The sequence below is a fragment of the Trachypithecus francoisi genome, unplaced genomic scaffold, assembly GCF_009764315.1.
Source record: "Trachypithecus francoisi isolate TF-2019V2 unplaced genomic scaffold, Tfra_2.0 Lachesis_group13, whole genome shotgun sequence".
Lineage (NCBI taxonomy): Eukaryota > Metazoa > Chordata > Mammalia > Primates > Cercopithecidae > Trachypithecus > Trachypithecus francoisi.
The window spans coordinates 31,054-272,612 of record NW_022681458.1 but is presented as its reverse complement, the minus strand read 5'-3'; the positions used below and the strand labels follow the sequence as shown (position 1 = coordinate 272,612).

The 241,559-nt window shown below is 53.6% G+C and overlaps 9 protein-coding genes and 3 long non-coding RNA genes across 30 annotated transcripts; 6 read left to right on the top strand and 6 right to left on the bottom strand.

Annotated features, from left to right (window-relative positions):
• Window positions 1–1,658: 1,658 nt before the first annotated feature.
• On the bottom strand, window positions 1,659–15,448 carry DTYMK (deoxythymidylate kinase). 2 transcript variants are annotated; one of them, XM_033229459.1, is made up of 5 exons: window positions 15,117–15,448; window positions 14,232–14,340; window positions 7,792–7,882; window positions 4,765–4,962; window positions 1,659–2,142 (listed from the first exon to the last, which is right to left on the bottom strand). In XM_033229459.1, the coding sequence occupies exons 1-5, from the start codon at window positions 15,307–15,309 to the stop codon at window positions 2,032–2,034; spliced, it is 702 nt and encodes a 233-aa protein (XP_033085350.1). In that variant the 5' UTR covers window positions 15,310–15,448; the 3' UTR covers window positions 1,659–2,031. The 2 variants fall into 2 exon arrangements, with proteins under 2 accessions (XP_033085350.1, XP_033085351.1); XM_033229460.1 differs by lacking the exon at window positions 1,659–2,142 and adding an exon at window positions 2,150–2,301.
• A 3,254-nt stretch (window positions 15,449–18,702) lies between these two features.
• LOC117094264 lies at window positions 18,703–32,046 on the bottom strand. Its single transcript, XR_004441469.1, has 2 exons — window positions 31,919–32,046; window positions 18,703–19,056 (listed from the first exon to the last, which is right to left on the bottom strand). It is a non-coding gene; the product is annotated as an uncharacterized LOC117094264 (long non-coding RNA).
• Window positions 32,047–32,104: 58 nt separating this feature from the next.
• ING5 (inhibitor of growth family member 5) lies at window positions 32,105–58,246 on the top strand. 4 transcript variants are annotated; one of them, XR_004441466.1, is made up of 9 exons: window positions 32,105–32,250; window positions 34,772–34,843; window positions 40,000–40,166; window positions 42,615–42,726; window positions 43,211–43,304; window positions 54,782–54,917; window positions 55,053–55,114; window positions 56,496–56,706; window positions 56,821–58,246. XR_004441466.1 is itself a non-coding variant. In XM_033229456.1 (9 exons), exons 1-8 carry the CDS (start codon window positions 32,214–32,216, stop codon window positions 56,653–56,655), a joined length of 840 nt encoding a protein of 279 aa, XP_033085347.1. In that variant the 5' UTR covers window positions 32,105–32,213; the 3' UTR covers window positions 56,656–56,690; window positions 56,821–58,246. The 4 variants fall into 4 exon arrangements, 3 of the variants coding, with proteins under 3 accessions (XP_033085347.1, XP_033085349.1, XP_033085348.1); XM_033229456.1 differs by having other exon boundaries at window positions 56,496–56,690; XM_033229457.1 differs by lacking the exon at window positions 56,496–56,706 and having other exon boundaries at window positions 32,126–32,250.
• LOC117094263 lies at window positions 50,839–65,335 on the bottom strand. Of its 2 annotated transcripts, XR_004441468.1 has the most exons (4): window positions 65,131–65,335; window positions 63,238–63,590; window positions 61,905–61,910; window positions 50,839–50,849 (listed from the first exon to the last, which is right to left on the bottom strand). It is a non-coding gene; the product is annotated as an uncharacterized LOC117094263 (long non-coding RNA). The 2 variants fall into 2 exon arrangements; XR_004441467.1 differs by lacking the exons at window positions 50,839–50,849; window positions 61,905–61,910 and adding an exon at window positions 62,108–62,122 and having other exon boundaries at window positions 62,481–63,590.
• A 20-nt stretch (window positions 65,336–65,355) lies between these two features.
• D2HGDH (D-2-hydroxyglutarate dehydrogenase) lies at window positions 65,356–98,840 on the top strand. 5 transcript variants are annotated; one of them, XM_033229451.1, is made up of 10 exons: window positions 65,356–65,493; window positions 65,909–66,309; window positions 72,159–72,216; window positions 73,470–73,609; window positions 74,482–74,675; window positions 75,535–75,703; window positions 80,773–80,916; window positions 82,455–82,597; window positions 87,975–88,140; window positions 97,761–98,840. In XM_033229451.1, the coding sequence occupies exons 1-10, from the start codon at window positions 65,381–65,383 to the stop codon at window positions 98,018–98,020; spliced, it is 1,788 nt and encodes a 595-aa protein (XP_033085342.1). In that variant the 5' UTR covers window positions 65,356–65,380; the 3' UTR covers window positions 98,021–98,840. The 5 variants fall into 5 exon arrangements, with proteins under 5 accessions (XP_033085342.1, XP_033085343.1, XP_033085341.1 ...); XM_033229450.1 differs by having other exon boundaries at window positions 65,373–65,604; XM_033229452.1 differs by lacking the exons at window positions 72,159–72,216; window positions 73,470–73,609 and having other exon boundaries at window positions 65,371–65,604.
• Window positions 98,841–101,883: 3,043 nt separating this feature from the next.
• Window positions 101,884–113,173, bottom strand: LOC117094259. Its single transcript, XR_004441465.1, has 3 exons — window positions 113,005–113,173; window positions 111,141–111,262; window positions 101,884–106,034 (listed from the first exon to the last, which is right to left on the bottom strand). It is a non-coding gene; the product is annotated as an uncharacterized LOC117094259 (long non-coding RNA).
• On the top strand, window positions 106,291–133,783 carry GAL3ST2 (galactose-3-O-sulfotransferase 2). 3 transcript variants are annotated; one of them, XM_033229445.1, is made up of 4 exons: window positions 106,293–106,770; window positions 126,345–126,434; window positions 130,241–130,496; window positions 131,803–133,783. In XM_033229445.1, exons 1-4 carry the CDS (start codon window positions 106,742–106,744, stop codon window positions 132,622–132,624), a joined length of 1,197 nt encoding a protein of 398 aa, XP_033085336.1. In that variant the 5' UTR covers window positions 106,293–106,741; the 3' UTR covers window positions 132,625–133,783. The 3 variants fall into 3 exon arrangements, with proteins under 3 accessions (XP_033085337.1, XP_033085336.1, XP_033085339.1); XM_033229446.1 differs by lacking the exon at window positions 126,345–126,434 and having other exon boundaries at window positions 106,291–106,770; XM_033229448.1 differs by lacking the exons at window positions 106,293–106,770; window positions 126,345–126,434 and adding an exon at window positions 126,694–127,475.
• LOC117094258 (peptidyl-prolyl cis-trans isomerase A-like) lies at window positions 111,790–112,537 on the top strand. Its single transcript, XM_033229449.1, has one exon. It carries the CDS (start codon window positions 112,001–112,003, stop codon window positions 112,316–112,318), a length of 318 nt encoding a protein of 105 aa, XP_033085340.1. The 5' UTR covers window positions 111,790–112,000; the 3' UTR covers window positions 112,319–112,537.
• A 2,730-nt stretch (window positions 133,784–136,513) lies between the features above and the next one.
• NEU4 (neuraminidase 4) lies at window positions 136,514–142,356 on the top strand. 4 transcript variants are annotated; one of them, XM_033229444.1, is made up of 5 exons: window positions 136,907–136,970; window positions 138,589–138,661; window positions 139,585–139,788; window positions 139,966–140,221; window positions 141,004–142,356. In XM_033229444.1, exons 3-5 carry the CDS (start codon window positions 139,588–139,590, stop codon window positions 141,999–142,001), a joined length of 1,455 nt encoding a protein of 484 aa, XP_033085335.1. In that variant the 5' UTR covers window positions 136,907–136,970; window positions 138,589–138,661; window positions 139,585–139,587; the 3' UTR covers window positions 142,002–142,356. The 4 variants fall into 4 exon arrangements, with proteins under 4 accessions (XP_033085333.1, XP_033085332.1, XP_033085335.1 ...); XM_033229442.1 differs by lacking the exon at window positions 138,589–138,661 and having other exon boundaries at window positions 136,514–136,970; XM_033229441.1 differs by lacking the exon at window positions 138,589–138,661 and having other exon boundaries at window positions 136,895–136,970; window positions 139,582–139,788.
• Window positions 142,357–174,354: 31,998 nt separating this feature from the next.
• On the bottom strand, window positions 174,355–183,209 carry PDCD1 (programmed cell death 1). 2 transcript variants are annotated; one of them, XM_033229440.1, is made up of 5 exons: window positions 183,046–183,209; window positions 176,970–177,329; window positions 176,545–176,700; window positions 176,297–176,331; window positions 174,355–175,784 (listed from the first exon to the last, which is right to left on the bottom strand). In XM_033229440.1, the coding sequence occupies exons 1-5, from the start codon at window positions 183,119–183,121 to the stop codon at window positions 175,548–175,550; spliced, it is 864 nt and encodes a 287-aa protein (XP_033085331.1). In that variant the 5' UTR covers window positions 183,122–183,209; the 3' UTR covers window positions 174,355–175,547. The 2 variants fall into 2 exon arrangements, with proteins under 2 accessions (XP_033085331.1, XP_033085330.1); XM_033229439.1 differs by having other exon boundaries at window positions 174,355–175,787; window positions 183,046–183,206.
• Window positions 183,210–190,405: 7,196 nt separating this feature from the next.
• On the top strand, window positions 190,406–197,622 carry RTP5 (receptor transporter protein 5 (putative)). 4 transcript variants are annotated; one of them, XM_033229435.1, is made up of 2 exons: window positions 190,406–193,429; window positions 195,237–197,622. In XM_033229435.1, the coding sequence occupies exons 1-2, from the start codon at window positions 193,272–193,274 to the stop codon at window positions 196,807–196,809; spliced, it is 1,731 nt and encodes a 576-aa protein (XP_033085326.1). In that variant the 5' UTR covers window positions 190,406–193,271; the 3' UTR covers window positions 196,810–197,622. The 4 variants fall into 4 exon arrangements, with proteins under 4 accessions (XP_033085326.1, XP_033085329.1, XP_033085327.1 ...); XM_033229438.1 differs by lacking the exon at window positions 190,406–193,429 and adding an exon at window positions 194,824–194,920; XM_033229436.1 differs by lacking the exon at window positions 190,406–193,429 and adding an exon at window positions 194,902–195,041.
• Window positions 197,623–215,934: 18,312 nt separating this feature from the next.
• LOC117094252 (protein FAM240C) lies at window positions 215,935–223,009 on the bottom strand. Its single transcript, XM_033229434.1, has 3 exons — window positions 222,837–223,009; window positions 219,385–219,533; window positions 215,935–216,283 (listed from the first exon to the last, which is right to left on the bottom strand). The coding sequence occupies exons 1-3, from the start codon at window positions 222,846–222,848 to the stop codon at window positions 216,157–216,159; spliced, it is 288 nt and encodes a 95-aa protein (XP_033085325.1). The 5' UTR covers window positions 222,849–223,009; the 3' UTR covers window positions 215,935–216,156.
• Window positions 223,010–241,559: the final 18,550 nt, after the last annotated feature.

The window sequence follows — 241,559 nt, the reverse complement described above, 5'->3', positions numbered from 1 at the left end:
CCACCCTCTCATACAACCCTGGAAGGAAAAAGTGCAAGGAAACTAGGATGTTAGGAAAGTAAAATGGCTCCCATTCTTCAACAGGAGGAAGTTGCAGACAGTGCCCTGAGTTGTAGGGTTTGGCTCAATGTGAATCACAGCAAAGCCTTCCCCAAGCGAGCAGTGACTGTCCTGGCCTGTGGGAGGGCCATGCCTGGGGCACAGCAGGGGGCTTGGTGAGGACATCGCTCACTCTGGTCAATGCGTCCCTGTGGGCAGTCCTGGTGTAGGTGCAAAGGGCCCAAAGCCAGACAGGAGGGGGCACTGCTGGGGCCCTGGTGAGCTGGCTGAGGACTTGCGGCCTCTCAGATGCTCTTACTCACTTCTTGTGGCTGCTCTAGAAGATGACCACATTCAGTGCCTGGAACAGCACAGCCTCTTCCAGACCCGGAGGAGACGGCCACCTCGTGCTGTGGGCAGGGCTGCTCCTCTAGGGGCGCTAGGGGAGAACATTGCTGTGTCTCTTCTAGCTCCCGGATGCCAGAAACGGCTTGGCTTATGGCGCTTTCCTCCAACCTCACAGCCAGCAACATGGCATCTCTCCAGCTTCTGTTGCTGGCATCTCACTTCCTGACTCACCCCGTGATGGGCCAGGCATGGTGGCGCCAGGCTGTAATCCCAGCACTTTGGGAGGCTAAGGTGGGAGGATCACTTGAGCCCAGGAAAGAGAGGCTGCAGTGAGTCAAGACTGCAGCACTGCACTCCGGCCTGGGCGACACAGCGAGACCTAGTCTTCAGACAACAAAAAAAGGCCCCTGTGGTGACGCTGGGCCCACCTGGACGGTCCAGAAAGGTCTCCCATCTGAAGGTTCCTCACCCAGGCCCGTCCCACAGCCCCTGGCAATGCTTACCCCAGTGAAATCCTTTTGTTTTGCCTAGATTTGTCTCTTGGCCACAGAAGGGTGCTGAGACCCACAGCTGCTGCCCCCACAGATGAGGGACCCTGCCTGCCTTCCACTCCAGCACTGTATGCTGCTCTCTACCCAGAAAGTGCTCTGTGGGACAGATTCTACCAGGAGTGTCAAATCATTCCTTCTAAGTGTCACTTAAAAGGGAATGCAATGGGCCAGGCACGGTGGCTCACGCCTGTACTCCCAGCACTTTGGGAGGCCGAGGCAGGTGGATCACTTGAGCCCAGGAGTTTGAGACGAGCCTGGCTGGCAACACAGCAAAATCCTGTCTACAAAAAATTAGCCAGGCACGGTGAAGGCCTGTAGGCCTACCTACTCAGGAGGCTGACGTGGGAGGATCTCCTGAGCCCAGGAGGTCTGTGGAACGCTGCAGTGAGCCACGATCGTGCCACTGCACTCCAGCCTGGGCGACAGTGAGACCTTGTTTCCAAAAAAATAAAAAGGGATAGGATGGGAAGTTAAGCTCCAGGGTTGCAATGAAAATAGCAGAGTTAACTTCGGTGAGTTCAGGATGTAAGCTGTGATGACACTCGGATGTGGCCTGGCTGGAGCCCAGGGCATGGCTGCAACTGTTCAGACCCACAGTGGACTCCCTCAACTAGGCAGGAACTGAGGTCCAGAAAGGCCCTACTGGGCCCCATGAAGGCGCTTCTCTCCCATTCAAAGCCAGCTCCGTCCTCAGTCTAAGAAAAGTGAAGCGTTCCACAAAATTTTCAGGTCAATTTTTAGTAGTATCTAGAAGACAATGAGGAGAATTCCAACTGATTACCATTTACAGTGATCACAATGAAACTACTCAAGAGTTAACACAACTTCAGTAAGAAAATACAACAGAGTACCATCAGGACACTGATGGCAGGGAGAGGGCAGGAGACTGCTCCATCGCTCCGCTCATGTCTACACTGCCAAGGTCCCCACCACACCCCCGCCCGGGGCAGAAGAGGCAGCCTGCAGTTCTCTGCTGCCGTGAAAGAGCTCCTGAAGTCGTGGGATCTGGATACCGCTGGAGATGGGGCCTTCCGCAGGTCTCCCACCTCTCGAGGGACTACAGGGAGAGGCGTCTCCAGTGGGCAGCCTCGGGTCACTTCCACAGCTCCCCCAGCGGCTTCTCTGTGGCAGTGCGGATGGCGTCCTCAGAGAGCACACGGATGTCCTCGTGGACAGCTTCAATGCTTTTGGAAGCATCCACCATCTGTTCCCACCGGGGTTTCAGGAGAAAGAGAGGCCACGTTCCAGGCTGGGCATGGGGAGCCCACACCTGTAATCCCAGCACTTTGGGAGGCCCACAAGGGAGGACTGCTTGTACCCAGGAGTTCAAGACCAGCCTGGGCTACACAGGGACATCCAACCTCTGCAAAAAAATTGGCACCACTGTACTCCAGCCTGGGTGACGCAGTAAGACCCTGTCTCAAAACACCACCATGTTTCATTCTGTCCTCTGTGCTCATGCGGATTTCACACAGGCCAGGCTCTAGAAGGCCAACCTGAACCTCCTGGCAGTGTGGTGACCTCTGGGATACCCCACACCTCTCTGAACCTCAACCTTGACAGTGCCCATGGTACAGAGCCACCTGGCACTTCTTATTTATTTATTTATTTATTTTTTGAGATGGCGTCTCGCTCTGTCACCCAGGCTGGAGGGCAGTGGCCGGATCTCAGCTCACTGCAAGCTCCGCCTCCCAGGTTTACGCCATTCTCCTGCCTCAGCCTCCCGAGTAGCTGGGACTACAGGCGCCCGCCACCTCGCCCGGCTAGCTTTTTGTATTTTTTAGTAGAGACGGGGTTTCACCATGTTAGCCAGGATGGTCTCGATCTCCTGACCTCGTGATCCGCCCGTCTCGGCCTCCCAAAGTGCTGGGATTACAGGCCACCCGGCATTTCTGCCACAGCCCTAATGCAGGAGAAACATGACGTGCCAACTGCCCACTCCTGCTCTCAGCCAACCTGAGCCTCCTTGTGACCCTAACCCCGATGAGTGCCCACTTGCAGGAGTGAGGCACAGCCCTCAGCACAGCCAGGCCCACCCAGCCCACCAGGTCAAGGCGACTGTCCCTCCAGCTCGCAAGCAGCGAGTGGAAAGCACAGAGGGCAGACCCTGCCCTGCCCACGCTCCTGGGCACTGCCTGGAACGCAAGGAAGTTCCCCAGCAGAAGCCAGACAGGACCAGTGCAACACTGGGCCTGACCCGTCCTTGAGGGGAAGATGAATTTGATCCTAACAACTGTGTCGCACAATGGCGTGAATGGTGCGAGGAACGTGGGGAGGGCATGAGCACGCAGGACAGCCTTGTCTCCACCAGAAGGCAGGCAGTGAGAGGAACTCGGAAGCGCTGGCGTTGCAGCAGCATCCTGGGCTCTGCTGTCAGGCGGCGCAGGACCTTTCTCAAGCTTCTGGGACAGCAAATTCTAGAAAATCTGCCAGAGGCGTAGAAGGCACTCGGAAGAATCTAATCATTTCATGAGGTGTGACTGTGATGGAAGGAGAGTGACTCCCTACACAAAAGCCACCTTCCCAGATGCCACTCACTGGCCACCGTGCAGCCACACAGCTGTCGCCCAGAACCACCCAACATGAGCCTCTCCGGGCAGCTGACTGCCAGAGGGAATGCCGCACTGCCAGAAAGGGTGCTGCTATCCCGCCTGTGTTCCGGGAAACGAAAAGCTGTGACCAGCATCATCTGCAGGCACAGCCGGTCAGGCTGGGGCAGGCCCTCGAGCACTGCTGTGTGGAGCTCAAGGGACAGAAGCTCTGTGGGCCGTGGCCACGACAGTACTGGCGCTGGACGTGCCAGAAGCCGTGGCTGCTATCTGGAAAGAGGCCATGTGGGCAGTGGTGGGCACAGGCGACTGGAGTCTGGGGGAGAGGTGGGGGCTGCGGTTGGGAGGAGCAGAGGCGGCTAGCCTGCGTGTCCACTGGGAGGGGAGAGTCCAGTGTCCTGGGAGTAGACAGAGTAGAGCCAGACCTGGGACTGCTGAGACTGAAGGAGGCCGGGCTGAAGGGAAAGCCAGCACACGGCACCCTCCTGAACTCAGCCACGTGCAGCTGCAGGACCCATGCCCAGCGAGAGGCCCGCACCAGAGGGCACGGCTGCAGGGCCCACGCCCAGCAAGAGGCCCGCACCAGAGGGCACGGTGGCTGCAGGGCCCACGCCCAGCGAGAGGCCCGCACCAGAGGGCACGGTGGCTGCAGGGCCCACGCCCAGCGAGAGGCCCGCACCAGAGGGCACAGTGGCAGGAACAGCCTGGCGCTCATGTCTGAAGAGGGGCTGAGGCTGTAGAGGATTGCGCAGACTCTCACCTGACCCACCAGACAAAGCGCCAAATGTCAACATTTAGCAAAACTCACCGGATTAGAGTTTGCCGGGTGCAGTGGCTCACGCCTATGAACCCAACACTTTGGGAGGCCGAGGTGTACAGATCGCCTGAGGTCAGGAGTTGGAGACCAGCCCGGCCAACATGGAGAAACCCTGTCTCTACAAAAATGCAAAAAAGTTAGCCAGGCGTGATGACAGGTGCCTGTAATCCCAGCTACTCGGGAGGCTGAGGCAGGAGAATCACTTGAACCCAGGAAGTGGAGGTTGAAGTGAGCCGAGATGGCGCCACTGCACTCCAGCTTGGGCGACAGGGCAAGACTCTGCCTAAAAAAAAAGAATTTGCTGGCACTGAGAACCCCTGAACGACTACTCCCAGGGCTCCGCATCTGGGAAGACCAGACAGAACGGCAGCAGCTCTGCTGGTGCGCCTGCGCCAGTCACCACGGTGTAATCCTGAGCCACTTCTCGACGGTTCCTCCTGTGCAGTTCTGGGATTCTCACCTTCCAGTTCAAAGTCGTGTCTCTCATGAGCTGGTGAAAACAGTGGAGGGCCCGCTCCTGGAAAGCCCCGTTCTCGTAGCGCTCATGGCCAAACGCTCCCCGCTGGGCAGCATCTGCCAACTGTAACTGGAGGAACAGGACCAGGTCGGGTTTGGGAAGGCCCACGTCTGGCTGTTTACACCAATCTAGGGAAAAGTTCTGCCAACAAAGAACCCGACAGTTAAAGCTTAGTGTGGTCTAGGTTTTTGTTTCAAAAGTCATAAAAACGGGAAAAAATGAGGGGACATTTGGTGAGGCACCAAGACGTGAGACTGTTTATACGGTGGCTCGTGTTTAATTTTTAAAACCTCAAAACGTGTTGCTTTCTCCAATGTCACCTTCTCGTTTTTCCTTTGTAAACAGAGAAGTGGACAGAAAAGTAGGCAGGTAGAATGGCTCCCGGTCCCCGCCACCCACAGCCCAGGCCCCACGGAGGCCATCCCAGCACAGCTACAGGCCTGGTGGCCAGGAGGAAGCAGTCTATGTACAGAGCCCCTGGAGACCCCTGGCCTAGGACGCCTACAGCAAAGAGCAGCTGGGTCCGGACACAGGCACGGGGTCCTTGGCAGTGTCCTTTCTGCCACACACAGGCGAGGGTCTCATACCCCATGGAAGAGCAGGAAGGAGACAGAAACTCCTAGAGCCTACTATGTGCCAGCCCTGCGCCAGCCCAGCCTCCCCCACTGGCCCTCCTTGCCAGGGCTGTGCAAACACCCTCTGTCCCTCCCTTACTCATCCCATCTCCCTCCAAATGCTGTCCTGTTTCCGGAGGAAAGGTGGGACTGGAAAGGCTGTGACTCCAGGTCACACATCACACACCAGCACCATGAGCTGAGGGAAGGCGTCCACCAGCACCTCCCACAGGGCCTGCGGCTCTGTCAGTTGATCCGCACAGCAGGAAGAAGCAAAGGAATCATGAGTCTTGTTCTCCTTATTATACAACTTAATACTTTAGAGGGGAAGGACTCAAGCTAACACATGAGAAATGGCAGAATTAAAAAGTGAGGGTGTGGCCAGGCATGGTGGCTCACGCCTGTAATCCCAGCACTTTGGGAGGCTGAGGTGGGCAGATCACAAGGTCAGGAAGATCAAGACCATCCTGGCTAACACGGTGAAACCCCGTCTCTACTAAAAATACAAAAAGCCAGGCGCAGTGGCGGGCGCCTGTAGTCCCAGCTATTCGGGAGGCTGAGACAGGAGCCGAGATCGCACCACTCGTACTGCACTCCAGCCCTGGTGACAGAGCGAGACTACATCTAAAAACAAAATAAAAATACAAAGTGAGGGCGGTTATCATGAAAAATAACCACATTATCTTTCTTTTTACTGTCTCTTTAAGGGACAGAGCTGGGCGCAGTGGCTCACAGCTGTAATCCCAGCACTTTGGGGGTCTGAGGCAGGAGGATGACTTGGGCCCAAGAGTTGAGGTTACAGCTTTGATTGTTCCACTGCACCCCAGCCTGGGCAACAGAGGGAGACCCCCTCTTGCAAAAAAAGGGGAAAAAAAAGTACTACAAATGAACCATCTTTGAAAATGCATCTAGGCGCTGGGCACAGTGGCTCACGCCTGTCATCCCAGCACTTCGGGAGGCCGAGATGAGTGGATCACTTCAGGTCAGGAGTTTGAGATCAGCCTGGCCAACAAGGGAAAACCCCGTCTCTACTAAAAATACAAAAATTAGCTGGGCACAGTGGCGTGTGCCTATAATCCCAGATACTCAGGAGACTGAGGCAGGATAATCGCTTGAACCCAGGAGGCAGAGGTTGCAATGAGCTGAGATCACACCACTGCACCCAGCCTGGGTGACAGAATGAGACTCTGTCTCAAAAAAAAAAAAGAAAAGCATGTGGAAAATATAATCCAGATAACAACTGTGGTTCTATCTGTGAAACATCTCTAGCTACATAAATGTTTGCTCTTCTTATTGATAAAACCAAATTAATCTAGCAAAGAGATAAAAGGAATGTTAAGAATCGCAAAACTCTGCAGAGTAATCTGAGGCATGTCACTCGTACTCCATTCAAGCGCAGTCCTGGGTCCACGCACCTGTGCTCGCCCGACAGGAGGCCACGTGGCACTCACCTCCTTGGCACCGGTGAAGGCCACACCAGAAAATGCATATCTGTCCACGATGAGAGTCACACCCTGGCTCAACTTTTCCTTAATTAAGGGCCTGAAAAACAGAGGATGCTCCTGAGCCCTGGTTCTGGTTTCATAGGCCTTGAACTGTCAAGCTTAAATTATCCCAACAGGCCGGGCGCGGTGGCTCACGCCTATAATCCCAGCACTTTGGGGGTCTGAGGCAGGAGGATGACTTGGGCCCAAGAGTTGAGGTTACAGCTTTGATTGTTCCACTGCACCCAGCCTGGGCAACAGAGGGAGACCCCCTCTTGCAAAAAAAGGGGAAAAAAAAGTACTACAAATGAACCATCTTTGAAAATGCATCTAGGCGCTGGGCACAGTGGCTCACGCCTGTCATCCCAGCACTTCGGGAGGCCGAGATGAGTGGATCACTTCAGGTCAGGAGTTTGAGATCAGCCTGGCCAACAAGGGAAAACCCCGTCTCTACTAAAAATACAAAAATTAGCTGGGCACAGTGGCGTGTGCCTATAATCCCAGATACTCAGGAGACTGAGGCAGGATAATCGCTTGAACCCAGGAGGCAGAGGTTGCAATGAGCTGAGATCACACCACTGCACCCAGCCTGGGTGACAGAATGAGACTCTGTCTCAAAAAAAAAAAAGAAAAGCATGTGGAAAATATAATCCAGATAACAACTGTGGTTCTATCTGTGAAACATCTCTAGCTACATAAATGTTTGCTCTTCTTATTGATAAAACCAATTAATCTAGCAAAGAGATAAAAGGAATGTTAAGAATCGCAAAACTCTGCAGAGTAATCTGAGGCATGTCACTCGTACTCCATTCAAGCGCAGTCCTGGGTCCACGCACCTGTGCTCGCCCGACAGGAGGCCACGTGGCACTCACCTCCTTGGCACCGGTGAAGGCCACACCAGAAAATGCATATCTGTCCACGATGAGAGTCACACCCTGGCTCAACTTTTCCTTAATTAAGGGCCTGAAAAACAGAGGATGCTCCTGAGCCCTGGTTCTGGTTTCATAGGCCTTGAACTGTCAAGCTTAAATTATCCCAACAGGCCGGGCGCGGTGGCTCACGCCTATAATCCCAGCACTTTGGGAGGCTGAGGCGGGCGGATCACGAGGTCAGGAGATCGAGACCATCCTGGCTAACATGGTGAAACCCCGTCTCTACTAAAAATACAAAAAATTAGCCGGGCATAGTGGCAGGCACCTGTAATCCCAGCTACTCGGGAGGCTGAGGCAGGAGAACTGCTTGAACCCAGAAGGTGGAGGTTACAGTGAGCCGAGATCACACCACTGCATTCCAGCCTGGGTGACAGAGCATCTCGAGACTCCATCTCAAAAAAAAAAAAAAAAAAAAAATTTATCCCAACAATACAACTCAGAAATCTCATACGACAACAGGTACAGCACAGTGATTTGTAACCTTATTTTTATTTTTATTTTTTTTTTGAGACGGAGTCTCACTCTGTCGCCCAGACTGGAGTGCAGTGGCCGGATCTCAGCTCACTGCAAGCTCCGCCTCCCGGGTTTACGCCATTCTCCTGCCTCAGCCTCCGGAGTAGCTGGGACTACAGGCACCCGCCACCTCGCCCAGCTAGTTTTTTGTATTTTTTAGTAGAGACGGGGTTTCACCGTGTTAGCCAGGATGGTCTCGATCTCCTGACCTCGTGATCCGCCCGTCTCGGCCTCCCAAAGTGCTGGGATTACAGGCTTGAGCCACCGTGCCTGGCCTGTAACCTTATTTTTAATGCAAAAAGGTCTGGATCTTCTCTAGAAGATGCCATTCCCACACCTCCAGCAAAACCCAACATGGAAAAGATAACCTCACTAAATAGTAACAAACACAACTGGTAAAGTTCAATGTTCCAGAAACATCGCAAGGGAAGGGGAAGCATTGTCAGCCGTCTGGGCAGAAAGGCCAGCACTACCCTATCGAGGAAGAGGAAAGCACAGGCAAAGAAGCGAGCAGAGGATGGTGGCAGGGGAAGCGTGGGTACAGCCAGCAGGTGACTCGTCCATGCTTATGACCCCTAACCTGGACTGCAAGGATGTTCTCTACCAAATACCACAAGTCCACCATCATCCCTACAGCCACCAAGATCACGGATGTACAAAGACATGGGGCCCGACACTAGTGAGAAGCACTGCTCAAGACAGAGAAAGAAAAGTCTGATTCAATCGACTCAGCCAGTCTCACTGGGGCCTTCAAATCACAGGGGCACCCACATAAGGAGTCAACTGGCCTCTGACAAAGCAGCAGAGGGACGCAGTGGCGCAAAGGCAATTTCCTCAACAAACGCTGCTGGAACAACTGGACATCCTCATGAAACAGCATAAATTAGAGCAGACCGTATACCCTCCACAAACGTAAATTCAAAATGAATCACAGGCCGGGCGCAGTGGGTCATGCCTGTAATCCCAGCTCTCAAGGAGGCAGAGGCGGGAGGATAGCTTGAGCCCAGGAGCTCAACACCTGCCTGGGCAATATAGAGACACTGTTCTCCACAAAAAGGGGGAAAAAAAAAAAAAGACAAAATGAATCACAGACCCAAATGTTAAATGCAAAACTATGAACTCCTAGACAATAACATAGGAGAAAACTTCGATCACCTGGGGTTTGGCAGACTGTTTAGATACACCACCAAAGACACAACCCATGAGGGAGTTGGTTGAGATGGACCTTTCTGCTTTGTGAGACACAGTCAAGAGAAGGAACGGACAGCCAGGCGCGGTGGTTCATGCCTGTGAGCCCAGCACTTTTGGAAGCCATTTGGCGGGATGGGTCCCTTGGGGCCAGGTGTTTGAGACCAGCCTGAGCAACAACAGTGAGACCCCCATCTCTACAAAAAATGGAAACGTCAGCCAGGGACAGTGGCAGGCACCTGTAGTCCTAGCTACTCCAGAGGCTGAGGCAGGAGGATCACTGGAACCCAGGAGTTTAAGGCTACAGTAAGCTGTGATCATGCCACAACATTCCAGCCTGGGCAACAGAGCAAGACATTTCTCTTAAATAAATAAATAAATAAATAAGGCTGGGCAGGGTGGCTCATGCCACTAATCACAGCACTTTGGGAAACAAGACAGGAAGATTGCTTGGGTCCAGGAGTTCAAGACCAGCCTGGGCAACAATGGTGAGACTCCATCGCTACAAAAAAATTTTACCAACATTAGCCAGGTGCGTTAACATGCCTGTAGTTGCAGCTACCTGGGAGGCTGAGGTGGGAAGATCACTTGAGGTCGAGGCTGCAGTAAGCTGTGATTGTGCACTGCACTCAGCCTGCATGACAAAGAGAGACCCTGTCTAAAAAAAGAAGAGAGAGAAAAAGGAAAAGACAAACCACAGCCTAGGAGAAAATATGTATAAAAGACACATTTTATAAAGGACTGGTATCTCAAGCATACACAGAATTCTTAAAACTCAAAAATAAGAAAACAGCCAACCCCCCTAAAAAGTAGGTCAAGGCTGGGCGTAATGGCTCATGCCTATATTCCCAACACTTTGGGAGGCGGAGGCAGGTTCATCACTTGAGCCCAGGAATTTGAGACCAACCTGGACAACATGGTGAAACCACATCTCCTCAAAAAATACAAAATTGGCTGGGCACGGTGGCTCACGCCTGTAATCCCAGCAGTTTGGGAGGCTGAGGTGGGTGGATCACCTGAGGTCAGGAGTTCAACACCAGCCTGGCCAACATGGTGAAACCTCATCACTAATTAAAAAATAGAAAAATTAGCCAGGCATGGTAGTAGGCGCTTGAAATCCCAACTACTGGGGAGGCTGAGGAAGGAGAATTGCTTGAACCTGGGAGGCGTAGGTTGCAGTGAGCCAAGATCGCCCCACTGCACTCCAGCCTGGGCGACGAAAAAGAAACTCTGTGTCAAGAGAAAAAAAAAAAACAACAAAATGTAGCATGGTGGCGTGCACCTGTAGTCCCAGCTACTTAGGAGGCTAAGGCAGGAGGATTGCTTGAGCCTGGGAGGTAGAGGCTGCAGTGAGCCAAGACTGTGCCACTGTACTCCAGCCTGGTTGAGACCCTGTCCCAAAAAAAAGAGTGGGCCAAAGCACTTAACAGATACCTCATGAAACCAGATATACAGATGGCAAACAAGCGTATGAAAAGATACTCCACATCATACGTCAACAGGGAAATGCAAACTAGAACAATGAGATACCACACACCTCTATCAGAATGGCAACCATCCAAACAGTGACACCACCAAATGCTGGTGAGGATCTGGAGCAGTAGGAACCCTCGTTCACTGCTGGGGAGAATGCAAAATGCTGCAGCCACTCTGGAAGCCAGTTTAGCACAAGCTTGTACAACCCGAGGCCCACAGGCTGCATGCGGCCCAACACAAATCCATAAGCTTTCTTAAAACATTATGAGATTTTTTTCTTTTTTTTTTTTTTTGAGACGGAGTCTCGCTCTAGCCCGGGCTGGAGTGCAGTGGCCGGATCTCAGCTCACTGCAAGCTCCGCCTCCCGGGTTTACGCCATTCTCCTGCCTCAGCCTCCGGAGTAGCTGGGACTACAGGCGCTCGCCACCTCGCCCGGCTAGTTTTTTGTATTTTTTAGTAGAGATGGGGTTTCACCGTGTTAGCCAGGATGGTCTCGATCTCCTGACCTCGTGATCCGCCCATCTCGGCCTCCCAAAGTGCTGGGATTACAGGCTTGAGCCACCGCGCCCGGCCTGAGATTTTTTTCTTTAAGCTCATCAGCAATTGTTAGTGTATTTTATGCGTGGCCCAAGATCTTCCACTGTGGCCCAGCAAAGTCAAAAGACTGGACACTCATGGTTTAGCAGTTCTTTACAAAAATAACAGTCTTACCACATATTAAAGCAATGGTGTTCCCTGGCATTTACCCAAAAGAAGTGAAAGCTTATGACCACACAGAACCCTGCATGAGGATGTTTATAATGGTTTTATAACTGCCAAAACTTGGAAGCAACAAAGATGTCCTTTAGTAGGGGAATGAACTATGGTACATCCAAACAATGGACTATTAATTAGGGAAAAAAAGACATGAACTATTGGTCGGGCGTGGTGGCTCACGCCTGTAACCCCAGCACTGTGGGAGGCCCAGGTGGGAAGATCACTTGAGGTCAGGAGTTCAAGACCAGTCTGGCCAACATGGTGAAACCCTATCTCTACTAAAACATACAACTGAGCTGTGCATGATCGTATGCGCCTGTAATCCCAGCTACTCAGGCGGCTGAGGCAGGAGAATTGCTCGAATCTGGGAGGCGGAGGTTGCAGTGAGCCGAGACTGCGCCACTGTACTCCAACCTGAGCAACACAGTGAGACTCTTGTCTCAAAAAAAAAAAAAAAAGAAATACACTGTCAAGCCATGGTTAGACATAGAGGAAACTTAAATATCTATTAGGGAAACAAGTAACCTGTAGCAGAACAGATGGACAAAAGAGATGTAGCCCTGGGTACCTGGGATAAGACTATCATCTAAAAAGTAAAATCAGGATTATTATTCTTTTTAAATTGAGCATACATATACGCGTTTCATCACTTTTCTACAAAGCCACAAAAAGCAAAATCAGAAGAACAATTGCCTCCATAAAATCTAGACGTGTTCAAAAGATTATAAAAATGGTCTCATTTTCATTTAAGACTTGGAGTGGGGATAGCCTTTCCAAGCAAGACACAAAGCTAAGCCAGAGGAAAATAATGCAGCGTTTCATGTAACACGGATGAGGAGAAACCACTGAAAGTTCACTAGCCGGGAACAGGCTAAATGTACCATGGAACAACTTTTCTAGAGAACATGCTACAACAAAGAATGAGAAGGGCAGAGTTAGGGGATCTGTAAGTGCAGAAATCTGTAAGGCAGAGTTAGAAAGAAAGTTGCCAAATAATTTGTATGGTATGACCTCATTTATGTTAAAAAACAAAATTCTAACTATAGTAGTTTCTACATATGTATATAAACATAAAAACATCTGAAAGAACACACATGAATATTAAGTGCTGAATGAAGAGGAAACCTACTACGATGATGTAAAACAAAAAAGGTGACAGGAGAGTTCATATAAACTATAACCTTCAGTTTCTAATGTATCCATACCGGTTATCAATTTTAACAAAGGTAACATAATACAGCACATAAATAATAGGGAAGGGGGAAGGCAGGGGTAGTATGTAGGGAGCGCTCTACATACTCTACTTTTTGATCAACTTTTCTGTATACCTAAAGCTATCTTTAAAACATTAAGTTTATGAGGCCACGGGTTTGAGACCAGCCTGAGCGATATGGTGAGACCTTGACTCTACTTTAAAAAAAAAAAAATTAGCTGGGCTTGGCAGCATGCACACACCATCCAGCCTACTCGGGATGCTGAGGTTTGAGAACTGCTTGAGCCTAGGAAGTTGAGGCTGCAGTGAGCCATGATCGTGTGCCACTGAACTCCAGCCTGGGCCACAGAGCAATACCTTGTCTTAAAAAAAAAAAAAAAAAAAGCCGGGCGCGGTGGCTCAAGCCTGTAATCCCAGCACTTTGGGAGGCCGAGACGGGCGGATCACGAGGTCAGGAGATCGAGACCATCCTGGCTAACACGGTGAAACCCCGTCTCTACTAAAAATACAAAAATCTAGCCGGGCGAGGTGGCGGGCGCCTGTAGTCCCAGTACTCAGGAGGCTGAGGCAGGAGAATGGCATAAACCCGGGAGGCGGAGCTTGCAGTGAGCTGAGATCCAGCCACTGCACTCTAGCCTGGGCGACAGAGCGAGACTTCGTCTCAAAAAAAAAAAAAGGGGGGGGGGGCCAGGTGTGGTGGCTCACACCTGCTGTAATCCCAGAACTTTAGGAGGTCAAGGCAGGCAGATCACAAGGTCAAGAGAGATCATCCTGGCCAACACGGTGAAACGCTGTCTCTACTAAAAATACAAAAATTAAATTAAAAAATAAAATAAATTAAAAATACAAAAATTAGCTGGCTGTGGTGGCACGCGCCTGTAGTCCCAGCTACTCGGGAGGCTGAGGCAGGAGACTCCCCTGAATCCGGGAGGCAGAGGTTGCAGTGAGCCGAGATCGCACCTCTGCCTGGTGACAGAGTGAAACTCCATCTAAAAAAATCCGAAAAACTTAAGTCTGTCAGTTACGGGGTGTGGGGAGCAGGAGGAAGAAACAGCATTCGTTAGTGCCCTTTGGGAACTAGGGGCTTCACCACCTCTCATCACAGGACTGCTAAATTAAAGAACCGGAGGCCCTAGCATGACTGCCATTGTCATTCAGAATCAAGTGCGGCATTCACTTTATCTCAGGAGGAAAAGTGGCCGGGGCAGAGGCAGCAATGTACAATGGTTTTTACACTTGTTCCCAGCGATTTGCAGAAAAAAGCAGGTGCACCGCGTGATCCTCCACATCACTTTTCTTTTCCAAGTAGAAACTCAGAAGTTTGCCGATTTCCGTTGATCTTTCTAGAAAAAAAGAGAAACACACAAAATACAAGTGAGATCAGGCTCCATGACAATATAGTTTGGGCTGAATTTCTCCTCGACTCAAGTCTCACTTTGAGTTTTACTTTACTAAATCTCTAGACAGGCTTGGCTCTTCTGCGGAAGTCAAAGGAATTTCTCTGAGAAAGAACAGCAATCTGCAGACAAGCTGGGATGAAAAATGCATTAGGAAAAAAGAACTCGGGAAGAAAGTGGAGACTTCAAAGAAAGCATTTATAAAATCTGTGGACTGGGTGGCCTAGGATTAAGGTCAATGCTTCACTTGAAAACTGTAAAATATATGCTATAAAACCCCTGAAAGCACGAACAGTCATCAAACAAAACACAACACCCGAAAAATCCACAAAAACAACCCATGGACTACAAAAGAACTGGAGGAAACTTTTGGAGTCGAGACCACGGTTTCGCGCGGGTTTACACGTCAGTCATCACCATACCCCGCACTTTAAGACACGCAGCGTGGGCCGGGCGCGGTGGCGCGCGCGCCTGTAGTCCCGGCTACCCGGGAGGCTGAGGCGGGAGGATCGCTTGAGCCCGGGAGGTCCAGGCTGCCGTGAGCCGAGATGGCGCCACTGCACTCCAGCCTGGGCGACACGGCGAGAGCCCATCTTTTAAAATAAAAACCGCGCAGTTCACAGCACGTCGACCGCAGGCAACTAAGCTTAGGAGCAAAGAGTCCCTGGGAAGGCAGAGGCGCCGAAAGCCGCGGCGCAGCCCCACCCGCCGCGCGCACCCACCTGGGAACCGGAGCAGTTCGGCGCGGTGGCCCGCGGCGCACAGCGTTTCCACCAGCTTGCGGCTCTGCGTGCTCTTCCCCGCGCGGTCCACGCCCTCCAGCACTATGAGAGCCCCGCGCCGGGCCGCCATGACTGTCCACCGCCCGCCGCCTGCGTCTCCACGCCTCCTTCCGGAGCTCCCATTGGCCGGCATCAACAGCGCGCACCGTGATTGGCTCGTATTTCCCGGCCTCAGCCGGATTCGAAGGGATTGGTCGGGGCTGGGGCGAGGGCGACACGCTGTGGGACCGACACCCGCGCCTGCGCCCTGGGCCGTGCCGTCACTGGAGCCGCGTCCTGGGCTTCCGGGGCGGAAACTGGTGCCCCGTGTCCCGTGCGGGCCTCCGTCCTCGGGCTAGCAGAGCCTTTCGCTTCGGGAGAGCTGGTGACGCGGCGCGGGCTGTATGGCTGGAGACGCTGGGTCAGGGCGCGGACGAGGGGAGGGCAGGGTCGGAGGGGCTCCCGGGCGCTGCCCGGGCAGCATCGGCTCTCGTTGGCCCCTGGCTGCGCGCAGCGGGCCGACTCTCACGGCCCTGCGGTGCCCGCTGCACGCGCGAGGTCTCCGGTCCCGCGGCGCGCGAGACGCACGAGCGAGATGCTTCCCGAAGCGCGGGGCTCAGTGCCCAGGCTCAGCCGGGGCGCCTCCAAAAGCTCACCTGGAGCCCACCCCGACTGCGTTCTGGAAACGCTGTGTTTGACAGCAGTGGCAGGATAGGGGGCTGTGTAGACACTGGCTGCCTGGCAATTGTAGTAAAACCATGGGATTGATAAATGTTCACCATTGTTCCTGAAGCGCAAAACTGCGGAGCTCTGAAAAGTCCGTGTGTGTGTTTTTGTTGTTGTTTTGTTGTTTTTTGTTGTTGTTTTGTTTGAGACGGAGTCTCGCTCTGCCGCCCAGGCTGGAGTGCGGTGGCGCGATCTCGGCTCACTGCAACCTTCGCCTCCCGGGTTCAAGCCATTCTCCTGCCTCAGCCTCCCGAGTAGCTGGGACCACAGGTGCCCGCCACCACGCCCAGCTAGTTTTGTGTATTTTTAGTAGAGGCTGGATTTCACCGTGTTAGCCAGGATGGTCTCGATCTCCTGACCTCGTGATCCTCCGCCTCGGCCTCCCAAAGTGCTGGGATTACAGGCGAGCCACCGCGCCCGGCTGAAAAGTCCGTTTTAAAAGATGATGTATACAAATTATAGCACGGAGAGAGAACGGGCAAGTTGTTTCCTCTTTCCATGCCTCCAACTCCTCTGAAATGTGAGTCATGATGATAATAGGAAAAACTGTCTCTGCTATAGAGGCGGAAAAAGTCCCGCGAAGTGTCCCTGGCATCTAGAAAGCGCTCAGTCATGTTTGCTGTTATCTTAGGGATATCAGGCTGCCTGGACATTTCTCAGATGAGACTTTTTGTTATTTTAGATACCTAAATTACTATCTTTATGTGCCAAATTGTCAGTTGTCAGCTAGACATCACTTTCTGCTTAGCAGAAGAAAAGGTAGGAACTGCATTTCCCAGAATCATCTGTGTAGCTCTGTATTACAGTCTGCCAGAGATAGGCACTCACACCTTTGGAGGCGATAAATCATTCTTGGGAGGCACTCTCAGCCAGAAATATAGATGAAATTCAAGGCTGTTTTCTAATGAGCTTTTGAGAACCACCTGCCTCACTGATGTAGACCAAGAGATTGCTGGTAGCTTTCTAGTGTTGAGTTTGCATTGGCTTCGCCGTCAGCTCTTGAGACCGCCACCCACTTCAGTGCTTTGGGCTGAGGTCATTGGCAACAATTTCCCTGACTTTGCTCCCAGCCTTTGTGTAAGCCGGCGATTCCATTATCACTGCATACCTGGAGTAGCTTTGTGTTTTCCAGTAGCTGAACCCTGCCCAATTCAGTTTGGGGTTCCAGAAGGATGTGGGTTATATTATTATTACCAGTTATGCCCTTTTTTCCTTTTTAATTTACTTTTATTTTTATTTTTTTTTTGAGATAGAGTCCTGCTCTGTCACCCAGGCTGGAGTGCAGTGGTGCAATCTCGGCTTACTGCAACCTCCACCTGCCGGGTTCAAGTGATTCTCCTGCCTCAGCCTCCTGAGTAGCTGGGATTACAGGTGCCTGCCACCACCCGCCTGGGTAATTTTTGTATTTTTAATTTATTTTATTTTATTTTAATTTAATTTAATTTAATTTTTTTTTTTTTTTTGAGACAGAGTCTCGCTCTGTCGCCCAGGCTGGAGTGCAGTGGCTGGATCCAAGCTCACTGCAAGCTCCGCCTCCTGGGTTTATACCATTCTCCTGCCTCAGCCTCCTGAGTAGCTGGGACTACAGGCGCCCGCCACCTCACCTGGCTAGTTTTTTGTATTTTTTTTAGTAGAGACGGAGTTTCACCATGTTCGCCAGGATGTTCTCGATCTCCTGACCTTGTGATCCACCCATCTCGGCCTCCCAAAGTGCTGGGATTACAGGCTTGAGCCGCTTATTTTATTTTTTAATTTAATTTTTTTTTTGAAACGGAGTTTCTCTCTTGTGGCCCAGAATGGAGTGCAATGGCATGATCTTGGCTCACTGCAACCTCCACCTCCCGGGTTCAACCTATTCTGCCTCAACCTCCCAAGTAGCTGAGATTACAGGCGCCTGCCACCACGCCCAGCTAATTTTTGTATTTTTAGTAGAGATGGGGTTTCATCATGTTTGCCAGGCTGGTCTCGAACTCCTGACCTCAGGTGATCCACCCACGTCAGCCTCCCTACGTATTGGGATTACAGATGTGAACCACCACACCTGGCCTACCGTTCCTTGACGTCAAGCTTAGCTGTGAGACTTCCAAATGGTAATGTAAAGTAGTCTGCTGTCATGTGCCCCGTTCAGGCAGAAGCTTTAAAAGGTGTTTTGTGGTTTAGTCTCTCCCTTTCTGCCCCCAGCATGAACACAGCATGTGCACAGTGAGAGCTGATTTTTCACCCCAGATCCTGTAACAAAGGCACGTGAAGTACAGCCATCAGCAAGAAGTAAGCCATTGTGATTTCGAGTCACTAAGACTTCGGGATCCTTTGTTACCACAGCACAACCTAGTGAACGCTTACAAGTACTAAGAATGGTACTTATTATTCTCTTACATAGATAATCAAAGTAATATCCTTTTTTCTGATTGATATCTCCTTATAAAATACCATCTTGTTGCCCTCCAAAGGATGAAGGGGATTGTAGTAAGGAAGACCACCTTCCCGGGGCTGGGCAAGGCTGCAGTACTGCCTCTCATCAGGTCCAGGAGGACTCAGCAGGCTGATGAGGAGGAACACAGGGCATCCGTGTTGGTGGATGTATGGCCTTCCTGGCTCCCCTGGGACGGGAGGAAGGTGAGGATGGAGGGAATCTGGCTGGCTGGGCCTTGTGTACTGGAGAGTGGAGGACCCTTTTGACTGCAGGGATTGCTGAAGCACATGAGCATCTTGAAGTGTGTTAATAAGATACAAGAAATGCTTTTGCCTATTCCAGCATGGTGTACCTCTCTTAGGATGCTTTTTAGCACAGGTAGCAGAATACCAGCCAGCCCACTGTGGCTCAGAGCATTAAGGTATTTAATCATTTGACATTACATGAAGTCCAGTGTTAGGCAGGAGCTCTGTGACTCAGGACATCAGGTTGGTCCACATCCTAGCAGTTCTCTTGGTGTTCCTGCGTGATCGATCACAGGATGACCGCCACACCCTGGCCTGCTGACCTCAGTCCTGGCATGGGCGTAGGAGGGTCTATGTGGCTGAGAATCCAGTGTCCTTCGTACTGCCACGCTGACAGCCTCAGCCTGATTTCCAGCACTGTGTCCTGGAGCAATGGGTGCGAGAGTCACTCCACAAGACCATGGAGGACCGATAGGCGAGTAGATCCACTTCATGGGTGAAATGTGGAATGCTGGATCTGTGTGGTCAGAGATATAGGTGAAATGGAGTTGGCCACAGGCTGATAATTGCAGAAAGATGCAGGTGGACACATGGGTTCATTAGGTTCTCTGCTTGCTTGCTTTTTTTATTTTCTTCTCCAGACAGAGCCTCGGTCTCTTACCCAGACTGGAGTCCAGTGGTGTAATCTCAGCTCGCTGCAACATCCATCTCGATTTATCCTTTGCTATAACTCATGAGACTTTCAACAAATATTTATCCTAGACTCTAACTCAAATATTATCCCACTAGCAGGCCTCCTTTTAGCAGCAACAGGAAAATCAGCCCAACTTGGCTGATTTTCAGGTTCAAATGAATATCCTGCCTCAGCCTCCCAAGTAGCTGGGATTACAGGCACCTGCCACAATCCCTGGCTAATTTTTTGTATTTTTAGTAGAGATGGGGTTTCACCATGTTGGTCAGGCTGGTCTTGAACTCCTGACCTCAGGTGATCCACCCACCTCGGCCTCCCAAAGTGCTGGGATTACAGGCGTGAGCCACCGCACCCAGCCAGGTTCTCTGCTTTCTTGTGTTTGAGACTTTCCATTAAAAAAAAAAGGACATGGGCGTAGTCCCAGATTGCTGCCTGGGAAGGGCTGTCTTTTAGAGTTGCACATAGCAAAGAGAATGCTCTGGTACCTCTTCCTTTTCTCATGAGGGCACCAGCCCTATCAGATTAGGGTCACACCCTTATTGAAACCATCCCTGGCCAGACACAGTGGCTCACACCTACAATCCCAGCACTTTCGCAGGCTGAGGTAGGCAGATCACTTGAGCTTAGGAGTTTGAGACCACTCTGGGCAACATAGACTTATTATTTGTAGATTTATTTATCTCTACAAAATAAATAAATTAGGTGGTCGTGCCTATAGTTCTAGCTACTTGAGAAGTTGAAGTGGGAGGATCACTTGAGCCTAGGAGGTTGAGGCTGCAGTGAGCCATGGTTGCCCCACTGCAGTCCAGCCCAAGTGACAGAGTGAGACCCTGTTTCAATTTTTAAAAAAATACATAAAAAAAGAGAAAGCCGTCACTAAAAACATAAAATTAATCCAGGAAGAGAGGAGGGGGAAATGGAATAACCGAGCGTGCAGCGCATGCAGCGCCAATCATGCGGTGAGCCCCTCTGAGCTGGCGCCTCGTGCCTCAGAATCAGGTAGACTCTTAGAAGATTAGTTACCCTTAACTGCTCCAGAGATAACAGCTTGAACGTTATGAAACCTTAACTTTTCCCTTTGAGATTTTTTATTTTAATTTTTTTTTCTTTTTAGAGACAGGGTCTCACTCTTGTTCAGGCTGGAGTGCAGTGGCACAGTCATAGCTCACTGCAGCCTTGAGGTCCTGGTCTGAAGTGATCCTCCTGCCTCAGCATCTGAAGTATCTGGGACTACAGGCACACACATCTGGCTTTTTTTTTTTTTTTTTGATAGTGACAGGGGTCTTGCCCTGTTGCCCAGGCTGGTCTTGAATTCCTGGGCCCAAGCGGTCATCCTGCCTCAGCCTCCTGAAGCCTTGGGATTACAGGCATGAGCCACTACGCCCAGCCTGAGATTCTTTGAGGTCCTGCATACCAGTGAAAGTACTGATGCCAGCTGCCCTGAAGGACCCCACAGGAGCTGACTCAGCAAGGAATGCAGTTTCCACATTCTTTTTTTTTTTTTTGAGACGGAGTCTAGCTCTGTCGCCCAGGCTGGAGTGCAGTGGCTGGATCTCAGCTCACTGCAAGCTCCGCCTGCCGGGTTTACGCCATTCTCCTGCCTCAGCCTCCTGAGTAGCTGGGACTACAGGCGCCCGCCATCTCGCCCGGCTAGTTTTTTGTATTTTTTTAGTAGAGACGGGGTTTCACCGTGTAGACCAGGATGGTCTCGATCTCCTGACCTTGTGATCCGCCCGTCTCGGCCTCCCAAAGTGCTGGGATTACAGGCTTGAGCCACCGCGCCCGGCCGCAGTTTCCACATTCTAATGAATCATTCTCCTTACCCTGACCCATCAGCCACCCCGTTTTCCTGCCCCTCACCTTCCACGATCCCCTTAAAAACCTTAGCTCAGAACTCCTCAGGGAGATGTATTTGAGGAGAGGTCTCCTTTCACCTCCTTATCTGGGCCTTGTTAAGCTCCTTTCTCTGCTGCAAACCCTGCTGTCTCAGCATCATGGGTCTGTTAACTGTGCAGCAGCCACACGCAACCTGTTGGTCGTATCACATTAGGACTTCATTTAACCTTAATTAGCTCCTTGGCCAGGCGCCTTGGCCCACGCCTGTAATCCCAACACTTTGGGAGGCCGAGGCGGGCAGATCATGAGATCAGGAGCTCGAGACCAACCTGGCCAACATGGTGAAACCCTGTCTGTACTGAACATACACAAATTAGCCAGGTGAGGTGGCGGGCGCCTGTAATCCCAGCTGCTCAGGAGGCTGAGGCAGGAGAATCGCTTGAACCCAGGAGGCGGAGGTTGCAGCTGAGATCGCCCCATTGCACTCCAGCCTGGGTGACAGGGCAAGACCATCTCAAAAAAAAAAAGCTCCTTAAGAGCCCTGTCTACAGTCACACTGGGGGTCAGGGCTTCAACACAGGAATTTGGAGGGACACAGTTCAGTCCATGTGCTCACCTGCTCCCAGGAGCGTCGTGTTGTGCTGGTACTCGCTGCTCTGCTAAACTCCCAGCCCTCCTTACAGGTAGATGTGGCCAGGTGACTAAGATGTTGTGAGTGGAATGTTAGCAGATGTGGCATGTGGACCTTCAGACAGCAGGCTTGCATCCCCTGCTCTCTCCGACACACCCCTTGTTGCAACCCAGCCTTGACCAGGCAGACGATGGCAAGGCCCTTTGTGGATGGATACCGTACAAGACGGAATCTGGGTCCCTGAGTGACCCCATGGAGTCTGCTGGCCCGCCTGTTCACATTGGAGCTATTGCACTGAGAAATACAATTCTATCTTTTCTTTTTTTTTTTTTTTTTTTTTTTTGAGACTGAGTCTCGCCCTGTTGCCCAGGCTGGAGTGTGGTGGCGTGATCTTGGCTCACTGCAACCTCTGCCTCCCAGGTTCAAGCAATGCTCTTGCCTTAGCCTCCCGAGTAGCTGGGATTACAGGTACCTGCCACCACGCCTGGCTAATTTTTGTGTTTTTAGTGGAGACGGGGGTTTCACTATGTTGGCCAGGCTGGTCTCGAACTCCTGACCTCGTGATCCGTCTGCCTCAGCCTCCCAAAGTGCTGGGATTACAGGTGTGAGCCACTGTGCCCAGCCACGATATATTTTCTAAGCCACTGTATTTCATTGAGTTTCTTTGTTAGAATAACTTCGCCTTCTTCTAAAGCACTGGTTCTCTGTCGGGGGTAGTTTTGTCCCCAAGGGGACATGTGATGTCTGGGGACATTTGGATTGGGGTGGGGGTGCTAACAGCATCTAGTGGGTATAGGCCAGGGATGCTGGGTGAACGTCCTGTGAAGCATGATGTGGCCCCACACAGTGAAATGTCATCAGACCCAAAGTGTCCCTTGTGCCAAGGTTGAGAAACCTGCTCTAAGCAGACTGCAGCAGGCACGAGAGGGACAGTAAGGGAGCCATCTCTCTGGCAGTTTCTTTTTCTTTTTTTTCGAGACGGAGTTTCGCTCTTGTTGCCCAGACTGGAGTGCAATGGCACAATCTCGGCTCAATGCAAACTCTGCCTCCCAGGTTCAAGGGATTCTCCTGCCTCAGCCTCCCAAGTTGCTGAGATTACAGGTGCCCACCACCACGCCCAGCTAATTTTGTATTTTCGGTAGAGATGGGGTTTCACCATGTTGGCCAGGCTGGTCTGGAACTCCTGACCTCGGGTGATCCACCTGCCTCGGCCTCCTAAATTTAGTATTGGGATTACAGGCATGAGTCACCGCGCCTGGCCCTCTCTGGCAGTTTCTAAAATAGGGTCCCTTCAAAAGGGTTTGCCAGTTTTGTGTGTGTGAATGAAAGAAGACAAATTAGGGCCGGGCGCGGTGGCTCAAGCCTGTAATCCCAGCACTTTGGGAGGCCGAGACGGGTGGATCACGAGGTCAGGAGATCGAGACCATCCTGGTTAACACGGTGAAACCCTGTCCCTACTAAAAAATACAAAAAACTAGTTAGCCGGGCGTAGTGGCGGGTGCCTGTAGTCCCAGCTACTCGGGAGGCTGAGGCAGGAGAATGGCGTAAACCCGGGAGGCGGAGCTTGCAGTGAGCTGAGATCCGGCCACTGCACTCCAGCCTGGGCGACAGAGCGAAACTCCGTCTCAAAAAAAAAAAAAAAAAAAAATTGGTCTCTGGGAGAGTTATATTTAATATATGATATGTCAGGGCCAATAACCCTTAATAATAAATTTTTTTTTAGGCAAAATACATGAAGACCAGTTTCTACATAGAGAATCAGTGAAAGATGCCCGGGCGCGGTGGCTGACGCCTGTAATCCCAGCACTTTGGGAGGCCGAGGCAGGTGGATCACAAGGTCAGCAGATCGAGACCATCCTGGCTAACATGGTGAAACCCCGTCTCTACTAAAAATACAAAAAATTAGCCAGGCGTGGTGGCGGCGCCTGTAGTCCCAGCTACTGGAGAGGCTGAGGCAGGAGAATGGGGTGAACCCGGGAGGCGGAGCTTGCAGTGAGCCGAGATGGCACCACTGCACTCCAGCGTGGGCGACAGAGCGAGACTCTGTCTCAAAAAAAAAAAAAAGAGTCAGTAAAAGATATAAAGCATAAAAGGATGGAAGAACTACAAATAGGCAACAAATATGTTTAAAAAATGTTTAGCTTCACTTAAAATGAAATAAATATGATTAAGACTTTTAAGGTTGGCTTCCCCCCCTCCCCATGAGTTAATGAAGGTTAAAAATTTTAAAAGCCTGGTGAAATCTAGGGTTGCCCGAAGTATGGAAAACACAACCAGTGGCCGCTTGGTGTAACCTTCCCTTTGGGCAATTCATTTAAAAGTATCAGCACTTAAAATGTGCAATACTAGGCCCGGCACGGTGGCTCATGCCTGTAATCCCAGCACTTTGGGAGGTCGAAGTGGGTGGATCACGAGGTCAGGAGCTCGAGACCAGCCTGGCCAACATAGTGAAACCCATCTACTAAAAATACAAAAAAAAATTAGTCAGGCTTGGTGGCGGGTGCCTGTAATCCCAGCTACTCAGGAGGCTGAGGCAGGAGAATCACTTGAATCCGGGAGGCAGAGGTTGCAGTGAGCTGAGATTGTGCCACTGCACTCCAGCTTGAGCAAAACAGTGAGATTGTCTCAAAAAAAAAAAAAAGTGCAGTACTCTCAGCCTGCAGTACTGTTTCTTTCTTTTCTTTCTTTTCTTTCTTTTTTTTTTTTTTTGAGAGGCGCTGGCCCTACCAGTTCTTTAGAATAAATTATTAGAAATGTACTGCAAGCCAGGGGAGATGGCTCACGCCTGTAATCCCAGCACTTTGGGAGGCCAAGGCAGGTGGATCACGAGGTCAAGAGATCAAGACCATCCTGGCTAACATGGTAAAACCCCGTCTGTACTAAAAATACAGTAAATTATCTGAGGCTGAGGTAGGAGAATCGCTTGAACCCGGGAGGTGGAGATTGCAGTGAGCTGAGATCACGCCACCGCACTCCAGCCTGGCAACAGAATGAGACTCCATCGCAAAAAAAAAAAAAAAAAGGACTGGTGAGGCAATGTGATATCCCTGCTTCTCCTCCCATTGTTTGGTGGGGGTATAATGTTTCTCCCATTCAATCTGGGTTGGCCCCAGTGACTTGCTTGACCAATAGAATGTAGTGAGGTGATGTCTTGGGGCTGCCAAAGTGAGGTCACGGGCCAGGCGACTTCCACCCCAGCCTCCTGGGACTAAGACCTACTGCTACTGAGACTGCTGTGCTGAAGAGGCCACATGTGGGTGTTCTGGCCCATGGTGCCAGCTGACATCAGCCTTCTAGCCACCCCAGTGATCTCTGTTCTGTCACACTGGACAGGATTACCCAGTGGAGCTGCTGAAATTCCTGGCACACTGTCACACGTAACAAAATGGTTCTGGGCCGGGCGTGGTGGCTCACACCTGTAATCCCAGCATTTTGGGAGGCCGAGGTGGGTGGATCACAAGGTCAGGAGTTCAAGACCAGCCTGGCCAATTCGGTGAAAGCCCATCTCTACTAAAAATACAAAAAGTAGCTAGGCGTGGTAGCACACGCCTGTAGTCCCACCTACTCAGGAGGCTGAGGCAGCAGAATTGCTTGAACCCGGGAGGTGGAGGTTGCATTGAGCCGAGATCGCGCCACTGCAGTCCAGCCTGTGTGACAGAGCAAGTTTCCGTCTAAAAAAAAGGTTCTTTTAAACCACTAAGTTTTCAGGAGTCTGTAAGGTGGTGATACATAATGGGGCAGATACATGCAGTTATACGTATAGCCGTGTTCATTAGAGCATGATTGATGATACTGAAAGACTGGGGACATCTGTAAGGAGTTTGTTGAAGTCTGATACACCACCACAATGAAATAAATCTAGTCAGTGGGACAAAGCAGGGTGCGTAAAGCAGGGCCAGATGTTCACAAGGAGTATTCAGCTAAAAATCTAAGTCAGGCCGTGTGCAGCAGCTCACACCTATAGTCCCAGTATTTGCGAAGGCCAAGGCAAGAGGATTGCTTGAGCCCAGCAGGTCAAGCTGCAGTGAACTATGATCACACCAGTGCACTCCAGCCTGGGTGACAATGTGAGACCCTGTCTCAAAAAACAAAACAGGCTGGGCTTGGTGGTTCACGCCTGTAATCCCACCACTTTGGAAGGCCGAGATGGGCAGATCATGAGGTGAGGAGTTTGAGACCAGCCTGGCCCACGTAGTGAAACCCCGTCTCTACTAAAAATACAAAAAATTAGCTGGGTGTGGTGGTGGGTGCCTGTAATCCTAGCTACTCGGGAGGCCAAGGCCGGGGAATCGCTTGAACCTGGGAGGTGGAGGTTGCAGCAAGCTGCGATCTCGCCGCTGCACTCCAGCCAGGGTGACAGTGCAATATTCCATCTCAAAAACAACCCCAAAACAACAAAACGAAAAGTAAGTAGTAGAAAAATGGTACTGTGACTCCATAAAAGAACAACCTAATGAAAATATGGGCAAAAGTGCTGGGCACGGTGGTTCATGTCTGTAATCCCAGCACTTGGGGAGGCTGAGGCTGGAGGAGTGCTTGAACCCAGGAGTTGGAGACCAACCTGGGCAACATAGATACCCCAACTCTACAGAACAATTTAAAAATCAGCCAGGTGTCATAGTGCGTGCTTATAGTCCCAGATATTCAGGGCTGAGGCAACAGGTCCTTTGAACCCAGGAGGTGGAGGCTGCATGAGCCATGATTGTGCCACTGCACTTCAGCCTGGGTGACAGCGAGACCCTGACTCTAAAAATAATAATAACGAAGGCTGGGTGTGGTGGCTCAGGACAGGCGCAGTGGCTCACGCCTGTAATCCCAGCACTTTGGGAGGCTGAGGCTGGCAGATTACGGGTCCAGGAATAGAGACCATCCTGGCAAATGTGGCGAAACCCTGTCTCTGCTAAAAATACAAAAATTAGCTGGGCATGGTGGCAGGCACCTGTAATCCCAGCTGCTTGGGAGGGAGAGGCAGGAGAACTGCTTTAACCCGGGAGGCAGAGGTTGCAGTGAGCTGAGATTGTGCCATTGCACTCTAGCTGGGGCAACAGAGCGAGAGACTGTGTTTCAAAATAATAGTAATAATAATAATAATATAATAACCAAAAATTGGAAACAACCAAGATGCTCTTTGATAAGTACATGGGTAAACTGTGGAACATCCAGACATTGGAATATTTTTCAAATCAAACATGAACTAGCTATTAAGCCACAGAAAGGCACGCTGGGGCCTTAAATGCATATTGCTGAGTGAAAGGAGCCATCCTGAAAAGGCTCACACTGTATGATTCCCATTCACGACATTCTGGGAAAAGCAAACTATGGAAACAGTAAAATGATCAGTGGTTGCCAGGGGCTTCAGGGGAGGGGGAGAGGGATGAATAGGGAAGCGCAGGGGATTTTTAGGGCCACAAGACTATGCTGTATGACATGTAATGGGGGCAGCTGACATCATACGTTTGTCAAAACCTGTAAGAATGCACCAGGCACCGGGCGCAGTGGCTCACGCCCGTAATCCCAGCATTTTGGAAGGCCGAGGCTGGTGGATCACCTAAGGTTAGGAGTTTGAAACCAGCCTGGCCAACAGGGTGAAACCTCACCTCTACTTAAAACACAAAAGTTAGCCAGGTGTGGTGGTGCCTGCCTGTAGTCCCAGCTACTTGGGAGACTGAGGCAGGGGAATCGCTTGAACCCAGAAGGCGGAGGTTGTAGTAAGCCAAGATTGCACCACTGCACTCCAGCCTGGGCGAAGAAGCCAGACTCCATCTCTAAATACATAAATAAATAAATAATTAATTAATGCACAAGGCAGAATGAACTCTTATGGAAATAATGATGGACTTTGGCTAATAATTATCAATATTGTTTCATCAGTTGTAACAAATGTACCACATTAATGCAAAATGTTTATAATAGAGGAATCTGTGTGGGGGGGGGCAGGGGAGTATATGAGAACTCTACTTTCTGTTCAATTTTTCCATAAACCTAAAACTGATGGAAAAATAGTCTATAATTAAATGAAGCCAGTAAGGATGCATTTGAACTGCTAACATTAGGACTGAAAGGTGAAAAAGGCAATCACAGTCCTGCCCCCTGGGGAGGTGGGAAGCTACAAGTTCCTGTATGGTTTGATTTTTTTGTTTTTGAGACGGAGTCTTGCTCTTGTTGCCCAGGCTGGAATGCAGTGGCACAATCTCGGCTCACCACAACCTCCACCTCCTGGGTTCAAGCGATTCTCCTGCCTCACCCTCCCAAGTAGCTATTACAGGCAGCTGCCGCCACACCAGCTAGTTTTGTATTTTTATTAGAGATGGGGTTTCTCCATATTAGTCAGGCTGGTCTCGAACTCCCGACCTCAGGTGAGCCACCCACCTCGGCCTCCCAAAGTGCTGGCATTACAGGCGTGAGCCACCACGCCCGGTCAATTTTTTTTTTTTTTTTTCTTTTTTTTGAGGAGTTTCACTCTTGTTGCCCAGGCTGGAGTGTAATGGCCTGACCTCAGCTCACTGCAACCTCTACCTCCCAAGTTCAAACGATTTTCCTTCCTAAGGCTCCCAAGCAGCTGAGATTGCAGGCATGTGCCACCACGCCCGGCTAATTTTGTATTTTTATTAGAGACAGGGTTTCTCCACGTTGCTCAGGCTGGCCTCAAACTCTCAACCTCAACCTCAGGTGATCCGCCCACCTCATCCTCCCAAAGTGCTGGGATTACAGGCATGAGCCACCGCACGCCAAGCATTTTTTTTTTTTTTTTTTGAGACGGAGTCTCACTGTGTCACCCAGGCCAGAGTGCAGTCAACCTCCGCCTCCCGGGTTCATGTCATTCTCCTGCTTCAGCGTCCTGAGTAGTTGGGACTACAGGCGCCCGCCACCATGCCCAGCTAAATTTTTTGTATTTTTAGTAGAGACGGGGTTTCACCATGTTAGCCAGGATGCTCTCCATCTCCTGACCTCATGATCTGCCTGCCTTGGCCTCCCAAAGTGCTGGGATTACAGGCATGAGTCACCACGCCCGGCCTTCTGGCTCTGTCGCCCAGGATGGAGTGCAGTTGCATGATCTCGATTCACTGCAACCTCTGCCTTCTGGACTGGTTCAAACAATTCTTGTGCCTCAGCCTCCCAAGTAGCTGGGACTACAGGCACCTGCCACCAAGCCTGGCTAATTTTTTTTGTATTTTTGTAGAGACAGGGTTTCACCAGGTTCGTTAGGCTGGTCTCCAACTCCTGATCTCAGGTGATCCGCCTGCCTCGGCCACCCGAAATGCTGGGATTACAGGTGTAAGCCACCATACCCGGCCTGCATTTTAATAATGAACATAATAGTGGCAACAACATTGTTTCTGGTTTTCAGTATTTGACTGGGGTTTAGGGAAGAATTCACCAAGGGGGACATAACTTGTTTTTTTAGATGGGGGTCTCTGTCACCCAGGCAAGAGTACAGTGGTTTCATCATGACTCATTGCAGCCTAGACCTCCTGGGCTCAAGCCATCCTCCCACCTCAGCCTCTCATGGTGATCATACAGATTTGAGTCACAGCACCTGGCTTACTGTCTTTAAAAATGCAGTTTAAATAATGAAAGTACTGCTCCTGGCTGGGCGCGGTGGCTCAAGCCTGTAATCCCAGCACTTTGGGAGGCCGAGACGGGCGATCACGAGGTCAGGAGATCAAGACCATCCTGGCTAACACGGTGAAACCCCGTCTCTACTAAAAATACAAAAAACTAGCCGAGCGAGGTGGCGGGTGCCTGTGGTCCCAGGTACTTGGGAGGCTGAGGCAGAAGAATGGCGTAAACCCAGGAGGCAGAGCTTGCAGTGAGCTGAGATCCGGCCACTGCACTCCAGCCTGGGCGACAGAGCCAGACTCTGTCTCAAAAAAAAAAAAAAAAAAAAAAAGTACTGCTCCTTCGATCAGGTTATGCTAATTTGTGTGACCAGCAACACTGTATCTCTGAAGTCAAGGATGTGGCTGGGGGTGGGGCGGGGGGTTCTGAGGCCTCTACACTTTCCATCTAGTGGTCATCAGTTCTTGGGGTTTGGGGAGCCTTTCGGACGTTCTCTTGAGATCACAGGGAATAGAGACAGGACTGGGAAGTGACACACACTTCACCCATTAAAGACCTGCCAGAGATGAGTTGGAGTCCCAGCTTGGGGGTGTCCAGCTGTGAGGTGGGAAGAGGAGAAACATGGGTACTGGTGAACACTGCATGATGATGCTACACAAAATTAGGAGGCAGAGAAGAATCCCCCCCAAAGACTAATATTTAAACATTTTAAATTATTTTATTTTATTTTTTAAGATGGAGTCTCGCTCTGTCACCCAGGCTGGAGTGCAGTGGCACGATCTCAGCTCACTGCAACCTCCATGAACTGGGTTCAAGTGATTCTCCTTCCTCAGCCTCCCGAGTAGCTGGGATTACAGGCACCAGCCATTATGTCCAGGTAAATTTTGTATTTTTTTTCTGAGAGGGAGTCTCGCTGTGTCGCCCAGGCTGGAGTGCAGTGGCACAATCTCGGCTCACTGCAAGCTCCACCTCCCGGGTTCACACCATTCTCCTGCCTCAGCCTCCCGAGTAGCTGGGACTACAGGCGCCCGCCACCATGCCTGGCTAATTTTTTTGTATTTCTAGTAGAGACGAGGTTTCACTGTGTTAGCCAAGATGGTCTCGATCTCCTGACCTCGTGATCCGCCCACCTCGGCCTCCCAAAGTGCTGGGATTACAGGTGTGAGCCACCATGCTTGGCCAGTTTTGTATTTTTAGTAGAAATGGGGTTTTGCCACGTTAGCCAGGCTGGTCTCGAATTCTTGACCTCGTGATCCACGGGGTTTCACCGTGTTAGCCAGGATGGTCTCAATCTTCTGACCTCGTGATCTGCCCGCCTCATCCTCCCAAAGTGCTGGGATTACAGGCATAAGCCACCGCGCCTGCCCAATTTTATTTTACTTTTGAGATGGAGTCTTGCTCTGCCACCCAGGCTGGAGTGCAGCGGTGCAATCTCGACTCACTGCAAGCTCCGCCTCCCAGGCTCAAGCGATTCTCCTGCTTCAGCCTCCCTAGTAGCTGGGATTACAGGCACCTGCCACCATGCTCAGCTAATTTTTGTATTATTATTTTGAGATGGAGTCTTGCTCTTGTCACCCAAGCTGCAGTGCAGTGACCTGATCTCGTCTCACTGCAACCGCCGCCTCCCAAGTTCAAGTAATTTTCCTGCCTCAGTCTCTGAGCAGCTGGGATTACAGGTGCCCGCCACCACGCTCCGCTAATTTTTGTATTTTTAGTAGAGACATGGTTTCACCACGTTAGCTAGGCTGGTCTCAAATTCCTGCCCTCAAGTGATCTGCCCGCCTCGGCCTCCCAAAGTGCTGGGATTACAGGCGTGAGCCACCGCGCCGAGTCCTAAACATATTTTAATTATGTTTCTCTAGTATTTTTTTTTCTTTAAAAAAAATTGTTTTGGAGACAAAGCCTTGCTCTGTCGGCTAGGCTGGAGTGCAGACGTGATCTCCGCTTACTACCACCTCTGCCTCCCGGGCTCAGCCTCCGGAGTAGCTGGGACTACAGGCGTGCACCACCACGCCTGGCTAATTTTTTTTTTTTTTTTTTTTCTAATAGCCTCGGGGTTTTGCCACGTTGGCCAGGCTGGTCTCGAACTCCTGGCCTCAAGTGATCCGCCCACGTTGGCCTCCCAAAGTGATGGGATTACAGGCGTGACACAGCGTGCCGGCCTCCTCCAGTATTTTTGCATGCATCTTACTGCACACCTTTGCACGCCATCTTATTAACTGTATCATACTACTTGCACGTGCCTTTTCAGCCAAGGCATCCAGATGGTGCGGGTGCTGCCTGCCTCGACAGGTGGCAGCAAAGGAGCTGGTGCCCTCACTGGTGCTGGGCGGGGCGGCCGCTTTCCTCTGAGGGAAGGGGCGGCCTTGCCCGGGGTGGGCGCCAGGGTCCAGGCCCTGAGGAAGGGGGCAGCTCGCTCCCGCCACGCAGTGCCGGCCCTAGGCTCAGGCCGGGCTGAGGCCCCGGGGACTCGGGGTCCGGAGGGAAGGCGCTGAGCCAGACAGGCCCCAAGGAGCCTTCGGGAAGGTGGGGCCTCGTGGCGGCCTGTCCCGGATCCCGGCCGGGAGCAGCGCCGTCAGGATATGCGCGAGGTCTCCGGGGCCACGTGTTGGCGTGTGGTGGCCCTGGGGTCGCTGGCAGGTGCGGAGGGGAGACGCCCACCTGGGTGCCTTGGGCCGTATGGCGGGCGGCGGGGCCGGGCACCCCTGCTCCTCCTCGGCCTCCGATCTGCTGCGGCCCTGGGTCCAGCTCGCTGCACGACGCCGCCACCACAACCTCCGCCGGGGCCCCGCAGCCCGCCGCCCGCCGGAAGCCTAGGGGCGTGTCCGTCCCCGCCCCCGAGCGCGGCCAATCAGCGCGCGCGACTCATGAATAGTGAGCGCGCTGGCACCGCCCCGCCCCCGCCTCCCGCGGCACCGCCCGCCCGCGCAGACCCCGAGCGCGGCCGCAGACGAAGATGGCGACCGCCATGTACTTGGAGCACTATCTCGACAGTAAGCGCGCCCCGCGGGCCCCGCGCCCGCCGCCCACGCGGAGCTCCCAGTGCCGCAGCCCCCTGCGCGCCGGGCACCGCATGCAGACCCCGTGGGCTCGGGAGGGCGGCGGGCGCTGCCGGGTGCGACTTGGGGCGCGCGGACGGGGCGGGGCAGGGCCGCAAGAGAGGGGAGGGCGCGGGGGGCGGGCGCGGGGGTCCCGCCGGCTCGGCCGCGCCAATTCCAGGTGCGCCACGGCGGGGCGGGGCCTGGTGGGCGGGGCTTGCGTCCTCGATCCCGCTCATAGTTTAGGTCCCGCCCCCGTCCAGGCCCCGCCTTGTCTCCGCCCCCAGCTCCGGCCCCCGCCCCGCCCGTTCCCGGCCCCGCCCGTCCCGTCCGGTCTGCAGGTCGAGCTGCTGCGGGGCTCTGGGTCTTGGGGGCTCCGGGGTTTGGGCCCCCGCCTGGCTGTGCGCCGGCCTCTTGTGTGACCGCGGCTGGGGAGGGCGTGCGGGCTGCGGGCGTCTCTCCCCGGCACTGGGGACTGCGGCGGGGAGACGGGGAGGGCGGCGCCGAGTCGGCCCTGGTGGGCGGGCGGTGCTGTGTCCAGGTGGCAGCAGGTCGGCGCCCCCAGCGGCTGAGCGGATGGTGCTTTCCCTCACTTTACAGACCAGGGAAGGCCCAGCGCTGCCCAGCAAGGGTCCCCTGCTCGTAGAGGGGCAGAGCCCACGCGGGACCCCTGACGTCGGCCCGGGATGGGCACAGCTTTGGGGTCGCGGTGTTTGGGGTTGTGCTTGGTGGCTCTGGAGGGCCCTTATGTGGGCGCTGCACTGGGCATCCTCAGGGTCTTCGGCCTGGCACTCGCCTAGTGGCTGAGACAGTGGCGAGTGAGCCATGGCCTGGAGTTGGAGATTAGAGGGACGCCCTGTTCTGCCCATGTGCCCCGCTGTCTCGTGGGGGTCTGAGTAGTGGGGGGTTCCCCAGGTAGAAGAGTCAAACTGGGGAGCACGGTGGAGGGGAAGCCTTCTCTATCCTGGTGCCCAGCCAGTGGGCTGGCCTCCCAACGAGGGTTGACTGTGTGTGTGCCTGGGAGGCTGTGCCTCTGTCCTCTAGGGGAGCTGGGAAAACACTGGGGCTGGAAGCATCAGATGCATACCATAGTGTTAGGTTTAAAATGATTGCCTGGTAACTGTGAACAGCAGATGGGAGGGTGGCCAAGACTGGAAGAGGCAGCCCCCCTCAGGAGCCTGTGTCAGCTGTGCAGGGGGCAGAGGTTGGCCTGCCTGCTGTAGGGGGTATCAATGCAGACTGGAAAACAGCACAGGGGTCTTCCTGGCAGACTGTCGGGGATGATTGCGATAGCCACAGGGACTATTTAAGTAAAATTAAAAATTGAATAGCGTTTGTTCCATTTCCAGTGCTCAGTAGCTCCGTATGGCCACCACTGTCTTCGGCAGCTCAGAGAGAGAGCATTTCTTTTCTTTTTTCTTTTTTCTTTGTTTTTGAAATCGAGTCTCACCCTGTTGCCCAGGCTGCAGGGTGTGATCTCAGCGCACTGCAACCTCCACCTCTCGGGTTCAAGCAGTTCTTATGCCCTACCCTCCCGAGTAGCTGGGACTGTAGGTGTGCACCACCATGCCCAGATAATTTTTCTATTTTTAGTAGAGATGGGGTTTCACCATTTTGGCCAGGCTGGTCTTGAACTCCTGACCTCAAGTGACTTGGCTGCCTCGGCCTCCTAAAGTGCTGGGATTACAGGCGTGAGCCACTGCTCCCGGCCGAGAGAGAAAACATTTCTATGCTTGCATAAAGTCGCGTGGACAGCGTGGCTACACTGCTCGATGCACTGGATTTCTGGGTAAAGTCAGGGAAGATCAAGGAGGAGCCACGGTATTTTGGCTTGAGCCTTGGAGGAGGATGCTCCCTGAGGTAGGGTAGCCTAGAGGGTGGGGCCAGGTGGTCTCCTCTGCCTCTGCTGTTGGTTTCCAAGTTTCCCTCTCCCTTCTTTGACTTCTGACAGCTTCTGAAGTGTGTTAGCCTCTTGTCAGCACTATTTGGTACCTAAGTCTAAAAATGATATCACAATCCTGGCGCTCCCCAAACCCTAACAGAAACAGAAGACAGAGTGGGCTTGTCATTTTAAACTTTAAGTATAAAACTTTTGGCCAGGCCTGGTGGCTCATGCCTATAATCCCAGCACTTTGAGAGGCTGAGGTGGGCAGATCACTTGAGGTCAGGAGTTTGAGACAAGCCTGGCCAACCTGGTGAAACCCCGTCTCTACTAAAAATACAAAAATTAGCCGGGCATGGTGGCATGTACCTATAATCCCAGCTTCTCGGGAGGCTGAGGCGTGAGAATCACTTGAACCCGGGAGGTGTAGGTTGCAGTGAGCCGAGATCGCACCACTGCACTCCAGCCTGGGCAACAAGAGCAAAATTTTATCTCAAAAAAAAAAAAAAAAGAAAAAAAGATAAAACAACCTTTAAAGGTGAATTTTTGTCCTGCTACTGAGAGGTACATGACTTCTATGTTTTTGTGTTTCAGGTATCGAGAATCTTCCCTGCGAACTTCAGAGGAACTTCCAGCTGATGCGAGAGCTGGACCAGAGGACAGAAGGTGGGTTTAGGCCTCTCAGTACAACCAGAACTGGGTTCTGACGGCTGGGAGCCAGCAGCTCCTGAAGACTGGGGCAGAGGGTTTTGAGGGGACCCAGGTTGGTGGGGCATTGGCCTGGCCCTGGGCTGCAGGTATCATCCCGTGTCTTGCAGCAGGTGTTGATACTTTCGAAGCCACATTTAGTTTCTTGGGTTCTTACACATCTTTATTTTATTTTATTTTATTTTATTTTTTTTATTTTTTTGAGACGGAGTCTGGCTCCGTCGCCCAGGCTGGAGTACAGTGGCCGGATCTCAGCTCACTGCAAGCTCCGCCTCCTGGGCTTACGCCATTCTCCTGCCTCAGCCTCCCGAGTAGCTGGGACTACAGGCGCCCGCCACCTCGCCCAGCTAGTTTTTTTGTATTTTTTAGTAGAGACGGGGTTTCACCGTGTTAGCCAGGATGGTCTGGATCTCCTGACCTCGTGATCCGTCCGTCTCGGCCTCCCAAAGTGCTGGGATTACAGGCTTGAGCCACCGTGCCTGGCCTTTACACATCTTTATATCATGCCCTTATAACCATCACCCTTTACAATCAAAATATTTATTGCCATTTTGTTTCTTTTACAAATTTTCAATTTTCAGAGTATGTAGTGTGTGCATTGTTTTAAAAGTGTGGTAGTATTTTTTGGCCTTTTGGTGTTTAACTCCGGTTTTTTTTTTTTTTTTTTTTGAGACGGAGTCTCTCTTTGTTGCTCCGGCCAGAGTGCAGTGGCGTGATCTCGGCTCACTGCAAGCTTTGCCTCCTGGGTTCACGCCATTCTCCGGTGTCAGCCTCCTGCGTAGCTGGACTACAAGTGCCTGCCACCATGCCCGACTAATTTTTCTTTTTTTTTGTATTTTTAGTAGAGATGGGGTTTCACTGTATTAGCCAGGATGGTCTTGATCTCCTGATTTCGTGATCTGCCTGCCTTGGCCTCTCAAAGTACTGGGATTACAAGCATGAGCCACCGTGCCCGGCCCTAACTGCGTTTCTCTCTTTTTTTTTTTTTTTTTTTTTGAGACGGAGTCTGGCTCTGCCGCCCAGGCTGGAGTGCAGTGGCCAGCTCTCAGCTCACTGCAAGCTCCGCCTCCCGGGTTCACGCCATTCTCCTGTCTCAGCCTCCCGAGTAGCTGGGACTACAGGCGCCCGCCTCGTCGCCCGGCTAGTTTTTTGTATTTTTAGTAGAGACGGGGTTTCACCGTATTAGCCAGGATGGTCTCGATCTCCTGACCTCGTGATCCGCCCATCTCGGCCTCCCAAAGTGCTGGGATTACAGGCTTGAGCCACCGCGCCCGGCCTTTTTTTTTTTTTTTTTGAGAGAGTCTCATTCTGTTGCCCAGGCTGGAGTGCAGTGGCACGATCTTGGCTCACTGCAAACTCTACCTCCCAAGTTCAAGTGATTCGCCTGCCTCAGCCTCCCGAGTAGCTGGGACTACACGCACATGCCACCACACCTGGCTAATTTTTTGTATTTTTAGTAGAGACAGGGTTTCACCATGTTAGCCAAGATGGTCTTGATATCCTGACCTCATGATCCACCTGCCTTGGCCTCCCAAAGTACTGGGATTACAGGCAGGAGCCACCACGCCCAGCCCTTAAATTCCCTGTTTCTAAACAACATGTTTTAGTTGTTGTTTCTTATTTTATCTCTTGTCAGTTTTTAACTTTGTTCAGCCATATATGGCACATGCAGCTGTACTTCTCCAGTGGCCCCCACCAGCTCACCTGCCTGCACCTTGCTCCCCCATCTCCTGGCTGTAGTTAGTTGGAATTTGTGGTGAGACCAGTGATGGGACTTCCACTGGGCAGCTGTGTAGGTACTTTAACACTGAGCCATGCCACCTGCTGTGCTTATATATTTGACCCCTTTTGAATAAGTCTGCGTATTTCTTTTGTTGTTTTTTTTGTTTTTGTTTTTGTTTTTTTGGGGACGAAGTCTCCCTGTGTCCCCCAGGCTGGAGTGCAGTGGCTCACTTGGCTCACTGCAAGCTCCACCCCCCTGAGTTCAGGCCATTCTCCTGCCTCAGCCTCCTGAGTAGCTGGGACTACAGGTGCCCGCCACCATGCCTGGCTAATTTTTTTTTTTTGTATTTTTAGTGGAGATGGGGTTTCACCGTGTTAGCCAGGCTGGTCTCGATCTCCTGACCTCACGATCCACCCGCCTTGGCCTCCCAAAGTGCTGGGATTACAGGCATGAGCCACCGTGCCCTGCCAACTTTGCGTATTTCTTAGAGTTACTCATTGCCTTGTTTGTTGGCTTTTTTTTCTGCATTCTACCCTCGTCTCCCAGGCTGGGCTTTTCCATTTGGTCTGAGTGTCAGGCTGTCTGACAGTTCTGTGTGTGTGTTCTTTCCATGGAACCCTCTGTCCTGGAGGCCACAGTCCTGATTGTTTCTAGGCCTACTGCACACTTGTTGCCCTGAGGTTTTCCTAGGATCTCCTTTCACCCCTCTTCAGTGTGGGACCCTCTTCCCGGAATCTTAAATGTCCTCTTTTTTTCACTTGCTCTCCTGTTTTGATAGGGCCTTTCCTCTGGTAGTTGCCTGATAAAAGGCCCATAGGAAGGTAGATTTTCTTGGCCAGGTACGGTGGCTCACACCTGTAATCCCAGCACTTTGGGAGGCCGAGGCGGGCAGATCACCTGAGGTCAGGAGTTCGAGATCAGCCTGACCAACGCAGCGAAACCCCGTCTCTACTAAAAATACAAAATTAGCCGGGTGTGGTGGCGCATGCTTGTACTCCCAGCTAATTGGAAGGCTGAGGCAGGAAAATCCCTTGAACCTGGGAGGCGGAGGTTGCAGTGAGCCAAGATCGCACCATTGCACTCCAGCCTGGACAACAAGAGCAAAACTACATCTCAAAAAAAAAAGAAAAAAAAGGAAGGTAGATTTTCTTGTAACGTAACATGTCTGAAAATGTGTTTGTTCTAGCGTCATACTCAGTTGATAGTTTGGTTGGGTATAGAATCCCAGGTTGACAGTTGTCTTCACTCAGGAAGTTGGCAGCATAGCTTCCATGTTGCTGCAGAAAATCTGGTGCTATTTGGATTCTTGGTCCTTTATATGTGTGATCTATTTTTTTGTTGTTATTCCTATTCAGAAGCTTTTGAGATGTATCTCTGAAGTTTTAAATTTCATGGTAATGTGTTTTGGTATGGGAGTCTTTTTTATTTTTTGAGATGGAGTTTCACTCTTGTTGCCCAGGCTGGAGTGCAGTGGCGCAATCTCGGCTCACCACAACCTCTGCCTCCTCGACTCACCACAACCTCTGCCTCCTGGGTTCAAGCGATTCTTCTGCCTCAGCCTCCCAAGTAGCTGGGATTATAGGCATGCGCCACCATGCCTGACTAATTTTGTATGTTTAGTAGAGACGGGGTTTCTCCATGTTGGTCAGGCTGGTCTCGAACTCCTGACCCCAGGTGATCTGCCCGCCTCGGCCTCCCAAAGTGCTGGGATTACAGGCGTGAGCCACCACGCCTGGCCTGAGATTTTTTATTCATTATGCTGGGCACATTTTTTTTTTTTTTTGAGATGGAGTTTTGCTCTTGTTGTCCAGGCTGGAGTGCAATGGCATGATCTCAGCTCACTACAACCTCCACCTCCTGGGTTCAAGCAATTCTCCTGCCTCAGCCTCCTGAGTAGCTGGGATTACAGGCATGCGCCACCACACCCTGCTAATTTTTTGTATTTTAAGTAGACATGGGGTTTCTCCATGTTGGTCAGATTGGTCTCGAACTCCAGACCTCAGGTGATCTACCCACCTCAGCCTCCCAAAGTGCTGGGATTACAGGCGTGAGCACCGCGCCCAGCCTAGGCACATGTTTTGCAAGACTGAGATAGCTGTGTTTTTTCGCTTAGGTACAGCATCTTGACTAGGGAATATAGAGAGTGATTTAATTGTGAAATGGAACATATATTCAGAAATGAGGTACAACATTTATAGATTGCCTAACAAATATTACCAGGTGAACCTCTTTGTTTTCTGCTACCGAGATGGAGAAATCAAGCCCTTTAGCACCTGAAGACCTTTGTGGCCCTCCTAGTCATGACACCCATTCATCCAAGGGGTGACCATCTTGAGTTTGGTGATAGTCACTTTCCACCTTTAATAGTAGTTTTGTTTTCTTTTTTTTTTTCTGAGACGGAATCTTGCTCTGCCGTCAGGCTGGAGTGCAGTGGCACAGTCTCGACTCACTGCAATTTCTGCCCCCTGCGTTTAAGTGATTCTCCTGCTTCAGCCTCCTGAGTAGCTGGGACTATAGGCGCGTAACTCCACGCCCAGCTAATTTTTGTATTTTTAGAAGAGGCAGGGTTTCACCACGTTGGCCAGGATAGTTTTCATCTCTTAACCTCATGATCCACCTGCTTTGGCCTCCCAAAGTGCTGGGATTACAGGTGTGAGCCACCACGCCCGGCCTTCAACAGTAGTTTTCTTACCTCTCTGAACCGAAGAGTTACGAGTTGTGTCTGTTTCTGCCCTTCGCATTAATGGAATCGTCCGGTATGTTTTCTTTTGTTTCTTGCTCTTTTTGCTCTGTGTCGCCTTCTGTGGGAGTCATCCGTGTTGCTGTGTAGCTATGGTTTGCTCTGTTTGTTGCCGAGTAGCTCTGTTGTCTGAAGGGACCACATCTGATTTCTCCATTTCACAGAGGATTGGACGTTTGGGTTGTTTTCTGTTTCCTGCTCTTATGAACGTTTTCCCACGTGTATTTCTTTAGGTCACGTAAGGTTTCTTTAGGGTGTTTAAGAGTAGTATGTTCTTTCTTGACTGCTCTACTGAAAAAAAAGAAAACAAAAAAAAGAGTAGTATGCCAGGGCATAGGAAAGGTGACTACATAATTAATTATTCACACAGGATGTTTGAGAGTCAAAGAGGGCACTGTGACCACCTGCTGTGTAACATTCAGAGCTGGGACTGTCCTGGGCACGTTGCTGTAAAGTCTGCACATCCACATGATCCCAGACTGTTTGTGCAGAATGGTTCTGCCCACTTGCGCTCCCACCAGCACAGCCTGAGTTCCTGTCAGCCTACGTCTTTGGCACAACTTGGTGTTGGCTGACTTTAGTTGTTGCCGGTCTGGTGAACCCATCGTGGTGTCTTGTGCAGGGCTAGCTTTTCCCCCATTTCTCCATCAGATAAGAAAGCAGAGATTGACATCTTGGCTGCAGAGTACATCTCCACGGTGAAGACGCTATCTCCAGACCAGCGCGTGGAGCGCCTGCAGAAGATCCAGAATGCCTACAGCAAGTGCAAAGAATATAGCGATGACAAAGTGCAGCTGGCCATGCAGACCTATGAGATGGTGAGGGCGGGGCGGGGGCCACGGCTTTCTCAGCGATGACAGTGCAGCTGGCCACGCAGACCGATGAGATGGTGAGGGCGGGGCGGGGGCCACGGCTTTCTCAGCGATGACAAAGTGCAGCTGGCCACGCAGACCGATGAGATGGTGAGGTGGGGCGGGGGCCACGGCTTTCTCAGCGATGACAGTGCAGCTGGCCACGCAGACCGATGAGATGGTGAGGTGGGGCGGGGGCCACGGCTTTCTCAGCGATGACAGTGCAGCTGGCCACGCAGACCGATGAGATGGTGAGGGTGGGGCGGGGGCCACGGCTTTCTCAGCGATGACAGTGCAGCTGGCCATGCAGACCTATGAGATGGTGAGGGCGGGGCGGGGGCCACGGCTTTCTCAGCGATGACAGTGCAGCTGGCCACGCAGACCGATGAGATGGTGAGGGCGGGGCGGGGGCCACGGCTTTCTCAGCGATGACAGTGCAGCTGGCCACGCAGACCGATGAGATGGTGAGGGCGGGTCAGGGGCCATGGGTCTTCCTCCGACCTCTACTCCTGCCTTTCATGCAACAAAACGTAAAACCTGCCCAGAAATGGGCCTAGCCTTGGCAGCCTGACGCTGCTGGAGGATGCACAGACAGGACACACTTCATGTGGGGCCGTCCTTGTGTTTTTTTTTTTTTTTCTGGGCCCTTTTTGTTTGTGTATCTGCTCGGAGGAACCATTTGGTTTTTTTTTTTGAGACAGTCTCACTTTGTCATCCAGGCTGGAGTGTAGTGGTGTAATCTCAGCTCAATGCAACCTCCGCCTCCCAGGCTCAAGTGATTCTCGTGCCTTAGCCTCCCGAGTAGCTGGGATTACGGGCATGCAGCACCACGCCCACCTCATTTTTATATTTTTAGAAGAGACGGGGTTTCACCCTGTTGGCTACGCTGGTCTCGAACTCCTGACTTCAAGTGATCCGCCCACCTCAGCCTCCCAAAGTGCTGGGATGACAGGCATGAGCCACCATGCCCAACCTCCAGGTGGCCATATTTTATTTTATTTTACTTGTTTTTTATTTTATTTTATTTTATTTTTGAGACAGTCTTGCTCTGTTGCCCAGGCTGGAGTGCAGTGGCGTGATCTCAGCTCACTGCAACCTCCACCTCCTAGGTTCAAGCAATTCTCCTGCCTCAGCCTCCCGAGTAGCTGGGATTACAGGCATTACCAACAGGCTAATTTTTGTTTTTTGTTTTTGTTTTTGTTTTTGTTTTGAGACACAGCTTCGCTCTTGTTGCCCAGGCTGGAGTGCAATGCCACTATCTCGGCTCACCACAACCTCTGCCTCCCTTGTTCAAGCGATTCTCCTGCCTCGGCCTCCTGAGTAGCTGGGATTACAGGCACGCACCACCAAGCCCGGCTAATTTTGTGTTTTTGGTAGAGAATTTTTGGTAGAGATGGGGTTGCTCTGTGTTGGTCAAGCTGATCTCGAACTCCCGACCTCAGGTGATCCTCCTGCCTCAGCCTCCCAAAGTGCTGGGATTACAGGTGTGAGCCACCATGCCTGGCCTGTATTTTTTTTTTTTTTTTTTTTTTTTTTTTGAGGCGGAGTCTCGCTCTGTCGCCCAGGCTGGAGTGCAGTGGCCGGATCTCAGCTCACTGCAAGCTCCGCCTCCCGGGTTTACGCCATTCTCCTGCCTCAGCCTCCCGAGTAGCTGGGACTACAGGCGCCCGCCACCTCGCCCGGCTAGTTTTTGTATTTTTAGTAGAGACGGGGTTTCACTGTATTAGCCAGGAGGGTCTCGATCTCCTGACCTCGTGATCCGCCCGTCTCGGCCTCCCAAAGTGCTGGGATTACAGGCTTGAGCCACCGCGCCCGGCCTGGCCTGTATTTTTAATAAGATGGGGTTTTGCCATATTGGCCAGGCTGGGCTCAAACTCCTGACCTCAAATGATCCACCCGCCTTGGCCTCACAGAGTGCTGGGGCTATGGCATGAGCCACTGCGCCTGCCCTAATTTTTGTATTTTTATTAGAGACGGGATTTTACCATGTTGGTCAGGCTGGTTTCGAACTCCTGACCTCAGGTGATCAGACCACCTCGACCTCCCAAAGTGCTGGGATTACAGGTGTGAGCTGCTGCCCCTGGCCTCCAGGTAGCCAAATTTTAAAGTAGGGTTCAGCGTCAGATATCCCAGGCCTCGTTCACCGCATTTCACAACTCTGCTTCTCATTATTGCCCACACTCCTGTCTTTTCCCTAAATGGGATTCATTCCATTGCAGTCTCAAAATATGCAGAAAAAGCACAAGACCCTTGCATGGACTTTGAAATAGTGGGCCTTGATTTAGCAGAGGTTTGTTCATTGAAGACTCAATTAAAGGGCAAGAAGGCATTTCCTAGTGGATACCTTTGTACGTTTGTGATTTCTGAGGTGTTTTGGTTTTACTTTAAAATAAGACTTTGGGTATCCTTTTGTAGGTGGATAAACACATTCGAAGGCTTGACGCAGACCTGGCGCGCTTTGAGGCAGATCTGAAGGACAAGATGGAGGGCAGTGATTTTGAAAGCTCCGGAGGGCGAGGGTTAAAAAGCAAGTCTGTTAATTTTTTTTCTTTATTACTGTTAACTATGGAGTTTTGAAGAGTTTTGTCACAGTAAATCATTAAAGTATGATCACTAGGGTAAGTATCATATTTGGGTAAACCTTGTCTTGCAAGCTGGGCACAGTGGCTCACGCTTGTAACCCCAGCACTTTGGGAGGCCAAGGCAAGAGGATTGCTTGAGGCTGGGAGTTTGAGACCAACCTGGGCAACATCATGAGACCTCATCTCAACAAAAAAGTTAAAAATTAGCCGGGTGTCGTGGTGCACACCTGTGGTCCCAGCTACTTGGGAGGCAGAGGTGGGTGGATTGCTTGAGCCTGGGATGTCAAGGCTGCGGTGAGCTATGATTGTTCCATTGCACTCCAGCCAGCCTGGGAGACAGAGCGAGACTCCTTCTTAAAAACAAAACACAAAACTTGCCTTGCTTTAGAGAATTCTATAAAAATAATTTTCATCTTGATTGTTTTTCAGAAGGCCGGGGTCAGAAAGAAAAAAGAGCGTCCCGGGGCCGAGGCAGGAGGACGTCAGAGGAAGACACACCAAAGAAAAAGAAGCATAAAGGAGGGTAAGAGGCTTCCCCTCTTTCTCCCGGAAGAACAGATACCCATAGCCAGTATCGCGGATGTAGAAACACTGACGGAAGCTGACCCTTGAGTGAAGTGCACTCCGTGTGCTGGGTGACATTCTGGTTCTTCTGGTTCTTAGGCTGTGCGCCTGTCTTCAGCCCGTCCTCACCGCAGCCTTGGAGGGGGTGCCGTTGTCAGGCATTTTCCGTGTCGCAGGGACCTGCCCAGGCGTTAGAGCTGCTGTGGTGTGGCTGGGCCTGCACCTGGAGTCTGACTCCAGTGCCTATCTTCTTAGCCACGGTGTGTGCTGCCCCGCTAGGGACAGTAGGTTGGTGAGTGTGTTGTTAACAGAGGCCAATGTAAACCACTCTTTAAGTAGCTAGATTTCTGTATATCTGTCAGTTATATAATGTGTCAGTATATAGTTTGCGTATATTCATTGTTAAATTATGTGGCCACATTTATTAAATAGACGTGTCGTTTAACTTGAAGTTCTTTGAGATACTTTATTTAAAGCATTCTCCTACTGACACCCTCCCTGCCAAAGGTATTGTGTACTCTCCAAAGAGATCATAGCATTACCTCAGAGGAGTGACATTTAGACTAAAGAGAAAATGCTGAAATGCCATAAAGCCTCTATGGAGATGATTCTGATGGGGAGTGGTCAAAGAGTGTAAGTTTTGGGCATGGTGACTTATGCCTATAATTCCAGCACTTTTGAAGGCCAAGGCGGGAGGATCACTTGAGCCCAGGAATCTGAGACCAGTCTGGGCAACAAAGGGAGACCCCCATCTCTACAAAAAATAGAAAAAATTAGGTGAGTGTGTTGGCGTGGGCTGTAGTCCCAGCTAGTAGGGGAAACTGAGCTGGGAGGATCGTGAGCCATGATTGCACCACTGCACTCCAGCCTGGTCCACAGCATGAGACTCTGTCTCAAAAAAAAAAAAAAGAAAGAGTTCTTCTTGACAAAAAAGGGATCATTTTCAGTTTTTTTTTTTTTTTTTTTTTGAGGTGGAGTCTCGCTCTGTCGCCTGGACTGGAGTGCAGTGGCCGGATCTCAGCTCACTGCAAGCTCCGCCTTCCGGGTTTACGCCATTCTCCTGCCTCAGCCTCCCGAGGAGCTGGGACTACAGGCGCCCGCCACCTCGCCCGGCTAGTTTTTGTATTTTTTTTTAGTAGAGACGGGGTTTCACCGTGTTAGCCAGGATGGTCTCGATCTCCTGACCTCGTGATCCGCCCGTCTCGGCCTCCCAAAGTGCTGGGATTACAGGCTTGAGCCACCGTGCCCGGCCAGTTTTTTTTTTTTTGAGACAGGGTTTCACTCTTGATGCCCAGGCTGGAGCGCAATGGTACAATTCTCCTGCCTCACCCTCCTGGATAGCTGGGACTACAAGCGTGCACTACCATGCCCAGCTAATTTTTTGTATTTTTAGTAGAAATGGGGTTTCACCATGTTAGCCAGGCTGGTTTCGAACTCCTGACCTCAGGTGATCCACCCGCCTCAGCCTCCCAAAGTGCTGGGATTACAGGCATGAGCCATTGCACCCGGCCCAATTTTCAGGGGTTTTTTTTGTTTTTTTTTTTTGAGATGGAGTCTCACTGTCACTCAGGCTGGAGTGCAGTGGCACAATCTTGGTTCACTGCAACCTCTGCCTCCCAGGTTCAAGCAGTTCTCCTGCCTGAGCCTCCTGAGTAGCTGGGACTACAGGTGCATGCCACCACATCCAGCTAATTTTTTGTATTTTTAGTAGAGATGAGGGTTCACCTTGTTAGCCAGGATGGTCTTGATCTCCTGACCTCGTGATCCACCTGCTTTGTCCTCCCAAAGTGTTGGGATTACAGGTGTGAGCCACTGTGCCCTACCCCAATTTTCAGTTTTGAAATCTAGTGCTTAGCTTTTTGGCCAGGCGCAGTGGCTCACGCCTGTAATTGCAGCACTTTGGGCGGCCAAGGCGGGTTAATCACCTGAGGTCAGGAGTTCAGGACCAGCCTGAGCAACACCGTGAAACCCCGTCTCTACCAAAATGCAAAATACTTAGCTGGGTGTGGTGGCATCTGCCTGTAATCCCAGCTACTCGGGAGGGTGATGCAGGGAGATTACTTGAACCTGGGAGGTGGAGGTTGCAGTGAGTCAAGATAGCACCACTGTACCCCAGCCTGGGCGACAGAGCGAAACTCCATCTCAAAAAAAAAAAAAATCCCTATATTGTAAAGTAGTGCACAGATACAGAAAACTGCACAGAACAAACATGGTTTAATTAATTTCCGTAAAGTGAAGGTCTTTGTAACTAGCACCTAGTCAGTGATTAGCTGCAGCTGGAAGGCCTTCCATATGCCCTGTTAAAATCATAAACTCCTTCTGCCCCCAAATAAACATGATGCAGATTTCTAGTGTTTATTTCCTTGTTTCTTTAATAGTTTTATAGTGCATTCCTAGACACTATACATTATAGTTTAGTACCGTTTGTCTAACTTTTTAAATTAACTTTATTAAGGAATAATTTACATACAATGAAATGTTATTCTAAATGTACAGTTTGATGCTGCATTCAGTTCCTTTAAAGTTATGGAAGTATTCAGGCTTTCTATTTCTTCTTGGGTCAGTTTTGGACAAAATCTGTGTCTTTCAAGAAATTTGTTTCATGTAAGTTGTCAGATTTTGTTGACATCAGGTTGTTAATAATTTTGCATTATTATGGTTCTGATGTAGTGTCTGTGTCGATGGCCCCTCTTTCAGTCCTGCTATTGGTAATTTATGTTTCTCTCATTTTGTCTTGATCCTTTTTTTTTTTTGAGACAGGGTCTCGCTCTGTTACCCAGGCTGGAGTGCAGTGGCGTGCACATGGCTCACTGCAGCCTCCACCTCCGCATCCCTGGGCTCAAGTGATTCTCCCACCTCAGCCTCCCGAGTAGCTGGGACCATAGGCACCTGCCGCTATGCCTGGCTAATGTTTTCTAGAGAAAAGTTTTCATCATGTTGCCCAGGCTGGTCTCAAACATCTGGGCTCAAGCAGTCCGCCTGCCTCCACCTCTCAGTGTGTTGAGATTACAGGTGTGAGCCACTGTGTCTGGCCGTCTTGATCTTTTTAGAGAACTAGCTTTTAGTTACATTATTTTTATCGTTTTCTCTATTTTTCTGTTTACTATTGCATTTGTTTCTACTCTCTATTTCCATTTTTCTACTCAGGTTTACTTTGCCTGTACTATTCTAGCTTTTTAAGGTGGAAGTAGCTTGGATAATTGATTTTTATATCTTCCTTGTTCTAATTACTGTTTTTGTTGCACTCCACAAATTTTGACATATTATGATTTTGACATAATTTTGATATTGTTTTTAATTTTTATTTTGTTTACCTATTTAAAATTTTAAAATTTTTTCTTGTTTTTTGAGATGAGGTCTCACTCTGTCACCCAGGCTGGAGTGCAGTGGCATGATCTTGGCTCACTGCAGCCTCCACCTCCTGGGCTCAAGATATCCTCCCACTTCGGCCTCCCACGTAGCTGGGACCACAAGTGCATGCCACCATGCCTGGCTAATTTTTTATATTTTTGGTAGAGATGGAGTTTCACCATGTTGCCCAGGATGTTCTCAGAGTAGCTCAAGTGATCCACCCACGTTGGCCTCCCAAAGTCCTGGAATATAATTTTTGTGTGTGTGTGTGAGACAGAGCCTTGCTCTGTTGCCCAGGCTGGAGTGCAGTGGTGCAGTCTTGGCTTACTGCAACCTCTGCCTCCCGGGTTCAAGCGATTCTCTTGCCTCAGCCTCCTGAGTAGCTGGGATTAGAGGCATGTACCACCATGCCTGGCTAAATTTGCTTTTGTTTTTTTAGTAGAGATGGAGTTTTCCCATGTTGGCCAGGCTGGTCTTGAACTCCTGACCTCAAGTGATCCACCTGCCTTGGCCTCCCAACATACTGGGATTACAGGCATGAGCCACCACACCTGGCCTAGAAATTTTTTTTTTTTTTTTTGAAACGGAGTCTCGCTGTGTCTCCCAGACTGCAATGCAGTGGTGCCATCTCAGCTCACTGCAAGCTCCGCCTCCCGGGTTCACGCCATTCTCCTGCCTCAGCCTACCGAGTAGCTGGGACTACAGGCGCCGCCACCACGCCTGGCTAATTTTTTGTATTTTTAGTAGAGATGGGGTTTCACTGTGTTAGCCAGGAGGGTCTCGATCTCCTGACCTCGTGATCCACCCGCCTCGGCCTCCCAAAGTGCTGGGCTTACAGGTGTGAGCCACCACGCCCAGCTGCATTTTTTTTTCATGCTATTTCTTTGCCTTATAACTTATGTAGAAGTATGTATCTCAATTTCCAAATAATTTGGGATTTTTCAGATACCTTTCTAATTTTAATTTTTAGTTGAGTTCTGTTGTAGTCAAAGAACATTATATAATTGAAATCCTTTGAAGGCCAGCTAATTTTTGTATTTTTAGTAGAGACAGGATTTCACCATGCTGGACAGGCTGGTCTCGAACTCCTGACCTCAAATGATCTGCCTACCTTGGCCTCCCCTGCCTGTAAAGTGCTGGGATTACAGGCGTGAGCCACCGCACCCAGCCTTCATTGCAATATTTGGTCTGTTCATATTTAACATAATTAATGATATGGTAAAATAGATTCACCATCTTGCTATTAGTTTTCTGTTTGTTCCTTCTGTTCCTTTCCTGTCTTCTTTTAGACTAATCAAGTATTTTTTTAGCATTCCGTTTTTTTCCCACTCTTGTCTTATTAGCCATACTTCTTTGTCTTTGTTTTTTTTTTTGAGACGGAGTTTCGCACTGTTGCCCAGGCTGGAGTGCAATTCGCAATGGCGTGATCTCGGCTCACTACAACCTCCACTTCTCAGGTTCAAGTGATTCTCATGCCTCAGCCTCCCCAGTAGCTGGGATTATAGGTGTGTGCCAGCACGCCCAGCTAATTTTTTTGTATTTTTAGTAGGGACGGGTTTTCACCATTTTGGCCAGGCTGGTTTTGAACTCCTGACCTCAAGTGATCACCTACCTCGGCCTCCCAAAGTGCTAGGTTTACAGGTGTGAGCCACCGTGCCTGGCCCCTGTATTTTAAGGATTGTTCTAATATGTGCACTCAGTTTCCTTAAGTTACCACAGTGAACTTCGATATGATACTATTTGATGTTTAATGTGAGGCTCCACACAAGTCTTCTTCAGTTTCCTGCCTCCTGTTTTTGTGCTGTTGTCCTTCATTTTACTTCTGCATATGATCTAAGCTTCACAATACATGTTATTGCCTTAGATGCAAACCACTGATTATGTTAAACACATTTAAAAAGATATGTGGAATGTAAACATGTTGAACTCACCGAAGTAGAGAGTAGAATGGTGGTCAGATGCTAGGGTGGTCAGGGGGGATGTTAGATACAGAATTTCATTGAGATAGGAGGAATAAGTTCAAAATATCTGTTGTATAACATGGTGACTATAGTTAGTAACAATATAGTCTCAAAAAAATGTGTAGATTTTAAATGTTCTCACCACGAAAGTCACTTCATATATAGTTACCCCATATAGTTGCCATTTCTGGTAACCTTCATTTCTTTCTTTTTTTTTTTTTTGAGACAGAGTCTTGCTCTGTGGCCCAGGCTGGAGTGCGGTGGTGCGATCTCAGCTCATTGCAGCCTCTGCCTCCCAGGTTCAAGTGATTCTCGTGCCTCAGCCTCCTGAGTAGCTGGGATTACAGGCATGCGCCACTACACCTGGTTAATTTTTGTATTTTTAGTAGAGACGGGGTTTCGCCATGTTGGCCAGGCTGATGTCAAACTCCTGGCCTCCAGTGATCCTCTCGCCTCAGCCTCCCAAAGTAGTGGGATTACAGGCATGAGCCACCGAGCTTGGCCCAACTTTTATTTCTTAATATTTATTTTCTTTCTTTAAAAATTTCTTTTCCATGCATATTCTGCTTATGTATATTTCTTTATGTGGATGCAAATTTCTGTCTGTTGTCATTTCTCCTCTACTGAAGAACTTTAACATTTTTTACGGTACATGTATGCTGATGGTGATGAATTCTCTAAGTTTTTGTTTCTCTGAAAATGCTTTTCTTTTGCTGCATATAGAATTTTAGGTTGACCTTTTTTTCTTTTATCATTAAAGGTGTTCTCTCATTTTCTTCTGTCTTTCATTGATTCTGATGATAAATTAGTGATAATAATTATTTTTGGTGATTTCTTTATTTTTTTTTGCTTCTAAGATTTCTCATCGTCACTGGCTCTTAACAGTTTGGTTATGATGTGTCTTGGTGTGATTTTTTGTGTATATTTTGCGTGGAACTTGTGCGTCTTTGAACTGTTGGTTTATACTTTGCATCAAATTTGGAAAATGTTCAGCCAGTTCTGCAAATATTTTTGTGCTCTCCTTTCTCCTCTTCCTGCGATCCAGTTCCCCGTGTGTTCCTTAGTTTAGATTTTCTCATAGTTCAGTGAGGCTCTGCTTACTTTCTGTAAGCTTTTTTCTTTCTGTACTTCAGTTTGATTTGTTTCTATTACTTTATCTATTTATTTATTTATGAGACAGGTTCTGGCTCTGTCGCCCAGGCTGGAGTGCAATGGCACAATCTCGGCTCATCGCAGCCTCCGCCTCCCGGGTTCAAGCCATTCTCCCGCCTCAGCCTTCCAAGTAGCTGGGATAACAGGTGAGCGTCACCACACCCGGCTAATTTTTATATTTGTAGTGTAGACGGGGTTTCAGCATGTTGGCCAGGCTGGTTTCAAACTCCTGGCCTCAAGGGATCCACCCAGCTTGGCCTCCCACCTTCCCTTTCCTCCTTTCTTTCTCTCTTTCTTTCTTTCCTTCTTTCTTTTCTTTCTTTTTTTTTGTTTTTTGAAGGTCTTGCTTGGTCGCCCAGGCTGGAGTGCACTGGTACAATCTTGGCTCACTGCAAGCTCTGCCTCCCGAGTTCAAGCGATTCTCATGCCTCAGCCTCCCAAGTAGCTGGGATTACAGGCACGTGCCACCATGACTGGCTAATTTTGTATTTTTAGTATAGATAGGGTTTCACCATGTTATGCAGGCTGGTCTTGAACTCCTGGCCTCAGGTGATCTGCCCGTCTTGGCCTCCCGATGTGCTGGGATTACAGGTGTGAGCCACTGCGCCCGGCCCTAAGTTAGTTTTAGTCTCCTTTAATACAGTTTTCATTTAAGAGATTGTAGGGCTGGGCGCTTTGGCTCATGCCTGTAATCTCAGCACTTTGGGAGGCTGAGGTGGGAAGGTCACTTGCGTAGCCGGGACTACAGGCATGTGCCACCATTCCTTGGTAACCAGCTTTTAAAAAAACAATCAGTCCTATTTCCCGGCTGGGTGTACGTGTCTTATAATTTGTTATTAGTTGTCCGAACTTAGGTATAAAGGAAGCGTGGAGAGGGAAATTTCTGTTCGGGATCCCCAGGATGTGTTTGCTCTGTTTTAGTCCAGGCTGATAGGCCTGGGGGCCTGGGGTGGGGCAGGGTCTCAGCTTCAGGTCCACCCAGGCCCCTCGAGGACCCTGAGCTCTTGACTGAGTGCCCCAGGGAGCCTGCGGATCGCCCTCTGCGGAAGACTCTGCCCTATAGGTTCATCTGCACTTTAGTGGGTTTAGATTTCCTCTCTCGCCTCCTGCCCCAGCGGCTTCTGCAGTTGGTAGAAGTACAGGGTAGGAGACTGGCGGTGCCCGAGCACACCCCTTCCTCGAGAACTCCAAGGCTGCGGGGATTTTCCCTCTGCTTTTAGTGGCTCTGTGCAGCCTCTGGACTCTGTAAATGGTGGGGACGCGGCTGTCATGTGTGGCTGTGTGGGCTCAGCGTGGCCCAGTGGCCAGCCCAGCCCTCACTCAGCGCATGAGGCAGGTGGACACCCACCCCAACACCCCCCCGCCCCGGCTGCAGGTCATCTAGCGCTTGTTCTCCACAGCTCCCACACATCTTTGAGAATGTGGTTTTTGTGACTTGCTGGGTTTTGTGTTTTCTAACTCAGTGAGAACAGCGTTCTGAGTCTTCCTGCTCCTTCCTGCTTGGAACCTGAAGGCCCTGTCCCGACCGTGCCTTTTCTATGTGAAAGCGGAACTCCTCCTGGTCTCTTCCTCACCCAGCACTGTTTCTCAAGGGCATGCTAGGCATGAGGAATGCAGGCACCAGGGGTCCTCATGGTGGTGAAGGAGACCCCAGCTCCCTTTCTCAAGGGCATGCTAGGCATGAGGAATGCAGGTACCGGGGTCCTCGTGGTGGTGAAGGAGACCCCAGCTCCCTGTTGGGGTTGAGGCTTCCTCCCTGAGGGCTCTGCCCTGCTTCAGAGACCTCAGGAACAGCCAGCACCTCTGCAAACACAGGAAGATCCACCGTGGCCTCATGGCTTTTCCTGTCCTGACAGTGCGCTGGCCAACCCTGTTTAGTAGCAATCGGAGCCTGGGAGCTCAGCGCTGCCTGCCGGGCAGGTTGCAGCAGTGACAGATGAGAGGGGTGATCACTGATGGCGACAGTTGCAGGGCTCCTGCGGCTCTGGGCTGGATCTAGCTTGTGTGCGAATCTCTTTCTTCTCCATGCCCCCGAGTGGCAGTGCTGCTCCTGTCCCGTTGCAAGACGTCGAGACGGGCTGGCAAGGCGAGCTCTGAAGCTGGGCTCTAACACCCAAGGCGCCAAGCAGGCCCCTTCCAGAGGGACAGGAAGATGGTACAGGTGGGCAGACAGGGTGTCCTGAGGACCAATCGGTTGAACCCAAAGCCTGGGCCCGCCAGGGCAGGAGTGTGCACTCATGTGCCTCCAAGGGCATCATCCTGGGTGTGCGCAGGAGCCTGCCTGCCCCTGGGCTCTGGAGCTCTGTGGCGCTCTGTGGCGCTCTGTGGCGCGCGTCCCTGACCCATCAGCACAGTGGGTTTTCACACCCCTCTTGGTCACGCTGTGGTGCCAGGCTGCTCGGCTTCAAGGCAGGTCCTGTTCCCTGCTGGGGACCCAGGAGCATGTGCCATCCTGTCCCTGTGGCCTGCCCTCTTCGTGCCCAGGGCCCGTCCTGGAATGCAGTGTTCCTAGACCGCACAGATGTTCCGTGTCTCGTCTGAGATCCTGTGACCTGAGGCTGCCCCCTGCGCTGTTCCTGCCCTGTGGCCTTGCTCTGGAGTGTGGACGAAGGGCAGTGTCACCTGTAGCACCTGGAATCCCGGAGCTTGGACAGGCAGCCAGTCCCCTGCTAGGAGCTACGTGGAGTGCTGGGAAGCCATTGGGGCCGGGCATGGAGGGGCTCACTGGCACCATCTGGCGAGGGGTGCCCGCCACACCCTGGGGAATTAGCACAGAGGGTGCCTCTTGTGGCCGTGGTGCTGAAGGGAGTCAGAGGGCAGCCGCTGACCGCTGGGGCCAACCCAGCCTGTGCAAGGGACAGGACTCCCCATGGCCTCCTGGTTGCCTCCCTCAGGGCTGGTGGTAGCACTCCCTGGCCACGTGCCATGGCGCTCCCTCAGGGAGACTGGAGAGGCCCGTGAGGCCTCCACGCCGGCCTCAGCTTCTGGGGTGCCCTTGCTGGGTGGTCCCCTCACGCCCCCGGCCTTCTCCCACTACCGTTAAATCTGGCCAGTGCCCTCGAACCCGGTGATGCCGAGACATAGGTCAAGATGTCGGTTCCGGCTTTGTGGACAGAATTGGACTTGGCGCAGAAGAGGAGGGCGTCACAGAGAGCATTTCGGGGACCGCTGGCAGCAGAGGGTGCTGCCCTGCTCTCCACGGGTGAGAGCTGACGCGAGGAGACTGCAGGAGCCCCTTGGAGGTGAAGCCACAGGTGTCAGCCCGGAATCGGCAGGTGGCTGAGACGTAGACCCTTGTGTGCCGCTGTCAGAGGAGAGTCCTGAAGACTACTTGAGACTTGCTTGAAAGCAGTGTCGGCAGCACCTGGACCTGGACTTGTGACACTGATGGATTTCAGCTCTAAAGAGAAACTCTTGTCTAGTCCCAGACAGAAAGAGCAGGAGAGCAGATTACCCGCAAAGGACAGACTTAGATGGGCACCCCTGTGCCAGAGGGCAGCGGGGAGGCTGGGTGCATGCTGAGCCCAAGTGTGTGTGTGTGTGCGTGTACAGGCAATTGCAAAGGCGTAGAAGAGCTTTAGACAGGTGTCTAAGGAAAAGCTGAGTGTTGATTCCCTCTGGGACCCAGACTTCTCCTCCTTGGCTCTCCCTGATCGCAACTGTTTTTCTCACGGCCACGTTCCTCCTGCTAACCTACCGTGTTTATGTAGCAACTAGATATTCTTGGGTTGGAGGGTGGGATAGGGAAGATACTTTTTCTTTCTGTACTAACGGGAATACACTGTCTATACTACCTGCAGCTTGTAAGTTTATTTGAAAAATACTGAAATATAAAAGCATAAATTTCCCCCTAAGTGCATCCCTTTCAAACGGGAAAGTCTCCACCTGAGGTCTGTGGTCCTGGTGGGGCGGCCATGGTGCTGCAGGTGGCAGGCTTGGAGGGAGGCATGGGCAGGGTGGAATACCCGCCAGGCTGCTGTGTAGAAACCCACGTGGGAGCTGGTGGGGATGGAGGAGTGACAAGGATGGCGTGTGGTCAGAAGGGGCCCTGTGCCAGGTGGACAGCTGGATGGGTGGTGGGCGGTCCAAGGAGTGTGTGGGGAGCTGCTGGTTTAGTGAGATTGGGCCAGAGGTGCCTGAGTAGGTGCGTGGAGGGCCCGGGTGCAGGATGCACGGCTGTTCTCGTGGGAGGAGGTCATGGTTATGGGAGAGCTGTTGACAGTGCAGGCCGTTCTGACACCTGTCAATCTGGGGTGGGAGGCTGCCAAGCTTCTCTCAAGTGTCAGCCATCTGCTGGTGGAGGTGACATGTGCTTGTCTCCAAGGGGCCGGGGTCTTTGGGGGGATGGCCGAGAAGTGGGGTGAGTCCAGAGATCCCCGGGGGAGTCCCATCTGGGAGGAGGGACCGAGACGAGAGTGGACTCGTCCCCAGAGTGGGACCAGAGCCCTGGTGCTGCGCTTCACGACCTCTTGGGTGCCGTCCGTGCCCCTGTGTCCCCGCCTGGGTCCGAAGGTGGGTGTGATGTCTCCACCCCTCTGCTGCCAGCTACTACTGTTTCTGGATTTTTGTGGGTAACAGTGTTCTTTCTAGCATCAGCTGATAATCTTTTCATATCCTTAATGATTTTCTTGCTGCGCCTTCTGAGAACATTGCATGTTCAGAGGGGTTATTGAGGTTTTGAAAATGTGTGCTCCAGGAAGAAAACGTCCACAAGGTGTGTATTCAGTTAGTGCATGACTGCAGTGGCCGGCCCTGGAGTCGCATTCGTTTCTGAAGGACAGTAGGAAAAATGGAAGCAAGCTTATTCATTATGTGTCACTCAGAGCACGGTACAGATTACCCCCTTGGAATGATCATCGTCACAGTTTTGGGGTGGGGGGGCCTTAAGTCGGAGGCAGAAGGGCCCGTGGGGTCTGCGCCACCTCACTTCCCGCCATGGCCTTCAGCGGTTCCTGTGCCTTGTCCCCTGCAGGTCTGAGTTCACTGACACCATCCTGTCCGTGCACCCCTCCGACGTGCTGGACATGCCGGTAGACCCAAACGAACCCACGTACTGCCTGTGCCACCAGGTCTCCTACGGGGAGATGATCGGCTGTGACAATCCAGACGTGAGTGTTGCCTGCGGGATTCGCACCATGGGGCACGGTCTTGTGTGGGGCAGGGCTGGCGGGTGTTGGCATTTCCTGTGTTTTGCGTACAGAACATGAGGCGTGTTGACTGCGGTTTCTTCCTTTACTTTGCAGTGTCCAATTGAGTGGTTTCACTTTGCCTGCGTGGACCTTACCACGAAACCCAAAGGAAAATGGTGAGTGTGGGGATGCTCGCTCCGTGTTCTCCCAGCCTGCTGGGTGTCGGGCTGCTGGCCTCCCTGGGAGAAGGTGTTCGATGGCAGGATCTTGCCAGGCTTGGTGGGGCGCGGTAGCCACGTAGGCATGCCCCGCGGTGGCCTCAAGGCGTGTGGCTGGCTGCTGTGGGTGTGGCTTTTCCCTCCTTTGCTGCTGTGCCTGTCCGAGCCGGCAGAGGGATGTCGTCACCCCGGGACAGCGGTTACCAAGTTACATAATATTCACGTTCACGGCCCCTCCTGAAGGACAACCTTCCGGACTCTGCGGGAGGTAGGGATTGTCTTAAATCAGAATGAGAGGTTCTTGTCCCCTAGGGAAATCTGGGAAAGATAGCACGAGAGGTGAGTCCTGAAGCCAGGACGTGGATCTGGGGCCCGTGGCTCTGTCTGGTGGAGAAGAGTGCAGGTGCCAGGAGCAGTTTATCTTCCTCACCCTTGCATCCCCTTGGCAATGGCAACTTTCTGCATTGTTGTTCCTCAGATTTCATTTAAATAAAAACTTATAGTCTGGGCAACATCGGGAGACCCCATCTCTACAAAAAATACAAAAATTAGCTGGGCGTGGTGGTGCGTGCCTGTGTCCCAACTACCTGGGAGGCAGAGGCACGAAGGTGGCTTGAGTCTGGAAGTCCAAGGCTTCAGTGAGCTGAGATTGCGCCACTGCACTCCAGCCTGGGCGAGAGAGCAAGACCCTGTCTCAAATAAATAAATAAAAAGACAAAAACCTGGCTTTGCCTGTGCTGAAAATCTAAAAACGGATATATGTTCTGAAAATGAAATCGGAGTGTGCTCTTCTGTGTGGCACTCAGAGGCCATCGTGGCAGCGCGTTTGAAACTCCGGCACACTCGCCCGAGTTGGTGAGAGCCAGTTATCCTTGGTGTTCGGTGTGAGGACACAGAGGGAAAGGATGCTGTGTCTCGGAGGCTGGCCAAGCTCACGGCGTCATGTGGCATCGACACAGGCTGTCCTGTCACGGGGACACATGGCACTGCAGTGCCCCACGCCGTGCGGCTGGGGGACAGTGCACCAAGGGTTTGGAGAAGGGGCATGGAGGCTGTTAGGGCGGAGGGCCCTGGGCAGGCTTGGCCTTGGCCAGGCGGGGGTTGACGGTTGCCTTCACATGCAAGTTGGCTGCCTCCTGCGTGGGAAATCTATGGAATGTCCTCTGTGGCCAGCAGCTGCCTCTGTTCAGGAGCCCCCGGTGTGTGCAGCTCCAGAACTTGCTCAGAGTCACCAGGGAGCACTTTTGAGATGGCAGTTTCCAGGGCCAGTGCAGGGTGCCTGGCTGGGTTTCTGTGGGCCTGAGGGGCTGCCATGCTCATGCGTGCTTGGTACCTGCAGCCCCCAGACTCCAGACAGAGGGCACCAGCGACCCTGCCATCGGCCGGGGAAGGAGGACCCGCCTGTTAAGGAGGAACGCCTGGGTGTCAAATCGCTTTTGCTCATTGACGTGTATCTGTCACCTTCAGAACGGATGTCCTGCATAGAGCCGCGCACATAGGCCCGTTTTCCCTGCGGGAAGGCCGCAGCCCCACTGTGTGTGCCTCTCTTGGTGCTGTCCCCCCAGCCTCCAGCAGCCCTGGGAGACATGGGGAGGCGGGGCCTGGGGACGCTGCGCCCTGGTGGAAATGGCGACCAGGGCCTCACTGTGCCTTTCTTGTCACAGGTTCTGTCCACGGTGTGTCCAGGAAAAGAGGAAGAAGAAGTAGGAGGAGCTGTGTGCCCGGATCCGAGGAGCAAGTTAATCTCTTCCTTCATTCGTGTTGCAATATTTCCCTTCGTTTTAAAACTACCTTGTTCGGTTGATACTTAGTAACTCCGTGGCCGGTTGAAATTCTGGATGTTTCCTAGAACAAGAACCCATCAAACCCTGTTCGCACAGAAGGGCGACCTTGCAGGGACTCGCCGCGTTGACGTTAGCGTGGCTTTTACAGGACTCCCCGCGCATCAGCAGGGAGCCCCAGCGGACATGGCGGGTGCTCGTGCGCCGGGGCTGCCCGGCCAGACGTGCGGGCTGCGGGGACATGGTAACCTGGCCCATGGCCGCCGCTTGGCAGCGCGCGGTGCCACCCGCGCGTAGCTTTCCTGTGTTTTTCTAGGACTGTTTGGTGCAGCCCAGGCTCCCTGCGCCCCAACACCGCTGGAGCACGCCTGCCACTGTGCCGCGCGAGTGGGGCCGGTGCCTCCTCCCACTCAGCGCCGCGCCGCATCCGGCCGCCGTGCACTCCTACTTGGGCGCCTCTGACGGCCCAGGAGGGCTGGGGGCCCTTCCCCGGAGGAAGTGGCCTCCGCTTCACTGTGCGCTGCCTTTTTAGCTTGGACTTCAGTCCTCCCTCGGGGGAGTCACCTCTGGAGTAAACGGCTCTTCATTAGCTTGGAGTAGCTGTGGGTCCTGTGACCAGCACCCACCAGACCCTGGAACAGAGCTGGGCTGATGTTCTGTTTCTCGGGGAATTGGTGATGTTTTTACTGTGAAGATGAAATTATCCTAATAGCATGAAGATCATGGGTCTACGTGTGTCTGTGAAGTGAGTCCCGTCCGCCAGGAGCTGATGAACCACGAATGCCTCTGCTTGTGCATTCCCAGGCCCGCAGCTCCCGTCCAAGGGGACTCTGATGTGAATTTGTTGTGAATTTATTGTGCCACAATAGCAGTTCTGGAATGAAGCTAGGAAACTGGAGTGTGCTTTTTGTTTAATCAGCATTCACCAAGCTGAGCTGGAGCCGTCTTTTCGGTGGTAGTTGGGGAAAGCTGTGCAGATTTGCTCTGCTGTGATGCGTTGGTGACAGTGCCTAGCCTGCGGTTCCCGACAGCATCAGCATCGCAGGCCCTCGGAAATCCTCTCCTGTGCCTTTAGAGGAAGGAGAGGATTCCTGAGGAGTGCAGGGGGGCCTGTTTCTGTCCTCACACCACAGAAAGGAACCTGGGAAAACTGAGACATGAGGTTCCCAGTCTAAGCCTGGTTTTCTTCATGGTGGGGGCCATTTGGAATGACAGCCTCACTTCCTCCTGATGGCTACATCTATATCTTTTCCTCCTGTTTTTAATGTTTCACTAGGGAGAGGAAATAAAGCAGAAAGGAACGTGTGAAGCTCTGTGTCTCAGACGGGGCCCTCCCCACAAGAAGCTGGTAGTCAGTGAGTGAGAACAAGAGAACAAGAACATCCTGAACAGCCCTGGTTGGGATGGTGTCCACACTCTTGTTCTGCAGTTCTTGAACCACATGGATGTCTCTGGGCCGCCTGTCCTTTCCGGGAGCCGGCCGAGGGTGTGGGGCAGTGGGTGGGAGTGGATCCTCTGGGCGCAGGTGCCCGGCGGGTGCAGGCGGGCAGTGGGCCACTGCTGCTGCTCGTCCCTGCCAGTGTCTGGACCTGAAGGGGCTCCCTCCAAGCGATGCCTTCCTGTGGCTCAGAAGGGAAAGCGTCAGAGAGGGCAGGCTACACTGTTCCACACCCTTAGCCATGGCTGTGAAAATGGGTGGGTTTTGTTGGGTTTTTTCCTTTTTGAAACAGAGTCTTGCTCTGTCGCTCAGGCTGGAGTGCAGTGGTGCAATCTCGGCTCACTGCAAGCTCCACCTTCTGGGCTCAAGTGATCCACCTCAGTCTCCTGAGTAGCCGGGATTACAGGCACGCACCATCAGACCCAGCTAAGTTTTGTATTTTTGTTGGACGGGGTTTCACCATGTTGGCCAGGCTGGTCTCAAACTCCTAGGGTCAAATGATCTGCCTGCGTCGGCCTCCCAAAGTGCTGGGATTATAGGTGTGAGCTGCTGCACTCAGGTAGGAGATGGGTTTTCATGTAATGACTTAACTTTTTGTTAACAGGTTTTGTGTGTGTGTGTGTTTTGTTTTTTGTTTTTTTGTTTTTGAGACGGAGTTTTGCTCTTGTCACCCAGGCTGGAATGCAATGGCACCATCTTGGCTCACTGCAACCTCTGCCTCCTGGGTTCAAGTGATTCTCTCACCTTAGCCTTCCGAGTAGCTGGGACTACAGGTGCCCACCACCGCGCCTGGCTAATTTTTGTATTTTCAGTAGAAACGGGGTTTCACCATGTGTGGCCAGGCAGGACTCAAACTCCTGACCTGAAGTGATCCACCCACCTTGGCTTCCCAAATTTGGTGCTGGGATGACAGGCATGAGGCACCGCACCTGGCCAACACAGATGTTTAATGATCATGGAGAATACATTGTGGAAAATTTTCTTCTCTCTTTTACCTTATTATGAGATGGAGTCTCCCTCTGTCACCCAGGCTGGAGTGCAGTGGCGCGATCTTGGCTCACTGCAAGCTCCGCTTCCCGGGTTCACGCCATTCTCCTGCCTCAGCTTCCTGAGTAGCTGGGACTACAGGTGCCCACCACCACGCCCAGCTAATTTTTTTGTATTTTTTTAGTAGAGACGGGGTTTCACCATGTTAGCCAGGATGGTCTCGATCTCCTGATCTCATGATCCACCCGGCTCAGCCTCCCAAAGTGCTGGGATTACAGGCGTGAGCCACCGCGCCTGGCCCTCTTTTACCATTTTTGTGAAGAGGGATAGGTAAGTGCAGGGAGTTTGTGCTGAAACAGTGCCTGGCAATTTTTCAGAAATGAGTTTGATATTTCGCTCCACCTTTGAGCTGTCTGGAAGGAGCTGGGGTTGTTGATGCTTTTGGCTACGTGGCTTCCTGAGGTCTCGCTGCTTTCTGGGGAAATATGACTGGCTTCCACATGGGAAGCTTCTGTCTAACACGTGATGATGTGGTCCTGCCTGCCACTATGCACCGTCCCAGGTATTGAATTTTGACCTTTTCTTTTCAAGTTTCTGTGCTTATGTGTTTTTAATGTTTACTTTTGCCACTTACGATAATATCACCAAAATAATATGCAGAGTGTTTGGAAGAAACACAGAAAACATGAGCAGAATGAGACAATTCCTTGGGCTGTAGTTTGGACCCAACTGAATCCTGAGTACTCTGTGGCTGATGCTGTCCTACCTGCGGGAGAGACACACTCAGGAGTGGCTGTTTGGCCAGAAAAGAAGGTCATGGCCCCTGGCCTGACCCCAGCCCTGCAGGGACACAGGAGCCACACCATTTGCAGCATCCACACCTTGCTCCAGAAGGCCTGGCCGCCTTCTCCCGGGGGTGATTCAGGGATTTAGTCTTGGACCAGACCCCCCTCCACAGCTGCCCAGCTCCAGACCCATCTCCTGGATTGAGGGTGTCTGGGCTGGACCCAGTGGGTCATTCTGGCAGCTTCATCTGAGCCGAACGTGTGGGTCCTCTGTGGCTGTGCGATTGATCTCTGTGGGAAGGAGCGTTCTGCCCATTTTCCTTGTTTTCAGTGCTGCGGTATCAGACAGTGATCTGAGGAAATCCTGTAGGGGAAGGCAGGCTGCTTTGAAAACAGGAGCTGGTGAAACTGAGCCCTCTGCATCTGTGAATGTGCCCCAGGTGCTGCTGCTGGGGACATGGATGCCGAGCGGAGGCCTGCATGGCCTCCTGAGCAGCAGCTGACCACCTGTCTCATGTTGGGCGGGACCCCTGGGCGGACGGACATGAGACCACTGTTGGCCAGGGACACCGAGCGGAGGCCTACGTGGCCTCCTGAGCAGCAGCTGACCGCCTGTCTCACTGTTGGCCAGGGCTTTGTGGTGTGGGTGTTTTCCAGTCTGCCTGGAGCAGCGAGAAGCAGCTGTGCAGACCGGTAGCTGTGGGAGGGTTTGCCGGGACAGATGGGGACACCGGCCAGCTTGTCTTCTGTCCAGCAGCCCCACCGTACTTGGCCTCCTGTCCTGTCATTGGGAGCCCTGGCTGGGGCTACTTTGAGCAATGACGCTGGCCCAGAGCAGCTTCCCACATGACCACAGAGCCGCGGGTCTGCCCTGTCCTAGGTTAGGTCTTCATGGTTTGGAATAAAACTATGAGAGATGTTTATTATGGGCATTGAAGACTTAGGTTTTCCTAAATTTTCAGTGACCAGTGATTGGCCTTCAATACGTGTGCTGAGAGGAATTTTAAGCCAGGGGAAGTGTAAGAAAATGTTCCCATTCAGGAGAGATTGTACTGGAGTTTCTTTCTTCCTCTGTATTTTGTGGTGTTCACCTTTAACCACATTTCATGCAAAAAGATGCTGCAGCTTTAACATGAATGTTACATTTTTATTTTCAAGGAATTATTATCTATGTTCCCTTTGTAAAGGAAATATTGTAAATCTTTTTATTAGATAATGTAAAGATGTATATCAGTATTTTTGGATCATGTTATAGATTAAGGATATATTGTTTAATAAATAAAGTATTTTTTGGAACAAACAGTTGAAAGTGCATCTGTATTAGCCCGTTTTCACGCTGCTGATAAAGACATACCCAAGACTGGGTAATTTATAAAGAAAAAGAGGGTTCTTTGAAAAAAATTTCTCTTTTCTTTTTCTTTTTCTTTGAGACGGAGTCTTGCTCTGTTGCCCAGGCTGGAGTGCAGTGGCCGGATCTCAGCTCACTGCAAGCTCCGCCTCCCAGGTTCACGCCATTCTCCTGCCTCAGCCTCCCGAGTAGCTGGGACTACAGGCGCCTGCCACCGCGCCCGGCTAGTTTTTTGTATTTTTTAGTAGAGACGGGGTTTCACCATGTTAGCCAGGATGGTCTCGATCTCCTGACCTCGTGATCCGCCCGTCTCGGCCTCCCAAAGTGTTCTTTTTCTTTTTTTGAGACAGAGTCTTCTTGCTCTGTCACCCAGGCTGAAGTGCAATGGTACTGCGTGATCTCGGCTCACTGTAACCTCCGCCTCCCAGGTTCAAGCGATTCCCCTGCCTCAGCCTCCTGAGGAGCTAGGATTACAGACGCATGCCACCACGCCCTGCTAATTTTTGTATTTTTAGTAGAGATAGGGTTTGGCCATGTTGGCCAGGCTGGTCTTGAACTCCTGACCTCAGGTGATCCACTTGCCTCAGCCTTCCAATGTGTTGGGATTACAGGCGTGAGCCACTGCGCCTGACAGAAAAAGAGGTCTAATGGACCCTCAGTTCCACATGGCTGGGGAGGTCTCACAATCATGGCAGGAGGCAAAAGGCACATCTTACATGGCGGCAGACAAGAGAGAATGAGAGCCGAGTGAAAGGGGTTTCCCCTTATAAAACCATCAGATCTCGTGGGACTTATTCACTACCACGAGAAAGGTATGGGGGAACCACCCCCATGATTCAGCATCATTCTGGGAAACGGGTATAAAATGTCAGTGTTGTGCCCAGAGACAAGTGTGTGAAGTTGAATTTTGAAGGGGTATGCAGTGATTGGAGAGTGGTTTGCGGAGCTTGCTGGCTGGGGGTCTGCGGAGGACCCTGTGCCTTACCTTGGGTGGTTGCTCAGGAAGCTCAGTGGCCAGTGCTGGGGCTCAAGTTCACTTCCAAGGAAGATGTGTGAGAATGCTGCAGTTGCTCTCTCAGGGAGTACTGTGCTTGCTCTGGAAGGGCAAGACTTGCTGTGTTGTACTTGCCCTTTGGAAGCTGCTGGAGTCAGCTTGGGCTCTCTATTAGTCCATTCTTGCATTGCTAGAAAGAACGACCTGAGACTGTGTAATTTATAAAGAAATGAGGTTTAACTGACTCACAGTTCTGCAGGCTGTACAGGAAGCATGGCGGGGAGGCCTCAGGAAACTTACATCATGGCAGAAGGCGGAGGGGAAGCAAGCACATTTTACCACGGCGGACCAGGAGAGAAAGGGAGCGAAGGGGAAAGGTGCCACGCTTTTAAACAAGCAGGTCTCCTGAGAGCTCACTCCTTTTCACAAGAACAGCAAGAGGGAAATCTGCCCCCATGAACCAGTCACCTCCCACCAGGCCCCTCCCCCAACACTGGGGATTACAATTCAACATAAGATTTGGGCGGGGACACAAATCCAAACCATATCAGGTTGTTATCACAATATCACAGACTGGGGGGCTTAACAAAAATATCTCTTATTTCTGGAGATTGGTAGTCCGAAATGAAGGTGCTGGTGCTGTCTGGTGCCTGTCCAGGACTCTTCCCTTGGGTTGCCAACACTGCCTTCTCACGTGTGCCGACATGACTGACTGGGAGAGGGAGCTCTCTGCTGTCTCTTATTTTACAGACTTTAGCCTTAATTACTTCTTCAGAAGTCCCATCTCCAAATGTGGCCATATTGGGGGTTACAGCTTCCGCATACGAATTCTGGGGGACACAAACCTAATAGGAGCTGATGGGTCTCAAAACGTTGCCTCGAGCAGTGCATCAACAGAACCTGGGAAGAGCTTGGTCGTCTCGAGGTACAGTCGGCCCCTCACCCACCATCTAGGTGAAACCAATCCGCAGACCAGAGTCCTCGCTGGAAGAGAAGGCTGATGCTGGGGGAAGGGCCCCACAACACTGAAACCAGCATATGCCATGTTTTCCTCCAAGCATTCTCCGAGGGTACATGTGGGCTTTGCCAGGGGTCTGTGCCCTGGGAAAAAGAAAAATCAGTTGTTATTATTTTTTTAGACAGAGTTTTTTTTTGTTTTGAGACAGTCTCACTCTGTAGCCAGGCTGGAGTGCAATGGTGTGACCTCAGCTCACTGCAACCTCTGTTTCCCAGGTTCAAGCCATTCTCTTGCCTCAGTCTCCTGAGTAGCTGGGATTACAGGCGCCCACCACCACACCCGGCTAATTTTGGTATTGTTGGTAGAGACAGGGTTTCACCATTTTGGCTAGGTTGGTCTCAAACTCTCGACCTCAGGTGATCCACCTGCCTCAGCCTCCCAAAGTGCTGGGATTACAGGCGTGAGCCACCGTGCCTGGCCAGAAAAAATCAGTTATTTTAGGGGATGGTATGGGTGGTAATCTTTATGGGTTCTGAATCATTCCTAATCCCAGGGGTCCAAGATGCCACTGGCCTGCTAGTCAGAGGGAGGGCATGTGGAGGTCAGGTGGTAAGGGGGTCCACAGACCTCATCTGTGGTCGTCTTTCCAGTTCCTGAATGTGTAATTCAAACAGTCACACTTGACAAGGGGCAGACTTCCACACTGACCTGCAGAGGAAGGGCCAGCCAGGTAGGAAGGGCCAGGTGGACGTCACCTTTCCAGGGTTGTAGTCCAAAGGCAAAATGCATTGCTGAAGAGTCCTGCATGGGTGACTCACCTGGGAAGGTGAGTGGCCCTTGGGGATGTGGTTAAGGAGGACAGGAATGACTCCATTCAACTGCTGCTCCAGAGCCTCATCACCAGGACAAATCCAGCTCGCTGGTTTTCTGTGTGACTACCAGGACCCATCTGCTGTCATGGGCGTAGCCTCCGCCTCCTGCACAGCTCCACAGTCTGGCCTCTGGACCAAGTGCGGGCTCCTGCTTTCTGCCCTCATCTGCTCAGAGATCTGCATCGTCTGCACCCTCTGGTTCTATGGAATTGGGTGAGCTGAAGTAACAAGTACTTTGGGAGGCCGAGGCGGGTGGATGGCTTGAGTCCAGGAGTTCGAGACCAGCCTGGGCAGCACATGAGACCCCCATCTCTACAAAAATACAACAACAAAAAATTAGCCGGGCGTGGTGGCACACGCCCGTAGTCCCAGCTACTTGGGTGGCCGAGGTGGGAGGATCGTTTGAGCTGGGGAGGCAGAGGTTGCAGTGAGCTGAGATCACCCTCGGAACTCCAGCCTGGGCAACAGAGCTAGACCCTGTCTCAAAACCCCACAGAACAAGTGCTGGCGATGCCTCAGGAAGGGGAGCCCAGGCCGGGAGGCTCCTCGGGACAGCAGGTACTGCGTCAGGAGGGCAGGAGCTCCCCAGGTGTGCCAAGGGTTTGAGGGCACGGAGGGCTGAACAGGCAGAAGCGGACACGGAGGCAAGAAAACACCTGCAGGAGGCAGCTGCCCCCTAAGCTAAGGCTGGGGGCCCAGGAGGGGTGGTTCGTGCAGAAGCTGGGGGAGGCCGCTGGCGAAAGGGGCGCCCCCTGGGCACGGCCTCGGAGGAACGGGCCGGCCCCCAGGTCCCTCAGCCGAGCCCCCGTACCGGGCCTCGTTCTGGAGAATGCTCCGGCTGCTGCTTGGGCGTCTTGGGCTGCGCTCAGCTTAGTCCCTTCCCTACCTGAAGGTAGGCGCCCGACAGCCTGGGCGCCGGAGGCCCTCAGGGAACGCAGGACGAGGGCGTGGCGATTGACCCTCCGAAGCCAGTCGAGGCGGGGCTTGCACGGCGGGGCGGGGCCTGGAGGGCGGGAATGACGAGTGGGTGGGACCTGTTAGGAGCGCGGGGCGGGGCTTCGATGGCGGGGCGGAGCCGTCAATGCGCAGGCGCGGCGTCGTCCCGCACACTCCGGCCTAGCGGCTCTGGGCCTGCGGCGGGCGCTGATGGTGGGAGCCCGAGACGTGGTCGCGGGTGCGTGCGCGCGGCCGCCCGGAGCGCTCGGCTGAGGGTCCCGGGCTGCGGTTCCACGGCGGGTGGGGGTCGCAGGGCGCGATCTCGGGCGCCGTCAGCCAATCTGTGCCTGTGAGCGGGGGTGGGGGCGGCACTGCAGCTTGTCACGTGACCGCGTGGACCGCGCGCGCGTCCGCGGGGTCCCCTTGGGAGCGAGCGTAGTGGCTTGGGGTCCGGGGCGAGCCTGCGTGTCGCTAAGTCCAGGCCGGCAGCGGGGGCTTCGCGCGCTCGCAGGGTTGCGGGCCGGGCCGGGGGAGGGCCCAGGTGCTCGGAGCCTTCCCCTTTGCTGCCCTCCTGCCCCTCTCCCTGCTTCTGCGAGCGTTTTTCAACTTGTACAATGTGCATAAAACGTGAAATTCCCCTTGGCCATTTCCAGGCGCGCAGCCAGCAACTCCCGGCCCTTCCCCCCCCGGGCCCTGAGTACCGGCCTCGCCCCGAAGGAGGAGCCCGAGGCCTCCGTCCCGGCGGCGATGCTGCGCCGTCAGCTGCTGGCGTGGCCCGCGTGGTTGTTCCGCGGTCCCCCGGGGCCGCGCGGGGCCTGTGCCCTGGCAGCCGAGGGCCGGCCGGTTGGCCCCCTGGCCCGCAGGGGCTGCTGCTCCGCCCCCGGGACCCCCGAGGTGCCGCTGACCCGGGAGCGCTACCCCGTGCGGCGCTTGCCGTTTTCCACGGTGTCTGAGCAGGACCTGGCCGCCTTTGAGCGCATCGTGCCCGGCGGGGTCTTCACGGACCCGGAGGCGCTGCAGGCTCCCAACGTGGACTGGATGCGGACGCTGCGAGGTGGGTGAGGCTTACGAAGCTGCGGCGGGGCCGCGTCCCTGCTCCCCTGCGCCTTCCGGTGGAGGCTTCAAATCGAGCTGAGAACAAGCTGGGTGGGGGGCAGCCCTGGCTGCGCTGAGAGGGGCGTGTCCACCGCCACAGGCTGCTGGAATAAATGACCACGAACGAGTCGCTTAGAACAACCCAAGTTTTTTTTTTTGAGACGGAGTCTTACTCTGTCGCCAGGCTGGAGTGCAGTGGCACGATGTCGGTCACTGCAACCTCCGCCTCCCAGGTTCAAGTGATTTGCCTGCCTCAGCCTCCCTAGTAGCTGGAACTACAGGCGCCCGCCACCACGTCCCGCTAATTTTTGTATTTTTAGTAGAGACAGGGTTTCACCATGTTGGCCAAGATGGTCTCGATCTCTTGACGTCGTGATCCGTCCACCTCTGCCTCCCAAATTGCTGGGATTACAGGCGTGAGCCACTCCGCCCGGCCAGCAACTCAAGTTTGTTGGACGCAGTGGCTCTGCCTGTATTCTCAGCTGCCCTGGAGGCTGAAGCCAGAAGTTCAAGACCAGCCTGGGCATCGTAGCGAGACCCGCCCCCCAACTCGCGCCTCTCCCCCATCATCTCTAAAAATAAAAATAAATAAATAAAATTAGCCAGCCCAGGATTAAAAAAACAAACAGTAAAAAAGTTACTCCAGTCCAGGAGTTCAAGTTTGCAGTGGACTGTGATCTCACCACTGCATTCTAGCCTGGGCAACAGAGCAAGACTATATCTCTAAAAAAAAACAGAATTCCCCTCCCCACCAAACCCCACAAGTTTATTCTTTAAGCTCTAGAGGCCAAAAGTGTGAAATCAGGGTATTACAGGGCTGTGCTCCCTCTACTCCCTCCAAAGCCTCCAGAGAAGGCGCCTTCCTGCCTCTTCTAGCTCCTGGTGGCCCCAGGTACCAAATTACTCCAGTCTCTGCCTCTGTTTTTCATACAAGTTTCTCTTCTCTGTGACACTTCTCCATTTGTCTTATAAAGACACTTCTCATTGGATTGAGGACCCACCGTAATCGGGATGATCTCATCTCAGTACTGTCAACTTAATTACACCTGCAAAGACCGTTTTTCTTTTTTTTTTTTTGAGACGAAGTCTCGCTCTTTTTGCCCCAGCTGGAGTGCAGTGGTGCGATCTCGGCTCACTGCAACCTCCCCCTCCTGGGTTCAAGCAATTCTCCTGCTTCAGCCTCCCAAGTAACTGGGATTACAGGCGCCTGCCTCCACGCCCGGCTAATTTTTGTATTTTTAGTAGAGACAGGGTTTCACCATGTTGACCAGGCTGGTCTTGAACTCCTGACTTCAGGTGATCCACTCACCTTGGCCTCCCAAAGTGCTGGGATGACAGGCATGAGCCCCGGCGCTCAGCTGGACTATTTTTTCTTTTTCTTTTTTTATTTTTGAGATGCAGTCTCGCTCTATCGCCCAGGCTGGAGTGCAGTGGCGCGAGCTCGGCTTACTACAAGCTCTGCCTCCTGGGTTCACTCTATTCTCCTGCCTCAGTCTCCTGAGTAGCTGGAACTACAGGCGCCGCCACCATGCCCGGCTAATTGTTTTTGTATTTTTAGTAGAGACAGGGTTTCACAGTGTTAGCCAGGATGGTCTTGATCTCCTGACTTCCTGATCTGCCTGCCTCGGCCTCCCAAAGTGCTGGGATTACAGGCGTGAGCCAACGCGCCCAGCCGCGTTTTTTCAAATAAGATCCGATTCACAGGTCCTGGGGCATTGGGAAGCGGACATACCTTTTTGGAACCCACTAGGTAAGATGAAGGGCTCCTGGCTGGCCACGCCTGCTCCTCTCCTCCCACTGCACTCCTGCTCACTGGCTTACAAGTCTTTGCATGAATGAGGAACTTCTCAGCCTCCGGGTCTGGCACTTCCTTTTGGTAACAGTGCCCAGTTTTCTCTTATTTTTATTTTATTTATTTTTTTGAGACTGAGTCTTGCCCTGTCAGGGTGGAGTGCAGTGGCACAATCTCCGCTTACTGCAATCTCCACCTCCTGGGGTCAAGCGATTTTCGTCTCAGTCTCCTAAGTAGCTGGGACTACAGGCCTCCGCCACCACAGCCAGCTAATTTTTGTATTTTTTTTAGTAGAGATGGGGTTTCACCATGTTGGCCAGGCTGGTCTCGAACTCCTGACCTCAGGTGATCACCCACCTCGGCCTCCCAAAATGCTGAGATTACAGGGATGAGCCACCGCACCTAACCTAGTTTTCTCTTATGAAATGATTGCAGGCTGGTGTGGCGGCTCACACCTGTAACCCAGTTCTGTGGGAGATGACTTGAGCCCAGGAGTTCAAGACCAGCCTGGGCAACATGGTGAAACTCTATCTCTACAAAAAATTAAAAATTAGCTGGGTGTGGTGGCGTGTGTCTGTGGTCCCAGCTACTTGGGAGGCTGAGGTGGGAGGACAGCTTCAGCCTGGGAGGTTGAGGCTGCAGTAACTGTGACGGTACCACTGCTCTCTAACCTGGGTGACAAAAAAAAATGATTTCTGAGATAACATAACCTACGTGCTTACACAATTTAAAAAAATCAACATGGTGTTCTTGCTAAAATAGTAAAGCGAGGTAGAAGAGAATTGGTTGACTCTAATTTACAACAAAATGATATAGTTAAACCTGTAGCACTGGCACCAGGTCCTGGGGCTGAACATAGCACCTGGTGTGCTGTCATTGGGAAGATCTGGAATTGTTTTTATCTTTTTGTTGTTGTTGTTTTGGCCCTTGTAGAAGATTGAAAGTGTTAAGAACACTCAAAGTTTCCAGACCATGTAATCTGGGAGTGCAGTGTATGCTAAAACAGTTCAGAAAGTTAGCAAGTTCAACTGGGATCTAGGCTTAGATATTGGAAGCAGCTCTTTTCCTGCAGAAAGGCTGGGAGTCACTGGAAATTGCTGGACCAATGGTCACTACATAGGAGCTCTCTTGAGTGGAACGGCCCCCACCCTCACCCTGCTCCCTAAATAAGGACCTCTCTGGGGTGATCTCAAGCTACAGCCTTGAGCGTCCACCATGGCCCAGGGCCTGCGGGCTCATGATTGTTGTCCCTGGAGCCAGGTGAGGATGGACGTCCACTCTGGGCTTGGCTAAGTCAGGCCCCAGTCCTGGGTCAGCACTGCTGCCTGGGTGGCCCTAGGCAGTTGACCCTCAGTGCCTGCCCTACGAAATGGGGCTTGGAGCCACTGCCTTGGGAACGCCACGTGGGTGAGTGGGGCAGGAACCTAGCATGAGCCTTGAGCACAAGGCTTGGATTCTCGTGCTCCCAGCCTGCACAGAGGCCAGCACCCTGGGCTATGCTGCTGCTGCACTAGTGGGCAAGGGGGCTCTCCCAGAGCTTGCAGGAGTGGGGTGGAAGCTATAACTGAGATTGAGGGGTGGCCACACTATTCCTCTCCCCTACCTTGCCTGAGCCTGACTGGGCAAGAATTGGCTGTCCCCCTGGGACCCCTCTCTCCAGTCAGCACCCTTTTTGGAAGTCCGTGGCAATGGACACCCTGTTTTGCTGCAGGGCCGCCCCTCAGTGTCTGTGTGCACCAGTGGGAGGGCACCTTCCTCTGCATCCAGCTGCCCGGAGTTTGGTGAGGGCAAGGCTGAATTTCACTCATCTTTGAGTCCACAGGTTTGGTCCTGAATGTCTGCTCAGCAGGTTTTTACTGAGGTGAGGCTTAGTTGTTGAATTTTAGATGAATTGCCCCTTAGTGTGGCTTGCTTTTGGAGCGAAAGCGTGTCTAGACTTCTGAAAACTCATTAAGCATCATATTCAAAAATCTAGACCATTTGCTCAGGATGGATGCTGCAGACGTTTAGTGAGCGTGCCTACACTGGCAGGAAGGTGGGGGTTTCGCGGTGTGAAAACAGGCTGGACCCTTGTGTCACCTCTGGCGGCTCTGCCCCCACGGCCCCCTCTCTCTTTGTGGGGCTCCCATCGTTAGTTAACACTGGACCACTGGGAGGGAGCCGTCCTTTTTATCCTTCCCGTTAGAAGGTAAACATCACAGGAGTGGGAAATTCTGTCCTTCTGTCCACATTCTGTGTCTGGAATGCAGCCTGGCCTGCATTCTGGGGCGCACTCATGTATGTATTGAGAACCCTGTCACAGTGCATCCCAAGTGTGCCCAAGTTGAAAGCTTTGCCATGAGTCCTGGGGCTCCCGAGCTGAGTCGGGGACAGGGATGCAGCGAGCGCAGGTGCCACAGTTCCCTCAGGTGCTGCGTTGAAGTGTTTGCCAAGGCCCATGCGCCCAGCAGGCCCCTCTGCAAACATTGCTGGTTTGATGAAAGAGAGATTAAGTGGCTTTCCAATCAGAAAAGTAAGGTGGACACCACAGCCTGGTTCTCAGAGCTCTGTGAAGAGGTGACAGGCACCTGTGATTGCACCTGCTGTCTGTCTGCAGCCCCCATCACCTGGGAAAGTCGTCTCAAGGAAACCCAAAGGTAGAAAGACGCCAGCTCACTTGGGGCAGCAGTGGTTAGCAACACCGGCCAACTAGCTTAGAGGGCTCCCATTGGTCACATCCAGGCACTCAGCAAATAAGGCAGCCAAGACTTACAGCCCAGTGAATAAAATGAGAAGCCGAGAGCCCTGATCACTGTGAATAAGCAGCTACATAAACATGTGAATGGGAGCAAGGGGAAGGCCCTCCCTCGTGGCAGGGTCAGCTAAGAGGCCAGGCGCGGCAACTCTTGCCTGTAACCCCAGCCCTTAGGGAGGCTGAGGTGAGTGGATTGCTTGAGGCCATGAGTTCAAGACCAGCCTGGGGAACATGGTGAAACCCTGTTTCTACTAAAAATATCAAAATTAGCCAAGTGTGGTGGCAGGCACCTGTAGTCCCAGCTACCTGGGAGGCTGAGGTGGGAGGATCACTTGAGCCCAGGAGGTTGAGGCTGCAGTGAGCTGTGATTGTACCACTGCACTTCAGCCTGGGTGACAGAGTGAGACCCTGTCTCAAAAGAAATAAAAGGAAATGTAGGTGGACGGTTGGATTTAGGAAAATCACTCGTTGGCAACCCATCCTAGTAACTGATTCAGTCTAAGATAATCAAAGATGTTAATGGGTGAAGCTTGAGGAGTGACAGGATGTCCACAAGGTCTCGAGTGTCTGCGTGTGAGGTGCGCACACATCACGAAACGAAGTGTGGTGGCGTAAGCCTGCAGACAGCCCGTTACCATGGGACCGAGCTGACCTTTCCACAACCTCAGACCACCAATGCCTGGCCTGTGGGACTCTCGTCCATGGGCCCAGCCTCACCCACCTCTGCACACTGCCCAGTGCCCGGCCTGCCACCTCCCACGTGGGACCTAGTTTTGGTTTTTTTGAGATGGGGTCTTGCTCTGTTACCCAGGCTGGAGTGCAGTGTTGCAATCATAGCTCACTGCAGCCTCGACCTCCTGGGCTCAGGTGATTCTCTCTCCTCAGCTTCCCAAATAAGATCACTGTCTGGGGGCTGGGCACGGTGGCTCACGCCTGTAATCCCAGCACTTTGGGAGGCCACGGTGGGCAGATCACGAGGTCAGGAATTGAAGACCAGCCTGGCCAACGTGGTGAAACCCCATCTCTACTAAAAATACAAAATTTAGCCAGATGTGGTGGCGGGTGCCTGTCATCCCAGCTACTCGGGAGGCTGAGGCAGGAGAATTGCTTGAACCCAGGAGGGAGAGGTTGCAGTGAGCCGAGATCGTGCCACTGCGCTCCAGCCTGGGCGACAGAGCGAGACTCCGTCTCCAAAAGAAAAAGCTGACTCTGGGGAGAGCGTCCACTTGCCTCATCCGCAGCTCCCCCCACGCTGTCTCATGGGGTCTCCTTCCTGTCACAGGCTCTAGCGAGGTGCTGCTGAGGCCACGGACCTCGGAAGAGGTGTCCCACATCCTCAGGTGAGGTGGTGGCGCCCGGCTCCCCAAGCCCTTCTGTGTTGCCTGCCGGTCATTTCCTCGTGGAGCCTGTGGGCAGCTGGGGTGACACGGTGTGAAGCCAGCCGATGACATCTGGATTTGTGTGTCTCAGTGTTTGTTCTGTGGTTTTTAAGTGCTATCTCAGTGCATCTATGGTGTGTAATCATTTCCCCCCATTTGGCAATGCCCCTGCACACTTCTTTTTTTTTTTTTTTTTTTTTTTTTTGAGACGGAGTCTCACTCTGTCGCCCAGGCTGGAGTGCAGTGGCTGGATCTCGGCCCACTGCAAGCTCCGCCTCCCGGGTTTACGCCATTCTCCTGCCTCAGCCTCCCGGGTAGCTGGGACTACAGGCGTCCGCCACCTCGCCTGGCTAGATTTTTGTATTTTTTAGTAGAGACGGGGTTTCACTCTGTTAGCCAGGATGGTCTCGATCTCCTGACCTCGTGATCCGCCCGTCTCGGCCTCCCAAAGTGCTGGGATTGCAGGCTTGAGCCACCGCGCCTGGCTGCCCCTGCACATTTCTTGGCACCATCTGTAACAGCAAAGATCCTCCCCCATGGACACGCTACAGGGTGGCACTGGTCTCCAGGTTTCCATGATTGTAGACAGTGCTTTAGATCATCCTCAGCAGGTACTTTGTGGCAATTTGCACTTACTCTGTTAAACTCCGTCCCTGGGGCTTGCTGCCTCCAGGGTTTATTTAATGTACGTGGGCAGATTCCTCTCTCCAAGTCAGGGAGCTTTGGTTTCTCCAAACCCTTACCCATTGGGTGTGCTCAAGGCTTTGGGGCTTTGCAAAGGTGCAGACTGCTTGGGAAGGAGGTATCCTTGGGCACACATCTGGGGGAGGATGGGCCAAGGGTGGGGAGATGCAGGCAGAGGGTGGAAGGGGCAGTGCGGTCGAGGAGCCCTGGGCTGGGCCCTCTGTGAGCACAGTGTGAACGGGAAGGACGGGAGCGGGGCGTGTAGGACGTTCTGTCCTGTGAGGGAAGTCTTATACGACATTAGAATCGGGGCCTCCACTTCCGTCACCCTGTGCACGGCTCCTGGATTGGCATCTGTCCTTCCTCAGAATCACTCACATGCATGAGCTGGGGAGGACCCCCTGCCGGGGCTGCAGGCAGAGCAGAGTAATCAGGATTTGGGGTCAGGCACTGGTCCTGTGGCGTGTCCTTGGGGATGGTGGCGTGGGGGTGGGGACAGAGCCCCGATGTCCTTCCTGTCCTCATCCCAGGCACTGCCACGAGAGGAACCTGGCCGTGAACCCGCAGGGGGGCAACACAGGCATGGTGGGTGGCAGCGTCCCCGTCTTTGACGAGATCATCCTCTCCACTGCCCGCATGAACCAGGTCCTCAGCTTCCACAGTGTGTCTGGTGAGCCTGTGCCGCCCTTCGGGGCCCAGGTGTCGCTCCTGGTGCTGGTGGAGTTCTTCCTTGCCAGCGTCTGCGACTTGCAGTGCTTGGGTGGGCGAATGAGTCAGGGGCGGGGCTGGGGAAAGAACCAGCGTCTGTAGCCTGGCCGCCCACCCCCACCTCGCCTGGCCTCTCCAGACATGCCTGCTGTGGGGTCACTTTGATGACATATGGTGAGGGCTGTCACTCCAGTCCCTTCTGGCTCCAGCCCGCTCTGGAGGTGTGTGCGGTGCAGAGTGGCAGGCAGAGGGGATCCTGTGCTCACATGGCACGGCAGACCCAGGGCGCCAGGGCATGGCAGGCATGAGGGGATCCTGTGGTCACGTGGCGCGGCAGACCCAGGGTGCCAGGGTCCTGCTCTGGAGCTGGGCCTCTCCCCACAAGGCCGGGCTCCAGGCCCCAGTCACTCTCTGGTCAGGCACCTGCACTGTAGGTGTTGAGCAGCATCCCTGGCCTCTGCCTACGAGGTGCCCATGGCACCCCCAGCCCAGAATGTCTCCAGACACTATCCCACGTGCCCAGGGCCAGGTTCAGCCCCAGCCGAGAATCTTCCCCCTTCTGCTCCTTTCCAGGAGCATGTGTGGGCGGGAAGTTTTTCCCTCTCTTTTCATGTTACCCATTTTTCTTTTGTGTCACTATAATCATAAAGGTCCTGTTAGGCCTGGGTGTGTTCAGCCTTGGGCCAGCGATGTGGGGGCGCCTCTTCTCCTCGGCCCTGGCGCTGAGGCTGATGTTCCTTCTGGGTGGCCTGCCTGTGCAGGATGGGGGTGGGCCCCACCAGCCCCGGGCCCACTGGAAGCCGAGTGCTGTGGCAGCCTGGGCGCTCTTTGCAGGAATTCTGGTTTGTCAGGCGGGCTGCGTCCTGGAGGAGCTGAGCCGCTACGTGGAGGAACGGGACTTTATCATGCCGCTGGACTTAGGAGCCAAGGGCAGCTGCCACATCGGGGGAAACGTGGCAACCAACGCCGGGGGCCTGCGATTTCTTCGATACGGCTCACTGCATGGGACCGTCTTGGGCCTGGAAGTGGTGAGCTGGGGCAGCCGCTTGGCGCAGAGGTGGCCATGGGGTGTCCTCTCGCGGCTCTCGTGGGCCCACATGGTGGTGCAGGTGCATGGGCCCCTCAGGGACGTGCAGGCTACATACTGGGGGAGGCCTGGCCCTGCCCTGCCCTCCCATGAGAGGGCGAGTTTGTGTCCACTGCCTCGGGCCACACGGAGAGAATGCAGTTACAGGGGCCACCGCCCTGGCAGTGGTGGGCTTCCGGGAGCCGGGTGTGAAGGAAGGCTCATCCAGGGTCGGCTTCGTGACCTTCTGTCGACCGCTGTTCCTCCAGGGCCCCTCCATTTCCCCACACCCTCACCAGCCGAGTGTCATGGGCAGAGCTCTCTGTCCTGTTTACCCAAGTGGACAAAGCAAACACAAAACCATGCTTTGCTGCCATCCAGTAAATTGTGACGCTCCAGTAGCTTTTATTCTGGCCAGCCACTGATTATCTTCATTATAAATTATTTTCTTGCACTCACGAGCTGTATAAGCCTCCAACTCACAGTACCAGCACACAGGACGCGGAGAGGCCGGCAGCTCGGGAGCTTTGATGCCTTACGGCTGGTGGGTCCGGAGGTGGCTGGGTCCTGGGCTTGGCTCTTTTGTGCGTTCTCAATGCCCTACTCCCAGGGAGCCTCCCCACTGCCCCCAACCCCAGGCATGCCCCCTGGGCAGTGAGCTGCTGTGTGTGGGGGGGTGTCACTCATATGGGAGGAAAGTCCGTCCTTCAGCCTCTTGGCATGACCGCAGGCTGTTGCAGCAGTGACACCTGGCCCCAGAGGCGACCGACGCGGTGTCAGGAGGCTGGCAGGTGGGTGAACACGCTTCTCTTCGCCCCCAGGTGTTGGCCGACGGCACCATCCTGGACTGCCTGACCTCCCTGAGGAAGGACAACACAGGCTATGACCTGAAGCAGCTGTTCATCGGGTCGGAGGGCACTTTGGGGGTCATCACTGCGGTGTCCATCCTGTGTCCGCCCAAGCCCAGGGCTGTCAACGTGGCTTTCCTCGGTGAGCTTCCTCGATTTGCGCCTTGAGACAGGGAGGTGGGCTCGAGCGTCTGCTCTGACGGGGCTGGTGTGAGGAAGGGGATGGAGGGACCCCCCCAGGACTGTCAGTTCCCGTGTCTCCTGACATCTCTGCTTCCAAGGGAATCCAATCCAGGGCCTGGCCTTCCTGGTGGTCATGGGTGAAGGTCTGGAGTGAGGCCTGTCTCTGTCTCTGGTCAGAGGACACTTCATTTCATAACCAAACTGAGGCTTGTGTTGCCTCCTTCGCCCCATTGTGTTGGTGAAGTAGCTTGTGGTGTAAGATTGAGGGACGTGCTGTCCTTTGGCATCGGTTCAGGACACCATTCTTAGTTACCGTGGGCATGAAGAATGCCCTCCTGTAATGGGGGTCTTCCCTAGTCAGCCCAGATTGGGGGTCTCAGCAGACCTGCCTGCTGCCGTGTCTCCACAGGCCTGTTTTCCTCACGGCCGCTTCTGCGGTTCTCCCAGGACGTGCCTTTGTCTCCTTTCTTGCTTTGTTTGAGTTGGGCGGGTTTATCCAGCATCTCCTCCGTAGGAGTTCAGAAGTCGCACAGCCCAGCAGTCTTCACGTGAGTGGTGGCGGGTCTAGCTCACCAACTCCCAGTTCAGTGTCTTGAGCTGCCAGAAGATTGGGCAGCCCTGGAGGCTGCTGAGACTCCACTTTTTCCCTCAGCACTTACATCTCGTGATGTGTGTTCCGTATTTAAGCAATCTCACCAGGATTGTTATTTTATGGCCACTGTCTCTGCCTTCCACTGTCTTGCGTCCCATCTTCCGTTTGGGAGTATGTTGCAAACATATCCTCGTTCATTTCCTGAGGTAAAGGTCTCCTGGTGACCACTTCCTCCCTTTTGGTGTGTCTGAAAATACCTTTATTTCACCCTCATTCTTGAAGGCTCTTCTTCGCAGGCACACGGCTGCAGGCTGTCGTTTGTTTTCTTTCATCTCGGTGGAAATGCCGCCCCCTGTCCTCTGGCCTCCTTGCTGTTGGGTACTTCGCTGTCTGTAGGCGCTGCTGTGAAGGGATTCTGCCTCTGTCCCGGCCCCCTGTGGGCCACTTTAAACATCGTTCTTTTTGATCTTCTAAAGTTTTCAGTGTGTGGTGTTAGTTCTTTTTCATCTCTTTGAATTACTGAATTTCTTAAACCTGTGACTTGGCATCTTTTACCAGTTCTAGAAATTCTTATCCGTTATTGCTTCAGATATTGCCTGTGTTTTCCTTTCCTTTTGGGAATGTGATTCAGGATAGGACGTCCTGTCCGTCTTCTATGTCTCTTAATCTCCCCTCCGTATCGTCATCATCGTGTCTTCCTGTGCTGCATTCTGCGTGATTTCTTCTCATCTGTCTTCCAGTTCACGAATGCCCCCTTCTGCTGTGTTTTATATGCTGCTGAACCCCTCCATGGATGGTTCGCTCTGTCCATTGAGTTTTACATTTTGATTATGAAAGTTTTTTATTTCTAGAAGTTTTATTATTTTTTTCAAATCCGCAATATCACTTTTTATAGTTTTTTATTCTAGGTATTCTCAAGCTCACCATTTGTGTCTTTAAACATAGTTTGTCGTCTATAATGCCAGCACTTTGGGAGGCCGAGGTGGGTGGGTCACTTGAGGTCGGGAGTTTGAGACCAGCCTGGCCAACATGATGAAACCCCATTTCTACTAAAAGTACAAAAATTAGGCTGGGCGCAGTGGCTCACACCTATAATCCCAGCACTTTGGGAGGCTGAGGCAGCCAGATCACAAGGTCAGAAGTTCGAGACCAGCCTGATCAACAGGGTGAAACGCCATCTCTATTAAAAATACAAAAATTAGCCGGGCATGGTGGTGGACGCCTGTAATCCCAACTATTTGGGAGGCTGAGGCAGGATAATCGCTTGAAACCGGAAGGCAGAGGTTGCAGTGAGCTGAGGTTGCACCATTGCACTCCAGCCTGGGTGACAGAGCGAGACTCTGTCTCAAAAAAAAAAAAAAAAAACTTTGAATAATTTTTTATGATGTTTTATAATCAGGCAATTCCATTTTTTCAAGTCTGTAGTCAGTCTGTAAAAGTTTTTTTAGAGACAAGGTCTCACTCTGTTGCCCAAGCTGGAGTGCAGTGGTGTGATCATAGTCCCTGGGCTCAAGCCATCCTCTTGAGTAGCTGGGATTACAGGTGCATACCACCATGCCTAGGTAATTTTTAAAAAATTGTGTGTAGAAACAGGGTCTCATTATGTTGCGTAGGCTGCTCTTGAACTCCTGGGCTCAAACGATCTTCCCACCGTGGCCCCCTAAAGTGTGGGGTTATAGGTGTGAGCCTGAGCCACTGCACCAGCCTGTGTGGTCTGTTTTTAGTGTCTGTTGTTCCTGCTGGTTCACCCTCCTGGCTCCTTAGTTTCTCGTGTGCTTGGCTGGCTGTGGCAGTGTTCAGCTCATTACGTTTGAAGAATTATTTGTAGGGGTTCCTAGATGCCAAAGACAAAGCACCTTCCTTCAGAGAGGGTTTGTTTCTGCTTTTGCTTGGCAGGTTTTGGGTCTGTGCAGCCTGGGAGTGACCAAGTTCATAGGATGAAATTCTGTGAACCTCCCAGGCAGCAAGTCAGTACAGGGCTGTGTAGGGCTGATCGAGGGTCATGATTTATCAGGAAAGTGTTTTTTTTTTTTTTTAAATATTATTCTTCTGTATATTTTTGAGAGACAAGGTCTCACCCTGTCACCCAGGCTGCAGTGCAGTGGTGCAGTCGTGGCTCGCTGCAGCCCTGACCTCCTGTGCTAAAGGGATCCTCCTGCCTCAGCCTCCCAAGTAGCTGGGACCAGGTGTGTACCACCATGCCTGGCTAAATTTTAAAAATTGTTTTGTAGAGACAGGATCTCACCGTGATGCCCAGGCTGGTCTTGAACTCCTGAGCTCAAACAATTCTCCTGCCTTGGCCTCCCAAAATGCTGGGGCTACAGGCATGAACGCCTGCGCCGGGCTCCATTTTGCTTTTTTCTCATTCTGTTCAACCACTTCCCCTGCAGTCTTTGGGGCAAGTTGGTTGGGACAGGTTTGCTTCTGGCCCTGACTCCTAAGATGTGGCCGTGTGGGGGTCTCCTGGATTCCTCACTCTGGGTGGGCTGGGAAGCTTGAGGCCAAACCTGCTGGTGGGGCGAGGGCTGTCGGCCAAGAGCGGCGCTGGGCTTGGTGCTGCTCAGCCCCCAGGGCAGGCTCTTCCCTTGCTCTTGATGCTCTTCAGCATTGTTGTTTTTCTGGGACAGAGTCTCACTCTTGTCGCCCAGGCTGGAGTGCAGTGGCGCGATCTCAGCTCACTGAAACCTCCGCCTCCTGGTTCAAGCAATTCTCCTGCCTCAGCCTCCCAAGTAGCTGGGATTACAGGCGCCTGCCACCACGTCCAGCTACTTTTTGTATTTTTAGTAGAGACAGGGTTTCACCATTTGGCCAGGCTGGTCTCCAGCTCCTGACCTCAAGTGATCTGTCTGCCTCAGCCTCCCGTAGTGTGGGATTACAGGTGTGAGCCACCGCGCCCGGCCTCTTCAGCGTTTTTCTTCGGTGTTTTTGGCCCAGCGTTTGTGGTGTTTTCACTGGGCGCTGGGTCACGTGGCCTAGCCCGTCGCTGCTGGGTGGAGGCCGCTTCTCCTGGATCTGCCCTAATCAGGACTTGCCAGCTTCACTGGTGCCTCTCCCACCAAGGCTGCCACTCACTGTCCTCCCACCACCAAGCCAGCCCTCAGTTCTCATTGCCCCTCTCGCCTATTGCCTCTGGCACAAGCCTGGCCTGTGATGCTGCCCCCACACCCCCTTCTTGCCAACCCTCCACCTTCAGCTCCTGGTGGGGCTCCTCACCCCTGACCCCGGAATGGCTGGGGCAGCCCTGACTGCTTCTGCCAGACTCTCTCTGGGTGGCAGTGCTGTCTGGATCAGTGGGTCCTCTTCATCCACGTTTTCTGTTTTCTGCTCTCTGCTCTGATCCCACTCCAACTGCAGTCACCTGTGTGCCACCTGCCTGTGGTCCTGGGAGCCCGAGGCCAGCCCGGCTGCCGCATCCTGCTCTTCCTGCCTCCAGGTCTCAGATAGGAGTCACTCGCCTCTTTGTGCCACACCCACATCTAAACCGTGTAGAACAGGCCTATGAGGATGGCCCTGGTGTCCCGTGTACTCGTGGGCTCAGTCCGGCTCTCCAGGGCCCCGGTCAGCCCTGGCTCCTGCCCTCCTGCAGCTGGGGTGACTTCCCACGTGGCACTCTTGTCCCACTTCCTGGGGCTTCCCACCCACTCTGAGCAAGATGCCAAGTCCCCACTGCTAGACCCTCCACCACCACCGACACCTCCCACAGCCTGGCCTCTGCGCGTCTGCAGCCACACCCCATCATGGTGCTTGGGCCACAGGCCTCGAGGTGTTCCCGTGTCACCCAGTGCGGGTGTCTGCCTCCAGCCTCTGCACTTGTGAGACCTTCTCTCTGGAAAATTCTCTGATACCCACGTGCCTTCACATGGCTTCCCCATCTCGCCCTGAAAGATGGGCAGGGCCCCTCCTGCTGCAGCGTCTCTGGAGCTGGACACCTGTGGACACCTCCACTCAGTTCCTTTCCATCTTTGTCCTTGAGGGTCAGCTTCCCCAGGGCAGGGGCCTTGCTGGTAGCCCCCCAGCTGTGGAGCACTGCAGGGAGCTCAGGGTGTCCGGTAAACGCCTGTTGGATGAGGTCCTGCGTGCAGGGAAGACCTGAGTGCTGATTGTGTTAAGAGAATTGCAGCCATTCCCAAAGGCTGCCTGTTGCTGGCCCTGTGTTTGCAGAATTCCCAAGATATGCCCCCTCTGAGTCCCACTGCTGTCTCAGGTGCTGTGTGGTTCTTCGGCGCCTTCCCCTCCTGATCTGATGCTGGTGGTGATACCAGGCGTGTACCTGCCGGGCGAACCCTGGGCTGTTTCTTGCAGTGCCAGCCCTTGCACTCCTCGCGGCTGCCCAGCTTACCCCACATGAGTCGGGCTGATGTTGCTGCTTTGAAGGGGGACTTGGGTGGGCTGGGCTTGGCTCTGTGCAGTGCTTGACGTGCTGTGACCCGTTTCAGGCTGTCCAGGCTTTGCTGAGGTTCTGCAGACCTTCAGCACCTGCAAGGGGATGCTGGGCGAGATCCTGTCTGCATTCGAGTTCATGGATGCTGTGTGCATGCAACTGGTCGGGCGTCATCTCCACCTGGCCAGCCCGGTACAAGGTACTGACCCCCATGCAGGGGCCAGCTGGTCCTGCAGCTCCTTCTGCACCTCTGGACACATGGGACGGCTCAGAGGCCCTGGGGGGTGGAGGGTGCCCGGGCGGAGCGTGGAGTGGCTGTTGGGCTCATGTGAAAGAAAGCTGCTCTTTTTTTTTTTTTTTTTTTTTGAGACGGAGTCTCGCTCTGTCGCCCGGCTGGAGTGCAATGGCCGGATCTCAGCTCACTGCAAGCTCCGCCTCCTGGGTTTACGCCATTCTCCTGCCTCAGCCTCCTGAGTAGCTGGGACTACAGGCGCCCGCCACCTCGCCCGGCTAGTTTTTTTGTATTTTTAGTAGAGACGGGGTTTCACCGTGTTCGCCAGGATGGTCTCGATCTCCTGACCTCGTGATTCGCCCGTCTCGGCCTCCCAAAGTGCTGGGATTACAGGCTTGAGCCACCGCGCCCGGCCAGAAAGCTGCTCTTAACATATTTAGGACAAAGAATAGGGTGCCCTGGTCCTGTGTAAGGTTTGTAGTTACACAGATTTCCTGATCATCTGCAAGAAGGACGGGAAGGAACTAAGTGGCTATTTTTGGTGAGTGGGGAGACTTTCTTTCCATTTCTACTTTTCTTTGTTTTCCCATGTTGCTTTCTGTAAGCATGTTTTAATTTTATGCTGGGAGAAAAGCCAATAATTTTTTCTGTGGAGGGATGGAGTTTCTCACTGTGGCCCAGGCTGGAGTGCAATGTCACGATCTTGGCTCACTGCAGCCTCCACCTCCCGGGTTCAAACGTTTCTCCTGCCTCAGCCTCCTGAGTAGCTGAGATTACAGGCACCCGCCACCACACTTGGCTAATTTTTGTATTTTTAGTAGAGACGGGGTTTTGCCATGTTGACCAGGCTGGTCTCGAACTCGTGATCTCAGGTGATCCACCCACCTCAGCCTTCCAAAGTGCTGGGATTACAGTGTGAACCACCGTGCCTGGCCAAAGACAACTTTTTTTTTTTTTTTTTTAAACCCAAGGACCAAAGAAGTCATCTGAACCCCAGATTACTCCCTTGGGATCTTTGTTCTTTTTTTTTTTTTTTTTTTTTGAGACGGAGTCTCACTCTGTCACCCGGGCTGGAGTGCAGTGGCCAGATCTCAGCTCACTGCAAGCTCCGCCTCCCGGGTTCACGCCATTCTCCTGCCTCAGCCTCCTGAGTAGCTGGGACTACAGGCGGCCGCCACCTCGCCCGGCTAGTTTTTTGTATTTTTTAGTAGAGACGGGGTTTCACCATGTTAGCCAGGATGGTCTCGATCTTCTGACCTCGTGATCTGCCCGTCTCGGCCTCCCAAAGTGCTGGGATTACAGGCTTGAGCCACTGCGCCCGGCCAAAGACAACTTTTTAAACCTCCTGAAAGTCAGCTCAACCAGAGAGCTGTGTGCTCCGCAGGCTGCCTGGGTCCTTCTTGGCCTCGAAAGATCAGTGGTTGCTATCACAGCCATTCCGCCCGAGCAGCCCTGATTCTTGCCCTGGAAGCTCTGCTCACTCTGCCTTCCTTGCTTACTTCTAGAGAGTCCGTTTTACGTCCTCATCGAGACTTCAGGCTCCAACGCAGGCCATGACGCTGAGAAGCTGGGCAGCTTCCTGGAGCACGCACTGGGCTCCGGCCTGGTGACTGACGGGACCATGGCTACCGACCAGACGAAAGTCAAGGTGCCCCATGTTCTGCTCGCAGGTCCCCTCTCTGTCCGTCAAGTCCAGCCTTGTCTCGGGATGCCTGGAAGGGTCATTGGTGCAGCCTAAACAGTGCGGGGTATGGCTGAAATGTGACTGGGTTTCACGGCTTTAAGAGAGTAATCTCTTTGGATGGAAAATGTATTCCTGGTGTCTAGGCCATTTTCATTAATGTTTAAAAACTACTTCTTCCCCACCGTGTCCTTCCCCAACCGCATGCTGTGGGATGAGCACGGGGACTGTGCCATTGCCAGTCCCCCGCAGCCTGTGGTTCAGCGGCCAGTCAGCAGCACCTCTGCCTAGAGTTGTGTGGGATGAGTGAAGGCAGGAGGAACCCCTGGGGCTGTGGAGGCTTAGCCCGGACCCAGGAGTCCCAGGGTGGGCAGTTTTCTGGAGGAAGGGGCCTTGACTGTGTTACCGGATTATTTGTCCTTTTTGGATGCCAAAGGAAGGAGGGTCAAGGCCTGCGGCAGTGAGAGCCCTGGGTCACCGTCACTGTGGCCTGGGCAGGGGAGGAGCCCTCGGTCACCACCACTGGGGCCTGGCTGTGGGAGCCCTTGGTCACCATCACCGGGGCCTGAGCTGTGGGAGACGTCGGTCATTGTCACTGGGGCCTGGGGTAGTGGGAGCCCTGGGTCACCGTCAGCAGGGCCTGGGCAGGGGAGGCGCCCTCGGTCACCGTCACCGGGGTCTGGGCAGTGGGCGCAGGCCTTTACTCCTGCTTAGTTGGTTCCAGGCTCGGGTTAGCCTGGGTGTTACCCTTACCCTATCCCCCCTCACCTTTGCCGCCTGACTGTCCTGATTCCACTGCTTCTGGGCAAAACCGTGTCTGCTCCCAAGGGCTGGGGTGCGGTTGGCTGGGCTCACTCTTGTGTCCCGGTGCCCGGCCCAGGGGCATCCTCTGGGCGAATGGCAGGTGTGTGATGCTGTCTCTGTCGACCGAGAGGCATGATCAAGTGTGCGTCCTTCCTAGGTCTCTGCCTGCCTTTCCTGCGTTTATCTAAGTGGACTGTGACAGTCAGCTCCCCTACATTCTGCTGCAGTAACAAGCAGTCCCCAGGTCCCAGTGACCACATGAAGATGGGCTCACCCTCCCTCGTGTTCTGTGTGCGTGATCGCTGTGGCTGCATCTGCTCCTGTGCCTTCCAATTCAGGGGCCTGGGCTGAAGCAGCTGCCTGGCCAGTCTGTTTTCCCAGCAGAAAGAGCAGGACGGCCCCCAGGGCTTCTCTCAGCTTCTGCTCGGGATGGGGCAGGAACGTGAGCCCAACCGCCCTTGGTGGTGCGGGTGGGGACCCTCATCCCACACTGGCTGCTTTGCTGGGGTGGCAGTCATGCAGCCCCCCACCATCCCCAGGAGGGCTACCCTGACACCCTGGCCTCCACACATCAGCCCCCACGACCCCCACAAAGAAGGGCTGCCCTCGACACCTCCAACCTCCCTGCCAGCTCCCATGCCACCCCCAGGCGGGCTGCTCCCCACACCCCCAGCCTCTGCACATCATGCCCCATACCACCCCCAGGCGGGCTGTCCCCAACGCCCCCAGCCTCTGCACATCATGCCCCATACCACCCCCAGGCGGGCTGTCCCCAACGCCCCCAGCCTCTGCCCATCAGTCCCCAGCCCCTCCACAGCCTGGTCCAGTCCTAGACTTGTGCCTTGAACATTAATGCCCAGAGCCGGGTTCATGACCAGGACAGGGCCGGGCGGGGCTGGTCCTGTGTTCACAAAGTCACCTCCAGAAGCTTCCTGGGACAGGTTTGGGAGAGACCTTGCATGTCTGTCAGTACCTCATTCCGGCTCATTCTCCACGGGTGGCTAATCTGGCCTTTGTTTTTGGCAGATAGCAAAACCACCCTTTCTTAGGTGTGCGGCTTGACAGGTTGACCCGGATATGCGCTTGTGTGCAGTTGCTCTGAGGCTTTTCTCTGCTATTGTCCGGCGTTGGCGAGGCTGTGGGCAGGTCCTGAGCCATTCTTTTCTGCTTTCCACTTTGTGGTCTTTTCCTTCTGGGAGCCCTGGGTTTTTGGACATGTTGAGAAAATGGGGCTTACGCAGGTCCAGCTGCTGCTGCAGGGGTCCTGTGTTTAACGGGGTCTCTCAGCCCTGCCCAGGCCCCGCTGTAGCCTCAGCCCACCTGAGTGGAAGCCACACTGGTCATGCCAGACGCCCCGGGCTCTTCTGAGTAGTGACCACGGTGGGTCTGATTGGCAATGCCCATCCACCCGTCACGTGTCACTCAGCAAACCTGTTAGGGAGATGCCTCCTGTGCCATGTTCCTGCCGGCTGACAGCAGTGACCAGGGCGGGAGAAGCCTTGACCCCTGAAACTCACACAGCAGAAGGAACAAGCTCAGCCCACAGCCCCTCAGAGCCAGGAAGCACCGGGGAGGAGGGCAGGGTCAGTCAGGCAGGGTCATGGGATGTGCCGGGGAGTGCCGGGAGGGCTGGAAAGATGACCCTGAGGGGTCATTTCAGCAAAGACTTGGTGTGGGGAGCAGAAAGTCTGGTGCAGGAGCACGAAGGCCCTGAGGGGGTGTGTGCCTGCCATGTTCTAGAACCTTCCAGAGATGGTGGGCATGGAGCCAAGTGACTGAGGCGTGAGCAGGCAAGGGGAGAGCCCATCTTGTGGCCACGCGGACACACGGGGCGGCTGGTCTGATGAGGTGGGAAGGCCCCGCAGGCAGCAAGGTGCCCACCAAGCCGGCCTTGCAGCCGTGCCTGTGCCACTGTGATGAAGGGTCTACAGAAGGCGCGGTTGCTCAGGGCATGGCGTGACCCAAGGGGCTGATCTCACCAAACTATCTCTAAAAGTTTGAGAGGGGCCGGCCCGGTGGCTCAGGCCTGTAATCCCAGAGCTTTGGGAGGCCGAGGCCAGCTCGGTCAGGAGACCCTAACCCAGTGGCGTTAGAGGAGTTAAAGACACACACGCAGAAATGTAGAGGTGTGAAGTGAGGAATCCGGTCTCACAGCCTTCAGAGCTGACAGAGATTTACCCACATGTTTATTAACAGCAAACCAGTCCTTAGCATTGTTTCTATAGATATTAAATTCATTAAAAGTAACCCTTAAGGGAAACGAAGGGATGGGCCGAATTAATTGCAGCAGGAACATGCCTTTAAGACACAGATCGCTCAGGCTTTTGTTTGTGGCTTAAGGCCGGGCGTGGTGGCTCAAGCCTGTAATCCCCGCACTTTGGGAGGCCGAGACGGGCGGATCACAAGGTCAGGAGATCGAGACCATCCTGGCTAACATGGTGAAACCCCGTCTCTACTAAAAATACAAAAAACTAGCCAGGCGAGGTGGCGGCGCCTGTAGTCCCAGCTACTTGGGAGGCTGAGGCAGGAGAATGGCGTGAACCCGGGAGGCGGAGCTTGCAGTGAGCTGAGATCTGGCCACTGCACTCCAGCCTGGGTGACAGAGCCAGACTCCGTCTCAAAAAAAAAAAAAAAAAAAAGAATGCCTTTGAGCGGGGGCCAGGTGTTCTTGCCCTCGTTCCCGTAAACTCACAACCTTCCAGCTGTAAACTCACAACCTTCCAGCTTAGGCCGTATGGCCTTTCTGGACGTGTTACATTGCTACAGAGATTTTGTTTATGGCCAGTTTTTGGGGACCTTCCTCCCAACAGAGGCAGGAGGATCACTTGAGCCCAGGAGTTTGAGACCAGCCTGAGCAACATGGTGAGACTTCAAAAAAATAAAAAATTGGTGGTGGGGAAATGGGGGAATTTTGGACACTGGTTAGATTCCCAGTGATGGTGAGGAGTTGTTATTTTTTTAAGTGTGAGTGTGGCATTGTGGTTATGTCAAAAAAACAGAGTCTTTTTTCTTTTTTTTGAGACAGAGTCTCACTCTCACCCAGGCTGGAGTGCAGTGACACAGTTGCAGCTCACTGCAGCCTCGACCTCCTGGGCTCAAGCGATCCTCCTGCCTCAGCCTCCTGAATAGCTGATTCTACAGGTGCCCACCACCAAACCAGCTGATTTTTATTTATTTGTTTTTTATTTTTATTTATTTTTTTAAGACGGAGTCTCTCTCTGTCGCCCAGGCTAGAGTGCAGTGGCGCAATCTCGGCTCACTGCAAGCTCTGCCTCCCAGGTTCATGACATTCTCCCGCCTCAGCCTCTGGAGTAGCTGGGACTACAGACGCCAGCCACCACGCCCGGCTAATTTTTTGTATTTTTAGTAGAGATGGGGTTTCACCGTGTTAACCAGGATGGTCTCGATAACCTGACCTCGTGATCTGCCCGCCTCGGCCTCCCAAAGTGCAGGGATTACAGGCGTGAGCCACCAGGCCCGGCCGATTTTTATTGTTTTTAAGAGACGGGGTATGTGGCTCAGGCTGGTCTCAAACTTCTGGGCTCAAGTCATCCTCCTGCCTCAGCCTCCCAAAGCTCTGGGATTACAGGTATGAGCCACTGTGCCCAGCCAAGTCTTTCTCTTAGAATTTCCTGAAATGATGGGGTCTCTGGAGGGGCAGGTGCTGGGCTTGAGCCCTGGGTGGGACCTTGCAGGGGAGAGGTGGTCCTGCAGCCCAGAGAGGATGGCTCTGTCTTCTTGTGGTGCAGATCTCCACAATGAAAGCTGGAAGCAAGTAAAAGCCCAGCAAACCACAGGCCAGTTGATCTGAGCCCCAGGATTTGGCCCCAGGTTCCGCTTTAGCCGCCAGCACCATCTGTTCCTCTTCAGAATCCTTCCTCCCTCTTGGCCTGATTGCCGTGTCCCTCCTCCCTCACGACCCGCCCACCATGTCCTTCTCTCCCCATGGTCCGCCCGCCGTGTCCCTCCCTCCTGCCCCGACATGCCCCTTGAGCTGCCTGGGCCCTGCTGTCTTCCTGTCTGCCTGGGTGGCTCTTTGTGCCCCCTTCCCTACCCTGCCCTTCTCTGGTTCAGGGAGCGTCCAGGACCCATCCTCGTCCTCAAGGCCTTCCCTGGCCCTTGCCACTCTGTGCGGTGACATGACCTGAGGGTGCAGGGTGTGCGCCTCCCCCTTCCATCGTCACTGCCCCCCTCCTATGAGGTGTCCCGGCTGCCTGATTGCCGGAGTCCCAGGGTACTCGGTGCTGTCGTGGAGCCTGGAACATTCACTGTCCGGGATCAGTCCCGGGGTTGGAGCCACACCTGGTCTGGGGCATTTGCTGTCTGGGATCAGAGCCACACCTGGTCTGGGGCATTCGCCATCCAGGGTCAGCGCCACACCTGGTCTGGGGCATTCACTGTCCTGGGTCGATTCCAGGGTCGGAGCCACACCTGGTGAAGATACAGAACTTGCCACTGCCCTAATCCCGTGTGGTGTGCCCCCTGTCCCTGGGTGCTGTTCCCATAGCCAGCCCTTGTCTCATCTCGTCTCATCCTCTAGATGCTGTGGGCCCTGAGGGAAAGGATCACAGAGGCGCTGAGCCGAGACGGCTACGTGTACAAGTACGACCTCTCCCTCCCCTTGGAGCGACTCTACGACATCGTGACCGACGTGCGCACCCGCCTTGGCCCACACGCCAAGCACGTGGTGGGCTACGGCCACCTGGGTGAGCGGCACCCCGGGGCCACGGTCCTGCGTGTGCTGGGTGGTGGATGCCATGGTCACCGTCGCCCCGCCAGGCTTCGAGGCAGGGCAGATTGACCATGGTCTCTGGCTTAGCATATCTCTGGTAGACACTGGCAGGACCACGGTGTCTTAACAGGGAAGGGAAAATCCTAATCATTGTCACACTCATTTTGAGTATTTTGGAAAAGACTGCCATTGTGCACTTTTGATGGCAGAGCGCATGGCTGAGCTTGCCAGAACATTCCGGGATCTTCACTGGGATGCACAGTTGGAGGGCATCAGCCTTAACCCCAGAGGCCAGGACACGGGTCTCAGGGGGCTCCTCTCACAGGGCCTGGCCCCAAGGCCTTTTCTGTGCTTGATTCGCAGCCCCCAGCTGCTGCCACCCCTTCAGATGGGAGGATTTCAAAACCACGTTCAGATCATCTTTTTTTGTTGCAGAAAAATCATGCTTTAACATGCAAGCTGTTAATTCATAGGAAGAAAATGTTTCAATCCTATCAGTTCTTTTTTTTTTGAGATGGAGCTTCGCTCTTGTCACCCTGGCTGGAGTGCAGTGGTGCAATCTTGGCTCACTGCAACCTCCACCTCCCGGGTTCAAGCAGTTCTCCTGCCCCAGCCTCCCAAGTAGCTGGGACTACAGGCGTCCACCACCAGGCCTGGCTAATTTTTGTATTTTTAGTAGAGACAGGGTTTTAACATATTGGCCAGGCTGATCTCAAACTCCTGACCTCCGGTGATCCACTCTCCTCAGCCTCCCAAAGTGCTGGGATTACAGGAGTGAGCAAGCATGCCCGGCCGTTTTCCCATCAGTTCTTGGGAGCCTTGGAGCGAGGCATCTAAAAGGCCAGCTTATAGGGCAGGGGTGGGGGCAGGCTGGGGATGTAGAGCGTGTGGGGCAGAGCTGGGGGTGGGGAGTGTGTGGGGGCAGGTGAGGGTGTTGGGGGCAGGGTGGGGGTGTGGAGTGTGGCTTTGGGGCCTGACAGGTGCTCAGTCTGGCTTCTTCCCTGGCCTGGTGGCACTGGGGCCCCTGACCTGAAGCCTCCATCCACCTGCCAGTAAATGGGATTCAGATGCCACCTCTGTGGTTACAGGAGGGTTTTGTGCGTGACGATAATAATATGTATTATTTACGAAGGGCCTGTGCCGTCCCAGGCACCATTCTGAGCACTTGATGTGCAGAAACTTCTGTGCACAGCAGCTTTTAGGACTGGTGGTGTTGCTTCCCTTTGACACACATGTGAACAGGTTCAGAGAATTTAAGTAACTTGCCCAAAGTTGCCCAGCCTGCGGGACGGGTACGTCTGGAGGATTTGACATAGACTGGATGGTAATCAATCTTCTGTGATAGGAAGGCAGGACTCCTGAATGGTAAGGGGGTAAGGGCATGATGGGTGTGTCATCCAGAGAAGAGAGGTACGGGAGCCCCAGTAATTCAAAATATGACTTCGAGCCAGGAGATTTCTTCCTCTGCAGGTAACTTCAGTCTCTTGGCCACAGATAAAGCAGACCATCTTGGTCAGAAATTGAATGAGCCCGCTGTTACTTTGTGAAAGCAAGAATGGGCCGGGCGCAGTGGCTCACGCCTGTAATCGCAGCACTTTGGGAGGCTGAGGAGGGTGGATCACCTGAGGTCAGGAGTTCGAGACCAGCCTGGCCAACATGATGAAACCCCGCCTCTACAAAAAATACAAAAAATTAACTGGGCATGGTGGCAGGCACCTGTAATCCCAGCTACTTGGGAGGCTGAGGCAAGAGAATCGCTTTAACCCAGGAGGCGGAGGTTGCAGTGAGCCAAGATCGTGCCACTGCCCTCCAGCCTGGGTAACAGAGCGAGACTCCATCTCAAAAAAAAAAAAAAGTCCCGGTACAGTGGCTGACGCCTGATTCTCTTCTGATACTGTTTATCTTTTTGATTACTTCCACCATCTTTTCTTTTATTTATTCAACATATTAAATGTAGTTTAGGCCAGGCATGGCAGCTTATGCCTGTAATCCCAGCACTTTAGGAGGCTGAGGCTGGTGGATCACCTAAGGTCAGGAGTTTGAGGCCAGCCTGGCCAACATGGTGAAACTCCGTCTCTACTAAAAATAGCTGGGCATGGTGGTGGGCACCTGTAATCCCAGCTACTCGGAAGGCTGAGGCAGGAGAATCGCTTGAACCCAGGAGGCGGAGGTTGCAGTGAGCAGAGATTGCACCATTGTACTGCAGCCTGGGCAACAAGAGTGAAACTCCATCTCAAAAAAAAAAAAAAAGCAAGAATGAATGTTGAATTTTTTAAATGCTTTTCCTGCATCTACCATGGTGACCAGGTGCTTGTCTACCTGCAGTCAGTGTGGTAAGTTACAGTGATTGATCCTGCTGGAGGCAGGTGAGTCTGTGTTTCTGGGGTGGGCCCAAGGTGGCCGTCATCCTTTTTGTATCTTGCTAGATGAGTTTACGTTTGGTGTGGGATTTTGACAGGGGTCTTGGTGGGTGATTCTGTTCCACACTGTTCCTTTCTTCTGTCCATGCTGGATTTTGGTATCAAAATCATAACATGAATATTGTGCAGAACTTGCCAGTGGAGCTGTTTGGGCCTGGAGGTTTTTTTGGGGGGAGTATTTTAAAATTATAGCTCAATTTCTTCAGTAGCTGTAGGACTTTCGAGCTTTCCTTTCTTCTAGATTGGTTTTTCTATTTTTTTTTTCCATATTGGCATAAAGTTATTCAAATATTCTTTTGTTTTCTTTGTATCTAGCATTTGTGGGATGCCCCCCACACCCTTTTTTTTGAGGAGACAGGGTCTTGCTGTCACCCAGGCTGGAGTGCAGTGGCTCAACCTTCTGGGATCCAGCAGGCCAGCCACCTCACACATGCCAGCAGTCCTGGCTAACTAAAAAAAAAATTTTTTTGTAGGACCAGTTTGGTGGCTCACACCTGTCATCTCAGTACTTCGGGAAGCCACGGTGGGAAGATCACTGGAGTCCAGTAGTTCTGGATCAGCCTGGGCAACACAGTGAGATCTGATCTACATTACACACATGTGTAGATCCAGAGTCATATAGAGCCAGTTGTGTGGCCAGGCTGGTCTTGAACTCTGGGCCTCAAGCAATGCTCCCTCCTTGGCCTCTCAAAGCCAAAGATTACAGGTGTGAGGTACTGTGCCTGGCATTATTTGCTGCTTGCATTGTCATTTCTTCTTTGACCCATGAGTTATGAAGAAGCGTATTTTTTGTTTTGTTTTGTTTTTGAGACGGAGTCTTGCTCTGTCGCCCAGGCTGGAGTGCAGTGGCCAGATCTCAGCTCACTGCAAGCTCTGCCTCCCGGGTTCATGCTATTCTCCTGCCTCAGCCTCCGGAGTAGCTGGGACTACAGGTGCCCACCACCTCGCCCGGCTAGTTTTTTTTTTTTTTTGTATTTTTTAGTAGAGACGGGGTTTCACCGTGTTAGCCAGGATGGTCTCGATCTCCTGACCTCGTGATCTGCCCGTCTCGGCCTCCCAAAGTGCTGGGATTACAGGCTTGAGCCACCGCACCCGGCCAGAAGTGTATTTCTTAATTTCCAAACGTGGTAGTTTTCTAGTTATTTTAAAAATTATTGATTTCTTTTTTATTACATTATACCCAGGAAGCTTGGCCCTTATCAGATCAGATTTTTGAAACGTGATCAGTGGCCAGCTTGTGATCAGCTTTTGTAACCGTGGAGTGCTTGAAAACACTGTGCTCTCTGCAGTTGGTGGAATCAGTGTTTGTACAGATCCGTCAGATAAAACGTATACGTCCTGTGCTCATTCTGCATCCTGCTGACCTGCCACTCCCTGAAGGAGGTGTTAGAAATCTGCTGACAACGGACTCATCTGTTTCTCCTGTAGCTTTGCCAGTTCTGGAGACGTGGTCTTAGGGGCAACAGGACATGAGGTTCGTCTCTTCGTTCTGGGAAACTGAATCGCTTATCGCGATGAACTCACGCTTTATCTCCAGCATTGCCCGTTGCCTTGGTGTCTGCTTTGTTTATTACACAGTAATGCTAACTTTCTTTTCTTTAGTGTTTGCCTGACGTGTTGTTTTTCCTCCTGTTACTTTCAGCTTTTCTATCCGTAATGATTTAGACGTGTTTCTTGTGGACGCCCCCGGACAGGTTTTTCGCGTACTTGTTTGCCGTCTCGAATGAGAGCGTTTGGCTGCCGAGCAGGTCCTGCGGCCCATTATTTGGGTTTGTTTACTTCACCCTGCTCTTTGTCTCTCACTTCTTACCTGTTTTTTTCCTCTGGTTTTTGCTCTTCTTGTGGTTTATGTTCTTTGTCATTTAGTTTTTTGCCATTTACTAACTGTTGGTGGTCGCCCTAGCAGCATAGCAGGCGTTTCTAGCCCTCTGGGTTTGAGGTTAATCAGAGTCACTATCCTCCTCCCAAACAATGTGTGATGGTGAATTCTCTGTGTCTGCTTGGCTGGGCCCTGGTACCGTCGTTTGGTCCAACTCCAGTCTGGATGTTTCTGTGAAGATATTTTTTATGTGTGATTAACATTTAAATCAGTAGATGTTGGGTACAGGCGATCTCCCACCACAGTGTGGGTGGGCCTTACCCAGTCAATCGAAGGCCACAAGGGCAAAGGAAGAGGGGATTCTGGCCCAGATGGAGACTCAAGCTGCAGCACCAGCTCCTGCTGGGATCTCCAGCCTGCTGACCTGCACTTCAGATTTTAGACTTAGCTCCCTCAGTCCCATGAGTCAGTTCATTACAATCAGTGTCTGTCATCTACCTGTGTCTCAGTGTGTCACTCTTTCTCTGTATCTTCCTCTAAATATGTATAATCTCACTCTCTTGCTCGCTCTCTCTGTACACACACATCCTGCTGGTTCTGCCTCTCTAGGAGCCCTGATGGCTGCGCAGTGTGAGGACCTCAGGGCCCCGTCACTTTGGCTGTCGTTTTCCCCCCGGTTTATGGTTAGACCCTGTATTTGCGGGCTTCACATCAGATTCAACCACAAAAATAACAATACAACAATAAAAAAATGCAACAATAAAAAATAAACAAAGATGATGCAGTGTAACAGTGACAGACACAGCATTTCCATCGTACCAGGCAACGTAAGTAAGCTAGAGGTGATTTAAAGTGTACAGGAGGGGCCGGGCACGGTGGCTTACGTTTGTAATCCCAGCAGTATGGGAGGCTGAAGTGGGTGGATCACCGGAGTCAGGAGTTTGAGACCAGCCTGGCCAACGTGGTGAAACCACATCTCTACTAAAAATACAAAAATTAGCCAGGTTTGGTGGCATGTGCCTGTAATCCCAGCTGCTTGGGAGGCTGAGGCAGGAGAATCGCTTGAACCTGGGAGGCAGAGGTTGCAGTGAGCCGAGGTTGTGCCACTGCACTCCAGCCTGGGCAAAAGAGCAAAACTCTGTCTCAAGAAAAAAAAGTATACAGGAGGATGTGTGTAGTTCATATGCAGATCCCACGCCATTTCCTGTCAGAGACTTGAGCATCTGAGGATTTTGATATCCAAGGCGTCCTGTATCCAGGCCCCCAGGGACACTGAGGGGCACCTGCATGCTGTTTGGGGGTGTATTCTGGTTCTGCCTTGTTCAGCCACGCATAACCTTGTCACCATGTTACTGTCCTGATTCTGCGTAGCCAGTCTGCACACAGCCTCTGCTTGAATCTCAGCCTCCAGAATTTTCCCTGGCATGGAAAAATAGGTGACAGAACAGCACAGGTTTTACTTGTCTGGAAATGATTTAGTTAATACAAATGTCTTTTCCTCAGTGGATTTCAATGGTTCTGGGTTGACAGTCGCTTCCCAGTGGCAGAGGGGAGCTTCTGTCCTCTCTTCAATGTCTGCTGTTGCCGAGACAGCCTCAGTGCAGGGCAGTTCCCTTTCGGGGGGAATGGAGGGGATCCGCTTTTTCTTTCTTTCTTTCTTTCTTTTTTTTTGAGATGGAGTCCCGCTGTCACCCAGGCTGGAGTGCAGTGGTGCGACTTCACCTCACTGAAACCTCCACCTCCCGGGTTCAGGCGATTCTCTTGCCTCAGCCTCCTGAGCAGCTGGGACTACAGGTGTGCACCACCACGCCCGGCTAATTTTTGTATTTTTAGTAGAGACGGGGTTTTGCCATATTGGCCAGGCTGGTCTCCAACTCCTGACCTCGTGATCCACCCACTTCGGTCTCCCAAAGTGCTGGGATTGCAGGCGTGAGCCGCCCGTCCAGCTGGCTTTTTCCTTCTTGCTGCTTTCAGCTCCTTCCGCCCGTCGTCTTTGGGGTTCTGCAGTTTCACTCTGGTTCGGCCGGGTGAATGTTTTTTACCTGCCTGGCACTTGTTGGGCTTTGGGGTCTTGCTGGCTTTAGAAATTCCTCAGCCACCAGAGTCTCTTCAAACACTGTTTCTCCTCCCTCTCTTCTCTTCCTGGAACTCAGTCCAAGCCCCCTTGTTTGTCGGCCGCTACCAGGGTCCCGGGTCCCGCCTCCCGCCTCTCGCTGTTTGGATGCTATTTGCAGTGTCTCCGGCGTGGCGTTCTCTGCTGTGTGTGATCGGCCGTCAGACCTGTCTGTTAAGGTCTACAGGCCAGCCATGATGCGTTTCACCTCCAGAAGATTGACGTGGATATTTAAAAACTGCTTGGTCAGATTTTGTGGTTTTGTATTTTTGTCTCTTATTTCTTTACATACGACACCTTTGTGTTCTGTGTCTGGAAATGACAGCGTCTGAGGTATTTGTGGGTCTGATTCTGACCTCGCCCGTGGTGGTTTGTCTTCTTGTGTGTGTGTTTTTGGCATGAGCTCATATTCGTTAGGTCTTTATCTGTAGGAATTATTTGAGGCCTGCAGGGGAGGTGGTTTGCTTCTGCAGTGGGTGGAGAGGGTGAGGGCCCGGGGCCCCTGCCGGAACCTCTGTAATTGGCACATTCTCACCTGGGTTTGGGACCCGAGGCAGTGTGAGTTTCGGCTGCAGACCCGGGTACAGGCTGGCCATTGGTCGGGAATACAGTTGGGTGTTGCTTAATGACGGGCATGCGTCCTGAGAAATGTGTCATTAGGTGGTTTCCTTTTGCGCTAGCATCCCGGAGGGCACTCACACCCCGATGGGACAGCCTCTTCCACACCAAGGCTGTGTGGTGTTGCCATTACCCCAGGTGACAAACCACAGCCGTCATCCACGTAATGCCGGAAGCAGTTGTGAAACGGTGCTATGTGCCTGAACACAAAAGCTAATCCTAGAAAAGGGACCATAAAAATACGGTATAAAAGGTAAGAATGCCACACTTGTGTAGGGTGCCCATCACGAGTGGGTCTCGCGGGACTGGAGGTTGCTCTGGCGAAGCTGTGGGTGAGGGGTGAGGGATTGCAAAGGCCTAGGAAATGACCAGACCCTAATCTAGACTTTATAAACACTGCGTACTGAGGCTACCCTAAACTGATATTAACAAGTAATTGGCCAGGCGCGGTGGCTCATGCCTGTAATCCCAGCACTTTGGGAGGCTGAGGCAGGCGGATCACCTGATGTCAGGAGTTTGAGACCAGCCTCAACATGGAGAAACCGCATCTCTACAAAAAATACAAAATGAACTGGGCGTGGTGGCCGGTGCCTGTAATCCCAGCTGCTCCCAGGAGGCTGAGGCAGGAGAATTGCTTGGACCTGGGAGACAGAGGTTGCGGTGAACCGAGATTACACCATTGTACTCCAGCCTGGGCAACAAGAGCGAAACTCCGTCTGAAAAAAAAAAAAAGTAATTGTGCTACAACATGGTGGCATCATAATTAAGGTGATGGCAATTTTTCAGCTCCATTTTAATGTTATGGAACCAACATCATCTCTGTGGTCCGGTGTTGGGTGAAACATTGTTATGAAGCATGACTATTCACATACTCTGTGGAAGCCAGGCATGTGGCTCACACCTGTAATCTCAGCGCTTTGGGAAGCCGAGGTGGGAGGACTGCTTGAGGTCAGGAGTTCAAGACCAGCCTGGTCAACATGGTGAAACACCCCACCATCTCTGTAAAAAAAATAATTAGCCAGGCGTGGTGGTACCTGCCTGCAGTCCCAGCTACTCAGGAGGCAGAGGTAGGAGGACTGCTTGAGCACAGGAGGATGAAGCAGTGAGCTAGGATTGCTCTACTGCACTCCGGCCTGGGTGACAGAGGGAGACCCTGTCTCAGAAAAACAAAGCAAAACGAACATTTTCTGTGGATGCGGTTTTTCTCTTTCACAACCAGTCCTCCCTGGGCAAGTCCCTCCCTCTCTGGCCTGAGCACGCGTCTGTGGGGACTGGGCGGGGTGGGGACTGTGGGCGGGGTCCCTGCTGGACTCCCTGCCTCGGGTCTGTTCTCGCAGGGGTGGAGAAATCTTTTTCTGTCTACCCTTTCTAGTTCCTAGCTGGGCTGGACCCGGCAGCTACCGGCAGATTAATAGAAATACAGAGGCTCATCGACACGTGTTTCATGTCTGCTTGGGAGTGGCCAGGGAATGAGGGATTCTCAAGAGCTGGCTGTGAATTCAGGCCCACGTGGCGTCCTCAACAAACAGTCAAGTTTTAGGGACGTCACATGACAGGACATGGACTGCGAGTCTCCAGGAGGCATCTTGGAGGAGGCAGGGAGCTGGCAGAGGATGGCAGGGCCTGGAGCCGCCTTTACCTTTGTGGGTTCTGGTGGAGGGAGGGTCTTTGCCCTTGTCATTCTGTGCTGCTCTTAGGCAGGACCTGAGTCGGGGGAGCTTTTTTGGATCTGCCGCTTCTCCATTGCCTTTGTGGGAAAACAGCCCTCACCCCAGCATGGCACAGTTGGGGGTGGTGCGTCCCGGTTTACCTCTGGGGCTCCTCCTCAGTGTGCAGCTCTGCGTTAAAAGCCACTGGTCTCGTCTGGGCAGCCCTTGAGCTGGTTTCTGGCTCCGTCTCCTGCTGGCCCGGAGGTGGGGCGGGATCCTCACTTGGCTCTGACCTTGGCTCTCCCCAGCCTCTTCTGTGAGCCGTCGCCTTCTTGACCTCTGAGGTCAGAAGAGGAGATTGTGCGTGGGGTGGGCCAGGGCCAAGGTGTGCTTGGAGAGCCACCCCCCTGGGGGCTCAGTGTAGGGTGAGTGGACCAGAGAGGAGGCGGCTGGGAGCCAGGGCTTTGTCTGCAGTGAGCACTGGCTGGGGCAGCTCCAGGGGAGATGTCCGTGGGGTGGGGGCGTCCAGATAGAGCTACCATGGGCGCCACTGCGGACCCTTCCATCTGACCAGGTGCTGGGGGTACAGACTGGGAGACTGTCTGGGCTCTTCCAGGTCAGGAGGGAGGCAGTGACAGGCAGGCCATGCAGTTGCTCATGTGCTCACTCTCCGCCTGGGGAGATGCGAGTCCTGGGCAGAGGGAGTAGGAAGAGTGGGGAGAACTTGGGGAGATGGGAGCCCTGGGCAGAGGGAGTAGGAAGATCGGGGAGAACTTGGAGAAAGAAGCAGGGAGAAGCCAAGGTCGCGGCCCCAGAGGAGGGGTCGGCACGTCCGGGGCGGGTGGCATGAGGGTGAGGCTCAGCCCGGGGTCTGAGGGTTGCTAGGGAGGGGATCTTGGGAGGGGCTGTTGGGGGAGGAGTGGGGTTCTGGGGGCTGCCCCGCCCAGCCTGACCTGTGTACCTTTGTCCCTCCAGGAGATGGTAACCTGCACCTCAATGTGACGGCGGAGGCCTTCAGCCCGTCGCTCCTGGGCGCTCTGGAGCCCCACGTGTATGAGTGGACGGCCAGGCAGCAGGGCAGCGTCAGCGCAGAGCACGGCGTGGGCTTCAGGAAGAGGGACGTGCTGGGCTACAGCAAGTCACCCGAGGCCCTGCAGCTCATGCAGCAGCTCAAGGCCCTGCTGGACCCCAAGGGCATCCTCAACCCCTACAAGATGCTGCACAGCCAGGCCTGACGGCCGCTCCCACTACTGCCAAGGCCCGCTGGGGGTCAGCGGATGGCTCTCGGGCGGGAGCGTTGGCAGTGGCTCTGAGTGATGAGCCGGCAGTGGGCAGGGGACCAGGCACCTAGTCGGAGGGACTGGGAGCCCGCACTGGGGAACTGCTGGACGCAGGCCCTCAGGCAGGAGCGTCTGGCAGAGCGGGGAGCGCGGCAGGCTCCCTCCTTTGCAGGGCGAGGTGGGGCCTCTGCGGCCATCCTGGACGGGCCGGGGTGGCGGCAGCTTTGCCCACGTGGAAGCGGGGCTGGGTCTCACTTGCCTGGTGGTAGTCCCTGGCTCCACCTTGCCTGCTGCAGTCTGGGGAGCTGACACTGGGTGGTTCTTCCGCCTATTTGCTGCTGGTTCCCCAGGCAGTGCGTGGGCAGCGGGGGGCTGTGGGCAGGACCACGCGGGCCATGATCCTGGGTTGTTGAGATGACTGGAACGCTACGGCTCTGCTGAGTGGAGCCAGGTCCCTCAGGCTGTGGCCGCCCTCGGGAGGGGTGACTGTGGCTTGTGTCTGGGCCTGAGTGGCAGGAATGTGTCATTTCCCCCATCTTCTAGAGGGCTGCCAGCTGGGAAGACAGTTATCAGGGCGAGCTGTGCTCTGAGTCTCAGGTTCTGCTTCTATGAAGAACGTGCTGCGGGCGAGGGCTCCGGCGCGGACAGGGGCCACTGCAGCGTGCGTTTCTGCTCGTCAGCTGCCCTGGGTAGCGGATGGGCTGGGCGATGCAGCTGGACGCACATCTCTTTCTGTCATGAATGTCCAGTAAAAATCTGAATTGGTTGCAAGCTTCTCTTTGCTTCTGTTACTGGAAATCATCTTGGCAAGCCCGTCACAAAGGGCCTGTGCATCCCGTTTACAGCCCCCAGACCACTGGGCCATGGTGTAGCCGGGCCTGACGCTACTGTGACTGTCACTGTGCCCCCTGTCCCCATGCACTGTCCTGGTGGCAGCTGAGCTCCCACCGGCTGCACAGGGCAGGCCTGGGCATGGAACGGGCACCTTGTAACCCTTGGTGGTCCTGGAGGCCCTCGGTGGCTGTACCTGACCAAGGTGGATCCGTGGGCCCCTCCTGTCTCTGTGGGCGTCTAGGATCTCGGATCCTGCTCAGAGGGGGAAACGTACCTCTGGCCCACCACCCTGCAGAACCCGCCTGCATAGCCGGGGCCTCTGTGGACCGGCCACATCCTCCTGGTGGAGGTTCTCGGGGGGTGGGGTGGGGGCCTTTGTCCAGCATGATCTTTTTTTTTGAAACAGGATCTTACTCTGTCACCCAGGCTGGAGTGCAGGGTTACAGTCAGCTCAGTGCAGCCTCAACCACCAGGGCTCAAGTGATCCTCCCACCTCAGCCTCCTGAGTAGCTGGGAGTACAGGTGTGAGCCGTCATGCCCAGATTATTTATTTATTTATTTTGAGACAGAGTCTCACTCTGTCACCCAGGCTGGAGTGTGATCTCGGCTCACTGCAAGCTCCACCTCCCAGGTTCACGCCATGCTTCTGCCTCAGCCTCACAAGTAGCTGGGACTACCGGCACCTGCCACCACGCCCGGCAAATTTTTTGTATTTTTAGTAAAGATGGGGTTTCACTGTGTTAGCCAGATGGTCTCGATCTCCTGACCTCATGATCCGCCTGCCTCGGCCTCCCAAAGTGCTGGGATTCCAGGCGTGAGCTACCACGCCTGGCCATGCCCAGATAATTTATAAAATTTTTTTGTAGAGATGAGGTCTCCCTGTGTTGCCCAGGCTGGTCTTGAACTCCTGGCCTCCAGCAGCCTCCCACCTCAGCCTTCCAAAGTGTTGGAATTACAGGCCTGAGCCTCTGTGTCCAGCCGATCCAGCATGCTTTTAAGGCACAAATCGGGCACTTTCATGCCCCTCACACTGGCCCAGCAGAACCAGTGGGTTCCAATGCCTGAGCTACTCCCTGCTGTGCCTGGGGGCACCTGGGGCTGTCCTGCCTCTCTGGCCAAGGCCTGGCTGTGTCCCTAGGCTGTGGCCACTCTTCTGTCATCCCAGGCTGGGTACCCATGGGCAGCCCTACAGTATCTGTTGCACAGAGCAGAACTCAGGCTGCATGGGTGCCTGACACGAAGCCCCACAGCATGTGCCCGTGTGCCCCAAGGTCCGCCAGTAGCTCCTCCTCTTCCCTCTGACCTCTGGTTGGGGGCTGGCCATTTTTCCGCTTGTTCCTCTAGCTCCGCTACGGGGCACATGGTCCCTGCTGGGTAGGCTGCAGGCCAGGGTGAGTTGCTGACCTTCTGACCCTGGCTGTGCACCTGCCATCCTGTCCTGGGTGGCTGCTACTGGCCCAGGGGTGGCTTGGGGGCTTTCAAGTTTCTGCCCATGCTGGCCGCACGACCCCACGTCCCTCCCCTGGGTAGGGACCTGTGATTCTCAGAGCTGGGGTCCATCGCCCTCCTAAGGGCCCCCTTCGCCCTGGCCATGGTCTAAATGCTCACTCCTGTTGTTGGAGAGGCCAGCCGGGTGACGGAAAAGCCCAGAGCCCCGCGCTTCCTGTGAGGATCTGGGCTCAGCACGGGCTATGGTACAGAGGCCTGGCCTCACCTGCTAAGGGACACCAGCTGGCAGTGCCTGCGGAGGGCGGAGGAGGAATTCCTCCCTCTAGTGCCCTCTGGACCCTGGGAGAGCAGGACCTCTGTGTCCACACTGCCTGCCGCCGGGCCTCTGGGGACTGGGGAAGCAGACACGGTCCCAGGACTGTTGCGGGAGGAAGAGGCTGTGGCTGCTCTTTCCCGGGGATCTGGCTCCAGGAGGCTCCGGTGACCATTGGGCTGGAGCAGACCAGTGCCGGGCACGTCCTGCCAGTGCCAGCCCCGCCGCCAGCCATGGGCACTTGTTCCTGGAGCTCCGTGGCTGGGTCCCGCCATCTCCACTGCTGCCCTGCCCTGCCATGTTCACTTCCAGTTGATCCAGCAATGGGGACGGGCTTCTTAGAACCCCCTCAGGCTTTCCTTTTGTGCCTTTAGATGACGTGAAATACAGCACAGCCAGGCAAAGCAGGTGCCAGAGACACTGGCTGGCCCGAGGAACGGCCTGTCTGCCGTGAGGAAAACCCACGCCGCGTGGTGGCTGGGAGGCCGGGAGTTTTCGCATGCTGGAAACCTGTGTTTCTCTACCTAACATCCAGGCGGGCTGTGTGCCTCGCAACCCATGGGTTAACACAGGCTCCCAGTGACTGATGCGGGAGAGCTCGGTGAATCTGCGTGAGGCCGCTGGCCTTGGTGCCCTGGAGACAGCTCCCCCAGCGGCCACGTGACGGTGATGTGTGTCTGTGGTCAGGTGTGTGCAGAGTGCCGCATGGCCTGACCTCCCAGCCGGAGGCTCTGACAAGGCCTGCGTCCACTGGAGAGCCCAAGTATGTGGGGAGGAAGGCGGGTTCTGACCCTGTTCTTCTGCAGCGGCTCCAGCCGGGGTTGTTGGGACGGGGGAGGTGCTGAGGGGAGGCCTTTGTGTTTGGATTAGAAGCTGGCGATTGTCACATTAAGACCTCTAAGCTGCTGCAATGTGAGAAGATGTTACACAACCAGGGCCCCTGGGCTGAGGCCGAGCAGGGGGCCAGGCGAGTGGTGGGAAGGGCCCCAGGCAGGGCCAGAGCTGCCTGTGCACAGCAGGGGAGAGGGGAGAAGTTGCGGGCCTGGTGGTCTCAGCCCCAGGCAGAATGGAGTGTGAGGGAGGACACTGCCCGTCCCTTCACTCCCCCAGGACAGCTGGCCCCTGGGAGAGCCCCTGGGGGAGCCAGTTTCCTGTAAGCAGAAGGGCAAGTGGTTGGGATCTGGGGGTGTCTGACAGTTGTGGATTCAGGGCCCAGAGGAAGGGTTTGGGATTTGGGGCTCCTGTGACCCCACAGGTCCCTGAAGACGTCCATCAGGACCCTGGCTGTGCGGAGGTGCAGGGTCCAGCCCTACAGGGCTTAGCAGGTGTTTTCCCTGTGTGTGGAGATGAGAGATTGTAATAAATAAAGACACAAGATAAAGAGAGGAAGAGAAAGCAGCTGGGCCCTGGGGACCACTACCATCAAGACGCGGAGACGGTAGGGGCCCCGAACGGCTGGGCTCGCTGATATTTATTGCATCCAAGACAAGGGGGCAGGGTAAGGAGGGTGAATCTTCTAAGTGATTGACAAGGTGAAGTCGGTCATGTGATTACAGGATGGGGACCCTTCCCTTTTAGGTAGCTGAAGCAGAGAGAGAAGGCAGCATACGTCAGCGTTTTCTTCTCTGCACTTATAAGAAAGATTAAAGACTTTGAGACTTTCACTATTTCTTTTACTGCTATCTACTACAAACTTCAAAGAGGAAGCAGGAGTACGGGAGGAGCATGATATGCAACAAAGAGTAATATTAAAAGCTAATGATTAATAATGTTTATAATAATGATTGATAATTGTCCATGATCATCTCTATATCTAATTTGTATTATGACTATTCTTATTCTAGCTATTTTCTTTATTATACTGAAACAGTTTGTGCCTTGTCTCTTGCTTCAGTACCTAGGTACTCTTTCACCCACATGGAGGCAGAGGTGACAGGCGTGCAGGGCAGCCTGGACCCAGATGGCAGGCACGTCACTGACCAGTGACCGGGGCTCTGCCCACCTGGCCTGGCGCGTCGGCTCCCTCACTGTGCGGCTTCGCGCTGGCTGTTTTCCTGAGTCATCAGGGTTTAGTCCCTGTTCTGCTGCCTCTGAGCGCCTGTGACCTGCCAAGGCCCCTACCCTCAGCCTGGGTCCCTTGGGGTGCCGCTGACTGTCTGGGGCCCTGAGGCTGCCCCTGTGGGAGGTGTGTCCACCCCCACACCCACCCAAGCGACGCAGAGGAATGAAAAATCATGCCTCAAGGAGCTGGTCCAGGGCCGGGAGCAGTGGCTTATGCCTGGAATCCCAGCACTTTGAGAGGCCGAGGTGGGAGGACTGCTTGAGCCCAGGAGTTTGAGAACAGCTTGGGCACACATGGTGAGACTGTCTCCACAAAAAATTAAAAATAGCCAGGTGTGGTGGCACGCACCTAGAGTTCCAGCTACAGAAAGCTCTTACAGGGGAGGAGGGATAAGCCTGAGCTCAAGAGGTCGAGGCTACAGGGAACCCCAGGTGATTGCACTACTGCACTCCAGCCTGGGTGACAGAGCGACACCATCTCTTGGGAAAAATAAAAAGGAGCTGGTCAGGGAGGCCTAGAGCAAACAGCTGCTAGAATGTGGCACTGCCCAGGGCGGGGAGGGCTGGGGGGCCCTTGAGGTGGACCAGGAGCCTGAGTTGAGGGTTGGGGGCAGGTGGAGGGGCCGGAAGGCCCGGGGCTGTCTTAGGAGAGCCCTCCTGACACCTAGGCCCTGGGCCGGCTTCCTCCTGGTGGAACATCCCAGACCTGAGCCCTCTCACTCACTTTTCCTTGGACCTACATGCAAGGAGCTGGGTCAGCCGTCTGCCCCCAGGCTGAGGCCCCAGGACAGGCCCCTCCTCACTTTGGTAGCCGTCAGACCCAGGGCGGGCGCAAGCCCTTGGCAATGCTCCCCGACACTGCCCCTTGGACCTCAGGGGTGTGGGGAGGACAGACCAGGGCAGGACCCAGGAGGCCACGAGGGTGGGTGGGAGTCACGGTCCTGGCAGCCCCACATTCAAGGATTCTGCCCTCCTGTACCTACCCCCGGAGGGGGAAACTCTTGAGGGAGCATGGGCCCTGTCTTCCCCGCCTGCCCTTCTGGGAGATCAAGAGTTGCTGTGAAATTTCTAGAACAGTGCCTGGCCTGGCGGATGGGCTTGGAGGCACCTCCTGGGTGTGCCCTGGTGCGGCCTGACAGGGCTGGAGTCCTGTTGGGCTGTGGGCAGGTCCTCAGACGGCCTCCTGGCTCCTGCCTCACCCCCTCCCCACAGCCCCTGTGCCAGCGGCTGTGCAAACAGAGGCCAGGAAGCGAGGTGATGCTCCCTTGGTTTCTGGCAAAGCGTGTGGCGCCTGGAGCCACCTTCCGGGTTCACGGCCCTGGGGAGGGAGGGAACGGGGTGCACAGTGGCCAGGGATGTTCAGCGTCACCGGTGGAAGGGGTGAAACCCATTCTTCCTAGTGGTGAGGGTTTGCCCTTTACTCCGGAAAGCAGACTGTGGAGCAGGGCCCACTTCAAAGCACAGGGCTGGGGGCTGCGACCTTGGCCCTCTGTGGACAAGGGAAAGGCAGGTGGCCCTGGACTGGTGAAGGACTGGCCATGAGGAGTTCTGTAGGGGCCCCCCTCCTGCCAGCCCCCAGCCCACAGTTGACCACTGCCTGCCCTGGAGCAGGAGATTTCCTTCCTGCAGCCCTGGATCTGAGACCCAGAAGCTGACTCCATCCTTTGTTCTGTTCTGAGGCCACCCCTGCCCCTACCTCGAGGTGGCCCTGGGCTTGCCCGCCCACCTGCCTGCAGTGTCGGCCGAAGAGGGTAACATGCATGCGCCCTGCTGGCTGCTCCCGGCTGCTTCCTGCCGGCTCCCTGGTGGTGCCCCGACTGTGCCCCACTGGCCTTGGGTCTGGTGGGCGTAGCCCTCCTGATGGCACCAGGTCACACGCTGGAGCACGTGGGCCTCGTGATGCTGATGGAGGCGGGTTCCTGGGCATGTGGAGCTGTCCCTTACATGAAGCAGCTGAGGGGCCTCCGGCCAGCCCCCCCCAACCCCAGAGGTTAGGGCTGTGCCATGGGGGCGTGGGCATCTCCTCTGGCAAACAACATGTGCATTTGATTGGCGTTCCTGAGTCACCGTGGACCAGGCAGCCTGCCAGAGCGGCTGATTCTTAGCGGGGAGCTGGGGCCGGGCAGACACCCTGACTCCCTGGGGCTCCCAGCAGGGCCCCACTGGCAACAGGCAGCCTCCTCCCTCTGGCTGCCGGGCCTCTGTCCCTTTCCCAGCCTGGGGCTGGGGCCACCGCTCCACACCACACTGCACTGTCCTTGTCTGCCCCAGCAGAGGGTGAAGGTGGCTGGTGGCTGAGGACCCCCTGCCCAGGCCCACACTTCTTGCTCAGGCCCCTTAAGTCACTTGGGATCTGGAGAGCTGGGACTTCGACCTGGGAGGGAGGCACCTGGCCATGACCCTCAGGCATGTGTAGAGAGGTGCCTGGCTGTGACTCTCAGGCTGTGACCCTCAGGCGTGTGTCCCTGGCAAGTTGCTGTCCACCGGCCCCACCGTCTGTAACGCGTGGCTCGGCCAAGGTGATTCCGGAGTAAAGACCCATGAGGCGCCATCTTCTTTGTTTCTAGGCTGAGCCTGTGGTGCCCTGGGCAGGGCAGGTGGAAGAAGCAGCAGGGAGGCCTGCTTAGTGGTGGAGTGCGCGCCCACATGGCTGTCTCTTGACGACGGAATGCAGAGGGCGCAGGGCGTGCCGGGTGGAGAGCTGCCCAGCCATGCCAGCAAGGCCCCGGTGTCCCTCCCACCTGCCGTTAGCACCGGGAGCCGCTCTGCTGGCGCCTCCCGCAGACTCGGGCTCTGGAGGTCTACAGAGCAGCCGGGAGGGTGATGCCCAGGCAGGGGTGGAGGCACCAGGCCCCTGGGTTGCAGATGGAGGTAAATGGGGGAAGGGAGGCCGGGGGTCTCTGGGCCTCTCACCAGCAGCTGCCCAGCCCAGGGTCTCTGATACCAGGGAGTCCATGTCTGTTCGGTCCCTCCTCCAAGCCTGTCAGCCACCCTCATTTCTGCCTCTGTGGCTATGTGGTCTGCACCCACCCGAACCAGGCACTGGCTGGGGCAGGGAGGCTGCCTTGGGCTGGGGCCAATCCCAGAATCCAGGCTCAGTTGGCACCAACAGGGAGGTGTTATGGGAAGGTGGAGAACTTGGCGTCGGAGGGCATGGCGGCCACCAGGGCTGGTGGGATGGGGCGAGGGTGGTGGTAACTCGTGGCCCGTAGCTCTGAGGAGCGTCTGGCTTTCCTGTGGATTTGCTGTAGCACCTGGTCACAATGTTGCAGCATTTCCCTGGCTGCTTGTCTCTGAATTAATATCTGTTTCCTGAAGAGAGAAATGAATTTTCATGGCGTAAAATCTAAACAAATATTTCTATTTATTTTCCACTCCTATTGTCCTGTTTCAGAACTTATTGTCCAGCCCAAGATTTTAAAAAGTCAGATTTTCATTTAGTGTGAAGCAGGCTCAGGAGGAGGAGCGGGAGAAAGAAAAGGAGGAGGAGGAGCGGGAGGAAGCTGGGGACTCAGGCTGGGCTTTCCTTGCTCATCCTCACAATGGCCACAGGGCCCGCTGCCCTCTCATCTGCGTCAGGTCCTGAGTTCTGAGTCCAGAAGCCCTCGCTGTGCTGTTGGAGCCCACCAAGCCCGTCCCTTGTGGGGACAGCTCCCTCCAAGCCCCCCTGGGGGATGGACACTGAGGGTGGGGCAGGGGAGCAAGGGTAGGTCCCAGGCAGGTCCTCCCAGGGCCTGGTGAACACAGCGGCCCTTCGAGGGCTCCCCAGACTCCCTCAGCCAGTTCTTCCTGAGAACAGAACAGTTAAGACCAAGCCCTCCGATGGAGGTGCGGGGAGAGGGCGTGGCTCCCGTCCCAGGAGTCAGGTGAGCTTCTGGGGATTCCAGCTCACCTGCCCCACAGCCGCACACTGCCTGTGCCTGTGCCCTGGGGAACCCAGAGCCGGCAGGGGCCAAGGCAGTGGGACCTCGGGGGAGCTCAAGCCTCAACTGTCCCCTCGCTGGAGGCTGGAGGCCAAGATGGTGTCCACGCTGGGCGGCTTGCAGAGGTAAGGGGGGGCAACTGGGCCCTCCCAGGTGGACAAAGCACGTCATCTGTGGCTATTCTGAGAGACTGACGGGAGTGGGTTTTGTGTTTGTCTTTCAAAGGCAGTGACTTGGATCCTAGTCAGGCGTCCCTGAATTCACCTGCCTTGGCTTCATTTCGGACGTAGGGGGCCCCTCCTGCCCAGGTCTGGGGCTGCTCCTGGGTATTTGGGGGTTCTGGGATGTGGTGCCCAGTGAGGAAGCTGTCCCCCAACACTGGCATGGAGATGCTCAAGGGTCCAGCTGACGGCCGGGGAGGGCGAGACCTGCTGGGCTTGGGACCTCCCAGTCTCAGCCTGTGGCTCAGGCCTGTGGCTGGGCTGTGGTGGTGGGAGTGCCAGGTGCTTGCTGGAAGGCTGGTGATGTGTGCGCATGAGGATGCTCCCGGGGCTCTGGGTGGTGAGGGGAAGCTGGGCTCTGCTGTGCTGTCTGCCTTCTATAAACAGAGGGGAGGTGGATTTCTTCCCAGTTAGGTTTGAAGGGGAGGTGGGTGTAGCTAGGAATGCTTGCATTTTCCTTCTCCTGCGCGCCGTCCTGTTTGGGGTGATTCCAGGGCAGTTCGAAGCCGTTCCCGCGTTCGCAGGTCCCTACCTCCCCGGGGCCTGTGCTGCTATGAATTCACTCACCTTCCTTTAAGGAGTGACTTAAAATCAGCTGTTGGGACACTGGCCGAGGACACCCTGTCACAGGGCTGAGAGGTGTGGGGCCGGCTGCCTGGCCTGGACTGTCCTAGGTGCCCCCTCCTGTGGAGGTTGTGGCCATATTGTGAAGAGGCCCAGAGGCTGGGGAATCAGGCTCACTTGATTAGCTGGGGCCAAGCTGAGGCCCCGCTGGCTGCCCTGGGGCCCCCTGAGGTCTACCAGGGCGGGTGTGCCTGACCCCAGCTGAGACTCTGTGGGTGAGACCTGGGCAACAAGAGTGAAACTACATCTCAAAAAAAAAAAACAAAAAAAACCCACACCCACAAAAACTTTAATCTCAATTTTTTTTCTTTTCTTTCTTTCTTTCTTTTTTTTTTTTTTTTGAGAAGGAGTCTCACTCTGTTGCCCAGACTGGAGTGCAGTGGCACGATCTTGGCAAACTCCGTCTCCCGAGTTCACGCCATTCTCCTACCTCAGCCTCTTGAGTAGCTGGGACTACAGGCGCCCATCACTATGCCCGGCTAATTTTTCTGTGTTTTTAGTAGAGACGGGGTTTTACTGTGTTAGCCAGGATGGTCTGATCTCCTGACCTTGTGATCTGCCCGTCTCGGCCTCCCAGAGTGCTGGGATTACAGGCGTGAGCCACCGCACCCGGCCTAACGTGTTCTTTATTAAAGATTACGCAAATAGAGACCATTCTGTCTTGGGCTGCGTTTACAGTTTTGTAACTTTTATGCCAAATTTTGACACCTTGTAGTATTTGGCAGGGATAAGTATGAAATTGCTCGATTAATCAATGCAAACAAAAATGGATGCCAGCAATTTCTTAGGACGTTTCTAGTATTATTTACCAATAATTTAAAATCCAGCTTATTAAAGATTTGACTTAAGTCGTGTGAACTTGAAAAGGCATTTGACTAGTTTTTTTCTTTAGTATCTAAGTACTTTTATTTTTAAAGCCAATTAATTGAGCTCTTTTATATATTTTTACTAGTGAAACATTGTGCACACAACACATAAATACATAGACATATTAGGCATGCTGATAGAAGTACATCTTAACAGATTTACAAAGACTTTTTCTTTCTTTATCTTAGACTTTCAGATTCTTAATAACCTGTTTCAGAACCCTAGGCAGTTGTTAGCTAGAGTCTTAAATTTGCATATTAAAGGAAACAACTCAGGTGAAAATCAAATAGCAAAATTTACAACATATAGTATGCAGAGAAAAAGTCTGGTGTGCTAGAGGGAGATTAAAGATGGATGCCAAATCACACATAAAATTATAAAAATCCACCATTGGATTATATAAGGAGACAAATTTTATTTTATTTAGACAGGGACTACCCATCTTGTAACTGGACCTCTGAGCTCTGGGCAGAGCCCACACTGAATCCTGGATTTCCAAAAAGGGAGAATGATTATGGGGCTAGATCGTGTGATGCTTTTACAGGGCACTTAATTTTTTTTTTTTTTCTTTTTTAAAGAAAGATATTTCTTTTTTTTTTTTTTTTTTTTTGAGACGGAGTCTCGCTCTGTCACCCAGGCTGGAGTGCAGGGGCCGGATCTCAGCTCACTGCAAGCTCCGCCTCCCGGGTTCACGCCATTCTCCTGCCTCAGCCTCCCGGGTAGCTGGGACTACAGGCGCCGCCACCTCGCCCGGCTAGTTTTTTGTAGTAGTTTTTAGTAGAGACGGGGTTTCACCGTGTTAGCCAGGATGGTCTCGATCTCCTGACCTCGTGATCTGCCCGTCTCGGCCTCCCAAAGTGCTGGGATTACAGGCTTGAGCCACCGCGCCTGGCCAAAGAAAGACATTTCTAAGTGTCTAAACTACACTCTTCTGTAAAAACCCAAGAGTAGCCTCTGTTTCAAATAACTATTTTACTCAATAAATCAGGTAACACAATACAAAAGCAAGCAGTTTAAAAGCTAAGACAGGCTGGGCGTGCTGGCTCACGCTTGTAACGCCTACATTTTGGGAGGCCGAGGTGGGTGGATCACCTGAGGTCAGGAGTTCAAGACCAGCTTGGCAAACATGATGAAACCTTGTCTCTACTAAAAATACAAAAAATTAGCCAGGCGTGGTGGTGGGCACCTGTAATCCCAGCTACTCAGGAGGCAGAAGCAGGAGAGTCGCTTGAACCCAGGAAGCAGAGGTTTTAGTGAACCAAGATTGTGCCACTGCACTCCAGCCTGGGCAACAAGAATGAAACTCCGTCTCAAAAAAAAAAAAAAAGCTGAGATGAACTTGTCTGTTTACACATTTAGGGGTTCCATGGGAACCCAAAGGGAGTCTGGTGCCTTCTTAGTTTTCTTTAAGGAACCCCAGGCTCTTATAAACTATTTTAGGTCTCTCGTGCAGCAGAGGGTGCAAGAGAAAGGAGAGACAGCAGAAGTAGATAAAGAAAAACAGAACTCAGTCAACTGAGGAAAAAAAAAAAAACAACTTTTGCTCAAAAAAGGACAAGGTCCCAAAAACATGAAGAACATGAAGAAGGCCTTTTAAATACACACACACACACACCCCCCTTGGATGTTAGCTTTTAATTAAGCTGACTTTAACTATTGAGCTCCTTTAAAAAAATATTTTTAAATCTCATTACCATATTTCACCTGGGACAAATTGCTACTGTTTCATAAATACAGACATTGCCCTTTCAATTTGGTCTGGCTAGCAAAAAGGTAGTCTTGTTATGTAAATAAAGTCCCTTTAGTGGTCAAAATAAAAAATATTTCCTCTTTTTTTTTTTTTGGCTAGTATCTTTCTCCCTCACCACACCATCTTTTGTGTGTGTGTGTTTGGGGCTGGGTGGGGGGGGACCTTAACCATTTGAGAGGCCTTGTTCCCAGTAATTTGGAACTTTTCTTCAGATTTGATAAAGTCAGATAGAGTTGGTCAAACCCAATGGGAAAAAGACTGAAAAAACAACAAAAACAGAGACAAACAACAACACTAACAAACAGTTCAGTAAAACAAACAATCACACAACTTATATGATTACTGAGTGCTCTAATGGTAAGGAGAAATTAAGACCAGCTGGTTGATAACTGTAGCCAAGACAGAACCCCAATTCAGCTACTTACCTAGGGTCTCAGGCTGAAGATACTCTCTACCATCTTAGAAGCAGGAAAAAAAAAGAAAAACCTCATCTTCCCTGTTGGAAACAAGCTCAAACTCCATAAAGGAGTTACCTGCCTTCCATCGTCATGGAAGCAGGAGAACTTGCCTTCCTCGTTGGAAGCAAGTAAAACTCCAAAAAAACAGGGAGTTGTACAGCAAAAGAAACTTTAGATTTTGACCAAATTTTGGGAGATCAGGGATTTTTTGGAGGGGGTGCTCCCAGACCTCAGCAAATTGTCCTATTGGTTTGAGCCATAAAGTTAGCTCATGTCAGTACCAAGTGCCGATAGGAGATTTGCCAAAGGTCAGGGGCATCTCCCCTGAGAATCCCTCCGTCGTTACCGAAATACAAACCCTGAAAATTTGAGATAGGTCTACAAAAGGAAAGTATCTTGGGCTCCCAAAATCACTAAGCTAAAGCAAAATGTCAAACTGGGAACTGCTTAGGGCCAACCTGCCTCTCATTCTCTTCACAGTCTCCCCTCTGCTCACTGAGACAAACGCATATCTGACTGCTTCCTTCGGAGAGGCTAATCAGAAATTCAAAAGAATGCAACTGTTTGTCTCTTACCTACCTACGACCTGGAAGCCCTTCCCCACTTCCAGTTGTCCTGCTTTTGCTTTCAGTTGTTCTACCTTTCCAGACCAAACCAATGTTCATTTTGCATATGCTGATTGATGTCTCATGTCTCCCTACAATGTATAAAAAAAAACCAAGCTGTGCTCTGACTACTTTGGGCACATGTGGTCAGGACTTCCTGAGGCTGGGTAACAAACGCGCATCGTCAACCTTGGCGCAATAAACTTTCTAAATTAACTGAGATGTGTCTCAAAATTTTAGGTTCACATTTTGGTAACCACAGAGGGATTCTGACCTTTGACAAACCTCCTATTGGTGCTTGGTACTGGCATGAGCTAACTTTATGGCTCAAATCAACAGGATAATTTGCTGATGTCTGAGAGCACCCCCTCCAGAGAATCCCTAATCTCCCCAAATTGGTCAAGATATAAAGCTTATTTTGTTGTACAACTCTTCCTCTGTTTTTGTTTTTTTTTTTTGGAGTTTTACTTGTTTCTAACAAGGAAGGCAAGTTCTCCTGCTTCCACGACGATGGAAGGAAGGTAACTCCTTTATGGAGTCTGAGCTCACTTCCAACAGAGAAGATGAGTTTCTTTTCCTGTTCTAGGATGATAGAAAGCTGTTTTCGGCTTTGCAGACACTGCCGCCGAGGAAATTTTTGTACTACTAGCCACGGTCAACCCTACCGTGTTCTTCGACATTGCCGTCGACGGCGAGCCCTTGGGCCGCGTCTCCTTCGAGCTGTTTGCAGACAAGGTTCCAAAGACAGCAGAAAATTTTCGTGCTCTGAGCACTGGAGAGAAAGGATTTGGTTATAAGGGTTCCTGCTTTCACAGAATTATTCCAGGGTTATGTGTCAGGATGGTGACTTCACACGCCATAATGGCACTGGTGGCAAGTCCATCTATGGGGAGAAATTTGAAGATGAGAACTTCATCCTAAAGCATACAGGTCCTGGCATCTTGTCCATGGCAAATGCTGGACCCAACACAAATGGTTCCCGGTTTTTCATCTGCACTGCCAAGACTGAGTGGTTGGATGGCAAGCATGTGGTCTTTGGCAAAGTGAAAGAAGGCATGAATATTGTGGAGGCCATGGAGCGCTTTGGGTCCAGGAATGGCAAGACCAGCAAGAAGATCACCATTGCTGACTGTGGACAACTCAAATAAGTTTGACTTGTGTTTTATCTTACCCACCAGACCATTCCTTCTGTAGCTCAGGAGAGCACCCCTCCACCCCATTTGCTCGCAGTATCCTAGAATCTTTGTGCTCTCGCTGCAGTTCCCTTTGGGTTCCATGTTTTCCTTGTTCTCTCCCATGCCTAGCTGGATTGCAGAGTTAAGTTTATGATTATGAAATAAAAACTAAATAACAAAAAAAAAAAAAAAGAAAGCTGTTTTCAGCCTGAGACCCTTCCCTAGGTAAGTAAGTGAACTGGGGTTCTGTCTTGGCTCACGAGACAACCAGCTGGTCTTAATTTCTCCGCACCATCAGAGTGCTCGGTGATATATTGTTGGGTTTTTTTGTTGTTGTTTGTTCTTGTCTTTCTCTCATTGGATTTGACCAACTCAGCCTGACTTGGTCAAATCCGAGTGAGAATTCCAAATTGTGGGTAACAAGGCCTCTCTAATTTGGCTAAAATTCCTTGTAGCTGCAGAGGTGGAAAAAAGATCAAACATAAAAGCATGTGTTTGGTTTCTGTGTTTGCTGTCTTAAAAAAAAAATTGTTCCTTCATTTACTTTTCTTCCACCCTATACCTTCTTCCCCCTTTGCCATCTGCAGTACCAAAGACTCTAGAGAAGACTTCTAATGACTTGAACCCTTTAAAGAATTCAGAACAAAGGCCCCACTCACCCATTTTCGGGTGTTCTGTCTTCATTGTGGTTTCAAGAGTCATGGGCAGGTTCTTCTTAGGGCTAAAGCTCTGTTTTCCTGTATTGCATGACCTGACCTCTTTGGCTTTGGGGGTACCATAGATGACCTTGCACTGTGAGAGGATTTGACCTCGGTGTGTATAATGGCAGATGAGAGCTACAGTTATGGGTGGCTGAGTACAGTCTACAGGAAGTGGTCTTTTTTTTTTCTTTTCTCTCCTAGGAGGTTGTTATTTAAGGATCCTAATTCTAGTTTGGAGATGCATTCTAAAGGGTCTTCTCTATTGCTTTTCTCTCAACATTAATCTCGGTTTGGTTTGTCTGTGTGCATTTGTGTGAGGAACTGAACTGTTGTTTTCATAGGTAAATGAGAGACTGAGTTTTTCAGCTCCAAAGAGAAAGGGTATTTGCTTCTCCCAGCCAAAGGGCCCCTGGGTGACCAGGGGGCCTCATGGGAGTATCTAGGGAGTTGACCCCCCTGTGACGTGCAGCAGCCCTTCAGGGAAATCCCCCCAAAAGTTAATTTAAAAATAGTTCATCCAGGAAACGCATATAAAGGCCGATCACCCAGCGTTTTGAGCCCTCTCTGAGGTCATAGACCTCTGGAGAGAGAAACTGAGACTTGTAAGAGGGCAGAAATGACTCAGCGGTGACACACTATGGAGTCCTGCCCACAAGCAGCACACATCAATCCACCACACAAAAACCTAGGCCACAGCTTAGTTCCTCCTTTTGAGACAAAAAAGCAGGAAACAATCCCAGAATGAGGAGAAAACACAGAGAATGATCCCCTTTTGAGCACTCTGTAGGTTTTAAGGCACATCTACTTGCCAGAGTAAAATGGAAGTAATACAGTCTTTGTGCTCATTTACATTAAGCAAAAAAGAGCCCTAAAGTTGACCCCAAACCAATAGAGTTCCTACGTCCCCTTTTCCCCTGTTTTCTTTTCTACCTGCTTTAAATCTGCTGTTACCTTTCTACTGAGATAAAAACCACTGTTTTGATCCAACAAGTCTTTTTTGCAAGCCAGTGAACTTATATTTATCTCATGGCTAAAGTACTGAAGTAAAAGCTATAGAATCTTTGTGTGTGTGTATGAGTGATGTATATGTCTATGTGTGTATATAGTTGAAGACCTTTATAATAGACTTATATAATTTTATGTTCAATTGGCAATTAAGTCTGCTTTAGTTTCCCTCTAGCTCACCAGACTTTCTCTTCATACCTTATTATGTAAACTTAGCTATTTGACTTTCATCTGAGTTGTTTCCTTTAATATGCAAATTTAAGGCTATTTCACGACCTTAGGGTTGTGAAACAAGCTATCAAGAATCCCCGCGGTGGCTCAAGCCTGTAATCCCAGCACTTTGGGAGGCCGAGGCGGGCGGATCACGAGGTCAGGAGATCGAGACCATCCTGGCTAACACGGTGAAACCCCGTCTCTACTAAAAAATACAAAAAACTAGCCGGGCGAGGTGGCGGGCGCCTGTAGTCCCAGCTACTCGGGAGGCTGAGGCAGGAGAATGGCGTAAACCCGGGAGGCGGAGCTTGCAGTGAGCTGAGATCCGGCCCCTGCACTCCAGCCCGGGCGACAGAGCGAGACTCCGTCCCAAAAAAAAAAAAAAGAAAAAGAAAAAAAGCAAAAAAACTGGGATTAAACTTTTTTAAAACTAAGGTTATTACATCCGTGTATCTCTCTCTATGTGCTTTTAAAGTACTTCTGACATGAGTTACAGGACTTTGACTCCCACATGTGAAAAGGACACCAAGTCCTGCTACATTTTCAACACTGACAGTAATTAAAGCCCCATATTCTGACCTGATAGAAGATGTCAATCAAAATAAACTGCATTCTTGAAACACAGAGTCAGAAATTAAAGCTATTCAACTCCTTGGGGCCAAGTGTGGTAGCTCACGCCTGTAATCCGGGCACTTTGGGAGGCTGAGGCAGGTGGATCACCTGAGGTCAGGAGTTCAAGACCAGCCTGGCCAACATGGCAAAAACCCATCTCTACTAAAAATACAAAAAATAGCTGAGTAAGGTGGCAGGCACCTGTAATCCCAGCTACTTGGGAGGCTGAGGCAGGGGAATTGCTTGAACCTGGGAGCTGGAGGTTATAGTGAGCAGAGATTGTACCATAGAACTGCAGCCTGGGCAACAAGAGTGAAACTCCATCTCAAAAATAAATAAATAAGTAAACAAATAAATAAATGAATGAAAAACAAATTTAATTGACTTCATGCTGTTTTTATTAGGGCTTATTGTTTGGAACATTAAATCTCCTCTCTCAAAGAAGCCTTTGCCTTTTTTGAAGTCCTTGAGTTACCACTTTGGTTAAATGAATGATCCAATTTGTGATATCAAGTGTTTTAAACCTTTGATATTTGACAAACTTGCAAAATCCAATTATAAATTATGTCTTTTTCTGACTTAATTAATCCTTTAAGACATTAGGTTCGCTAAAGTCCAACAATGACATGGTTTAGCTTATTTGGTATAAAAATTATACAGGAAGCATTGTCAAATATGAAATGGTATTTGGTTTTCTTTAGGCTGTGTTTGTATAAATATGTTATTGGTATGTGTTCCAAAATTATGGGAAACTCCTATAATTCTGATATAACTTAGTATGCTTTATCAATAACAATTATAATTGTTACGTTAAATTACTGTGTGCCACAGAGGAAACAAATTTCTTTGTCAATTGCGTCTTTGACTATGGTTGCCCTAAAACTTTTTGTCATCCACAGACATTTGTTGTCTTGTTTTGGTCCTCCTTAGAAGGTGGTTTTGTAATCAGCTATAGAACTCTAACAAGTGTTCTTAAATACAGGATTCTGATAACTTTGGAGATTGTGGTATTAGAATAGAGAAAGAAACTTTCCAGACTTTCTTGGAGCGTGGAAATGTTCATGAATATCAAGCAGAACAGGAGTTAACTGTGTAAACTGAACTGATAGAAGACTAAAAAATCTTTTTGACCTTTGCTTTAAACGTTGCTGATTCTTTCTTTTGTATTTTTCAGAGCTGAGAAAACTTTTCTTTTGCGCTGTTGACAGGTTTTTACAGTTCAGTAAACTCCTGTGAACACAATTTGGGGTATATTGTTTCTCTTGAGGACTAAGCTCTGATTTTGTATCTTGCCCAAATTCCTATCTAAGAGGTCAGGGAAGTCATGTCCTACCAACCATAAATTCTCATCAGATGGGTTTTATTTGACCCTGTATATCATGACTTACTTTCCAATCTGACTCTGGCATAACAAGGAAGAAAGTAAAAATGTTTTACCCCAAAATATATTTCCTTGCCATACCTTGAAATTGCCCTGCAATGTCTCTTGTGGGAAAAATCCACATTCTATAGAGAATCACCTTTCTCCTTTGTTTTCCTTTCTTCCCAGATCCAGGAGATAATCAACTAAGAGCCAGGCACACTTTTAGGTCTGATAAGAAACATTTTACAACCATTTTTTTTTTTTTTTTTGAGACGGAGTCTCGCTCTGTCCCCCGGGCTGGAGTGCAGTGGCCGGATCTCAGCTCACTGTAAGCTCCGCCTCCCAGATTTACACCTTTCTCCTGCCTCAGCCTCCCGAGTAGCTGGGACTACAGGCACCCACCACCTCGCCCGGCTAGTTTTTTGTATTGTTTTAGTAGAGATGGGGTTTCACCGTGTTAGCCAGGATGGTCGCGATCTACTGACCTCGTGATCTGCCTGTCTCGGCCTCCCAAAGTGCTGAGATTATAGGTTGAGCCACCGCGCCCGGCCTGTCTCCACAATCCTTTACCTTAACCTGAACATTCCTTACTGTTGATCTCAGGCCTTCAGATAAACTCAATCAATTGTCATCCAGAAAATGTTTAAATTTCCCTATAGCCTGGAAGCCCCTGCTTTGATTTGTCCCACCTTTCTCGATCAAACCAATGTATTTCTTAAATGTATTTGATTGATGTCTCATACCTCCCTAAATATGTTTTAAACCAAGCTGTACCCCGACCACCTTGGGCACATGTTCTCAGGACCTCCTGAGGGCTGTGTCCTGGGCCATGGTCACTCATTTTGGCTCAGAATAAATCTCTTCAATTATTTTACAGTTTGACTCTTCTTTGACACGTTCCACCTGGTTTCCCCAGAATTTGGAGACTATTTGCGAATATTTTTAATTTATAGGAGTGCAGTTTTTTTTTTTTTTTTGAGACAGAGTCTTGCTCTATCGCCCAGGCTGGAGTGAGTGGCGCGATCTCGGCTCACTGCAAGCTCCGCCTCCCGTGTTCCTGCCATTCTCCTGCCTCAGCCTCCCGAGTAGCTGGGAATACAGGCGCCACCACCTCGCCCGGCTAGTTTTTTGTATTTTTAGTAGAGACGGGGTTTCACCGTGTTAGCCAGGATGGTCTCGATCTTTTGACCTTGTGATCCGCCCGCCTCAGCCTCCCAAAGTGCTGGGATTACAGGCGTGACCCACCGCGCCCAGCCCGGGAGTGCAGTTATTTATATAAGTGCAATAAGAATTTGTTTTCATTTTGCAACCGGACGCAATTGGAAAAACTGGTTATTGTACTAAGGCTTTGACTGGGATGGTGAGCTTTCATTTAAGGAATCAGACTTGACTTATGGAGCCAATAAAAACCCGTTGGAAAAACTGGCCTCATACCTTTGTCTACAGAGTTCCTGTACAGGGTTCCTGACCTGTGGCAAGAAAAGAATGTCACTTTCTGACAGGTCCAGGAGCCCGAAGTTTATCCTGGAACCTCAAGAGATGAAGATCACTCAACTCATAGGTATTTAATGGCACAAATTCGTGGCTGGGCTCGGCTTTAAAAAAGTCTTATCTGAGATTCCTCCTATGGAACAATGTTCCATCAAAGCCAATTTAAAAGCCTATGTAGGCCGGGTGCAGTGGCTCACTCCTGTAATCCCAGCACTTTGGGAGGCCGAAGTGGGTGGATCATGAGGTCAGGAGGTCGAGACCATTCTGGCTAACATGGTGAAACCCCGTCTCTACTCAAAATACAGAAAATTAGCCAGGTGTGGTGGCGGGCGCCTCTAGTCCCAGCTACTTGGGAGGTTGAGGCAGGAGAATGGCGTGAACCCAGGAGGTGGAGCTTGCAAGTGAGTGGAGATCACGCCACTGTACTCCAGCCTGGGCGACAGAGCAAGACTCCATCTCAAAATAAATAAATAAATAAAAGCCTATGTAAAAAGTAATTATTCTTGCTGTACTATATACAAATAATCAGGCCAAGCATAACAAAGCAAACCAATCTTACCATGATTTGTCTTTAGTGAAAATGGGAAACTGGAGAGAGAAAAATTATGTTTCAAAACGGTGGTGCACCTGTTTTTAGATTCTAGTCTTGCCTAATGTTTTCAATTTTTATTATTTTCTACAGTTTGGACCTAATCCTAATTTTCCTTGGCTATAAGTCTTCAAAATAATGTTTGCAATTTTTTTTTCCTTTGCTTGCTCCCTCCCCATTTTTCTGTTTTCTTTTCTTTTCTTTCTTTCTTTCTTTTTTTTTTTTTTTTTCTGAGATGGAGTTTTGCTCTTGTCACCCAGGCTAGAGTGCAGTGGTGTGATGTTGGCTCACCGCAACCTCCGCCTCCTGGGTTCAAGCAATTCTCCTCCCTCAGCCTCCCTAGTATCTGGGATTACAGGTACCTGCTACCGTGCTTGCCTAACTTTTGTATTATTATTATTATTATTTAGTAAAATGAAGTTTCACTATGTTGGCCAGGCTGGTCTCAAACTCCTGAACTCAGGTGATCCAAGTGCTTCAGCCTCCCAAAGTGCTGGGATTACAGACATGAGCCACCACGCCCACCGCCCCCCCCATTTTTCCTAATTTGGAGTCACTAAAACCTAAGCTGTGCTTTCTTAAAGCCCTGCGAACTGAAGCCAGACAACTTAAACTTCAGAAGAAAATAGCAGCAACCTATTTATATACATAAGCTACTTTCATACCCACCTACGATGTATGAACTTTAAAGTTATGTGGCCTATATCAATTTTTGCAGGATTATTCTTTGGTTTGTTGTTGTTTTTCTTTCTTCCTCCCCCTATTTTCTCTTCCTAGGACATGAGACTTCCCAACTTGCTAAAAATAAGCTTTCTTAATAACTCAGGACCTTCCCATCTAGGAATAAACCATCCTAGTCATGACAGATCAGACGAAACCTGGGAACAGACTCATTTTCTTCTAAAATGCGTTCTCCAAAAGATTTTAAAGAGAAAATGGGGGAAATATGAAAGGAAAATATCTGGAGCCCTCCAAATCACTGTAAGATAAAGGGAGGAGTCAAGCTGGGAACTGCTTAGGGCCAACCTGTCCCCCGTTGTATTCCAAGTCTCCCCTCTGCTCACTGAGATCAATGCATATCTGACTGCCTCCTTTGGAGAGGCTCATCAGAAACTCCAAAGAATGCAACCATTTGTCTCTTACCTACCTATGACCTGGAAGCGCCCTCCCCACTTGGAGTCTTCCTGCCTTTGCTTCGAGTTGCCCCGCCTTTCCAGACCAAACCAACGTTCACCCTGCATATGCTGACTGATGTCTCATGTCTCCCTACAATGTATAAAGCCAAACCGTGCTCTGACCACCTTGGGCACACGTCATCAGGACCTCCTGAGCCTGGGTCACGGGTGCACGTCCTCAACCTTGGCAAAATAAGCTTTCTAAACTAACTGAAACCTATGAACCTCACAACTTTGAGACAGATTTCAGTTAATTTAGAAAGTTTATTTTGCCATAAAGTTCATTCATGCCCAGTGAGGTGGTCAGAAGGAACCGCAGGGGGATGTGTGTGTCCATGTGTGTGTATGTGTATGTATCTGTATGTATGTGTGTGTTTGTATATACATACTGTATATGCATGTGTGTATGTGTGTATATGTATGTATATCTGTATATGTATGTGTGTGTATTGTGTGTGTATGTGTATGTGTCTGTATTGTGTGTATGTATGTATTGTGTATGTGTGTATATGTATGTGTGTGTATTTTTTTTTTTTTTTTAATGGAGTCTCGCTCTGTCACCCAGGCTGGAGTGCAGTGGTGCGATCTCGGCTCACTGCAAGTTCCACCTCCCTGGGCCCACGCCATTCTCCTGTCTCAGCCTCACGAGTAGCTGGGACCACAGGCGCCCGCCACCGCGCCCGGCTAATTTTTTGTATTTTTAGTAGAGACGGGGTTTCACTGTGTTAGCCAGGATGGTCTTGATCTCCTGACCTTGTGATCCGCCCACCTTGGCCTCCCAAAGTGCTGGGATTACAGGCGTGAGCCACCGCGCCTGGCCTATGTGTGTGTATTGTGTATGTGTGTGTGTATGTATGTGTATATGTGTGCATATATGTGTATGTGTGTGTACGTATTGTGTGTGTACATATTGTGTATGTGTGTATGTAAGTATTATGTATGTATGTGTGTATTGTGTATGTGTATTGTGTATTGTTTGTGTGTATGTGTATTGTGTGTGTTTGTATTGTGTGTATGTGTATTATGTATTGTGTGTGTATGTGTGTGTATTATGTGTGTATGTACGTAGTGTGTATGTGTGCATGTACATATTGTGTACCTGTGTATATGTATGTATGTGTGTATTGTGTATTGTGTGTGTGTATTGTGTATGTGTGTGTATGTATTGTGTATGCGTGTATGTGTGTATGTGTATGTATGTGTGTATTGTGTATGTGTATTGTGTATTGTGTGTATGTGTGTGTATTGTGTTTGTATTGTGTGTGTGTGTATTGTGTGTGTATGTGTGTATGTACGTATTGTGTGTGCATGAGTGTATGTGTGTGTGTATTATGTATGCATATTGTGTATTTGTGTGTATGTGTGTGTATTGTGTTTGTATTATGTGTGTGTATTGTGTATGTGTATGTTTGTGTGTTGTGTGTGTTTGTATTGTGTGTGTGTGTTTAATCCTGGAGTGTGAAAAACCATCGCCATAAGAATTTGAATGAGTCTTCCTCATAGTCATCAAGGTTTCCAAAACCAGAAGTTCCCTGAGCTGGAGATAGGATGTCTTAAGGTGTGTTTTTTGTTGTTGTTGTTGTTTGTTTATTTTTTTGAGACAGAGACTGGCTTTGTCACCCGGGCTGGAGTGTGGTGGTGAGATCGAGGCTCACTGTAGCCTCCACCTCCCTGACTCAGGTGATTCTCCTGCATCAGCCTCGTGAGTAGCTGGGACCACAGTCTGAAGCCACCACACCTGGCTAATTTTTGTATTTTTCACAGAGATGGGGCCTCACTATATTGCCTAGGCTGGTCTTGAACTCCTTGACTCAATTGATCCTCCCACCTCAGCCTCCCACAGTGCTGGGATCACAGGTGTAAGCCACCACACCTGCCCAAGACTTTTATTACCCCTAATTTTAGATATTTTGTTGGTTCTTACTCAGAAGTTGCAGAATTCTCTCTGAATGCCCTGGGAACTGCTGTCCTGCAGGCACTCATGTGTCACCAAGTTGTACTCGCAGGGCCAGGGCCTGGGCCTGGTGCCTCAAGCCGTCCCCTCTGTCCCCACTGGAACTGGGCCAGTGCCTCCCTGGCCTCTCTGCTCTTTCTTTTGGGGAGCCTCAGGGACTTGCCAGGGCCATTTGTCCAGGGCAGGTGCACCGTGGCCCCTGATGGCCCTGCGTGATCAAGAACCATCAGTCCCAGCAACTTGCCCAGAGCTGGAAAGCCAGACCTTCTGGGCGCTCCCAAGGAGGCAGCAGGTCAGTGGCCTCCAAGCCCCGAGGCCCCAACAGCAGGAAGTTTGAGGCCCTTTGGGAACCACTGAGCTACTCTGGCAACCCTCAGAGCAAAGGCAGCAGGGCCTGGCCGCAGTCCCCCCAGTTGTGAGTCCCATAAGGCAGCTTCAGCTTGAGGGGAGGGTCCTTGGGGACTTTACGAAGCCCCTAAGAGCTAAAGGCACTTGAAAGCAATGTCAAATGGTTTATAATTTTTGGCAATATTTCATTTTTCCCCCACAATCATTAGCTTTCAAGTTTTTTAGCAGCTGAACTCTTTAACATTTTGAATTGATTTTTTACTTTTTTTTTTTTTTTGAGACGGAGTCTCGCTCTGTCGCCCAGGCTGGAGTGCAGTGGCCAGATCTCAGCTCACTGCAAGCTCCGCCTCCTGGGTTCACGCCATTCTCCTGCCTCAGCCTCCCGTGTAGCTGGGACTACAGGCGCCCGCCACCTCGCCCGGCTAATTTTTTGTATTTTTTAGTAGAGACGGGGTTTCACCGTGTTAGCCAGGATGGCCTCGATCTCCTGACCTCGTGATCTGGCCGTCTCGGCCTCCCAAAGTGCTGGGATTACAGGCTTGAGCCACCGTGCCCGGCCGATTTTTTACTTTTTTAAGAGGCTTATTAGGATGCAATTCACATACTAAAGAATTTACCCAATTAAAGTGCACAATTCAGTGGTTTTTAGTAAATTCACAGTAGTGCAGCCACGGGCTCTCCTTAAAGAATGTGTAACAATGTGTAACTCCTGGTGTAAGGACAGAAACACCATCTCTCTGCTTGGTGCAACACATTGCCCATTCACTGCCCCACGGTCCTCTGGGTCGGTCAAGTGCACCCGTGGCTGGACTCACCTCCTGGGCCCCCTTCCCGGTTGCTCCAACATCGACCACCCTGCCTGATCCCTGCAGGTGTGAGACTAGCAGGTCTTTTGGCAAGGCAAGATCCCGCCTTGAGAAAGCTGTAGCATTTCTCTGGAAACCTCATTGTTTTAATTGGGCAGTTGCAAAGAACAGAGACGGATTCATGTTGCCCCAAGGCCAAGGTGAGCGTTGTAAGTGTGAAAGCAGCTCTCGGCCGGGCGCGGTGGCTCAAGCCTGTAATCCCAGCACTTTGGGAGGCCGAGACGGGCGGATCACGAGGTCAGGAGATCGAGACCATCCTGGCTAACACAGCGAAACCCCGTCTCTACTAAAAAATACAAAAAACTAGCCGGGCGTGGTGGTGGGCGCCAGTAGTCCCAGCTGCTCGCGAGGCTGAGGCAGGAGAATGGCGTGAACCCGGGAGGCGGAGCTTGCAGTGAGCTGAGATCCGGCCACTGCACTCCAGCCTGGGCGGCAGAGCAAGACTCCGTCTCAAAAAAAAAAAAAAAAGAAAGCAGCTCTCAAACACATGGCCAGTGTCTCCCAAAAAAGTGCAGAGGGGCCATAAAGGTGCAGAGTGAGGGACCATAAACGTGCAGGGTGTTTGAGGAAGGAGTTGACTATAGCGGAAGGAAGTGATGGCCAAGGGTGGCGGCTGAGAGACCCTGCTGGTGTCCCACGTGGGCCTTATCAGTGGGTTAATCTTTAACTGTGCGGAGCCATAAAACTGCCTTTTGCACCCTGGGCCTTATCAGTGGGTTAATCGCTAACTGTGCGGAGCCCTAAAACTGCCCTTCGCACCCCGCGCAGCCACTCTCCCGGGAGGGTCTTGGCAAGTCCGCAGAAGGGATCCAGCCGCAGAGCAGGAGCTCCGCGGTCCGTGTAGGGCCTTGTCTGGGTTTGGGAAAACATGTCTTCTCTCCCGAAGCTGTGGGTGTCTCCAGCGGGACCCTGATCCTGCCTGGGGTGCATGGCCCTCTCTGCTCTGCGGCCCTCACGCTCTCCTCCCTGTGCCTGGGGATTCTAGTGTTGACTGGGCCTTGGCCGCTGGGAACCTCTTCAAGGTGGTTCCATTTTGACTAAGGACTGGAAGGTGCATTGAAAAATTGTAGAGTGGAGGTGAAGGGAGGGCCGGGAAGCTCCTGTCCCATCTCCTAGAAGCGTAGCTGTGGTAGAGCCACGGTGGTGGCGCTGGCCTTGGTGTCTGAGGTGCTGTGTGTGCCGTGAGGATGAAGTGTGAGATATGATGGGAGTTCCTGGTTCTACCATCCCCAGTGTCTTCGAGACCCACACCCTTGGTGTGGAAGAAAAGAGACAAGATGTCATATGAAGAGGTTCTGCTGAAAGCCAAAGTCTTGGAGCTGGAGGTTCCGCTGTGGACTACTGGGTGGTTCCCGTGAGGGGCTGGGCTGTTGGCAGCCTTGAGCTGGCCCCATGTGGGCCAGCTAGTGGCTGAGTGGGGCAGGCACTTTGACCAGAGCCTTGCCTGCCAGCTCACTGCTGTGGCCACAGCCCCAGGGGTGACTTGAGGTCCCACGCACGGTGAGGGGACTGTGGGGGGCTTGAGGTCTTGAGGGCTGCCCCTGTTTGCCGTCAGAATGCACCTGGCCATCCTGGTGCAGCCATCCTTGAAACATTCCGACAGCAATGTTTCACCAACGTAGAGATGGGGTCTCACTATATTGCCCAGGCTGGCCTCAAGCTCCTAGGCTCAAGCAATTCTCCCACTTCTGCCTCCCAAAATGTTAGGATTACAGGCGTAAGCCGCCGCGCCTGGCCTGAAACATGTTTACCCTGTTTGTCTTTCTTTTCTTCACACCCTTTTGGTTTTGTCTTGCTTAGACGGCAGCCTCATTCTCCTTTATCCTCTGACTTTGGTGGTTTTATTTTTTTACATTAAATCTTTGACCCACATGGAACTGATTGTGATCTATGGAGTAGATCTGGGAGAGCTGATGTTCGTTATCATGACTGTTTAGAATTTTTCTGGCCATCACTATATGTTTTTTGTCCGTTAGAACTTTAGAAGTGACTTCTTAGTTAAAAATTCTCTTCTTGGGGATTATGCTAAAATTCAAGATTATTTTATGCAAAAATCATCTCCTTTCCCCAAAAGGAGAGGAGTGCTGGGCCAGCATGTGAGAGTGAGGACCTGCCTGTCAGGAACTGTTCTTGGGCAGGGGCCAGTGGGGCGGGGCAGAGCCAGCCCAGCCCTCCCCTCTTCTCCCAGCAGAGCATGAATGGTCATGTGATCACTGAACAGCGGGGCAGATCCTAACCCAATTCCACGTCCTGGGAGGGTGAAGAGTGACGTCGCATTGGGCCTGGGTCCTGTCTCCCTGCTGTTCTAGCACCCCCAGCCCCCTGGCCCACCTGCCGCCTGCCCTCTCCTCCCAGCTGCTGGGCTTGTTGCCCTGCTTTGCCTTGGTTACAATTCCTCCTTCCCCACTGGCTTGTTGTGCTCCTGTGTACTCGGTAACGCCCCATGCAAAGGCCCCAGTCCAAGCAGGAAGCTCACCCCTTGTGTCCTCTCCAGATGCTGAGCTCGTCGAGTGCAGGTGTGGTGTCTGCTTCCCTTGTAGCCTGTGCCTGACCTGCACCGAGACACTATGGCCCACGTGGCACCCCAACCCATCATTGAGGGACCACGGACCACGTGGCACCCCCACGCCATCATTGAGGGAACCCGGCCCACGTGGTAGCCCCACCCCATCATTGAGGGGCCTCTTTGCTGCTGTCACCTGATGGGGAGCTTTGCCCAGTGGATGGGGGACCCTGGCTCCCTGCCCGACTCTGCAGTCAGGCCTTATCCAGATCTGCTCTTCCCTGATTTGGCTGCACCTGCCGGGTTCCTGGGACCCAGGCCAGGCCTCCTCAGGCCTCCTCGTGTGGGCCCCGCCTCCCTGTCTGGAGACATCATGCTTCCTTCAGGCCCAGTCAGCCCGGGCTGCCACAGCAGACACCACAGACAGGATGGCCCCAGCAGCAGACATGCGCTTCTCACGGTTCTGGAGGCCGGGAGGCACGTGATCTCAAGCCAGCGTGGCGGGTTCCTAGGAGGGCCCTCCTCCTGGCCTGCAGATGCCACTTTCTCTCTGTGTCCCCATATGGGGAGTGAGGGTGGGGAGTGGAAGCTGCACTCTGGTCTCTTCCTTGTCTCAGAAGGACACGAATCCCATTACAGGGACTCCACCCGCCCTCACAACCTCGTCCAACCCTGACATATCCCAGAGGCCCCACCTCCAGGCACCGCCACGCTGTATGTTAGGGGTTTGGCCTGTGGATTTTGGGGGCGCACAGTCCATTGCACCAAACTCTCAGCCTCTCCAGATCCCCTGGGTGCGGAGCTCAGGGTCTCCGTCCCATCACAGTCTCCCGGGGGCCCTGCCTGGGTAGAGGTCCCCTGACCTGCTCCCACCTCTGGTCCCAGGAGCGCAGCCCTGTCAGCTCCCGAACCCCAGGGAAGGGGATGGCTCCTCCACTAGGCTCTTTCCAGCCCTGAGCCATTCAGGGGTGGTTGGGGTGGGATCAGATTCAGGCCTGTCCTGGGTTGAGAGCCCTAACCGCTGGGCCGGCACCCAGTGGATTTGAGGACAAGATGTTACAGAGATGAGGGGAGGCCCAGACCTGTGTGGCCCAAGGACCTGGGCTTGGCCGAAGGATGGGAGGTGGGGTGGGGCTGGCGCAGCCCGGCCTGGGCACTCACGGGCTGCCATTTCCACAGGTACTTCCGGGTCATCCTCCTCCTCCTCCTGGCCCTGGCTCTGCTGGTGCTGGCCAGATTCCATCTCACGGACTTAGAGCTGGTCACACCGTAAGTCCTGCCCCCACCGTAAATCCTGCCCTGGGCAGGCACCTCCTAATAGCCCCAAGGGCAGAGCCCGGGACCCCAGCATGGTCACGCCTCCCCACTGGGCCTGAATCCCTCTGGAAGAGGAGGGGTAGATGGGCCCTTCCTTGGGGGCACCTGGAGAGTCTCCTGTTAACCATAAACCTGCCTGGGCCTCTGGGGAGGGCTCTGGGGAGCAGGGGCCGGGTCTGGGTTTGGGGGCAGAGCCAGCCAGTGTGTGCAGAGGGTCCCTATGTGTGGCAGGCAGGGCTGGAGGCCTCCTTCTTGCTCCCCACAACAGAGGTGGCCTGTGGGCCTGGGCTGGGCCTGGGCTGGGATCTGGGAAGGAAAAGGTCAGAACTGTGCTCAGGACAGACCTCGCAGCCCTGGGCCCGCCTGGAGACCTTCTCCTCTGCCCGCCTGTGGTACATCCCCTGTGGAGCCCCTGTGCATGGAGGTGCCCACCTGTGCCCACCTCGCAGCCCAGCTGTGCCTCCAGACAGGGTTTCAGCCAGGCTGCTGGGAGGGTCTTCCAGGCCCTGCCACTCCCCACCCCCTCTGGTTGGAAGAGAGAGGAAGCACCAGTGTCCTCTGGGCCGAGCTGAGCTGCCGGAGACAGGCCCCACGGACCCTGTCTTTGCTCACCCGCGTCGCCCGGGCTGGTTAGGCCTGGAGACCCTGACCCCACCATCCTGGTCACTCCTGTTGGCCCTGCTCTGGGGCAGGGAGGGCGCCTGCTACTCCAGGCCCATTGGGTAGGTGTCGTGATGGGGTTCCAGGAGTGGGCCCAGCGTCTACTCCAGCCCTACATCTGGCCACCAGTCTGGGCTTTGGGGTCCTTCCTTTTCCTGGTGTGAAGGGACCGCCAAGAAGCACCGCATGTGTGGCTGAGGTCACATGAGGTCACATGATGTCGCATGATGTCGCATGAGGTCACAGAGCCAGCTGCACGGGCACGCCTGGACGCCAGGGAGCAGGCTGGGGTGACGTGTGGGCCAGAGGGTGTAGCCCCTGAGGGGAACAGAGGTGGGTCTGAGGACACTGTCTCTGTGTGGCCCTGAGGCTGGGGCTGAGGGTCTGTAGGTTGGGGCGCAGTGATGAATCTGGTGGGGGTTCCAGGGTTGAGGGTGTCAACTGAAGAATCATGACATACATAAATTTGGAGAGGAGACTTTGTTTCTGATAAAGTGTGGACATCCCACAGGCTGGGAGCACAGCCGTGGAAAGGCTGTGAGGGGACGCTTCGAGGGAGGGGGTGGGACGGGGCTTACTCTGAATGGCTTGGCCAAGTACACGTTCAGCAGGTGACGGCAGGGGCTGTGGATATTCGTAAAGGGAGTCCTGACGCACGTGTCCTGAACAAACACGTGTGTTACACGTGACCCACGTTCACCTTGGGGTGGAGACTGCTCATCTAACTGCATTACAATGAGGCCCTGCACGTCAGAAGGTGAAGCTGGGACGGGAAGCACTTGGTGCACAGCCTCTGTAAACTGCCAGAACCAGTTCGGGGCTGGGGGTCCCTGCTCAGGAGACAGTTACTGAGATGAGGCTTTTGTCCGATTGCAGCTGTGGTTCTGGCTGGTGGAGCAGGGGTCAGCGAGGCAGCGTCTGGCGGGGGGTGAGCTGCACCTGCTTTAACGTTGTTCATCTCAAGGCCGGTGTTTGGTTGCCAGAGACAAAGAAACCTCCTGTGGCAGGGAGAACCCGGTTTCTGCTTTAAGTGCAGTGTGCGTGGCTTCGCCCCTGCCTGGCGTGGCCTCAGGTCTTGTTGATAATTTGGTGTCTTATGGCCACAGTCGGTTCTGCTGGGCTATGGTCTCTTTTTATTTTTTAATTAAAAGAAAAATTTTACTTTAAATGGACACGGGTGCAGAACGTGCAGGTTTGTTACACAGGTATACACGGGCCATGGTGGTTTGTGTCTCACGCATCCGTGTGAGGAGACCACCAAACAGGCTTTGTGTGAGTAACATGGCTGTTTATTTCACGTGGGTGCAGGCGAGCTGAGTCCAAAGAAGGAGTCAGCAAAGGGTGGTGGGATTATCATTGGTTCTTATAGGTTTGGGGACAGGCGGTGAAGTTAAGAGCAAGGTTTTGGGGGCAGGGGGTGAAGCTCACCAAGTACATTCTGAAGGGTGGGGAGAATTACAAAGAAACTTCTGAAGGGTGGGGGAGATTATAAAGAACCTTCTGAAGGGTGGGGGAGATTACAAAGGACATTGATCAGTTAGGGTGGGACAGAAACAAATCACAATGGTGGAATGTCATCAGGTAAGGCTATTTTCACTTCTGTGGATCTTCAGTTGCTTCAGGCCATCTGCATGTTTATGTGCAGGTCACTGGGGATATGATGGCTTAGCTTGGGCTCAGAGGTCTGACAGTTTGCTGCACCCATCAACCCATCATCTGGGTTTCAAGCCCCACATGCATTAGGTATTTGTCTTAATGCTTTCCCTCCCCTTGCCCCCCACCCCCCGACAGGCCCTGGTATGTGCTGTTCCCCTCCCTGCGTCCACGTGTTCTCATTGTTCAAGTCCCACTTATGAGTGAGAACATGCGGTGTTTGGTTTTCTGTTCCTGTGTGAGTTTGCTGAGGATGATGGTTTCCAGCTTCATCCACGTCCCTGCAAAGGACATGAACTCATTCTTTTTTATGGCTGCATAGTATTCCACGGTATAGATCTGCCACATTTTCTTCATGGTCTCTATTTAACATTCACCCTGGGCAGTTGCTGTGTCTAAACCGCAAAGGGGAGGGGGTGTGATGATAGGATTGTTATGCCTAGATCGTTTATTCCCCAAAGAAGACCACCAGAGTCCAGAGTCAAAGCCAAGCGGCAAGGATCTTTAATGCAAGTTCGAACTTGGTCCCTCCGTTCTACAACATACAAGAGGGCCCCGAATGATGCATGTGCCCGCTTTTTATAGTCCGATGTATACAGGACATGTAGGGTTACAGAGGTACAAAGGAACTCTTTTGGTTGCAGCATCACAACTGGTAATAGGTTAATATTTTAAGTTATACAATTAACAGTTTTCTATTTGTTCCCGCGCATTTAGTAAAACTACAAACGGTTGTGACCTTATCAGGGGCTCTCTAGGTGGTGTTTCTGATATGTGTGGGGGGGGAATGTGTTTGTGTTGGGTTCAGGAAGTCGGGACAAAATAGAGGGATGTGTTTGTACTGGGCCCAGGACTAAGATATGTGGCAGACACCGGTAATTAGAACAGAACAGAGCAGGACAGAGACTTTCACAACGTTTGTCCTTACAATGTCTGGAGTCTATAGATAACCTAATCGGTTAGGTCCGGGGTCGATCTTTAACTAGGCTCAGGGCGCCCCCCAGGCTGTCAGGGCGCCGTCCGGGCTGTTTGCCTGTGGACTTCATTTCTGCCTCTTAGTCTCTTCATTTGATCTCTTTCAGGATGGGTCTGACCTCCCATCCCATCACTGCTGGGAACTCAGTTTTAAGGTGTGTCTGAGGTCCCCTTGGCGAAGTTTGGTTTCATTTAGGGTTTTATTTTTAGTTCTCAGGGGCACAGAGTTGGGGAGCATGGTTACGGAAGACAGTTGGGGGAGTTTGTGTTTGGGCCACCAGATGGGAGGTTGTGGAGTGGGGCAAGGCTTGGGGCCATGGTTCTGTGTTTACCCAGTGGGCCCCCTGGCCTAGAGTTGGGGGGCTCAGGTTGGGAGGTCTCTCGTTGCGGTTGCCGGGCTGGGGTTCACTGTTGAGCGGGGGTCGGGCATCTGCACCCTTGCTGATGGTGGCCTGTGCCTTCCCTCCCAGCCTGTTTGGGGGCCAGGCCAAGGGGCCGCCGGTGACCAACATCATGTTCCTGAAGACGCACAAGACGGCCAGCAGCACGGTGCTCAACATCCTCTACCGCTTTGCCGAGACCCACAACCTGTCCGTGGCGCTGCCCGCCGGCTTGCACTTCCACCTGGGCTATCCCAGGCTCTTCCTGGCACACTACGTGGAAGGCATGGAGCCGCAGCAGCACTTCAACATCATGTGCAACCACCTGAGGTTCAACCTGCCTGAGGTGCGGTGGCCTGCTGGGCAGGAGGGTGGGCTGCGGCCGTGACTGTAGCTGCAGGGTCTGAGAGGTGTAGCCTGGAGGCTGGAGAGGAGGTGGAAGGCTTAGGGGCGGGGCATGCAGAGAGGGGGTGGGGAGGGCCTGGGCCGCAAGTCCTGCTGAGCCAACCCCTGCCCCTCCAGGCAGCCAGTCGCCTACAGTTGCTCTTGGAATGAGACCTGGGAGTCCCATAGCCCCTGCCCAAGGGCATCCCCAGTGCTCCCCCGCTTCTCTGGCCTCCTCTGGTACTGCACAGGCCCGGCTCACCCCACCCCATGACCTTCGCTCCTGTGGCTGCAGGCCCTCCTTTGGGTCCCTCAGGTCTCAGCATAGAGCCCTCTTCCCCCCAGGGCTTCCCTGACCTTCCTTACAAAAGAAGCAGGGCAGGGACCGTGGGCAGGAGGGCTGTGGGCAGGCACAGGTGCTTTAGGGTCACCCCCAGCGCTCTGTGGAGAACGGCCAGCAGAGGCTAGGTGATGAGGTGAGGCCAGAGGGAGGCCGGGTGGGGAGAGGTGGTGGGCAGAGAGCGGGGCAGCTTGGGTGTGCCGTGGGGTGGGGGCTGCGGGGCAGAGGGAGCAGCAGGGTTCGGGAGGAGGGGATAGGAAGAGGGTGGGAGCAGGGAGGAAGCCTCCCACTGTTCTCTCCCTGGGTTTCTGAGGATGGAGAAACCAGCGATGTAGTTGGGCATGACTTTCTGCATGACTTTACTTTCTGTGGGTGGGGTATATTCTCCAGGACCTCTGAGGGGGCACAAGTGAGGGTGAGTCCAGACCCACCCTGCCAGGAACCTGGGTCATGGGCCTTCTCTGGGCCTCAGTTTCTTTGTTAGGTGGGTGTCACCCTGGCCTGTGGGCAGCTGGTGGAGTGCTGAAGGCCCCCTGTGCCAGGGGCCCGCGGAGGGCCCTTCGTGCTGGGTCTGTGCCCCACAGCATCCCACCCCTAGAGGCCTCTGCGTCTCCTCGAGGTGTCAGTGGGAGCTCCTCCTCCCTCCTCCTGCTCTGCCCACGGCCTCCTCCTGCTGAGGCCCCTTCCTGGCGTCCTTGGCCTCTGTTTTGGGCCCCCGGGAACCAGTGACCGTGCTGCAGGGCCTGCGTGTGGCCCTGGCTCTGCTCCCGCAGCTACTGCACGAGGAGGTGCCAGGCCCGGGTCCCTCCGCAGATGTGTGGATGGGGGGCTCCCCGAGCGGGTATGGCCAGGACGCCCCTCCTCCCCGCGGGTGGGCCACCCTGGCCCGGGCCCGCGGTCCGCAGCCCGCCTCTCTGTCGCCACACAGGTGCAGAAAGTCATGCCCAACAACACCTTCTACTTCTCCATCCTGAGGAACCCCGTGTTCCAGCTGGAGTCCTCCTTCATCTACTACAAAACCTACGCCCCCGCCTTCCTGCGCGCCCCGAGCCTGGACGCGTTCCTGGCCTCGCCGCGGACGTTCTACAACGACAGCCGCCTCCTCAAGAACGTCTACGCTAAGAACAACATGTGGTTCGACTTCGGCTTCGACCCCAACGCGCCGCCCAAGGAGAGCTACGTGCGCGCGCGCATCGCGGAGGTGGAGCGGCGCTTCCAGCTGGTGCTTATCGCCGAGCACCTGGACGAGTCCCTGGTGCTGCTGCGGCGCCGGCTGCGCTGGGCGCTGGACGACGTGGTGGCCTTCAGGATCAACTCCCGCAGCGCGCGCTCCGTGACCCGCCTGGCGCCCAAGACCCGGGAGCGCGCGCGGAGCTGGTGCGCGCTGGACTGGCGCCTGTACGAGCATTTCAACCGCACCCTCTGGGGGCAGCTGCACGCCGAGCTGGGGCCGCGGCGGCTGCGCGGGGAGGTGGAGCGGCTGCGCGCCCGGAGGCGCGAACTCGCGACCCTGTGCCTGCAGGACGGCGGCGCGCCCAAGAACCACACGCAGATTAGAGACCCGCGCCTGCGCCCCTACCAGTCCGGCAGGGCGGACATCCTGGGCTACAACCTCCGGCCGGGCCTGGACAACCAGACACTGCGCGTGTGCGAGAGGCTGGTGATGCCTGAACTCCAGTACATGGCCCGCCTGTACGCCCTGCAGTTCCCGGAGAAGCCCCGCAAGGACATCCCGTTCCTGGGGGCGTAGAGGGGCCGGGGCCGGGGTCGGGGCCTCCTGCGGACAGCAGCCCCTCTCTCCGCCGTCACCAGGGAGGCCGGGGATCCTCGCCGGGCTTCTGGGGCGTTGGGAAACCCAGGCCCGCCGGCCACGGCTCTAAAATGAAGAGGGTGGAGACCCCAGTAAGGAGCCGCCCACCCCGACGATCCGCCCAGATCCCTCCCAGAGAGCGCCCTGAGCCTAGGCGGCAGCCCCCCTCCCCCCGCCCCCAGGTCCTCTGTTCACTGAATAGAACTGAACAGGAGGGCGGGGGAGTAGGGGAAGCTGGATCGCAGGTCAGCACCTGCCCGGCAGGACACGCATGCCCCTGAGCCCCGGGACTCCCGAGGGTCCTGGGCACTGGGGCTGTGGGTCCTCGGAGGAACTCAGAGTGGCTCCCCTGAATTTCCCGGCGCTGGCGACAAGGTGCTGGTCCCAGAGACAGCTGCAGGCACAGGCAGTGCCACAAAGACCAGCCCGGAAACGGGGCAGGGGCCAGAGCTCAGCCGCTCCCGAACAGCTCCCCATCTTTGGCTGCAGGAGATTTGGTTCTGATGGAAGGACGTTTTCTACAGAGATGGCACAGCTGCTCACAAGACCAGAGCTCTAGCTCGGCTCCACGACCCCTGCTTGTCAGCCCCTAATGAAGGAGAGGACGTCTCACTTGCCAAAGGAGACTGGAGTGGTTGGGGGTCCACGTACCCTTGGTTGCCTTGGAGACCATGTTGGGTGTGGTGCCAGAGGGCAGCTGTGAGCACCCCTCTTTGTCATTCACACGAGGGACAGAGCCTCCCTGCCTGGCAGGACGTGATCCCTGGCTGCCAGGGGCTCAGCGGGTAAAGGGGTGCACAGGGACCAGCCGATGCCTGGGGCACGCAGGAAACGCAGCTACTCTGCTGCACCCTCAGCCTGGAGGTTGAGACCCCAGCAGTGGATCTAGGCCTGCAGGTCTAGGTGTGTCCTTGCTTTTTTCGGGGGGTAGGGAATCAGTATTCCAAAGAAAAGAGAGAACCCAAACCAGCAGCATAGGCAGCTCCCTCGGACCCCAGTGTAATGGGAGAGCTTCAGGAAGAGTGAATTTTCAGTGAGAGTCGGCTGTGAAGAATGGCACGAGCTCCACTGAGTCTGAGTCAGCCAGGGACCTCGGCAGGTCACCCTCCCTCCTCAGCCCAGGGACCTCGGCAGGTCACCCTCCCTCCTCAGCCCAGGGACCTCGGCAGGCCACCCTCCCACCTCAGCCCAGGGACCTCGGCAGGCCACCCTCCCTCCCTCCGCTCTCAGCCCAGGGAAGCCACAGGAGGGGATTCCGCCAGGTAAAGGGAGAGTGGCCCTGGAGGAGCCCACGTGCCAACAACAGGAGTCCCAGAAGACAGAGAAGACCACAGATGAGAAAGCAGGTCACGCCGAGAACAAAACATTCCCGGACCACACCCGGGGTCGGGCTGCTCATTCCCGAGGCCTGATAGCGAGATGCGGATGAACTGGGGAAGAAGAGAGATTTTATTTCTGTAACTGGTTACAGGGAGATGGCCCGGAAATGATTACCAGACTTAACTCCAGATTACAGAGTTTTTCCAGAGCTTATAAACCTTCTAGGCTCTATGTCTACGTGTAAGTGTGACATATGTGATTAAATTCTTCTAATCTATAACTAAGTTCGAGTCCTGACCTTCCTCTGGAGCCTCCGTAAATTTACTTGATCTAAATGGGTCCAGGTGTTTACTCTTATCTTGTCTTCTGCTAAATCATGGAGGTTTGGGGAGTTCCTTCAGAGCCCAGTAAACTTGTTTGTGGAGGCTTGGGGAGTTTTTTCAGACCCCCCAATAAAACCTGTTTAATACTAACCGGGTCCTGTTAAGAATTCCTTCATGATCTCGCCATGCTTCAAGGCCCGGGAAAGCCGTGGGCAAAACTCTTGGTGGGCTTTTGTTACTTCCCAGCTTTGTATGAGGCGCTGGCTCTCAGCTTCTGATATTTCACTTCACCCTCAGTCAGTGCCGGACAGTTGTCATGGATGCCTGCGTCAGTGAGGCCTGGCCTGCGTGGAAACATTCCCCTGAGTTGAAGAAAGACTCACGGTTTTCAGCATCCAGTTACCCTCTGAGCATCAGGCAGAACCTGGCGGCCCCAAAACCAGGCCCCCTTGGCACACTGGGCCCGAGTGAGTTCAGCACGAGGAGGTCTGCTTCTGAGCAGAGCGCAGGTCGTGTCTGGGAGGAGGAGTGAGGGTTGGGGGCGGTGGCTGCTGCGGTGGCAGCCCTGTGCCCAGGCGTGGACTCTGCCGTCAGCTTCAGTCACCGAAGAAATGAGGTTACAGGAGAGGCACACTGTCCTTTTGTCTCTGCCTTCGAGGTTGGTGGGAACTGAAACTGGTACCATCTTTTTGAACAGAAATTTGGGGTCTTTCTGGCGACGTAAAATGGTGTGTGGTTTGCAGTAGAGTGTTGAGAACAGCCTGTCCGGGTTGTGCATTGAGAAGGGGTGGTTAAAATGCCTCCACATCGTGCAGCCATGAAAGGGGGAACACACTGTGGCCAAAACTGCTTTTGGGGGAGGGGGCATGTCCCAGCCTTCCGTGTGATGCTGGTGTCAGCATGGCCCCTCGGCTGCCAGAGCTCATGAAGGCAGTTAAGGAAAGCTTCCTCCCGGTGGCTTTCATCCCACAGGGACAGAGCCTCAGATGTGCCCAGGGACCTCTGAGCAGCCATGGGCCACGGGGTGACATGGGGGTTGGTGGGACCCATGGCTGTCATATACCCCAGGTAGACGGTGGCTTGTCCAGGCAGAGATGCCCGGGGAAGGAGGTGGCACCTGAGGGTGAATCTGACTTTTCAGGAGAAGCTGAAAACACGGTTTTTCTGTGAAATCTCTAGATTGAAAAAAGTGGGCTTGAAAAGCCTCGAGCAGAGGGAGTGAGGCCTGCCCCATCCCAGCTCTGTGGGCACACCCTGGTCAGACAGCCCTGCTCCAGACCCAGCCTCTGTCTCAGGGTGGCCCAGGAGGGGGCTTTGCAAGGTGACGTGGGGGCTGGGAGGCCCCATTTCCCTATGAGCCTGGGTGCTTAGGGGATGGCCCTGGTCAGACTCCACCAGGCCCAGACGTGGGGGACAGGAGAAGGGAGATGGGCCACCCGGTTCTGGTGGGGCTGGGCTGGGGCTTCTGAGAGGTGGGGAGGTTGTGCCTTCCCACCCACCTGCCCCAGGATTCTTGGCTGAGCGGTAGGATGTGTACAACGGCCAAATTGCCTGGACTCGGTACACCCCTCCGGGGGACTGTGAGTGCACAGGGCACTGGTGAGCGGCCCATGGGGGGCATGCGGCCCACGGGGGGCACGCAGATGAGTCGGAAGGAGCTGGGGCCCACCCCTCCCACTTCCTTCTCTCCCACATCCTCCCCGGCCCCCTCCCAGCTCCCCCCAGTAAATCCCCTCAGGCCCCAAGACCTGGAGGGACGCAGCAGGTTTATAATCTCAACCTGGAAACCACATGACCTCCCTGTTTCCCACCACAGCCCCCGGGTTTCAGAAGCATCTGAGGACGCCCTTCGCGGGGGAGGGAGGGACAGTGAGAAGGGAGGGTGTTCAGGGCCCAGGGAGCCCCCGCAGAGGCTTCCCCATCAGAGCGCACTGGGGACCTGTGGCCTCCTCTGGGATTCTGGCCTGGGCAGTGGTCATTTGAGCATCGGTTACCGAGGCTGCCTCCGAAATGGCAGGCCGGGGTCAGGCCGGCATGAATGGGCCTGGCAGGAGTCCTGCAGGGGCAGCTGTGCTGGGGAGGGGTCACCCTGGGCCCTGAGAGGCACAGGACACTGTGATGGGGTGCTGGCCTGCCAGAAGCACAGATACGGAGCCGGAGCCCAGCAAGGCCTCAGGGGCCGCTGTCCTGTGCTGTGAGGGGCTGTGCTGTGCCAGGGGAGGCCCCGCACCCAGGAAGCCCGGAAGAGAGTGTACACTCACGGAGCCCTCCTGCCAGGGCCGCATCTCTTGAGCAGCAGACCCCTGTGTCCCCCTGGGAGGTCCACTGTGGCCTCACCACAGCCCTTGTTGGAGGGTGCATCCCTGTGCCCTCAGCACCCCAGTGTTGAGCGCGTCGACCTGCAGAGGGGAGCCTGTGCTGGCCCCAGGCATCTGTGTGGCTCTTGGGTGCCCATCTGCACCCCTGGCCCCGCTCTGGGCTTCAGTGGAGCTGTGCCACCGTGGGAGTGTCCAGGGTCCTGACGTAGCCCTGGGACGTGGCCAGCTCCCTGGCCTGCTGCCCGCACAGTGGGCCCTTGTCTCTGCTCTGGGTCAGGCAAGGCAGCCACCCATGATGAGCTCCGCAGCCTTCCCGAGGTGGCCGGTGAGTCCCTGCCCTTTGCACCCCCAGCGCCCTCACCCCTCTACCCTGGCGCTCGGGGCCAGGACCTGCTCCTGAGGGATCTGTCCCGCTACCGGCCCCTCTGTCTGGGGGTGCTGGACGAGTCCCACTGCTTGCCAACCCTAGGGTGGCGCCTCAGCTCTCAAACAAGGGGCGGGTTGCATGGATTCTGAGGGCCCCTCCAGCAAGAGGTCCCACACGCGTCTCCCAATGGGACCGTCTCCTGGCCCACAGGGTGGGTGTGACACTGAGGGTTCCTGGGGGCAGATTCAGGGCATGGGATGGAGGCAGACGGGTTGTGAGGGGCCCAATGCAGGGGGCCGGCCCCCGCCCACAGGGTTGTGCTGCAGATGGGCTGGTCGGGGACGCTGTACCAGGTGAAGGGTCTGTGGTTGGAGTCTTCGCCCTGGCCAGGGCACAGGACGTTCACAGTGCAGGCTGAGGGTCAGAGCCGCCGAGGGCCCCCGCCGGGATCCTGTGCAAAGCTTTGGCCTCTGCACTTTATGTGGGTGCATGGGAATGCCCCTCGCCAAGGTGTTCCTACACCTGACGGGTCCCCGGACAAGAAGTGCTGACCCCAAAGGGTGTGTGCGGAGGGCCTGGGCTGACCTCAGGACTCTAGGGGGGCCCACAGAGGATGGGCTGCGAGGGGTGTGGGGGGTCTGTGATGGCCTCCTGCCAAGCTAGAGTGAACCCTACAACGGGTCCAGGGGCCAGAAGGCCAGGTTCTCCTGGAGGTCCTAGCTCCCCCCGGCCTCGGTTTCCCCTTCTGTGACTCCACACCCCTGAGAAGGGCCCTGTCAGGGAGGGCGGGGGCACTGGTTAATGTCCAGGACACAGCTGTCCCAGTCAAGCCAAACCTCTGGAACATGCTGAACTGGCCACGCTAAGCAGGGCTGGTCTCTGAGATGGAGGGGCCTGCTGAGGACACAGAGGCTCTGTGGACCCAGGGCCTGGCCATGGCAAGGATACCCCAAGCCAAGTGTGTGGCAGCCTTGTCCTCTCTGTGGGCCTCAGTTTCCCCTCTGTGCAATGAGGAGAGTGACCAGCTGGTTTCTGGAGCCTCCTTCCCTCCCTCTCTGTCCCCAGGAGTGGGCCTGGGCCTCATGTCTGCAGGGGGTGCTGACGCCTGCTCCTGTGGTCCGGGCCTTGGGGAGGGAGCCAAGTGCAGAGAGAATGTCTTGCTTGTGCCTGCTTAGCCCAGAGGGACACGTGGCGTCTGCACCTGCTTCCCGCTTGGACACAATTGCCCTTTGAGAGCAGAGCCAGGGCCTTTTTGGGGACAGGAAGCTGCTCTCAGAAGCCACACACTGGTGGTGGGGGAGCAGCAGGAAGGGGCCGGCCAGCTGCCCTAGCCAAGAGCCTTTCAGGAACCGGCGGCCCAGGGCAGAGGTGGCTGGAGGTGGAGCTGTTTGTTCAGGCCTCAGGTGTAGGGGCAAGGCCTGCCCGGGTTTTGCACGAGTGTTGCACCTTTACCCGGGTCTCCATCGGTCCCACCTGACTCGTGAGTGTGCGTGGGTCCCTGTTGTAGGAGGCGTTGTGCCCTGGCCAGGTGCGGTGTTCGGCATCCGGCCATCTCCCTCCGCCCTCCTTCCCTTAGCCTCCCATCCAGGTGCCCCGTGTGCCCAGCCTGGGTGACTGGCCGTGGCTCTGACCGCTCCGAGTCCTGCACGGTGGGTACCAGCGTTCCCACCTTTCTGCAGCTGTGCCACCTCCCTTGCCGGGCTGTGCGTGCTCACGCTTGGCCCGGCCTGCCTTCGTGCGGTCAGACCGAGAGACCCCCAGGCAGGTCCCGCTTGCAGCAAGCAGACCCCATATGTGCCCCAAATGCCTGCTTACCCGGGCCCTGCCCTGGTGAGTGTTGTCTGGGAGCCCTACTCAGCTTTGGGGCTTCTGATTCCTATGGGTGCTTCTCAGGTGCTCCTCAGGTCAGGGCCTGCAGGTGCAAAGCACCAGGCAGTGGGGTGGGGGCACTATGGGGCCAGCTGCCTGCAGGCAGGGGTCTGATCACCGAGCACCTGTCCCCTGCAGGATCCCTGGCTGTGGGCAACCCGATGACGTTCAGGAAGTGGGAGCGGGTCCCCTGTCCCCATGGCTCCCAGCACTCCCTGTGAGCTCGCCTCTTTGTGTCTCTGTTTGCTGTGGCCTCTATTCTGGGGACACTGAGCCTCTCCTTGCTTGAGGTTTTGGGTCCTGATTGTCCACACGACCTCCTGCTGGGTGAATTCTGGGATAACCCTGTGTCCTGGGCACATGGCTGGCAGGGTCCCGGGGCTCTCTGGCCAGCCTCCCCTGCACCTCCGCACCAACCAGCCTGGCCGAGGGTCAACTCCCAGAGCCGTGTTGAGAGGGGAAGGGCTGATTCCACAGACATTTGGGGTGCAGGGGGTGTGAGGGTGGGCTGGGGAGGGGCTGCTCCGGATCGGGGGTGAGGGAGTCAGAAACAGGGCTGACCCCAAGGTGGGTACAGGAAGAGGCCTAGGTGTGGGCAGGAGCTGTCTGCAACTCCTGAGCCCCTTCCCCAGTCCAGACGAGGAGTGAGTGTGGGGCTCCCTGGGTCTGCCTTGCTGACCTGTGGCCCTGCACTGACCAGCAGAGCATGGGGGCCCCTCATACCCCTTCACGGACAGTGCTCTTCCAGCGAGAGAGGACCGGCCTGACCTACCGCGTGCCCTCGCTGCTCCCCGTGCCCCCCGGGCCCACCCTGCTGGCCTTTGTCGAGCAGCGGCTCAGCCCCGACGACTCCCACGCCCACCGCCTGGTGCTGAGGAGGGGCACACGGGCGGGGGGCTCCGTGCGGGTGAGTGGCCGGGCCCACTGGGGCTGCACACCAGGGGACAGGGGCGGGGGTGGTGGTGGCAGGCGGATGCCCGAGGTAGAGATGAGCAAACCAGGCTCAGCTGTCTCAGGTGCCCCGCGGGGGGCTGTGCCCAGGTCCCTGGACATCCTAGTCAGCGGCACTTCCTCCTCTGGGCAGTGGGGCACCCTGCAGGTGCTGGGGACAGCGGCCCTGGCAGAGCACCGGTCCATGAACCCCTGCCCCGTGCATGACACTGGCACAGGCACCGTCTTCCTCTTCTTCATCGCGGTGCTGGGCCACACGCCCGAGGCTGTGCAGATTGCCACGGGAAGAAACGCCGCACGCCTCTGCTGTGTGTCCAGCCGTGACGCCGGTCTCTCGTGGGGCAATGCCCGGGACCTCACCGAGGAGGCCATCGGTGGTGCCGTGCAGGGTAGGTGGGCAGGGTGCCGGTCTGGGTCCCTCGGATTGGCCACGGTCCACATGGAAGGGAGATTCCAGCTGGAAATGTCCATTCTGCCCCAGCCCCGCCCCTGCCTCCAGCCACAAGGGAACCAACCAGCCCTCTCCCCAGGACTCTCCTGAGCCTCCCGTCCCTCGCAAATGGATACTGGTCGCCACCCAGTCCACCCGGTGGGCAGGAGCAGACCCTCTATGGCTGATCAGACTCTCTCTCATCCTCCCGGGTCATCCCTTTATCTGCAGAGGAGAAGGCTGGATGCTGAGGTGTCTCTCAGCTCCCAAACCAACAGCCACCCCGCCCCACCCCTTCCTCTTATTCTTTACTCCCTTCTCACCCTGCCCAGGGCCTGGCCAGGCCTTGCCCACAGCTTTCCCTCCACCCCGTCCTCTGTGGCCACCTGACCCTGGCCTGTGGGAGCCACAGCAGGGAGTGGAGCAGATACATGGCGGGCCCCGGGACCCCACCGCAGGGCCTCACTCCCCCTGCCCGCCCTCTGCTGTATCTGTATGGGCAGTGCTCGCCAGCCTTCGTGGGTGCCATCCACCTGGGCTCAGCTGCTAAGGACTGGGAGAAGCTTGTTCAGCCTGGGAGGACTCAGGGTGGCTGCGATGAGTCGTGTGGAAGGGTGGTCAGAGTGCGACGGTCCTAACCCGAGGCACCAGCCCCTCCTTCCCCGTCCCCCTGTGCCCTCCTCCATCCCCCCCACCTCGGGAACTCAGCAGCCCCTCCCACCTCCGCCCTCCTCCCCACAGACTGGGCCACGTTCGCCGTGGGTCCCGGCCATGGCGTGCAGCTGCCCTCAGGCCGCCTGCTGGTGCCCGCCTACACCTACCACGTGGACCGCCGAGAGTGTTTTGGCAAGATCTGCCGGACCAGCCCCCACTCCTTCGCCTTCTACAGCGATGACCACGGCCGCACCTGGCGCTGTGGAGGCCTCGTGCCCAACCTGCGCTCAGGCGAGTGCCAACTGGCGGCAGTGGATGGTGGACAGGCCGGCAGCTTCCTCTACTGCAATGCCCGGAGCCCCCTGGGCAGCCGCGTGCAGGCGCTCAGCACTGACGAGGGCACCTCCTTCCTGCCCGCAGAGCGCGTGGCTTCCCTGCCTGAGACAGCCTGGGGCTGCCAGGGCAGCATCGTGGGCTTCCCAGCCCCCACCCCCAGCAGGCCATGGGATGACGGTTGGTCAGTGGGCCCTGGGAGTCCCCTCCACACTCCACGCCTTGGTCCTGGGGTCCATGAACCCCCAGAGGAGGCTGCTGGAGACCCCCATGGAGGCCAGGTGCCGGGTGGGCCCTGCAGCCATCTGCAGCCTCAGGGGGACGGTCCCAGGCAGCCTGGCCCCAGGCCTGGGGTCAGTGGGGATGTGGGGTCCTGGACCCTAGCGCTCCCCATGCCCTTTGCTGCCCCGCCCCAGAGCCCCACGTGGCTGCTGTACTCCCACCCAGTGGGGCGCAGGGCTCGGCTGCACATGGGCATCCGGCTGAGCCAGGCCCCGCTGGACCCGCGCAGCTGGACAGAGCCCTGGGTGATCTACCAGGGCCCCAGTGGCTACTCCGACCTGGCGTCCGTTGGGCCGGCCCCTGAGGGGGGCCTGGTTTTCGCCTGCCTGTACGAGAGTGGGGCCAGGACCTCCTACGATGAGATTTCCTTTTGCACATTCTCCCTACGTGAGGTCCTGGAGAACGTGCCCGCCAGCCCCGAGCCGCCCAACCTTGGGGACAAGCCTCAGGGGTGCTGCTGGCCCTCCTGACAGGCCTTCTGGCCGTGTCCATGCCCCTTGGGTGCCCGGGGCAGAGGGGTGGAATACGCTGGGGTGCCCCAGGATGGATGTGGGGGGCTCTTAGTGCAGAATCCTGTGGATTAGAAACAAGCTGCTCCTCAGAGCTCTCAAGCAGGGGCTGCTCTTCAGGAAGGGGAACAGCGGCTGGGAGTGAGCAGGGCAGGTAGGGGCAGGAAGTGGGCCCTGGGCGACCCCCCACAGCTCCCTTCCGAGGCTGCAGGGCCAGGCACCGGACTGCAGGTGGGCCAGGGTGTTGTGGGTGGCAGCACTTGCTTGCTGGCTGCCTTCTGGCTCGAAATAAAGGAATCATGCTTGTGTCGGGGTAGACGTTTCTTTCCTTTTCAGGTTCCAGCCCTGGGGAGGGGAGCTCTGCTCTAACCCACTTCTCTGACCCCCATCCCCAGATCTCACTGCCTTAGCAAAGCTCTGCCCCTAAACATCCCGGGGCCAGCAGAGAGAGGGTAGGAGGGAGGAAGTGGCTTCCGCCCTTGACCTCAAATCACCTTGATGGTGATTTGCAAGTGGTCTGCCGCACTCTCTGAACTTCCTACCAGAGGAGTAGGAGGTAGGGCCTCTCCCCGCAGAGTTGGACACCAGGAGGGGGTCACCTTCCAGGACCAGCCCTGTGTCCCGCTCCCTTGACCCCACCCTGGAGAGGGCTTGGGCTCCACTGGGGCTGTTTCCCCAGGGAGGTTCCTTTTTATTTATTCTCCTTTTAAAGTCTTCATTTCTGATGATAAAAGGAACATATGCTTACTGTAGAAAATCTGGAAAATGAGCCGGGCACAGTGGCTCACGCCTGTAATCCCAGCACTTTGGGAGGTCGAGGCAGGTGGATCACCTGAGGTCAGGAATTCGAGACCAGCCTGGCCAACATGGTGAAATCCTGTCTCTACTAAAAACACTAAAAATTAGCTGGGCATCGTGGTGGGCACCTGTAATCTCAGCTACTTGGGAGGCTGAGGCAGGAGAATCACTTTAGCCTGGGAGGCGGAGGTTGCAGTGAGCCGAGATTATGCCACTGCACTCCAGCCTGGGTGACAGAGTGAGACTCCAAAAAAAAAAAAGAAAAAAAAAAGAAAGAAAAAAAGAAAATCTGGAAAATGTAGAAAGCTATAAAGAAAAAATAGAAGTGAGCCCTGGGCCCCTCTCTCCACGGGCCCTTCCTTCTGGCTTCAAGTGCTCCTGCCCAGCCTGCTGCCATGCCCATGGACGGCACCAGCTGGGGGTGCACACGTGTGCCACCTTCTTCCCAGCCCTGAATTGTGTGTGATGGGCTCCTTTGCGTGTCTCTGGGTCTGGTCACCCCTTAGGCTGGCTTTGGTGACCATTCCCAAGGGCGGGGACCCATGGCCAGCCCCCAGCAGTGAGGGGCATCCAGGTGGTCTCTGAGTCGCCGAAGGTCCCCAGGGCAGCAGAGATGATCTCCCCTTGTGGCCCCCTTTTCCCCAGCAAATGCGCTGCCGGGAGGGCTGCTGCCTGAGAGGGGCCACCACTGGGTTCCAGGCAGGGGCAGGATGGGGGCCTGGATCCGGGGCCCCTGAGAGCCCTGAGTTCCCACAATCACCCTGGGCCCCTCCCCACCTCAGGCAGCCTCAGCACCTCATAGGAGGGGCCCCTTGCCCTGGCCCTGGCAGTGCTGGTTTTAGGGGGTCTGTGTCTTAGTGCCTTGGGGCTGCTAAAATGAAATATATAGACCGGAGGCTTGGGAACAACAGAAATGTATTTCTTATGGTTCTGGAGGCTCAAAGTCCAAGGTCAAAGTCTGTGATCATGGGAGCAGGCTCTGTGTCTGATAAGGGCCCTGTTTCTGGCTCATGGATGGCGGCCTCTGGCTGTGTCACACGGCGGGAGGCAGGTCTCTCCTGGGTCTCCTGTATGGGACGCTATCCCGTTCGTGAGGGCTCCACCCTCCCAGGAGGTTAATATTTCACCTTGGGGTTAATATTTCAACTGGGAATCTAGGGCGCACGTGTAGATCACGTGCTGGGTGCATCCTGTCATGCATGTGTACTGCCTCGTGGCACGTGTGTAGGTCGTGTGCTGGGTGCATCCTGTCATGCGTGTGTCCTGGCTTATGACACGTGTGTAGGTCACATGCTGGGTGCATCCTGTCATGCGTGTGTCCTGGCTTGTGGAGTGTGTAGGTCACGTGCTGGGTGCATCCTATCATGCGTGTGTCCTGCCTTGTGGCGTGTGTGTAGGTGGTGTGGCTGGGTGCATCCTGCCATGCATGTGTCCTGGCTCGTGGTGCTTGTAGGTCATGTGCTGGTTGCATCCTGTCATGCATGTGTTCTGGCTCACGGCACGTGTAGGTTGTGTGCTGGGTGCATCCTGTCATGTGTGTGTCCTGCCTCATGGTGCTTGTAGGTCACATTCTGGGTGCGTTGTGTCACATGTGTGTCCTGGCTTGTGGCACGTGTGTAGGTCATGTACTGGGTGCATTGTGTCATGCGTGTGTACTGGCTTGTGACGTGTGTGTAGGTCACGTGCTGGGTGCATCCTGTCATGCATGTGTCCTGGTTTGTGGCACATGTAGGTCGTGTGCTGGGTGCATCCTGTCATGCGTGTGTCCTGGCTTGTGGCACGTGTGTGAACCACATGCTGGGTGCATTGTGTCATGCATGTGTCCTGGCTTGTGACGTGTGTGTAGGTTGTGTGCTGGGTGCATTGTGTCACATATGTGTCCTGGCTTGCAACGCGTATGTAGGTCACATGCTGGATGCATCCTGTCATGTGTGTGTCCTGGCTCGTTGTGTGTGGAGGTCACGTGTTGGGTGCATCCTGTCATGTGTGTGTCCTGGCTTGTGACACGTGTGTAGGTCACATGCTGGGTGCATCCTGTCATGCGTGTGTCCTGGCTTGTGGCATGTGTAGGTCACGTGCTGGGTGCATCCTGTCATGTGTGTGTCCTGGCTCGTGGCATGTATAGGTCACGTGCTGGGTGCATCCTGTCATGTGTGTGTCCTGGCTTGTGACACGTGTGTAGGTCACATGCTGGGTGCATCCTGTCATGCGTGTGTCCTGGCTTGTGGCATGTGTAGGTCATGTGCTGGGTGCATCCTGCCATGCGTGTGTCCTGACTCATGACGTGCATGTAGGTCACGTGCTAGGTGCATCCTGCTATGCATGTGTTCTGGCTCATGGCATGTGTAGGTCGTGTGCTAAGTGCATCCTGTCACGCGTGTGTCCTGGCTTGTGGCTAGCAGGGTCATCACAGTCCACTCTTCTGCCTTCAGATCTGAGCCAAAGGAGCCACAGGCCTCTCTGGGGTTCTGGAAGCCGTGAAACCCAGTGGGGCTCTGCACGGCCCATTCTTCTTCATTTGCTTCTATACTGGGGTGAGCGGCGTCCCCAAATTCATGTCCCCCTGGAAGCTCAGCCTGTTGCCTTATTGGAAGTAGGGCCTTTGCAGACATGATGGGGTAAGAGGAGGTCACACTGGATTGCAGTGGGTTTAGCCCAGTGATGACTGTCCTTGTGAGCCACAGACACAGGGAAGCCGTGTGAAGGTGAAAGCAGAGGCTGCAGTGACGCCGCCACCAGCCACAGGGGCTGTTCAGAGCTGGAAGAGCCTGAAGGACCCTGCGCTGGAGTCTTCAGAGAGGGTGTGGGCCTGTCACCCTTGGCTTCAGACTCGGCCTTCAGAGCCACGAGAGGACGCATTTCCATCACTTCAGCCGTCGGTCAGTGAGATTTGTTGCTGCAGCCTAGGAAGAAGCACACCTTCCCGCCTTTGCCCTCTGTCCATCCGTCCGTCCACGTGGGCCTCAGACCCTGGGGGTTCCTGGCCATCACTGCCTGGCCGTGTGCAGCCTCGACCTCGTGTCAGACAGACTTGGGCTGGAGGTCCCCAGGAGCTCCAGTTGACAGAGCTTCTTGACATCCTGGGCTGTCTGCGGCTGGGGCACCCTCCGAGCTGGGGTTGGGTCCTGAAGGAGCCAGGGCCTCAGAGCCCTGGCCCCACCTGAGGAGGCACTGGCTCCTCCAGGTCTGGGCAACTGCTCAGGACCGGGGAAGGCTCTGCCAGGTGTGATCCCCAGGCTGGGAGAGGGTGTGTGGGGAGGCTGCCTGGCTCAGGGCAGGTTGAGCCCTTCCTCCTGCCCTCCTGCTGCTGCTCCAACTGCAGCGGGACCTGCCAGGGGCTCAGGACATCTGGGGTCTGCTGGTGGGGGGTTGCTGTGCACTTTCCTCCTACTGCACTGGGAGTTCCTCTGGCATCCTGGGAGGCCTGTGTCTCCAGAAAGACCAGCCCCCTAGACTCCTCCCACCACGGGTGGCTCCCCTGGCACCCGACCAGCTCCTGAGCTCCTGCCCCACCTCCGCACTCCTGATGGCTGCTCTCCCAGCCTCTTTTCCTTCCTTCCACTCCTATGTGGTTTGGATCTGTGTCCCCTCCCAAATCTTATGTGGAACTGTAATTCCCAGTGTTGGAGGTGGGCCTGGTGGGAGGTGACTGGATTATGGGGCGGATTCTCATGAAGGGTTTACTGCCTTCGCCTCGGTGCTGTCCTCACGACAGTGAGTTCCCCCATGACCTGGCTGTTTAAAGGTGTGCGGCACCTCCCCGCCTTGCTCCTGCTTTCACCATGTGACGCGCCTGCTCCCCCTTCTCTTCCACCAGGATTGTGGGTTTCCTGGGGCCTCCCCGGAAGCCGAGCAGATGCCAGCACCACACTTCCTGTAGAGTCTGCAGAACCAGGAGCCGATTAAACTTCTTTTCTTTAAGAAACGCCCAGCCTCTGGTGTTCCTTCACAGCAGGGTGAGGGGGACACCCTGAGCCTTAGGGGCAACGCCTGCTGCTGTCCCCAGGCCAGGCCGGGCAGTGGCTCAGGAACGTGACTGGGAACACGGTGCTAGGGCCGGGGTCAGGGCTCTGTCGTGAAGGTAGAATGTCTTTGTGGTCCCTTCCTAACCCTCATCCTTTTACCTCTTGTCCTGGCTTACGGGGCTGGCAAGGACTTCCAGGAAGACGTTAAACAGCCTTGATGTCTGATAGGCCAAACAAGCGCTTGGAAGCTGTCTGCGTCCTCACTCCGGGGGCCTGCACCGTGATGTCACTGCGAAGGGCTGCGCAGAAGGGGCCGGTTGAGGGTCTTGAGGTGAGAAATCATCCTGGTCATCTGGGTGGGTGCAGGGTCTCACCAGCGTCCTTATGGGAGGGGACAGAGGGTGGGAGAGGAGGGAAGACGTCTTGCAGCTGGGTTTGAAGATGGAGGAGGGGCCACAGCTGAGGAGCTGGTAGCCTCTGGAAGCTGGGAAAGGTGGGAAGTGAAGCCCCCACGGCCTGCAGAGGAAACAGCCCTGCAGATGCCTTGATGTTAGCCCGGGGAGGCCACGTCAGAGTTCCAGCCTCTAGAACTGCTGGGGATGCATTTGTGTCATTTTAAGCTCCAGGTCTGTGTGATTTGCAGCCTCAGGGAACAGTTGTGGGGGCACCAGGGTCCCGCCCTGCTCCCACCTTCTGGGCTCCAGGACGCGGGCGTTGGACCTCTCACCGTAGGCGTGGCCCTCTGCTGTGCACTCTCCTCCTCGTTGGTGTCTGTGCCGCATTCTGGTTGGTTTTTCTTGGCTTTTTTTTTGTTTTTCCAATTCACTAATTCTCTCTTTGCTTTGTGTAATTAGCTGGGAGTTACTCTCTTGCTCCCTATCTCCCTCCCCCATCCTTTCTCTGTCCTTATCTCTCTGTCTCTGTGTCTGTCTCTGTTTCTCTGTGTTTGTGTCTCTCTCTGTCTCTGTGTCTCTGACTGTCTCTCTTTGTGTTTGTGTCTGTTTCTTTCCATGACTCTGTCTCCCTCTGTGTCTCTGTGTCTCTGACTCTGTCTCTGTGTCTCTGTCTCTGTTTGTGTCTCTCTCTGTGTCTCTGAGTGTCTCTGTCTCTGACGCTCTCTGTCTCTCTCTGTGTCTGTCTCTCTGTGTCTCTGTCTCTGTGTCTTTGTCTGTGTCTCTGCCTCTTTCTGTGTCTCTGAGTCTGTCTCTGAGTCTCTGTCTCCCTGTGTCTCCCTTTCTGTTCTTCTCCACGACTTTCTCTTTGACTTTCTGCTCCTGCCCTGTGCGCAGAGGGGCGGAGAGGAAGCTTTTGCGCATGCGCAGAAGGCCCCTATGCGCCACTTGCTTCAAGCGCGTCGTTCCATTTAGGATGAAAGAAAGCCCCGCAGGGTGGAGAACGTTTGTGTTTTCCAGGTGTGGAGATCACGGCCCAGCAAGTCCTCTGTTGTTCACGGTTCTCAGGAGGTAGAAACAATCTCGCAGCCCGCCTGCGTGGCTTCCACAGCCATTCTCTTAAGCGTTTTCCACTTTGTGTGATTAAAAGAGTTATGACGGCCCCAAGCACTTGCTTTACCTGCTCAAACCAGAGTGTCATTCCATCCCGTTCATTCCACAGCTTTCCCCAAATGCACACAAGTGAAATGTAAATGTGAATGTGTGTGTACCTATCTCCCGTTTCTCCCGATGTGAGATCGTCAGCTGCTGTTACTGCACAGCCATGCAGGGACCAGGCCCTGCCCCTTCAGCCCCAGGCTTCGGCCCCCAGCCGTTGTCTCCAGGGGCTCATGCCTGACCCTTGATGCTCAGCTTTTCCTGCTTCTTCGGGTTCCCAAGGCGTCCCAGCCAACTTCGCACCTGCAAACCCCTACCCTGGGAGCTTGACCAATGACATCGACATTTTCAGTACTTGAATCCTTTCTTCTTCTTTCTTCTTTCTTTCTTTCTTTCTTTCTTCTTTCTCTTTCTTTCTTTTCTTTCTTCTTCTTCTTCTTCTTCTTTTTTCTCCTTCTCCTTTCTTCCTCTTCTTCTTCTTCTTCTCCTCCTTCTCCTTCCTCTTTCTCTTCCTCTTCCTTCTTCCTTCTCCTTCCTTCTCCTTCCTTCTCCCTCCTCCTCCTCCTTCCTCCTCCTCCTCCTCCTCTTCCTCTTCTTCTTCCTCTTCCTCTTCTCCTTCTTCCTCTTCTCCTTCTTTCTTCTTCTTCTTCTTCTTCTTCTTCTTCTTCTTCTTCTTCTTCTTCTTCTTCTTCTCTTCTTCTTCTTCTTCTTCTTCTTCTTTTGATAGAGTCTCTCTCTGTCGCCCAGGCTGGAGTGCACTGGTGTGATATCTGCTCACCGCAACCTCTGCTTCTCAGGCTCAGGTGATTCTCCTGCCACAGCCTCCTGAGTATCTGGGATTATAGGCGTCTGCCACTATGCCCGGCTAATTTTTGTATTTTTTTTTTTTTTTTTGAGACAGAGTCTTGCTCTGTCACCCAGGCTGGAGTGCAGTGGCTGGATCTCAGCTCACTGCGAGCTCCGCCTCCTGGGTTCCCGCCATTCTCCTGCCTCAGCCTCCCGAGTAGCTGGGAGTACAGGCGCCCGCCACCTCACCCGGCTAGATTTTTGTATTTTTTTTTTAGTAGAGACGGGGTTTCACCGTGTTAGCCAGGATGGTCTCGATCTCCTGACCTCGTGATCCGCCCGTCTTGGCCTCCCAAAGTGCTGGGATTACAGGCTTGAGCCACCGCGCCCAGCCTAATTTTTGTATTTTTAGTAGAGACGGGATTTCACCGTGTTGGCCAGGCTGGTCTCGAACTCCTGACCTCAGGTGATCCACCCGCCTTGGCCTCCCAAAGTGCTGGGATTACAGGTGTGAGCCACTGGGCCCGGCCTCATTTTCCTTTTTTTTTTTTTTTTTTTTTTTGAGACGAAGTCTCACTCTGTCGCCTAGGCTGGAGTATAGTGGCGTGACCTCTGCTCACTGCAATCTATGCCTCTGCGGTTCAAGCGATTCTTCTGACTCAGCCTCCTGAGTAGCTGGCATTACAGGCATGCACCACTATGCCCGGCTAATTTTTTGTATTTTTAGTAGAGACGGGGTTTCACCATGATGGTCAGCCTGGTCTTGAACTCCTGATCTTGTGATCCACCCACCTCGGCCTCCCAAAGTGCTGGGATTACAGGCGTGAGCTACCGCGCCTGGCCCTCATTCTTCTTAATAATTGCATGAGAGCCGCTGGTGGGAGTGTGAAATGGTGCAGCCACTGTGGAAAACAGTAGCCATATCACTTCTCAGAAACTTAGAGATGGAATTATTGTATGAGCCAGCAGTTACCCTGCAGAACTGAAGCAGAGTCGCAGAGATACGTGTGCACCCAGGTTCACAGCAGCGTTATTCATGATAGCTAAAATGGGGAAGCAGCTGAAGTGTCCATTGATGGATAAGTGAACAAAACGTGGTCCATCCATACAAGGGAATATTATTCCGTCCTAGGAAGGCAGGGGATTCCGACAGTTACTATGACATGGATGGACCCCGAGGATGTTATGCTGAGTGAAACAGGCCAGTCATCATGTGATTCCACTCATATGAGGTCCCTGGAGGAGTCAAATTCTTGAGACAGAAAGTAGAATCGTGGCTGCCAGGAGCTGGGGAAGGCGGAGTGGGAGCTAGTGTTTAATGAGGGCAGAACTTTAGTTTTTCAAAATGGAAAGTTCTGGAGATGGATGGTGGTGATCGCTGCACAACACTGGGAATTAGTTGAACGCCATTGAACCGCCCACTTAAAAATGATTAAGATGGTGTGTTTTATCACAATAAAACATTAGCAACAAACTTGCATGGTGAATTCTAGAGTATAGATGTGCTGCAATTTATTCCACATTTCCTTATCGAGGGACATTCAGATTGTTTCTAGTTTTTTTCCCCTACCACTACAAAAATAGTTTCAGCAAATATTCTTGAACATAAGTTCTTACAAACTGGAATTCTGATTTCTGTACGATAGATTCCCAGATGTGGGATGACTGAACAAAACATCTCTATCATTTTTATTTTAATAGAGAATTCTTTCTCAGAGGAAATAGCCATCCCTGTCCCATCAGTCATGCATGGGAAGGCTCGTTTCCTTGCACACTTGCTGGTACTTCACATTATCTGCCTTTTTGCTTTTTTTCCAGTGTGATGGGTACACCAGGGCATTTCACAGTCTGGGTTGTAGAGCAGGTGAGAGTTAGCTTCTTAGCCAAAAGACAGCATCCAAACCTCCCATTCCACGCTTGCTAATTTCCCTTTTCCTTGCCAGAAAACATGATTCTATTAGGCTCCATGCAATAGAAACTCTCCACTACCATATTTGAGGTGGGTGTCCTTAATAGATGGCATCTGCAAAGCAAAACAAAACAGAGACAGAGTGCAGCGGCTCATGCCTGGAACCCCAGCACTTTGGGAGGCCGAGGAAGGTGGATCACTTGCAGTCGGGAGTTCGAGACCAGCCTGGCCAACATGGTGAAACCCCGACTCTACTAAAAATACAACGATTAGCTGGGCATCGTGGTGGGTGCCTGTAATCCCAGCTACTTGGGAGGCTGAGGCAGGATAATCGCTTGAACTTGGGAGGTGGAGGTTGCAGTGAGCCGAGATTGCGCCACTGCACTCCAGCCTGGGTGACAGAGTGAAACTCCATCTCAAAACAACAGCAGCAACAACAACAACAACAACAAACAAACAAACAAAACTGAGCGCTGGGTTGGGAGTGGGCTCTGGAAGGCATCAGGAACAAAATTGTAAGTAATGTGGAATGAGGTAGGGCTGTTATCATCATTTATCTTCAAAATCTGAACTGTTTCAGATTCCAAAATCAAGAATGGTTTGGATGATGGGGAAGGAGGGAGGACTGTCTACACAGGCAGATCCCTGGGGAAGGGAATAGGAAACTAGCTGGGGGCTTCTTCCAGGGTGCCCAAGATAAACAGTGCCCTTCAATTGGCATTAATGAAACAGGGTGGACGTGAATCTTGGATGCAGGAGTCCTGGGTTCAGACTCCACTTCCAAGCAGCATTACCATGGAACTCCTCAGAGCCTTTTCCCTCATCTAGGTTGGTGGTCCAGAGCAAAATGCAGGACCACCTTTCTGCTTACCAGGCTGTGAGCTCTTTGAGTGTGGGAACCAAGTTTTTGTCATCTTTCTGTTTCTCCTCCACACCCAGCACCTCGCTTAGTGTCTGGAATGTGAGAAAAACTCCATTAATGTGTGTCGAATTAATTGTCAAATTAAGGAGTGAATAAAGCCCAGGCAGCTTTGACAGTACCTTAGTTCTCCCTAAGCTACTTTCACAGAGAGACAGTTTGTGTGGTCGTACGGGGACTGCACAGCCTTTTCTGGGTAGAGCTGAGGGTGGTGGCTCTAGTCTGGGTCTATAGAGTTTTAGCACTGGGATGCCTGTGGTTGCCTCTGAACTCCAAGCAGAATAAAGCAAAATAAAACCACACCTGAGCACATCATAGTAAAAACCACTGAAACCAAAGATGAGAAATTTCAAAGTTGGCCAGAGAAATGGATTACCTTGAAAGGCAAGCCCTACTTTGAAAGGGGCCACGTTTAGACGGAAAGTTGACTTCTCAAAAGAAACAATGGAGACTGAAAGACAGTGGATACCAGTCGTCAAAAAGTGCAGAACGGAAATAACTGGCAGCCTAGAATTCTATACCGAGCAAAAATATCCTTCATGAATAAAGGTAAAATAATGACACTTTCAAATACACAAAAAAGTGATTTTGTCATCAACAGATTTACACTAACGGAGATATGAAAGGGGGTTCCCCAAGTAGAAGAAAAATGATTCCAGATGGAAGGCCAAAGGAAGAGCAATGTAAACATAAGAAGTGGGTGAATCCATGAGGTCAGGAGATCGAAACCAGCCTGGCCAACATGGTGAAACCCCATCTCTACTAAAATTCAGAAAATTAGCCAGGCATAGTGGTGCATGCCTGTGGCGCCAGCTACTTGGGAGGCTGAGGCAGGGGAATCACTTGAACCCGGGAGGCAGAGGTTGCAGTGAGCCGAGATTGCGCCACTGTACTCCAGCCTGGGCGATGGAGAAAGACTCCATCTCAAAAAAAAAAAAAGTGGGTGAATCCAAATGAATATGAACTGCAGAAAATTACAACAGCAGCAATATCTTGTGGGGTTTCGACTATATATAGACTTAAAATACATAATGAAAATAGTACTAAAGTGGAGAGGGAGGTAAATGGAATGAAAGTGTTCTGAGATCCTTGCATTGTTCAAGAAAAGGTGAAAGTACCAATTTATATTAGCCAAGGATGCATGATGAAATCCCTAGTGTCAACACTGAAAGAACAGAATTATATGATCACCAGACCGATAGAGGTGACAAATGAAAAAATAGAAAATGGTCATTTTTTAAAAGACAAGGGATTAAAGACTTAAATGTTAGACCTAAAGCCATAAATACCCTAGAAGAAAACCTAGGCAATTCCATTCAGGACATAGGCATGGGCAAGGACTTCCTGACTAAAACACAAAAGCAATGGCAACAAAAGCCAAAATAGACAAATGGAATCTAATTAAACTAAAGAGCTTCTGCACAGCAAAAGAAACTACCATCAGAGTGAACAGGCAACCTACAGAATGGGAGAAAATTTTTGCAATCTACCCATCTGACAAAGGGCTAATATCCAGAATCTACAAAGAACTTAAACAAAGTTACAAGAAAAAAATCAAACAACACCATCAAAAAGTGAGCAAAGGATATAAACAGACACTTCTCAAAAGAAGACATTTATGCAGCCAACAGACACATGAAAAAATGCTCATCACTGGCCATGAGAAAAATGCAAACCAAAACCACATTGAGATACCATCTCACACCAGTTAGAATGGTGAGCATTAAAAAGTCAGGAAACAACAGGTGCTGGAGAGGATGTGGAGAAATAGCAACGCTTTTACGCTGTTGGTGGGACTGTAAACTAGTTCAACCATTGTGGAAGACAGTGTGGAGATTCCTCAAGGATTTAGAACTAGAAATACCATTTGACCCAGCCATCCCATTACTGAGTGTATACCCAAAGGATTATAAATCATGCTGCTATAAAGACACATGCACACGTATGTTTATTGCGGCACTATTCACAATAGCAAAGACTTGGAACCAACCCAAATGTCCGTCAATGATAGATTGGATTAAGAAAATGTGGCACATATACACCATGGAATACTATGCAGCCATAAAAAAGGATGAGTTTGCGTCCTTTGTAGGGACATGGATGCAGCTGGAAACCATCATTCTGAGCCAACTATCACAAGGACAGAAAACCAAACACCGCATGTTCTCACTCATAGGCAGGAATTGAACAATGAGAACACTTGGACACAGGGTGGGGAACATCACACACTGGGGCCTGTCATGGGGTGGGAGAGGGGAGGGATAGCATTAGGAGATATACCTAATGTAAATGACGAGTTAATGGGTTCAGCAAACCAACATGGCACATGTATACATATGTAACAAACCTATACCTTGTTCACATGTACCCTAGAACTTAGAGTATAATAAACAAAAAAATTACCTGACACAATGTAAATATCCCCAAAATATAAGCTACTATATGCATCAGAATTATTAAAATAATTTTGTGAGGAATCAGAAGTACAACCTCATATGAGATTTACTTTCCTTAAACAAAATTTTTTAACTTAGCACTGCTAATTGTGAGATTTGCAGTTAGTGAATCATTTCTTCCTACTATGAAACAATAATTAGGCTCCCAAAAAGCAATGGAAAGGAATTTGGATATTTTTATTTTACTTTTTTATTTTTTATTTCATTAGCCTTAGGGTACAAGTAGATATTGGTTATAAAGATGAATTGTATAGTGGTGAGGTCTGAGATTCTAGTGCACCCCACACTCAAGTAGTGTACACTGCACCCAACAGGTAGTTTTTCATCCCTCACTGCCCTCCCAGTCTCCACACTTCTGAGTTTCCAATGACCATTATAACATTCTATAGGCCTTTGCATACCCACAGCTTAGCTCCTGCTAATAAGTGAGAACCTACTTCACTTAGAATGATGGCTTCCAACTCCATCCAAGTTGTTGTGAAAGATATTATTTCATTCTTTTTTATGGATGAGTAGCGTTTCATGTGTATATCTACCACATTTTCTTTATCTGCTTGTCAGCTGATAGGTGCACAGGTTGGTTCCATATCTTTGCAGTGTGAATTCTGCTGTGATAACCATGCACATGCAGGTGTCTTTTTGATATAATCACCTCTTTTCCTTTGGGTAGATCTGGATTGCTGGATCAAATGGTAATCTGCTTTAAGCTCTTTGAGAAATCTCCATACTGTCTAGTGGAAGAGAATTTGAAATAGTTTATATAAAGATAAATGTTGGTTTACAGATGTTCTAAGTATAACAAAACAATAAATCATTAAAAAAAAAAGACAAGAAATGAGAGAAAATATACATAGAATAGGCAAGGCTGCCAGAGTGGTGGCTCACGCCTGTAATCCCAGCACTTTGGGAGGCCGAGGCGGGCAGATCATGAGGTCAAGAGTTCGAGACCAGCCTGGCCAACATTGGAAACCTCGTCTCTACTAAAAATACAAAAATTAGCCAGGCATGGTGGTGAGTGCTTGTAGTAATAAAATATAGACTCTGTCACAAAAACCATAGAATAGGCAAGGCCAAAATAGAAAGAAATATTATGACATCCAATTCAAACCCAAAGATATCTGAATTACATTAAACATAAATTGATTAATATTCCAATTAAAAGAACAAAATGGCCATGCAGGCAAAAACCAAAAACCAAACAAACAAAAAAAAGCCCAAAACACAACTAAACTCCGCTGACAGTAGATATAGAGAAGATAGCAAGATTCAGAAAGAGTGACAGTGAAGAGGGAAACTAGACCATGAGAACATCCACAGAAGCTCTTTACATCAGGCAGAGACCTTACGGCTAAAGTTCTACTAGTGATACAGGCGACATTTCAAAATGATAAAAATTTTGATTCGCCAGAAAGTTATAACAATTTTACATTTGTATGCACCTAATATTATGCCTCAAAGTAGGCAAACTTATAAGGAAAATATGCATGTTATCAATTGTAGCAGAAAGTTTTCTGCACAAGTTTCTCGGTAACCGGTAGAGCAAGTAGACACAAAACGTCAATGAGGACAGAAGGTGTCGCCGATGTGGCGAATGACCCTGACTTAACTCACAAGTGTAGAATTCTGCACAAAATGGTTACAGCACATCCACTCGTCTCAAACACACTCAGACATGAATACTGACATTATGTTGGGCCACAGATTCAATTCTCCACAAATTTCAAAGGATTGAAAATTAAAGTACAATTGAGCTAGAAATACAAAGGAGAATTAAACATCTCTATGTCCTCAGAAATTAAGAAACACAATTCCAGATAATTCATGGTTCAAAGAAGAAACCACACTGGAAATTAGACAATGTTTTGCAATTAGTTATGGAGATACTACATAAAGCTTGTGGGATAAAGCCCAAGCCAGGCGTAGAGGGAAATATGTAGCCTCTAAATGCATATATCAGAAAAGAAGTATGACTGACCATCATTGATCTCAAGGAGCTGGATAAAGAACAATGAATTAAATCCAAAGAAAGAAGGAAGAGAATAGCGGGGATGAGGACAAAATGTTGGAAAAATGATACCGTAGAGGGAATTTAAAAAGTCAAGAGTTAGTTTTTGAAAAGACTAATAAAGTTGATAAGCCCTTGATGAGGCTGCTTATGAGAAAAAGAAAGAAAACAGGAATAACCGATACCAGGAATGACGAAGGATGCTCTGGAGATCCTGTGGACAGTCAGAGATTTCAAAACCGTGTTATTATCCAATGAGAACACATGGACACAGGGAGGGGAACATCACACACCGGGGCCTGTGGGGGAGGGTGAGCGGCAAGGGGAGGGAGAGCATCAGGACAAATAGCTAATGCATGAGGTACTTAGAACCTAGGTGACGGGTTGATAGGTGCAGCAAACCACCATGGCACATGTATACCCATGGAACAAACCTGTGTATGTATCTGGAACTTAAAGTAAAATAAAAATTAAAAACAAACAAACAAAAAAGATGTTATGATCATTTTAATGCTAATAAACTTGAAAATTGAGATGAAATGGATAATTTTTGGAAAATACAATTTATTAAAACCAGTATAAGATTGAATAGAAAATCTGAAAAAAATCTTATTAAAGAAATTGAATCCATCATTTAAAATCTGCACGCTAAGAAAACTCCAGTTTTTCTTATAACAATTTTACATTTGTATGTACCTAATATTATGCCTCAAAGTAGGTAAACTTATGGCTTTCCCAGTGAACTCTGTCAGACATTTAAGGACAAAAATCACACGTAGATGTGTCCCTGCAGAGAACAGAGCTCTGAGCTCCTGGCACTGTGAGGGGCTGCCCTAGGTGACCACGACCCCCTCCTCCCTCCTACACCACCAGGACATGCATGTTCCTCCCTTAGAGGGAGAGGCCACCGAGGAGCTTAGAAACATTCATTCAGCATGCTACAAAAAATAAAGTACAAAAGTGTAACTAATACAATTCCCAAAGCTTGGCCCATGAAAAAAATTGATAAGAAAAGGTGATATGGGCCGGGCGCGGTGGCTCAAGCCTGTAATCCCAGCACTTTGGGAGGCCGAGACCGGCGGATCACAAGATCAGGAGATCGAGACCATCCTGGCTAACACGGTGAAACCCCGTCTCTACTAAAAAATACAAAAAACTAGCCGGGCGAGGTGGCGGCGCCTGTAGTCCCAGCTACCCCGGAGGCTGAGGCAGGAAAATGGCGTGAACCCGAGAGGCGGAGCTTGCAGTGAGCTGAGATCCGGCCACTGCACTCCAGCCCGGGCGACAGAGCGAGACTCCACCTCAAAAAAAAAAAAAAAGAAAAGGTGATATGACACTGTTAAGATAATGAAAAGATAAGCCACAGACTGAGAGAAAATCTTCACCAAACTCACGCCTGATAAAGGACCAGTGTCCAAAATATTCAAAGTACTTTAAAACTCAGCAATAAAAAAAAATCTGATATAAAACAGGCAAAAGATCTGAATGGATGCCTTATCAAAGAAGATATATGGATGGCAAATAAGCATGTGAAAAAATGCTTTGCAGGCGGAGGCAGGACAATCATTGAGGCCAGGAGTTGGAGACCAGCCTGGGCAACATAGAGAGACTCCCATCCCTAAAAAAAAAAAAAAAAGGCCGGGCGCGGTGGCTCAAGCCTGTAATCCCAGCACTTTGGGAGGCCGAGATGGGCGGATCACGAGGTCAGGAGATCGAGACCATCCTGGCTAACACGGTGAAACCCCATCTCTACTAAAAATACAAAAACGAGCCGGGCGAGGTGGCGGGCGCCTGTAGTCCCAGCTCCTCGGGAGGCTGAGGCAGGAGAATGGCGTAAACTCGGGAGGCGGAGCTTGCAGTGAGCTGAGATCTGGCCACTGCACTCCAGTCCGGGCGACAGAGCGAGACTCCGCCTCAAAAAAAAAAAAAAAAAAAATTAGCTGGGCATGGTGGTACACAGCTATAGTCCCAGCTACTTGGGAGGCTGAGGCAGGAAGATTGCATGAAAAGAGTTTGAGGTTGCAGTAATCCATGATTGCACCACTGCATTCCAGCCTGGACAACGGAGCCAGACCCTGTGTCTGAAAAAAAAAAAGGATGCTTAACACCATATGTCATCAGGGAAATGAAAATTAAATAACACTACTACATACGGATTGGAATGGCCCAAATCCAAAACATTGACAACACCAAGCGCTGGAGAAGACGTGGAATTTTCATTCATTTATTGCCGTTGGGAGAGCAAAATGGTACCTTTGAAAAAAATTTGGCAGTTTCTTACAAAACGAAACATGCTTTTATCACATGATCTAGAAATTGTGTTTCTTGGTATTTATCCAAAGGAGTTGAAGACTTATGTGCCCATAAAAGCCTGCACAGAATAAATTTATAGCAGCTTTATTCATAATGGCCAAAACTTGGAGGCAACCAATATGTCCTTTTGTAAGTGAATGGGTAAATAACCTGTGGCCCATCCAGACAATAGAATATTACTCACCACTAAATGAAATGAGCCATCAAGCCCTTCAAATGCATGGAGGAAACTTAAACTCATATTAGTAAGTGAGAGAAGCTGTCAAGTTAAAAATCGCACATTTGTAAATTTAGAGCTTTATTTCTTAAGAAGGAGATGACAACCTGCAGGTGGAAGCTGGACCTCCAGGTGAAAACCAAAAGTAAGCACTTCGAAAGAGGGGAGGGTGGAACAGGAATTTATGCTGAATGAGCCAGACACATATGCATATTCAACAGGTCATAGTAATGTCTTGTGAATATTCATGAGGGATTCCCACACTGCATATGATAAACAGGCATGTTATATACCACCCACGTTCACCTTGGGGTGGAGACTGCACATCTAACTGCATTACAATGAGGCCCTGCACATCAGAAGGTGAAGCTGGGACGGGAAGTACTCGGTGCGCAGCCTCTGTAAACCGCCAGAACCAGTTCGGGACTGGGGGTCCCTGCTCAGGAGACAGTTACTGAGATGAGGCTTTTGTCTGATTGCAGCTGTGGTTCTGGCTGGTGGAGTAGGGGTCAGCGAGGCAGTATCTGGCGGGGGGTGAGCTGCACCTGCTTTAACGTTGTTCATCTCAAGGCCAGCGTTTGGCTGCCAGAGACAAAGAAAACTCCTGTGGCAGGTAGAACATAAGTAAGTGCAGCGTGTGTGACTTCGTCCCTGCCTGGCGTGGCCTTAGGTCCTGTTGATAATGTGGCATCTTATTGCCACAGTTGGTTCTGCTGGGCAATGGTCTCTATCTCAACATTCATGCTGAGCAGTTGCTGTGTCTAACCACACAGGGGAGGGGTGTTATGGGACGTATCTGATCTCCTGTCCCGTCACAGCTGAGAACTCTGTTTTTCAGGTTTCTCTGGGATCTCTTTGACCAAGGGGTGAGGGGTCTGTCCATTCAGTCGGTTGAGTGGCTTAGAATTTTATTTTTAGTTCCCATTTCCCCATTTTGGCTGAGATTTGCCATAGGCGGCATCAACGGCCAAACCTTTATCTTGACCCACATTGTTGAAGGGGGAGGTGGGGCTACCTGCCCTGGTCCATTCAGTTCAGTGGTTCCCTTCAGTGGAACGCTGATGGCCAATGGGCTTATAGCTAAACGACTTACAGCCAACTCAACGTTCTGGGCCAGGCAGAATTGGAGGTAACATAAGAGCTGAAAACCAAAAGCCAAAAGGCAAAGTGACAAAATTGACTTATCTATAAGTTCCATGTGTTGAGCTACCATAATTTTGGTCTCAGTCTCTGACTTATAGCAATTAGCTACATGAAATATAAGCATTTTGTTAAAACCATTTCAGCTAAGAAATTTAGTGACTTTGATGTGCTGCTGTGCTTTTTGTGGTCTTTTTAGTAATTTGTCCTAAGGCGGCCAATACCTTTTTAATTGTATCTCTATTTGTATAAATCCCATAACTGGGAACAGCTGTGTTCTGGAGGCTGTGTCGCTAGGTGTCTTCACATCCTCTTGGTAATTAAGTCTATGGGAAGCAGGAAATTCTTTAGAGGGTTAGGTTTGGAGGGATGTAAAGGGAACCACCTAATGGCCCAGGAGGCACAGTCCCTTGATTCGTCAGCAGTGCAGGCATCTGTGCACTGTCCTTGATTTGGAGAGTCTGAGCTAGCTTTTTTTTTTTTTTAATTTTTATTTTTAAAAAATTTTTTTATTATACTTTAAGTTCTAGGGTACATGTGCATAACGTGCAGGTTTGTTACATATGCATACTTGTGCCATGTTGGTGTGCTGCACCCATCAACTCGTCAGCACCCATCAATTCGTCATTTATATCAGGTATAACACCCAATGCAATCCCTCCCCCCTCCCCCCTCCCCATGATAGGCCCCGATGTGTGATGTTTCCCTTCCCAAGTCCAAGTGATCTCATTGTTCAGTTACCACCTATGAGTGAGAACATGCGGTGTTTGGTTTTCTGTTCTTGTGATAGTTTGCTAAGAATGATGGTTTCCAGCTGCATCCATGTCCCTACAAAGGACGCAAACTCATCCTTTTTTATGGCTGCATAGTATTCCATGGTGTATATGTGCCACATTTTCTTCATCCAGTCTGTCACTGATGGACATTTGGGTTGATTCCAACTCTTTGCTATTGTGAATAGTGCCGCAATAAACATACGTGTGCATGTGTCTTTATAGCAGCATGATTTATAATCCTTTGGGTATATACCCAGTAGTGGGATGGCTGGGTCATATGGTACATCTAGTTCTAGATCCTTGAGGAATTGCCATACTGTTTTCCATAATGGTTGAACTAGTTTACAATCCCACCAACAGTGTAAAAGTGTTCCTCTTTCTCCACATCCTCTCCAACACCTGTTGTTTCCTGACTTTTTAATGATTGCCATTCTAACTGGTGTGAGATGGTATCTCATTGTGGTTTTGATTTGCATTTCTCTGATGGCGAGTGATGATGAGCATTTTTTCATGTGTCTGTTGGCTGTATGAATGTCTTCTTTTGAGAAGTGTCTGTTCATATCCTTTGCCCACTTTTTGATGGGGTTGTTTGTTCTTTTCTTGTATATTTGTTTGAGTTCTTTGTAGATTCTGGATATTAGCCCTTTGTCAGATGGGTAGATTGCAAAAATTTTCTCCCATTCTGTAGGTTGCCTGTTCACTCTGATGGTAGTTTCTTTTGCTGTGCAGAAGCTCTTTAGTTTAATGAGATCCCATGTGTCAATTTTTGCTTTTGCTGCCGTTGCTTTTGGTGTTTTAGACATGAAGTCCTTGCCCATGCCTATGTCTTTTTTTTTTCTTGAGATGGAGTCTCGCTGTGTCACCCAGGCTGGAGTGCAGTGGCATGATCTTGGCTCACTGCAACCTCTGCCTACTGGGTTCAAGCAATTCTCCTGCCTCAGCTTCCCGAGTAGCTGGGATTACAGGCATGTGCCACTATGCAAATCTAGTTTTTATATTTTTAGTAGAGATGGGGTTTCACCACGTCGGCCAGGCTGGTCTCGAACTCCTGACCTTGGGTGATCCATCTGCCTTGGTCTCCCAAAGTGGTGGGATTACAGGCGTGAGCCACTGCACCTGGCCTGAACTAGTTTTATCCTTTGAAGCCAGCCCTCACCATCTCATGCCCCCTCCTCTTCCTCAGCAATCCCTAGGCCTAGACAGAGGGTGCTTGATATGGTATATCTTCAGCAACAGCTCCAGGAGACTTCGAATGAGGGAGATTCGAGAGATAAATGACATTAATACCTTGAGTGGGAGACTATAACGTACAGTCATAATGTGTCCGGAGTTGGTTCATTCAGTGGGTTCATGGTCCCGCTGACTTCAAGAATGAAGCCACTGACCTTCACAATGAGTGTTACAGCTCTTAAAGATGGCGCTGATCCAAAGAGTGAGCAGTAGCAAGGTTTATTGTGAAGAGCAAGAGAACAAAACTTCCACAACGTGGAATGGGACCCGACCAGGTTGCTGCTGCCGGCTGGAGTGGCCAGCTTTTATTCCCTATTTGTCCCCTCCCATGTTCAGTTTTTGTCCTTTCAGAGTGCCCTTTTTTCAATCCTCCCTGCGACTGGCTACTTTTAGGATCCTGCAGATTGGTGCCTTTTACAGAGTGCTGATTGGTGCATTTTACAGAGTGCTGATTGGTGCGTATTACAATCCCCTTGCTAGCTACAGAGCTCTGATTGGTGCATTTTACAATCCTCTTGTAAGATAAAAACGTTCTCCAAGTTCCCACTCGACCCAGGAAAGTCTGGCTGGCTTCACCTCTCAATAAGAATTTACGTGCCCCTAACAGGAAGAAAGGAATCAACTCCATTAAGGAGCCAACTAAAATGGTCATGAAGAAAATTACAACGTAGATCTTCTTTAGACATATGTAGCCAAGAGATAATTCAAGACTCAGTTTGAATTATAGGCAAAAAATAGAACCAAGAACAGTGGTCAGGGCTGGAATCGAAGAACAAGTGTGTTATAGTTTTCTTTCGAAACATAATTTTTTTCGTCTTTTTAGTTCTCCCTTTCTACCACAGAGAAATAATAGTAAGACCAATTTGTGTACAAAATAAGTTTTAGTCTCACTCTATTTGGCTTGATCATTTGTGTAAATTGCAGCAGGAACAGCAGCTGGCCATGTAGGTTCTTTTTAAATTGGCTTTGCTGGAACTTTATCTGAAAATATGTTATTTCAGTCAAAGGTCTTGTTAAAATAATGTCCCCAAACTGTTCTGTTACAAAAGAAAATGTATTCTTATTGAACTTATGCAAACAACTGTATTGCCGTAAGTAAGAATGCTCATGAATAGTTTTTGAATTCCGGAGGTAGAAGGTAGCGAGAGAAAGCTGAACTTTGTTATTTCACTCAGTTTCTGAAAGCTATAAATAGGTTAAAATAAAAAAGTTTTTCTTGACTTTGGAAAACAAATAAAGAATCAGTAACATTTTAAACAAAAAGGCCATAAGCCCTGTTCAGTTCTGATATGGACAGGAAAAGGAAGCTCACAGGTAGCTAAACATCTAAATTACACAGTATTAAGACGTAGAACAAACTGTGTTAACTCAGATAGAGGGAAAATTATGATATGTCTTAATGTCTTGGAGTATAGCCCCAGCCCTGTGTCTCATGAAAGCCGTTCACTTTGATGGCTGCCTTCTCCCAGATGTGAAGACGAGGCTTTGGTTAGCTTGAGTTTGGTTTCAGACACCAGTGTGGAATGTTCAAGATTCAGCAGGAGTTGGTGCCTTTTTTAGATGATGTGATGTGGTTTGGCTCTGTGTCCGCACCCAAATCTCACTTCGAATTGTAATCCCCAAGTGTCAAGGGAGGGACCTGGCGGGAGGCGATTGGCTCACGGGGCAGTTTCCCCCACGCTGTTCTCATGACAGTGGGTGAGTTCTCACAAGATCTGATGGTTTGATAAGGGGCTCTTCCCCCTTTGAGACCCTGAACAGGATGAACAAGATGAACGCAAAATTAAATTAAGACAAGCCTTGCTTTCCCTTCACCTTCCACCACGATTCTAAGTTTCCTGAGGCCTCCCCAGTCATGGGGAGCTGTGAGTTAATTAACCCTCTTTTGTTGATAAATTACCCCGTCTCAGGAAGTGTCTTTACAGCGTGTGAAATCGAACTCATACAGGATCTCAGAGCATTTGTAGCTGGAATGCTCCCTGCCTGGGATACCTTTCCTTTCCATCTTTCTCTGGCTGTCACCTCTTTTGTTTATAAATTACCCAGTCTCGGGCAGTTCTCTATAGCAGTGTGAATATTGACTCATACTCTATGTGTGCCCGGGAGTCAACTCTCTGTAACTCGGTAGCACATGGATTTATTAATAGTACCTTATAAGGAACCTTCCAAAGTGGGGGAAAAGAGGTCCTGTAACTGATGCCTTTCCAGTGTATGTAATCAGCAGACTGGAGGTGGTGATTTTGGAGTTCATGACCTGACTGGAAGCTGCAAAAAGATTTTACAGACCAGGTGTGGTGGCTCACTCCTATAATCCTAGCACTCTGGGTTCACTTGAACCCAGGAGTTTGAGGCTGCAGTGAGCTATGACTGTGCCACTGCACTCCAGCCTAGGCAACAGAGTGAGACTCTGTCTCAAAAAATGTTTACAATCTTGTAATGATTCATTTTTATAGCTTTGATGATCCTGCCTGCAATAAGTCTAAGTCAGATGCTTAATGTAGGATTTGATTTTGAGGACTTTTGTGAAAGATGTTAAAAGGCTCAAAACATTTGCTCAAAATAGAATCCTAGGTCACTGTAAAATAATAGTTACTCATGTAACCATTGCCATCTTCAATGGCAAGACAGAAAGTTACACGGATGTAAAAACAAACTCAGTTTTCATAAGCAATCAAAAACCAAACAAAAATGATACTGGAAATTATCTTGATAAACTGCAAAATCTTCGTTTTTTTAGGCCAGTTACTCAAAAGGCAAAGAAACGCCTTCTGTAGTGATTGCTTCTCCTGTGGAAGCCCATTGAGCTAACCTGGAAGTCAAAGCTGATGAAAAAGGATATTTGAATTTAGTCAGGTGCGAGAAGAGTGGGTCCAGGGCCGTGAGTGTACATGATATTATGGAGGAAAGTCAACAAGAAAACAGGCACCTTGAGCAGGACAATGCATGACTCTTAATAACAGCATGAGAAGTTTCCTGGCTATACTGAACAGTGCATAACAAGAAAAGCCAAGAGTACAGAATCAAGTTATATTGAAGGAAAATATTGCTTTTCTAGACCTTTAAGATCAACATTTCAGCATCAGGCCACAACAGTATTTACAACTGGAAAAGAAAGTTACAGGAGCTAATGAAAAGGCTGAAAGGGAGTGTTCTCATCCCAACCAAGCAAAAAGATACAGCTTGGCAAGGGCACAAGAACAGAAGGCAAGGATGGACGCAGAATTGAACATTATTTTTTTTTTAATTTTTTTTCTGAGATGGAGTCTCGCTTTGTTACCAGGCTGGAGTGCAGTGGCGCGATCTTGGCTCATTGCAACCTCCACCTCCTGGGTTCGAGAGATTCTCCTGCCTCAGCCTCCTGAGTAGCTGGGATCACAGGTGCCTGCCACCATGCCCGGCTAATTCTTGTATTTTTAGTAGAGACGGGGTTTCACCATGCTGGTCAGGCTGGTCTCGAACTTCTGACTTCAGGTGATCCACTTGCCTCGGCCTCCCAAAGTGTTGGGATTACAGGTGTGAGCCACTGTGCCCAGCCTAAACATCAAATTTTATTAAGAGCAAATTATTATTTTAACAAAACCTTTCTCTAACCCAAAACTTTTGGTTTTATATTAATTAGTGTACTTTTTTTTTTTTTAGATAGAGTCTTGCCTTGTTGCCCAGGCTGGAGTACAATGGCACCATCTCAGCTCACTGCAACCTCCACCTCCTGGGTTCAAACAATTCTTCAGCCTCAGCCTCCCGAGTAGCTGGGATTACAGGCACCCGCTACCACATTCAGCTAATTTTTGTTTTTTCAGTAGAGGCAGGGTTTCACCATGTTGGCCAGGCTGGTCTCAAACTCCTGACCTTATGATCCAACTGCCTCGGCCTCCTGAGTGCTGGGATTACAGGCATGAGCCACTTCATCCGGCCCAATTCATGGACTTTTAATATCAAAGTTCAATCTTTAGAAAGACTGTTATAAGCAATTTCCTTTTAGTAATAGCCAACTTAAAAAAAATAGCCAACACACAAAAAAGTAACAGCCAACAACAACAAAAAAATATATATTTTTTGAGGCAGGGTCTTTCTCTGTGGCCTAGGCTGGAGTGCAGTGGTGCCATCTCAGCTCACTGCAACCTCCAACTCCCAGGCTTAGGTGATTCTCCCATCTCAGCCTTTCGAATAGCTGGGATTACAGGTGTGTGCAACCAAACCGGGCTAATTTTTGTAATTTCGCAGAGACGGAGTTTCACCGTGTTGCCCAGGCTTGTCTTGAACTCCTGGGCTCAAGCAATCTGTCCACCTTGGCCTCTCAAAGTGCTAGGATTACAGGTGTATTTTTTTTTTTTTTTATGAGTCTTATCACAATCTACACAGACTGTTTACGACACGCTGGGACTTAGTGTTTGTCCTGTACTCTCTCTTTCTTAAATAACCAGTCATTTTACTTTAGGACAAAAATTTACCACACAAGATTCCTTTTCACAGAAAAGTTACAGAAATCAGTCTCTTGTCCAATCAAAGTGGTCATTGGGGCTGGTGGCCAAGGGGAGCGGGTTGTGAGTCAGTGTCTGGCGGCAGGTGAGATGCAGCCACGCAAATGTGGCTTCCCTAGAGGCTGGAGCTCGTTTAGCTGCTAGAGAAAAAGAAAACCTCGGCCAGGAGCGGTGGCTCACACCTGTAATCCCAGCACTTGGAGAGGTTGAGGCTGGTGGATCACGAGGTCAGGAGATCGAGACCAGCCTGACCAACATGGTGAAACCCCGTCTCTACTAAAAATACAAAAATTAACCAGGTGTAGTGGTGCATGCCTATAATCCCAGCTACTCGGGAGGCTGAGGCAGGAGAATGGCGTGAACCCTGAAGGCGGAGGTTGCAGTGAGCTGGGATCGCCCCACTGCACTCCAGTCTAGGCAATGGAGTGAGACTCCGCCTCAGGAAAAAAAAAAAAAAAAAAAAAAGAAAACCTCAGGGCAGGCAAGACGTAAGTCAGCTATGTGTGTGTGACTTCATCCTTGCCTGGTGTGGCCTCAGGTCCTGTTGAAAATTTGGCATCTTACTGCTGCATTCAGTCCTGCCAATCTTTTTTTTTTTTTTTTTTTTTTTTTGGAGACTGAGTCCTGCTCTCTCTCCCAGGCTGGAGTGCAGTGGCATGATCTCAGCTCACTGAAACCTCTGCTTCCCAGGTTCAAGCAATTCTCCTGCCTCAGCCTCCCAAGTAGCTGGGATTATAGGCGCCCGCCACCATGGCCAGCTAATTTTTTGTATTTTTATTAGAGATGGAGTTTCACCACGTTGACCAGGCTGGTCTTGAACTCCTGACCTTAAGTGATGCACCTGCCTCAGCCTCCCAAAGTGCTGGGATTACAGGTGTGAACCACCACGCCTGGCTCAGTCCTGCCAATCTTACGGTCTCTATTTCAACATTCACTCTGGGCATTTGTGTCTAACCCACAAAAGGGAAGGGCTCTAACAAGGTATATCTGGCCTCCTGCCCCGTCCTAGCCAGGAACTCAGGTATCAGGGTTTCTCTGGGGTTTCCTTGGCTAAGAGGGGTCCGTTTAGTTGACTGGGGGCTTAGGATTTTATTTTTAGTTCTCATAGTTAATCTGAAAAGGCGTGATTCCAACTATACAGCATTCCAGGAGAGGTAATCTATGGAGACAGTAAAAATCTTCAGTGGTTGCCAGGGAAGGGAGGGGTGAATAGTGGAGCTCAGGGGAGTTTCCGGGCAGGGGAGCCGCTCCTGAGACCATCATGGTGGATACCTGACTTCATGCACTCTCCAGGACTCCCAGACCGCAGGACGCCAAGACTGGCCCCCAATTTGGGCTGTGGACCCTGCGTGATGGGGCCAGGTCAGTACAGATTCGTCACGCCGCAAGTACTCTACACCAAGGCAAGGTGCAAGCAATAGGGGCACAGAGTCTGCGTGAGGGGCGAGGCGAGGGGCACATGGGGACTCCGTCTACTTTCCACTCAGCTTTTCCATAAACCCCAAACTGCTTTAGATAGTAGAGCCTATTAATTTTTTTGTAAAGCATGGCTATGAAAACTCCAAGAAAAGAGATGGGAGAAAGCGGATGACAATTGGTATAATCCTGAGGGCACCCATGTGGCCGATGGACTTGTGAAAATGTGATCGGCTGCCGGCCTACCTTGGCTGAGGGACCCCCTGCAGCACCGGCCACTCCCTCCACGAGCCCAGACATCCCAGAAGAGCTGGGGTCCTGCTTACCACCTGCTTCGCCTCCTTCGGCCTGCGATGGTTCATTCTGTCTGCTTGGCCACAGGACGCTGATGTTGGTCAAACAGTCCAGATGTTTCAGTGAAGGTATTTTTCGAAGATAAAATTACCACTGAAATCAGTAGACTTTGAGTCAGCAGGTCAGCCTCTGCGACACAGGAGTCTCATCCAGTCTATGAAGGCCAGAGAGAAAGGAGGACGGAATCCTGACTGCAGGTGTCTTTGGACTTGAGTGGCTACTTCAGCTCCTCCTGTGTCCCCAGCCTGCCTGCCTGCCACAGTCACGTGAGCCAATTTCTCCCAGTGACTTTCTCTCTCTCTGTCTCCACATTCTATTGGTTCTTTTTTTTATTTTTATTTTTTGAGACGGAGTTTTGCTCTTGTTGCCCAGGCTGGAGTGCAATGGCGTGATCTAGGCTCACTGCAACCTCCACCTACTGGGTTCAAGTGATTCTCCTGCCTCAACCTCCCAAGTAGCTGGGATTACAGGCATGCGCCACCACACACGGCTAAGTTTGTATGTTTAGTAGAGATGGGGTTTCTCCACGTTGGTCAGGCTGATCTCGAACTCCCGACCTCAGGTGATCCGCCCACCTTGGCCTCCCAAAGTGCTGGGATTACAGGCATGAGCGACCACACCCGGCCTAATTGTTCTATTTCTCCAGAGAACCCTCACTACTACAGCTACCCCTCCCTGGGCCTCAGTTTCCCCTTCTGTCCATCAGTGAGGCTGGAGGATGCCATGGGCGGAGGGCTCACACCTGGCCCTCCTGCCCCTGCCCCTGGTTCTGGGGCAGCCTGCACAGGCCAGGCAGTGGCCGAGGCCCACCTTCCACACCCAGCCACTGCGGTTCAGCGGCTGACCTCCCAGCCCAGAAACGGAAACTCTTTTTCTGTTGCAAAACGGAAAGTGTCCGCATTAAAAACTCACTTCTCGCTGGCTCCCCCCGCCCCGGGCCCCGTCATCTGCTTTCTCTGCCTATGAACTGGCCCACTCTGGGCGACCCACTCTGGGGACCTCGTGTCTGTGGAGTCACACAGTGTTTGTCCTTTTGTGGCTTGTGCCCCTCGGTGTGACGTCCTCGAGGTTCCTCCACGCTGCGGTGGGTGTGGGAGCCCTTCCTTCCTTCCTGAGGTGACTCCCTCTGGGCGGCATCACCGTGCTGTTTGCTCCTTTTTCCGGCGGTGGACACCGGGCTGCTGCTTCCACCTGGCCGCTGATGCTAATTGCGCTGCTGGGAACGTGGCACACCGACTTGCATATTTTTAAGGCTGATCCTACTCCGTATATGTAATAACTTGGTTTTGCAGGTTAAATTGGGATTGAAAACGTAACCAACCTTGGGTTCTGTGGCTTAGTTGGGGACGATGGTGCCCCCGTGCCCAGGGCAGGCGTCCTGCGCTCTCATGGCCCTGGCCAGCGGCCCCGGCAGTGCCCCTCCGGCCACACTCCGGCCAGGTTTTTCAAGGCTGGACAAACACAGGGGCCCCACTGGCGGGTGGCGAAGACTGACTGGGGTCAGAGGTATGGGGAGAACACGTGGAGATCCACTCAAGAAGGGGAGCGATTGTGCCACAGTCGAGGGGGCCACGGCGATGGTGTGGTCACACGGCCTCGGTCACCCTCCGGAGGACCCTCCACATTCTGAACTCTCCAGAAACTCGGGAGCCTCACCCAGACGCAAAGTAAGGTTCATCCACACTGGAGCCCTGACGCACGAGGGCTGAGAACACCAGGACTCGCACCGCAGCCCCTCATGCGGCCCCACCAGCTCCCAGGGCCTTGGCGCTGCACCCAGATCCCCAGCCCTGTCTCCTGTACCCGAGGGTGGGTTCCCTTTCAGAGGCCCCCCGCTCATCTTCGCTCCTGCTGGAGCCCTGACCAGAGCCCTCCCCCTCCCGCCCCCAATTCCAAGGACCCTGGGCTCCATCCACGCGCCCACAGGACGTGTGGTCCCCGCGCACAGTGAGGCGTCCCATGCCCGCGCACTCCGCAGACCGGCGGGGGTGGGCGGGGGTGGGGTGGGGTGGGGCGCAGGGGTTGGGGCGGCGCTGCAGGACGGGGGCGCGGGGGCGCGGTGGGGGGCGCGGGGGCGCGGGGGGGCGCGGGGGCGCGGTGGGGGGCGCGGGGACGCTGCAGGGCGGGGGCGCGGGGAGGCGCGGGGGCGCAGGGGCGGGTGGAGCTGGCCGGGCTCAGGGGCCTGGGACACGGGGCGGGGCCGCCACTCTCCAGCTCTGGATCCCACGTGCTCCGGCCTCCCTCCGCACTGCCCCGGGAGCCCCGAGGCCGGCCACACCCAGGGCGCTCCTGAAGCCGCAGCCGCTGCTGTGCTAGGCCGGGAAGACCCGCCTGGGGCGCGTGGGTGGGGCGGGAGCGCAGCCGCAGCCAGGAGGCGACACAGGCCCGGGCCAGCCGGGGACGGAAAAAGTGAGTGCGCGGGGCGGCCTGACGGGAAGGCGGGAGGCGAAGTGCTGACTGCGCCGCGTTCTCTCCGCCGCCGCCACCGCGGACGCCCGCCCGGCCCGGCCCAGGACAGCGACCGCTTCCTCCCTCCCCTCCCCCCTTGTCTCTTTTTGTGAGTATTGAGCTGAGCTCATGTTCTTTTAAGCAAACTCAAAGTGTGTCAATCAATTAGGCTTTTTTTTTTTTTTTTGACAGGGTCTTGCTCTGTGGCCCAGGCTGGAGTCAGTGGCACCATCGTGGCTCACTGCGGCCTCGACCTCCCGGACTCCAGGGATCCTCCCGCCTCAGCCTCCCGAGGAGCTGAGACCACTGCATCTGGCTAATTTTAAATTGTTTTTGTAGAGATAGGATCTCACTTTGTTGCCCAGGCTGATCTCAAACTCCTGAGCTCAAGTGACCCTCCCGCCTCGGCCTCCCAAAGTGCCACCGTGCTAAGCCTCAATTAGTTTTTTTTTGTTTTTTGTTTTTGAGACGGAGTCTTGCTCTGTTGCCCAGGCTGGAGTGCAGTGGCCGGATCTCAGCTCACTGCAAGCTCCGCCTCCCGGGTTTATGCCATTCTCCCGCCTCAGCCTCCGGAGTAGCTGGGACCACAGGCGCCCGCCACCATGCCCGGCTAGTTTTTTGTATTTTTTAGTAGAGACGGGGTTTCACCGTGTTCGTCAGGATGGTCTCGATCTCCTGACGTCGTGATCCGCCCATCTCGGCCTCCCAAAGTGCTGGGATTACAGGCTTGAGCCACCGCGCCCAGCCTCAATTAGGTTTTTAATTTTAATTTGGCATTGTTTGATGCTCAGACTGCTGCCATGTCATTTTCACACGACCCTGCCTTTGGGGACAGCGAGTTGTCCTGTCCTGCGCATGCATCCCCTCATGATCTCGAGTGACCTGAGCCTCTGTGGGGAGCTCTGAGCCTCCTCCTGGCTCCTGCTGCCCCGGCTGTCCGCTGATGGAGACCCCAGAGCGGGCTCAAGCCCCGGGCCAGCTTTGGACGGCTTTGCCCTTGCTGAGCCAGCGCCGTGAGCCCGTGTGCTCTCTCTCTGCACATGTTTGCCGGTGACCCCTGGGAAGTGTTTCTAGGAGGATGGGGGGTTGACGGGGCAAAGGGCAAGTGCCCACCGCCTACCAGACAGCGCCGGTGCGTCTCCAGCTCGGCTTCCCCGCCAGCTCCTCGGGCCTACTCCCTGCAGCCTCTCCAACAGCTGCACCCTTGTCAGAGCTCTGCCAGCCTGGTGGGTGTAGTTTCAACTTGTATTTTTGTTATTATGAGAGAAACTGAACATCCTTTCATTAAGGGATCTGCATATGCACACATGCGCTGCCATGTATACATATATTGTAGATACACACGCACGTATGCATACATACGTCTGCACACCTGTACACACACATCCACACCCACACACATACCCCTGAGTATGTACACATACACATTTGTTTGCACACATATATCTACACATGTGCCTATATATAGGCACGCACACATTTTCTCTTAGCTGTTGGGCTATGTCTCCTGCACTTTCTCGCATACTTTTGACCTTGCTTTTTCCAGACTCTTAGATCTTCCCACGACTGGCATATTCGCTCTTTTGTGGTGGTGCAACTATTTTCCCTCAGTTTGTTTATGATTTTTTTTGCCAAGCTAAAGTTTTTTGTTTTCCAATATATGGAGTTCGGTGTATCAATATTTTCTTTAATTGCTCCCTGATGTCCTTTATTCGTTGGGAATGCCTTCCCTCCCACACTGCAACAATGCACCCACGGCTTCTTCTTTCTTGTAGGGTTTTTTTTTTCTTTTTTTTAGAGATGGAGTCCCGCTCTGTTGTCCAGGCTGGAGTGCAGTGGCGCGATCTTGGCTCACTGCAAGCTCTGCCTCCTGGGTTGATGCCATTCTCCTGCCTCAGCCTCCCAAGTAGCTGGGACTACAGGCGCCCGCCACCACACCCAGCTAATTTTTTGTATTTTTAGTAGAGATGGGGTTTCACCGTGTTAGCCACGATGGTCTCGATCGCTTGACCTCATGATCCATCCGCCTCGAGGTCCCAAAGTGCTGGGATTACAGGCGTGAGCCACCGCACCTGGCCAGGGTTCTTTTTTTATGCTTCTGTCTCTGCTGCATTTGGGATTTGTGCATATGAGTCTAACTTAGTACTTTTCCAAATGACTATCCCTATCCCTGGGCGCTTGGTTAAAAAGTCTTTTCCCCCACACTGATTTGGGTCTCAGGGACTGGGCCTATTCCTGTGTCTTCTGGTGCTTATACCACCCTGTTTTCATTACAGTTAGTTTCCCCTGAGCTCATAAAGCTGGTCCTCTTTCACTTTCTTTTCATGTTTTTTTGGCTGTTACTTGCTTATTAATTTTTCCATATGAACATGATAGTTCCAGAAGTGTGGTTTTTATTGGGATCGTATTAAATTTACAAATTGCATCGGAAGAATGTGCATGTTTGCAGCTGTGGCGCCTCTTCGGGGCCCGGGGGTCAGGGTGCCTTTAACTTCAGCCTCTGTGGCAGCTTTCCCACGTCTCTGGCTAGGTTAATGCTGGGAGCATCTTCTCTCTTGCTGTCCTAGGTGAAATATCGTCCGCCACTCCATCTCCTAGCACACTGTGCTGTGAATAGGTGTCTGAGAACCATGAGTTCTGGACGCTGATCTCACATGCACCACTCTACGGCTTTCTCATTGCCTGTGGTCATTTTCCATGGGGCCTATTGGGTTTTGCGGGTGGAAACCCACATCATCCGCAGAGCCCCTGGGCAGCATTCGCAGAGCCCCTGGGCAGCATTCCCTCCCAGGCCTGATCTGCCAATCTCATCGGGAGTTCCCACGGGTGGGAGGCCTCTGTGCCTGTCCCTGACACAGGCATGGGGATTCTACTGCTTGTCCCCTCCAGGACCGGGCTCCAGGGTGGCAAGCACAGGATGAGCCCCAGGGCGGGGCAGTGGGTGGGTGGCTGTGGGGACTGGGGGCCTGGCAGGGCTCCCTTCCTGGCACCGTCCCTGCTGCCAGCTGCCAAGGACTGCTGCAGGGCGATGGGGCTCGAGCAGGCGTGGCTTTGTCCCCCCGCCACCCCCACCTGTGTACTTGGGGAGGGACCTGCAGACGCTGTGTCTCTCATAGCCTGGGGCAGCCTCCAACCCTGCTGTGGGGCCCTGGCACCAGGCACCACCCCTGCCTGGAGGGACTGGCAGGCATGGAGACACGGGGGCGCTGGAGCGGGCACAGCCACTCAGGGATGCCCATGCCTGGCCAGGAGGCCTGGGGGCAGGGGGTCATGGGACCCCCCAAAAGACCTGGGCTTGGGGAAGATGGTGGCCCCGCCCTGTGATGTAGGAAGGATTGCTCACCCGAGGGCTGTATGTGTGCGTGGGGCAAACAGGGCGAGGAGGGCCTGTGTGTTTCTGGGACAGCGAGGGAAAGGCCTGACTCAGGCCAGGATCCAGGGTAGCTGCCAGCACTCTCTATGCAAAGCCTCAGCCTGGCTGCAGCCTTGCCTCCCTGGAGGCCTCCCTCCCTCCTGCCCAGGGCCCCCACAGCCGCCTGACAGGACAGAACTCCTTAGCATGCTCTCATGTTTAATTATAATTATAATATAACAGAATCACAGGGAAGGGGGGTCCCTTGTCCCAGCCACTCAGGTGCCCGCTGGCCGCCTGGAAGCTGGTGGCCCTGTCCCGGGGGTGGGGGTGCAGTGTGTGGATGTGAGGAGTGGCCAGGCTGCGGTGGGGGTACTAGGCCGAGGAGGGGACGCCTGTACCTTCCCACTCAGGCCCTGGTGGGAGCCCGGCCAAACTCCTTTAAATAATTTCGTGAATGGGTGCCAAGGAGAGCCCCCAGAGTGGGCAAATGGGGGGGCCCTGAGTGCCTGCACCTCTGCCCTCACAACACCCAGGTGGCCACAGCTGGGAGGGGCCTGATTCAGCCCCAGCCCTGCCCTCCTGACCTTGGGACCCTAGGATATCCCTCTCCTGAGTGGTGTGAGGGGCTGGGGTGGCATGGGGCGGCAGGAGGCCAGAGTGCTGACTGGGCCTGAAGGCCTCCAGCTCTGCCTGCCCTCTGACTGCCTCAGTTTCCCTGCCCCACAAAGGCCCTGAGATGCTGCTTGGGCATGTGTGAAGGTCTAGGGGTTTCCTGCCTCACCCACCACAGCCAGGAGCTCTTCTGGCCTTCCCTGAAAACTTCTCTAGGCCTGTGGGGAGCAAATGACTCCCGGGGAGCCCCCAGCCCCATGTGCCTCCCACCCCTGTGCCCAGTCTTGGACCCTGCGTCCAGGGCATCTCGGGATGCTGCTGCCGGGGGCACCTTGGCTGCTCCAAGGCAGTTTCCAGCCAGCTCCCAAGTTCAGGCAGGAGGCTCGGGGGGCGGCAGGCAGGGCCACAGCACCTTCAGCCCCGGGCCGCAGGCAGCAGCAACAGCAGCAGAAAATCAGGGAGCTGGGCACAGGCAGCTCTGTGCAGGCAGGACCTGAAGCAGTGACTGCATCTGGCCCTCCCTGTAGGGGATGGTGGCACCTGCTGCCTGGGCTCACTGTGGGCACTGAGACATGAGTCCTGTGGTGGGGCTGTGCCTGGCAGGGCTGTGCCCGGCGGGGCTGGTGGAGGTGCAAACTGGCGCCCCCGTCGCCCCCAGGCAGCTCAGCCCATGGGCAGCCTGCAATGACCTGCACCCTGCCTGCTTCTCCTGAGGGAAGGCGCTGACCTGGGCTCATGGTGGAGGGTCTGCAGAGCACCAGTGGCCAAGGAAGCCGGTCAGAGGGGCCAAGAGCAGTGTCCATCCTCAGGCCTCAGTGGCCGGGGACTCCGAGGGCCGTCGGCTGAGCCCCTGCGGGCCGGGGACGAGGTGCCCAGCCCACTAGGAAAGACGATGGTGGCATACTCCGTCTGCTCAGGGACACAGGGTGCGGGGGGCTCCGGGGTCTTCTCTCGCCACTGGAAATCCAGCTCCCCATAGTCCACAGAGAAAACAGGCATGGCTGAGGGGTCCTCCTTCTTTCAGGAGAAAGAGAGAGGAGTCAGCCCCCATGACCCACCCTAGGAGGGTGGCCGGTGGCTCCACAGCCTAGCTGCAGCGCCCACACTGACCCTGGGCCCCCCACTGAGAGCCGCTTACCCTGGGCTGTCCCATCACTGCCCTGTGATCTGGGGATGCCACCCCTCCTCTCTGGCTCAATGTTCCCCTGTGAAATGTCCCTGGCATTCTTGCAGATTTAGGATTCCAAAATGTCACTTTTCAAGGTCTCCTGCCTCCAACGTAAGATAAGAAATGACCAAGCCCACCCCACACCCCCGCAGGCAGGCACACGCGTGGGCTGGGCACCCCCGGAGACCCCAGGCCGTGGCTTTAGGGATTGAGATTGCTGCCTGGGGCCGGAGAGGTGGGGTCCTGGCTATAATAGAATGTGAGCCCTGTAGGCCGTGTGGCCCCAGCCTGTCCTTCCACCTCTGCCCACCCAGGAAGGAAGGCACAGTGGATCACGCAGGAAAAGAGTGAGACTCACCAGGGGCTGGCCGGTGCGCCTGGCTTCTATGGTCCCTGAAGAGAAACACACTTGGGATCACCAGACCGACCCTGAGCCGTGCTCCCCAGGTTGGGGGTCTTAGCCTAGGGGCCTTCGTCAGGGACTTAGTCTGAGGGGGAGGTGCGGGGGAGGTGGGTGGGGTGCGGGAAGGGTGGAGGGAGGGGAATGGGAGTGAGGCCGCCAGCAGTGTTAGGGCAGGGCAGGACGAGGGGCTGGGAAGACGTTACCTTGTGCAGCCCGGGAGCAGATGACGGCCAGGACCCAGACTAGCAGCACCAGGCTGCCCAGCAGGCCGCCCACGACACCGACCACCAGGGCTTGGAACTGGGCAGTTGGCCTGGGTGAGGGGCTGGGGTGGGCTGTGGGCACTTCTGCCCTTCTCTCTGGAAGGGCACAAAGGTCAGGGGTTAGGACGGGGTCAGGTTGGAGGGTCAGGGGCAGGGGTGAGGGCCGACTAGAGGGACTGGGGTGCTTCCAGAGCGAGAGGACAGGGATGCTGGTAGCATTCCCCGGGTGTGGAACAGAGCCCTGGACTGGAACCGGGAGGTCCCTGCCTTATGACCCTGGAGCTTGTGATCCTGTGCAGGAGAGGGCACCCACCCCAGCACCGGCTCAGCTCGCCCCTGCCCCGGGACCTCTGAGGCCGCCGCACCTGTCACCCTGAGCTCTGCCCTCAGGCTCTCTTTGATCTGCGCCTTGGGGGCCAGGGAGATGGCCCCGCAGAGGTAGGTGCCGCTGTCATTGCGCCGGGCCCTGACCACGCTCATGTGGAAGTCGCGCCCATTGGGCAGTTGTGTGACGCGGAAGCGGCAGTCCTGGCCGGGCTGGCTGCGGTCCTCGGGGAAGGCAGCCAGCTTGTCCGTCTGGTTGCTGGGGCTCATGCGGTACCAGTTCAGCACGAAGCTCTCCGAGACGTTGGAGAAGCTGCAGGTGAAGGTGGCGTTGTCTCCTTCGGTCACCAGGAGCAGGGCTGGGGAGAAGGTGGGGGGGTTCCACGGCCTGTCCGGGGATTCTGAGAGAGGGAGAGAGGTGAGGAAGGGGCTGCGTGGCCCCGCAAAGCCTCCCCGGCCACCTGCCCACATCCCTTGGGCAGCAAGGGCTCTGGAAGGGTCAGCCCAGCTGGAATGTTGTTGAGAAGTCTCTGCTGGGGCCTCTGCTGCTGGGGACTGGCACTCGCCTCCACTGTAGAGCCTCTTCCTTCTACGGGAGGCTGCGGCTTCTGCCCAGAGCCTGGCTCTGACTTGGGTCCCCCCGATTTCCTTCTAAGAGTCTTCACCCCCTTCCCTGTTGAGGCCAGTCCCCAGAAAGGGCTGTTTGGGGGTTACCCATCCCCATCCCCAGCCCCAGCCCCAGCCCCTGACCCTTGGGCATCCTGGCCTGGTCCTGTCTGCACTGCTCTGGCACAGGGGAGTGGAACTAGGCTGGGTGGGTGGAGGCTGCCCATGGAGACCCCCGCCTTGGGAGGAGTGCGGCCCCTCGGCAGGCTCAGGGTCCAGTCTGTACCCCCTTTTCAGCACAAGCTCAGAGCTGGGACTATGTGTATGGGCATTGCTGCCCTGGGCAGTGGGCAGTGGGGCCTCCACATTTTCCAGCAAGACAGTGGGGACTGGAGCTCACAGTAAACATGCTTCAGAGACGAGGTGGGCCATTGCCTCGGATGTGGACAGACACGGGCCCCTGACCCTGGGCTTCCCAAGACAAGGACCTCCTGAAACATATGCCTGCCAGGGCCAGGGCCTGGGATGCCCACATGGCAACCTGGGGGTCGCAGCTCTTCTGCCAGGCGCAGGCACTGACACAGGGGTTTAGGATCCAGGCCCGAGATGCCATGCAGCAGGGTGATTTTCCCGGCCCACCCACATGTCGCATGCCACAGGGTTCCCCAAATATGGCACTAGCCCCACACTGTCAGACCTGGGGCACTGTCACTCAGCTCCATCTCGGGCCCGGGCATGGCCCCCCCAGGAGGTGATACAGAGACCGGGCCCTGGTTGCCACAGCTGCGGTCCCTCTGCTTCCTGGGACAGGAGGCTTCTGTGGCGGGGGGTGGTGATGAATCAAGTAGTCAGCTCAGAGGGGGAAGGGGCTGCTGCCCGAGTGGCCCAGGGCATGCTGGCTGGACACCAGAGGTGAGTGGGGCTGTCATGTGACCGGGACCAACTCCTAGTGCCAACCTCACCGGGCACCTCCCAGGGGACAAGTGAGGGGTCTGAAGTGACCTTGAGGCCACCCAGAGCGTCCCTGTTCCCTTTGTGCCCCGTGGCCTCCTGGCTGCCCAGCGCTCGCCTCCTTCACCTGCCTGTCTCCCAGCTTCCTGGCGGTGTGCCCAGAGGTGGCAGGGGCGGGGGCCAGCTGCATAAGGGGTTGCTGAGGTGAACCCCCTCTCTGAGACCGCCCTTGTCTGCCGGCCGGCCAGGGGAAGCTCCCTGCAGAGGCGTGTGCAGGGTGGCCCCGGGGAATCTCCAGCCACTCCAGAGTGGGTTTTGACCAAGGAGGGCAGTGGGTTAGTGTGGCTCTCAGGGCCAGCGGGCAGCCAGGTCAGGGCACTCAGAGACCTGCCTGAATGGAGAAAGATGGGCTCCTGGGAGGCGACCTGGGACAGGGTGGGCTGCAGTCCTTACTGGGACTAGGCTGGGGCTGGGTGGACTCAGCACAGAGCAGGGGAAATGCCCTGCCCTCTGGGTTTCTGGGAATGCAGTGGAGACCCAGTGGCACCACCACCGCAGGCAGCCCCTCGGGGCCTCCATCCAGGCAGGTGAGGACCAGGGGGTCATCACGGGAACTGTAAGCAGGGACCCTGCATGGTTAGGAAGTGCTGGGGGACCCTCAGCTGTAGGGCGAGGTGCTGGCGACAGGACCAAGGTCGCTGTGTGTCCACACCGCAATGTCCATGGAACCATCTGTGCATTGTTCATGTAACTAAAAACTTAACTGCTATTTATTTGCACACATTGGTGGAGGGACCCGCTCTTGACTTGATCTGTGCTGGTCGCTGACAGGCTCAACCCTTTTCCTGTCTGGCTCGCACCGGCCCTCGGCCAATGGGCCTCAAGCCAGGACCCTGGGCTCTGTGCCGCGTCCCCCTCATTTTGGAATCCACCCCGGGGAGCAGGCCCAGCGGGGCCCCTCGGCCTCCGCTCCCTCTACCGACTGGCTGGGTGGGGTCGGGGCTAGAGCTTGGTGTCTGTGGTTCAAGCAGCCTCTCCCCCACCTCCCCCAGCCAGTCTCAGAGACTCTGGCTCCCAGAGAAGCCCAGTGTGGGGGTGCTGAGTGGCGACCCCCATGCAGGGCCTGCCTCACCTCAGTCCTCAGGCCACCTACTCCAGGAAGCCTTCCTGGCTTCCCTTGGCTGGTAGAGTCTACTAAGAAGGAGAATATTCAGAAATGACCACTGGCTGGTCCTGGGTCAAGTTAGATTTGGGGTGTTTCTATGGGATCCATTGTTTCCCCAGTAGCTCCCTCTCGGATCCATGTGGGATCATGGGTTGATGAGAGAGGGCTGTGCCCTATGCAGGGTCAGGAGGTCGTGGGTTGATGAGAGAGGGCTGTGCCTTATGCAGGGTCAGGAGAGAGAGAGAGCCTGTCCCAGGGCTGTGGAACAGGCCTGTGAGGCGGCGGGCGCGCAGGCGGGGGAGTGCTCCCACAGAGAGACCACACTGCAGGACGCGCTTTCCAGAAGCGCACAGAGAAAGGTGTGCCCGCCCCGGGTGGAGGAACCTGCTGGTCCAGACCAGACCATCTCTGACTGTGGTCCCATTAGGGACAAGGAAACTGGCCCACGGGCTGTGCTGGGACGAGGACAACGAGCTTGTCCCTAGAGGACCTGGCAGGGGCGAGCAGTGGGGTCTTCCAACTCCTCACAGTCGTGTGTGTGTGGAGGTGGGAAGGGCTGTGGGCTGAACCGTGTCCCCACAAATTCCTATGCGGAAGTCCTAACCCCATGACCTCAGAAGGCGGCCTTATTAGGAATAGGGAGACGGCAGCTGGGACTAGGTAGGACGAGGGCACAGGGCCAGGTGGGGGCTGACCCAGCACCCAGCACACCTGGTTTCCTCAGGGAGCCGAGATCACACCCCTGCACTCCAGCCTGGGTGACAGAGCAAGACCCTGTCTCTAAAAGAAACAAACAAAAACGTGTCAGAGACTGGGCGGTTTCCACACTCACCCATGCGGAGATGAAGGCAGAGCCCAGGGGATGCTTCTGAAGCCCAGGAACACAGAGGGTGGCCACAAAACCCCCAGCCAGGAGAGGCTGAGCAGAGCCCTCTCGGAGCACAGGGAGCCGACCCTGTGGCCCCTCGGTCCTGCACGTCCAGCTCCCGACGGCGGGAGGACAGGCTCTGTTTTTAAGCCACAGCCGGGAGAGGCTGAGCAGAGCCTGCTCAGAGCACCGGGGAGCCGACCCCGGGGAGCTCCATCCTGCGCTTCCAGCCCTCGGATGGTGAGAGGGCAGGCTCTGTTTCAAAGCCACGTGGTTGCTGGAGCTTTGTTACGGCAGCTCCAGCCGCCCAGTCGCCAACGCAAGTGTGTCAATATTCTCAGTTACTGATTCCAGGTGAGGGATATTCATTGTCGTGTTTTTAAACTTTTTTTGTATTTTTTTCCAAATAGTCGGTTTAAAATCTAACTTTAAAAATTTGACTTTAAAAATCGAACTTCAAAAATATGTGTCATGGAGGCCAGATGCAGTGGCTCATGCCTATAATCCCAGCACTCTGGGAAGCTGAGGAGGGAGGATCGTTTGAGCCCAGCCTGGGGAACATAGCGAGGCCCCATCTCTACAAAAAATGGAAGAAATTATCCCGGCAGGGTGGCGCGTGCCTATAGTCCCAGCTACTCCAGAGGCCCTGGAGGTTGAGGCTGCAGTGAGCCGAGATCATGTCACTGCACCCCAGCCTGGGCGACAGAGCAAGACCCTGTCTCTAAAAGAAACAAAAAAGTGTCAGGGACTGGGCTGGGCGGTTTCCACAGATGACCCGATTTAATCCTCAGGACGCAGCATCACCAGGAGGCGTCCTCACCCAGGACCCCAAAGCACACGGAGAAGTCAGTAAGGGGCCAAGTCCTGCCAAAGGCCCAGAGCTCAGCAGCGGTAGTGCTGACTGGAGCTCACGGTGGTGCCATGCCAACACGAAGGCTCTTATTTATGCTCTTGCCCCCGGACAGGGGCCAACAAGCCGCTGGGTTTGGGATATCTCTTAAAACACAAGGGGAGCACACACCTGAGGTGGGAGTGGTGACCACGGGAATGACAGAATGGCAAACGCAGTGAATCGATCAGGAGGGAAAAGAGGCATGCTGGAATGAAGACCACTGCGGCCGGGGTGGCCACATCTGGGTCAGGACAAACAGGACCCCAGTCGTGCTCGTTGTGCCTTGCTGAGTGCCCCCTGCTGAGTGTTACCAGTGGGGAAACCAAGGCACGCCGCCTGTGAGAGTCTTGTCCGGCACCAGCGCAGGCACCTGAGGCGCGCGTGTCTGGCTGCAGACACCTTGCTCTTACCTTTCCTGCCTGGGTTGGGGAGGGTGGGGTCTTGAGGACGTGCCCGGGGAGCCAGGACACGGGGGAGAGGCTCGGCTCCCCTCCTGCCTCAGCTCCTCCTCCCCTGTGACGAGCGCCCCTCTGCACTCTGGTTCCCCTACGAATGTCTCCCTGGGGTGCCTTTTGGCCACAGACCCTTTGCCCAGCGTCTCCAGTTCTGAGTCCTGAGTGACCCATGGGCCTCCCTTAAGAGGTGGTGTGAAGGCAGAAAGGCAGGGCCCCTGGCGAGGATGCTGCCTCAGGCGCTGGGGAGCAGGCCCCAGGAGAGGGGGCTGAGGTGGGGAGCCCCTAGTTGCCTGCCACAGTGAAGGGGCAGGGGCACCAGGACCCCTGGGATGGGAGCCTCGAGGGGATGTCAGAGCAGCCCCAGGGTGCCCCTCATCTTGTCCTCCCAGTGGCGTCACACCCCAGTACCCAGAAGGGCCCAGAGGGACTGTAAACCACCCTCCCCAGGCCTCAGCATCCCCAGGTGAGGCTGGCTGGATACAGAGGGCCCGGGGTGGACTGTGGTCACAGTGGACGCAGAGGGTCACCGGCAGCCCAGGAAGAGGCTCCCCCTCTCCTTGATGCAGGAGAGTGAGGCCAAGGCCTCCCCCAGGGATGGTGTGAACAGGGCTCGGGGAGAGCCCTGGCATCTGGGCAGAGACCCAGGCGAGCACAATCCCCATCCAGGAGGGATCCTGGAGACAGAAGAACTGTCCTCACTTGAACAGGAACACTTTTGATATAATGAGAAAAATAGCACCAGTTCATCTAAAGTTTGACGTCGTAAAGCCAAGGTTAGTCCCACATGGGACTCGCCCCACCCTTAGGAAAACTCGAGTGAGGACCGAGGATGCTTGGGCAAGGCAGAGCCACCACACAGACTCGCCATGAACAAGGTGTGGGGTTCTGGCCAGCCTGACCCGTCATTCTACAGAAACACGCAGCCCCAAGGACCGGCTGAGAGGGGACAGAGGTCCTGCCTGCCCAGGAGCGAAGAGGGCACTTGGGCCAGGGGAAGAGTTGGGGCCCAGAGAGGAACCCAGGAGTCTGAGCTGCCCAAAGCCGCACAGCTCAGGGTAAGGGGCAGAGCTGGGCTGCCGGGGCCAGGCCCGCCATAGCATCCCCCGACCTGCCAGGGACTGAGGGGGTACGGTCCCTCCAGACTCCTGGCTCCGGGACACCTGACCGCGACCCCACCTACCTAAGAACCATCCTGGCCTCCAGCCCAGTTGTAGCACCGCCCAGACGACCGGCCAGGGTGCCTGTGGGATCTGCATGCCTGGAGCAGCCCCAGCAGTGCCGCCGGCCGCCTCCTCCGCTGCTCAAGCTGAGGCAGATGTGAGCGGAAGGGAAACTGTCCCAGGTCAGGTCGAAGGGAGGGTGCCTGCCCCTTGTTCCCGCCCCCTCTTCCTCCACCTCCACGTGGGCGGGAGTGACAGAGGTAGTGCTGGGGGGTGGGGATGAGGAGGGGGTAGGACTGGGAGAGGGTGGAGGAGGGAGAGAGAGACAGAGACAGGGGGACAGAGGAGATGGGGAGGAGGTGGGCCCGTGGCCCCCCCCATGTCCTACCCTGTGGGGGTCTCCCCAGCTCAGGGCCCCTTCCTCTCTGTCTCTGCTCACTGCTGTGGCCTCTTTCCATATCCCCCCCGGAGCTGCCCCTCCTGAGGCTGCGGGGTGGGGGCAGGCCCTCCCTCTCCCCCATCCCCCCATCTCTGGGGACTGGCCTCCCTGCCTGGGGAAGGTGGGTGGCCCCCTCTGGGCTCAGGTTCCTGGGCTGCGGTGAGGGGTGGGCTCAACCCCACTCCCATTCGGTCAGAGCCTCTGGGAGCCTCCAGGCTGCCCCTGGCCCCTGCCCCTGGCCCCCGCCTTCCCAGCCCAGCCCCCTTTGCTGGGACACAGGTGGCCCTCCTGAATGACAACTGTCCATGGCTAATCTGCTCCCCCTCAAAGCTTCCACCTTCTGAACAGCCCCACACCATGGCCACGGTTCCAGATCTTTCCACCGTGTGATGCCTCCAACAGCCTGACGGGGGGCTGGGGTGGTGGCGGGGCTGGCTGTGAGGCTGACCTCACCTTCCAGCCTTGACCTTCTACCCCGGGGCCCTGCCCTCCAGCCCACTTGTGCCGGGGTGGGGTGGTTCAGGGGGTCCAGTGCCTGGGCCTGGCTGATGGCATTTGTGAAGCGGCTTGCTTATCTCCTTGTATTCTGCGCTGAGCATTTTATTACAGCGAATGGAAAACAGGAGAAATGAAACTGCTGATATTAGTGATGAGACGCGTCAGGCTCGTCAGCTTAAAATAACCGAAGCGAGGCTAGAAACCGCCTGACAGCTGGCGCGGCTGCCTGGCTCCGAGAGACACTCGGCCCGACTGTGAAGGGAAAACATTAAAGCACCGAAACGGTGGAAAAAGAGCATCAAAGATGATGTCTGCGAGGCGCGGCCACGGCGAGGAAGCTCTCGTATGAACAAAGGGCCACTCCCGGGTCTCAGAGATGTGAGGCTGCGTGGGTGGCTTGGCGGGGGGGTGGGGGGCCCAGCTGGCCTGGTGGGCTTGGCGGGGGGCCCCCAGGGGAGCCTGGCAGTGCCCACTGTGCTGCCAGACTGCTAAGGTGGCCCACAGCAGCTGTATCCTGGCACACCCACCCTCGTGCTCCAGGGGCCGGGACTCTGGGGCTGAAGAAGTGTTGGTCGGTAGGTGCCTCCATCGCCCTGTGCCTCGCCCAGGCAGTGGCTAAGTGGCTAAGCTGCCCGTGCTGGCTGTACTTGTCCTGAAGGCAGATCCTGGACAGAACCGCCCTCTGCCCCCAGCCCTGTAGAGCCTTGTTCCAGCCTCTGTTGAACGCAGCCTTGGGCCTTCCTCAAGGCTCCGAGCTTTGTGGGACTGGGAATGCCACGGAGTGGGCTGGAGGGGAGGCTGGGCCCAGGAGGTGGGCTCTGAGATGGGAGATGCTATCAGACTCCTAGAAGGTCTCCTCACCACCAACGCCCTGCCCCCAAAATTCCACCTGCCAGGGCTTGGACATGTGTCCCGGAGTAGGGGGCAGGCACAGGGAGAAACTCAGCTTCCATCCTGCCCCTTCCTTCCTTCTCCTCCCACCCCTCACCTCTCTCCCTGCAGTCCCTCTCTGTCACCCGCTCTCCTTCCCTCTTCCCCTCAGTCCTAATGAAGGCCCCTGGGTCATGGGAGAGGAGACCTGGTGGGGTGGGCCCGGCGTGGAGCCAGGGGACTGTGGCCACTGAGGCCAGGGCTGCCTGATGGTCTCTCCACACCGCCACTCACCGGAGCACCTGCAAAGGGACACGTGGACCCAGGGAGGGTCTGCAGGGCTGGGAGGGGTCTGGGGTCTGAGCCTGGAGAGCACAGGGCCTGCAGGGATGGGCACTGGGCTCGGACTAGTAGGCTGGACGTACAGGGTCCTGGGACCCCCCCAGAAGTAGATAGGCGATCCCAGGGCTCAGGTGTGGGGTGGGGACTCATGGAGCCTGCACCCCAATATCACACTCCAGACCACTTATCAACACCCTCCGCCAAACACATACACTGTCCGCAACACACATTTCCAACACACCACACCCCAACACACACAGTCCCCAACACTCACACAATCCCCAACACACACACAAAATCCCAAACACACACAATCCTCAACACATATACAGTTTCCAATACACAGTCTCCAACACACACAATCCCCCCGCATACAATCTGCAATGCACACACAAAATTCCCAACACACACAATCTCCAACACACATAATCCCCCCTGCACACAATCCTCAACACACACACAAAATTCCCAACACACACAGTCCCCAATACTCACACAATCCTCAACACACACACAAAATTCCCAACACATACAATCCCAAGAACACACACAATCCTCAACACACACATAATCCCCAACACACACAAAACTCCTAGCGTGCATAGAATCCCCAACACATGCACAAAATCCCCAACACACACAATCCTCAACACAATTCCCAGTACACACACAGTCTCTAACACATGCAATTCCCTCACAATTCTCAACACACACACAAAATTCCCAACATGCACAATCCCCAACACACACACAATCCTCAACACACACACAAAATTCCCAACACACACATACACAAAATTTCCAGCACACAATCCTCTGTACACATTGTCCCCAACACACACACAACTCCTAATATGCACAGAATCCCCAACACACACACAAACGCACAGTCCCCAGCACACACACAGACCCAAATGCACACAATCCCCAGCACACACACACACCCAAACACACACAATCCCCAGCACATACACACCCAAACACACAATCCCCAGCACACACACAGAATCTCCCCCCCACAATCCCCAACACATACACACAATCCCAACATGCACATAATCCCCAGCACACACACACACCCAAACACATACAATCCCCATAATTCTCAACACACATAATTCCCAACACACATAATCCCTAACACACACACAACTCCAGCATACACATAATCCCCAACACACACACACACAATTCCCAACACACACACAATCCCCAACAAATACACAATCCCCAACAAATACACAATTCCCAACATACAATCTACAATACACACACACCACAATCCCCAACACACATACACAATCTGCAATATACACACAATCCCCAACACACGATTTCCAACACACACAACCCCCAAACATACATGTCCCCAGTACACATACTTCCCTCCCACACACATCCTAAGCCCGTGCCTTCCACCCAGTAGGCCTCTGCTGTCTTCTCTCACAAGGAGGAAAGGCAGGTGGAGTCCGGGGAGCAGCATAGACGGGGCTGAGGGGCCCTTGGCTGGCCGGCCCTGCCCACCCCTCCCCCATCTCCTTTTCTCACCCTTCCTTCCCAGGGAACCTGGACACCCAGGCCGATCCCCCGGCCTGCTCCTTCCTCACAGAGGTCATGCCCCCTCCAAATCACTGGCCCTGGGACAGAAGTGGCCAGATTCCATCCAGGCTTTCAGTTAAAAGATAATTTACAACAAGCAAAGTTGTATGTGGTTTTTGTCTGTCTATTTTCTTTTAGAGACAGGGTTTTACTTTGTTGCCCAGGCTGGAGTGCAGTGGTGTGATCTCGGCTCACTGCAGCCTCGACCTCTGGCTTAAGTGATCCTCCGACCTCAGCCACCTGAGTAGCTGGCATCCTGTGGCCAGCTCATATCTATTTTTTTTTTTTCTAGAGATTGGGGCGGGGCAGGGGAGTTATGTTACCCAGGCTGGTCTTGAACTCCGGGCCTCCAGCAATTCTCCCACCTTGGCCTCCCCAAGAGTTGGGATTACAGGCCTGAGCCACCACACCTGGCTGATGGTTGTATGTTTTGGTTGAGTAGTGTATCATTTACAATTGAGATAACTGTAGATTTCCTTGCAGTTGTAAGAAATTACACAGATGCTTCCTCATACACTCTGCTCAGTCTCTCTGAATGATACAGTTTGGAAAACCACAGGACAATGTCACAACCAGGTTAATGACTTTGATGTGATGCCTTGATCCCATCCTGAGTTCCCGTTCCTGGCTGACGTGTGCCTATCAAGGGCTGCACCATGTCGGCACAGGCGAAGGCTCCTGCGTCCCCCGACAGCGAGGCCGCAGAACGTCCCCGTCACCAGGGGGTCCTCGGGTGCCCCTGGCAATACACCCAGCTCCCTGCTGTTGGCCACGAGCCTGTCCTCCACCCCCATCACTGTTTCATTCCAGCAACAGCGTGGGAAGGTGCAGTAGCAGCCTTCCCGGATTCCCTGGAGATGCCTCCAGCGCGTTTCAGCAGCCAGTTCCTCTCTGTGCTGAGCCATCCAGGCCGTGGTGTGGACGTAGCACACCACCATTTAGTCAGCCGTTCTCCAGTGTGAGTGAGTCTGGGTGGACTCCCTTTCTTGGTGACTATGAATAAAGGCCCGGAAGCCCTCGGTGCCCTGCTCCTGGTCTGAGAAGAGAAACCTAGAGTTTCCAAGGGGCCTGCATGTCATGACGCGTGGCGCCCGGCACACGGCAGTGATGAGATAGGGCCCCGGGGGCTGGAACATGAGCCGGCGCCGATGGAAAGTGGCGGGGGGAGGGGATTCCCCGCTCGCCCGGGGCAGCGGGAAGTTTCCATCGGCGCAGGGACGGTCCGGGGAAGCACAGGAAACAGCAGGACCATCCCGAAACTGCCTCTGCAGTGGGAGGCGGCGGGCGCCAGGCTGGCCGGGTGGAAACGACGCTGTAGCCGCCCGGGCCAAGGGCACCGCGGTGGGGAGGCAGCGCCTGATTCACAGCCATTTCTGAGGTTGGAACAGGAAATGGTTAATAGTGTTTGCAAATAAAAACTCTCTGTTCTATCCTGTTTTCGAAACATTTCCCAGAAGTTGAAAAATAACACCCAATTTATCTGCCCAATTTAAGAATAAACTTTTAAAAAATTGAATGAGGTATTTCCACAATTTATTATACACAAAAATAAAAACAATTGGGCTGTTTGTTAAGGGGGGGTGGCAGGTGATTTCTACCCCCTCCGCTGTTTTCTAAACTTTCTGGAATGTGGTCAGTAGTTTAAATGTCAATTTATGTTTTAAATCTCCCAGTGTGTGCATGTATGTGTGGGTGTGTGTGTTTACATGTACTATATGTGGTATGTGTATTGTGTGTGTATCTCTGTTCATGTATATCGTGTGTTGTGTGTTGTATGTGTTATGTGTGTTGTGTGTAGTGTGCGTGGTGTGTGGTGTGTGTAGTGTGCGTGATATGTGTGTAGTGTGGTGTGTGGTTGTAGTGTGTGTTGTGTGTAGCATGTGTGCTGTGTGTACTATGTGTGTTTGTGTGTGGTGTGTGTGTTGTGTTGTGTGTGCTGTGTGTGGTGTGTGTAGTCTGTGTAGTATATGTGGTGTGTGTGGTGTGTGTTGTATGTGAGCTGTGTGTGACGTGTGTAGTGTAGTGTGTGTGTAGTGTGTGTTGTGTGTGTGGTCTGTGTGATGCATTTGTTGTGTGTAGTGTGTGGTATGTGTGTTGTGTGTGAGCTTTGTGTGGTGTGTGTAGTGTACATTTGTGTGTGGTATGTGTTGTGTGCCTGGTGTGTGTAGTGTGTATGTAGTGTGTGTGGTGTGTAGTGTGTATGTAGTGTGTGTGGTGTGTGGTGTTTGTGTGGCGTGTATAGTGTGTGTGTGTGGTGTGTGGTGTGTGTAGTATGTGTGTTGTGTGTAGTATGATGTGTGGTGTGTGTGTGGCATGGGTGGTGTTTGGTTGTGTGGTGTATGGTGTGTAGAGTGTTTTTATGTGGTGTGTGGTGTGTGTAGTGTGTGTTTGTGTGTGGTGTGCTGTGTGTGGTGTAGTGTGTGGCGTTTGTGTTGTGTGTGTGATGTGTGTAGTGTGTGTGGTGTGTGGTGTAGTGTGTGGTGTGTGTGTGGCATGTGTGGTGTTTGGTTGTGTGGTGTGTGTGGTGTGTGTAGTGTGCGTTTGTATGTGGTGTGTGTAGTGTGTGTGTTATGTGTAGTGTGTATAGTGTGTGTGTGTTGTATGTGGTGTGTGTAGTGTGTGTGGTTCTGTGGTGTGTGTGGTGTGTGTAGTGTGTGTGGTGTGTGTGCTGTGTGTGGTGTGTGTAGAGTGTGTAGTGTGTGTTGTGTATGGTCTGTGTGATGTGTGTGTGGTGTGGTGTGTGTAGTGTGTGTTGTGTATGGTCTGTGTGATGTGTGTGTAGGGTGGTGTGTGTGGTGTGGTGTGTGTAGTGTGTGGTGTGTGTAGTGTGCGTCTGTGTGTGGTGTGTGTAGTGTGTGTGGTGTGGTGTGTGTAGTGTGTGGTATGTGTGGTGTGTGGCATGTGTGGTGTTTGGTTGTGTGTTGTGTGTGTAGTGTGTGGTGCGTGTAGTGTGTGTTGTATGTGTAGTGTGTGCTGTATGTGGCATGTGTGGCATGTGTGGTGTTTGGTTGTGTGGTGTGTGTGGTGTTTGTGTATGGTGTGTGGTGTGGTGTGTGGTGTGTGTAGTGTGTGTGGTGTGTGGTGTCTTGTGCGTGTGTGGCACCCCTGACTTCTCACTCTAGGGCAGTGGGTGTCACTCAGGCCCCTGCTGGTCCCCCTGCTGGGCTGAGCTGGGGGGACACACAGCGGTGAGTGAGAGGCCCCCCAGGGTGGGATGCCCTGAGGGTGAGTGCAGGAGGTCCCTTGCATTGCTCCTTCGGAATGGCCTCCCCAGCCCCGCAGGACCTCGGTTGGAGGGGAGAGCAAGAGGCCTCTTGGACGGTGGAAGAGCCTTCAGCAACAGAATGGCTGGACAGAGGCTGCGTCCCCAGCTGCCGGTCCGGGATCCCTGCCCGCCTGGGCAGCGCAGGGGCAAAGCCACACAGAACCTTGGGCCAGGAACAGCCCCTTGCCCGTGGGGCCCGCGGGGCTGCAGGGCCTGGGGTCTGGGAGGCAGCCCTGTCCCTGCCGCTGCAGCCACAAGCTGAGGTCTGTGTTGGGAGGGTGAGCCCCAGCTGAGGTCTGTGGGGGGTGGGTGGGCCCCAGCACCTGTGAACGGCCACCATTCTCTGCCCGGCTCCTTTTCCTGTCCGTCTCTTTCTCCCTCTCCTCATCACACACACAGACGGCATCCTGCTGAGCAAGGACCACCATCCCATCAGCTGACCGGCGCTCTGGCCCCACCAGGCCTTGGCGTTTGCTTCTCCCTGGCCGGGAGCTGCTGCCTCTGTTCCTCCAGGCCCAGGCTGTACATCCGTTCTGGCAGGAGACTGTGGTGGGACTCACCTGAGCTGCAAGTTCTGCTTCCCAGCAGGGAGGGCTGTCCCCGGCCTGCCAGCTGCCCTCCCCAGAAGCTGAGCTCAGGAAGACGGGTACCAGCGTGTGAGGAAGGGGCCCCAGAAGGAGAGCATGTCTGGGGGGAGAGGGAGCGCTAAGGCCCCGCATCAGGTGGGCAGCAGTGCTGAAGGGGCACCCGGTTTCCCCCTGATAGTTTCCTTTCCCGGTCGTCTGATCTCCCACCCACATCTCACCCTGTCCTGGAGCCATTCCTTGGGGAGGCTGGGCAGGGAGCAGGGTCAGAAGGCATCTGCCCCAGGCCTGGGTCCTAGGGCCTGTCCTTGGAGGGACCACACAAGCCTGTCGAGAGGCTCCCGTGGCTGGCTCCAGGTGGGTGCTGATGCAGGGGGCGCAAGGAGGACCCTGCCACATGTTGCAGGGACCCGTGGGTGCTGTGCACACCCTCCCTCATCCATCCCTGGCGAAGAAGAGGGGATGCTCATTGCTGGCTGATGGTGGGGGGCTGTGTAAGCAGCTCGTGCAGGGTGTGGCTTGTGGGTTTGGGAGACAGACAAATGGGCAGACAGATAGAGGCGTGGACAGGATGCCCTCTCTGCCGTCCGCCACCCGGGCCTCTGGAGGTGTTCTGAGATGGGTCTAAGGAAGACTCAACAATTCTTGAGCGAAGAATGCCTGGGCAGCCAGCTCCCTGCATTTCATAAGGGCCGAAATTGCCATCCAAAAGGTTATTTTGGGTGACTGTGGTCAGCCACCATTCCAAAGCTTTTCCCTAAACTCTGAGCCACGTGTGGCTTCCAGGGCTGAGGAGCCTGAGAGGTGGGACTGGCAGGCAGGGCTGTGGCCCCAGCATGGCAGGAAAGCAGCCAGGAAACACCAGCTCCAGAGGGCTGTGGTGGGAGGAGGTCCTCTGCAGGGGCCCCTGTGGACTGAGGCTTTGGAGGCAAGTGGACAGCAGATGTCTCTTAGACCCCTGCAGGGGCACAGGACCAGGACCACAAGGGGCCCACACACGCACAGTGGCCCAGAGCCAACCAGCAAACCCCAGGACCTCAGGTGCAGCCCGGCATGCGAGTTAGGATTGCTCCGGCTGGCTGTGTGATCACCCACAGTGCCAGAGAATGGTGCCTCGAGACCACAGTGGCAGCTGGCTTACTTCTCGTGTGAACAGGAAACCCAGAGGTGGGCGACCCTCCAGTGGTGTGACGACTCCAGCTGTCACCACGGCCCCGGGCTCCCGCCTTCCTGCTCCTTGGGCTCACAGCTCCGTGCTGGAGGCGGGCCTAAGACCAGCTGGAGGGCGGCCATCCTCCCAGCACTGATGGATGGAAGAAAGTGAAGCTGGGATGAGAAACATGGGGCTTTCCCTGGCACTCTGGCCCTGTATGGAGGCCCCTTCCCAGAGCACTTCCTAATGGCTTCCTCTTCCATCTTGCAGTCACACCTAGCTGCAAGGCAGGAAGATGTCACAGATTTGAAAACTATGACAACATTGCACTCACTTGCCAGCGTGAGCTGCAGAGTGGACAGAGACGAGGAGATAATGTGTGAAGTGGTAGAAAAATGAGAAGAGATGGTTCAGTGTGCAGGGCAGAGAGATGGCGAGATGGGAGCTGTGAGGAGAGCTGGGCGGCCCGGAGGCTCCCCGGGGCAGACCTGTGCTGAGCTTTTGTGGGGATCGCCGGCTGCCTCCGCCTGTGCACGTCCTGGCTCCTTCTCAGCTCACCCTTTCTTGTTGTGCCCTGAGAGGTGGCTGCCATGCACAGCAATGCCACTGAATCTCACAAACTAACCTGAAAAGGTGTGAGAAGCTGGGCACATGCATGGAGTGTTTACGTGAAGCTCAGAAGCTGCACAGCTAAAGGGCTTGGTGAGGGAGGCATCATAGGTGTTGCAGCCTCAACGTGGTCCGTGCAGGCACGGCCAGGCTGGTGGCACCTCTGCCAGGAGCGTGGGGGGTGGGGGTGGGGCCATGGGCTGAAATCGGGAGCGAACAGGCAGTCAGCTCTGGAGGCTGGCAGAGCGAGGTTCTGTTTCTTCCTCTGGGAGGTGGTGACTAAGACTTTAGAATAATTTGTGAAGCTCTGCATTTATGTTTTAGGCATTTTATGTAAATATTTTATATTTCTCACTAGTAAAACGTTTAAGAGAATACACCCACGGGACAATCTGCAATGATACACGTTCTATAAAGTTCTTCTCAGCTTTGTTTGTGTGAAAAGCGTTAGTGCTGTTTGCAGAGAGAAGCTGAGTGAATAAGTCACATGACAGCCACAAGCTGGAAAAATACGAAGCGTTCAGCAAGGGATGAGTGGGGGCCACCGTTCCTGGTGCGCAGTAGAGAGAGAGGGCTGCGGATGACTCCTTAGTGCGATGTGTGGAAACAGCTGGGCCTCTACATACACAGGTCTAGGGAGGCCCCTGCGTGTCCACGGGCCCCCCACGGTGCTGCCACAGGGATGCTCTCTGGGTGGCGGGGTCATGGGAGATTGCATTGTATTGTATTTTTCCTTTCTGCTTCCCATTTCTTGGAGACAAATCTGGTTGCCATGGAGACCGTGCTGTTGTCAAGGTGGCTGATTGGCCGGCACCGGATTCAGGGACGCTTCCTTGGGCCCCCGGCGGGCGCAGCCCTCAGCCCGCACTGCGGAGCCAGGCGGCAGCATGGACGGGGCTGGGGCAGACATGTGGGCCAGCACCTTCACCCTGGCCATGGCTGAGAGGAAACCCCAGGACGTCTGGTTTCTGCTACCTGAGCACAGCCTGGTCCCAGGACGCCTGGACGGCGGTGGCGTCCAGTACCTGCTGGTGGGGCTCTCGAGGTGCGGCCAGAGGCTGGGGACCCTGGGAGAGGGAGGGAGCTGAAGATGCCTTTCCATGGGACCTTGGGTGGTCCCAGAGGCTGGGTGGGGCTGTCGGGCCTCGTCTTGTCCCCGAGACGGGAGGGGGGACTGGGTGCTCCTTCTCCCGTCTGAGCCTCTGCCTCGCCATGCTGGGCACACGGCTGCTGACGCAGGGGTCTCGGGGAAGACATGGTGGGTGCCTCGTGGAGGGTTTGGTTTCCCTCACTCGGCTCTTCGGGCCAGCACTGCCCTTGGACACAGGCTTATCTCCCGTTTCCATGGCAGTGCTGTGGCCTCGCAGCCCTCCGTGCAGACAGGTGGGCCCTGGGGCGCGCCGGTGCCTGTGGTCACCATCCGGCCCTGCGCTGCAGACGGTGGGGTGCTCGGCCCTGATTGGGGGCCCGGGGTGGCTGTGAGTCACATATGAGCCTCACGGGCCATCATCACGGTCGTGGTGCCGTCAGCACAACAGGGTGGGCCCCATCTGCTTCTCTACCCGGCAAGGCATCCACAGCTCTGCCAGGAGCCACCTGGGAGGGGCGCAGGGCAGCCCCACAGCCTCGCAGACGCCCGGCCTGATAGGCCCCCAGGCTGCTGGCTGGTCAGTCCCTCTGTGGAGATGCCCTGGGCAAAGGGGGAGTTGTCCTGCCCTTCGACACAGCTCCTCAGTGCCTGAGACGCCTGGGGCCAGGTGTGTGCAGAATCCCAGCTCTTTCAGAAGTTGGGAAAGTAATAACCCATGTTGGGGTCTGAGAAGTGCTTGGAAGCACATCACCGTTCCCACAGCCAGGCGGAGATGGCTCTGAGTGGCTCCCAGCTGGCGGGAGAGAACTGAGGACGGCTGCCCCAACATGCAGCCCCAGCGCCTGTGGCTTTGGCAGGCTCCTCAGTCCCATTTAAATACAGTCAGCAGTTCAGTTCCTCCAGCACAACCATGTCCACTGGCTCTGTGGCCAGTGTGGCTGCAGGCTGCAGGTGGGGCAGCGTGGGTATAGAACATTCTGTCATCCAGAAAGTTCCATTGCGTGGAACTGAAGCAGAGCCTCTCATTCATGCAGGATTCCCTGACGTTCATAGCTGCTTGTGTGGTTAGCAAATGGTCATCGGTCTAGTGACTGCTGTGGACCAGCCAGTCTCTCCCAGTGCTCTCCCCAAATCTCCCCTCGCCTGGCGATGCCCAGCAGGGCTGCCTAGGCCATGACCGCAGGCCTCAGCGACATCCTTTCCCTCAGCTGGCAGGCGATGGGGGGATCACCTCCTCTCAGTCAGGACAGGGACCCCCACTTGCTGAGCCCCCAGGGACAGCCCCCAGATGCATGCTTTTCCCCTTCTAAGTGTGTCAGCTGGCCTGCCTCTTCCTGTGTTAACCCCAACTCACAAAACACCAGCAGAGCCACGCAGGCGGCAGGTGGCCGACACCTCACAGAGGCCAGGCCAGAGCGGGTTTTGTTGCAAAACTGCTGAGAGGAGGTTTGCTTTGCTGAGAACAGCGCTCCAGATGAGGGGGTTGCAAGCTAGCGTGCATGGGCCTGCGTTTGCCTGTGTGGCCGAGGGGCTGGTGGTTTCAGAGCCTCAGCACAGGCAGAAGCAGGTGCTGGGCCGCCTTGGCCGTGGCCCTGGGTGGCTGGCGGGTGAGGTTTGAGGTTTGAGGTTTGAGTGTGGGATGTGAGGCAGGGGGCGGCGAGGCGCTGGGGTCGGATGGGCAAGGAGGCTGCAGAACAGAGCGCGAGGCCCGGCTGTGGGGCCTTTTTCTGCTGCGCTCACATGCACCTGTTTCCCCCTACAGGCTCCAGTGCAGTCGCTGTCCGGGGACCTGGGACTCGGCCCACGTGCATGTCCTTTTCCACCTGTGGTGGGACAGGGCCGGCCGCCGGGGGCTGGTGAAGATGCGTGTCTGGGGCCAGCGGTGCAAGCTGTGCCCTGCGCCCGGGGACTGCCAGGTGAGGCCCCCAGGCGAGCGGCCCTTCCTCATGAGGCTGGTCTTGCACATCCTGCAGGACTGCTACGGGGATGGCCTTGGCCCAAGCCGGCACCCTAGGGAGGCCTACGAGGGCTGCTGTGAGGCCTGCGAGCTGGGGGTCTGCTTCCTCCAGAAGACCCCAGACCCTGCCTGGAGCGCCAACACCACGAAAGGCAACTTCCCCGCCACAGCCTGGGGTGGCACCGGCGCCGTCTCCAGGGGCAAACAGGTGCCCATCTCCGGCGATGACCTCGGCAAGGGTGGTGGTGTCATCGCCATCCCCTTCTCCCTTGTGCGCACCAGCAATGACCAGGTGCCCATCGCTGAGGGCCCTGCAATCCCTGCCTCTCTCTCACAGGGGGCCTCTCTCCCTGTGACCGGCAGCCGTGGGGCTCCGGTCATTGGCCAGGGCTCCATCTACCTGTCTGGGGATTCTGTGGCCATGCCTGGGGGCAAAGGCTTCCCAGTGGCCATTGGAGACCCCCTCTTCCATGGCCCCGGCCTCCTCGGCAGCAGCATCCAGACCTTCGAGCTCAAAGGTTTCCTCTTCAAAGGCCGGGGTTCCCTCTGCAGCCCCGTTGGCGTGGCCCAGGGCTGGGGCCCCGTCTCCCTCAACAATGGCCTCGTCCCTGCGGGGAAACACACGCCAACCATGTTCTACTGCGTCGGCCTCTCGGCCAGTGGGGAGGGCTCCCTCACCTTCCCCTCCTCCCTCACTGGCATCTTCACCAACATCTTCTCGGAGGCCACTGATGGCCCTGTGGCCACTAAAGAGGCCTCCATCACCCTCCCCTTCATCTTTACTGATGTCAAGGATGCCGTTGCTGAGGTGGCTGAAGGCAACGAGAAGGAAGGAGGCGGCCAGGGCCTCATCCCTGTGGGTCACGACCCCCTGACAGAGACCAACGCTGGTGGCCTCGCCTCTCAGGTCAAGGGCTCCCTCGCCCTCTCCTTCCCTGCTGATGTCCAAGGCAAAGATTCCTTTACTGACGTCTCTGAAGGCGAAGAGAAGGAAGGTGGCCTCATCACCGCGGGTCTGGACGCCCCTCTGGAGGCCAAGGCTGAGGGCCCCGTCACCGTCAGTGAGGGCTCCATCACCATCCCCTTCTCAGTCTTCGATGTCATAAAGCACAAGGGCGGTGGCCACGTTGCCTACGGCCCCCAGGGCAATGGCTGCGTCTCCCAAGGCTATTACCAGAAGAGGCGGCTGAGGTCCAGGTTCCACAAGGCCCGCCGTGGGTGCCGCCCGGAGGAAGACGAGCGCCCTGGCCACGCCTGCCGCAGGCCACATGCCGAGCCCTACGAGGACTTCTGGATCTGGGTGTCCATGACCGTGTGCGTCTTCTGGCTGATGTGCATGTGTCGGCTGAACCCTGGAATCTACCCGCAGCAAGTGTGACGCCCCGAAGTTCAGGCAACCCTCGCCTCTGGGACCCCGCCTCCGCTTTGAGACACCCGCCCCACCTCGGAGGCCCCGCCCCACCTCCGAGGCCCCGCCCCCCACCTCCGAGGCCCCGCCCCCCGCCTCCGAGGCCCCGCTCCCGCCTCCAAGGGAGACCCCACCCCTGCCTCTGAGACCCCCGCCTCCGAGGCCCCGCCCCACCACCTCCGAGGCCTCACCTTTGAGACGCCCGCCCTGCCTCCGAGACCCCGCCCCTGCCAGCAGCCCGGCCCCTCCTGTCTCTTGCTCCTAGTGGTTTTGTGGGTCTGCCCTGAGCTGTTCCTGTGTGCTCCAGGCTCTTCCTATGGGTGTAACTCCAATAAAACCAAGCAAAGCCAGCCACGCAGCCCTCCACCCAGGGGAGGTTTCCAGGCGAAAGTAACCTGGGCCGGTCCTTCTGTCCCTCCACCCTGCAGGGGACCCTCACGCCCACCGCTTCTTCCCCTGGGGAGAGCTCCCTCTTGGGGATTCCACATTCCTGGCCATGTGTGCCTCCTGGGATAGGACAGGAAGCTCCAGCTCCGACTCGACTCCGTGTCAGGTGCAAATTAGCCTCCCTCCTGTGTGGACCCAGGGACCTCGTGGAAGAGGCCACTTACCTCTCTCCAGGAAAGACTCGAGGCCCCGCTGAGACTGGCTTGGCACGCCCTCCCCCTTCCCTCCATCCTCAGTGTAGCCTCAGGAGGGATCTTGGCCCCTCTCATCCAGAGGGGTGGGAGGCCACGGTGGGGCTCTCAGCCTGTCTGGGTTTGATAAATTCGATCCATAGCAGATGACAGAAAACTCTCCTGTTACTCAAAGCCACACACTGGATTTTCATTTTAAAAGAGTCCAGTTCCCATTTCCTAGGGGCGGGGGGGTTTGGGATGCCCGGCTGTCCCAGCCAAGTGGGGGCCTGACAGTGGCAGTGTCTGGGTCCGACTGTCCGACCTCTCCGGCAGGGTCCGCCCTGAAGGTCTTGGGAGGTTGGGAACTGCGTGGGGAAGCCCTGCCCGGCAGAAAGGGGAAGCCTCGTCCAGGGCCCCTGTTGGGGAGGGGGGCCAGCACCTCTGGAGATTCTGCCTGCCAGGCTGGCCTGGACCCCTGGGGTGTGCCGGGGAGGCGTGGCAGGGGGGCATTCTCCCACACAGCTGTGGTGGGCTCAGATGCAGGTGGTGTGGGGGCTTCAAGAGGAAGCAGTGGAACCTCTCATCCCAACCTGGCACCCTCTGCTTACCAGGCACCGATGGAGACCCCATGGGCCCCAGGAGGTTCCACCCCGCACAGAGGCTGGAGACAGCAGCCAGCCTGCAGGTGACACGGACGAGGGTCCAGGAGAAACCCGAATCCAGGCCTTGGGGCTGAACTGCAGGGATGAAGGTCCCAGGAGAAACCCCAATCCAGGTTTTGGGGCCCAACTGCACGGACAGGGGTCCCAGGATAAACCAGAATCCAGGGCTTTGGGGGCGCAACTGCAGGGTGGCAGGAGCCCCACACACCGACTCAGAGGGCCCAAGCCAGCCTCATCCTGGGATGGGATTTGGCAGTCTGCTTTCCTCTAGTGGAGCAGGGGCTCTGGGGGTCTCCTGGGTGGGCAGCTTGGCTGCCTCAGGCCGACAGCAGGTGCCCCTCCCCACCCCTTCTGCCCAGCAATGTGGGGCAGTGGTCTCAGGGGCTGTGGGCGGGGGACTCACAAGAGCACCTGAGGCCCCAGGCAGGGGGCACAAGGCCCTGACCTCACCCTTCTCCCATTGCCTGCCAGGCCATCCCTGGCTGGGAGCTCGCTGGGACCCAGAGGGTGGGTGAGTTCTGGGGCCCAGGGCAGGGAGGGCACAGGGAGTCTCTGTGTTCTGGACCCACGCCCCTGCCCTCAGCGCCACCCACCCCAGGAGCCTGTGCACAGGTGTCCTCATATGAGCACAAGAGGGGCCACCCTGCAGTGACCTCGCTTGGTCGCATGGCTACTAAAATGTGGCCACTGAAGAGGAAGAAGGGAAGGCTGGTGCCTTCTCCACAACCTACCCAACTCAGCCTTCAGGATAGCTCCCGGCCCATCCCTGCCATTGGTCAGCTCCCAGCATCTGACCCTGTCAGGACACAGGACATGACTGTCACCTGGGACCCCCTTCCCTGTGGGCCCTGGGGGCAGGCGGAGCAGCCTCAGCAACAGGTGAGAGATCCCCACCTCTCCCAAGGGGCTTCCTTCTGTCTGCCTCGGGGCTACCCGGAAACTCCTGCCCTTGGGTCCTTCCGCACCCTGCCAGGGGGCCCCAAAGGCTGCAGGCACCCGCCCATCCTGGAAGAACCCCCTCAGGGTTTCCAAAGGCACCTGGGACCCGCCAGCTCCCTGGCCACTGCTCAGCTCCCTGGCCTGCTTGACCCCGACTCCCCTGACACCTGCCCAGGGCCCCTGTCCCGCCCTTTGACCCCCACCCCCATGCCCCTCACTCCCCACCCCCTTCCCACCCCCTTCCTGGTCCTTCTTTCCTGCCCCTCTCCCGACCCTCCTTTCTCGGTCCTCCCAGCCCTCTCCCCGTCCCTCTCCCCTCCTCCTGTCCCTCTCCCGCCCCCTTCTCTCTCCATTCCCCTTCCCTCCCCTTCCTCTTTTCCCCTCCCCCTCCCGGCCACACCCCCCCACCCCGTCCCTCTCTCTGCTTCCCTCCCTGTCCCGACTCCCCCACCCCATCCCTCTCCTCGCTGCCCCGCCTCGCCAGGCCTCCCCACCCCGATCCTCTCTGCTCCCTCCTTCGCCCCCGGCCCACTCCTCGCTGTCCTGCGGCGCCCCCGTGTGGCCGCTGTAGGGGACGAGCAGATCCCGTTGTCGAAGGCCTGGGAGGGCGGGGATCTCTGGGGCCGTTCGCTTGTCCCCAGTGCTGTTGAACTGCTTCTCGGCTTAATCAGATGAGTTCGTTAAAACTAACAGACTACCCATCATCAGCATTGTTACCATTGGTTTCATTAGTGATTGTATTTAATTAATTGTTACATTAGCTAGTAAAAATGGGAGCTAAGGCAATGGGTGCACTCACGGGTGTGCGGCTCACCACTGTAAAGGCAAATGCGGTACTGTGAGTGCTGAATGCACTGCCGTGGTCGCGGGAAAGCCGAGGCACAGACACCAGCTCAAAAGCCAAGGGCAGGCCTGGGGCTCACATGCCAGGCAGCCCAAACTGAACTCTCACCCTGAGCCACACCTGAGCCGTCATCTGAGGCCGCACCTGAGCCCACACCTGAGCCCTCACCTGAGGCCGCACCTGAGGCCTCACCTGAGCCCTCACCTGAGGCCACACCTGAGGCCACACCTGAGCCCGCACCTGAGCGCTCACCTGAGGCCGCACCTGAGCCCTCACCTGAGGCTGCACCTGAGGCTGCACCTGAGCCCGCACGGGAACCCTAACCTGAGCCCTCACTGGAACCTGCACCTGAGCCCTCACCTGGGCCCACACTGGAACTTTAACCTGAGCCTATATCTGAGCTCTCACCTGAGTCTCCTGTATGGTTTGAGTGGCCAGGTTGGGCCTAATTAAATATGAGGTAGCAGTAACGACTTTAGGCAACTGAATTGATAGTAGAGATATTTAATATCAAAGTCAAAGAAGATGAAGGGCAGACACACTTTTAATGTAATTGCTATTAGTTCAGCCAAAGTTGAGGGGACTCAAAGTCTGAATAATTTCCTGACTTTAGGTACATTTCCTAGTGATGGGGGTCAGCTCATCCAGGGGCAGATGTCGTTCCCGCTGAAACCAAGTCCACCCAGAGCGTGCGAGGCTGATCACAGGCTTGGGGTTCCCTGGGAGGGTCGGTGAGAACTCCAACAGCAGCTCCTATCACCCTGAGGTGGATAAAGCAAATGCAGCTCTAAGTGTCTGGGGTCTGTGCTGATTTATGTAACTACCTGTTGCAGGGTTGGGTTAGGATCAGGTTGGTTACCCTGGACCCTGGGTATTCAGGTGGACAGGCAGGCCTTGGCCTTGGACAATGGCTGGATGGGGTGGGCTGGGGCCGCTTTACCTGCAGCTTTGGCAAGGGGAGCAGGAGGAGGCCAGGGAAGTCCCCAGGAAGAGTGACCGCACGGCGATCCGGGTCCCAGGATGGTTGGTAGCTGGAGGGTTACACCACTTGGGCCTCAGTGAGAGGTCCTAGCTGGAGCAGAGGTTTGGGTGTCTCCTTCTCTTTCCTTCTGGTGCCTGGCACTTTGCACCTCTGTACAGGAGAGGCAGCAGAGGGCTGGGGTCCTGGCGATGCCTCCACCCTGCCTCACAGCCTTTGGGGAATGTCTCCACCTGTTATGGCAAGTGTCCCTGTTTGCCTGAGACTTTGGAGGCTAAATTGGAGGCCTTTCACTTTTTCCCCAAGTTCTTCAGCACACTTAGAAGCATCCGCCCACTCAGCTACACCCCTAAATTTTTCTCTTGATGCCCAGGGCCAGGCATTCTATAGGCACTTGATTACAGATGTCTGCAGGTGACAATCTGAGTGCCTGTATGCTACTCCTGTGGGCACCTAGCACCCTGGTACCCCTGGGAACAGAGCGTGAATGCCTTTAAATCTAGTTGGAGCAGAGAATCAATTCCAGACACCCAGAGCCATTTACGTAACTCATTACTAGGGTCCTGGCCCTGTGATCACTCCCAGGACTAGTTCTGTGTCTGTCTAGGTGTGATCCAGGAGTGCAGTGAGGGACGTGGATGTGGGATTGGCACAGGACTTCCACCTGCAGAAGAAAGGAAGGGAGGGGAGGGGAAGAGAGGGCAGGGAGCAGAGGGGAGGGGTGAGGGGAGCAGTCTTTCCAGCTGGGGCTGGCCTACGCTGCTGGGGTCATTTGGGAAGAAAAGGTGATTTGGAGTCAGGGAGACTGAGGGTGCCCTGGGGCCAACATCTGAGGAGAGCGACAGGGGTTTCCTCGCTCCACAGCCCCAGGTGGCCTTGGTGGGTGCAGGCAGAAAATGACATTTTCAAGTCCAGTTCCAACCCAGAGCTGGTTCCTAGCCCCAGCGCGGATCAAGGGGGACCAGGGAGGCAGCAGAGGTTCCTGTGAATCCAGTGCAGAGTGACTGCCAGACAACCCACATCCTTTTCTCAGCAGACTGAAGGCCACCCCACCCTTGGAGAAGCCTGGGTGAGGCACCTGGGGAAGACCCTCAGCTCTGGGAGAGTCCCTTCAGGGGTGAGCAGGGGGACTGCCCCTCGGGGTGTGGCTCGTTTAGATGGAAGTTTTATAAAATAAGAAAAAGCGCCCTATGAGCACCCCTTTGGGAGCCTCGTGACACCCCCAAACATATACCTCACTTCCAGGTCAGAAGTAGTGAAATGACCATTGCCAATGCAAGTGGAACTGCCTTAGGACACATGGGGGAGGTTAGGGCCTGCTGAGGGGCCTCCGATGCTGGGCCCCGAGGGACCCCGCACACCTGTGCCCACCACCTCCCAGGTCATCGCTGGGCCGCCTCTGTCCCCTGGGAGGCTCTGCCTCGGGGAGCACTCTTCCCATGCTCCCAGCAATGACTTCCAGGCCTCCCTCAGCATCAAGAGGAGCCACGTCTTCTCCTTGTGACCCAGCAGTATAATTCACCCTAAATAATGGCAAAATGGGCTGTGTGTAGTCTTTAAGGGTCAAAACAATTTTACGCACAACAGGAGTCATTCAGCAGTGGCTAACACTGCCCTGACCTGTGTCGGTGCTGGGCTCCAAGGTGGCCCTCGGCACGCATGGGGTTAACCACGCCCCCATGAGCATTCCCGGCAGGAGGCCAGACAGAGGACTGCGTTATATCTCTCCTAAAAGAACATCACAAAAGTCACACACTCCGGGTGCCACGCGTATTACAGACGGAGGGAAAGCAGATGAGCCGGCGGGAAGACTAGCGGGCTCGCCACACCCAGGCAGCGCGCGTCGGGTTTCGGCTTCCTCCGCCCCTTCCTTTTTCTGGGTGCAGCCTCAGTGACGCGGGATACAGCTCTGCCCTGGGGCCTCCCAGAGTCCACCCGGACCCCACACGGGGTCCGCCCTGGTGCAGAGGAGGCCGCCCTGGGTGGGCGCAGGGGGCAGCGCGCATTAGGGCGCTGAGCAGGGGCGTGGCCACTCGCGTGAGGGAGCTGAGCAGGGGCGTGGCCATGCGTGTGAGGGGGCTGGAAGGGGCGTGGCCACGTGTGACGGGGCCGTGCAAGGGGCGAGGCCACGCGCGTGAGGAGGCTGAGAAGGGGGCTGCGTAAGAGGCGTGGCCGTGTGTGAGGGGGCTGGCAAGGGGCGTGGTCATGTGCGAGGGGGCGTGACCACGTGTGGAAGGGGGCTGACCGGGGGTGTGGTCACATGTGAGGGGGCTGGCAGGGGGTGTGGCCATGTGTAAGGGGGGCTGGGCCGGGGGCGTGGCCACACGTGTGCGGGCTCTGCTGTGGGCTTCCTTCTCTTCCTGTGCAGGTGGTGGTGCCCTCTGCGCCTTCACTGGGGCGCAGCCAAGTAACTGAATCCAGCCAGGAGCAAGGGCAGACGGTGGCACAGGTCTTGCCACTGTCCCCAACCTGGGTTTCAACACAGCTGAGGCCTGGCATAGTCTTTCTGGGCGCCTCTGGCTGGCTCGGTCTGAAAGGTGGGACAGACACAGATGGGGCCTCCCCAGGTGCAGTGTGGGTGGCTCCTGGCCGGGGAAGTGAGAGGCTCCTGTGCAGTGTCTCTGAAGCAGCCCCAGGCCAAGGCTGTGGCGTGCTCGCTGGTGCTGTACGCCCAAGATGTTTATGGGTCGAGGGTCCCCGGGGCCAGGATTCTGACCCCTGGTGAGAGGTAGTGGGAGGAAGTCCAGACGTGTCCTGGGTGGCTGTTCCTCACATTGAGGTGACACCGAGTCTCCAAACACGTGACGTGTCTGGAAGCAGATGCTGCTGTCCTGTTCTCCCTTCTCTCCATCCCTGCCTGGGACATGTGGATCTCATCCCCAGCCACTTCCTTCTCGCCTCTGTCCCCCTGCCTGGGACACGTGGACCTCACCCTCAGTCTCCTCCTTCTCGCCTCTGCCCTGGCCAGGTCACAGTCTGCACCAGCAGTTTGGCGGATCTCAGTGAGGCGTTAGTTTGCATTTCCTCGCGACGGGTGAGTTGAACACCCTTTCATGAGGGTATTGATCACTGTGTACCTTCTTCGTTGAAATGTTGTCAGTGTTTAAAGTAACAAATCTTCCTCTACGACTATGCTACAATTTGTGTAATATTTTGATGAATATTTGAAATACGTGCTGATTTTCTTTGGATTTCTTCTTTGACCATGCTTTATTTAGGAAAATCTCTTTATGTCTTTATTTTTTAAACCCCCTATTCTGAGAAGCATATTTAGAAGAGTCTTGCCCACTTTCCAAATATGTGGAGAGTCTAAAAGGGATCTTGCTATTACTGATTTAACTCCATTTTGATCAAGGAACAAACTGCAGGATCTCACTTTTTAAAATTACGGAGACTTATTCTTACTGTTTAACATAAGCCCTATCTTCGTAAATGCTCCATGCACGCTCGAAAATTACGTGTATTCTGCAGCTGTGGGGTGGGACCCTCTCCAAGAGTTAATGAGGTGCAGCTGGTTGACAGTGCTCTTAAAACCGGCAAATCCTTCCTGTCCTGTCTGCTGTGCTTGCAGTCCCGAGAGAGCCGTTTACATCTCCAACTAGGACAGTGAATTTCTCTATTCTTTCAGTTCTGTCCTTTTTACTTCGTGTATTTTGAAACTTATTATCTTTTTAGGCATTTAGGATTTTTCTGTGATCCTTACAGAGGCTGACCATGGTGTCACATGGAACATCCCTGTTTATCTTCAGGGGTGCTCCCTGGTCTAATGTGCGTGTCCCAGAGCTGCTTTCTTATGCACAGAATTGGCGCTCTGTATCTTTTCCTTTTTCTATTTTTTCCTTTTTTAGACGGAGTCTTGCTCTGTTGCCCAGGCTGGAGTGCAGTGGTGCGATCTCAGCTCACTGCAAGCTCTGCCTCCTGGGTTCACGTCATTCTCCTGCCTCAGCCTCCCGAGTGGTTGGGACTACAGGCGCCCACCACCATGCCCGGCTAATTTTTTTTTTTTCGTATTTTCTTAGTAGAGACAGGGTTTCACCGTGTTAGCCAGGATGGTCTTGATCTCCTGACCTTGTGATCTGCCCACCTTGGCCTCCCAAAGTACTGGGATTACAGGCATGAGCCACCGCGCCCGGCCACTTTTTTCCTTTTTTTTTTTTTTTTGAGACAGGGTCTCATTCTGTTGCCCAGGCTGGAGTGCAGTGTTGCCATCTCGGCTCACCACAGTCTCGACCTCCTGGGCTCAAGTGATCCTCCCACCTCAGCCTCCAGAGTAGCTGAAACCACAGGCGCATACCACCATGTCAGGCTAATTTTTTTTTTTTTTTTTTGCATTTTTTGTAGGCTGATTGCCCAGGCTAGTTTCAAACTCTTTTTTTTTTTTTTTTTTTTTTTTTTTTTTTGAGAAGGAGTTTCACTCTTGTTGCCCAGACTGGAGTGCAGTGGCATGATCTTGGCTCACTGCAACCTCCACCTCCTGGGTTCAAGCAATTCTCCTGCCTCAGCCTCCCCAGTAGCTGGGATTACAGGCACGTACCACCACCCGGCTAATTTTTTGTATTTTTAGTAGAGACAGGGTTTTACCATGTTGGCCAGGCTGGTCTCGAACTCCTGACCTCAGGTGATCTGTCTGCCTCAGCCTCCCAAAGTGCTGCGATTACAGGTCAAACTCTTAGACTCAAGTGATTCTTACGCCTCCGCCTCCCACAATGCTAGGACCACGCCTGGCCCACTGTGGATCTTTTTCTATCCTTTAGACACCAGACCTGTCTTTGTATCTTAAGTGGGTGTCCGTAGATGGAGTTGGGTCTTGGTGACAGTCTCCGCTTTGCACGTGGAGTTTCTCCATTTGCCATTCCTGTAATGACTGATGAGGTTGCTGTACATCCCCCATCTTGCTACTTGTTTTCTAAGTGTCTTATCTTGTCATTTGTTTTCTATTTGTCATATTTTTGTTCCTTTGTTCCTCCATTCCTGCCTTTTTTGGGTTAATTGAAATTTTTTAGCACTTCGTTTGACACCTCTGTTGGCCTTTTAGCTGTGTCTTTTGGTATTACCATTTTTAGTAGTTATTCAACAAAATGCATCCTTAATTTATCAGCCTATTCACTTCACACAAAATGTTGGAAACTTGTAACAGTGTAATTCCTCTAACCCTGTTCTTCCTGTTATAGTTGTCATATGTTTAACTTCTTCCTACATCACAAACTCCATAACACAATGCTGCTTTTGCTTTGGACAATCTTTTAAAGAAATTAAAGTTCCCTTATTAAGAAATTAACTGTCTTTTGGGTGTGGTGGCTTATGTTTGTGATGCCCAAATTTTAGGAGGCAGAGGCAGGAGGATTGCTTGAACTCAGGAGTTCAAGACTGGTTTCAGAAACACAGTGAGACCTCATCTATTAAAAGGATACTAGTTGGGCGTGGTGGTGCGCACCTGTAGTTTCAGCTTCTTGGGAGGCCAAGGCAGAGGGATCCCTGGAGCCCAGGAGGTTGAGGCCGCTGTGAGCCATTGTGGTTTTCCTCCCGGTCTCCCCTGTCCGGCCCCCATACAGCTCCTTCTCTGTTGCCCCAGGCCAAGCCCAGCCCTGGCGCTGCCCCTCCTCTCACTGCGGCTCTTGTTCCTCCTGAGCTCCGCTTCCTGTGACGGCAGATGGGGAGGGGAGGGTGGGAAGCGTGGCTCGCAGTCAGCTCATCACAGTGGCTCTGTATTTGTCCAGTTTCACAGCCATTTGCTAGAGGAGCGCAGGTCCAGCACTGGCTACCCTGTCATGGCAGGGGTGACCTCTTACCAGCCTAGCAGCCCAGAGGCGCCCCAGGCGGGGAGGCGGCAGGTGGACACCAGGCCCCGTGTGTTGTGGCAGTGACGCCGGCAGCTCACCAGAGCTCCGACAGCAGAGACACAGGCTGCGAGTGTGAACGTTGACTTGCTGTGAGCCATGGCGCCAGCAGCATGTGCTGCAGAGACATCCAATCAGTCAGCCCCTCCGTGCTGGGTGGGTGAGGCGTTGCTGTACGTGCACCATTAAAGAGCTCATGGGGAGAGAAATCAGACTCCTCTGGGGGCCCCAGGGGGGACTGCACCACTCAGCACGTGCCTTTCCCAGCAATGCGGGCTTTCTGAGGCTGTCATTTTGAGCATGTCTTTCAAGGCTGCAGCCCTTAAGCAGCACAGCCTGGGTGTTCAGCTGGATAATCCTGTAAATGAGGTTTGAGTGGTTTAATTGCTCACAGCAGCAGGTGGGAGTCTGAGCCTCTGTGCAGGGCTGCAGGCTGTGGACGGATTATGCAGGTGCTGGTCTTTAATGAGAGGACCTTCAGAGAGATGCAACAAAACCGCACGTGAGGCAGAAATGAAGCCTCCGAATCGTGTTGGAAGAGCTAGTGTCCATGCAGCCACCGCCCCTCTAGATATTCTGTGAGGGTCCTGGCTCCAGTCCATCTGTCCATCATCTCGGGAGTAGCCCATGCCAGCCACATTGTCCTCCAGGCTTCTCCGCACAGACCTGACTGCTGCAGGGTGCAGGGCATTCTGGTTGCACGTGTGCACTCCACCCCTCTTTCACTAATGCGCGTTCTCTCTAACACTCAGGACAACCCCGTGAACTAGAAGTCAGGTCCCTGCTGAACTGGAGTAGGCCTGAGAAAGGTCTTGGAGGATTAAGGCAGAGCTTTGCCCTGGATCTGCCTCCAGGAAGGTGCCTGAGTCTCCATAGGGGCTGTGCCACAGAAGTCTCCCTCAGCTTTTGGAACCCCAGAGCCCTTCACTGCACATTCCACCCTTAGCCTCAGTCTCCAGGGACCTGGCAAAGCCCCAGTGTCAGCTTTTATGTTCTTCTGCATCACCGCGTCCTCTGCCTCGCTATGAATGAGTTTGTCAGGCCTCCTCCTTGAGGAGTGAGGTTGGGGCAGGTGGCAGACCTCAGGGCCAACAGAGAGTCATTAAGTAATCTCATAGTGAACGTGGCCTGGAGTCTTGTTTTTCAGATGGATAAAGGAAAATTGGGCAAAGTTCATAGGGGAAATACCAAGTTTTGTGGTGGTTGTGTTGATGGAGGGGGTTGGGCTGAATCCGAGAGGCAAGTACATTTTAAGCTTGGCTGCCACACTCACGGACACTGCAGAGAATGAGGAAAAATGGCTGGTTGTGTTTTCTTTCTTCTACACAAAAGAATAATTGCTATTGTTTACAGATTTTCTGAAATGTCCTTCCAATTCTATTGCCCCTGAATTATGAGCTGTGCCAGCTTGTGTGCAACAAATGGGTCTTGCTGAGCACAAATACACGGGTGCAGAGCGTCTTTCAGAGAGGAGGCATCAGGGAGCCTCCTCTGGTCTCCACAGCCCCTGCCAGGAGGGTGCTTCTCGGGATCCAGACCTGTCTGGGCTGCTTCAGTGGCCTCCCCATCTTTCCCGGTGCGGCAGATCTGTGCCCACAGCAATGCGTCCCCCGCACCTCCACCACCACTCTTCCTGAGGCCCAGTGTTGATCTCTGTGGCCCCAGTGAGGACATTTTGGAGGCTTCGTGATCTCTGTAGGATGCTGTCCAGACCCATGCACACAGCAGGTGCACCCGTGAGGCACACCTCATATCTCAGCACTGCTGTGCTGTGATGCAAGTCCTCAGGGAGCTCGGCTCCACACTGTCACTCAGGGATCCAGCAGACCCTTCCAACTGTGGCACTGCCCTCCTCCGGGTTGGTGTCCTCTCCGTTCAGTACACAGCTGGGGAGGAAAGTGAGGAGGCTCTTGCGAGGGTCTTGCGAGCCAGGGCCGGGAGTGGACCACGTCACCCCTGCCCACATTTCTTGGCCAGAACTAGCTGTGTGGCCAAGGTGAGCCCCTGAAGTGGAGGACGAAGGCGGGGCCCGCCTTTCTCTCTCTCTTTCTCTCTCTCTGCCATTTGCCCCTCACCCCCACCCACCCCACAACCTGCGTCCTCCAAGGAAAGTGCCTCAATGCCCCTCAGTAACCCACTCCTGTTGTAAAAATTCCACTTCATTTCCTCTTCAGAGCGACTGCCAGAGAAAACCGGATAGTTGTGCCTTTCCCTGCATTTCCATGGTTCTTTTATAATCCTGGTTTTAAAATATAAAATAGTGCATGCTGGTATTTGCTTTTTAGGGTTGTAGTAAGAAGGTTAACAAAGTTCCACAAACCAGGTGGCTCAAGACAGCAGATATAGACTGTCTCACGGTTCTGGAGACCAGAAGTCTGAAACAAAGTGGTGGTGGGGTCTGTTCCCTCCGGAGGCTCTGAGGGGGATGCAGAGGCTCTGAGGGGAATGCAGGGGTTCTAAGGGGGAGGCGGGAGGCTCTGATGGGGAGGTGGGGGCTCCGAGGGGGATGTGAGGGGGGCTCTGATGGGGAGTCAGGGGGCCTCTGAAGGGGAATGCAGGGGCTCTGAGGGGGAGGTGGGGGGCTCTGAGGGGGAGGCGAGGGGGCTCTGAGGGGGAGGCGGGGGGCTCTGATGGGGAGGCGGGGGGTCTGAGGGAGAGGGGGGCTCTGAGAGGAAGGTGGGGACTCTGAGGGGGAGGCGGGGGGCCTCTGAGGGATAAGTGAGGGGTGGTTCTGAGGGAGGATGGAGACTCTGAGGGGAGGCCGTTCCTGCCTCTCTCTGCTGTGCTGGGGATCACTGCGCCTTCGTGCTCCTCTGCTTGTGGATGGGTCACTCCAGCTCCGTCCTTCTTCACGCAGCATCCATCTCCCTGCGTTCTCTCCTTTATAAGGGCACCTGTCATTGGATGCAGAGACCGCCCTAATCCACCATGATTCTATCTGGAGAACCTAAACTTAATTACATCAGTAAAGACCCATTCTCCATGAGGTCCCACTTGCAGGTTCTAGGGGGATATGTCTTTTGGTGCCACCATTCCTCCAGCTGCGATGCTCCTGTAAACTCATTAAACTTTATGGAGGGGATTCAGGTGGGGATGCCCTCGGCCTCACTCCGTGGGCGTCAGGGGGCGTATCGCCTGCAGGCCGGCCCTTCTGCCCTCTCAGAGGCAGCCACAGCTCAGGCCAGGCTGGAGGGTGGGGTCGGCTTCCTCCCTCCCTCTCTCTCACTGTCCCGCACCCCCGCCTTCTTCGTCCCATTCCACCCCCCACCTGCTTCCTCCCATCCTCCCTCTTACTGCCAGCCCCCTGTATCTCCTTCCTTCCATCCTCCCTCTCACTGGCCCCCCTCCTCCACCAACCTGCTTCCTCCCTCCGTCCCCCTCACTGCCTCCCGCTCCCTGCCTGCTTCCTCCCATCCTGCCTCTCACTGGGCCCCCGACCTGCTCCCTCCCATCCTCCCTTTCACTGCCTCACCCCTGGCACCCCGCCTGCTCCCTCCCATGCTCCCTCTCACTGCCTCACCCCTGGCACCCCGCCTGCTCCCTCCCATGCTCCCTCTCACTGCCTCACCCCCGGCACCCCGCCTGCTTCCTCCCATCCTCCCTCTCACTGACCCGCCGCTGTGAAGTGTCTGTCAGGCTGGGAGCCAAGAAGCAGCAGGTGCCTTCAGTGTGACCTCACACATTCATTGTCACGAGCTGGGTCTGCTCCCCTGGCTCAGACCCTCGATTTTCAGGGTCTGATGAAAATCTGATGAGTCGGGGGTGGGCACCTGGGGCAGCTGCCCAGGGATGGCTGCATGCAGCCTCTTGGTGGACATCAGCTGCTGTCTAGCTGGGGCTCTGTTACTTCTGTTCTTCAGATCTGGTGCCTTTTTATGCCATTGCATATGGAATTGTTTAACAATTTCATTTTCAAATTGTTCATAGAAATATAGGAAAATAGGCCGGGCGCGGTGGCTCAAGCCTGTAATCCCAGCACTTTGGGAGGCCGAGATGGGCGGATCACGAGGTCAGGAGATCAAGACCATCCTGGCTAACACGGTGAAACCCCGTCTCTACTAAAAATACAAAAAAACTAGCCGGGCGAGGTGGCGGGCGCCTGTAGTCCCAGCTACTCGGGAGGCTGAGGCAGGAGAATGGCGTACACCCGGGAGGCGGAGCTTGCAGTGAGCTGAGATCTGGCCACTGCACTCCAGTCCGGGCGACAGAGCGAGACTCCGCCTCAAAAAAAAAAAAAAAAAAAAAAAAAAAAGAAATATAGGAAAATAATTGAATTTTGTGTGTTGATCAGATATCCTGAAACCTGACTAGATTCACTGAATCATTTGCAGTAGTTTGTTTTGTAGATTACATAGGGTTTCCTCAATACATAATCATGCTTGCAAATAATGGCTTTCTTCCTCTCTTTTTCCCTTCCCTCCCCCCACTTACTTTCTGATTTTTATGCTCTCTGTTTCCTTTTCTTGCCTTATTGCATTGGCTGGGATCCCCAGTACTGTATGGAACAAACGTGTCAAAAGTGACCCTAAGTATGGTGTTGTTAGTTTTCTATAAATGTATTTAATCAGGTTGTGGAAGATCCCCATTATTTCTGGTTTGCTAAGAATATTAGCGTAAGTACCTACTGCATCTTTTTTTCCTGCTACTGTAGGCTTCGGGTTTTCTTTGTGGGAAGGTTTTTATATATGAATTTAGTTTCTTTAATAGGGATAGGGTTATTTGCAGCTTCCCCCTTATTTCCAGTATTTCAAGAAGAGGCGATTTTAATGTTACATTGTGACAACCAAGACAAACCCTGGTTTCTAAGAGAGAGAGATGGCAGATTTCTGGCTGGGGACAGCCAGCGTGCACAGGGTCTCAGAATGGTTCACTGTGCCTGAAAGTGAGGGGCCTCTCCGGGACGAATGGGGCCTGTCGAGAAGACAAAGAGCCAGTTTGAAAGAGATGGCGCTGGTGAAATCTGGGACAACCTGAGCGTCAAAAAGAATGAGGTCCATAGTTAACTGGGATACATCTAATCCGTTTACATCCATGAATCCACAATGACACTCTAAGGAAAGACAACGCCTGAAAAACTCACCTCAGGCAGATCTTAAACCAACTCTTTATTTTGAATATTGGCGGCCAAAGGGAAAAATCGAGCATTATCTTGCTTGCGCTAGAAAGAGGAGGCCAGTATAACCAAGTGGCTCTAAGTATGAGGAAAGACCTCCTTTAAAAAGGAATGTTGGGTCGGGCATGGTGTCTCACGCCTGTAGTCCTAGCACTTTGGATTACAGTCTTAGGGAGACTGAGGCGGGTGGATCACCTGAGGTCAGGGGTTCGAGACCAGCCTGGGCAACATGGAGAAACCCCATCTCTACTAAAAATACAAACACTAGACAGGTGTGGTGGCACATGCCTGTAATCCTAGCTACTTGGGAGGCTGAGGCAGGAGCATGGTGAAACCCCATCTCTACTAAAAATACAAACATTAGCTGGGTGTGGTAGCTCACGCCTGTAATCCCAGCTACTTGGGAGGCTGAGGCAGGAGAATTGCTCGAACCCAGGAGGCGGAGGTTGCAGTGAGCTGATATCGCACCGTTGCACTCCAGCCTGGGTGACAGAATGAGACTCTGTCTCAAAAAAAACAGCACAAAGGAATGTTGGCCCATAAATGTGAATGAGTGACTGAGTTAGAAAAATCATCTTTTCCAAACACCACTGAAATCATGGACTAGGGCAAGGTTAGCCCGTGAGTGTTGAGACCGTGAGGTGAGCGGCCACTGGCGGCAGGACCCTCATCTGATATCGGCCGCAGGGAAGGCTGTGAGCCTCCCCTTGTGTGGGCATCAGCCTCAGCCTCCCAGCGAGGGTCACCCAGGGAGCGTATCTCCTGGTGGGAAGTGCAGGAGCTTCCCATCCCCTGGATACGTCACAGCAGCCGAAATGTTCACCACGAATCCAGCAACCTGTGGAGCTGATTTCCATTTCTAAGAAATGAGGGGGGATGGGAAAGAAGCCCCCAGGACAGCAATGCCAGGCCCGGTGGGGACCTTTCCCGGACACCCGGCCTCCTTGGTGAGGCAGGTGGCGGAACTGGTTCCACGTCTGATCTTCCTTAGACAAACCTGCCCTCAGAGGAAATTGTGGACAACTGGAGAAATTGGAAAATGTACTAGATATTGGCTGATATTGAAGGATAGATGTTTTGTTAAGTATGGTAATTCGATTTTGGCTCTGTAGGGAAATGCTCTTATTTTAAAAAGATGTGCACTAGAGAAATAAGAAACAGCATGTGGCAAATACATCCATGGATGTCCTCCTGGTTTAACTGGTTCTGTGGCCTTGGTTTCTGCCTTCCCGATGGCACCTCTGTGATTGGAGTCCAGACCCCGGCATCAAACTGGCCTCCGCAGGGAGGAGCTGGGGTGCCCAGACCAGGCCAGGAAGCCCCATTGCCCACTGCCTGGGTCTCACCTCATGAATGCCAAGCACCGCGGCAGGCATGGACAGAGCCAGGTGGCTTCACGCCCACACCGGCAGCTCCTCAGTCCCTCGCCCTCCCAAGTCCGGCAGTTCTGGAGCACGGGAAGCTCTCTAGGGGTTGCTGGGCAGCAGGACCTGGTCTGAGTTTGACTGAGTCTGCCCAGGTCTTCGCATGCCTGAGTGTGAGCGTGTCTGAGTCTTACCACAGAAACATTAAAATGCTTGGTGACAGGTGTTAGGAGACTTCTGGGATCTGCACTGCAGCACTTTTCTAAAACTGGGAATATTCTGAGTCTCAGAGCTTGTCTGGATGAGGAATCCCGGGGCCCGATTCTAGACAGGAACCTGAGGCACCAGCAGCAAAGCACGTGCCAGCCTCGGAACCCCAAGCAGCTCGGGCAGGAGTGCGCCCTCCCACCTTCCCAACCCAGTCACAGTTACAAAAAAGGAACAGTGCACGATTCCAAAGTTATATTTAAATGCCAACTGCATTGAATTTGGCAACATTTGACAGGAGTTATGGAAAGCCTTTCAAAGATTTAGCAGGACAAAAACAGACTAGCAAGCAAGCATTGTCGGGTGCTTTAAAAGTAAACAGGCTACGGCCGGGCGGGGTGGCTCAAGCCTGTAATCCCAGCACTTTGGGAGGCCGAGACGGGCGGATCACAAGGTCAGGAGATCGAGACCATCCTGGCTAACACGGTGAAACCCCATCTCTACTAAAAGCTACAAAAAACTAGCTGGGCGAGGTGGCGGGCGCCTGTAGTCCCAGCTACCCGGGAGGCTGAGGCAGGAGAATGGCATGAACCCGGGAGGCAGAGCTTGCAGTGAGCTGAGATCCGGCCACAGCACTCCAGCCTGGGCGACAGAGCGAGACTTCGTCTCAAAAATTAAAAAAAAAAAAAAGTAAACAGGCTTGAGCATGGTGTTTGTTTTAGAAAGTTGATGAACGAGCCTTGCAGGTGGATCATAGGAGTGCCTGTAATTACTGGGTATTCAACCAAGATCCCCTCTGGTCTGTGCCTCATAAAAAGAAGGCGTATTCCGCTGAAATTCAGCTCCTGGAGCTAAGATTTCAGAAATGCCCTCTGTACACCAGGTGAATTGCAAAGGGGCAAGGTGTGAGGAGGGATTCCAGGCTCAGGGCCCTGGGGGCTGGTGTCCCTCTCCTCTCCCGGAAAGCTGGCCCAGCCATCCCTCTTCCCCTTGCCCCTCTCCCACCCTCCCTGGTCTCCTTCTCTCCCTGTCTCTCTCCTGCACTGGGCGCCTTCCAGCTTTGGGAGCAGGGCCCAGCTTTGCCTGAGGATTAACGACAGAGAGAGTGAAGATGTGGCTGGCAGACTGCCCGCTGCCCCTGTGGCTGGGGCCTCTACTGTCAATGGGAAGGTGACTGCATCGTTGGAGAGTAATGGGGTCATGAGGCAAGCAGGAGGGGGTGGTTGCTCTGGAAGGTTCTGCCGGGCCACACTGTGATGAAGATTGCAGCACAAATACGCCCTTCCATTCTCCAAAAGTCCAGTGTGACACCTCAGTTTATTACGGTGTTGATAGTAGTAGTGTTTTAAGGATATCATCAGATAAAATCACTCCTCCGCAGCCTGGGGCTTTGCAAAGATTAGCGAGTGGTTTTTGTTCATGAACCATCTTCAGGGCTGTCAGTCGCCTCCCTCCCTGTGAATCCCTGAGTCACCAGCGGTGAGGGTGGGGCCCGGGGCTGACCTGTGACCCCAGCCCTGACATCTCCATGGCCAGTGTCACGAGGGCCCTGGCTGCGTTTCTGCCCACTGACTGGCAGGCCAGGCCCCCAGGCTTTGTGTCAGGTTCTGATCCTTCTTTCCGCACGTGCTGTCTGTCCAGTAGTTCATGGTCAGTCCCAGAAATGCACACTCGATATGACGTGGGCCTGCGCAGAACCTGCACGTGGTACAGCAGGGACCTGGCTACGCTGTCCTCTGCTTAGTGCTTCGTTGGGTTACCCGTGACCGGTGAAGCTGGGGCTAATTTCCTTGTCTTTGACAACATGACCAGAGGGTCCAAACAAAACAGAACCCGAACCCCATAAACATCTTTGACTGTGAGAATCTGCGGCAGCCCCAGCCAGCCGAGGCCCCAGCACTTCTGTTTTCCTGAGGGCTGATCCCTGCGGCTGTAAAAGAGTGCACCCGCGGTGTAGGGTGTGGGCACAGGAGTCAGAACTGGCCTTGGCTGCAGCCAGCACCCTCCTGTGTCCAGGAGACCACCCCAGGTTCTCGATCATCTGGCCTCTGGGCAGTGTGGCGGCCCCTCTCCCTCCCTCTGAGCTGTCCAGCGTGGTTGCCACCTGCAGTGGGGCTCCCAGGGCCCGTGCCTAGCACCAGGAGGTGAATCCCGGCTCCAACAGCCCTCGTGGCCTTGGGAGATGCTGCCCTTTCTAAACCTGAACTTTTTCAACTGTAAAAATGAGGATATTTAATTTTCTGAGATGTCTCAGGTACTAAATATGAAATAAAGGAATTTTGGAAAAGGACAAAGCTTTATGCAGTATAAGGCATGTCCTGAAGTTGAAACTTATGTACATATTTTGGTCAAAGGTGAAATAAAATTGCATTTAAATCTGCAAATCGGAGGTGGTCAGGCAGCTGAAGAGTTCCCTGAGATGCAGTGGTTTCTTTACATGGCTTGTTGCAAGTTTATAACATCATGGCAAGTGTTTACTACATATACATCTTAAAGATAGGAAGAAAATTTAGCAGGAAACATTCAATCCAATTGACTTAGGTTTTATTGGGCACCGGTTATGTGCTAGAGAACCCTGGGACTCTGCTGCAGTGTGGACCCTGAGGTGGGGTGTTTATGGGGTCAGCGAAGTGCAGGCCATTTCCACGATGAAGATCCTGTGAACTCTGGCGTGGGTGCTTGGACCCCACGTGTGGTGTTCTTTCTCCATGACCCTCCGGAAGCTCACGCAGAGCCTGGAGCTCGCAGGCCCTCAGGCCGCCATCTTGTCCTTGGTGTGGAGGGGCTCAGCGACCTCCGGGACCCTGTCTGGGCACCTCCCTGGGCCCTGCAGCATCTTGTTCCTCACCTCCAGCTGCTCAGCCCATCCCATGCGGAGCCTGGGGCAGGGTGACAATTTCGTCATTGTGAATCAAGCTCTTGGGACTGAGTGACAGCCAAGCCCGTGTCTCTCAGCACCTGGACACCTGTGAGAGCAGGAGTATGACACTCGCCGCTGGGGGGGTGTCACCATGTCCCTGCCCAGCCGGCAGCTGTGACCTTGCTGGGTCTCCCAGGGCCCTGGCTGGCCGTGGCTCAGGCTGCTGCCCAGTGGGGGGTCTCACTCAGGACCCTCCTCACAGGAGAGGAAAAATGCCTGCCCCGGGAAGCAGCCTGGGCCCCCACTTCTGGAAGCTTCCGAGCCCCAGAGAGACTGTGCCTGAGCTCGAGCTCTTGCAGCTTCTGTCTCTGCTCTGCTCACTGAGTGGCAGGTGCCCTCACAGGATGGGGCGGCCTCTGTGGCTGCCTGGGGTCTGCCTGCCTCCCTGCACCCTGCTCGGTTGCCTGTGGGTGCCCACTTCCTTCTCACTTGCCGGCCCACCTCACCTGCCCAGCCCGGCCACAGTGGACGGTGATATGTTGTGATCTCTGCCCCACGCCACAGGGGGACTTGGCGGCAGGAATGGCCTGGTCAGAGTGGTACAGGCTCCCCGAGATCTGGGCAGATCCCTACCTGCCCGCGGCTGCCGCTTCCTTCAGCCTCAGGTATTTTTGGCTTTAGATGTTGGAGAGTGGGGTGGGTGCCTGGCTCCAGTCAAAGGTGAGCTGTGTCCATGAGGACACTTGTCCCAGATGCCCAGGACCCAGGTGACGATGGTGCTGCTGAGTGGCAGGCGGTGTAGCCCGGATGGCTGGGCCCCACGGTGATGGTCCCGAGCGTCAGCTACATTCACCCTTGTCAGGCCATGGCTGCTGACTGGCGGGGCCCAGGACAGCTCCATGCATGAGGGGGTCAGCTGGGCAGGGCGTCAGCAGCTGCTGCTGTCCCACAGACTTGGTGCCTCCGGGCCTGGAGTCCTCGGCCCTCACGTCCGGCCGCCTATCCCAGAGAGGCTGCCAGGACAGCCGAGCCCGTGGTGATGGAAGCAGTGGCCTCTGTCCCTGGTGTTCCGAGCCAGGGGCTGTGGATGGCCAGTCTCCCACATGAGCCAGCTCCTCTCTCACAGCAGCTTCCCAGGGTGGGCCTGGCCCATGGGCTCACCTACGGGACCCTCTCAGCTTTCTGGGCTTCATTCAGGGAGGAAAGTTAGGCTACTCTCTAACGGGAACCCTAAGAGTGACCTTAAAAGCAGTGGTTGGCCTCGTGGCCTGGGGAGAACCGGGCTATGTGGGTGGATGGAGGGGGGTTGTGCAAATGGAGGCTCCGCCGGCCCTTGAGAGAACCCAGTGCCTGCCTGGGACACCAGCCTCCACCTCGGGGGCCGGAGGAGGCAGCACAGACACAGTCCCAGGGCCTGAGCTCACTCCTGGGACCTGCACCTGGGCAATGGCCAGAGGACACCAGGGTACATGGCACATGCAGGCACATGCAGAGGCACGCAGAGGCACGCGCAGGCACACGTCCGGGAAGCACAGGGCAGGGTCGGTCGAGGCAGGGCCCATGGGGCAGGCACTTGGCGGCGGGGGGGCCTCTGCTTCTCCTCCATCTGCTGAGTGCCTGCCTGGTGCTGGGCTCTGTGCTGGGTCCATGTCTGTAGTTGGGTAGCTGGTGAGTGCGGAGGGGCACCCTCAGGCTCTGGGTGCCGCCTCAGGCTGAGGAAGGGGCACCACGGCTCTCTTGCTTGGGGCTTGAGCACCAAGGGCTGCCTGGAGCCTCTGGAAGCGCCTGCTGTGTGCCGGCCAGTGCCTTGCAGCAAATGAGGAGCTCCGCTCCCCATCCAGCTGTCCCTGAGCAGTGGCTACACCCTGGGTCGGCTCAGGGTCACCCACTCAGCACCCATAGACCCCTGGGCTTGGCCCTGGGAGAGAAGGGTGTGCAGGCTTCGTATCTGCCTTCCTGAGCATGTCTGCTAGAAGGAGGAAGGGCACAAGTACGGATACTTCACTCAAGGGCAGTGACCTCAGAAAAACAAGCCAGAGAAAGACATTTCCTTCTGGAAAAGTTCCTGTGATCCTGGATGGGGTGTCAGGGAGATGTCAGGGGGAGGGTGTGTGGGTGAAGGGAGTGTGTGTGTTGGGTTGTGGGTGAAAGGATTGGGTGAAGGGATGTGGGTTTTGGGATGTTGGTGAAGGGGGTGTGGGTGAAGGGGGTGTGTGTGTTGGAGTGTATGTGTTGGGGTGTGGGTGAAGGGGGTGTGGGTGAAGGGGGTATGGATGAAGTGGGTGTGTGTGTTGGGGTGTGGGTGAAGGGCATGTGGGTGTTGGGGTGTGTTGGGGTGTGGGTGAAGGGGATGTGGATGTTGGGGTGTGGGTGAAAGGGGTGTGAGTGTTGGGGTGTGAGTGAAGGGGGTGTGGGTTTTGGGATGTGGGTGAAGGGGGGTGGGTGAAGTGGGTGTGCGTGTGGGGTGTGGGTGTTGGGATGTGGGTGAAGGGGGTATGGGTGAAGTGGGTGTGCGTGTTGGGGTGTGATTGAAGGGGGTGTGGGTGAAGTGGGTGTGTGCGTTGGGGTGTGTGTGTTAGGGTGTGAGTGAAGGGGGTGAGGGTGTTGGGGTGTGGGTGAAGGGCATGTGTGTGTTGGGGTGTGGGTGTTGGGGTGTGGGTGAAGGGGCTGTAGGTGAAGTGGGTGTGCATGTTGTGATGTGGGTGTTGAGGTGTGGGTGTTGTGTGTGTGTTAGGGTGTGGGTGAAGGGGGTGTGGGTGAAGGGGGTGTGGGGGTTGGGTGTAGGTGAAGGGGGTGTGGGTGTGGGTGTTGGGGTGCGGGTGAATTGGCCGTGGGCAGTGGGGTGTGGTGTTGCCTGGATAGCGATGTTTGATCTGGGCTCCCGGTCTCACGGTTAGCAGCGTGGTGTCTTGTCATTTCCCACTTACTGTTCCGAATGTGATCACTAGGCTGTCAGTTTCCTCCTGGGTTGACTCTTTACACAGGTCTGGAGCTGAGGGGTTTCATGGTGGGTTGAGGGCTAGGGCTGTGCCCAGGCACACTGCTGGCTGGGCTCTGCCCCTGGGCGACGAGTGCAGCTCAGGCACAGGGGTCCCCCACGCACTGTACACCCTGACTCACTTGTTCAGGGCGCTCCTGCGAACCCTCATGTCCTCGTTCTGCAGGTGTCTTGCGTGATGCTCGATTTTTTTCTCCCAAAACATCTTTATCCCACCTGAATCATATGCTACTCTTCCAGGATTCTTCAGTGTGAGGCTTTTACTCATGTTCTGGAAAATAAAAAGTGGAGAAGAGCTCAGCCACCTTGTGCCATTCCCCTTGAGGAGTGTGTGCTCCAGCACCCGGACGGCAGAGGAGCTAGCTCAGCCTGGAGCATTGTGGTCCCCACCTTTCTGGCACGTGGGAGATGGCGGAGGCTGCCCTCTGAGACTCAGGCCTCAGGTGGCTCCCGGCTGGCTCCTAAACAATCTACCCACTCCGCCTTCTGGAGCAGTCTCCTGGGTTGGCAGAAGTAGAAACGGAGGGCAAATCCCATTTTGGGCTTTTAGTCATTTTAAAATCTAAGCAATGATGCACTTGTAACTCTGTGTGTTAGTGTGGGTGATCTGCGGTCCCACCAGCGAAGCGAGTGTTTCTCGGATAGGGCTGTGGCTCCTGTGCCAGGTGAGTCTATCCCTTGCTTTTGAGACAGGGTCTCACTCCCGCCGCCCAGGCTGGAGTCAGTGGTGCCATCTCCCCTCACTGCAGCCTTGACTGCCTGGACTCAAGTGATTGTCCCACCTCAGCCTCCTGAGAAGCTGGGACTATAGGTGTACACCACCCTGCCTGGCTAATTTTTGTATATCTTGTAGAGATGGGGTTTCACTATGTTGCCCAGGCTGGTCTTGAGCTCCTGGGCTCAAGCAATCTTCCTGGCTCAGCCTCCCAAAGTGCTGGGACTATAGGTGTGAGCCAGCGTGTCCGGCTCAGTCGGCCTCTCTCAACACTTGGTTACTGGGTACCTTTTGGTTTGAAATATGTAAACCCGGGAGTGGGGTTAAATGTGGCAGGTTATACTGAAAAACTTCAGCTCTGCTATTTGATGTAATATGCTAAGGTGAGGCTGACTGAAATGTTTACTTTCTAATTATTTTGGACTCCAGCATCTACAGGACACCAGCAGTCTTAGAATATCAATCTACAGCCATCAAGAATGTCCAAGGCCAGGCGTGGTGGCTCACGCCTGTAATCCCAGAAGTTTGGGAGGTCAAGGCTGGCAGATCACTTGAGCTCAGGAGTTAGAGACCAGCCTGGCCAACGTGGTGAAACCCCATCTCTACTAGAAATACAAAAATTAGCCAGGATTGGTGGTGGGCACCTGTAATCCTAGCTACTTGGGAGGCTGAGGTAGGAGAATCGCTTGAACCCGGGAGATGGAGGTTGCAGTGAGGTGAGATTGGACCACTGCAGTCCAGCCTGGGTGGAAAATAAAAAGTGGTGGAAGTTTGTTGAGACTCTGTCTCAAACAAACAAACAACTAAAGAATGTCCATGACTAAGCACAAGTGCCGACAGCAGCAGCCTTTACTGGAGCCCCACTTGCTCTGGGTCATATCTCTCTGGGAGGCGTGGAGCCTGGGTTCCTAGGTGGTGCCTGCCCTGGCCTGGCCCCAGGTCTCTGTGGACAGCCCTGCTCTGTGCTTGAGGATGGGTTTTTTTTTTTTTTTTTTTGAGACAGAGTCTCGCTCTGCCCATAGGCTGGAGTGCAGTGGCGCGATCTCAGCTCACTGCAAGCTCCGCCTCCCGGGTTTACACTATTCTGCTGCCTCAGCCTCCCGAGTAGCTGGGACTACAGGCGCCTGCCACCTCGCCCAGCTAGTTTTTTGTATTTTTAGTAGAGACGGGATTTCACTGTGTTAGCCAGGATGGTTTCGATCTCCTGACCTCGTGATCCGCCCGTCTCGGCCTCCCACAGTGCTGGGATGACAGGCTTGAGCCACCGCGCCCGGCCAAGGATGGGGTTTACACAAGGGAGCCAGAGCCACGTTTCGGGGTGCAAGGCAGCAGGTCTCCAAATGAACGAGGCATCCACTGTTCTGGGGCTGCCTGAGCCCCAAGCCGCTATCCAGCAAGCCCCTCGGGGCCTATCGGGTGGACGGCGCCATTTCTGCAGCCCTGGCTGGCTCCCTCAGGGCACTTTGTTCTTCACCTTGGCCTTGCTTGGCCTTGGAGGCATTTCTCTTTCCCCGCCCCCCACCCTTCTCTCTTGCTGGGGAAGAACACAGGGCAGCAGGCGTGTGGCCCGAGAGAAAACCAGGCAGCTAAGACCCACAGCTCGTTTCCTGCAAACGCGTCACCTGCTTCAGGTGGAGAGGGCAAGGCTGCCTGCCTTCTGGAGCTCGGCTCAGGTTGCAGTGAACAGGGGCTGGGGACTCCTTCCAGGAGCTTGATGCGACCCCTGGCTGGGGGCTTCCAGCTGCAGAGGCACGGACGCTGCGGCCTGTGCAGCCTGTTGTGATGTGGGTGCTGGGCGCTTTGCTGGGGAGCTGCCCCTGGAAGGCCACATAAATCGTCCATCGATGCCATGCCCTTTGTTCCAGAAAGTTAGACATGCAAAGTTGATCACGAAGGGACTGAACTCAGCCATCCTGCCTGTGCTGAGGACGCTGGTGCAAATTCAATGAGTGGAAACTCAGCCAATGAGGAGGGTGGGATGCACGGACCCTACCAGTCAGGGCCTGCCCAGTTGCTTCCCCGGAACTTCGCACCTCCTCTGGTGTCTGGGCAGACGCCTCCCCGAGTGAAGCCGGGGCTGGTGTCAGATTCAAACCAAGTTAACAGCTGGAAAACATCTGACAGCTGAGACCTGGCTGTTCTTGGCAGGGGCTTCAGAGAGCAGCGCGGGCATTAGCGCTTTGGCTCTTGGGATGCTCAGCCTCCAAAGGCAGCCCTTTAAACCCTCATGGGATGAAAACAAACCAGCAGCAAACGGGAGAACCAGCAAACTAGCAGAGACAGAAAAAACAGACGTGTGGCCAGGCACGGCGGCTCATGCCTGTAATCCCAGCACTTTGGGAGGCTGAGGTGGGCGGATCATGAGGTCAGGAGATCCAGACCATCCTGACTAATATGGTGAAACCCCGTCCCCACTACAAACACAAAAAATTAGCTGGGCGTGGTGGTGGGCGCCTGTAGTCCCAGGTACTCTGGAGGCTGAGGCAGGAGAATGGCGTGAACCCGGGAGAGGGAGCTTGCAGTAAGCTGAGATTGCACCACTGCACTCCAGCCGGGCGACAGAGTGAGACTCCATCTCAAAAACAACAACAACAACAAAACAAAACAACAACAACGACAACAACAGACAATGGTGTGTGTTGGGAGGCAGGTGACGGAGACATTGTCCCCCCGAAGGCGTTGACGTCAGGAATCCCAGTGGAAAACAAAATTACAAAGTTTAATTCCCCCAGCGAAATGCAGGTGGGCTCACGTATTGTGCTAGATATCTCATGTACTCTGTTCACATTTTGGGGGTCCCCAAATGCAGCACCAATCTCTCAAGCAAGGACAGCGCCTGTCACATCACAAAGAGCTTACTTTTCCAACCATTTCTCAGTGACCGGCGGGTTTTCCTGTCTGTCGAGGGTCCTCAGCCTGTCCCCTTCCGGGATGCACGCCTGTATCTTGCCTGCCGCTCTCTGTTATATGGGCTCGGTGACATGCACGCTTGGCGTCGGTTCAGTCCCAGAAAGACGCGCTGCCCTCTGTCTGGGCACCGTCCCTGGCAGAGCTGTCTGTCCGGCGGGCAGCTGTTGGCAGCATAGGAATCTGGAGGGCAGCCGGCTGCGCCTCCTCTGCCCTCAGCCCCCACAGGACTGTTTTTCTTCTTTGGATGGTTGCTCCCAGGAAGCTGCGTGGGTGGGAGGGAGCCGGTGTCTGGGAGGGGCGTTGGGGCATCTGGGAGTCCCTGGTTTTGCCCAGGCCTGTGTCTCAGGAATGGCGGCCTCTGCACTTAATGCAGGCGAAATGTCTATCACAAAACGACGATGCAGACACACTCAAGGCAGACACAGAAATGCTTAGGGTCTCTCTGCTCGGCCCATACATAGATTTATGTATTTATTGTGAGGAGCTGGCTCTTGTAGTGACAGGTGCTAAGAGGCCTCGGGATCTGCTGTCTGGGACTCAGGAAAGCCTGCGGTGTCAGTCAGCCCGACTCTGAGGGAGGTTGGTGTAAATTTCAGACCTTGGTCCAGAGACGGTGAGATGAGGTGTCCTGGAGCAAGCAGGAAGGCAGGAGAGCAGGGGCCATTCCTCCTTCCTCCACCGACGCCCCTTCAGGCTGTCAGAGGATTGGATGATGCCCAGCACGTGGGTGTCACCCGGTCCACCAATTCCGATGCCAGTCTCGTCCAGAAACACTGTCCCTGCCGCCGTCCCAGTGCCATCAGGTCGGTGCATAAAGTGAAGCCCCCGTACGTTGTCCTGGACGGGGCTCCTCTCTCAGGCTCCATCCCTTGAGGCCTCAGGGAGCCGGCAACAGGGCCCGGCCAGGGCCAGCCTCCTCCATGATCTCTTTTCCATCTCCCGGGTCACTTGGTTCTTTATGAGGTTTCCAAGTAATTGATAGTTTCAGGTGAAAGCTTTTGGGAAAATTTCATTTACTATCATAAAGCAGACTGTACACTTATTTTTTATATTATCCTTCACAGTTGTTTTTTTTTTTTTTTAACTGGTGTTCTGTGGGTGTCATCAGTGGGTTGGGAGCTGTTTGTGATTTCCCGAGTCCTGGTGTGTGCTCAGGACACCTTGATCTGTGGCTCCCTGGGAACTGGGGTTCGGCTTCACGACCTGCCAGGACCTGACCCAGCACACAGAATGCACCAGGTGGAAAGGCGGCGCTCAGGCAAAGAGGGTGGAAGACGCTGGTGGGAACCGGCAGCTGCTTCAGAAAAACCGCTGCGTGCAGCACAGATGGGAGGAAGCGACCTAAAAACGGAAAGGAATAACCCCAGGAGAGGCGTCTCCAGCAGGACTGCGTTTTCGTAAAGCCCGTGGTGGTCTCCCCAGGTCCTATGCGTGAGCGCCACGGGGATCCTCCACCTGCTCTGGACACACGGGAGGAGGGAGCCGAGAAGCCAAACCAACCAACAATCAAAACACCGGCCTAGGACTTCGAAAGGTGTGTCCAGGCCCCTTCATTCTGACGTGTGCGCAGAGGGACGTCAGGGCGCCACCGTGCTGGCCGTGCCTGATGGGGCTGCAAGGTTGCAGGGAGCGCATTCTGATTTCCACGTGTTTCGGAGTTTGCAGGTCAAGTTTGCACTCTCTGCATAACCAGCCAGAGTGGAGGAGACATTTGGGAGAATGCATTTGCCCCAAGCGGAGGCGTGTGCATTTCTTCCTCTTTCCTGAGCTACCCCAGTGCAGTGGGCTCCAGACGATCCCGTGGCAGGAGGTTCCAAGTGAACTTTCCTGCACCCTAACCCCGACCCCATCAGAGGCGGTGGTCCAGGCTGCAGGGCTCCAGCTGCCGGGCTCAGCCGCCTTCTAGCCCCGCAGTCCCGCCCGCCGCATCCCCTCCGCCCGCCAGCCGGGAACGCTGCCTGGTAGCCTCCTGTGCCAGTCCCGTCCTGCGCCCCTGTACCTGGGCTCTGTGACGGTGAAGCCGGCGTCCTCACGGTCGCAGCAGCAGCGCAGGCTGAGCCTTCCCCGTGTGTGCGGCATCACCCAGCGCTGTCCTTCCAGCCTCCCGGGAGCCCAGGGTGTGGAGGCCGCCAGACGCAGGACCTGAGAACCTGGACCCGGGCCCGGTATGCGCAGGAGTTGGCAAGTGCTGAGCACTGTGTCCCCTTGCATGGCCACTCTGGGGGCTTCCACCCGCCTAAAGGACAGCTCCTGAAGCACCCTGGCCCTGCACTCACGGTGGCACGCAGGCGCCGTCCCCGAGCCCGGGGGTCAGGCCCAGGGCCCTTCCCTGAAATGTGCCATGAAGGTGAACGCTTGGCCCAGGGCTCCTGAGGCTGGTGGTGGCTGCTCCCCATGAGGCCTGCTGGCTCCCAGGGGCCACACCCCCTTGAGAAGGGGGTGCCGTCTACGGCTGGGCCATCTGGAAGGGGTCCAGTGATCACATTGTAAAGTCATTGTTGAACTGGGTGCCATTAACCACTAGTGAGCCACAGTCATGACATCCTTTGTAAAGAAAAATGTTCCCAACTGAAGCGCTCGCCCATGTCCGTGGTGAGACGCCTGCGTGGGGTGGTCTCTGCTTCTCCGCAAGGAACCCCTCGCCGCCTGCTCAGCTGCACCAGCGGATGGTGGCAGGAGACAGGGGCGGCGCGGTGGGCTCTGCGCCCAGCTCACTGCGAGCGTGGCTCCCTTCGCAAAACGCCCGAGAGACCAGCGCCCTCCTTGCCCCGCCCCTGCTTGGGGCGTCTCTGTGCTTGGAGGACGCCCAGGACACAGCAGCCAGGAGCCTGCAGCCCAGGCTTCCTCGTCTTCCTGGAGGGGGCGTGAGGAGGGGTCTGCAGGCTCTGTCTCTCCCCAGAGCAGCTTGGGAGGTCCTGTGCTCCAGGGACGCCGTCTTTGACTCTCTTCTCCTGGGCCGCAAGGCTGAGGCCCGAGTGTGGAGGCTGCACCTTCTCAGCTCCACTGTGACCTTCTCCCAGTGCCAGGGAACACGCCTGCCCTCACGCACATCGCCGCCCGGCCCACCTCCTGTCTGAGCCCTGTCAGCAGACAAGGCCCTTGGTGCCTGGAGCCATCAGGACAGATGGTGGAGCTCAGGCCCCTGCGTGGGGTGGGGAGGGGGTGAGTCCCAGCGTGGGAAACGGGTGTCTTTCGCATCCATGGTGCTCTGTCGAGGCTCCACACACTGGACAGGCCACAGCTTCTCATGGGACTCCGGCGGATGCCTGGCTCAGTGTGGCCACCCCACTGAAGCAGCATCCCAGGCCCCCGCAGCCCAGACCCCGCCCCCCAAGCTGCCCTCCTCATGCCCAGCTTGATGGGTACACAGTGTTGCCCGCTAGCACCCACGCCCTCCCGAGGGGTCCCTGGGCTGCAGCAGTATTTGGTCTGAGTGAATGAGCCATGGGGGGACAGAAGCCCCTGTAGCTGCGGACTCCCCTGCCACAAAGCACAAGGTGGGAGGGTGTACCAGAAGGCAGCGTTGCGCCCGCCTCCTGAGACCTTGGGGGTCAGCAGCTGGGCTGGAGCTGGCCTGGGAGGCAGGGAGGCAGGAATTACCTCTGGAGCCATGTCTGGGGCTGGAACTTTGCCTAAGCCAGGCGTTCTAGGAATGAACTTTAGCTGCAGAGTCCGTTATTCATCTGGCTCAGCGTTGGGGAGAACAGGGAGTGGTGGGGTCTGTGGCAAAGTGAGATGCAGCCATGTCCACGGGCGGCTGGTGCTGAGCAAGGGCTCACAGCTGCTCTGGGCAAACTTTTTCCATAGATGCCTCAAATCTGAATTTTTAGGAAGCATATCCAGATTTTAAGGTGTTGACCAACTACTATTTCACCTAAAAAAGTCACTGAGCCGGCTCCCCCATGTGGGCTGGACACAGCATTGTGCTAGAATCCCAGCAGCGTGGGGATCCTGCACTTCTCGGGGACCCGCGGGGGCTGTGGTGGGTGTCTGGGATTCCAGGGTGGGGGCAAAACCCTGCTTTTGAGGAGCCCTCAGATGGGGCAGAGAGAGCTGTTCCAGGACGTCCTCCATCACGGCAGGTGGGAGCTGAGCGGCTGCAGGGAATGGGGAAGACATTCTCCTCTAGACTCAGGAGGCAGACGGGTCTCTCAGATTAGACAGCACTGAGTGGGAAGGTGGCAGTTTCATGATCGATTTCCTGACCAGAGCCACCTGCAGAGGAATCTTTTTCCCGAATACCGTATTTTCTAAGCTATTAGGAGCACAGCTTGGCAATGACTGAGAGTGTCTGGACGGTGAGGTGTGTGCTGGGAAGCCTTGAGGCGCCATCCCGTCTGGCGTGCCCCAGGAACATATGTGGGGAGGATGCCGGGCCCTGAGCCTGTGGGTGTCGTTAGGAGGTGGCCCCTCTTTTCCTGGTTCTTTGCCTGCTGGTGCTGGTCTGTGAATGCCCTCGGGCCTCCTCCTGGAAGAGCTTCTTCCCTGGGCCGGTGCTAAGCTGCAGAGGCTGCAGGTGTGTCTCTGCACGTGGCTGTGCTCTGTGGGCTGCGTCCTTTCTCCTGTTGTCTGGGATTAGCTGCCTTCCTCTGCCCAGATGTGGCTTGGTTCCGTTGGAGTCCAGTGTCAGAGGGCAGTCGGATGTTTCTAGATCAGCTGTGTCCATAGGGGCACGGGCCTCCTCATCACTGTCCCTGCCCCGGTCTGGGCACAGGTGCTGGGTACCACACTTACGCCTGGCCATCCTCTGCCCAGGAGAAAAGGGGGAGTGGGTGCTGGGATTGTGTACTTGTGTGCACAGGTGTGTGTGCAGGGCTGTGGGTGTACGCACGCCTGCGTGTTTAATCAATACCAAGTGGGCTGAGAACCTCACCCTGAAGTGTGAAGGGCCGCGCCTCATTTAGAATTCTTCTCTTTTTCTCCTTCTTGAGCAGCAGGATGTCGAGCGGGGACCCTGTCTGGTGTGGCTGTGTCCGGTCCCCCGTGCAGGCCCTGCACTGTGGACTCCCAGTGTCCGGGGATCCGTGCCTAAAGATGCTGCTGGTTCTGCCAGCCCAGCGTTTCCTGAGTGTTTCCCGAGAGGCCCTGGTTGCACGGAGTGAGTTCCAGTTTAGGTCTGGTTAGTTCTGCCCCAGCATCTCTCAGGAGCTGCGTTTCTTCTTTATGACCTTCCCCTTAGACCTGTGTCAGATCAGGGTTAGAGGTTGGTCTCCTGGCCCGTGCGGCCACCGTGGCGCCCTCGATGCTCTGCCACAGGCTCCCTTTCTTTTCGCGGAGGCAGCGTCCGGCCGTAGTGAAACTGAGTGTGGGGAGGGGGGCACAGAGCTCCCAGGTCCCAGCCCCCAGCTGCCTCAGTGGAGAAATTCCCGGACACGCTGAGTGAGGCTTCTGGGATGAGGGACAGAAGGCAAAGGATTAAGGGGTTAAGTAAGTGCAAATGCAGCTTTGGAGGTTTAAAATCCTTCACGTGCTGTGAGGGAAGAACAGGTACCAGACTGGAAGCCATGTCAGGTTGCCCTCGAGGGAGCCCTCAGCCAGCGTGAAGACCCATCTGGGCTGCCCTGCGGGGACACCCCTGTGCTGGGGCTAGTGCAGGAAACGGACCTGCGGGGGGGCGGCTCCTGTCAGCCCAGGGTGGGCTGGGCTGGGACCATATGCACAGCATGGCTGAGAAAACGAACAAGACTCCAAGGTCCACCCAAGGGCCCGATGGCCTTTAGGGAGACCTAGCACTGTTGTGGGATCAGGAGGACCAGAGAGAGACCTTGGAATGTGTATACAGGAGGATATCTTTATCACTGAGTGCACTCAGACCCAGCAAACTCAACGTCCAAAGACTGGGCTCAGAACAAAGACAGTGCCTGACTTTTATACACACTTCACAAAAGGGGGTGGGCTAGCTTGAAGCAAGCTTACAGTGGCGTGAAAGCAGGGATACCGAGGCAGGACAAACTCAGGATTGCACATGACTGTTGCCAAGCAACCCAGATGTCCATTATCTAGGTTAGCCTGGGCAGGAGCTTATTCATAACCTTTGCTGTGGCGCCCAGGTGGCCGTAACTGAGGCCTGCTCAGAGGCTCATGACCGTCACTCTACTGCCTAGATAAACAGAATACTTGAAGTCGCTAGTTATAGAGAACAGGAATTTATAAACTCATTCCATAAAACAAAGGAAAATTTGTTTTTCTCCTCCCTATGTTGAGGGACTGCTAGGAGAGTCTTCTCCAAGCACATTCAGTAATACTATTATTAAGACTTTTCCTGGGTCTGGGCTATGCTTGTTGCTGCCTGTGGGACAAGGCAGCCTAACACAGGAAAGCTTATTTCTCTTTCTTTTTAATTTTATTTTTCTTTAATTTCCCGCCTCAACACCACCTGAACGTGGCTTAGTCTGCGGCCCGTGTTTGTGGAGGGCTGAATAGTGTCCTTAGGAAATATGTTAAAGCCCTAATCTGTGAACACAGAGGTTTTTGAAAATGGGTTATTTCAGACGTTATGTGTTAGGATGACCTCATGATGGATTAGGGTAGGCCCTAAATCCCATGACCGGCTTGCTTTTAAGAAAGGGGAAATGTGTGCACAGACACACAGGGAAGGTCCCGTGAAGCCCGAGGGAGAGAAGGAAGTGACATGTCTACACTCCAAGTGCCAGGAGAAAAGGTTCAGGGCTGAGGCTCCTGGAACAAGACTGATTCACCAGAGAAAAGTGAGCAAATGTATTTTGGTTTTATGTGACTTGGAGCCTTCGTAAGGAAATGAAGACCCAGAGCCGGGCGGACCTGTGTGTTTGTGCTTTGGCTTGATGAAGAGGGGATGGCCGTGGGGAAACGTGGATGAGGACGGGAGGCTGTGATATGACGGGTGAACTGGGCACCTCAGCCTGGCCTGTGTGCCTGGGGGAGAGGGGATAGGTGAGCAGGGAAGTGACCGTGTTGACTGCACAGCCACCACCTAAACCTCAGTGTTCGTGTCGTGATTGAGCTCACGCAAGCAAAGCTATCTCCAGCGGGGACTTTCCCTTCCAGAGAGCACGCACACTTCAATTTTTACCTGTTCTCAAACTGACCCTTTGCTCATTGTAACAGTGAAAAAGATAGCCCCAGGTGGAGCTGTAAGAGGCTAATGAGACACACCACGTACGAACAAGCATGTGCGGCCACCACCGTGCGCCCAGACAACCACCCAGAACGTGCTTCCTGCTAACACCTCTCCCACCTTCTTTTTTTTTTTTGAGGTGGAGCCTAGATTGGTCCCCAGTCTGGAGTGCAGTGGTGCGACCTCAGTTCACCACAACCTCTGCCTCCCAGATTCAAGCGATTCTCCTGCCTCAGCCTCCCGATGAGCTGGAATTATAGGCATGGGCCACCACGCCCAGCTAATTTTCTATTTTTTTAGAGACGAGGTTTCTCCATGTTGGTCAGGCTGGTCTCGAACTCCCGACCTCAGGTGACCCACCCGCCTTGGCCTCCCAAAGTGCTGGGATTACAGGTATGAGCCACCACGCCTGGCCACCTCTCTCACCTTCTTATGGATCATCGGGTAAGACTCCCATAAAGGGAGCCTCCCTACGGCTGGTCTCTGCTGTCTCATCTTCATGACCCGCCCTGAGTCCTCTCTCCCTTAGGGTGGCCTGTCTGTTCTGCACCTCACTTTCAAAATACTCCTTTTTTTTTTTTGAGGCAGAGTTTTGCTCTTGTTGCCCAGGCTGGAGTGCAGTGGCGTGATCTCGGTCCCCTGCAACCTCTGCCTCCCAGATTCCCGGTGTGGCCGGGAGCAGATTCCCCCTCCCGTCTCGGCAGGAACTGACCCTGCGAACGCCTGACCTCAGACTTCCGGTCCCCAGGCTGTCAGACACAGATTCTGTTTTGCTTAGTCAGGCAGACGCTAGGCTCTGTCCCCTATGGTGGCACCATGGGTGCCTCTCATCGGTTCTTTTCAGGTGGCAGGAAGTCCAGCACACACGCAGGCCAGGTCGCCAGGAGATCTAGGCAGAGTGACATGCAGATTTTGGGGTCCCCTCTGGCTCTGTCCTTTCCGGGAACTCCTCTTTCCTCCCTGGCTGCTATGTTGCTCTCTGGGTCCTCAGGCCGGAGGGACGGTGGTTTCCTACCCGAGGCTTTGCTCCCCTGTGTGTGGAGCCACAGCCAGGACTCAAGTGGGAGAGGAGCTCACACTCTCAGAGCACTGAGCATTGAGAGGCAGCATGGCTGCCACTGTGAGGAAATATAGGGAGCCACATGCCTGAGCAGGAGCTTACCTACTGACCACTCTGCCTGAGAGCCACCTACTGGATCACATCCCAAAGCTTCAACATCAAAAATGCTTCTCTAACATACCCCTGCTGTAAAGCCAAAGACAAGAAGTCAGATACAAATAAAGACCCTGCACAAAGCTTCAGCCCTGTGAAAACATCCAGAAGTCTATTGACTGTATTCAAAATATACCACAGGTAAAGGAACACCCACATGCAGAGATGAGAAAGAGCCAATGCAAGAACTCTGGCAACTCAAATGGCCAGAGTGACTTCCATCCTCCAAACGATGGCTTCTTGTTCTCCAACAAGAGCTCTTAACGAGGCTGAGTTGGCAGAAATGACAGAAATAGAATTCAGAATATGGATAGAAACCAAGATTATTGAGGTTCAGGAGAATGGCAACACTCAATCCAAGAAAACTAAGAATCACAATAAAAGGATACAGAAGCAGACAGATGAAACAGCCAGGTAAAAAAGAACCTAACTGACCTGGTAGAGCTAAAAAATACACTACAAGAATTTCACAATGCAATCACAAGTATTAACAGCAGAATAGACAAAGCCGAGGAAAGAATCTCAGAACTTGAAGACTGGCTCTCTCAAATAAGACCATCAGACAAGAATAGAGAAAAAATAATAAAAAGGAATGAACAAAACCTCCAAGAAATATGTGGTTATGTAAAGAGGTCAAAGCTATGAATCATTGGTATCCCTGAAAGAGATGAGGAGAAAGCAAACAGCTTGGAAAACATATTTCAGGATGTCATCCAAGAAAACTTCCCCAACCTCAGTAGAGGGGCCGACAGTCAAATGTAGGAAATACAAAGAACCCCTGCAAGATTTTACACAAGAAGATTATCCTCAAGACACATAATCATCAGATTTTCCAAAGTCAAAATGAAAGCAAGAGTGTTAAAGGCAGCGAGAGAGAAAGGGCAGGTTACCTACAAAGGGAACCCATCAGGCTAACAGTGGACCTGTCAGCAGAAACCCTACAAGCCAGAAGAGATTGGGCATATTCAACGTTCTTAAAGAAAAAAAAAACTTTCAACCAAGAATTTCATATCCAGCCAAAATAAGCTTCCTCAGCAGAGGAAAAATGAGATCCTTTTCCAATAAGCAAATGCTGAGGCAGTTCACTCGCACCAGACCCTCCTTGAAAGGAACACCAAATAAGAAGAGGAAAGATTGTTACCGGCCAATACAAAAACACACTTAAACACATTGACTAGTGACACTATAAAGTAACTACATGAACAAGTCAGCATAATAACCAGCTAACAATATAATGACAGGATCAAATCCACACATATCAATACTAACCTTGAATGTAAATGGGCTAAATGCTCCATTTAAAAGGCATGGAGTGGCAAGCAGATAAAACAGCAAAACCCAACAGTATGCTGTCTGTAAGAGACCCATCTCACATGCAATGATACCCATAGGCTCAAAATAAAGGATTGGAGGAAAATCTATCAAGAAAATGAATGGAAATCAGGAAAAAGCAGGGGTTGCTATCCTAATTTCAGATAAAACAGACTTTAAACCAACAAAGCTCAAAAAGACAAAGAAGAGCATTACATATGGTAAAGGGTTCAATTCAACAAGAAGACCTAACTATCCTAAATATATATGCATCCAACTCAAGAGCACCCAGATTCATAAAGCAAGTTCTTAGAGACCTACAAAGAGACTTAGGCTCCCACGCAATGATGGTGGGACACTTCAACACTCCACTCACAGTGTCAGATAGATCATTGAGGCAGAAAATTAACAGACATGCAGGATCTGAAGTTAGCATTGGAGCAAAAGGATCTCATAGACCACTACAGAGCTCTCCATCTCCAAACAACAGAATAGACCTTCTTCTCATTGCCACATGACACATACTCTAAAATTGACCACATAATTGAATATAAATCAATTCTCAGCAAATGTAAAAAGAACCAAAATCATACTCAACACATTCTTAGACCACAGCACAATAAAAATAGGAGTCAAAACTAAAAAAAATCACTCAAGACCATGCAATTACATAGAAATTAAACAGCCTGCTCCTGAATGACTTTTAGGTAAATAATGAAATTAAGGCAAAAATCAAGAAGTTCTTTGAAACTTATAAGAACAAAGACACAACATACCAGAATCTCTGGGACGCAGGAAAGGCAGTGTTAAGAGGAAAATTTATAGCACTATATGTCCACATCAGAAAGTTAGAAAGATCTCAAATTAACAACCTAACATCACAACTGAAATAATTAGAGAGGCAAGAGCAAACCAACTCCAAAGCTAGCAGGAGACAGGAAATGACAAAAATCCAAGCTGAACTGAAGTAAATTGAGACATGAAAAACCATTAAAAAATCAATGAATCCAGAAATTTTTTTTTTTTTTTTGAGACGGAGTCTCGCTGTCGCCCAGGCTGGAGTGCAGTGGCCGGATCTCAGCTCACTGCAAGCTCCGCCTCCCAGGTTCACGCCATTCTCCTGCCTCAGCCTCCCGAGTAGTTGGGACTACAGGCGCCTGCCACCTCGCCTGGCTAGTTCTTTGTATTTTTTAGTAGAGACGGGGTTTCACCGTGTTAGTCAGGATGGCCTCGATCTCCTGACCTCGTGATCCGCCTGTCTCGGCCTCCCAAAGTGCTGGGATTACAGGCTTGAGCCACCGTGCCTGGCCCAGAAATGGTTTTTTTGAAAAAAATTAATAAGATAGGTCCCTCGCTAGACTAATAAAGAAGGAAGGAGAGAAGATAAAAATAAAGGACATAAGAAAATAAAGATAAAAATAAAGGAGAGAAAGAAGGGACAAAGCAGATGTTACTACTGACCCTACAGAAATACAAATAACCATCAGAAACTACTGTAAACACCTCTATGCACACAAACTAGAAAACGTAGAAGAGATGGACATACACACTCCCCTAAGACTGAACCCGGAATAAATTGATTCCCTGAATAGATCAATAATGAGCTCTGAAATTGAATCAGTAATAAATAACTTATCAACCCAAAAAAGCCCAGGACCATATGGATTCAAAGTGGAATTCCACCAGGGGTCCAAAGAAGAGCTAGTATCATTCCTACTGAAACTATTCCAAAAAATGGAGAAGGAGGGACTCAACTCCAGCTCATTCTATGAGGCCAGTATCATCCTGATACCAGAACCTGGTAGAGACACAACAAAAAAGAAAACTTCAGCCTAATATCCTTGATGAACACTGATGCAAAAATCCTCAACAAAATAACTGCAAACTGAATCCAACAGCACATCAAAAAAATAATCCACCACAATCAAGTAGGCCTCATCCATGAATGCAAAGTTGGTTCAACATACACAAATCAATAAATATGATTCATCACGTGAACAGAACTAAAGATAAAAACCACCTGATTATCTCAATAGATGCAGAAAAGGCTTTTGATAAAATTCAACATCCCTTCATGTTAAAAACTCCCAATAAAATAGGTATAAAAGAACATACCCAAAATAATAAGAGCCATCTATGACAAATCCACAACCAACATCATACTGAATAAGGAAAAGCTGGAAGCATTTCCCTTGAAAACTGGCTCAAGACAAGGATGTCCTCTCTCACCACTCCTCTTCAACATAGTGTTGGAAGTTCTGGCCAGAGCAAGCAGGCAAGAGAATAAAATAAAGAGCATCCAAACAGGAAGAGAGGAAGTCAAACTATCCCTGTTTGCAGATGACATGCTTCTCTATCTAGAAAACCCTATAGTCTTGGCCCAAAAGCTCCTTAAGCTGATAAACAACTTCAGCAAAGTTTTAGGATACAAAGTCAATGTACAAAACTTAGTAGCATTCCTATACACCAAAAACAGCCATGCTGAGAGCCAAGTCAGGAATGCAATCCCATTCACAACTGCCACAAAAAGAATAAAATACCTAGGAATGCAGTGAACTAGGGAGGTGAGATTTCTGTACAATGACAATTATAAAACCCTGCTCAAAGAAATCAGAGATGGCACAAACAAATGGAAAAGGCATTCCATACTCATGGATAGGAAGAATCAGTATCATTAAAATGGCCATACTGCCCAAAGCAATGTACAGATTCAATGCTATCCTATCCAACTACCAATGACATTCTTCATAGAACGAGAAAATCTATTTTAAAATTCATATGGAACACACAAACAAAAAAGAGTCCAAATAGCCAAGGCTGTCCTAAGCAAAAAGGACAAAACTGGAGGAATACTGTTATCCGACTTCAAACTATACTACAGGGCTGCAGTAACCAAAACAGCATGGTACTGGCACAAAAACAGACACACAGACCAATGGAACAGAATAGAGGGCCCAGAAATAGGGCCACATACCCACAACCATCTGATCTTCAACAAACCTGATGAAAAGAAGCCATGGGGAAAGGACTCCCTATTCAATAAGTGGTGGTGGGATATCTGGCCAACCATATGCAGAAGATTGAAACTGAACCCATTTCTTACACCATATACAAAAATCAACTCAAGATGAATTAAAGATTTAAATGTAAAACCCCAAACTATAAAAACTAAGGAAGGTGACCTAGGCAATAGCATTCTGGATATAGGAACAGGCAGAGATTTCATGATGAAGATGCCAAAAGCAATTGCAACAGAAGCAAAAATTGACAAATGAGATCTAATTAAACTAAAGAGCTTCTACACAGCTAAAGGAACTATCAACAGAATAAACAGACAACCTACAGAATGGGAGAAATTTTTGCAAGCTATCCCTTTGACAAAAGTCTAACAGATTCAGAATCTATAAAGAAGTTAAACAAATTTACATGTCAAAACCAAACCACCCCATTAAAAAGTGGGCAAAGGATATGAACAAACACTTTTCAAAAGCAGACATACATGTGTCCAACAAGCATATGAAAAAAGTTCAATATCACTGATCGTTAGAGAAGTGCAAATGAAAACCACAATGATATACCATCCTACACCAGTCAGAGTGACCATTACTAAATAGTCAAAAAATAACAGATGCTGGTGAGGTTGCAGAGAAAAAGGAACACTTATACAGTATCAGTGGGGTGTAAATTAGTTCAACCCTGTGGAAAGTAATGTAGTGATTCCTCAAAGAGCTGAAAATGAACTACCATTTTGACCCAGCAATCCCGTTACTGGATGTATAGCTGAAGGAATATAAATCATTCTGCCATAAAGACACATGCACGTGAATGTTCACTTCAGCACTATGCACTATGGCAAAGACATGGGAGCACCTAAATGCCCATCAATGAGAGACTGGATAAAAAAGTGGTACATATGCATCACAGAATACTACGCAGCCATAAAAAGAATGAGATCATGTCTTTTGTGGGAACATGGATGGAGCTGAAGGCCATTATCCTTAGCAAACTAATGCAGGAACAGAAAACCAAATGCCACATTTTCTCACTTATAAGTGGCAGCTAAATGATGAAAACTCATGAACACAAAGAAGGGAACAACAGGGGCCTACTTGAGGGTGGAGGGTAGGAGGAGGGAGAGGAGCAGAAAAGAGAACTATTGGGTACTAGGCTTAGTACCTGGTGATGAAATAATCTGTATAAGAAACAGAAAAGCAAACACTGCGTGTTCTCACTCATAAGTGGGAGACAAGCAATGAGAACACACAGACACAGGGAGGGGAACATCACACACTGGGGCCTGTCAGGGGGCAGGGGGCAGGGGACTGGGGGAGGGAGAGTATTAGGACAAAGACCTAATGCACACGGGGCTTGAAACCTAGATGACGGGTTGATAGGTGCAGCAAACCACCAGGGCACATGTATACCTATGTAACAAACCTGCATGTTCTGCACATGTATCCCGGAACTTGTAAAGAAAAAAAAAACGAGTTCAGATTCTGATCTTGGCTCATGTGTCCCCAGGTGCACTGCAAACAAAATCAGAAAATAAACTCCACATTTTAACCACAGGAAGACCCAAGGCTGGGAGGTACCAGTGCATCTCCATCCCTGGGGCAGGAGGCCGGGAGGTGCCCGGACGTCTCCCTCCCTGGGACAGGAGGCCGGGAGGTGCCCAGACGTCTTCCTCCCTGGGACAGGAGGCTGGGAGGTGCCCGGACGTCTCCCTCCCTGGGACAGGAGGCCGGGAGGTATCTGGACGTCTCCCTCCCTGGGACAGGAGGCCGGGAGGTGCCCGGACGTCTCCCTCCCTGGGACAGGAGGCCGGGAGGTATCTGGACGTCTCCATCCCTGGGACAGGAGGCCGGGAGGTGCCCGGACGTCTCCATCCCTGGGACAGGAGGCCGGGAGGTGCCCGGACGTCTCCATCCCTGGGACAGGAGGCCGGGAGGTGCCCGGACGTCTCCCTCCCTGGGACAGGAGGCCGGGAAGCACCAGCACATCTCCCTCCTTGGACTGCACCATGGAAAACCAAGGCTGTCTTGAGGGAGGTCTGGACTTACAGGGTGGTGGCGTGGTGTGTGCTGGGGAGCCCTTTGGCTTTTCCCTGGGTGCCATGTGGAGCATTACACATGCACGCAGGAGGGGAAGGTGTTAGATACTCATGGTGGCAGGCAGGTGTGAGACAGGCAGGGCAGGGCCCGCTGCTGTGTATGGGCAGTGGGAAGAGTGTGGTTTAAAGGATTTTCCATCGAACATGCTAATGGCAGCCTGTTACGGGGATGAGGTCCCAGTGGCAGATTAAGGTGGTAAATGCCCCCATACCGTTTATCAAAGTTAATTGCAAAAGGAAGCCAGAGTTGTCTATACTATTGGTTTGCACTTCACCCATTGCCTTTTAAAGTGAGCAAATCAGTGACTTGTATTTGCTTTACAAGGCAATTAAAGTGGACCAGCTTCATACACAGGCAGGTGAGGGGGTACCATCTCTCCTGCTTATTGCTGGGCTGTCATGGGAAAAGCTATGTCAGCTAATCCTCTGAGTGTTGTGCTTTCTCCTCAGTGTGGCTTTAGTGGGTCTAGAAATGGGGCTGCGGGAAACACAGCTTTAGCACGGAAGGGGACCCTCACCATGGAATTTGGAACTACCTGCCTGCAGACATGAAGCTGGACTCAGTCCTGCAGCAGCTGTGCAGCTAACCACGTGCAGACATGAAGCTGGGCTCAGCCCTGCAGGTTCTGTGCAGCTAACTTCGTGTAGACATGAAGCTGGACTCAGCCCTGCATGGCTGTGCAGCTAACCACCTGCAGACATAAAGCTGGGCTCAGCCCTGCAGGTTCTGTGCAGCTAACTTCGTGTAGACATGAAACTGGACTCAGCCCTGTAGGTTCTGTGCAGCTAACCACGTGCAGACGTAAAGCTGGACTCAGCCCCGCAGGTACCGTGCAGCTAACCACGTGCAGACATAAACCTGGGCAGCAACATCTTATTCTCATAACCTCTTTACCTCTATGAAAACCAAAACAAAGTTACGGGAGAAATGTAACTTTAGATTTCCAGAAAGTCAATCCATATCCAAGTAACAACCCTTATGTAATGGGGTAGACAGTGGTGTCATGCTAAAACCAAGTTCCAGTGTTGAGTTTTGTCAGAAATTTGTTCCCTGTCTGAATGTTATGATTTTGAGATAGAAGAATCATTTGAATCTTCACCATGACTGTCATTATCTTTTGTTTTAACAACTTTTTCATTTTACTGATTGAGATATCAGATTGATGGGACAATCAGTTCAGCAGTACACCCCAAACGGCACATGGGGAAAGTAAGATGGCATTTGTGAGGAAATCCGCTCTCCTTGTTTGCTGACCTGCTCGACATAGGCAGCTCGTCAGTTGTTGGTCGGTTGGCGTGGGCTCTGTGGCTGATCCCCTTTGTGCTGGTGGTGACTCTGTCCTCTCACTTTCTCTTCACACCACATCACACACACTTTGCTCTCAGGGTGCCGCACGAGGGCCCTAGCATCTGTCCTGGAGGGTGTGATTTTAAACCCACCTGCAGGCGTCTGCCCTGGGACCATGTGGCAGCGTTCCTCTTTGAGCCGTCATCGATATGAGCCAGAACGTCGCTGTTTGTGGTTTTCAGATGATTATCAAAATGAAGCGCGCACACACACACACACACACACACACACACCCCTCACGGAGCTCCTAGACCCCTGAGAATATGTCCTTAGCGTTCCTGACCTCACTGTAGGAAGGGCTGGGGCAAGGCCCAAAATTCCTGCCTTCCTAAAACCTGTGACTCCAGGAGATCCCCCACCACATGGCCTAACTGGGTGGGGGTCACTGGATCCTCAAATCAATAGTACTCGACTCTAAGAGACACAGAGCTGGTTTAGAATAGAATAGAAGTCAAGATTTTGCTCGTGACAGAAAACCAAATTCAAGAAGCTCGAGTGAGAAAGAGTTTTACTGGGACACACCCTGAAAAAAGCCTAGGGAGAGGCGGCTTCAGGTGTGGCTGGATCCAGGACTCAAACAAGGTTGTTGGGAGCAGCTTTCTTTTTTCTGGCTCTTGGTTCTGCTCCTTTCTGTGGTCATTCTCAGGCCTCCTGTCCCCTCAGCCAACTTCCCCTCAGTCCGGACCCAGCAGAGGAAAGAGTTGCTATGTCCCCGTGGGCCAGGGCCAGGCATCCTGACCCTGTTGTGTGCCCCGGGGGCGCTGCTGGGTACCCATCATCCTCACCTGGTGCACGCAGCTGTGTGGACGCCCACTGACAACGGGGAGCCGGTTCTCGAAGAAGCAGTGCCCACACTGGGTGGCAGACACCCGTCTGGCATGGAGGGTGGATTTCGAATCCGGCGGGCCCTGTGTCCTCATCACACCAACTCCCTGCTTGTTGGCCGTCCACCTGGGGCCCCTAAGAACGATACTGTCTGTCCCCAGGAGGCCCCTGATAAATATACATTGATTGACTGACCAGTTGAATGGATCTTGGCTCTGAATACCACATCAGCCTGTTTGACAGAAAGGCCATTTAACACCTAAGAGAAGCGAGCCATGTGCCAGGTCCTCCGCTCAGAAGACCGATGTTGGAGGGTCACCGCAGAGTGCCTGCTGTGGAGAAACTGAGGCTGGTCCTTCCTGACTGTGCTGCGCGCTCCTCACCACGTGTTTACAGGCAGGGCCGCCCTTCCTCCCAGCGGCTGCACCAGGCTGAGTGGCCGCAAAGGCTGAGTGTGAACCCACGGCCCCTGCCACTGGACCACAGATGTTTATCCCCAGAGGGAGGATGGGCTGGGATCCAGTTCCAACTGCCCCATTGCGGCGGAGAACAGCGGGGATGCTGGGGAGCAGAGGCCTAGGAATTCCTTTTAGGGTTCTGAGAAAGTGCTGAGAGCGACGAAGCAAATCTCCTGCGCTTTGGGGTTTGCAAGCGGCCCCGAAAGCTAGGCCGTTATTTTAAGTAAATGAAAGAGCAAGAAGCCTGTGTTCCAGTGCTGTTGATAAACGGGGTGGGGCTGTTCTAACATCCTCAGTGACAGGCACCCTAGCTTTTTGAGAACTCCTGGCTCTGTCGGCTCTCAGATTTCATAAAACTCATGTGGTTGTGGCAGGAAGTCTGTTGTAGCTGGTCTGTGTAATGCGGTCCATGCCTTCCAGGCAGGCTTGAACTCTTCTTCCCTGTGATCCGCTCTGGCCAAATAAACCAGCCAGGTCTGGGATGGCACCTGCCCCGCACTGACCCTCAGGCCTGCCGTGGGCCGAGCACAGGGTAAGCAGGTGGATCCGCGCTCTCTCTGCCCCTCTCTCCGTCTCCCGACTCCATCGCATTTCCTATTGAAGAGGAGGATGAAACACTCAGCATTGCACACCTCGCCGAGTTATCCCACACTTCACAGACACCACACGGAACGCCTGCACCACAGCTCCGCGTCTGTGCGTTCGCATTCGTTTACTGTGGTTTCTATTTCGGCTGATTTTGTGTGTGCAGACTGTTTGGGGGTGGAGTTCACCTGGGAGAGGGTAGATATTTCTGGGGCTCCAGACGCACAGTCCTACATCGTTCCAGGAAAGTCTGTTGGTGAAGGCCCCGCCTGGTGCTGGGTGCAGGGGTTGGGGCCAGGCAGAGCTGATGGGTTGGGAGAATTGGGGGGCTGTGGTTTAGGTGCGGGAGAAGGTAAGGGTGGGAAGCCCACATTGCCAAGAGGGAGGAATAGGGACTTAGGGATGCAATATTGAGATGTTGACTATTGTTCTCAGTCCATGCCCAAATTTAAAAAACATAGTCAAATACAGATGCGGTTTGCCTGATTTAAGGGACAGGGGAAGACGGGAGGCAGCTGGGTCAGCCCTGGATTTTGGTTCTGAGTCCACGCTCGTGTCTCTGGCTGCCAGACACGCCTCTGCTCCATACAGGACTGCTTATAAATTTAACAAGCTCCCTTCTGATTCAGAACTACCTCTTTGGTCTGGAGAACACCCAGATCCGAGGTCCCCCCGTTAAGACTGACTTTACAGGGACCCAGGGCCTCGGCAAGGCTCTGTCCCCAG

Excerpts from the sequence above, each read along its gene's own strand:
- LOC117094258 (XM_033229449.1), top strand. The coding sequence starts at position 112,001 with ATGTGTCAGGATGGTGACTTCACACGCCATAATGGCACTGGTGGCAAG.
- NEU4 (XM_033229441.1), top strand. The coding sequence starts at position 136,938 with ATGATGAGCTCCGCAGCCTTCCCGAGGTGGCCG. Across the intron at positions 139,789-139,965 it reads GGGCGGGGGGCTCCGTGCGG|TGGGGCACCCTGCAGGTGCT; the intron begins GTGAGTGGCCGG and ends TCCTCTGGGCAG. Across the intron at positions 140,222-141,003 it reads CATCGGTGGTGCCGTGCAGG|ACTGGGCCACGTTCGCCGTG; the intron begins GTAGGTGGGCAG and ends TCCTCCCCACAG.
- D2HGDH (XM_033229450.1), top strand. The coding sequence starts at position 65,381 with ATGGCGGGGCGGAGCCGTCAATGCGCAGGCGCGGCGTCGTCCCGCACA. Across the intron at positions 65,605-65,908 it reads CCGTCAGCCAATCTGTGCCT|GCGCGCAGCCAGCAACTCCC; the intron begins GTGAGCGGGGGT and ends GGCCATTTCCAG. Across the intron at positions 80,917-82,454 it reads CCTGGCCAGCCCGGTACAAG|AGAGTCCGTTTTACGTCCTC; the intron begins GTACTGACCCCC and ends GCTTACTTCTAG.
- ING5 (XM_033229456.1), top strand. The coding sequence starts at position 32,214 with ATGGCGACCGCCATGTACTTGGAGCACTATCTCGACA. Across the intron at positions 34,844-39,999 it reads GCTGGACCAGAGGACAGAAG|ATAAGAAAGCAGAGATTGAC; the intron begins GTGGGTTTAGGC and ends TTTCTCCATCAG. Across the intron at positions 43,305-54,781 it reads AAAAAGAAGCATAAAGGAGG|GTCTGAGTTCACTGACACCA; the intron begins GTAAGAGGCTTC and ends TGTCCCCTGCAG.
- GAL3ST2 (XM_033229445.1), top strand. The coding sequence starts at position 106,742 with ATGGTGTCCACGCTGGGCGGCTTGCAGAG. Across the intron at positions 106,771-126,344 it reads ACGCTGGGCGGCTTGCAGAG|GTACTTCCGGGTCATCCTCC; the intron begins GTAAGGGGGGGC and ends CCATTTCCACAG. Across the intron at positions 126,435-130,240 it reads GACTTAGAGCTGGTCACACC|CCTGTTTGGGGGCCAGGCCA; the intron begins GTAAGTCCTGCC and ends CTTCCCTCCCAG.
- LOC117094252 (XM_033229434.1), bottom strand. Across the intron at positions 216,284-219,384 it reads CGCAGGAGCGCCCTGAACAA|GCTCCGCATGGGATGGGCTG; the intron begins GTGAGTCAGGGT and ends ACCCTGCCCCAG.
- DTYMK (XM_033229459.1), bottom strand. The coding sequence starts at position 15,309 with ATGCCGGCCAATGGGAGCTCCGGAAGGAGGCGTGGAGACGCAGGCGGC. Across the intron at positions 7,883-14,231 it reads GCAAATCGCTGGGAACAAGT|GCCCTTAATTAAGGAAAAGT; the intron begins GTAAAAACCATT and ends TCTGTTTTTCAG. Across the intron at positions 2,143-4,764 it reads ACACGACTTTGAACTGGAAG|ATGGTGGATGCTTCCAAAAG; the intron begins GTGAGAATCCCA and ends CGGTGGGAACAG.
- PDCD1 (XM_033229439.1), bottom strand. The coding sequence starts at position 183,121 with ATGCAGATCCCACAGGCACCCTGGCCGGTCGTCTGGGCGGTGCTACAA. Across the intron at positions 176,701-176,969 it reads GGCAGAGCTCAGGGTGACAG|AGAGAAGGGCAGAAGTGCCC; the intron begins GTGCGGCGGCCT and ends GTGCCCTTCCAG. Across the intron at positions 176,332-176,544 it reads CTGCTCCCGGGCTGCACAAG|GGACCATAGAAGCCAGGCGC; the intron begins GTAACGTCTTCC and ends GTTTCTCTTCAG.
- RTP5 (XM_033229435.1), top strand. The coding sequence starts at position 193,272 with ATGGACGGGGCTGGGGCAGACATGTGGGCCAGCACCTTCACCCTGGCC. Across the intron at positions 193,430-195,236 it reads CTGCTGGTGGGGCTCTCGAG|GCTCCAGTGCAGTCGCTGTC; the intron begins GTGCGGCCAGAG and ends TTCCCCCTACAG.